Source organism: Pleurodeles waltl, chromosome 2_1, assembly GCF_031143425.1.
Source record: "Pleurodeles waltl isolate 20211129_DDA chromosome 2_1, aPleWal1.hap1.20221129, whole genome shotgun sequence".
Classification (NCBI taxonomy): Eukaryota; Metazoa; Chordata; class Amphibia; order Caudata; family Salamandridae; genus Pleurodeles; species Pleurodeles waltl.
Genome location: NC_090438.1, coordinates 679,625,710 through 679,914,067, shown reverse-complemented (window position 1 = coordinate 679,914,067; position 288,358 = coordinate 679,625,710). Strand labels below are relative to the sequence as shown.

Sequence of the window (288,358 nt, the reverse complement as noted above, 5' to 3'; positions counted from 1 at the left end):
TGATGATTGAGGCCTGGATTTGTAACATGAAGACACTAAAAGAAATAATACAAATTATTATTTCCAAGGAAAATTAAAAGGCTGGTAAATAAAATGTAATACAATTTTAGAAATGCCTGTGAAAGATGTTACAAAATGGTGTCACAGGAAAACAGCACAGCAAAACAGACAAACTGAACCTCAAAAAACATATATTTCTTTCTTTGTTCAAACGCAAACAGGTCAACGCCCATCAGAAAAAGGAGATCTGGAAGGTGATCACTGGGAACATTAGGACCCTGGGAGTCTACAAGCAGTGATTGTCGCAAGTGGTGGGTGGACCTACAACTCTAGAGCCGCAGGTCAACTGAATTCCAGCTTGGCCAGTCCTCCCAATCTGGAAAATGTGTGCACCACACCCTGACCCCACAATGGCCCGCATTCTTAGTTAGTTTGTGAGTTCTTATTGTCTATTTTTTATTACAGCAATAATTTATGGGATCAACATAAGGTGACACACATCCAAGGCACAAGAGAATATCTGGAAGCTGCATAAGGTGTGTGAGGTGCATAAGGTGTATGATGGTGTGTTTGTGTATTGATTTGTGATAAAAAAAATTGGCGCTAGATTACTTATCACAACCAAAGCAATGTTTTGAGCAGACACGTGCCTGCCTAAGAACAAAAAGTTAGCTGTTTTTGTCTGTGTTATGAGGGACAGTTGCACCACACAGGCCCCAACTGAGGATTCTGTAAGATGTGATGCTCCATCACAATTGTGAGTAGGTAATATTGGCCCCAATTACTAGTGACATGACATACAATGCACTTATGATACAGTGTATGTTTCTGATTTCATATTGGTGAGTTGTTATTATGACCAAACAATATTGAGCATCTGGTCAAAAATTAATAGTAACATGAGTACAATGGCAACATTATTTGGAAACAACATTTGATAATAATGTTTTTCCTGCAAGATGCAAGTCAATTCATGTTCACAGGAGCAGATTGGCATGAAGCTTTACGTCCTCACAAACGTGCATGTAGGCCAGTCTGCTTCAACAAACATGAATTTAGTAGGCAAATGTTCTTAGCCCCTTCTGTGCCCAGGACGTAATGGTTACGTCCTGAGGCACAGTGGTCGTGTGCCCAGGACGTAACCATTACGTCCTGGGCACAGAGCACAGAGGGAGCGCTAGCGCTCCCTCTGTGGGGTTCCCCCCACCCCCCCAAGGCAGGGATGGAAGGGGAATCCCTTCCCCTTCCCCCCGACCTCTCCACCCCCCCGTGACGTCAGCGCACGATCGCGCGCCGATTGTCACAAGGCCTCCTCCCATCGTTCAACTTCCAACGTGATCAGAAGAGAAACGCAAAGCATTTCTCTTCCGATCACGTGGAGGAGGCCGGAGAGGCTTCAAAGGGAAGGAAATTAATTTCCTTCCCTTTGAAGTCTCTCTCAGTGTTTTAGCAGTCAGATTGCAAGCAAAACGCCCACTAGACACCAGGGATTTAAATTTTGTTAAGTAATTGACATAAGGGAGCGACCCCTTGGGCAAGGGTCGCTCCCGGGGGGTCATTTTTTTTTAAGGCCTTTTCTGCCCCCCCTGGGGTCGGCTGAGCTAGAGGCCAAAATCCACAGGTAGGCACTTTGCAAAAAAACACCTCTGTTTTCTGTGAAAAAAGGTGATGTGTCCACGTTGTGTTTTGGGCCATTTCCTTTTGTGGGCGCTAGGCCTACCCACACAAGTGAGGTACCATTTTTATCGGGAGACTTGGGGGAACACTGGGCGCTAGGCCTACCCACACCAGTGAGGTACCATTTTTATCGGGAGACTTAGGGGAACGCTGGGTGGAAAGAAATTTGTGGCTCCTCTTAGATTCCAGAACTTTCTGTCACCGAAATGAGAGGAAAAAGTGTTTTTTTGGTCAAATTTTGAGGTTTGCAAAGGATTCTTGGTAAAAGAACCTGGTCAGAGCCCCATCTTGGATTCCCCTTGGTGTCTAGTTTTCAAAAATGTGCTGGTTTGTTAGGTTTCCCTAGGTGCCGGCTGAGCTAGATGCCAAAATCCACAAGTAGGCACTTTGTAAAAAACACCTCTGTTTTCTGTGAAAAAATGTGATGTGTCCACGTTGTGTTTTGAGCCATTTCCTTTCGTGGGCGCTAGGCCTACCCACACAAGTGAGGTACAATTTTTATCGGGAGACTTGGGGGAACACAGAATAGCAAAACAAGTGTTATTGCCCCTTGTCTTTCTCTACATTTTTTCCTTCCAAATGTAAGGCAGTGTGTAAAAAAGAAGTCTATTTGAGAAATGCCCTGTAATTCACATGCTAGTATGGGCACCCCGGAATTCAGAGATGTGCAAATAACCACTGCTTCTCAACACCTTATCTTGTGGCCATTTTAGAAATACAAAGTTTTTCTTCATACCTATTTTTCACTTTTATATTTCAGCAAATGAATTGCTGTATACCCGGTATAGAATAAAAACCCATTGCACGGTGCAGCTCATTTATTGGCTCTGAGTACCTAGAGTTCTTGATGAACCTACATGCCCTATATATCCCCGCAACCAGAAGAGTCCAGCTGACGTAATAGTATATTGCTTTCAAAAATCTAACATCGCAGGAAAAAGTTACAGAGTAAAACGTGGAGAAAAATTGCAGTTTTTTTACCTCAATTTCAATATTTTTTTATTTCAGCTGTTATTTTCTGTAGGAAACACTTGTAGGATGTACACAAATGACCCCTTGCTGAATTAAGAATTTTGTCTACTTTTCAGAAATGTTTAGCTTTCTGGGATCCAGCATTGGTTTCTTACCCATTTTGGTCACTAACTGGAAGGAGGCTGAAAGCACAAAAAATAGTAAAAATGGGGTGTGTTCCAGTAAAATGTCACAAATGTATTGAAAATTTGGGTTTTCCAATTCAAGTCTGCCTGTTCCTGAAAGCTGGGAAGATGGTGATCTTGCCACCACAAACCCTTTGTTGATGCCATTTTTAGGGGAAAAACCACGAGCTGCCTTCTGCAGCACTTTTTTCCCATTTCTTTGAAAAAAACTAAATTTTCACTGTATTTTGGCTAATTTCTTGGTCTCCTTCAGGGGAACCCACACAATCTGGGCACCTCTAGAATCCCTAGGATGTTGGAAAAAAAGGACGCAAATTTGGCGTGGATAGCTTATGTGAACAAAAAGTTATGAGGGCCTAAGCGCGAACTGCCCCAAATAGCCAAAAAAAGGCTCGGCACAGGAGGGGGAAAAGGCCTGGCAGCGAAGGGGTTAATAGAATCAGGAATGTGTACCCATTGGTGACAGAGTACCACATACCGTAAACTATTTTATACTGCCTTTTGTTATGTCCAGGTGATAAATCAATGATGGAGAAAAATTAGATACTTAAAGGGACTTTTGCTGATGGAAAGTTCAATTACATACATGTTGGAGTATTTCATCTGGAAAACTCAATATCAGGCCCAAATCATGACTCATTATGTAAAAGTAGAAATGCATCAATGTGTAATCTGTAGCATATTGTGAACTACATGTGAATCTTTGATGAAAAATGTTAGACCTGACAGCCTTAGGGTGGTAACCCCTAACTTTTTGCCTGCCTCCCTCCACTTTTTGGACACTGTTTTTGCTGGCTTTTAGACTCTGCGCACTTTACCACTGCTAACCAGGGCTAAAGTGCATATGCTCCCTCCCTTTAAACATGGTAACCTTGGATCACTCCAAATTGGACTATTTGATTTACTTATAAGTCCCTAGTAGAGTGCACTAATGTGCCCAGGGCCTGTAGATTAAATGCTACCAGTGGGCCTGCAGCACTGGTTGTGCCATCCACTTTAGTAGCCCCTTTACCTTGTCTCAGGCCTGCCATTGCATGGCCTGTGTGTGCAGTTTCACTGTCACTTCGACTTGGCATTTAAAGGTACTTGCCAAGCCTAACACTCCCCTTTTTCTACATATAAGTCACCCCTAATGTGTGCCCTAGGTAACCCCTAGAGCAGGGTGCTGTGTGGGTAAAAGGCAGGACATGTACCTGTGTAGTTTACATGTCCTGGTAGTGTAAAACTCCTAAATTCGTTTTTACACTACTGTGAGGCCTGCTCCCTTCATAGGCTAACATTGTGGCTGCCCTCATACATTGTTGAAGTTGTAGCTGCTGATCTGAAAGGAGTAGGAAGGTCATATTTAGTATGGCCAGAATGGTAATACAAAATCCTGCTGACTTGTGAAGTTGGGTTTAATATTACTATTTTAGAAATGCCACTTTTAGAAAGTGAGCATTTCTCTGCACTTAAATTTTCTGTGCCTTACAATCCACGGCTGGGTTTAGTTGACAGCTCCTTGTGCATTCACCCAGACACACCCCAAACACAGGATGCTCAGCCTCACTTGCATACATCTGCATTTTGAATGGGTCTTCCTGGGCTGGGAGTGTGGAGGGCCTGCCCTCACACAAAGGACTGCCACACCCCCTACTGGGACCCTGGCAGACAGGATTGAACTGAAAGGGGACCTGGTGCACTTCTAAGCCACTCTTTGAAGTCTCCCCCACTTCAAAGGCACATTTGGTATAAAACAGGGCCTCTGCCCTACCACCTCAGACACTTCCTGGAGAAGAAACCTGAACCAGAACCTGCACCCTGACAAGAAGAACTGCCTGGCTGCCTAAAGGACTCACCTGACTGCTTTCTACAGAAGACTGCTGCCTTGCTGTTGCCCTGCTTTCTTGCTGCTCTCTTGCTTTGCTGCAGAAGTGCTCTCCAAGGCTTTGGATAGAGCTTGCCTCCTGTTCCCTGAAGTCTCAGGACTAAAAAGACTTCTCTCTTGCAACTGGACTCCTTGTGCGGTGAAAGATCCGACGCAAAGCTTGTGGCGCAGTGAAAAATTCACTGCTCGCCAAACCGGAACGACGCCGCTCGACTTCGCGAGGAAAAGATCGACGCGGCGCCTGTGGTGCGACCGGAACTTCGACGCACGGCCCACCTGGACAACGCCGCCCGACTTCCAGAGGGAAAATCGACACAGCACCTGCTGTGAGGGAGAAACTTCCCTGCATCGCCCACCGGAACGATACAGAGCTGGTCAACAAGCTCAGGATTCCACACAGAGACCCCGGGGCATCTGAAAACCCCGTGACCTGAAGAGGAGACCCGTCCGCGTGCCGGAAATCAACGCAACGTCTTCCCCCAAGGAAAATAACGACGCAAGTCTGTGTGTGAAGGGGCGAAACCGACGCACACACCATTTTCCACGCATCTCCTCCTCTGCGGCCCTTTGCGGAGATTTTTTCACTCAAACCAGGTACTTTGTGCTTGAAAGAGACTTTGTTTGCTTTTAAAAGACTTAAGACACTTTATATCACTTTCCAGTAATACCTTTACATTTTTTTATTGCATCTTTTATCGTTTTGACCTGCAAATATCAAGATAAATATTATATATTTTTCTAAACACTGTGTGGTGTATTTTTGTGGTGCTATATTGTGTTATTGTATGATTTATTGCACAAATACTTTACACATTGCCTTCTAAGTTAAGCCTGACTGCTCAGTGCCAAGCTACCAGAGGGTGGGCACAGGATAATTTGGATTGTGTGTGACTTACCCTGACTAGAGTGAGGGTCCTTGCTTGGACAGGGGGTAACCTGACTGCCAACCAAAGACCCCATTTCTAACAAAAAATATATATATGAATCAGTGTATGTGATATTTACTGTGATGTTGGACACATTTTTGCTTAGAGTGAAAGCTAGCATATTTTGTAAAACAATTCCACAATGGTTTAGCAGACTTCAAATAACTAGAGATATTTAGGAGTCAAATGTGAGAATGTTTTTGCTCTGTACTAAAGTGGAATAGAAATGTATCAAGACATATGTATGATTTACTTATGCTGTAGAAGTCATTTGTCAATCCACCACAAAAATATTTTTCTTAATTTCGCCAACAGCATAAGTATCTACATAGTGTGTGATACATTGATAAGCTACTTCAGTACAGAATCCATATAATCTTGTTTACAATTTAAATATTCTTTAGTTATTTGAAGTAAGTGTTACCATTGTGAAATGCTCAACCAATGGAAACAGGCTTTCAGTTTATACAGATATTGGTACAGCATTGCAATATTTGTTGACAACATAGACTCATATTTTACTTTTTAAGATTGAAAATAATGCAGATTTTTGGGCCTTATAAACACGCTGTACTAATGTTTGTTTGGTTTATATCCTTTTTGGTCACGTAAGTACACTATTTTAACTTATTTATTTTACACTATTTTAGGCAACATTTTAAGCAACAAAGCTCAACATTTCTGAGGTGTTAAACAGTTCCCGCAGAGAAATATAAATGGATAACAGACAAGGTCATACATGAAATAGAAGCTATCATGTGGAATTACATACCTATGACCCAACGGTTTCTGATAATGTTCCTTACATGTATGAGATAATGATAGTAAAGAATCAAAGTTTGAGAGACTTGAAGCTGGTGAAATGAAAATGTTTTGTGATCAAAGTTCAGGATCAGTTCCATTTACACAAATACAATAAAACTATTGTATATGTCATTTCAGTATCATCAAGAGCAGAGGGAGGAGAAATTGGCCACATAGATGGGAAAGCAGCTGGTTACTGTGGGTTGGATACTGCGACCACTGACATCGAGGGGAACCCACTGGCAAGAAGGGTGAGGGGACTGGATTGGAGGATTCCAGCTCAACATCATCATCTTCAGAGGCCTCCAAAAGCTACCAGTTCCAAGTGACAGACCCATCTCCACCCTCTTGTTCTTCCCAGTTGACCAAACTAACCCCCCTAAAAGGGGTGGCGTGTCCTTCACTGTAGGCACCTCACTCCCTGCCCCTGTCCCCCCAGCTGCGCTGAGTGAGGATGTTACTGACCTCCTACACAACATCTTTTTAGGCCAGACTGCACTCCTGAATGCCATCCAGGGGCTTAGTTGCCATATGCAAGAAGTGCTTTGTCTGGCCTACAGAGATCATTCAAGGTCTAGCCTCCTCACTGGCCACAGCCTCCCAACCATCCCAACATTGTGCTCAGACTCGCATCCCATCACATTCCTTATTCCCAGCCATGCCCCGAGCACACTCACTTTTTGGCACCCACTTACTCCAAAACACACACATTAACACACAAAAAAAAACAAAAGCACGTACACAAACAACATACATACACCACACCCACCACCAGCACACCCACAGACACCACACCCATCACCACACCCACATGCACAACCACCACAGCACACCCAGACACCACACCTTCGTGCACAGCCACTATCAGCACACCCACAGGTACCACCTCCACCACTACACCTCCATGCACAACCACCACCAGCACACCCACAGCCCCCAGACCCACATGCACTACCACATCCATAAGCAAAACAATTGTGCCCAGCACCTCAACAGCACACCCATCCACACACATACACACACATACATAAGAATCAACACCCATGAAACACAAATGCCCACACTCACCTGAACATACACCTTGGAAGAAGCACACACCCAAATGTACACAACATACATCAGATCCACAAGCAACTGCAACCTTAATAGACACATCACCAGCTGCCAATCCCTCTATCCCCAATCCCAAATCCCCTCCAACCATCCGCTCTGTTTTCCCAGTGAAGATGTTTTATTTGCCCTTGCCTTCACTCCTTCTAAATCCCAAACCACCCCTCCCAAACGCAAAGTCACTCCTTTCATACCGCAACCACCTCTCCAATACCAAACACCACTCCTCCCAAAGTCAAATCTATCTCTCCCAAATCAGAAATCATCCCTCCCAAAGCCAAGAACACCCCTCCCAAAACCAAGTCCACCCCTCCCAAATCCAAACCCCACCCTCCCAAGAAAGATAAATGAGGTGTCTGCTCTGTGCCCACTATATGCCCCTTCCTGTGGAGATTCCCCTTGGCAGTTGTTTAGGAGGCAACCTCAGTGTTAAAGCACAATAGTGCATTGAACATTCTTTGTTTATGTAGTTTTATGTTATTGCATATTTAATTTGAGAGACCTATCTCATTGGTTTAATAAACCACTATTTTGATTTCACCAAGTTTGCCTCAACAATGATTTTCCTTGGCAATTGTTTGATTCCTAGCAATGTTTCTGACTAAAATGTACGGTACGTATTTTTATTTACCATTATGGCAGGAAAAATAACATATTTATTTGATGTTTACTTTGTTAAGGGCATACAGTGGTTAAAAACTTTTGTGATTGTTAATATTGAAATAGTCGATATCAATGCACACAGCGATACATTCATATATAAGAACGAAGTTGCATCACCATTATTAGATTCCCCGTCGTGAACTCTCCATCAACCCCAGCACATAGGTACATGGTCTGGCAGGCTCGGAGTCCTAGGCTTGAGGCTATTGTCTCACATGTCACAGGTGGGGTGACACGTAGCCGGCAGACAAATTTGCAAACAGAAAACTTAGATCAAATCCCACAGAGAGGCCCTGCAACACCACAATTGTCCCAGGAGATTGGCCCCAATAAAACAAACATGGCCAGAGGGGTGCGTGTATGCCCCAAGACACCATAAAGTTAGATGCCACATATAGTTAGGGACACTTAGCCAATCAGAACACAGGATGCACATCAACACGCAGTGACCACATGCACCTCAGCCCTGACATTTGGACACATTAACGGCTGGCCCACATTGTGTCCATGCCAGGTCAAGGCCCACCTGCTTATGTTATCAGGGCCTTACTTATGACTCCATGACAACTGTTCACATTCTTTACCCAAGAAGAAATGCTGTAATTGTTTTATTGTACCCAAAGAAATATAAAACACCACTCAGATCGATTGTACACTGAGAGACAGTCTTCAGACCCCGGTTCTGTAACTGCCCTCCTGGCCATAATGTTATTGTTCCTGTTTTGCCAAATGCCTCTTGTCTTCTATTTTTTAAGGCAAATTCACATTTGAGCAACATGATAGCCATTTGAATTTAGGTGCAGCCATTCATCGTGATAATGGACACTTCCAGCAACAAATAGATGTTTGAGATTAGCTTTTGAAGTGTTACTGCAGGTGTGTTTATGTCACCTTGATTACTGATTTGAATAAACATATATGCATTACACCAGTGGTTCCCAACCTGTGGTCCGGGGACCCCTAGGGGTAGGCAAAGCCTCCTTGGGGGCCGGCGACAACTTAGAAATCAAACTAATATTAACAGATTAATAAAGAGCATATAAAGGGGCTAAATGAACAATTGAACATTTTAAAACATACTGTAATTTTAAAGGAATTTGAAATAAGAGGGTAAAACCTAAATTAGTATCCTCAGATTGATTAAGGGGAGCAGTGCAGGTGCATCAAACAGGATATAGTATGGACGATGTGTGGCTTCAATTGAACTTAGAAAACTCCAACCTTCCTATTAAAATTCAAGTTTTTTTTTCTTATTTTATTTATTTGCTAATTAAATAAAATGTGTCGTCATTTGTGTATGTGTATGATAGAAGGCTTGTTTCTGTATTTTTTGTGTATTATTTTGCAGTTCAAATCTTCTACAATATTTAAGCCTGGATCCCCCGGCTTCCAGTAATGACTCAGTAAGGGGTCATCGGATTCCAATAATGATTCAGTGGGTGTCCCCTGGTTCCAGTAATGATAAAGCAGAGGTCTACAGAAGTCAAAAGGTTGGGAACCACTGCATTACACCTAAAACAAAATAATGAGACTAATGAATTTGGATGCAATACAGGACTTGCACTAGACCAGGTGAAATGTTACAAGGATGAACATGTTGGATGATTCAAATTTGGGACCAACATTTATTTGACAGGTAATTATTAAGGTAAAATTTACACCTTGTCAAGTGCAATGCCTATATCATGTTACGTGGCACTTATCCCAATGATGTGTAATGCATATGTTTTTTATTTGACAATTTATTAAATTATTTAAACACACCTGCATGGTAAGTTTTTGATTTCTTGATTGATATTCTTTTTTGTGTAAGTGTTCATTTTTTTAAGGCTTCTTACACCAATTTTAGGAATACAATGTAATCCTTCAAGTGCGATTCTTTAATTTTCTTAAACGTCGACAAGATGCACATATGCATTGCACATGGGTATGCTATTGCTTATAAGAGGGATTTAAAAATGCACAAGTCCAATGCAAATATTAACAGACAAGTCAGAAGGTAACAAGTAAACGGGGAGCTTACTGTCAATTACGGCCACAGCAGTGTTGATTTTGTTCGTCATTAAGCAGCAGCAGCAGCACCAGCGAAGGCAGTACTTGGAAGATCAGGTTCATGGTTGGAAAGGGAGTGGGAAAGTGAGAAAATCTGAGTTTCTGCCTTACATCCCAATGAAACCGCTGACTCAGGTGTGAAGATTTCTCTGTGAAAGTCATGTCGGACGGAAGGCACAACGTGTTTGGCCTGGCGGACAAACTGGCGGCCTGCCCTTGACAGCTGCTTTTGCCTATGGCTATGACACGGGTGTACAATCCTGGCAGTGACGGCGGTTCATCAATGGACTTTCGTCTATGGAACTGCCAACATCTAAAGAGAGCGGGCGGACTGCCAATGCAATGGGTGGAAAATTCAACCACAAATCGACGGCAGACCGATTCTGCCAAGATCTAAATTAGGCCCTAAGTCTACATAAGTAGTTGGTAAGGAAGTGGCCCACTCTATCCATCTTGGATCTAATATTTTTGCGTTAGGAACGCTGAACTTGGCGACAGCCTCTAAGGCTGCAATCGGGGTTACCACAGTTATGAATTTCACCTGAGCCAATGCTCTTTCCTTTATAACAGCCGTCTGAATTACAGTCAGTATTTTTTCAGTTGATGCAAAATGCATTTCAGTATTGTAATATAAATGCAATTTACAATCAGCACTGTGTCATCCTCATTGAACGTAACATATGTATAGCCAGTGGACTTGTGACACACGTATGCGAGTTTCTGGATGCAAACATGTCAGTTTGCAGTAATCTGAGTATTTTTGTGAATTCTGATGTCCAATGTTTACTGGAGAAATCTGGACAAATAAAACATACAATGGTTTAACACGTTGTGCATAATCTGGTATGTATGTCCTACCAAACGTGAGAAAGCCCACGAGTGACTGTAGCTATTTTATGGTGTTTAATGGTTGTAAAAGAGCACATTTCTTGAGGAAATTTGGTGCAAGGCTTTTGGATTCAGTAGACAGTTTGTATCCCATAAATAGGACACTGAGAAAGGCAATCTTCGATTTTTGAAAATTTAATTTGTAGCCATATTCGGCAAATCCCAAGACCATGTGATCTACCCTTGCTAAATGTGTGTTCAAGTCATCGTCCATCACATATATGTCATCAAAGTAGGACAATGCTTCTGGGTCAATTTCTTATAAAACGCACATTATACGGGCAGCAAACAATCCTGAACTATTATTATACCCTTGTGAGAATCAACAGAATTTTATTTGATTCCCCAGGGCGTTCAATGTGGTTAGCTCTCTGCTTTCAGGTGCTATGTTTTGGCAGAAAAATCTATTTGAATTGTCCAATGTTATTTTATATTTTTGCCGTCTGTATTGTTCATTAAAGCTGTACTGTGTGAATTTTGAATTGCAAACATGTGTGTATGCCTGTTCAATTATATCTGTAGTCTGAAGCTGTGCAATAGGAATGATCTGGTTGATTACAGGAAAAAGAGGATTATTCATAGGGGACACATAGGGTTCAATTATGCCCTCGTACTCTAGTTGTGAGACAATTTTTCTTACAGGAAATTTTGTGTCATGTTTACTTGGGTATTGTGATTGCACTTGTGAGCTAGAGTGTATAGGTATTATATGGTAAAGGGAGCCCTTTTTCCCAACCTACATGATGGTGTGGGGGATTGCACAAGAGCCCAATTTTCGGCATACGGTTGTTTAACTGCTTCAGGGACAAGAACAGAGAAGGAAGGTTTCATTACATCTTTTTCTACTGGGACTTTTCTTTACCAAACTCAGGTGGCCAATCTACCTCAGCCAAGAGAATGTCCAATGTGTGTGTTAAATTTTCCAAGAAAATTACTTTAATAGTGTGCAGTATGTTGCCCTCAATTTGGTTATTCAAATCATACAGTCTGTCGCGAGGGCTCACCCACTCATCTGTTGTTTCAACTCAAACGAATTCACGAGCTGCTCTCAAAACTAGAAACTCTTGAAGATTCCATAGAACTATTTGACCTCTGTGTGACTATTGTGTAGCATATTTAGCTGCAATACCTGTTACCTTCTTTTTAAACTGGAGTTTTTGTTGTGGAAGTTTCTCTTACTTTTTTATGATGATGTCGGATGGCCGCTGTGACGCCACTTTCGTTTTCACATACTCTTCATGCCAGCATTTTGCTTGTTCTCCTCTCTCAAAGTGTTTGTCTGATGAGTCATGAAAGAAATGAGAGGGAAGTGCATCAGTGTACTGATTCATATCAGATTATAATGCCTTTTAGTGGGCTTCGGTTGTGGAGATCCACTCTGTATTTTCATTTTATCCTTATTTTTTGTTTGTCCCAGCATTTTTTATAAGACTCAGGTGCCTGCTTGATATTATCTGTTTCAGATTTGCCTGTCAGCTGTGGCTTATTATTATCTCGAACTACAGGTGAAAATCGCTGTTTGCGAGGCACAAAAGCCACATTGCGATGCCCATTCCCATTTTGCGAGTCGGTAACCTGGTTACCGACTCGCAAAATGGGAATGCGAGTTGCATCATGATGCAGAATTTCTTTGTGACCGCGAACGCGGTCGCAAAGCAATTCGCAGTTACCACCAGTGTCACACCTTCCCTTTTCTGAATGGCCCTGAAAACATTTCTTCAGAGCACGTTTCATTTTTTCGTTTGTAATGCATCTTGTTTTCCTTTAAGGAAAACGGGCTGCATCACAAAAAATAAAACGCCTTTATTTAAAAGCAGTCACAGACATGGTGGTCTGCTGTCTCCAGCAGGCCACCATCCCTGTGAGTGCTGCGACTCGCAAGGGGGTCGCAAATTGCGACCCACCTCATTAATATTAATGAGGTGTGCCTTTGCGACCCCCTTGCGACTCGCAGATGGTGTCAGGGACACCATCCTGCATCCGGCTTTGTGACACGCAAATTGCGAGTCGCTCAGACTCGCAATTTGCGAGTCGCAAAGCTGGAATTTGACATCAAAGAACAATAATATAACATAATATAAAAGTGTTGCCACTAGATTCCTACTCATTCTCAAACTCACAAAAAATTCACAACAATCTCATTCATGCTACATTAATTCAACACTTAATGCACGCACCAGTAAAACCCGATCTATAATTCATTTGCAATAGCACACCTGGAATACAGATGAAACTATGGAGAAGGTGCCGAGATCCATGTTTGCATTCAAAAGGAATCCGAATTTAAGGACCATCTTGGTGAAATCTAACTCCAATAAGACTTATGACTTCCGTCAAAAATCAATTACTGGACAAAATGCTGTCATTGGCAGCCATAAATGTTGATCATGTCATGCGTGTGAGAATGCCATGGTGGCCAGCTCCCTACAATTTAGAAAGAGGAAAATGACCGTATCCGATATGACTAACTGCAGAACATCTGATGTAATCAAACTTATCGATGTTCGTGTCAGTTGGATTATGTAGGCAAAACTGGCTGTGAGTTCAGAACAAGGTACAGCAAGCATAAATCTGCTATATGTAACAAAAGAATAGGAGCACCTCTTGTGGACCATTTGACACAGATGGGTCACACAGAACGAGGACTTTCATGGATCATCTTGGAAAAAATAAAACAAAAGGTCAGGATGACACCAAATTATGAAAAAAGAGGGAAGTGTACTGGATTTTCACCTTAGGAACAGATAAACAAAGACTGAATAAGATGATTCAGTGGGAGAACGCTATAATCTAGATACTCATTGTTCTAGGTGCCGATTGTTGGCAGGAGTTCACCAATTTTATTTATATTTTGTTGTAGCTAGCATTGCCATCCTGCCCCTTTATTTCCATCTGATCCTGGTATTTCCCAGGGAATTTCTCCTGAAGGTATCTCTATATTTTCATTGTTGTTTTTCTTTTTATTGTGTCTCAGTAGTAAGGTGGATTCCTTTTCCACTCCCAACATGGCACCAATTGGCAGTCTCCCCTTCTTTTAGGTCCGGAAGGGTGGAGAAATTTCCGGTTAGATATGGTAGGAGCTCCTTGTTTCTTCTTTTGTTGTGTCCATGTCCTGCCATTGGACACGTTTCCATTATGGGGGTTTCCCTCGTGGATATTTTATGTTGTTAGGTTTATATGGTTTATTTTCTATTAAAGTGAGAAGTATTTTTCTGGATTGTCATTCTGGCTGATTGGTGACTATTTCCATCTTTTCCATCTTGCTGTGCCCCTCAAAGATGGTGCTTATTGTTTTGTTGCTTGGTCTGTCGGGTTTCTGTGCCCGATATGTCATTTCCAGGCCTGTTTTTTAAAAAGTATATTTAAAGGAAAGCGTTTGCCCCTGTTGTACTATGCTTTGACAGTCTGTGTGAATGAGACTTTTTTGATGGATGTCTGTGGCTTGAACATCTCCTCCTTTAACAGGTAAATGGAGAGGTGAGCAATTCTAAGGAGTGTCTTTTTGTATTTATACTCTGGCCCTGAGAAAGATACTTGGTTAGCGTTATAGGTTAATGGCCTCTCCTGGTCCATACTAGACCAGACGGTCTGACTTGCTGGTGTTACGAATGTAGCAGCCTTCCTATCCCTTTTGGGTAGTTTGACCTCCTTGCCGTGCCTGTGTCGGTATGAACCCTAAACTTTAAGTTTCAACTGTGTGGAATACAAGTGATCTCTAGGTGCATAATGAAATGGAAGCCGCCGCCGCCTGAATGAAGGACAGCTGCCTCAAGCTCAACACTGACGAGAACGAGATCTCCACATCAGCCTGATACGACTCCTGGTGGTCAGCCATTCTCGGCACCCCCCGCACCACAACAAACAACGCATGCAACCTCAGTTTCATCCTGGAGTCATCGCTCACTATGACCTGCCATGTCAACTCAGTTGCATCTTCCTGTTTTCACACACTCTGATTTCTCCGGAAGACCTACAAATGGATCCTAAAGGACTGCGGCAGAACCGTAACCCATACCGTGGTTACCAGCAGATTCGACTATGGCAACACCCTCTACGCCGGCACCATCCAGAAGAACCTTGTAAACGACAGCACATCCAAGATGCCTCAGCCAGACTCATCCTGGACGGTCCCGGCTGAGAACACATGACCAGTCACCTAAGAGACCTCCACTGGCTTCCTATCAAGAAAATAATTAATTTCAAACTCCTTGTCCACGCAGACAAGGCCTCCACTACCTAGTACCAATCTACCTCAACCATCACATCACCTTCTACTCCCCCACCAGATCACCCCACTCTTCTCAACAGGCACTAGCCACCATACCCCACATATGGAAGACCTCGACTGGAGGAAGATCCATCGTCTACCTCGTGGCAAAGAGCTGGAACACCCTGCCCCTGCACCTCAGGCAGTCACTATTGTTACCTCAATTCAGGAACAACCTTAAAACCTGCCTCTTCGACTGAAGCACAGAGGACAAACTCCCTCAGCTACTTGAGACCCTTACAGGTGAGGAGTTGTGCTCTACAAGTCCTGATTTGATACCCGTTGTTTGTAAATACGTGGTCTCTGGTCTCTTTCAATCACTATGCTAGCCCTATTGCATTGGTGATGTATGCACTTAGCCTTTTTGCATTGATGATGTATTCACTTGACAACTTTATTTGTGGGTTGTTTATCATATGCCCTCCCTCTGGTACATGTATGCTTTTGATCTGGGCTCTGACGTGTTTATGTGGTTTGTGATGCCTTGGTGGCCCATATAATTGTACTCTAGTTGCATTTTACAGGTGAGCTATCAGCCTTTTTTGCTTACCTGAGGTTCTAATGATATGCAGATTTACCATTTAGGTTCTGTCACCTATTTGAGAATATGTGTATCTTTATGCTGGGCAGCACATGTAACTATGGCAATCTGGGTCATGTGTTGATGTGTGTTGCCTAGTTTTTTCAGTTTGTCATGACGGGGATCTAGCCGTTTGGATGCGGTTTGTAGAGACCTTTTTGTTTTAATTTATTTCATTTCAAAGGCCTGTACATTGATCCGTTCATATACATATTGAGAGAGCATATTGTTTGCTGCTAATACTGGCCTGGACTCTAGGGACCTGATATCTGTTTTATAGTCTCATCGGTGGGGCATCAGTGTGTTCATTGTGTCTTTCCCCGTAGAGGAGTCACTAATAGTGCCATGTGCTTGGCTTATTCTGTATAGCTGTGATGTAAGTAATTGGAGTTGGTTTCTGCTTTTTATTGATGGCGAATTCACATGGAGTAGGTTGTTCTAACCTTTTTGTCTTTGTATATGTACTGTGGCAGTAGCTATTTCCTAGGGAACAGATTGACTCTGTTGGTTCGACTTGCTGGTGTTACGGATGTAGCAGCCTTCCTATCTCTTTTGGGTCGTTCGACCTCTTTGCCGTGCCTGTGGCGGTGTGAACCCTATACTTTAAGATCCAACTGTGTGGAACACAAGTGGTTGTAGACGCAAGGATTTTATTTTATATGTGCACTCCCCTGGTTATTGCATGGCATGGGGATATTAAGCGGTGCAGTTTCTGGTGCTATGGATGGCATTGTTTACTTCTCCTTCTTTTCCATGAACGTCTGTTACTTGTCCACCCGTAAATATATCTTGGATTTCTGGTGAGGAATGGACATGAGCATCTGTTTGCATGAGTTTGGCTGATGTTCCACAGGGTGGTTGTTGTCAGTGTACTTGGTTTTATAAAACACATGTTTTGTTGGATATATATTTGTAATTCGAGCCTGTTTTTCAATTTGCAGAATAGTTCTATTGTTGTATTAGGACAGTGGTCCCCTGTCCAGTCCTGAAGAAGGTGGTTCGGTATTTTGGTTTAAACCGAAATGCACGTCGGTGCTCTTTTGAATGGAATGTGGACCAGGAAATCACACTGCCCACACTTAAAAGAAGAGATTTATACTGCATAGCTCCTGAACTCTAATGAGATATATTTTAGGCCTTATGGATAATTATATCATTTTTTGTATAGTGTAAAAGGAAATAAAATCTTTATAATTATGCGATTGTTCTGATGTGAATACGGAATCAGAGAAACCCATTCATTGATACTGAGTTGATTGGAATCTTAAGAGGACGACTGGGGCTCCAGAGGGGCAACACTATTATAGTATATCATGTTATTGTTCTTTGATGTTATATTTTTGTACTGAACTAACGTAATTAATTATTATCAAGGTTATGTTAGAGAAGACAATATGCATGTATCACTGCTGGTGAATAATATAAAAGTGAGTGTTTTAATAATCTTTTATTCTCATTATTTTGTGGCTCGGAGTAATAATATGTATATCAATTCTGGATAATTTACACTAATGTTAAATGTGGGGTGTCAATTTTATTGTTATTTCTTTAATCAGTTTCCCTGGTATTGCGAGCCAACAAATGTTTTTGCAGAGGCCCTCTGTTGATTAGAGTACAATACCAAGATGTCCTTCATGGGCTAGTTCAATGACTTGCTGTCTGGGGCTCTCAGGTATGACAATTCTCAAGCCTCGCAATACAACACTTTCCTTGGTCACGGACAGTCCCTCTTGTACATTTTTGAATTATTGAAATTCAACATCGTCAGCAAAAGTTTGAGTCTTCCTCTTCTATCATTGAGTTGAAATGATATCTCTGAGGATAAGCATGTCCTTATCAGCATTAGTAGCAGCAATAATCTGTTAAACGGACAGGGCTGCTGGCGTCCTGGACCTCAGAATGAAGTTAAGGTACTCCTCAGCCATTATGGATGTTGCACTGTGACAATATAGTGGTGCTCATGGAAAGGACTCAGCAGGGCTCAGATTTTTACCCAGCTTGTGCACAACTGCATAATTGTACTCTTGGAGTCAAAATCCCCACCTCTCAATGCGAGGGGGAATGTTGGCAGTCGAGTTTTCACAAAACATGAGCAGTGCTTGGAGGTCTGTAATGATATTGAAACATTTTTGGTATAGAAACACATGACAATGTTCACAGGCCAAAACTACATGCAAACTCATCTTTTCTGGATGAGAATAGGCACATTCTGTGTCAGATAGGCTTCAACTGGCAGAGGCCACAATGTGTCTCTGAGCATTTGGATGACCATTATGTTGAGCAAGGATTGGCCCCAGCCCCACGGGGCTAGCATGTACTGTGATCTCAATATATAACTTGTGGGCAAAATAGGCCATCTCACTTGCATTCTCAATCATGTGTTTTATTCTTTTGAAGCTTTGATCACATTCTGCAGACCACTGGAAAGGGACATTTCGTTTAGTCAAGTCTTTCAATGCAGCACTCACAGTAGCAAAGTCACAAATGTACCTTCAGCAATAACTGTCCGTGCCTAAGAAGGTTCATAGCATGGTGACATCTTGTGGGGGACAAGGAGCTGACAGGGCTTGCACTTTATTTGGGTCAGAGTCATTCTCTCATCAGAGAATATGGCACTCATTACAACCCTGGCAGTCGGTGTTAAAGCGGCGGTAACACCGCCAACAGGCCGTTGGTAAAAAAATGGGATTACGACCACAGCGGAAACCGCCAACATAGACAGCCACTTTAACACTCCGACCGCCAGGGCGATAGCAACAAACACCGCGGCGGTCACCACCAACAGACAGGCGGAGGACAATGTACTGCCCACCCTATTATGAGAGGCCAATCTGCCAGCTTTTCCGGGCGGTACCAACGACAGCAAAACCATGGCGGAAACAGTACATCGAAGGGGAACCACTCACCTTTTGACACTCCACGAAGAACCAGGACGCCATGGAGCCCAAATTGCAGATCCTCCCCATGTTGGTGTATCTTCTCATACACCAGAAAGTAAAAAGAATCCGGCGGTGGCGACCTGGCACACAGGGGAAGGGGAGGAAAAAGACAGTGATACACACACACGCGGCACACAACACTCCCACCCCCCACCCTCACCCACAACAACATACACACTAACACATCCAACAACATTATTGATACACCCCGTCACCTCCTGGAAGAACGCAAGGACAAAAGGAAATGAGTCTAACCAGTGTTATATTGGAACATTCAGATCTAGCAACAGAATTGTAAATAATCTGTATCTACAAAATGTTACATTATATACACAAGGCCGTACACTGTCCCTTGTAAATGTCCGTGGACCAGTGGTCCCAAAAAGCATGGGCGAAGCCCACACATGACACCTGCCTAAAAATGGAGAGAACACTGCAGGGGCATCAGGTTGAAAAAACACAGGCACCTCAGGGGGTAAGGGAAGGGGGGGCACCTCAGCCGGAAGATAGTACGACGTCACTGCCCCTCGAGGGGGCTCTATGCCCATTGCCTGGTCCTGGGGCGTGCAAAGCCACAGTCTCTCAAGTGGGTGGTTTGCCCACTGCTTGGTCCTGGGGAGTGCAAAGCAACAAGTCTCTCAAGTGGGTGGTTTGCCCACTGCTTGCTCCTGGGGAGTGAAAAGCCACAGTCTCTCAAGTGGGTGGTTTGCCCATTGCTTGCTCCTGGGGAGTGCAAAGCCACAGTCTTTCAAGTGGGTGGTGTCTTCCACTGGTTCTGGAGGAGGCATTGTGCCCAGAGTGCTTGATCCTGCCAAGGATAGGGGGAGTGGATGCATCTCTCCACTGGTTCTGGAGGGGGGTTGTGCCCAGAGTGCTTGATCCTGCCAAGGATAGGGGGAGTGGATGCATCTCTCCACTGGTTCTGGAGGGGGCATTGTGCCCAGAGTGCTTGATCCTGCCAAGGATAGGGGGAGTGGATGAATCTCTCCACTGGTTCTGGACGGGGCATTGTGCCCAGAGTGCTTGATCCTGCCAAGGATAGGGTGAGTGGATGCATCTCTCCACTGGTTCTGGAGGGGACCCTGTGCCCAGTGATGCTGCACCTGGGGTGTGGCAGTTAACATCCTCTCACCTGGGTGTCTGAGCCACGAGATGTACATGGAACAGGTAGCATGATACTCCATGGAGACAGAGCCACACTCCATCCTGCGGCGACTCAGGCTGCAAACTGCTAGTAGTGCCAGTGCTGGTAGTGGTGCCTCAAGTGGTGTGTCCAGGACGTCACCTGCAGCCTCGGACGGCTGCCCACTGGGGATGCTGCTGATGTCCGATATAGTGGCACCGGCTGGGCACATGGCAGTGCAGATGGTAGTGCAGGTGGCGGTGGCTCTGGTGGAGATGCTGCCGGTGCTGCCCGTGGTGCAGGTGTCTGCAGTGGTGGAAGGAGACACCAGGCTGTCTCTGGCAGCCTCGGATGGCTGATCCTTGGGGAGGATGCTGCAGACAGACGTTGTGGCAGCGGCGTTGCAGGTGGCGGTCTTTGCGGTGGTGGTGACTGTGGTACAGGTCTCTGCCATCTCTGAGGAAATGGTGGTCACCAGCCCCTCACCAGGATGCATCGTGCCCTGAGGTGACTTGCCCTTTGCCTTGTGTCCCTTCCCCACCTTGGCAGTCGCTGCTGGGACCTTGGCACTGTCTTCTTTGTGTTTGGATGAGGCCTTGCTGGGTGTGTGGGGCGACTTTCCCCTGCTGGATGCCGGCCCATTCTTGACCTTGGCAGGTGGCGGAATCGGGTGGCACACTGGCAGCTCTGATGGGTGCCCCCTTTGATCCACCCGGACTTGCAGGGATCACAGCAGATGCAGATTTGGTGGCTGAGGTGCTGGGCTGGGATCTAGACATCCTGGCCCTAGGGGAAGGACGGGGGGAGGTGTAGGGAAGAGGTTAATGTTAGCTAGGAAATGTTTTTAAACACATTGGGACGGGAAGATGGAGGGGGTGAAGGTGCTTGGGCTGGAGGCTGTTGTGAGGTGGATGGCTATTAAGTGGGTGTGTGCCTGCGTTTGTGTACTTTGGGAGGAGGGCTCACAGACACACTGGGAGAGGATAAAGGGGACGTGTGAATGGTTGTGGGGGTTGTGATTGCTCGTGAGCGGTGTGTTGTGATGGGCGTGCTGGTGATGGAGGCAGTGGCTGATGATGTAGTGCATGCAGGTGTGAGTGGAGACAAGACTGGGAGGGAGGTGGAGGAAGTGGAGGGGGGGGACACAGTGGAGGAAGAGGATGTTGGTATGTGTTCATGGGTATGGTGCTTGTATGTGTGCCTGTGGGATGATGTGTGGTGCTTATGTTTTCCTGAGCCACTTTTGTGTGATGATGTGTGTGCATGCTGATCTGACGGTGTGCTTGGGATAGGCTGAGGTAGAGGGGATTGGGTCGGGGTAGTGGAAGTTGGAGGGGGAGGATTGACACAGGGACAATGGCTGCCATCAGTGGTGAGGCCAGAGCCTGAAATGCTCTCTGTTGGGCCGCCACGCCAGAATGAATGCCCTCCAGGTATGCATTTGTTTGCTGCAAATGCTTCTCGACACCCTGGATGGCATTCAGAATGGTTGACTGCCCAACAGTGAGGGATCTCAGGAGGTCAATAGCCTCCTCACTGAGGGCAGCAGGGCTGACTGGGGCAGGGCCTGAGGTGCCTGGGGGTGAAGGAGATGCCCACCCTCCTGGGTGAGCGGGCACGGGAAACACGCTGAGGGGCTGCTGAGAGGGCCGTGCTGGTGGGGGGGGGGGGGGGTTGGCAGCTGTACCTGTTGTTGGGGTGGGCACAGAGGTGTCCGCCACCACCAGGGAGCTTCCATCAGAGGAGGAGTCGCTGTCACTGGTATCCCCTCCTGTCCCCGTCATGGAGCTCCCCTCGCCCTCCGTCCCACTGGTGCCTTCACCCTCCGTTGATTCACCCTCATGGGCCATGTGGGATGCAGCTCCCTCGGTCGCCGGTGCCTCAGCTCCTCCGCCAGATGATGCTAATGCACACAAGGACAGGGTGACAAAACAAGAATGGGGGGAAAGACAGAGGACACACATGGTCAATGCCAGCAACACCACTACCGTTGGCGGGCACAACACACACTAAGCTGCCCTATGCACTAGGCCTTGCCCAACCAGACACTATGGTAGTCAGCTACCGTGGGGTACAATGGCTAATGCCAGCACATGCACACCTGACACCCACAGGACCCTGCACACTAGTAGCTGCACAATTGTACCATTGGGGTAGGGGTGCTTCAGAGCCTGCAAACAAGGGACCTACCCTGGAATGATCGCCCTGGCCTAGGGGCACCCACAGTCCACCCCCCCCCACCCAGCTAGTTCCTAAACCGCGCAGTCAGCTTTCTGAAACTGTACTCACCCCCTTGTGGCTGCTGTGATGCCCTCAAGCGTTCATCCAACTCCGGAGAGGCTACCGCCAGGATGCGGAACATCAGGGGGGTCATGGTGCGACGGGCACCCCTTCCATGTTGGGAGGCCAGCCCCAGCGGTGCAGGTCCTCCCATCTCTTGCGGCAGTGGGTGCTCCATCTGTGATAGACCCCCAGGGTCCGCACCTCCTTGGCGATGGCATGCCAAATACCCTTCTTCTGGTGGGCGCTGACCAAGAGGGTAAACAGAGCAAACAAATTGAATTACTCACCCGGCCGGACCGTCATACTCATTGCCCCCCAGTTCCCAGCCATGCCTTGACGCACATACACTGACCACCTCACATGCAGCACTCAGGCCACCCTCCAACATGTGGCTTACATCCACACCACTCCAAACAGGCATTGCCCACGCATCATGCTCACAGTGTACTCACCTGTTTGTCTGGAGGACTGTAGAGTAGTGTGTACTGGGGGAGGACCCATCCACCAGTTTGTCCAACTCCTCTGCAGTGAAGGCACTGTAGCCGTTGTCGCTTCCAGACTCAGGTCACAGCAGCACTTGCAGTGTAGGTCCTCTCCTGTTGAAGGTCAGGTATCAAGTGAGTGAAGAGATAGAAAGTGGCGGTCACGTCCGCGGCGGTGCGTACCGTCACCACCGGCGTACATCGCCATTGGCTCCTCGGACCCATAGGGCCCAATGATAACCAATGCGGATTTGCGCTGTGGTCTTCTACCGCCTACCGTGACGCTACACAATGCCAGCGCAGTTAGTTCATTTCCCCTTGTCCCTCCTCACAAGTCAGGCATCCGCCATTTCAGGGGAGCACATGGCATGGCACCTAACTGCGTCACAGCACATATTGGCACATATACGGAATCACGATTTCACACATGGATTCTGTAACAATAGTTCAGACACAGTTGTGCTATCTATGTGGTAAATGACCTTCTGCTCACCGTTCTCCTCCATAGGCTACAACCTCTGAGGCAGCATATGAGATGGAGGCATCCTCCGGTGTACAGACCCCTGGTGGACCTGTCGACACTGGAAGACAGACACATCATAATCACATACAGACTTGATTGTGCCACAATCCTAGAACTGTGTGCCCAATTGGAGCCAGACCTGATGTCAGCTATCCGCCTGCCCACAGGTATACCCCCTCTTGTGCAGGTCCTGCCAGTGCTCCATTTCCTGGCAAGTGGCTCCTTCCAAACTAAAGTGGCCATGGAATCAGGGATGTCTCAGTTAATGTTCTCAAACGTGTTGAGCAGGGTGTTGTCTGCCCTGCTGAAACACATGCGCAGCTACATCATGTTCCCCCAGGTGGAGGATTTGGCCACAGTGAAAGCTGACTTCTATGCCCTGGGACATATCCCCAACATCATTGGTGCCATTGATGGTACACATGTGGCATTTGTCCTCCCCACGCAGAAATGAACAAGTGTACAGAAATAGAAAAAGCTACCATTCGATGAATGTGCAGATGGTGTTTTTGGAGGATCAGTACATCTCCCATGTGAATGCCAAGTATCCTGGCTCTGTGCATGACGCCTATATGAATAGCAGCATCCCTTATGTGATGGGCCAACTCCAGAGGCAGCGGGTGTGGCTAATAGGTGAGCCCAAGGTCCCCACACAGTACGAGTAGGTGTTTGGGTACGGGGTAGTCCCTAAGGGTTAGCGTGTGTCTAACAGGTATCCCTTGAAATCTGCAGGTGACTCTGGTTACCCCAACCTCTCATGGCTACTGACACCAGTAAGGAATGCCAGGACAAGGGCAGAGGAACGCTACAATGAGGCACATGGGCAAACTAGGCGTATTATTGAGGGGACATTCGGCTTCCTGAAGGCCAGATTCCAGTGCCTCCATCTGACAGGTGGCTCCCTGTACTACTCACCCAAGAAGATGTGTCAGATCATCGTGGCATGCTGTATGTTGCACAACCTGGCATTGAGACGCCAGGTTCCTTTTCTGCTGGAGGATGAGCCTGGTGATGGTCTTGTGGCAGCGGTGGAGCCTGTGGACACTGAGGAAGAGGAGGCAGAGGAAGAAGATGTTGACAACCGAACAAACATCATCCTGCAGTACTTCCAGTGACACACAGGTAAGACACTGAAACTCCTCTTCACATATCAGTTTACTTTAGGACATTGTACATGGTAGCCTCTTAACCTCTGTCTATGGACACTGACTGTTTCGTTTGGATTTCCTTTTTTCAGATCTGTGTACCCCATTCTGCCTTCTGCTATGTGTACTGCTACCCGACAACTGTCATACATTGGTATGAGTTAATGAACATATACCTTGCACATTTTTGATAGTGTTGTTATAATACATTTGTGAATCATCAGACTGACTCCAGATTGGTATTTGATTAAAGGGTGTTTATTTAGGTGCTAATGGGTATAGGGGTATGTGCATGGGGCTGGGGTGATGGTGGAGGAAGGTCCATGGTAGAGTCCAGTCTCCTGGTATCACAGATGCATTGTCCAATGGGGCATAGGAAGGGGAGCAATGGCAGTTCAAGGTGGACAGGGTGACATAGTGGGACAGAAGGGTGACAATCAGGAGAGTCCTATTTCCTGGCGGGGTCTTGGCAATGTTCTCTGTCTTCTGCCTGGATCGCAGGGACCGTTTGCGGGGTGGTTCTCCTTCTGTATGGGGTGGGGTACTAGTGCCCTGTTGTTCCTGTGGCAGTGCCTTCTGTCAACTATCGCCGGTGGAGGTGGAAGGCTGTTCCTTGGTTTGGCTAGTGTCAGGGGCCCTTTGTTGAGCCACTGCCTCCCTCATGGTCTTGCCCATATCAGCCAGCACCCCTGCTATGGTGACCAGGATGTTGTAGATTTTTGTGAGGTCCTCCCTGATCCCCATGTACTGTCCCTCCTGCAGCCGCTGGGTCTCCTGAATCTTGGCCAGTACCGTGCCCATGGTCTCCTGGGAATGGTGGTAAGCTCCCATGATGTTGGTGAGTGCCTCCTGGAGAGTCAGTTCCCTGGGCCTGTCCTCCCCCTGTTGCACAGCAGTCCTCCCAGCTTCCCTGTTGTCCTGTGCCTTTGTCCCCTGAACTGTGTGCCCACTGCCACTGACCCCAGGTCCCTGATCGTCCTGGGTTTGTGGGGTTGCCTGGGGTCCCTGTAGTGGTGGACACGCTGCTGATTGATGTGTCCTGGGGACAATGGCATGGGCCCGCTGGGTGGGTGCTGTGCTGGTGTTTCCTGAGGGGGAGGCTCTGTGGTGGTTTGGGACTGTGGCAGGGGAATCGACTGTCCAGAGGTCCCAGATGGGCCAGGCTGGTCATCCTGATCCAGGCGTGCAGAGCTGCTGTCATCACTGTGGGCCTCTTCTGTGGGGGGACTGGATGTAGCTGGCACCTCCTAACCTGTGACGTTGGGTAGGGGTTCTGTTGGGATGCAAATTCATTGTTATTGTATCTGTATGGCCATCTTGTGCAATGGGTGTGTTTCCCTAATGGAATTGTGCTTTCCCTGTCGCATTGGCCTTGTGTGATGGCTGATTGTGTGGGTTCGCTGAGTCTCTCTAGTGTGCATGCTGTGATAATGGGTGTCCATGCAGGTCTGTGATGGGTGTCCATGCATTGTTGTTGCATGCAGGGCTTGGTATTGGGATGGGTGGGTTGTGCTAGTGCGGTATATGTGAGCTGGTGGAGTGATGGGGGTAAGGGTAGGGGTGGGAGTTAGTGAGGGCATGCAGGTAGGGTGGGGGGGATATAGTAGTAAAGATTTGACTTACCAGAGTCCAGTCCTCCTGCTACTCCTCAGGATGTATGATTGCCAAGACTCGCTCCTCCCATGTTGTTAGTTGTGGGGGAGGAGGTGGGGGTCCACCGCCAGTCCTCTGTACTGCTATCTGGTGTCTTGATACCACAGAACGCACCTTCTCCCGTAGGTCGTTCCACCTCTTCTTGATGTCATCCAGTGTTCTTGGATGCTGTCCCACGGCGTTGACCCTATCCACTATTCTCCGCCATAGCTCCATCTTCCTTGCAATGGACGTCTGCTACACCTGTGATCCGAATAGCTGTGGCTCTACCCTGATGATTTCCTCCACCATGACCCTTAGCTCCTCCTCAGAAAACCTGGGGTGTCTTTGAGGTGCCATGATGTGGTGTGAGTGATATGTGTGAGGTGATGTGTGTGGGGTGCTGTGTTGTGATGTATTATGTGATGTGCGTGGATGGTGTATGAGTGATGGTGTTCTGTGCCTCTGGATGAAGGGTTGTGGGAAATGTGGGTGTGTGTTTTCTAGTGGTATGTGTGTGAGGGTGTGGTGGGTATATGTGTGCCAGGTGGGTGTATTTTGAATTGTCCAATGTGGTGTAGTTTTGTAAGTGTGTGTGCATTTTGAGCGCGGCGGTGTGTACCGCCAATAGTTTACCGCGGTTGAAAGACCGCCGCTTTGATTTGTGGGTTGTGATACTGTGGGCGTATTCCTGTTGGCGTGACGGTGTGGGTTTTGCTATCGCCAGTTTATCACTGACCTTTGGTGTAGAGGACTTGTGTGGGTGTCTGTACAGTGGCGGTATTCTCTGTGTGTATCATAATACCCGTAGCGGAATACCGCTGGGGTCACGGTATGTTGGCGGCTGTCGACACGGCGGGAAGCGGGATTTACCACTGGGGTTGTAAGGAGGGCGTATGTGACCAAAACATTTAAGTTTGGTCTTGTGAAACTCACACTTTGCTGTGGTCAGAGTGAGACCTGCATCAGCAAGTAACTGCCACACTTGTGTAAGAGCCTTGTCATGTTCCTCTTGAGTTGCTTCAAATACCAGCATGTTATCACTGTAGTTGAAAGCATGCATGACAGGCTGAATTTTTTGAGGTATAACATCCTGAAATATTTCAGCAGCTGAAATACTCAACCTTTTGTATATTAATAAACCAAAATGAGTCAAAAAAGTAGCGCTGTACCTGCAGTTCTCTTACAACTCAAGTTGATGGTATCTGGTGTTCAGGTGAAGACGGAAGATGACTTTGGCACTGTTCAGTTGCATGATCACGTCCGCTATGTGTGAACCAGCATGTCTTTTCTCTCTCTAGTGCTTTGTTGGCTTGGCATATATCAACACATATGTGCACTGCACCTACACTGCCCTTTTTTGGCACCACTGTTATGGGTGAAACCCATGGCGTAGGACCGGTTGCGAGATTAATTATGTCATGTTTCAATAGTGTTTCTAGTTCTTTCTCAACAGCTTCTTGCAGGTGAAAAGCAGCTCTGCAGTGCTGATGGACAACAGGGCAAATCTCCTCATTTAATTAACTTGTTTTTATTGAGCAGTTACCGACAGTACATATGAGCATCATAATACATAGGTACGTGTAACATACAGAGGTCAGAGTGTTCCAGTATGGACTTCAAGGAGTATGATCAATGATAACAATGTTAATGGTCCTCTGTGAGAGGGTCAATGAGCTGTCTCTGTAGTCTCACCAATTTAAACACTCCACCAGCCCCTGCAATATCCCATCCCAATAATGTCGCAATTTCTTGCATTTCCATTTAATGTTGAGGAATAGACAAATGTCCTTATTATTGTGAAGTCACACTTTCATTGTTTGAGCCTTTTTAGGTCATGAAACAACAATGGAAACTGACTCACAAGTTCAGATTGAGTGTGAAGGTTTTAAATTGAGAGATATCAGTCCCATGTCAGCAGCAGTGGCAAAACTGAGTAAGCATGCGCAGGACGAAGTTCCTTGAAGAACCTGAATTGACGCTTGCCGTGATAATGCTTTATGTCACCTTGTAGCTATGGATGACCCTTTACTCTGCAAAGGTTTAGAAGCAGCCCATGTGTATACCTTCATGTTTGACATGTTGAGGAGTGGGACAGTAGACAGACTATTAAACTTCCCGGCTGGCATGCTGTTAATTGAAGCACCACTGTCTATATTAAAGGTTATGGGGAAATTGTTGACTTTCATTGTAAGCTTGGGGCAGGGTCCAAATGAATTCAGTTGTTTCATTTGATGGTTTGCCTTTGTCTTTTCTTCTTCCTCGAAAGTAGCCAAACAGACATGCACCTGTGGTTCTTTGGTCAGCATCATCATCGCACATCTGTCTTCTTCACTGGCGCTTCACAATGATGTTGAAGAGCCTTTGTAGGATGAGCTTTACGATGACTGACTTTGTCTTATTTCTACTTGTCATAATAACTGGTGCTGTCATTTGGCCTTGTGGGAGTGGAAGAATGTTTCTGGAACCTTCTGGAGGAAATTTGTTCTTCTTGCTGTGATGCATTTGGTTTACTTTTCGCTTTGAAGTTGTTTTCTTTCCCACAGACTTTGCACTTCTGTCCTATGGATGGAATGTTACCTTCATGAGGAAATGAAAACCCACATCAGAAACACAACTTTTTCTTCTTTTAAGACGTTGAGTATATTTCTCAACATGGGCTTTCTGAAAGAGTCTGAAAAATAGCCATTGATGACTCTGAGGCATATGGCTGTGTGATAGTGTGTCGAGATTGGCGCCGGAGTGGAAGTACCCCGGGGGCACTTCGCCGAGCAGGGACGCTGTGTCAGAAGAGGCGGAACCACAGTGGAGCAGAAGCCGCCAAGCAAATGCAGAAAAGGTGGGGGTTTTAATCCCCGTCAGTAATGGCAACAGGTGTGCGGCAGAAGAGGAAAGGAACTGAGGGACGGCGAAGTGTGGAAGCAAACAAGCACAAGACGAGGAAGAAACCCTGGAGGCTCGACGAAAAGAAGATCCGGAGGAGGACGGTGGCCTGGAGGTTTCATCTGACTAAGGAGGGAGAAGACGCGCAGAGGCCGGCCACGTTCTGGAAAGAACGTGGCCAGTTCAGGTACGGACTTCGTCATCAACGGGATACGGGTAGGGGGGCTATCGAGAGATAAAGTGGGGGTGGTTGAGAAACACTGAAGCACAAAAGATTGTAAGCGAGAACGTTCATATGGGAATATTTTTTTTCTAAAGAGGAATCGAAGGTCATAGAAAGAAAGGCACGGGGAAGGAGGGAGAAAGACAAGAAAATATTCTTCATTATGACCAGAAAAGAAAGAAAAAGAAAGGCAACCGATACTGCAAAGAAAGAAAGGGCTATATCAAATCATAGCCCAGAGCAGGAAGGAAAGGAGAGAGGGACCTCACGAAAGAAAGACGAGTAAGAAAAATAATTCTTAAAACAGACCAGAAAAAGGAAAGCAGGGAAACAGGAGAAAAAAAAAGACAGAAGACAGAGATACAGAAAAGGAAAAGAGGATAGGAAAGGAAAAGGAAAAGATAAAGAGAGCACAAACGTACCTTCTAAACAGCTTCTTCTTTTCTTCTTCCCCCCACGTTACTGCTGCGGTGGAACTCTGAGATGCAAACCTGAAAAGGGAAGAAAGAAGAAGTAAAGTCAAGAACCAGAAAAGACCCAGGAAGAGTTCCAAACAATAGATCACAGAAAAACAAAATTAACAAAAAGGAAAACAAGTGTGTAAAAAAGCAATAAAAAGAAACTGTAATAAACCCATACCATACGCCTGCAAGCCTCCATTATTATTTAACCTGTCACAGTGGTGTCAGAAGTGGGATTCAACTCCCCTTAAAGGACAGGCTAGGTAATGGAGGAGAAACCAACCCTAGCAGATATGATCGCCCAGTTAGCTGAGGGCCAAAGAGATGTGCAACTTGTCTGGGAAGAACAGTTAAAAGAGGCAAAAGAAGAACGTGAAGCCTTACAAATCGCCTTGAAAAGCCAGGCAACTATTATTCCCAATAATCAGTTAGTGCATGAGACTGCCATCGGGAAACTGACTGAAACGTTAGCAACGACTAGAGTTCACCCAAATGTACCTCGCAGTGTTCAACAGAAATATCAGGAGAATAAGGATCCTGACGCATTCTTCACAGATTTTTAACGGGTAGCCAGTTCCGCTAACTGGCCTACTGAGAGATGGGGTCAATATATTGCTCCACTCCTGATGGGGACTCTTCAGGCAGCATATCAGGCAGAGAATCCAGTGGTATAACACCCTATGCAGAAATTTAAAAAAACTATTCTGGAACGGGTGGGACTAGACCAGGAAAATTATCGCTTTCGCTTCCGACATACAAAATGGGTGAGTCAAGAAAATCCCCGTGCCCTTTATTACAGGGTCCATCATGAAGCCAGCAAGTGGCTAAACCCCACCGATACCACCAAATAAGAAATGTTCGAGGGTATAGTACTAGAACAATATCTAGATGCATTCCCACCTCTATGAGGAATTGGATTCGCCAGCATCCTGGTATCAATAATACCACCACCGTCGAACTGGCCTGTGCCTATCACTGAGCTCCAGACTTCCGGGGCTCCAATGTAAAGCCGCCACCATCGGCATCAAAGTCAATTCCACCCAAATCCTCCCCTTCTAAACCATTACTGGGTTTAAGCACAGAAAAACCCAGTCCTTATCCCCTCAAATGAACCCTTGATGGGTCCTCAATGTTTTCACTGTGCAGAATGGGGGCACATTGCGCGATATTGTCCTGTAAAAGAGGACCAAGGAGAACCAAGGGAGATTGGAATGACCAGGGGAGGGTTAGGGAAGTCGAGGACTCGATATTCCTTTCTTCTGGTGAATCAAAAGAAAAGGAAAACATTGATATATTCTGATTGTAGTCAGAGTGTCATTAATCAGTCATACCTCCGGCCAGACCAATGGGTAACAGATGAGAAGGTACTGATCACCTGTGTTCATGGGGATAGCAAAACATACCCCGTCGCTATTATACAAATAAATTAGCGAGGAAAGGAAGCATCTCTTCTCGTAGGAGTCATCCTAGACCTTGGTGAAGATCTCATTCTGGGAACCGATTATAGATCATTTTCCGAACTCCTAGATACCTTAAATCATAATAATCACACTGACTCCTGGTGGAGTGAGGCACCATTTGTATCCTCAGAAATAGAGAATCATATACCAAAGGAAAAACTAACCAGATCACAAAAACGAGAGCAGAAGAAAGTTTTTTACAAGGACAATACGCAAGAAAATACCACTCAAAGGAATTCCAGGAAACTGATTCTGTCAATTGCTGGACAGTTCCGGCAATCTCTGCGGGATGACCCAACATTGAAAAACACCTGGCATACTGCCCTGACTCATAATTCCCAGACGGTAGGTCTGTATTTTCAAATCAGTAACGATTTGTTATATTGAGTGTGTCCGTCATCAAGTAGCAGGAAACCCTAGTTAGTAGTTCCCCAAGACTACAGAGAACAAGTACTTAAACTAGCACATGGTGACACAGGACAAGGTCATCTAGGAAGAGATAAGACAGAGAAATCCGTAACAAGGAGATTTTACTGGCCCGGGGTCTATGGTGATATACAGAGACATTGTCAACAATGTCCGAAATGTCAGTTGGTTAATCCCTCCAAGGATCCCAAGGCTCCCCTCCTTCCCTTACCAATCATAGAGTCCCCATTCCCTCGGGTGGGTATGGATCTGGTGGGACCCCTGATACCATCCTCCAAAGGTCACCAGTACCTCTTAGTGCTTGTAGATTATGCAACTAGATACCCAGAAGCTATTCCACTGACGAGTATGACTACTAAAACTGTGGCTCGAGCCATGATTGAGTTCTTTTCTCGAGTTGGATTCCCAAAAGAACTCCTAACGGATCAGGGAACCTCCTTTATGTCCCGGTTAATGTCTGCGGTTTGTCAGACTCTAGCAGTCCAACAAATACGGGCATTGGTTTATCTTCCCCAGACAGATGGTCTGATTGAAAGGTATAATAAAACAATAAAAAATCTCTTACGTAAAGTCATTATCGAGTCTGGAAAGAATTGGGAGAAGAAATTACCATTGGTATTATATGCCCTCAGAACACACATACAATCTTCCACGGGACATAGTCCGTTTGAACTCCTGTTTGGAAGACAACCACGCACCTTGTTGGAGATGCTAGCTGAACAATGGGAGGAAACAGAAGAGGAAATAAAGGACGTACCTACATATACTAGTGATTTAAAGGACAGTTTACATACCATATGGGAGGAGGTCCATAAACAATTAAAAGAAGCCCAACTGAGACAGAAAACTTATTATGATACGAAAAGTAAAACACGTGAGTTGAAAGTAGGGCAACAAGTGTTGATTCGTTTACAAACTACTGAGAATAAACTATTAGCCCGTTGGCTGGGACCCTATACAGTAATGGAAAAAGTAACTCCTCTAACATACAGAGTAGAGATACCAGCAGGGTCGGGTAGAAGCCAGATTTATCATATTAATCTTTTGAAGATATGGCATGAAAAAGAAGTACAGAATAGTAATTTGTACATTACGATCTGTTCTGAGACAGAAATACACATGTTCCCTACTGTCCCGAAACCCGAACAAAAGAATATGCCTCATTTTGGTAATAACCTCATTCCTGTTCAATGTTCTCAACTGGAAGAAATAGTACATACTAATCCTAAAGTATTTTCAAAAATACCTGGTAGGACCCACCTTATAAAACATCATATCCGTACTCTAGGTGGGCGGGTGTCTCGGCAACGACCCTACAGTATAACAGAATCCAGAAAACTGTTGGTCGAAAAGGAAGTTATGGAGATTTTAAAAGCTGGGGCCGTTGAACCTTCATCTAGCCCCTGGTGTTCCCCTATAGTCTTAGTCCCCAAACCGGATGGCTCTATCCGGTTTTGCATCGATTTTAGACAAGTAAATTCCCTTTCCCCTTTCGATACATATCCCATTCCTCGGATAGATGATCTCCTAGAACGATTCGGGAAAGCGAAATACATGACTACTTTGGACTTAACGAAAGGATATTGGCAGATTCCACTAGAGGGGAGTGATAAAGAGAAAACAACCTTTGTGACGCCCTCGGGTTTAGATCAGTTCACGGTCCTGCCTTCTAGCTTACCTGGGGCACCTGCCACTTTCCAGAGATTAATTGATATGGTGTTACGCCCTTTTCAAGACTATGCGGCCGCATATTTAGACGATATCGTCATATACAGTGAAACGTGGCAGGATCATATATCACACTTTTCCAGCATATTAAAAGCGCATCAACAGGCAGGATTAACAGCCAACCCCGAAAAGTGAAAACTAGGGCAGGATACCATATATTACTTAGGGTATGTGATAGGGCACGGAACCCTAAAACTACAAGTGGAGAAGGTGGACACTATTACACAAATCCCTATCCCAAAGAAACAAAAAGATATCAGAGCTTTCCTGGGCATGGTGGGTCATTATAGGAGGTTTATTTCCCATTTTTCCGAGATAGCTGCCCCTCTTACTGCCCTATTAGAGAAGAACCGACCAAATCAAATACACCAACTTACTGACTTAGAGAAAGAACGTTTCCTACAGTTAAAAAACCTACTAACTACTGAACCCATTTTACGTTGCCCAGATTTCCATAGACCTTTCCAAGTCCAAACCGATGCTTCTGATTAGGGGTTAGGAGCTGTCTTTTCCCAAGTAGGGGACCACAGACACCCGAGAAAGGCATTATCCCACAGTAGAAAAGGAGTGTCTCTCAATCAAGTGGGCCATTAAATCTCTTCGATACTATCTAGCAGGACGATCCTTTTCTCTTCTTACGGATCATGCTCCCTTAACCTGGCTATTGAAACACAAGGACACGAATGCTCGTATACTTCGATGGTTCTTATTCCTGCAATCTTTCTCATTCCAGATACAACACTCCCCTGCAACTCTTCTTTCCAATGCTGACTATTTGTCTCGATATCCATCCGATCAGTGGTCACAACAGCCACTTTCTAGGGGGAGTGTCGATATAATAGTGCGCCGAGATCGGCACTGGAGTGGAAGTACCCGGGGGGCACTTTGTTGAGCAGGGACGCTGTGTCAGAATAGGCGAACCACAATGGAGCGGAAGCCGGCAGGCAAATGCGGAAATGGCGGGGTTTTAAACCCCGTCAGTATCGCCAACAGGTGTGCGGCAGGAGAGGAAGGGAACCGAGGGACGGTGACGTGTGGAGGCAAACAAGCACGAGACGAGAACGAAACCCTGGAGGCTCGACGAGAAGACGATCCGGAGGAGGACGGTGGCCCGGAGGTTTCATCCGACTAAGGAGGGAGAAGATACGCAGAGGCCGGCCACATTCTGGGAAGAATGTGGCCAGTTCAGGTACAGAGTTCATCATCAACGGGATACGGGGAGGAGGGCTATCAAGAGATAAGGGGGGGGGGGGGGGAATTGAGAAACACTGAAGCACGAAAGACTGTAAAATAAATTTGAGCACCGGGCACGTTCATATGAGGGAAAAAAAATTAAAAAAGGAATTGAAGCTCATAGAAAGAAAGGCACGGGGAAGGAGAGAGAAAGACAAGAAAATATTCTTCATTACGACCAGAAAATAAAGAATGGCAACCAATACTGCAGATAAAGAAAGGGCTATATCAAATCATAACCCAGAGCAGGAAGGAAAGGAGAGAGACCTCATGAAAGAAAGACGAGTAAGAAAAAGAACTCGAAAAACAGACTAGAAAAAGGAAAGCAGGGAAACAGGAGTAAAAAAAGAGAGAGATACAGAAAAGGAAAAGAGGACAGGAAGGGAAAAGGAAAAGATAGAGAGAGCACAAACGTACCTTCTAAATGGCTTCTTCTTTTCTTCTTCCCCCATGTTACCGCCGCGGTTGAACTCTGAGATGCAAACCTGAAAAGGGAAGAAAGAAGAAGTAAAGTTAAGAACCAGAAAAGACCCTGGAAGAGTTACAAACAATAGATCACAGAATAACAAAATTAACAAAAAGGAAAACAAATGTGGAAAGAAAGCAATAAAAAGAAACTGTAATAAACCCATACCATACGCCTGCAAGCCTCCATTATTACTTAACCTGTCACAGGCTGCTTCATCATTAAATTCACTAAACGTGCAGTGTTTGATAAGCACGTCAAGTCTTTCTATAGATTTGTCCATTGTCATACCAGCTTGCTGTCGCGCTTCATTGAAAATGTACCTTTCATAGTCAAAATTTGGCATCGGATTGACCTTGGAACCCAATGCTTCTTCTATCTGAATGGTATGATATTGCATCAGTATGCAATATATTCTTCAGCACTTCTTTTATTCTGTCACCAGCAAGGTTCTCTAAATACTTAATGATTTTCTTGTCATCTACTTCTTTAAGGGCATCTATGGCATCATCAAACATCTCAATCCATGCGGTCCATCTGGCTAAATATTTTGCTTTTGGCAGCGTCGAATGGCGGTTTCAGAAAGACAGCAACATCGTACTTTGCGCTCTTTTCTACTATTGTTGAGAGCATATGCTGTTCAGATGGCTGCTGCTGTTCACTTGTACCTGTACCTTCTTCAAGCACCGGCCATGTGTTCCCACGTGGGTCATCATGCCCAAACTAAGGGCATGGATCATAATTTTCTTTCTTGACTGTGGGTAACGGTTATGTTTCTCGCACTTGATCATTGATGGGTTTAGCTTTTTTAATTTTACCTGGTTGTCACTGCCTTTCAACGTTTCACTTTGTATTGAAGATGGCTGTGTGTTATGGCATGTCACAGTATTTCTTCTTTCGGCCTTACCAACGGATTCTAGTGGGCTTTTCAAATACTCTCCTCTGCAGCGCCTTTCGTTTTTTCGAGGGCTGTATATGGGCTGGAGCGGGGCTTCAACTCCACACATGCCAACTTCGATTTGCTTCTTATCACTTTAGGTTCACTTGGTACACCCAAGCAGTTCGCTGTATTGTTGCAAACTCTCAGGGAGAGCACTCTCATTTCTTCAGGCACAGATCTCCTACTCATCACCAATTGTAGGGTCCTCCCCAGCCTGCTAGCATGTAAATGCCCATGCCACACACGGAGCTCTATAACAGATGTATTTACTCCTCAGCATACGATCGCAAACTGCACTCTGATTACATCATAACCATTAATAACCACACCTTAACACCTCCCAGCAAATTATGAAATTTCTCTGATGAGTCTGCCTGGAACTGCAAGGGTCCAAGTGCACATAGTCTCACAACACTACAAGATCTACATTTTTGTTACTACTTTGCATGTCAAGGTAAGACAAAAGGAAATACGAAAATTTCTTTTCAAACATTTATTGAAACAAGTGTATGCTCGTTTAGAAAGCGTGAGCTGCGATTATTAGGCACATGAAATAAAGCATATGTGACCGGACGGGTTTCAAGGACGACACGAAGAGATATAGTTGGTTTGTCTTGGATGTGTTTTATTAGAGTTTTATAATTAAATGGTAATTCATATACGTTTTTCTTGTGCTGTTCACTTTTTCCGTTCGTTGTCCTTTCCCTGGATTTTTCACCTCTTCCTTGGTTTTCTCTCTGGCAGGGCTCCCAGGAAGCGCATGTGAGGGAAAGAACAAGAAAAGTATCGATAAGTTCCTTTTCTTCTGGTGCCTCTTTCCTTCTTCCCTACCCTTTACTTTTCTTTCTTCTCATTCATATCGTAGGGACTTTTTCTCTCTCTCTCTCTCTTTGGACTTTTTTGTGTCTCTGTCTCTCTGTCTCTCTCTCTCTCTCTGGCACCTCTTATATCTGTAGTGCTCTATGTCTCTCTTATTTCCTAGAAGTATCTTCTAGTATCCAGTCCCTTCTTTGCTTCTTTTTTTCCACTGCCTTTTCCCTGGGTCTCTCTGTCTTTGTAGTTTCTGTTGCGTATCTCTTCTTCCCCTTCTTTCCTTTCTAGCTTCCTGTCTGTTTTCGTTCTGACTCCTTTCCAAAAAAAAAAAAATCACTTTGGTTTCCCGTCTTAGGTTTTTTTCCTACTGTTGGGTAGCTTTCCTCAGTTTTGGTTTTATCTTGCGTAGGGTTTATTCTTTATTTTGTTTTCCTTTCCCCTTCTTTTCTTTCTCCCACTCCCCCTTGGGGTTTTGTTTCCTTCTCCTCCCGACCTCCCGCTCCCTCTTGGGTTTTATTCCCTTCTCCTCCCGTACTCCCGCCCCTCTTGTGTTTTTTTCCTTCTCCTTCCGACCTCCCGCTCCCTCTTGGGTTTTATTCCCTTGTCCTCCCGTCCTACCGCCCCTCTTGCGCCCCTTTCCCGGCTCCCTGCACGCACCTGAGATTGCCACACTTCTCCTGAAGCGTGGCTGGTTGGGTCGTGTTACGCCTCCTGCGACGCCGAGAAGTCAGTTTTGCCGACTGTTTCCTCCTCGTCTTCCTGCTTCCGTTGGTCTGCACGGTTCCTTCCTCCAGCGCCGCTGCTAACTGCTCCTCCGTTGCCCGCCCTCCTCCTCACGACTACCGGCATTTCAACTCCTCGAAGTCCCGCCTTTGTTGCCGGAAGTGATCCCTGATTGGCTTTCTCTGCTTGAGGAGCCGGAACACGGGTGGCAGCGCCAGCACAAGTCGGGTTTGTGCACAGGCCACATGGGCCGGCCCGTCACAGCATGGTAACCAGCATTATGAGAATGGTAAAAAAGATAAACAATTCAACCATGATAAGGTTACTGCATTGTTACACTCTTATCTGGTACTTCCTACACTATTGAAAGTATAGTGGGAGTACCCTCTGCCAGGTCAATTGAGATAGCCAAATCCCCCATAGCTGGGTAAGATATACCGTAAAGCGAGGGAACCAGTTTGGTGTAGTGCAGGCTATTGCCCCATGTAGGATGGAGGTCAGAGCCAGCCGGGCTGCATCTCAGTCACAGTGCATCGCGTAACAGGATAATTCTAGCAGAAGTGCTCCTTTGCTGAATATAGCACAGAGGCAGTTTTTATAAGGAAAGCACTGTTCATATCGCACAGTGTCAGAGGTGCAGAGCTGATGTCATGATTTGCCTGTAGCTTCGAAATTGTCTCTAATGGATAATCATGACATAGGAGAATCGTGTTTAGTTTGTCTAGCCTTGGATGGAGTGTACGGACTGAATGGCAGGCAACAACTCTTACAAGGAAGAGGCTCCATATACAGCGACTTCTCAGTACAATATCGCATGAGTGAAAAAACCTGTCGGGGAACTACAGATGGCTTATCAAGCAGAAAACCCATCTGAAACAACTCCTTATGTTGACATAAGTAAGGCTTTTTTATCATGAGCCACTCACCAGAAATTGCAGGAAATTCTGCTGGGGCACTACTGGACCGTTCACCCCTCCTTACGGCAATTATCATTCCTATGGTTTAGACGTAACAGACTGGCAACTGACTCCTATGGGGATGTGGGATTGGAGAAAGAGAGAGAAATATCGCCAGGATCCTTTTCTGGATTTTCTTCTGAGTATGGGAGAGCGAGTGGGACACCTTCCTTTAAGTATCCCTTGATTTGAATAAGCTCTATCTTGAGCGACACTGTAATGGGAAACACAGGTGTTATGCAAGATTTTTTAATTGCAGGTAATCATACATTAACATGCATGGTTTAGTATAGTAACTATTTCTGTGCAACTCATTTAACAATTGCACCTTAACATTAAATTGTAAAGACATTCTTGATGAGACTCAAGAATAACCAGGACTCAAGAACCAAAGTCCAAATGTTCATAAAAGCAAACAAAAGTAATGTTCAAAATAGTTTGCAGAAAAACTATTTGTCTGTTCACTTCTCCTATTAAAACCCTTGGTGCTAATGTACTTTACGTAATATTCACCAAAGTTCTGTTTTTGTTAAGAGCTTGCTGTTAGGGTCTTTTGGCGGCGCTATCTTGTGCGCTTATAGCGATAGGATCTTACTTTCATTTCTTTGTTCTCTCTTTCAGATGTGGGACGATGCAGGAGGATATGAATCGCAGGTAAGGAGTTCTTCTTGGGTTTCAGGAGAAGGTGGGGGAGTGTCGGGAACTGAAGTTGCAGCAGGAAGCAGATCCTTGTAGGCAAAGGCTCTCAGGAACAGGCTTTGCGAGAAAAGGACAAAGCCGAATGGGGCCTTGTGCTTGGGGTGCGATATTTATAGCTGCACCCCAAAACTAGCTGCCAAAGCACATGAGACGCCGAGATCTCACAAGAAGATGTGGATATCAGGCACATGCAGGAAACCTCGTATGAATAATGTGAAATGAAGGAACCTTTGGCAAGTGGTATTCAGGTGGGAATCACATGGGTATTTGGGGAAATCTTGGGCACATGATATTCAGGTGGGAATCACAAGGACTCCAGTGCACCAGGTGGGATCAATTAAACCAAGTGTGGGGAATTGCAGCGATCACGGAAGGGATGAGGGTTGAAGGGGTAAAAGGGGCTAGGTAAAAAAAGGATGTGGAGGCTGCAGGGGGGACCAGGGTCACTCGCGTAGCACAGAAATTGCACTCTGATTTGGCAAGAGAAAGAAGTGTACCAATATTAGATTGTTTGGAATATGACACTGAATTTTATAGGACCAAGTTCAGGAAGAAGAGGTTTCATCAGCTGTTACTGTCAAATGGGTTGGAGGAGACGGAGACAAATTGGCTAGCCGAAGCTCCCTTTCAAAGAGAAGAAAAAGTAACGGGTATGCCTAACAAGAAAAATCCCAAACTGAAAAACTTATAGATAAGCAACTGTTTACTAAAAGTTGTTTCGGTAACTCAAATTCTGTAACTTCTTCTGTAGATGGCAGATAGGAAGGCCTGGATACAGGCCAGTACAGAAAACAATGATCTGGTAAAACCCTAATTTTATGTAAAGAAAAAACTACTATGTAGAATAGTGAACTGGGGAGAAGAAAAGACAACTCAATTGGTTCTACCCCTTCCCTTCTGACAACAGGTTTTACATACATCTCATTGTCATGTAGGAGGAGGTCACTACGGACGGGAAAATACTGAAAACTACTTGTTGAGAAGATTCTACTAGCTAGGAGTATACACACACCTTAGGAAAGTTATCTTTCCTGTGAACGGTGTCAATTAGTCAGTCCATCAGTTGTTTGCAAAGCTTCACTACTTCCCCTCCCTGCCGTCAATATTCCCTTCATCAGGGTAGGGATCGATTTGGAGGGTCCGTTATTTGCTTCCACCTAAAGGCATCAATACACCCTGGTTTTAGAAGATGTCACTACTGGGTACCCAGGGGCAAATCCGTTATGTAGTATGCCCACCTCTGTGGTAACCCACGCCATTATAATTGCTTTTCTCTAAGGTTGGATTTCTCAAAGAACTGTTAACAGACCAAGCAACTCCTTTCATGTCTAAGTTGATGACTCATATTTGTAAAATACTGGGAGGTCAGCAAATCAGGACTTCACTCATTAGGACTTCACTCCGTCATTCCAAGACAGATGGCCTGTTAAAACAATACAATTGCTAAACCATGTATGATACCAGAAGGGATTGGGATAAAAAATTACCCTTAGTGTTATTTGTCATTCGGTGTCATGCCCAAGGTTCCACTGGGTTCTCTTCTTTGGAACTAGTTTTTTGAGGATAACCCCACACCTCACTTGATATGGTGGCTGAACACTGGGAGGAAGAGACGGATAAAGGCAGGGACTAGAATATGCGGCCCAACTGAAACACAATGAAATGTCTCTATGGGAAAAGGTAGGAAAGAATTTATGGAATGATCAAGGGAAGCAGAAAGCAGTGTACGACAAACTGATCAAGGCCAGAGAGTTTAAATGAGGAGACAAAGTCCTTATTTTGTTGGCTTCCTTGGACAGAATATTACTGGCCAGGTGGCAGGGTCTTTTTGTTGTCTTGGACCAAACTACCCCTGTAACATATTGGGTGGCTGTGCCTCACAAAACGGCAGAAGGCCAGATCTGCCATGTGTATCTCTTAAAGAAATGGAAGGAGCCAGAAGAGAAGGACCCTTCAGTGGTGCCATCTTTTTATGTCCCTAACACCCAACTTTTAGCTATCACGTTTAGCCCAACAGAGCTGCCAAATAATTTAGGTGAGGTGAAATTGGGAAATCATGTCACTCCTGAGCAGGAACACCAATTACGAGTGATCTTACATACATATAATGACTTTTTCTCTGGGAGGCCAGGAAAGACCATGCTTATTCAACATAATATTGTTACTGCAGACAATCAAGTGGTTCATTTGCATCCTTATAGAATCCCAGAGGCTAGGAGGGAGGTGGTTGAACGGGAAGTCTTTACTATGTTGCAGGAGGGAATCACTGAGCCTTCAAACAGTGTTTGGTGTTCCTCTTTCATCTTAGTACCCAAACATGATAGAGGTAATAGATTTCCACCAGCTCAAAAATGTATTAAAATTTGACACATCCTATGCCCAGGTTGACGAGCTGGTGGAAAAACTGGGAAAAGCTAGGCTCCTGTTTACCCTAGATCTTACTAAAGGATATTGGTAAATTTCCTTGTCTGAAGCAGCTAGAAAAAACAGCCTTTTTGACCTCTTTGGGTCTATATTACTTTAAGGTTTTTCTATTTGGACTTCATGGAGCCTCTGCCACCTTTCAAAAGTTGATGGACCCGTATCCTACATCTTCATCATCAGTATATCATTTAATGACATTATCATTTTCAAGCCCCCCTTGGGAACTGCATATTCACCATTTGCATTTCATCTTCACTGCCCCTCGGAAGCAGGGCTTACTGTTAATCCCAAGAAAAGTACCTTAGCTACTGACACTATTCAGTATTTGGGGTATCAAATACAGGCAGGGGCCATTCGTCCACAGGTTGATAAAGTCATGGCAAAGAAAGGCATTTGATCCTTTTTGGGTTTAGTTGGTTACTATAAGAGGTTTATTCCCTAGTTCTCAGAATCAGCCAGTCCCTTGAGAAATCGACTGAAGGATACCCAACTTTGCAGAATTAAGGTATGGTCCACTGATCAATTGCGGAGCTCTGAACGCCTTAAAGACAGTTTGTGTCAGGAGCCAGTTTTTTGCACACTGATGCGTCAGGCACAAGTCTAGGGGTGGTGCTGTCTCAGCCTGATGTAGAAGGTGTAGTGGGTCCTGTGGTTTATAATAACAGAAAATTCCTCCCATTGGAAGCTCACTAGGCTAGTACCGAGAAGGAATGTTTATCTGTTAAGTGGGCCATGGAAGCACTCTAGTATTATTTGTTGGGTTGCACCTTTTTGTTACTCACAGACCATGCTCCTTTGGTATGGGTGGACCAAAACAAAGATTCCAATCCCAAGATTCTGAGGTAACTTCTGAGCGCTTCAAAATTTTCCTTTTCAGACTCAACACAGAGTAGTGAGGCTACAAAACTAACATTGACAATTTATCCAGACTAGTGGTCTCTGAATGGCCGGATCTGCCATTCCAGGAGATTACGTTATGTGACCAGGTGCCGAATGGACCCTTGGTGGAATCCAACATGGCTGAAGCCATGGAGCCAAATCACAATGATGCCAGTGTTCTAGCAGCTGTTTCGCTTGCAGGAAACCGGAAGCAACCGCCCTGCAGGGTATCTGATGGGTGAGGTCAACAGGAAGAAATGGTGTTGAGGGTGCTGGAAGCCGCAAGAACTACCAGAAAGTCAGAGGCAGAAGGAAGTACTCCAGAACTGGAGAGACCAAGGGGGAGACTGAGGCTGCAGGTGACTCCTCGGAGGAGAACCGACAGGAGAAAGGAAGGCAATCTGATGCAGAGACAGAAGATATGCCAAAAATCTGCCAGGAACATGGAGCCATAACACATATAAGGGAGGCACTGTGGTTCCAATTGCTGTGGCCCTAACCTAAGCCGGGCCATAGACAAGTGACCACTCTAATGATTACAGTGTGGGCAGAATGGTGGGAAGGGCTTACCACATATTTAAGGGCTCAAGCACTACAGAGCACGGGTAAGGCATTACAGGATGATCGAATATGTACCACTGAGCGTAGAAAACTGCACAACGTGCAACACTGGTGGAATCTGAAGTAGTGACAACAGCACTTGGTGACGGTGAAGGGTTTTACTAAAAGCATAAGATAGTAGTCAGGTTGTTGTTCTGAATTTTCCTGCTGAGGTCACCGGGAGAGAGAACCAGCAAGAAAGAGAAAACCTGCTAGGAACTGTTAGAGAGTAAACATTATTAATAAAAATGAATCACTAAATACATTAAATAATGTGTATTTAAAGGCCTAACTAAAAACGTGTGTTAGAAAAATAAACGTGAAGCTTTAAAAAGTGACTGACATTGTGTCCACCACAACATGTTTTATGTGAAAATAATAATGCTCATGAAAATTTATTTTGTTTAATCATAATTAAAACTACTGGCAAAATATGATTATAAATATGTACTAGAAAACTAATGGTTTGAAATTACTAGAAATGTTTATTCTTCATGTTTAGTTAAAAAGCTCATGCTTTATCATTTTCTAGAAGCAAGATGTTTAAATGTTGCTGACTTCACAAATGTTTTGCAAGTAGTTTCTTAAACATCCTGTGTGACTTGCACAGTGGAAATTTATGTCCTGCTTTGCTGCATGTCATATTTCCTAGAGATAAAAATTGTAAGTTTTAGCCATGGGCTTCAGTGCTCAATGTCATGTACCATGTTGCTTTTATTTTGTAATAAATCGTACAGAAGCTGTCGACCGAAGAGGAGCGTAAGAATAATGGAAAGAGATACATCTGAAGCACAGATGAAAGTTTATTGACTGTGCACTAACCCACCTCATAGTCTTGTCCAATAGAGACTGAGCTAGTAACTTTTGGGACTTTAATATAGCAAAGCTTTAGGTGATGTAAGTCAGTTTTTGTGCTGAGTTTGTTCTGAGTTCAATGTGTTTCTGTTATTCAGCTTTTGCCTATGATTCTAACAGTTCAGTTACTTTAGTATAGGCCCCATCATTACTGACCTTTTGCCCCATTCATGTTCCTGTTACCTGATGCTGACTAAGGAAGGCCTGATGCTTTAGTGCTCTACTGATAAAGAGACTGCTGGCTGCTGTCTCATTTAGGAGAGGTATAACTAATGTGCATTTATTTTTCCTTTGTAGGTTTTCCCTTTAGAAAATCCAACTACATGTTTTTAGTTAGGGCCATTGTTAGATGGTTTCTAAATTAATTTGTGTCTTGTTTTTATTTTTACATGAAATCCACACATGCTTTTCAAATGAGAGTAATAGCTAGAGATGCCTGACCTAATATTTGATGTTAAATGTTTATTAATTGATTTTGATTATTTCTACTGTATAAACTAAATGTATGTTTTTTGTATTTTTCACGTACTTCTGCTGTTATTCTGTGTTGTTCTCTTGGAGTGTTTAATGTTAAATGCATTGTCAAGATTGAGATTCTTTAGAAGCTTTGGACAACCTGTGCTGTTTCTGTAATTCTATCATTTGGTTTTGCGCATTATCTACATGACTTCAGCATCGTTAATATAAGGGAAATAAATGTTTAAACTTTACTAAACAGGTGTTTTGCTTCACTGTTAACCGAGCTGAAATACACACACACTGAAAAGAATCTCTGGTATACAACTCTTAGTCTAGAGAATACATTTATTAAATCACTCTGTGAGGCTCGTAAAGGAAGGTCAGTACAACCAAAAGTGCATGTTTAAAATGTGTGCAATAATTAAATGAAAACATGTAAAGCGCATCAATCAATCAATCAGTCCATTTATAGAGCACGCTACTCACCTGAGAGGGTCTCAAGGCGCTGTAGAGGGGGGGGGGTGTTACTGCTGCTCGAAGAGCCATGTCTTGAGGAGTTTCCTGAAGGCGAGATGGTCCTGGGTGGTTCCTAGGTGTGCGGGGAGGGAGTTCCATGCTTTGGTTGCCAGGTAGGCGAATGATCTTCCTCCGGCGGTGGTTCTGCGGATCCGTGGGACGGTGGCGAGGGCGAGGCTGGCTGAGCGGAGCTGACGGGTGGGCGTGTAGAGCGAGAGGCGGCTGTTGAGGTATTTGGGGCCCGTGTCGTGGAGTGCTTTGTGTGCGTGGGTGAGGAGCCTGAAGGTGATCCTCTTGTTGATGGGGAGCCAGTGCAGGTGTTTCAGGTGGGCGGATATGTGGCTGTGGCGAGGAATGTCGAGGATGAGGCGTGCGGAGGCGTTCTGTATGCGTTGTAGTCGTTTCTGAAGCTTGGCGGTGGTTCCTGCGTATAGGGTGTTTCCGTAGTCCAGTCGGCTTGTGACGAGGGCATGGGTAACCGTCTTTCTGTTTTCGGCGGGGATCCAACGGAAGATCTTCCGGAGCATGCGTAGGGTGTTGAAGCATGATGACGAGACGGCGTTGACTTGCTTGGTCATCGAGAGGAGGGAGTCCAGGATGAACCAGAGGTTGCGTGCGTGATCCGAGGGGGTTGGTGCGTTGCCCAGAGCCGTGGGCCACCAGGAGTCGCCCCAGGTGGATGGGGATTGTCCGAGGATGAGGACCTCCGTCTTGTCTGAGTTCAGTTTTAGGCGGCTCAGCTTCATCCATTCCGCGACGTCCTTCATTCCTTCCTGTAGGTTGGTTTTGGCGGTGGTTGGGTCTTTGGTGAGGGAGAGTATCAGCTGGGTGTCGTCGGCGTAGGAGATGATGTTGATGTTGTGTTTGCGTGTGATGGCGGCGAGGGGGCTCATGTAGATATTGAAGAGGGTTGGGCTGAGCGAGGATCCTTGGGGCATGCCACAGATGATCTCGGTGGGTTCTGAGCGGAAGGGAGAGAGGTGGACTCTCTGGTTTTGTCGGAGAGGAACAAGATGACCCAGTCCAGGGCCTTTCCTAGGATTCCAGTGGTGCGGAGGTGGGTTAATAGGGTGCGATGGCACACAGTATCGAAGGCTGCCAAGAGGTCCAGGAGGATGAGGGCGGCTGTTTCTCCGTTGTCTATCAGGGTCCTGATGTCGTCGGTGACTGCGATGAGGGCGGTTTCTGTGCTGTGATTGGCTCGAAATCCAGATTGGGATGAGTCGAGCAAGTTGTTAGCCTCGAGGAAAGTGGTCAGCTGTTTATTGACGGTCTTCTCGATGACCTTGGCCGGGAAGGGAAGAAGAGAGATGGGGCGGAAGTTCTTCAGGTCATTGGGGTCTGCCGTGGGTTTTTTCAGGAGGGCGTTGATTTCTGCGTGTTTCCAGCTCTCGGGGAAGGTGGCTGATGCAAACGAGCTGTTGATGATGTTCCGGAGATGGGGTGCGATGATGGTGTCGGCTTTGTTGAAGATGTGATGGGGCAAGGGTCCGAGGGGGAGCCGGAGTGGATGGTGTTCATGATGCTTCTGGTCTCTTCTGAGCTGATAGGGGTCCAGGAGCTGAGGGTAGTGGTGAGGGCTGCTGGTTCGGTGGTAGGAGGCAGGGTCTGGGGCCCGAAGCTGTCGTGTAGATCTGCGATCTTTCGGTGGAAGAACGTGGCGAGGGAGTTGCAGAGTTCTTGTGATGGTGTGATGTCGTTGGAGCTGGCGCTGGGGTTGGAGAGCTCGTTGACGATTTTGAAGAGTTCCTTGCTGTTGTGGGTGTTGTTGTCTAGTCGCTCTTTGAATGATTTCCTTTTGGTGGAGCGGATCAGCTGGTGGTGTTCACGGGTGGCGATCTTGAGGGCTGTCATGTTTTCTGTGGTTCGTTCGCTGCGCCAGGTTTTTACGAGGGTTCGGCAGGATTTCTAAGATTCTTTGAGGGCGTCCGTGAACCATGGTTTTTTTTTAATCCTGGTCCCGCCTGGGTTTTTTTTAAGTGGTGCGAGGTTGTCGGCACAGTTGGTGATCCACTGTGTGAGGCTGTGGGCTGCGTTGTTGACGTCAGTGATGTTGGCTGGTGGGTTTTGGTTCAGTGTTGAGAGGAGCTGGTCTGTGGTGATTTTGCTCCAGCATCTGCAGGGGATTTGTTGTGTGCAATGGTGGTAAGTCTCCCGTTTGAAGGTGAAGTGGACGCATCTGTGGTCGGTCCAGTGTAGTCCGGAGGAGTGGCTGAAGGAGACGTGGTTGCTGGCGGAGAAGATGGGGTCGAGTGTGTGGCCAGCGATGTGGGTGGGGTGCTCACCAGTTGCTTGAGTCCGAGGTTGGCGAGGTTGGCGAGCAGGGTGGTGGTGTTGTTGTCGTTGTTTTTCTCCAGGTGGAAGTTCAGGTCCCCGAGGAGGATGTATTCTGGTGAGGCTAGGGCGTGCGGGCTGATGAAGTCTGCAATGGTTTCGCTGAATTGCACGCGAGGGCCCGGGGGTCTGTAGATGAGTGTTCCTCTGAGGGTGGTTTTGGAGTCGGTGTGAATCTGGAAGTGTACGTGTTCGTCGGCGAGGGGTGTGTCTTCGGTGGTGGTCGTGATGTTGATGGTGTTCCTGTAGATGATGGCGATTCCTCCTCCGGTTTGGTTGACGCAGTCCTTCCGGGCGATCTTGTAGCCGTCGGGGATGGCTATGGCGATGTCTGGGGCCGAGGAAGCGTTCATCCAGGTTTCTGTGATGAAGGCGACGCCTGGTGCTGTTGTGTCCAGGAGGTCCCATAGTTCGATGGCGTGCTTGTGGACGGAGCGTGTGTTGAGGAGGATGCAGTTGAGGTGGTTGTTGTTGTTGCGAGGGCCGTTGGGTGGTCTGCAGGTTCGGAGGCATGTGTATTTGCAGGCTTGACAGGTGAAGGGTCCATGGGTTCGCTTTGGGCTGGCTTGGTAGCAGGTGGCTGTTCGTCCGGTGTTGAGGGCGTTGAGGGCGGCGGAGTCGTATCTCAGTTGGGTGCTTTGTGTGCGGTGGGGGCCAGGGGTTCTGGCGCTGGGCGGGGTCTAGGCGCGGACTGGCGCAGACGGGCTTGCCTTTGCGTGCCAGTGGCACGCCAGTGGCGCACCTGCTGCACGCGGCCGCGCAGCGGCTGCCATAAAAAGGTAGGAGGGGTCAGCTGGGAGGCGGGAGGGTAGGGCAACAAATGGGAGCGGGGGCCGGGCCACACGGGAGGCAGCGGCTGGAAAAAGAAAAAACGCAAGAACAACGGGTCTGAAGACGAGCAGGCAGAGCAGGGGGGCGGGGCCGCACGGGAGGCAGCGGCGGGAGAAAGAAAACTCAAGAACAACGGGGCTGAGGGCTAAGCAGGCGGAGCTGCAGCGGTGGGGAAGCGACCTACCCAAGGGTCAAGGGTCGCTCCCAAAGGTCAAGGGTCGCATGCATGTTTAAAATGTGCGAAATAAAGAAATGAAAACATGATAAATGCACATTTAAAATCTGTGCAACAATGAAATGAAAACATGTACAAAGAATCTTCAATCTATAAACAGCAAATATACATATGCAAAGACGCACATCTATATATATAAACATACACAATGCAAAGCAGATAATAGGAATTAAAAATTCATCACCATGGGGCATAGTTGCTTCATCTTTCTCCCACCAACACTAAGTCGTTGACCCCAGATCGACTGCGAAAAGAAATAGATCTACACACATGGGAAGGATGACAGGCATCAGCGTTCCGACCCTGCCAGAGGTCTCTGAATTATTTTACAGTCAATCTTTGGTCTCTTACATACCTTAAACAAGCCAAAGAGAAGATTTCTTCAAAAACCCTCCCGCTCAGCACGTTGTTGTTCAGAAATGCTGGCTGCTTCAGGTCAGTTTTGAAAGGAACATGCTGAAATTGGCCAGGTTCCCAAGGTGCTCTCTCAAAACAAACCTGTTCCCTGCCGTACCATAAACATCATCCTAGTACACTCTTATCTCTCTAAGCCCTTTGTGAGAAAGAACATGCAGAGTAAAAACATGAGCAAAAAGCACATTGCATAACATGGGCACCGAAAAATACTTGCAGCTTCTGCACTTCTAACATCTGCACCTCTAACGGGGCAGTGGCTAACACTATAATAAAGTCAATCTGCAAAATTAATCTGGTGGTCACCAATGTGACTGTGTGTTGCTAGGCTAAATGCAACGTGGAGTCAGTGGTCAAAACACAAATATCATTACACTCCACACTTTGACCAATGACTCACATACCCTATAGGCCTAAAATAAACTTTTTTTTAAACATTACAAACAAATTAGATATGCATTGTACACAGCAACTCCTGATTTTCAGAAGGCTGGTGAAAACTTGGTTGTTTACCCGTTAGCCGTTCTCTCTCTGCTCTGGCCTTGTCCCTCCCCTCAGACTCTGATGGCTCTTTTCTTTCCAGCGCTTCGATGCTAAGGCCGGAATGCATTTTATAAATACTCAAAAATACAAATACAACATAATGAATTGACAAGAGCAATCGCTATAAAGCAATAGAAGTGTGATTAATATGTTTAAACTTTCAGACCACTCTAAATCTATCCAGGCCCACATTGATACACTACATACACAAGTAAAAGGAGTAAAACAGGATGTGGATCAAGCGTGGTGGGACTGGTTGTTTTAGTGGTTACCTGATTTTGGGCAATTGCGCAAGGTCTTGGGTGGAATTTTTTTAGTGATTGCTCTTATTTCATTATGTTGCTGTGTACAATGCATTCCTAATTTGCTTGGAATTTTTAAACCAAAAAAAGTTGATTTTAGGCCTATAGGGTAAGTGAGTCATTGGTCAAAGGGTGGCGTGTAATATTTGTGTTTTGACCACTGACTCCATGTTGCACCACGATGCACTTAGCTTAGCTGTCCACAGTCACATTAGCAGTCACCAGCTACAGACTCCATTTTGTATTCAGCTTAGCCTTATCTTCACCACCACGTTAAAACTGCAAGTATTTTTCCATGCAAAATCAACATGTTTTACTCTGCGTGTTCTTTCTCGTCAAGAGCTAAGGCATTATATAGGGGAATTAGACTGATAAGAATATGCTAGGATGATGTTTATAGTACGGCAGGGAATGGTTTGGTTTTGGGCACAGCACCTTGGGAACCTGGCCAGTTCCAATGTGTTCCTTTCAAAACTGACCTGAAGTAGCCAGCATTTTTTGGACAACAACTTGGGGATCAGGAGGGGTATTCTAGAAATCTCCTTTCTGGCTTGTTTGAGGTATATAAGAGACCAAAGATTGAAGGTGAAGTGATTTAGAGACCTCTGGCAGGGTCGGGACGCTGATGCCTGTCATCCTTCCCGTGAGGGTAGATCTCTTTCTCTTCACAGTTGATCTGGGGTCAACAACTTGGTGCTGGCGGGAGAAAGATGAAGCAATTGTGCCCCATGGTGGTGAATTTTTAATTAATATTATCTGCTTTGCATTGTGTGTATATATATATATATATTTCAGATTAAGAAACCAAGTGCTGATGATTGAAAAACACTGTGAGAAAGTACATCTGTTTCATATTACCTGTGAACAAGGCATTAGCCGAAACGCGTCAGGATTGAGAACTCACAATTTCTGCTGCACTGAAGTGGAAATAAAACGCTTGATTTTACTGTGGATTGGTGCTTCGGCTTTCTGTTACAATTAATACTGGGATGCTTCGCCCTTTACCGCGGCCGCCCTGGAGGGTCTGTGGCCCTGTATGGAGCAATTTTGGATTAGGATTGTTTAGTGAGGGGCCCGACCCGCTCTACTTCGTGCACATTACGGCATTTATCCAAGATTTGGTGTCATGAAGGTGAGAAGGGGATGGGACAGAGGTATTCTATCTCTGTCCTAGCTTTCCACAGACTTTCGACGTGAACTTTTATTTTTGGGAGCAGCAGGTGCCTGGCACAGCCCATGGATATGGACTGCACACTGTATAACATGCTTAGAACTGTGATACCTTTTACGCTATTTGAGCAATATACAGATTAAGTACTGTCCAGCGCAATAACTAACATTAAGCAGGTGCCTGGCACAGCACGTGGATATGGACTGCATACCGTATAACATACTTGGAACTGTGATACCTTTTACGCTATTTGAGCAATATAAAGATTAAGTACTGTCCAGCGCAATAACTAACATTAAGGTGTATTATGGGATTTGTATTTCAGATTAAGAAACCACGTGCTGATGATTGAAAAACACTGTGAGAAAGTACATCTGTTTCATATTACCTGTGATCAAGGCATTAGCCGAAACGCGTCAGGATTGAGAACTCACAATTTCTGCTGCACTGAAGTGGAAATAAAACGCTTGATTTTACTGTGGATTGGTGCTTCGGCTTTCTGTTACAATATATATATATATATATATATATATATATATATATATATATATATATATATATATCTGTGACTTTGCATATCTATTTGCTGTTTATAGATTGAAGATTATTTGTACATGTTTTCATTTCATAATTGCTCACATTTTAAACGTGCCCTTTTGGTTGTACTGACCTTCCTTTACGAGCCTCGCAGAGTGATTTAATAAATGTATTTCGTAGACTAAGAGTTGCATACCAGAGATTCTTTTTCAGTGTGTGTGTGTTTCATCTCGGTCAGCATTGAAGCAAAACAATGGGTGTGGTGATTCATAGCACCATAGGTCAAGGTGTGTTTAAATTACTGACTCATTGTTGCATATTTTGTTATTGTTTGATGGCTATTGGTTCTCATTGTTTGATTGCATTATTTCTTACTCCTGTCTGAGTCAAAAGATTTGAATCGACGTCCAAGGGTAGTAGATGACACCGCCCTTTTATGTGCCACCTTTTCATAATAATATAATAATATAAAATAATATAAGGTCACATGCCCACAGAACCAGGAGTTCAAGGTGGTTAACTCTAAGACTGTAAACTGTTCTCACCCTTTTTCCAACCAATCAAATCCTACTACAATAAGACATTTATTGTGACCTACTGCCTACTACAGATCTGAAATTTAAGAAACTACATATAAGAGAGATGAGTCCAGTGGGGAGCACCAAAGTCTGATAGGGACTACACTGCTCCCGGTCCAAATGTTGGTGCACACTGCAGAGTAAATCTGACACAAGTTTGCGCACTGACAATAGTGCCAGATAGGAGAGGAGGATTGCACGCTTAGTGCAAGTCTAGAGGTAAATCAGGGTGGGCCATTTGTAGATGGAGAGGTAAATCATTCCTGATTGATAATGGAGCTACCCACCATACTGTGAGAATGGCAGAGGTTTTGAACTTACCCCTCTTGGGAAAGCAAGTTCCCTGTGAAAATAGGGTCTCTCGAAGAAGTCCATCAGTTTAAAATATGTGATTCAAGTCCAGTCAATTTGTCAGGCAATGATTTACTCTGCAAGTTGAATTGTGTCATCTATTGAACACCGGATGGTGTCCAACTTCAAACACACGATGAGGCTGTAGATTTCAAATTAAGATCACAGGAAGCAGCAGTTGGTCTATGCCCAGTTCTAACAAAAGAAGACTAACCTCCCAACTTAAGAAATTCATTAAAAGAGGAATTCGGGTATTCTACAGCCAAAGAAAGACATTGGTTTGAGTAAGAATGTCAAATCAAGAAAGAATCATAATAAAGCTTAATGCAAAATAATGCAGAGGATTTGGTATGACCAGAATTAACAGGTGAGCAAATATCTGCAAGAAAGGTTTCTGTATTACAGGAGTTTATGTGTGTGGGAACAATGCTCATTTACAACTTCTGTCTGAAAATAAAAATTAATCTGACTTTACGCAACCGTAATGTGATGCTCATGGAAGGTGTTATATATAACTGCGCAAAATTTAAAAAACGAGGGAGACAGTTCGAAAATGCATGCATTCTTATAGACTGCTCCACACGAAGGAAATTAGTGCTTGAAAGGCAGGGGAAGCAGAGATGCCAGCTAATTAAAGCAATACTAACAAGCATTTGCATTGCAACAGGTCTTGTGTTTGCTCATGTTAGAGCTGATAGCGTTGTAAACTCCTAACCCGACTTTTCACCTATCGGCAAAAGTGCATTTATGTACTGTTACGATCAACGAAGAATTTTCCACACGATGAAAGTGTTCACTATGCGTTTATTTCTTCAAGTACAGAGCCACCTCCAAAGAGTGCTGACATCCGCCCCAACCGCCGTCTTCTCGCTCTTGTCAGCCGTCCTCCCCGTCATCCCCCAACATTCCAGCTTGACGTCATACTCCCACGAGCCCCGCATTCCACAATCCTACTCTCAAAGACCACACACCAGGTTCCAAACACAACATACCATCTTCCCCTTTTTTTTTTTTTTTTTTTTTTTTTAAAGTTACAGAGAATAATAAAACAAAATACTCCCCCAAAACAAACAACCCCGAAAGATACAACAAAATTGAAGGAACTAGTGCTCAGGTCTTAATTTCCATGGTAAAAATCTTTCACAGGAAGATCGGCGTGGAAAATCTACCAATCCATCTGAAGCAGCCTTATGAGAATCCATTTTATGTGAATCTTGGGCATATAAATTAGAATTCCCACCATAGCTCCTTACTCCATCCACACTGTTATCACACTCACTACAAGCACCCGAATCCGAACCTTCAGAAAGTTTTACAACTTTGGATAGATTCCACCAACGACTATCACTAACCATAACTGCATTCCCATAAACTTTTCTCACTCTGACTGGATTACTGAAACAAACATCACCTTTTTTAACAGCTACACTTTTCTTTATACGCACCCAGTCTCCAGGATTAACCATACACAATTTGGTGGCTTTAATAGTATCAAATCTTCTTTTCATGCGCTCTTGTCCTGACCTCACATTTTCCCACTCAACCACACTCATACCTCCACTTGATGTTTTGTTTTTCAAATTACTCGCTAACCACGACGGGAACAGGACAGTATTTGGTTTTCGACCTCTTAGTGCCTCAAATGGTGAAATATTAGTCAATGAATGGGGTGTTGAACGATATACCCACAACATAGTGCTCACAGCCTTAGTAACATCATAATTATTGCATCTAGCCCATTTTATACAGTCACCAACCACTCTATTCATCCTTTCAACCAAACCATTAGTTTGGGGGTGATATAAAGAACTCTTCAAATGTATAATACCAGAATGTCTTAAGAAATCTTCCATCTCAGAACTCACGAACTGTACCCCATTGTCTGAGATAATAGTTTCTGGAAATCCCTCCCGCATAAACACTTCTTTAAGAAACAAAACAGCATTGGACGTTGAAGGTACAGCACAAAAGCGAACTTCAGGCCATCTACTGTGATAATCCATAAGAACAAAAGCATATCGTAAGTTGTGGGGAAGAAAATTAAACGGCGCAACCATGTCTATTCCCACCTTAGACCACGGTCTTTCAGGCACTTCAATGGGATGTAAAGGTGGTGTACGTACTTTCATACCCTTTTCCGCAGAATTGCATACCACACACCTTTTGACCACAGCATCCACCTCTTTATCCATGGAAGGCCACCAATAACTTTCCCTCAATCTCCTCTTGGTCATAGTCGCTCCAAAGTGTCCTTCATGTGCCAACTCTATCAGACCCGAACGTATGTCATAGGGAGGAATACACCTCTCACCCCTCAAAAGAATCTGATCTTCTATTGAAATTTCACTCGCAACTTTACAAAATGGTTGTAGTGGTAAAGCAACATTCTTTTCTCTCGGCCATCCATTGACGACAAATTCTCTAACTTGGACCAACACTGGATCCTTCCGAAAAGCCTCTTCCCAATCAGCTTTGCTAAAGGCTTTGGACGCTGGAAGATCCACAGTGGCAACAAAACAATCCTCTCTATCATCTTCAGAGTCAAAATCATCAAAAGTCATTATAGGAAACCTAGATAGAAAATCCGCTCTCACATTGAATTTCCCAGGCAAAAATTTGACCTCCACATCATATTGTAACAATTTAGTAGTTAGGCGGGCGATGCGTGGTGTAGTATAGTTGGTTTTGTCTCCACTAATAATATAAATTAGAGGTTTATGATCTGTCACAATGACAAACCTTCTGCCCCATATATAACTCCTAAACTTTTCACTCGCCCAGACACAAGCCAATAACTCTTTCTCTATTACCGAGTAGTTCAACTCAGCTTCTCTCAATACTCTAGAGGCATAACTGATGGTAGCTTCACCACATTCAGTGTCCTGGACAAGGACAGCACCCAAACCGTACTTACTAGCGTCAACCATTATTTTACACCTCAATGCTGGATCATATGGACGTAATGCCTTAGCCTTAATCATTTCAGATTTTACCAAATCAAACGTGTCCTGACACCCCGCATCCCACAAAAATTCAACCCTTTCCTTCAACATATTGGATAAAGATTTCATTTTGGAGGTGTAATTAGGAATAAACCTAGAATAAAATTCGCACAACCCAACAAAAGAGCGAAGCTCGTCCTTGTTCTTTGGCTGAGGACACTCTTGAATAGCATCCACCAACCCAGGTCTCGGTTTGACCCCTTCCGCAGAAACAACATGTCCCAAGAATTCAATCTCTTTTTTCAAAAATTCACACTTGTCCTCTTTAACAACCACCCCATTCTCCTCAAAAATCCGTAAAACAGACTTAAGCACTGTGTCATGTTCAAATAACTGTTTGGCAAAAATCAACACATCGTCCTGAAATACCAGGACCCCGTCAATATCTCTAAGGAGATGTGACATGATACGCTGGAAGACTGCAGCCGCCGAGGCCAGACCAAAAGGCATCCTACGAAATTGAAAAGTACCAAAAGGTGTGTTAAAGACCGTAAGGTGTCTGGAATCTTCATCAAGGACAACTTGGTGATAAGCTGACGCTAAATCAATTTTAGAAAACCATACTGCCCCATTCAATTTCTCAAGCAAATCATTGATTCTGGGTAGCGGAAAGGAGTCGACCCAAATCTCTTTGTTGAGACTCCTCAAATCAACACACAAACGCATCTCGCCATTGCGTTTGCGTGCGACGACAATGGGAGATAACCATAAGCTAGACTCAATCGGCTCAATTACACCTGACACTTGTAATTTCTCTATTTCTGACTTAAGGTCATCCCTCAAACTGAAAGGTATCGCTCTTAATTTGTGCTTAATGGGTATGGCGTCACATTTGATTTTGATATTATGTTTAAAACCTTTGATACACCCTAATTTTTTCTCAAAAACACAAGGGAACTTCTTATGAAGAGTCGATAGATCAAAATCACTATGGTCTTTAACTACCATCAGTTGTTCCGAAGTACCTGGTCTCAGTACCATACCAAATAGACCTTGGTGGAACCAACCTAAAATGTTAAGACCCTTGACCGCCACATATATCTTTCCACAAATTTTGCGCCCCTTAAACTCCAACACATCATCGATGAAACCCTCCAACTCAATCTTCCTTCCCTCATAGGAAACTGGTGCTCTGTCAGGAGGAAACAACTTCCTAGTACCCCACGTTTTCTTAAACAGGTCTGAGGTTATCATTGTGATGCGTGCCCCAGAATCCACCAGAAGATGGAGTGTTTTATCCCCCACACGAATATCCACATACGGATCCACACACTCCTCCGAATCTCCCGAAAGCACTTGTTCATCTGTGACAACCACAATCATGTCACGAAATTCATTCTCCAAACATTGAACAGACATTTCTTTGTCATCACACACACTGCCGATTTTAGCATTCTTATTTCCAGGATTCTGACACACCCTAGCGAAATGTCCTGTCCTGCCACATTTGTGACACACCACATTCTTGGCAGGACAACCTTTAGAGTCTTTTGGATGTGGAAAATTCCCACATCTAAAACATATATTGCTACGTTTGAAAAATTGATTATTGCTGGTCCTAAGATCCTTGCGAGAAGAAACAACATTGACACAAGGTTTCTCTTCTTCCTTGCGTTGAGCCGAAAGTTCCTTAAGAGAGGCTTGAGCCAGTTCAATACTCTTTGCTTGCTTAATTACGTCATCAAGCAACGGATCACCCATGGTAAGAAGTCTTTGTTGGATGTGTTTATCAAAACAATTCCCTATGAACTGGTCTCTTATCAATTGATCACGGAATGTACCAAATTGACATTGCGCACACAATTTACGGAGAGCGCTGACAAATTCATCAACTGGTTCACTCTGTAGCTGAACTCTCTTAAAAAATTTGTGGCGCAATACTACAATACTCGGCAGTTTATCAAATCTCAAAATAAGTTTTTTTACTGTCTCTTGATATTCGTCCAGTTCCTCTCCATCCACCACTTCGACTTCCGGAAGGTGTTTCAAAGTCTCTCTTCCTTCAAAACCCAATGAGTGTAGTAATAGAAACTTTTTCCTCTCTGGTCTAAAACGTGATGCTCCAATAGCTCCTAAATAAGTTTCAAACGCATCAAACCATTGAGGCCAAGACACCGGTGGTTCACCAGGTGTGTCAAGAAATGGAGGGGGAGCAGCCACAGATTGCATAGCGTTCAGTACAATAATATCCCAAAAATTCCCTGGATTGGAGAGTGATAAAACTTGCTGCCAATCACAAATTTGTATCAAAGATAACAAACATGTACAGGCGCAGAGGAGTAGTCACTTAAAAGTGTGTTTCACACAAATACCCTCGTTAACCAGGTTACTATGTAACGCGCTTGAACAGACTCATCCGGAAAATCTTCAACAGAGAGATTGTGCATGCGCACACCTTGCTCATGATGTACTGAGACGTGAGGCAATTCCAGCGCTGAACACACGGAGATCTCTATTCGCGCGCAGTCTGCCTTCAGTTGGGGCCGCACAACCAATTTCTGAAAATAAGGACACCAGGACGATCGCTGCGTCAGAACGACTCTCACCTTAATGGGAGAAAAAACGCTAGCAGATGGTGCAGTGTCCAGCCCGAAAATGGCCCGAATCCGAACGTGAGTTCCGAGGTGGCTCTTCAAGTACCGCTCGTCGCCAAAATATGTTACGATCAACGAAGAATTTTCCACACGATGAAAGTGTTCACTATGCGTTTATTTCTTCAAGTACAGAGCCACCTCCAAAGAGTGCTGACATCCGCCCCAACCGCCGTCTTCTCGCTCTTGTCAGCCGTCCTCCCCGTCATCCCCCAACATTCCAGCTTGACGTCATACTCCCACGAGCCCCGCATTCCACAATCCTACTCTCAAAGACCACACACCAGGTTCCAAACACAACATGTACGTAACCCAAAAAAGTGCAATTAACTGTGTAAAGTGCTCGACTTCTGCCAAGCGAAATCGCGCTAGTAAAATAGAGAAAAAGTAGTCCATGAGCCGGACAGAAAACAGCGAGCCTCGCATGTTTTCTGTACTTGGTTGATGTGCTCGAGGAGGGCTAGCCACCGGAAAAGGCATGACGTATGCATGCCTTCGACTAATGAAAGCAAGCAGATTTTAATAGGCAAGCCCACGAACCAATGAAAAACACTGCGTGACGTCGACAGGGCTATGATCCCTTTTCTAATACCTAAAGCGTCTTGCTGCGATACGCATGCGCGAGCGCATGCAACGCAGGCTCGACCCTAAAAAGGCACTTTTGCATGGTTGAAAAACACGAGATTGACAAGCTGTGGCACAAATTAAAAGCAGCCAAATGAGAGTGACAAAGAAACCCACCAATGGTAAGTAATTGGAGGTCTCCAAGCCCCTCTTTTGTGCTTAGCAAGAATATGTCTCACGACACACAGCACATGTGCTGTCTAGTGGCCTTGACCTAAAAAGAAACTCATGATGTAGCCACTGCAGAAAAATATAATTTATTAACATGAAAAGTATACACTGCTCTAAGAAACAGCAAATACAAGCTGGTATAAATAACTTATTTGCACTAGTGATAATATTCCTATCATAAGTGGCTCGGAAAAACATTTCGGAACAGATTATAGAAATATGCTGGAGGCACCGCTGGTATGCGGATTCCTCTTCTGATTTAGTACAGCGGATACTCACAAATGATGATGAAATTACGTCATCAGCTCAGCCTTTTTTCCCGTTTAGCCCCGCCCTCTGATTGAAATCTTGGCCCGACAGCGACGTTGACGTGCACGTTCTCACCGTGCGTCTCGAGTGCGCGCCCGAAGGGCTCCGGAAGGATGACGTCGAGGCACGTCGATCACCAAGGGCTGCGTGTGAACGCGCAGACCCTGTGTATGCTGTGTTGAATCAGTTTGCGAGCGGAGGGGCGAGCAGGGACCGGGAGGGGAGAAAGAGGAGCCCGTGCCCCCTGACAGCGCGCAGGCACTGCGGGCTTCCAGAGCGCCGCCCCTCCCTCTCGCCGGGACCCCCGCACCCCTCCCAAAAGCCATGGGGGGGAAACATGAACAGGTCCTAGTGCTTGACCCGCCCAACGACCTAAAATTCACAGGTAAGGCCAGGGGAAATCCCGGGAAAATATCTGTTCTGCTGGATGGACACTCTGCAAAGTCTATGCACACATGGGCTCTCTTTACCTACCTCCTCCTTCGGGGGTGTCACTGGGACTGTGTCCCGTAGCCGCCATTTTGGCATCATATTCCAGGCGGGGGCACCTCCTGCTCCCCAGGTAGGATGCGCTCCACACTCGTCGCCCCTCTGTGCTGCCGAAGCAAGTCTTGGCCTGGGGTTGCCAGAAGGGACGCTGCCCACTGCAGGGATCCTGCTCCTTCCCCACCGAGGCTGAGGCGCGTGTACTTCCCTTTAACCCTCTACCTGTCAGTGGCGCTTCTTTCCAATACGCCTTTACCCCCACTTAACCGGCCGGCTGTCACGGGTATCTCAGCGACTCACATTTCTCTGACTGATGGCGAGTCTGCATTGAGGATCGTGTATCGAACACCCACACACCCTCGCCACGAGCTCTTAGCTTTTCAGTCATCTCTGGTTTAAACTCACGTACGATTGACTGTCTGAAGCCCCTGAGCTCGCGGCAGCTTGTTTCTCATCTTTGGCACATGCCTTGTGGCTCCTGGATAGGTTCCGCCTGACTGCGAGGTCCGTCACGGTGCAGTGTGCCCCCAGTTCTGTAACAGGAAGTAACAGATTCACGTGTGACATGTATTTTAATACTAGGTAGGTTGTGGGTATGTTTGGTCTCTGAGTTCTTTGTATCCCTTGTTCTAGGTTCAGCTTGAGGATTACGGACGTATTAAGGAAATTATCATTTTTCTCTATTTAATGGCTGCGGCCGAATTTTTAGGTATGTTACTTTAGTGAAATGTCACACAGTGATATAGACACGAGGCACTTTCCAATCTTCTATTTCGCAAATTGCCGAATTTCACAAGTTTACATGCTCACTCTTAGTGCTTGTGTGCAGAAAGAAATAGCAACTGCGCCGCTTAAAGTCGAGTTACCAAGTCAAAAATTGCGTTCTGCAGACTTAATATTTTACCTGCTGAAATCTTAACTTCGTAAAGTGCACACTTTAAGCATTCTTAAGGGATAACAAATTAGTATTCCCAGAGTTGCGGTTTATACAGATGGCGTCAGCCCTCACTTACCAATAACGTCGCTAACAATTTCTTTCCATCGCACCCATTCATTTCTTAAATTGTTTTGTTATGTTGTGCCGAAAGTGGAAACATAGGCTTATGTTACCCTTTTTTCGGTCTAAAATTAGCTGGAGTATTTTTATTCTGCTAAAATTGTAGATATTAAGTACTTATAGTGGCTTACAGACAGCCGTATTCATCAATTGCTCTGTTATTGTCATTCATTTTTTTTTTCCCACACACATCGCATGGGACGGGTTCAGCCCACGTGCCATTGACTAAATTCACTGTAACTGACTTTCGTGTACAAGCAGCATGTCTACATACAAGTGGTTGTTTGAAGTGCCATGGTGATTTGACTGTCGATTTTTAAATGAGGTGTAATTGTTGCCTAACCCAAATGTTACATACATTATTCTATTTTGTAAATATTGCAGATTAACCCAGCGATCCCCTCCAGAATCCATTTTTATTGTTTAGTATGCCTGGGGCACACCTGAGTATATATTGTTTATTACATCTTTAGTTATAGTTTTTCTTTTTAGACAGTTACAGGATGAACAGAAAACGTATACACGCCGTCTTCTGGAATAATATGGAGAAAAAAAACAGAACACTGACTGTGGTCAGTTTCAATCTTGGAAATTATCCATTCTCCTCTCCAATTATTTCCCATAGTGTTGCGTTCCATCAGGTAGAATCCCTCCCACATCGTTGAATTGCCTCATGTCTGAAAGTCTGCTTGAAGTGGCAACGCATACTTCACACAGCACCGTCATGTTTATCAGGCAGTTTCGTATCGTTTGCAAGATGTTTGTAAACACCAATTTTGTAGTGCATGTTGTGTGTTTTTTTTTTTATTTTTATTTTTTTTGGTCCAGCTGTCTTCTCTTCATTCAGAAATGTAGAAACACTGTGGTTAGTAATACTGTGCTTTCGGGGTGTCTTACTACTTGCCTTAAAAGGCAGTATGTCTAGTTTTGGTTACAGGTAGCCATGTAGTAGTTTGATGTGTTCTCCAAATGTAAAGGAACAAAGCAACTGATTATGGTGAAAGGTGTAGATTTGTTGACTGTGTTGGCCTAAATTTGTGTTTATATTTTATGTAAAGGGGTCATTGTTTACAGTTTAATGGCCAGAGACACGCGAAAGATAGGTATCCTTTCCAAAAAAGTGACATGTCGGCTGAAAAATTGAAGACCACGATATAAAATTAGGACCTGTGACGTTTGCAAGAGCAAATTGTATTGATTGCCGAAAAAAACGCAAGGTTTGAACAGTAGTTTTAAATGTAACCAAAGTGAGCTAATATGATTTCCCTTGTGAGTTTCTTTTTGTGGGTAACACGAGTGGTTAACAATCGCAAAGTCCTATTTGTGTGGGATTTCACAAACATTTGCACGGTTTGCAACTCAGTTTATTTTCTAATCTTGAAAATACATGGAGACTGTTAGTGGCGCTGTAAGTTATTAGATACAGATTGTGGGAGCAGTGAAGGTGGGGAAAAGTGCCCCCTATGGTGTATGTGAACGATTTTGTCATACTGGAAAAAAGTATTTTTTATACGAAGTAAAAAAAGGATTATTGAAGATGCACTTGTTTATTTACGAACTACTCACGTTCGTTATCTGCTTTGTGGGAAGAAGTCCGTTTGGATGAACCAGGCTTGGCATCTATGAACACAGTATTTTCACTGCCAGTCTGTTCGGGCTTTGGTGAATTGGGGAAAACGTTGTACATGATTGCCACCTGTAACTCTAAATCAACACACAAACATTGCTCCACTTTCTCTTGGTAGCGTTCGAATACTCATATTCTCTCTGTGTGTGACATATTTCTTAGAACCGTATGCATATTCGTTTGATTCCGGTGTATTGATCCAGAAGGACATTATCACAATTGGTATGCCTTTAGGTCTCCCTGCTTAACAAAAACAGTTTTCGCACAGTACAAAGCTTTAATCAGAACATACATTTCAGTTTCACCTACCCTTCTCTCTGCTAAATATTTAGAGCTGCTGAAGTTCAAAAGTAGTTCGCCTCAGCTGTGATCTGAAGATTTCTTCATGGCTGTATGCATCCTGCCCACTCTGCTTCCATCATCCTGGTATTGAGAGCTGTGTCAGTAGGTGGTGCACGTTGTACAGTGTTCTAGGCAGGCATGGGGCATGCTTGAAATAAGCTTCTTTCAGTGCTTGTGCTTTATTTGGGTGTTGGTACAACATAGTTTTGTTTTTACTCCTAATTTTCTAAGTAATGCATAATTAAGAATTAAGTTATGCTTTCCAGCTAGCATTGAGACTACAAGGTGTACTGTGTAAACCTTAGCCACATCCACAATATTCAGGCTGTTTTGGCATTGTAATTAGAGATTCCTTGTTTGTGCCATACCATATTAATTGTATGATGGTACCTTCAAACAACACAGCGCGTTGAGTACCTCTGGGTGATTAGTGCTTTATTGATTGCTTGTGGATGGTTAGATGTATATCGTCCTTATTTGAAGCAAGTAAATTCTGCATTCATGGAAAGTTGTGCCCCCAAAGTGAGCGAGGTTTGCATAATGCACAGACCAGCGGCCCTAGCAGAGGGAACAGGGTGCAGCCTTGTTTTTGTGCTTACATGCATCTCATTTAAGGTTGATATTGACTTGATCTGTCTATCCCTAGCCACGAGCTTTGGATGTAGTAGTGCACATTGTGATTGTTTATTCATACTTGAGAGTATTTTATCTAACTGCTCTTTTGAAAGTGTGTAACTTTAATTTCACCTGGCCTTATATGCATAGTGTGCTTCATTATCCAGGTCCAAGACCACTTTTTCGTTTTTTCCCTCCCTTTTGGTGTCCTCTTCTCTTTTTTTTTTTTTTTTTTAAATTTAGTTTTTAATTATTGCTTATTTTAATGAAGTCTGCTGAATCTCCCTTTGGTAATCCCAGAAACCGTTATGTTATTCAGTAATATACAAGGCTGTAACTAACAATCTGTTCATTGATGTAAGAAGTAAAGATGGTACAGGGGGTTGATAATTTGATATCAAGCCTGCCACATATGCTGTTTATATTATGTTAATAGTATGCACATTTACCATAGAAATGACTGAGCAGTGACCAAAAAAGTTATAATTTGAAATTATTTACACAAAGACGAGTGGAGCTGAGAGTGGGTGGATGAAGGGACTTGTGTATGGTACAAATAACTCAACACTAAGTTAACAATACGTTAGAATGGGGATGTTCGGTTAAGTTTAATTTAATACATTGTATTGATGAATGATGGTCGAGTGCTTTGCAATAAACGTCTTATGTACCGTTTGAATTTATCTTATGACTATGAATGGATCACTCCAGCGTAAACATTAAGGGTGTGCTACAGTAGCACATGCAAAGGTGTAGTGTGTACCAAATTCTGCACCTAGTTCATCTTGGTTGTACCCTATACAAAAACATTTACAACTTTATTCCTAATTCTGGTTTATGCATGCAGAATTTCCACTGGCCAGTCTGCAGTTGGCTTATATGTCCATAATTCTTCTTTGGGTTCTGTGTGAATCCCCTGAGGGAGCAGCAAACCTAATATTAGTCCTATGGGGGCAAATTTCTTACTTTCGAAGCTATATTCTGGTACTGGCATAAAGAGCTCTAATTCCTTCAGGCCAGGTCCAGTTTGTATAAAACCGCAAAAAATCTGTTGATTTTAGGTCATGTAAGTGTTAACTTTTTTAATAGGTCCTTGTACTTTGTGGTTTCATTGAGTTGCCTTTAAGATGAACATCAGGACCTAAACATGTAAGCAAGCCTAATGGCAGAGCACTTGCAACTAGGGGTATGTGAAATTGCCCTATTTTGTTTTAGTGCAATGAAACAAATTGGAAAACTGGCATTTGACGCTATATTTTATCATGAAATGCGTTCTACTGTCCGTTTTTAATGCGAGGATGCATTGTGTCTTATAGCTGCTCACATTTTGTTTGTTCATGTTCTTACAATGCCCTCATGCTTAATTATTTTGCTAGGAATTGAACACATACTCAGCGTGGTGTAATAGCGTAAATTCGTGTAAGAGAGGCATAACACGAGGTTATGCCAGTGTACCTTAAACTTTGTCCAGCCTACTTATAATATGATCAGTGTAACGGAAACATTTGCGCTGTCTTAATTTTTCTTTAAAAACGTTGGAAAGTACGCTAGTAGAATACGATGTTGATATTTTCGAGTTACTCCAGCTTTGTGATTTATCGATTTCATTGACTTCTTAAAAAAAAAAAAAAAAAAAAAAAAAAATCCTATGGCCTGTAATTTTTTCAGGCTTCCACCACGTTTAATTATTGGTACCATGCAGTGTCTCTTTTTGCAGTCCAAGTATTGCCTTTCATGCATTACTTAAAATCCGATCGGTCGAGCCTGGGGTAAAAAATAGCTCACTGATGTCCTTACCACTCGTTGCCTTATAGATCGGTCTGATGCCAAAATTAGTCTTGGTTTTTGTATACTCGAGTTTTAAACTCCTTAAATGTCCTCCAGCTTGCTTACTAGTGTTTGTCTTGATACCTCATCGTTAAACGCCTCTTTACCCTGCTTAGATTGCCAGCAAGGCTATCAGACGTACTCTTATTGAATCTTAACACATTTCGCTCAGAGAATAAAAGGCTCTTGAATTAAAGTAACAATATGAAGACGTTTACAATATCATTGTTCTTTGGGCGTGTTGGGCTGATTTTTCGATTCAATTTGGGTTGGAAAAGACAATTTTTAAAGTGACATTGTTTTGCAAATGAGAACTGGTTATCTGATCCGAGTTGTAATACTTACAAGCATTGAATTCTTTAGTGCACTTTTGTTTTTAATGTGCCCGATTTTATGTGGATCTGCTTCTATTGAATTTGTAAAAGCTCACAGTTTGAATTAATTATGCCAGCCATTTGTTCCTTTCTGTCAGAGGGACAATAAACACATGGTGTCTTGTTTTCCTAAAAGCAGGACTTTATTTCTGCTGTTAAATTTAGTGACCATGTGACTGACTGACTGCCATGGAATTCTGAGAATGAACTGCGACTATAATTCTCTTCTTCCAGTGCATCCGTTTTGTAGGGAATGACCCGAAAACAAATTGTATATTAGGCTTCGTTGCCAAAGAGACACTTTTAATTTTTTTATTTTTTATTTTGTCAATAAATTCAAACCCACTAGTTAGATCTCTTGTTTTATTTTCCGCACAAGGCACATTCACTTGGTAGCACAGGCTTCTTCTACCTGTGCTGTCCCAGAATTTGTTTGATGTGCTACATGTTTATTTTGACGTGTTGTGGTGGCTCCTCTGCGCCACTCTTTTTATAATGTCTCATTCTTGGGGAAAAAAGGTCTCCTTTTCCCACTACAAACGATTCTGTAGTATCGCCGCATACAATCCAAGCAGTCCATCATAGAAATGTTTTTAAGTAGTTTATTCCATAACATAGGAATCCATCCATCATCTCATCGCACTAATACAAGAATGAGCATTTCCTTAGTATCTCCACCTCTTTAGTGAGTAAACATTCTCAAAACATAGTGACCTAATATTTCACCATTAATATTAACAACACAGAATACCACAGATTCTTCCTGTTTCAGTAACTAAATTGGTGTTGAGGTACACTGAGTTTGTCGAATCAGACTTTGAACTTCACATCAGTAATTGGCCACAATACAGAATAGGACTTTTGTTTGGAAGTTTTTATTTTTTATTTGTAGTTATCTTTGGATGAACATTTTTCTTCTGCTTCAAATTCTGTGTTGAAATTTTCTGGAAATGTTTGATTAAAACAGTAATTTACAGAGGCAGACTCCTTTTGTTTAGTCTTATACAATATCCCTTCATTTCCACCACATGGATGGAAGCAGCAGAGGTTAGAAAGCTGGCCACCTAACTCTCCAGTATGCCTGTGTGCCACAATTTGCTTTAAGCAAGTCTTCCTCCCCATTGTAGCAGGCACATCTAACCTGATTGCTTCCTTTCCTTCTCACAGTCCCTGGTTGCTTGTACCATGCCACAGTTGCCTAGCTTCTGAAATAAATCTGACCCTAAAATAATCACCAGGTACTGCCTTCTGTTAATTCTTTTACTTAATAGCTAAATCCTTGAGAGGGAGGTGACAAGACTACCTCATTAGTATGTCGAACTGAGACACCCCTTCCTTGACCAACATTCAAATTTCTGCCTCTCTAGGCTCAGATATTCCATGTTTTTTAATACGAGGGAATAGGTCCTTTTTTTTTCCAGACTAGGTCAACAAAACTGCATTTTATTCTCCAGATCTTTCCGCCACTGACGACACTCTAGCTCAAACTATCCTTTTTGAGAGACCTTAAAACTGAGCTGGCATTTTATGACCCTTGTTGCAGTAGATAGTTTTATTTTTTTCACTTTCACTGTCAAAAAAGCATAACATTCATGACACTTGCTCTGCAGCAGTTGTAGAACCCCCTCTCAGCTCTTCCTACAGTACTAAGTGACCTGGCAGATGTATACTGCTGACTTTCAATCCTTTCCAGTTTAACACGCTAGAAATCACCAACCAGCATTACGTGTGCCACAACCATGTGTTTCACTGGGTGATGGAGAACTTCCTGAATGTGAATGATGCCAAGGCTGATATCTTTCAAGCTTTCAACCACACCACCAACTCATTAAAAATATGGAACTGGGATACATTATAATGTCGGCCTCTTCACTTCCTAAGTTAGTGCTTGGGCCAAGTGTATAAAAGTGTAGTTCTCTTCTATACTCCTACTGATGAGTCTCAGTTAAACGCCCATGTCCTGGCATGGCTCGATTATTGTAGCATCATTTACGCTGGCCTCCCACAAAAACTTAATTTCCGAGTACCCACAGCTTCAGAACCATGCTGCCAGAATTTGTCTAAACTTTATACACACCAGTGGACACAATTCAGACTGGAGACTCACAATTTTTAAAGATGGCTTTAATTTAGCTTTCTTCCGTCTGGAATTGGCCCCCATTTTAATTCAAGTTATCAGGGAAAATGTAGCAGCGAAATCAACTTGAGTAGTTGTGCCCTCTGGCGTGCCCCGTGGTGCCATTTGGGCTGATGTTTGAGCATGGAACGCACGCTCGGTGTTAAATCAGAGCATAAGCAGCGCAGCATGCCTATTTTTCCCCAAATAACAAAGTTTTTATGTGACTGTGGAATTCCTCGGTGTCAAATTCTGTGAGTTCCTCCCACCCTTAATTAGATCCCTTTACTCATTTACACCCTTTCAATTAACCAGTGATCATCCAATTGGATGACAGTCTGATGAAAATCACTGGCTTGCAGTCATAGTTCCAGATTTCTTTTTTTTAATGTCCTGTGCTCTTCTACTTTAATTTTTAACACAGAATACACTTTTGATCCCTGCAATACACTTTGCCCTCTGTTTGTAGAGGTCACAGTTTTGGAAAGGGATTTATTGGGAGTTATCTCTGCCTCTACAGGGTCTTGAGACCAGAGGTCAAGGAATGAAAAGACAGATGATGATCCTCTGCCTATCTTTTCTACCTGTGCCCGATATCTAAAGATTTAGAAAGGTGGCATGAGGAGTCCTCCTATAAGATTATCAGTAGAGTCTTCGGTAAAGTTGACAAAGATGTGTTGCTGTATGATCTTAGATCACAACCCTTCCCTAAAAAAAACTCCAGGTTACCGTAACCTTAGTACCCCTGCCCTTACAAATGATGTAGGTCTGGCCTTAATTCTGTTTGGGAGTTCCAGGTTGGGGGGTATACATATATCATTTTAAAATGTTTTTAACATTTTAAAAAAAAATTTTTTTTTTTACCCTTTTGTTGGAAGGGGTGTACCCCTATCCCTTTCGTTTTTAATTTACTCCACCCCCCTTTACCACTACCCACCCATAACTCTAAATGCATCCTTACCTCCCTTTACCACTGCCCACCCCTAACCCTAAAATTACTCTTCCATCCCTTCACCACTATGCACCCCCAATCCTACAAATTGTACCTGCTTCCCTTTACCACTGCGCAACTCTTAACGCTAAAATTACGTCCGTTTGCAAATTATTAAAAATGTTACATAATTATTGAAAAAAAACAGGAAAGTGATGTTATGTTACATTTTAAACTTAAAAAAACACTGAAATTCACTAGTTACAGTTTACTGAGTTAACGTGAAGTTGTGCCCCCATCATGTTCAGGGTTTTTCTCTGATGTCATTTGAGACGTTATCAGTGATGTTATTAAGCATGTCGTGTGATGCAGTCTGTGAGGTCACCAGTGGAGCATGATGAGGGCACAAATTCTAGTTAGTTCAGTGATCTACAATTGGTAAATTTCAGTTTGTTAAAATTTTGTTTTGTTAGTTTTTTTTAGTTTTAAATGTTAACATTTTATCTGACATACTATGTCAGGTTATAACCTTTGTTTTTCAGTGAATTTGAGTGTTTTTTATTTTGTTTTTTATTTTAAATGTATGGTAATATATTACCATACCTAACTCTAACCTCACTTTAACTTTTATTTACCATAAAGTAATATCTTATTACAATTTCAGAGCCTCACTGTGTCAGTCCTGTGGCCATGCATGGAGTGGAGTTGGGTGCAGGGTTTCACTCCACAATTTTTTTGTTGTAAACATGTATCCCAGTTCCTCAGGATCACACAGTTAGCCCCTCACAACTTTTCATTTTTTTTTTCTTCAAACTTTTGAGGGTGAAGGGTGTCTCCACAAGGGCCAATGGGTCATGATAACCCTGCCCTGCCTCTCATGTCCTTTTTTTGAGGACCTTTTCGGTCAGGGGATCAAGTCTAGAGTCCTGTAATGGCAGCTGCAGCATTTCTTGGTGCAGTGAGCCAATTGGAGCACTTGCTTGAGAAAAAAAAAAAAAAGCCCCCTCAGTCAATCAGGCGGCTAGAATTTTTGAATTTCAGCCCAGAAGCCTAGATAGCTCTAAATGTTGAACCTTATCCTCTCAAAAACAACTAAACGATTCACAACTAAACAATTTAAATCAAATCACAAAAAGCACGCTTTCTGGGTAATGATCTAGCTTTCTGCCAAATGTTTTGTAATCGGTTTAGCCTACTTGGCTAGAGCTCTGCTCAAAAATCAATATTGAAGTGTGTGGGGAAAATTGTGTTTTGGGACACTCCCTTTTTTCATCCCCTACTTGATGGATCACCCCGAAACCTTTCAGGAAGGAGCTGAGGTGAATGAACTATGAAGATTAATCTAACAGTGCCGCAGTTATTAGTGAGACAAAAAAACGACTTCCTAAGGTAACCAGGTCCTAGCTATAACTACATAGTGGCGGCCTCCATTGTGTTGTTCATTTATTCATATATGTGCTTCCCTGCTGGTTTGGGGGACCAGTATGTAACCTCCCCATACTGACCTCACTCAGGATGCAGGCACTGAAAATATACCTGTTTGCGTCTTGCACAAATGTTTGCGTGGCACACTGAATTGGCAGATGGGTGGTGTATTTACTTGATATAAATAAATAGCAATGGGGCAGAACAAAATGGAGCACATTTGAAGAGACTGGGTGGTTTATTGTATCTTATGATCTGAAATGAGAACTAGGGAGCCAGTAATATGCTTCTTCTAAAGTGCTGTTAATAACTTGTCCTCTAAGGACACAACTCCCTAGTTTTGTTTGTTTTCTGGAAAGTTCTTTCAAAAGCGGCATGTGAAGCCTATTGTCTGTTTTTTTGGCAGCTCTTATACTTGTTCATTGAGTAACACTGAACCTGCAAGTGGGTTCAGGTGTGGGTAACTGTGCTGCATCACTAGTATTTTAAATGACCATAAGATAAATGGGTTCAGGAATGGGAAGGAGCAATCGAAAAAGGCTACAAATGTGCCAGTACCTAGCCAATCGCTACTGTTAGAATACAGTTAATAAAAGCCTGTCCCACACTGAAGGTTATCCGTATCCCCATATGTGATAGTTTCTAAAGAAAATAAGGTGTATAATGCTGTACACGTGCTTTCTGACAGGCCTGCACGAATAGAAAGTGCTTCATAAATAATATATTTGATAACTGCAATTAGTGCGCTGTGTGGGTTTGAGTTTCTAATGTTGTCGTGCTCTGCTTACATGTGCTTTGCTCGCTTTAGTGTTGTACGGGCAAGAGTATTAAGTGGCAAATTCACCAACCCACAACTGTGCAATGTGTTTTTTGTTGTTATTCTTGGAGTTGCTATAAAACCACAGAAAAAAATCTTTGAATAGGACTGTTGTAAGGATATATTTTTGTTAATAGTAATTATGAGCTGCAACAAAAGCAGCGGTGGGCTTGACGGTTATTTTTATTTTTTTAAGATCGTGGTACATTGTAAAAGACCGCAACCACCTTTGGCGAGTGGTAGCATGTTTAAACTTACCTTCTTGTAATCCCTTCAACTCAGCTATGCAGCGCCTCGCTCCAGTTTACTGAAATGTATAAGGAAGTAAAGCAAGATTACAAATACTTAAAAAAAAAAATAATAAAAAAAAATCTCAGCTAAATGGTTTAAATGCTCCTGGTTATAGTGTACCTTCTAAATAGTTTATGAATCATTTTAGATTAACCTTGTATCCCTTTTTCTCTTTCTTAAAGTGCAAGTACATCAAAATAATTTAAGAATTCCAGGACCCGTGTCGCCTCCATCGGGGCCACAGGTATTGCTTTTAACATGGTACATTGTTTGTTTTTTAGATTTATCCAGCGCTTACTACCGATCCCACATTTTGTTGTGTTCTATGTGTTGTAGGTGCAGCACTATTGTAGTTGGCATACTGATTAAGTTGCATGCAATTTCTAATTTAAAGGAAAAATAGTTAATTGTTATTGAGGCCAATACTTTTGTTACGTGTGGGCTTGCGGTCCTAATTGTTTCTCTGTGATTGAAGGATTTAGAGGAAAAGTGTTTGTTGTCTTTGTCCTAGTACAATGTGTTATTGGATGGTGGCAGTATTGGAGAATATGGGTATTTAGGTCCACATCTACAAAGATTTTTGTTTTGGGTTTGCGTCCCCGTGTTGACGTGGAGCCGATGATTGCAAATCCTTTCCCTTGAACGCCTACACCACCTGGTGTCTAAGATTGACAATGTGGGAGGCGGTAGTCTTTTAGTTAGGCAATCTGTTTGCATTTCTTACCTGTACTAACTGATCTTCAATGTACATGTTGTTACACTACTTGGATTGAGCATTAAAGCAGGTTGATAGTACAAACTACTCCCCCCGTATTGTCTCAACGATTAGGGCTTTCCATGAATATTAGGGCTTCATATTTGCTGCCCCAAATGTTCATGACCACTCTTGCTCATTGGAATTGGGGTGGAATTTCTTGGCCTCTGTTACCGTGGGAATTCACAGAAAGAAATTGGGTAACTGGTTTTGGGGATGGAAGCTCCCCTTGGGCAACAACCATAATCCTTGTCTGGGTGAACCACAAAAGCCACCTTTGCTTAACCCTCTGGTAGCTTGGCACTAAAGCAGTTAGCCTTGTCTCGGAGACTATATATAATATATTTCTGAAGCACACAAACAATACTAAATTGAAAACACAACTTTAGAAAAATCTCACTCATTTAGAAAAATAAAGTACATTTGGATAAATAAAATGCTAGAACTACAAAAATGCTGCCATTAGAAATAGAGATACAGTTTTAACATTTTCAGTGAAAAGTGTCTAAAAGCACAAACTGCCATGTGCGGTCATCTCTTTGTGCTAGAACAGGGGAAAGCCACAAGTTCCAGCCAACCTTGGTGGTGCACAAGTCACTATATGAACCAGGTTAGTCCAGCTAAAAATCTACCTTCTAAGCCTGGTGTGAAGAGTTTTTTGTTCCTGTTGGAGAGTGCTGCAAGGAGTAGGCTGACCATTGCAGGCAATTGTCGCTGTATCATAAAGAGCAAGTCGGTTGTCACAGACAGTCGTTGCCTTTGTACGAATAGGTGGTCGGGCGTTGCAGACGGTTGTTGCTGTAGCTTTGCATTGGTGGACATCGCAGGCTATTGTTGCATGAACTTCAGGTCTCTTGGCATGGTCTAGAGTGGAGTAACAGTAGCACATTTGGGAGTGCAAGTAAATAAAGCCTTGTCTTAGTCAATAAGTATTTATGCAGTACACAGAATCTGGTGAGATTGTAAGCAAACATCTGTTAGTCTAACAATTAGCTCTATGCCCTACGTATGTTTGAAATTGATAAGCATGAGTTTTAAGAAACATGTAGTTGTTGGGCATAGATGTAGAATGAAAGCACTGGGGAAACTAGAGTCCTAAGGGACTTAGGTGATCTGTCTGACAAAATTGCGTGATGCAGCTCACTCTCCTAACCTGGCAGAAAACATATTACTGCTTAACTTCGGCTGACAGCTACACTTATCCTACCAATCATTCAGTTTGGTATGTGCCAAGTATTGAACATGGCTCACAATCCAGAAATAACATGGCTGCTACACGACCTAAGATCTTGAATAGACGACTTTGAACATGGTTGAGTGCCAGCTCAGGACCTCTCTTGGGTGAAAACACGATTGCTTGTTGCCCCATGGTGCGCGTTATTTCATCTGTGCTGGTTGTAGAAAAACGGCCACCCTTCCTGGAATTACAGAAAACTGATCACCGCTGAGGTTCCCTTTTTTCAACAGATATATTTATAGTGTGGTACTAGAAAATAGCATATGTTATAATCGGGCATGTCATAAACAATATCTGAGAAGAGCCACCGTGGGCTTTCAATAGTAAAGGGTAAAATTAGGAGGGTAAAAACAATAAGTCCTATTAGTTTTTGAAAATCGGATGATAAACTAGAAATTTTAAACACTTTTAATAGAGATGCATATACGGTGAAAACAATATAAATAAACTATATGCCTATGTTAAAAGTAGGAAATCCCGTTGCCTGTCCAGAAACCATACCGAAATGCTTATATTTAAAAAAAAAAAAGAAAAAAAGTGTATTGCAAAAACACGAGGAAGGACTTAGACTAGGAAGAGCACATGTACTTAGTTCATGCTCAAGTGAAGAGCTAACACAAGAAAGGAAGGTACGGTTCTGGGAGCTAAGCGATGGAAAGATTGCAAATTAGAGTGACAACGATGACAACTAGTGGTATTCTGTGGTGCCAAACCGTGCGTTTAATTTAGACTACAGCCTTAAACCCAGGTCCTAGGTCTGTGGGCATTGAGGGGGTTGACCAGAGGGGCCCCTTTAAGCTGCTGGTGGCCAATCCATGCTGCTTTCGAACTTTGCTTTACTGATTTTTGTATATACATAGTCTCAAACTGATGAATAGACTTACATTAAACCAGGCAGAGGCACTTGAATCAATAACGTTATTTTTACATGTCAAGTTTGGTGTAGTTCCGTTACGCCGTTTTTCTGTACCAAGGAGAAAAGAATCATATGGGAGTTAAAATGGGAAATATCACATTTTGGACTTTGCCCTGTTTTTAGTGCACAGATAAACTGACACAAAGAACCTAAAGTGGATGCAATATTTTTGGATAGTTTTGTTCAGATTTGTTGACGTGTTAGTTTTTAAGGAAACACAAAAATGTCTTTCCAATGTAATTCATATGTGCGCTAACCCCACCTATAGAGACCCTATTGCTAACTCCTTAAAGTGTATACATTGTAAGTGTACTTACAGAGCGCTTACAACCCCTGTCGAGGCAATAAGTACTTCCTTGGCGAGTAGCACGCCACTCCGGAACCCCAGATTAGTAGTTAGTAGAATCATTTTTTTTTGTTTTTTTTTTTGCTTGTGCATTAGTTGTCAGGATTGTGCTCTTGATGACTTGTGCATTCAGTAGAGTTTGGGGGTACTGATAGAATGATATTAGTAGATTTAAAAAGGGGATGTAGTGAGTTGTTTTTTTCTTAAGTAATAGGTCTGTGTACCTATAAGTTTGGCATGGCAAAATGCATTAGGTCTCGCATTTACGAAAGTTAGAGGTATTGGCGCAGAAAGTGGGATTTTTTTTGTTTTTGTTTGTAGTATGCATTGTAATGGTGATATTTGCAAAGTGCTGTTGCCATTCGTATGACCTTGCAGTGCTGGAGAACCAGATAATAGGAAATAGGTTATGAGAAGGGCTGGGGGGAAGATGAGTTACATGCAGGCTGTGGTAAAAAAAAAGAAAAAAAAAACATCCTGGAAAAAACAAACACCTCTAGAGAATGCAAGATTAAGTTACGCATGTGAAATGTAAGTAGGAGCAACATGTTAATATTAATGTTTTTATGCATGAAATAAGCTGGCGCAAAAAGCCTGCAACATTTACTGTTGTAATGTGCACAATCCAGGGAAATGGTGCAGTAGAACAGGGTGTCCCTTGAGACCTCTTTTGGCTGCGTAAGGTACTGCACCCTGCAATCTTGGATTTAACACATCCTCAATGACTTTCGGGCACTGTGCTGAAAAATGAAGCGGGCGCCTGTTTTGACTAAAGTTTTACGCTGTGCATTCAGGTTATGAGGGGAGACGAGAGTAAAGTTGCTTGGGGGAAAAAAAGTACAAGTTTGCGCTATATGTAACTTCATGTACTGATGTAAAGTGCTCTCCAAACGAGTTTGTTCTACAGGGAGTGCAGAATTATTAGGCAAGTTGTATTTTTGAGGATTAATTTTATTATTGAACAACAACCATGTTCTCAATGAACCCAAAAAACTCATTCATATCAAAGCTGAATATTTTTGGAAGTAGTTTTTACTTTGTTTTTAGTTTTAGCTATGTTAGGGAGATATCTGTGTGTGCAGGTGACTATTACTGTGCATAATTATTAGGCAACTTAACAAAAAAAATATATATACCCATTTCAATTATTTATTATTACCAGTGAAACCAATATAACATCTCAACATTCACAAATATACATTTCTGACATTCAAAAACAAAACAAAAACAAATCAGTGACCAATATAGCCACCTTTCTTTGCAAGGACACTCAAAAGCCTGCCATCCATGGATTCTGTCAGTGTTTTGATCTGTTCACCATCAACATTGCGTGCAGCAGCAACCACAGCCTCCCAGACACTGTTCAGAGAGGTGTACTGTTTTCCCTCCTTGTAAATCTCACATTTGATGATGGACCACAGGTTCTCAATGGGGTTCAGATCAGGTGAACAAGGAGGCCATGTCATTAGATTTCCTTCTTTTATACCCTTTCTTGCCAGCCACGCTGTGGAGTACTTGGACGCGTGTGATGGAGCATTGTCCTGCATGAAAATCATGTTTTTCTTGAAGGATGCAGACTTCTTCCTGTCCCACTGCTTGAAGAAGGTGTCTTCCAGGAACTGGCAGTAGGACTGGGAGTTGAGCTTGACTCCATCCTCAACCCGAAAAGGCCCCACAAGCTCATCTTTGATGATACCAGCCCAAACCAGTACTCCACCTCCACCTTGCTGGCGTCTGAGTCGGACTGGAGCTCTCTGCCCTCTACCAATCCAGCCACGGGCCCATCTATCTGGCCCATCAAGACTCACTCTCATTTCATCAGTCCATAAAACCTTAGAAAAATCAGTCTTGAGATATTTCTTGGCCCAGTCTTGACGTTTCAGCTTGTGTGTCTTGTTCAGTGGTGGTCGTCTTTCAGCCTTTCTTACCTTGGCCATGTCTGAGTATTGCACACCTTGTGCTTTTGGGCACTCCAGTGATGTTGCAGCTCTGAAATATGGCCAAACTGGTGGCAAGTGGCATCGTGGCAGCTGCACGCTTGACTTTTCTCAGTTCATGGGCAGTTATTTTGCGCCTTAGTTTTTCCACACGCTTCTTGCGACCCTGTTGACTATTTTGAATGAAACGCTTGATTGTTCGATGATCACGCTTCAGAAGCTTTGCAATTTTAAGAGTGCTGCATTCCTCTGCAAGATATCTCACTATTTTTGACTTTTCTGAGCCTGTCAAGTCCTTCTTTTGACCCATTTTGCCAAAGGAAAGGAAGTTGCCTAATAATTATGCACACCTGATATAGGGTGTTGATGTCATTAGACCACACCCCTTCTCATTACAGAGATGCACATCACCTAATATGCTTAATTGGTAGTAGGCTTTCGAGCCTATACAGCTTGTAGTAAGACAACATGCATAAAGAGGATGATGTGGTCAAAATACTCATTTGCCTAATAATTCTGCACTCCCTGTATATGCGTAGTTATGTAAAGCACTCTTCTGATCGAGTTTGCGGTATATGAAACTTCACCTATGCATGTAAAGTGCTCAACCCCACAAAGAAACAGCGGCATGCCCAAAACGAGGAAAAAGAAACAACATCATACGGCCATGCAGCGCGAACTGGGGAGGCAAAAGAAAAAAATTGTGCGCCGCACTAAGTTATATGGCCAATGGTGCAATCATCCATGTAACAGGGTCAGTCTGCAAGGTGTTAACAAAACAGCCTCAAGGCGGGACAGATGTGGTGCATTTTCCTATGAAATCAAGGGAATTTTGAAAGGCAGGCCAAGGAACAAATGAAAGTGATCTATCGTGAGATAGGCGTGCTTAAATCCTACAGATGTTGATTACAACATCTAGAGAAATAGCAGTTGCACGCTGCCTAGGCTTGACCTAAAAAGGAGGGATGAAGGATTGAGGAGGATGTTTGGGGAGTTCATAGTAGTCAGAAGGTTTAGTATGAGTCGGAGGGAGAAGGCGCGTGAAGTAGGGAACTTTTTTTCTTTTTTTTTTTCTCTTTATAATAGCAAAATGTAGATAATTTATGCATACATTTATAGACACAAGATTTGGTAAAGTATATATATATATATATATTCAGGGATGTGGAATTCCTATCGCCCGACGCCCGGGACATCTTGTTTGGGGTCAAGGGCAACACGTTTTTATGTTTACTTTGTCCTTGGGACAAGTAGGCCCAACCCCCTGCAGCACAAACCCTTTGGCTGCCTGATTACAGAGAGTGGAACTCTCTGCAGTTGAGGTAATGTGTTTCCAAAAGATAATGCTGTCCGAACTTGTATTTATGGTTCATTATTTGAAAGCCTTCATTATTAGGGTGAGTGCTGTAAATAAATGTTTTAAGGTCACACTTCACTACTGACGTTGGTTCCAGTACCCAAAAAAAAAACGTGTATATACATGTTTGAAAAGTTTAGGCTATGAGGCTAAGTATAATGCTCCCAGAATGCTCTCTGATTATATGCAAATGAAGTGTCATTTAGTAAAATGTGTTGATGCATGCTAGTATTTCCCAAAAATATTTCTAATGGAAAATCAGTGTAACCATTTTCAACACGATTATGGGAAGCATGAAAATAAACAAACACTGACAAAGCCAACTGATCTGACATATTTTTATAAGTTTTTTAGTTTCATCAATGCGTGTCTTGTTTTGACATGGCTTTTGTAACACTTTATTGTTGTGGGAGCTACCAGGCCCTCAACATTGTAACAAACACTGGCAAACCCCCCCCAAAAAAGTTTTTGAACTCTCTAAAAGCACACCAGCAGCATAGCAAAGGCCCAGCAGCCGCCCTCCAGGGGGCCCCTTCAGCACAGCACCTGCCCTGAGTGAGTCTGGAGAGGGGGCTCCTCCATGTTCTTTACAAAGGGGCACCCTCCAGTTTAGTTACGTCACTGATTGCCACTGTAGTACCTGACACTGAACAAAACTACTTTGTGTGACAATATGCTCCTTGTGGAAGAGCAGAATGCGATCACTCACAGTAAAGCCGGCCGAAAGAGAGAGAAATAGAAGTTTAATAAAAACAAAATGTCTTTGTTAACACCAGACCTAATTAGGGACCATGACCCACATGTAGGTAGCTTTTTGCATGTCGCAAACAGTGACTTTCGCTGTTTGCGACATGCAAAAAGCACACTGCGATGCACAAACCCAGTTTTGCGATTCGGTAATCTGGTTACCGAATCGCAAAACGGGTTTGCGACTCGCAATTAGTAAGGGGTGTTCCCTTCCTAATTGCGACTCGCAGTGCAATGTAGGATTGTTTTGTGACCGCGAACGCGGGCGCAAACCAATCGCTGTTTGCACCCATTTCAAATGGGTGCTAACACTTTCGCAAAAGGGAAGGGATCCCCATGGGACCCCTTCCCCATTGTGAATGTCACTGTAAACATTTTTTCAGAGCAGGCAGTGGTCCTGTGGATCACTGCCTGCTCTGAAAAAATTAAACAAAAACGTTTCATTTTTCATTTTTGTTATGCATCTCGTTTTCCTTTAAGGAAAACGGCCTGCATTACAAAAAAAAAACTGCTTTATTGAAAAGCAGTCACAGACATGGTGGTCTGCTGTCTCCAGCAGGCCACCATCCCTGTGAGGGCCGCCATTCGCGAGGGGGTCGCAAATTGCGACCCACCTCATGATTATTCATGAGGTGGGCATTTGCGAAGCCCTTGCGAATCACAGATGGTGTCAGGGACACCATCCTACATTCGGATTTGCGACTCGCAATTTGCAGGTCTCAAATCTGAACCTACCTACATGTGGCCCCAAATTCTTAAAGAAAGTCACAAAAGTGCACCCATGGTATATGTCGTACCCTATAAAATATTTGTGAACTGTATTTTAGCATGGGTAAATACAATGTGTAGATTTGCTCATGTAAAAATCTATTGAGCATTTGCAAGTTCATTTTCCCTCCAGCCACTTTCTTCCCAACCCTGGAAGAAGTTCTAATTCTGCCATTGTCAGGAGTAAATGTCCAACCTTTCTTATTATGGGAAAATATTAGAGAGAAGCTGGTAAAAATCTTTAAAACATGCAGGTTAGTAGGTTTGCAGACTCAAAGGCATTCCAGCCCTAGAACTATTGCTTACTGCTTCCTCCAGCCCCAGTATGCAGATCTGCAGAAAGGTGGCAAAATAAGGAAATTGCTACAGTAGGGATTGAAACTGCAAGTATTCAAGCCCTACTATGGTAGTAGCCCTGGCATAATCAGAGAGGCTATTATCAGAGCACTTACATAATGAGATTGCTGCCATAATTTGTCGCCACACTACATGGCACCAAAGGGACAAGTAGATCTTTTTACAGGACAAGTAGATTTGAGAAGCAACCTGTCCACTGGACAAGTAGATATTTTAATAAATTCCACACCCCTGATATTTTTTTAACTTGCTTGATTAAACCCCTCTATGTAGATACCCATAAGTACATTGAAGGGCACTATCTACATTGTTTGCTGTCCACAATCACCATGTGTTAGCATTTGTATGCTTTCAAATAACTAATTCTAGATACATAAATGTACACCTGGCCCTTATTGTAGTTAGTAGTAGGTGTAACCCGCTATGTATGCACCTCTTTGTTCACAGAAGCAACAATTTTGACGTGTTCTGATACACACATGTATCCTGTGGTGTAATAGACAATTTTCCCTCAAATGTACCTGCGTAAACCTGAGGCACAGTTAAAAGTAAAGTGTACTTTTGTAACAGCTTTTTTCTGTACTGTGAAATTTAAAGTTTTTCATGTCCGAGTATACTGTTATGATGCACTTGAGTTCTAAGTCTAGTCATGCGGGGAAAGACAGCTTCCGACTAACATTCGGGGGCTGGATGTCAAACAGTCCCTCTACCCCTGCTGATTTCGACCCTGTGGACCTAATCCCCGGGGAGGGAGGCACACGGCTCCTCTCCTCAGTCCGATTTTCACCAGAGGGACCCCAGGGCCCAGCCTTGTATATGTTTTCTTTTATTGGGGGGGGGAGGAGAGGGAGCGGCCATGCTGCTTCCCTCTCCTGGTGACCCCATTCCCCCAGGGCCCGGCCTTAATATATTTTTAATTGGAAGAGGGACAGCGTTCTCGAAAAAAGTGTTTTCTATGAAAACATGGTCCCAACTCTACCTAGTAGCGACTGCCACTAGGTAATATATACTCTGTGTGTGTGTGTGTATGTGTGTGTGTATGTGTGTGTGTGTATATGTATGTGTGTGTGTGTATATGTGTGAATGTCTGTATGTGTATGTATGTATATGTGTGTGTATATATATATATATTTAAAACAAGAGGTTAAAGGGACACTCTAGTTGGGTGAAAATGTCAGTCGAATCATACAGTACAAAACCACAGAAATTCACCAAGTATAGTTATTTTGTGTAACTATAATTCGGGCCCTAAAATATTTATATCTTACTTAACCTCCACACACAGTGTTGTCAAAAATAACATTTCAGATGGTGCAGTGATGTTATTAACAATGTCCTAGAACATGTCATGAGTGATTTAATATGTGATTTAATTAGCAGTGCCTGTCAAGGTCTACGGCTCGGGATGAGGCTGATGCCCCCTCCTCAACTGGCCTCAGGTGATGTGTTAACCGGGCCATCAAGTTTCAGAGGAGAGGCCACATGTCCCCTTTAATTAAACACAATGCGGGGGTTCCCCCATCCACCCCTGAAATCCCATCGGGGAGACTTATTTTTAGAAATGCCAAGAGTGCGCTCCTTCTTGTTTTTTATTTTTTTATTTTATTTTTTTCCTCACAGCGGGATTCCACAAAAAGAAAGCGTTTTTGGCCCTGGGGAGAGGCTTAGAGGATCCTTACCCTGACCCCTTTTCAGTTGCTTTTATTCCTAATGCAAGTCCCAAAGTCCTAAAATGGCTGCTGCCACATCTTTGTTGATGTGATAGCAGCCAGTCAGATCTTAGCTTTAGATTTGTTGTTTTAGTAGATCCTCTTCGCTGTGATATATACATACAATTTGAATTTGATTTCTCAAACTACTCGATGGATTTACCCCACATCACAGAAAGCTTGCTTTAAGGACTAAGTTATAGCATTCTGCCAAAGTTTGTAGAATTAATTTCATTTGTTTTGGCTGTAGATGTGTTTAAGTTTCCTACGGAAAACTGAATGGGGAAAAGAGTTTTGGATCTTCCTTTTTCTTGGCACATGCTTCCTGGATCAACCCATGCCTTTCCAGGAAGGAGCAGAGGTGGATGAAACTTTTATGCAATATTTTGCGTGGATTAGGCAAACAGTGGCAAATACCATTCCCCAAGGAAACATTGTCCTAACTATTCTACCCAGTGGCAAATTCCACTGGATAACACTAATGTATTTTTATGTAATATGTATTGTGTTTATGGGGTATAAATTACACTCTGCAGTACGTGATAAGGCTATTGGAAATGACAGTGGAGTTCTTTCACCACATAGAGCAAGAAGGAGTTCTAATGTAGGGGTAATTTATTTCTTATTATACATGGTCGCACCAGGACCTTTACCACAAAACACCTAAACCCTTGATATGGTTCTCTTCACATGAGAGATGAGATGTGTGCAGATATGAAGAATAAAAGTAGAGTCTGCATAGCAAAATTGCTCGGAATGTGTAGTATAATCTGTTTCTATCTTTCCTATAATAATTACTTAAACCATAAAAATAAACAGGTTTTTTTCCCCCTCGAAAATTCAACTTTCTTCTAATGAATGGTCATCTAGACCGAGCATCCATGTCCTGCCTTACCCTTGGCTGCTGGCTCTTGCAACGGATATTATGTCAGAATTTTACTGTAATAAGTTATCACAGTTGAACAGCTATGTAATTTCTTTATTACAGGCGACTAGACATGACGGGAGACTGGCTTTTTATACAGGAATTCCTGGGGCCCATGTATTTTTCTACAAATGCCTGGTCTTTCTACACTGGTTGCCTGCTAAAAAAATGTTTCGGTTTTATAATGGCCTGTCTGGTGTTAATGTCTTCAGAGTGCTACCTGCAAAACAAGCTAACCAAAGACACCAAAGTGTAGTCACAAAAATCAGTCAGTCGGATGTTCTTAAAAATCTGAATGAAAGAAATGCACTTGAAAGGGTATTGGAGATTTTCCGTCATGTGCCCATATATCTGGAAGTCATTACCAGGGGACCTTAAACAAAAGGTAGGTTTTAGAAATGTAAAACCACTTTAATTCCAAGTAAACATTAATCTTTTCTGATCATGTCCACACACAAGTTAACTTACAAAACTGGAGACATTGCATGTTGCATCGCAACAGCTTATAGTTTGGAAACAGATGTTTTGAGAGAGAAATTGTATAGAGAGTAAAGGTGCAAATAATCTTAACTTAAGTCTTTATGGCAGTGACAGACGTTAAAGTCTTGAAATACCGCTGCCAGCAACTCCGTATTTTGCAGAGATGGTAATCTAAGCGTCTCTCCTGCACAATCCATTCGCAAATAACCAATATCCGGAGACATTAAATACAGTTGTGAGACAGCAGCAGTGTTCTCAGCAAATATTGCATGTAATAGAAACAGTGCTGCTGTAGTTATGCTAGGAAGTAATGTATTTTGTAAATGCATATTAAATTTTGTATGACGATAGTTACACCATCAGCATTTAGATGTCTTTGCAGAAGATTGAATAGCCCCATCAACAACCTAGTTGGAAAAATGGCAACTGTTTGAACCTTTTCTGTCACCTCTAAAGCAAAGAATAAATCAATGGAGAATATAGCTCCTCCAAAGTTAACTAGGGCAGAGAATGTGAGTAGTCTTTATTTTCTGATGTCAGTAATGCCCCTTATTTGAAGTTTGTGTCAACTAATTGTTTAAAACATTACATATCCTGTAAGAACCTTTCAAGGGGCGAAGCACTTCTTTCATTCACTACTGAGATTCAGCTTGGCTTTTTAGTTCAGTCATGAAATGTATTGCTTTGTTAGCCAGTTTCATGCTTTTATTTAGCCCCTAATCGCAAGGGATTTATTTTTGTGGTGTATAGGGTACTGTTCTGTTTAGCCCCATCAGTTCTATGGCTTGTTTGTGTAGCTAACCTAAACCGTTTTGAATGATGTTCATTCTTAAGCTTGGATGTATTTAAAAAGTGCTTGTTTTCCTAGGTTTTATGGCACATCACAACCTTGATTTAAAATCACAAACTGGGAATTAGAAAAGCAGATTTAGAGTCAGAAAAGGATGGGCCTGAGAAGAGAGAGTTTCAAAAAATAATGGACACAATAATATAAATGAACCCTGTTGTCATGAATTAAGGCAAGTTGAGAGGGACATAACTCTTTCTAAAATCTGCCGACTGACCTTGGCAGCCAAGATGTCTGGTTTCTGGGACCACTACATGGATAGCTGTATGTATAATCACATTGGCCTCCAGTATTCTGCTGCATCCAGCAGATGGTGATGTACAGTGTAATTGGCAACATTTGATCATAACCAGAGAAGCCAGGACTCGGGTGCAATTTTAAATTCTGTACTAACTGCAGTCTATAAAGTGCATTTATCCTTATGCAGAAAAATTAGAAAGGTTTGCCATAGTCCAAATAAGATGGGAATAGGAATTGACCCCTGGCAGATGCAGTTCTATAAATGGTAGAAGGGATTTAAGGTTCTTTAGTTGGAACCAACAGATAATAGAATCTCTGGCCACTTGAGTGTCTAACAACAAATTGGCATCAAGGTTGAGGTCAAGGTTATGTACGGTTTTGGCAAGGGATGGTGGTAAACTCATTGGAATTTAAATGAGTGCAGATTGTGTGGTCAGCAAAAGTTCAGTTTAGGGGTGGGAATGAGCTTGAAAAAGTATTTTGCCGTCTATTAGCAAGCAAGTGAAAGGAATTCCAATAAGCATGATGGTTCAGCTCGTCTCTGATAAAAACTAGATGGCATTGAGCCCAAATGTTTGAGTTGTTGCCATGCACGTGGAACTTATCCTCTGCTACTGATAGAACATCTACGATGGGTCTCACTTAGAGATAGAATAATTGCTGGATACTGATTTAGATCCCTTGGGGCACATCAAAGCAATATTTTGAACTCTGAGCGAAATGGTGATAAGAGTAATAGACTGACTGATTCCTGTTGGTCAAGAATAATTTTATCCAATCAATTATAGTTCCTCTTACCACCTCCTTCTTTAGTCCTAAGCTAAGCGTGGTGTGTTTGAAGATTTTATGAAATCCCTTTGCCTTATTAGATACTAACACCATCATGCCACCCTTTTTTTTTGAGGACGGATGGGGATATATGTATGTGTATCGTCTTCAAGTTTTTCTTGTTCGAATACTTGAGATGGATATATAATATTTTAGTTTTTTTTACTCCTAATCTCCCTTCCTTACCGCTTCCTTCCCTGAACCCTAAATTTACCTCGACTTCTTTTTACCTCTCCTCAACCAAAATCCTAAAGTTACCCTTGCCTCCCTCTGCCTCTCCCCATCCCAAACCCTAAAATTACCATTACCTCTTCCCAATCATTTACTCCCTTCTTTAATGTAATAAAAAGCATTAATTTATTTTTTTTTTAAATCCTTTCCTGCATGTGTTTTGCTTCACTAATGACCGAGCTGAAACACTCGTGCACTGACAGAAATCTCTGGAATGCGCTTCTTAGTCCAAGAAGACATTTATTATTTCACTACGCAAGGTTCCAAAAAGGGGATTACCATGCTGAAAGCACACGCTCAAAAATGGTCACAGCAATGAAATGAAAATGTACAAATGATTCTCCACTGCAATATACACAGCAAATATATATCTATAATAATATAATGCAAAACAAATAATGAATTATTAAAAGATATATGCATCACCGTGAGAAAAGGGCATCACTGATTCATCTCCCTCCTATTCAGCATCAGATCGCCAGATCCTAGAATCGATCGAGGAGAGAGAGAGATCAATTTTCCTCACGGGAAGGATGGCACACTCCAGCATCCTGGGTGTGCCTGAGATCTGCAAACACTCTGTCCCCGGTCCACCTGGTGTCAGCCTGTTCTACTTTGAACAAATGAGAGTAAAAGTCTAGAACCTCGCTCTCCCTGCAGAAGTTTATTTATTAAAAAAAATGCTGATTGCTTTAGGCCTGCATTGAAAATAACTTGTCTGGACTTGGCGACAATCCCAAGGTGCCAATTCAAAACAAGTCTGTTCCCTGCCGTAAGAGTACATTCTTATCAGCCTAAGCCTTTGGTGGGAAAAAATACAAAGAATAAAAACATGAGCACAGTACAACGTGGAAAACTATTTGCAGCTTTAACGTGGCAGTGGCTAATACTAAAAGTCAGTAGGCAAAATGAATCTGGTGGTCACTAATGTGACGGTGTAGTGCTAGGCTAAGTGCAACGTGGAGTCAATGGTCAAAACTCACATATTATTACAGCATGTTAAAGGATGTGGGGTAAAAGTGAATACCTATAGTCCGTGCTTGCCTGCAAGTTAAACACTGAGTGGTAAAGGTAATGCGTGGTAAAGTCAGCATTGTAAAGTATGGATTTTATGCAGATAGAAGTGTTTGTCTTCTCTTTGCTTGACAAACTTTCAGCTTACACTCTGCTAGTTCAGGAGAAAAACACAGTTTGATCTTTTCAGACCAGTCAAGATTTTGATCTGATTGTCACTGAGAAAAACATGATCATTCTCTTGTAATACACATTTTCAGGTGTGCCAGAAGTAGCCCTTGTCATTGATAAATGAATCTACAGGGAAATTAATATTGGTCTGTGAGAGAAGGTTTGTAAGCTAGTCAGTCTCCTTCTGGCCACAGCCTCTCCTGCAGTGTGAAAGAGTATTCCTTGTTTTAAATCTGGGAGACTGCTCTTGTTTGGGAGGAGAATCCTTAGTAGTAGATGGAGGTAAAATGAACTGGATCAATTTAGGTATTTTGATCTGTGAATGCATGGATTAGGCCCAATAAAAGGCCAACCATGTGATTTTGGTGGGTGTTAAGCAATTTTAGGTTGCACAAGTTGTGCAAAAAAGCTGTCTCCTTAAACCACAGATTGAGGTTGCTGAGCAACAATTTTTGTAAAAGAGAAAAGTAGCATATTTCGTCTGTCAGTCCCTATGAGAAGCTCCCCCACAGGCTGGGTTTTGTTACTAGGAGCCAACGGTAGATCAGGCATTCGGACCCCTAGCAGCTCATTCTAGCGATTTGGCACCTGAGGTCCTAGAGTTTGACTACCTTCGTCTTCCACAGGAATGCATGGATACCCTACAATAATCTTTGACCTATCACATTAGTCTACTATGCAGAAAGATGGAAGACATTCGTCCATTACTGCACCTCCACACACAGCTGTATCCCCTTAAACCTGCAGTCCAGGATGATATGTGATATTTGCATTGCATAATCTCCAAAAGGTAGGCTTGGTCTACACTGCTTTAAGGCTATTCTTAGCAGCCATAGCTGCATACAGGGTGCATAGGGAACATTACTCATTGTTCTGCATACCCGGTTTTAAAGAATTCATGGAAAGCCTCAAGAGAGTCATCCATTCTAGGATTCCCCTGCTCCAGCCTGGGATGTTAACGTAGTCCTCACTAGACTCATGGGACCTCCCTTTGAATCCTTACACTTTGCTTTCTCCAGTATCTTACCTGGATCATAGTTTTTCTAGTGGTCCTAACCTCTCTCAGGTGCATTAGTGAGTTACATGCCCTCACACTCCAATATACTTTTTTTTATTTTAAAACATGTTTTTATTAGTTTTTCAAAACAAAAAGCCATACATTTCCTTGCAAATAAAGTCATTGTTACAGTTCAACATCAATTTGCGGTGTGTCATCCGGCTTTCCCCTATTAGTATCTATCTATAAACTAAACTACTAAGAACTTGTGTGCACTTCCCGGCCCGCTAAACCTGCCCGACACTGTCAATCCAACGCCACGTAAGGCGAGGCGTACAGGTGCAGCGTGGATCTATCGCCCCCGGTGATCAGAGCCCCCGACACCCCCCACACGGGAGCAGGGGGGGGGGGGGGGCGAAGGAGCCCAGCGTAGGAGGGAAGGGGGGAGGTGAGGGGGGGGAAGAGGACAAGGCGGGAGGATCCCATGATGCAGAGCTCTGCGCTAATGTCCATTGGTCAAGTGTGCAGAACTATTGGTGCCCTGGCATGCTTGTGTTGGGGGGGGGGGGGAGCCGTCAGGTCATCAGTGTTGGTGAGGTATTAATGCAAGATGTGTGTGTGCCTCCAAGTGTATTGTTATCTTTCTGCAGAGGGCTAGGCCCTCAGCCCGCTAAGTGGGCACAGCTGACTATAATTCAGGGGGGTCTTTCGTCATTTTTAGCTTCCAACCTGGAGACTAATACACCCCAGGCCTCCTCTCCCATCCGACCCAGACCCCTACGGGCTAAGTTTATTAGCAACTGATGCTCAGCGCGAGCCCAGCGTAGCGTGAGGGCAAGCCAGACTTTTAAGTCAGGCATGTTACGAGCCTTCCAGCTCATAGCTATCAGTCTTTTGTAGATTACATACGCTAAGTCTACAAACCTGTGTGAGTGTTTATTTCTTTTCGTTCTTGGCCTCAGTCCAAGTAAGCAGGACCTGGGATCCATGTTCAAGTTGAGCCACGTGATCTCCGCTAAGGTTTTAACCACCCTCTCCCAGCCCCCTCCCAGCCTCGGGCACTCCCAGACCATGTGATAGAACTGTGCTGCTGGTTTTTTGCATCTGGGGCAGGCTGGATCCGACCCGGGGAACATACGTTTGATCCTGGCCGGTGCCAGGTATGTCTGATGTAAGTAATTAAACTGTGTATATCTGAATCTAGGGTTTCTTGATACCTCTCGTGTGTGGCTCAAAGCTTTTGACCATTCTGACTCAGAGACCGGGTTGGGCAATACACTGTCCCACTTCTCCCTGACTTTCTGCAGGTTGTCACCCGGGGGTTTGTTCAGAAGCTTGTAAAGGTTTGATACTGCTTTTACTTGGGAGTCACACCTCAGCATGTGATGCAGGGTAGCTGTGATATCAGGCTCTGAGTCGACTAATGCCCATGTTTTCCTGATTGCATGACATATTGCGTGATATGCCAGGAACTGCCCACGATTTATCCCTGTGAGGGCCTGTATAGCTTCGAAGGTCATCAATTTCCCTTCCTCGAAGCAATCTCCCACTTCATTTATACCCGCCTCTAGCCAAGTTATGGGTGAAAATGAACCCGCGTCTGTCCAACCGGGGAGCCACTCCAGTGGGAGGAGTGGAGAGTAAGGAAATGCTTTACTCCCCCCTTGGACATACTTCTTCCAGTATGAATGTGCCGTTAACATCAATGGATTGGTGCATGTGCTTTTATTCTGCTTATCCAGCAGCCAGGTCAGTATTGGAGAGTTTTGAAGACGGGACTTCAGCCATATAGTTTCTGCTGAACTAGGCCTATGTAGCCAATATAAAATCCACTGCAGCTGTGCTGCCGCGGAATAGAGCTCGAAGTTTGGAGCGCCCAGTCCACCCATTGCTACCGGATGGTGCAGCGTGGTCAGTGCAACCCGCCTTCTGCCCTCACCCCACACCAGCTGTAGTAGAATAGAGTTCAGACCGATAAAAAAACTTTTGGGGATAGTGATTGGTAGGGCCGCAAAATAATACAACAGTCTAGGTAATATCAACATATTTGCTATAGCTACCTTACCCAGTGGTGAGAGTGGTAATTTATTCCAGAAGCATAACGAGCTCTTTACAGAAGACACTGCTCTCCCCAGATTTCCATCCCTTAGATCTTCAGGCTTATGGTAGACATTGATCCCTAGATATTTAAATGTGTGAAAACACCATTTTAGGTGACCCGTTGGAACATTTTCTTGCCTCACAGGGGGCCAGCTGACTAGTGGGAATATACAGGATTTCCCCCAGTTAACCATTAAACCAGATAACCTTCCGAACTCAGACAGTAGCGACATCACTGGGGCCAATGCATCTTCTGCCCTGCGTACGTATATCAGGGCATCATCTGCGTATAATGATATGGAGTGGAGAGTACCATTCCTTGACACCCCCCATTCTTCTTTTTTGGCCCGGACGCGTGCAGCTAGCGGTTCCATTGCCAAGGCAAATAGGAGGGGGGAGAGCGGACAACCCTGTCTTGTTCCTCTGCAAATCGAGAAAGCATCTGATACCACTCCTCCCGTCTTTACCCTAGCCTGCGGGGCAGTATATAAAATGCGTACCCAGTTTATGAATTTTGGGCCAAGGCCCAATAACTGCATGGTGGCGAACAGGAAGTCCCATTCTAATGTATCAAACGCTTTTTCTATATCAAGCGATATCACCGCTTCCTCGAGTGCAGTCGGGAGGGAGTCACCCATCACGCTGAGCAGCCTCCGAATGTTTAGGAAGGTGCTACGTTTCGGGATGAATCCATTCTGGTCCTCGTGTACCAGGATATGCATGTAGGGAGCTAACCTATTAGCCAGAATTTTGCCCAATATCTTACAGTCCAGGTTCAACAGTGAGAGGAGCCTGTAGGATCTGACATCAGTGGGGTCACGCCCAGGCTTTGGGAGGACCACTATCATTGCCTCTCTCATCGAGGGGGGCAGGTTTCCGTTGACCTCTGCTTCCTCGAATATTTTCAGGAGATATGTGTTAAGGTGTGTCGCAAACGTGGAGTAATATTCTGACGGCAGTCCGTCCGTCCCTGGGACTTTATTCCTAGGTAATTGTTCAAGGGCCTTGTTGAGTTCCCCCAACGTGATGGGGGCTTCTAAAGACTCCCTGTCAGTGTTTGTTAGTTGGGGCAGGGGAGAGTCTGCTAGGAAGGACTCAAGCTGTTGGATGGTACATGATGTACTTTTGGTGTATAATTGTGTATAGTATTCCCTGAACGCATCATTTATATTTACCTGTGTGGTGGCTATTGCGCCTACGCCTGTAATTATCGACCCTATTGGAGGGCACCGACGGTCCTCCCGCAACAGCCACGCGAGCAGCCTACCAGATCTATCGCCTTCCGCCTGTAGTCTAGCCATGTGATGTTTGTGATCGTGTAGGCGTAATGTAGCATCAGCCTTTGCATGTTCCGCGCGCGTTTCCCTCAGAGCCGAGTATGGCGTTACATTGCAAGCAACTGCGTTTTCTAATGCCCTTAGCTTTTCCTCCAGTTTGCTAACCTCTGCATGAAGTGTACGCCTAACCCCCCATGTATTGGAGATACAATGCCCACGGATTACCACTTTGTGTGCATCCCATTCTGTTGCCCTTAAATTTGTGGTGCCGGTGTTAGATTCCCAATACTGTTTTAGCGCTGTCCTCAGTGCATCTATGAATGCAGGGTCGTGTAATGCTTCCACTTGTAGCCTCCACGTTGGGATAGCATGGCGCCTCCTGCCCCAATCCAAAGTGATACTGAGCGGTGAGTGATCTGATAATGTCTTGGCTAGGTAGTCTGTACCGCTGACCCCCGTGCAGATCTCCTGAGTGCCCCAGAACAAATCAATCCTTGTGTGTACCTTATGAGGAGCTGAGTAAAAAGAATACTCCCTAATTTGTGGATGTTTCATACGCCATATGTCGTGAAGGCCCATATTACTGGCCCATGACAATAGTGGACGGCCGAGGAGTCTGATTGCTGTTGAATGTGTGGGGGGATTTGACCTGTCTAATGCTGGGTCTGGCGTGCAGTTAAAGTCTCCTCCCCATATAGCAGGTGATTCGGGATGCGTTAATAGCGCTGGGGTAAGTGAACTCAGGAACTCAGTGCGCTGTTAGGAGCGTATACCCCTATGATTGCCAGTTGTTTGCCGTCTAGTTTGCCCTCCACCACCACATACCTGCCCTCTTTATCTATCTTGCATGAAGTTTGAGTAAAGGGGACATTCCCTGCTATCCATATGAGAACCCCCCTCGCAAATGATGAATAGGATGTACCCACTATCTGACCTCCCCATTTAGCGCGTAAATCCTGCAAGTCTGGGTCACGCAGATGAGTCTCTTGTAAGATTGCAATATGCGTGCAATGGCTTTTAAGTCTTGTGTGCACCCTTGACCTCTTACTCGGGGTCCCCAATCCCCTGACATTCCAGGTGATTATGACATATTTGTACGCTCTATGAGCAGTGGGTTGGGCCATCATTCACTTGAGGGTAAACGAATGTCCTGCCCCCCTACCCCCGGGAGGCCCCCCCCAGCCCCCCACCACACCCCCCGCCCGGGTCCCACACCACAGGGCGAATAGCTAATATTATGGTCAGGCCGGTAGTGCACAAACTAACGATTACCCACTTCCCCACTCCAACTGGATCCCAACTGTGAATTTGCAACAAGCAACACACCCATAGTGGGTGTGGGTAAAGATATATCCGCATGGATATCTGCGGGGGGGGCAATAATACTATCCGGATGCGGCTCATTTTAGGGGCTCGCATCCTTTTGCGGACGCAGTCCGCAGTTGTCTTAGGGCACTCCAAGGGCACGGCCCCGCAGGCCTCCCCCGTACCAAGCCACCACTCGCTCCTAGTACGGATAGAGGCGTTATCACCAGGAACAAACAAGCAAGGATACATAAGTTCAGGTGATGTTACCACCTATTTCAGGAGAAAGTCGCAATTTTAGATTCTGTGCTCCAGACTTGGAGGTTGGTCCCCACTCGGGGGGATAGTTCGGTGGTGAACATTTAAAGTATGTCTGCGGATCTGGGGGTGATCTCCGGGCCCCTCACACCCTCCGTTAGTGTAGAGTCCGAGCTGAACGAGTCCGAATCCGACCCCTCCACCGGGTGGGTCCTGAGCAACTCGAAAGAATTCTGAGTTAACAGGGGGGTTTCTTTGAGGGCTCTTGCTCTCTCTTCCGCCGCCTGCTCCTCCGTGGGCTGGCCCCTGGTATGTTTCTTGGAACGTTTCCTTTGTTTCGTCGTTGTCCAGTTTGCATCCCCCCCAGCCTCCCCGCGTGGCTGGGCTACACCTTTAGCATGCATCCACGTCCAGGCATCTTCTGGTGAGGTGAACAGGTGAGTGCGTTCCTCTAAAATTACACGTAATTTGGCGGGGAACATTAGTGCATATTTTATGTCATACTCCCGGAGGCGTTGTTTGACTTGGTTAAAGGAGTTACGTTGCCTTTGTACTTCCTGGGTGAAGTCTGGATAAGCATGCACTCTCGAGTCCTCATAGCTGTATGGGCCTTTGTTGCGGAACCGTTAGAGTATGGTATCCCGATCCCTGAAATTCAGAAATCTGGCTATCAGTGGTCTCGGAGGTTGGCCCGGTGCCGGAGGGCGTCCTGGTATTCTATATGCTCTCTCCACCGAGAAAAATTTGGATGGAGAGCCATTCAAAACCTCCCTGATTAACCATTGTTCCAGCAGAAGCTCCGAGCTTTGATTCAGCGTCTTTTCAGGAAAGCCAAGAAACCGAACATTGTTGCGGCGGGATCTGCCCTCCGCCTCCTCTGTTCTTCTCTGCAGTGACTTAACTTCTGCATTCAGGCGGAGAATTTGTTTTTGATTCTCCTCGACCTTTGGGGTCAGCGCACTTATTGCCTCCTCCGTTGACTTCACTTTATCAGATAGTTTGCCGTGATCTACCCTGAGGATGTTTAAGTCTTGCGATACCGTATCTATCCTGGTTTCCAACGATGTTTTGGTGTCCATGATTGCTTGTAACACTTTCTCAAATTGTGAGGAGTGAGTCATGAGTGTGGACTCCAGCGACTGCAAGGAGGGCGTATGCTGCTGGTCTCCAGGTGCCTGACCCTGCGCGTTCCGATCCTGATTCTTTGCTGATTTAGACCTCCCGGCCATTTTGACTTGTCTATCGCGACCTGGTGCCTCCTGAACTCTGGCAATCGCTTTCGTACTCTAGGCCGCGATAGCGAATAAGGCGCGCTCTTCTCCTCAGGGCCACGCCGGTACAGGCTGCAATTTTTGCGGTCTCAGGCCTACTGGTGGATTTTTAAGTGAGTTCACGGGCAATCAGGCCAGCCAGCACCACACGAGGTCAGCAATCAGTACCCAGCTCCAGTCCCTCTTCGGCACGCAGAAGAGGAGTGGGGCCCACAGTTTTGATGACTCACGGGCTCGCTCAGTACTTTCATCGCCTCATATAACATCCGGAGTATTCAGGGGCCATTTCCCAGCCCGCACTTGTAGTAGGTTACCCCCAAGCCTGCTGTTGCTTTCCTACAGGGCCCCCTGCAGGGGGAGGCACGACACCACACTCCTTCACTCCTCCACATCAGTCCGGGGCCCCCGTGCGCCGGCCCCCCCCGCTGCTGTCTCACGAGGCCCCCCTCACCCGGTATAGGGGGGTGGGAGGGGAGGAAGCCTCCGGCGAACGAATATTTAGCGGGGGGGCACCCAGCGCGGGACTCATCCAATGTTGGGCTTCACGCCCTCACGAGGTGGGCCGCATCAGCTCCGCGCACCCACCTCTCTGCCCGGCTCCAGGGCCTCGTCCAGCCCGGCGCGGGCAGCAAAATGGCGGCCGCGGCACTCCGGCGCGATCCACTTGCCGGCGAGTCCTCCGCGCGGCCGCCCAACGATCACGGAGCCGGCATTGGGGCGAGAACGACCCACAGGACAGGTCCCGCCACAAGAGGTGCGGGAGCGGCGCCCCCGGAGCGCCCCGCAAGTTCTTCTTGGGCGAACCCGAGAGGAGCGCCGATTCAAGCGTCTCTCCCGGTTGCCATCTTGGCTCCGCCCCCACACTCCAATATACTTCATTCAGGTTCACAGGCAGGATAGGCCTCAGAACTAGCCTAACATGTCCCTACTGTGGTGTCCCCTTTTCATATCAACCAAACCATAGAGCTCCCAGCCTTCTTTCCTCAATTAGACTGTAGCAGAGAGCCCTTCAAACCGTAGATGTCAAATGTTCTCTTATTTATTACATTGATAGGACCAAGTCCTTTCGCAAGATGGACCAATTCTTCATAGTCTTTGCCAAAGCTGATAGAGGCCCCCTTATGTTCCAAGCTGGTACTGCCAGATTGATAGTCAAATGTATCCAGAACTATTACCCAAAACTAAAAGAGCCCTTCCTGTCTCACCCTGAGTGCACTCTGCACGTAAGAGGGCAGTAACCATTGCCTTTTTGGGGAAGATTTCCCTAGCTGACATAAGTCAAGCTCCCACTTGGTCAATCCCTCACTCTTCCGTAAAGCGTTAGTGTGGCTGTCTAAACCAGACAACAGGCAGTGGTTGGCCAGATGTTCTTAATTACCATATTTAATACATCTGCATCATCAAAATGCTAGCCCCTGCTTGTAGAGGTGCTGCTTTAGTACCTGCAGAGCATGTGTATCTGTAGCAACACAAGCTACAGATGGAAATTACTTGCCCTGTAACTCTGTTTCTAGCGTACTTTAGATTCACATACACCCATCCTACTGGTCATTGTGTGGCTCTCGTCACACATCTTACTTTATTAACTAGCTTCCTTTTCCAACCCTGATGTGCACCACACTGCGTTTGTTCACCACTCCAAACTGCTCTCACCCACCATGCGAAATTCCATGTGCATTGCTGCCTGAGAAAGGAGTAACCAAAAACCTTATGACAAGATTTCTTCGAAGAAAAATAAGTTGCAAACATCCAATCCCAACACTAGATTGCAGAGCATGTGATACGTTAGTATTACACACTGCAAACAAATGCTTACAGGGTAAGTAACTTTTCCCACCAGTAGTAAGAAACATAAGAGGTTGAGGAATCTGAACAACTCCCTGTTTTGCAGGTAAGATTCCCTGATAAGGGAGCATCAGCAAAGCCGATGAAGGCACAATGCTTGCTGTTATCGTCTGAAGATCTTTAAAAACCCATCATATTGTACTCTACATCTCTGCTCCCTATGCCACTTCTTTCTACGCCACTGTACCCCACTGTGCCTTGCTCTGCTCCACTGAACTCTGCCACTCTTCTCTGCAACACTGCACTCTGCTAGTGCACTCAATGCCGCTCTGCAACACTGCACTCTCCACTACTTAACTCTGTCACTGTACTCTGCAACACTAAGCTCTCAGCCACTGAACTGTTCGCCACTCTTCTCTACAACACTACACTCTGCCACTGCACTTTACTCTACACCACTGCTGCACTCTGCCAGTGCACTGTCTGCCACTTAACTCTGCCACTACACTCTCTATACCAATCCATTCTACGCCTCTCTAATCTCCTCTACACCACTGTAATTTATAACACTGCCCCTACCCTGAAAAGGACCACTTTTTGACACTGCACTGTAGTCCGCTCTGCCATGTGGCACTCCACTCTATTTTACGCCGCAGCACTCAACTCCAGTTCACTCTACACCACTTTACTCAAAACAAATACTCTGCGCTGCTGCACTCCATCTGATGCATCATGCTAAATGCAGGAAAATGGCTCCCTGTTGCAGTTACCTCCCACTTTTTGCCTGATATTGATGCTGACTTGACTAAGAAGTGTGCTGGGACCCTGCTAACCAGCACCAGTGTTCTTTCACTAAAAAAGTACCATTGTTTCTACAATTGGCACACAGATAAGTTCCTTGTGAAAGGTACCAGTGGTACCAGGGGCCCTGTGACCAGGGAAGGTCCCTTAGGGCTGCACCATGTTTTGTGCCACCCTAAGGGACCCCTCACCTAACACATGCACACTACCATTGCAGATTGTGTGTGTTTGTGGGGAGAAAAAGGCAAAGTCGACATGGCATCCCCCTCAGGATGCCATGCACACAAAATACTGCCTGTGGCATAGGTATGTCACCCTTCTAGGAGGCCTTAGAGCCCTAAGCCAGGGAGCACTGTACTACAGGTGAGGGCATAGCTGCATGAGCAATATGCCCCTACAGTGTCTAAGTCTATTCTTAGACATTGTAAGTACAGTGTGGCCATATTCAGTGTATGGTCTGAGAGTTTGTCAAAACGAACTCCATAGCTCCAAAATGGCTACACTGAATACTGGGAAGTTTGGTATCAAACTTCTCAAAATAATAAACCCACACTAATGCACACCGAGGGCATCTTAGAGATGCCCCCTGTATTTTACCCAATCCTTCAGTGCAGGACTGATTGGTCTGTGCCAGCCTGCCACGGAGATGAGTTTCTGACCCCATGGGGTGAGAGCCTTTGTGCTCTCTGCGGCCAGAAACGAAGCCTGCACTGGGTGGAGGAGCTTCTCACCTCCCCCCCCCCCCCCCCCCCTGCAGGAACTGTACCACCTAGCTGTGAGCCTCAAAGGCTCAGGCTTTGTGTTATAATACCCTAGGGCACTCCAGCTAGTGGAGATGGCCACCCCCTGGACACAGCCCCCACTTTTGGCGGCAGTTCCAGAGGAGATCATGAGAAAAACAAGGAGGAGTCACCCTCCAGTCAGGACAGCCCCTAAGATGTCCTGAGGTGACCCCTGCCTTAGGAAATCCTCCATCTTGTTTTGGAGGATTCCCCCCAATAGGAATAGGGATGTGCCCCCCCCCTCCCCACAGGGAGGAGGCACACAGAGGGTGTAGCCACCCTCAAGGACAATAGCCAATGGCTACTGTCCCCCGTCCGCCCACCCCAACCTAAACAGACCCCTAAATTTAGTATTTAGGGTCGCCCCTGAACCCAGGAAATCAGATTCCTGCAACCTACAACAAGGAGGACTGCTGACCTGAAAGCCCTGCAGAGACGACAGAGACAAAAACTGACTTGGCCCCATCCCTACTGGCCTGTCTCTAGACTCAAAGAATCTGCACAGCAATGCATCCAGCGGGACCAGCAACCTCTGAGGACTCAGAGGACTGACCTGCACATGAAGGACCAAGAACCTCCAGAGGACAGCGGCTCTGCCCAGAAACAGCAACGAAGAAGCAACTTTAAAGAAACCCTCACTTCCTGCCAGAAGCAGGAGTCTTCACACTCTGCACCCGACGCCCCCGGCTTGAGTCCAGGACAACCAACACCGCAGAGAGGACTCCCAGGCGACTCCAACGATGTGGACACCCTGAGTCGACCTCCCTGCACCCCCACGGTGACACCTACATAGAGGATCCAGAGGCTCCCCCTGACCGCGACTGCCTGGTGTCAAAGGAACCCGACGCCTGGACCAAGCCCTGCACCCGCAGCCCCCAGGACCGATAGGAGGAACCACCTACCAGTGCAGGAGTGACCAGAAGGCAGCCCTCATCCTAGCACCGTCAGTGGCTGGCCTGAGAAGCCCCTCTGTGCCCTGCCTACATCGCCAGAGTGATCCCCGGGTCCCTCCATTGCTTTCAATATCAAACCAGACGCCTACTTTGCACACTGTATCCGGCCGGCCCTGTGCCGCTGAGGGTGTGTTTTGTGTGCTTGTGTCCCCTCCTCCCCCTTTACCTCCTAGCAGACTGGAACCGGAGCACCCCTGTTCTCCATAGGCGCCTATGTTATTTGGGACCTTCTTTGACCCAAACGGTGGGCTGCCTATGCCCAGGAGACTGAACTTGTAAGTGCTTTACTTACCTGAGAAAGTAACTATTACGTACCTCCCCCAGGAACTGTTCATGTGTGCACTGTGTCCACTTTTAAAATAGCTTATTGCCATTATCAACCTCTAAGGGGAATCCTTGGACTCTGTGCACAGAGATATCTCACTTTGAGATGGTATATACAGAGCCAACTTCCTACACTACACCACTGTACTCTGCCTTTCTCCACTGCACTCTGTGCCACTCTACCCTCTGCTCTGCCACTCTTCCCTGCACCACTGCGATTTGTTCCACTCTACCCTCCACTCTGTACCACTGTACCCTGCGGTCTGTGCCACTCTACGCCCCTCTAATCTGCATCGTTCCACTCCAAGCCACTCACTAGGTCAACCCACTCTAAACCACTCTAATCTACTCTACACAATTCCAGACTAGGCCACTCTCATATCCCACTCCTCGCCCCTCTATTCTGTGCTGCTGCGCTCCATGCCAATTCATGCTATGCCACTTTACTCAAAATCAGTACTCTATGCTACTGCACACTCTACTTTGCAACACACTACTTTAACAACACTGCACTCCATTTTTTTTCAGGGTCCGGTCAGGCCACTCCATTTTTTTTCAGGGTCCGGTCAGGCCACTCCATTTATTCAGGGACTGGTCAGGCCATTCCATTTTTGCCATGCCCCTTCTCAGCACTTTTTGGGGGCGGGCCACGGCCACTGCGCTCTACCTGGCGCCATGAGTGTACTCCGCCCTATGCAACATCCTCTACACCAAGCTTCTCCAAGAAGTAGCTTGCGAGCTATTGGTAGCTCTTCTTTGAGTAGCCCAGCCTACATAATTAGAAGCTTATGCTTTGCTGAATTATAATTATATGTATCCCAAAATTTAAAAGCCTGTGTTTGAGTAAATAGTAACAGAGGGGGGTAACAGTGGTATGACAAATACTGCACTTCCTAAAGGTAACAAAAGTATAAATCAGTACAAACAATCTGCTCAGCAGGTAGAGACACTACAGGGAGTGCAGAATTATTAGGCAAGTTGTATTTTTGAGGATTAATTTTATTATTGAACAACAACCATGTTCTCAATGAACCCAAAAAACTCATCAATATCAAAGCTGAATATTTTTGGAAGTAGTTTTTAGTTTGTTTTTAGTTTTAGCTATGTTAGGGGGATATCTGTGTGTGCAGGTGACTATCACTGTGCATAATTATTAGGCAACTTAACAAAAAAAAATATATACCCATTTCAATTATTTATTATTACCAGTGAAACCAATATAACATCTCAACATTCACAAATATACATTTCTGACATTCAAAAACAAAACAAAAACAAATCAGTGACCAATATAGCCACCTTTCTTTGCAAGGACACTCAAAAGCCTGCCATCCATGGATTCTGTCAGTGTTTTGATCTGTTCACCATCAACATTGCGTGCAGCAGCAACCACAGCCTCCCAGACACTGTTCAGAGAGGTGTACTGTTTTCCCTCCTTGTAAATCTCACATTTGATGATGGACCACAGGTTCTCAATGGGGTTCAGATCAGGTGAACAAGGAGGCCATGTCATTAGATTTCATTCTTTTATACCCTTTCTTGCCAGCCACGCTGTGGAGTACTTGGACGCGTGTGATGGAGCATTGTCCTGCATGAAAACCATGTTTTTCTTGAAGGATGCAGACTTCTTCCTGTACCACTGCTTGAAGAAGGTGTCTTCCAGGAACTGGCAGTAGGACTGGGAGTTGAGCTTGACTCCATCCTCAACCCGAAAAGGCCCCACAAGCTCATCTTTGATGATACCAGCCCAAACCAGTACTCCACCTCCACCTTGCTGGCGTCTGAGTCGGACTGGAGCTCTCTGCCCTTTACCAATCCAGCCACGGGCCCATCCATCTGGCCCATCAAGACTCACTCTCATTTCATCAGTCCATAAAACCTTAGAAAAATCAGTCTTGAGATATTTCTTGGCCCAGTCTTGACGTTTCAGCTTGTGTGTCTTGTTCAGTGGTGGTCGTCTTTCAGCCTTTCTTACCTTGGCCATGTCTCTGAGTATTGCACACCTTGTGCTTTTGGGCACTCCAGTGATGTTGCAGCTCTGAAATATGGCCAAACTGGTGGCAAGTGGCATCGTGGCAGCTGCACGCTTTACTTTTCTCAGTTCATGGGCAGTTATTTTGCGCCTTGGTTTTTCCACACGCTTCTTGCGACCCTGTTGACTATTTTGAATGAAACGCTTGATTGTTCGATGATCACGCTTCAGAAGCTTTGCAATTTTAAGAGTGCTGCATCCCTCTGCAAGATATCTCACTATTTTAGACTTTTCTGAGCCTGTCAAGTCCTTCTTTTGACCCATTTTGCCAAAGGAAAGGAAGTTGCCTAATAATTATGCACACCTGATATAGGGTGTTGATGTCATTAGACCACACCCCTTCTCATTACAGAGATGCACATCACCTAATATGCTTAATTGGTAGTAGGCTTTCGAGCCCATACAGCTTGGAGTAAGACAACATGCATAAAGAGGATGATGTGGTCAAAATACTCATTTGCCTAATAATTCTGCACTCCCTGTATGCTACCCAACTTGTCAAAGTGTGGGAGGGAACCCCACACTTATAAAAATCTAAACAAGCCCCAGAGCAGAAACAGTCTGAAAAGTAATAGTAGATCATTGTAATACATCCAGTTAATAAACAAGAATGTTATAGTTCATTAAGAAAATGTAGTTGTTTATTCCACAAAGTGTAGGCATCCGACACGTGTTTCGTCATGGATGACTTTCTCAAGGCTGCGAAAGGTAATATAAATGCCCAAAATCAATGCAGACGCAATGTATAAAAGACAGAACGAGTAACAAGCTTAAATAGACTTCAAAATTACCTCTTATGTAATTAGTACATAGGCCTAAAGTCTGGCTGTTCAAGTGCAAAGAGAATGTCACTTTTGCCAAAATAGGGAGTATTCAACATCAAGACCAAAACAGTAAACGCAAATCTTTCTGCAATAGCCAAAATAACACCTCAGTCACAGCGCAAGCGTCAAACGGATACTCATTAAGTTCAGACAACCTGTGCTTAGTCTATGTTCCACATAAAGAAACTGACTGGATACTTGACCTGCGCTGGTTAATTTGGAGGCAGCAATTTGGAGTGACACTGAAGCCAGCAAATGGTAAATAGTGGGCAGGCTTCAAGACCCTTATTGTAAACAATAACATCTTGCAAGCCTGCATCACATGCACTGTCACAGGATCGGCCTAAAAAGTACCTTGGTGTGTGCAGCAGAATAACACCTATAAAGACATTAATCAGAAGAGGAAGTAACTCCTGCACATACATACCAATGAGGTGCAAGGCTCCGAGAGTGGCAAAGCCAGGCAATGGACAAGGTGAAAGCATTTTTTCTTTCTTTTTTTTTTTCTTAATAACACTAGATCATCGCCAAGAAGCAGCACGTAAATGCAGCCTTTTGGCAAGACCTAACAATGATAGACAGGTATGCAATACACTCGGATCACAAGTTTGTACCGACAAACCTGCTTACTAGTCATAGATGCAAATAAATTGAGAATAAAACCAAAAAAGATCTTACAGTTCACGTTTCTGCTAGCTACAAAAACACATGGAATAATTGATTGAACCTTAGCATATCCAAGATTGAAGACTGGGTCTTAGATGAGGCTGAATGGTCTCTAGCTGCCGAAATCACAGTGAAACCCAGTAAAACTGTTGAGAAACTACTGTAGACACTTTGAACGAACTGCCTAGAAACCTGATTTCTGCACCTTGCACTAGAACCCATGATAAAATGTTGTGAAACGTGTAAGAGATTAATATGTAATTTGAAGTACAATGTGCTTTATGTAAACCTATAACAGATAGATATGTATTACTGAAAATATTATAGCTAGGTTTGCTTGTCTGCGCTTCGTGTTTTTATGGAATTGTACTGTGCATGCCTTTTCTCCGTTGAAAATAACACTAAAAATGCTTAAAGCAATTGTATGTCAGGTTATCTTTTATTTATATATTAAAAATATGGCAGGAGTGTGTCTTTTTGGACCTACTTTGGTCACACCAAGTTTAGGAGACTAGATAAATTTTACTGCCATTACAGATTTCGTAATTTCTCCTGCCAAGTCTTAGTACACTAGATTCCATTTCGATCATCTAGCTGTTGACCATATATGTAATTGGTATTTAAGAGTTTAATTTTGGTTTACTTTTCCTTTATTGTTTCATGTTTCTCCACAAAAAGGTAACTCTTACATGTCCACTTCATAGAGCATGTTACAGGGGCACATTGATTGTGATGAGGTGGACAATGTGGATGATACAGTGGGAGTAGGAGAGATTAATGCATTCTACTGTAGAAATAATGCTTGGTTTAGAAACATGCCTTCCTCATTGCCACACAGTATCCATTCAGTCTTAAGGAAAGCAACTACTGCTTTCTATTTTTAGTTGAATCTTTTGATGGATGTTTAGCAGAACGCTGCATTGATTCTGTGCACACATACACCAAACGCAACTCTGCTGATAAAGCTGATGCAACATTGTGCTTCTGATATCCTATCTCTATCCTCTTGTATCTCTTGCATCCTATTGTGGGGTGTACTTTCTTTGTAGTTCACTAATTAGACTCCTTACCCAGTTACTAAATTAGCGTTTGATCGCCCTTTGAAAGATGTTAAAACCAAAAGTGTTCACCTGTACAGTGTTAAGCCAGCCTTTCCCTATCCGCATAGGGAGAGGACCTGCTTTGAAAATATTTTTGGGCTAGCCTCGGTGAAAATAGATAAAATTTGGAAATATCCAGGTGCATATATTGACACATTTGGGAAATATGCATGTGTGGGTCTTAAGGTCATGACTCATAAGCGTTTAGTAATTCTCCTAATGCTGAATGTTTCCTTTGACTTGACCAATGATGGATAGTATTTCTAGGCAACCAATATGAGTTTTCTTTAAGGTTACTTTATATCACAACCTTCTGTGCTAATTGTAACTTCTATTCAGGTTACCATAGTTGCCTCATCTTGTGCTTCCCAGGAATATGTCCCTCATCCATTATCGGATGTCATGCTTCTCCTTGCCCATAAAAGCGAACTTGTTTTTTTACAGAATGTACGCAGCATGTCACTTTTGAGTAGGTGTCTCCCGTCACAGTAGTGTACTCTTGTCCATTTGTTTACCTCTGCCGATCCTGCCACCTTCCCAAAGTCTGATAGACGCCATAATAGCAATTCAGGTGCATATGTTGTTTTTGTGTCTGGAATGACCTGTCCACCTTCAGCACTAGTAGTTAAAGTTTACGTGGTGTCGTTGTGTCTGAGCCTCCTCCACGATAACTATGCAAGTATTTTGCTTGAAGCAGGCTTTTTTTGTTGCCCTAATTACACCTTGACCAAGAAATACAGGAACCTTGGTATTACTATAATTTTGGCTAATCCTGTTAATTATGAGGACAAACCTTTCCAAAATATGTACATTGTGTGAATTGTCAGTTATTGGTTTGTTTAGATTCCCACTGATAAGCTCTGCTTGATGCATCAAGATACCTAGGTAGTAAAAATGTGTTCACTATCTAGGTTGGAATAAGTTAACTGGATCATATAACTCAAGTTCTTCTAGATGTTTGGGATAGAGGCAAGATTTAGGCCAGCTAATTCTCTGAATCATTCAAGAACAGTCCACACCTGGGCTTGGTCACAATCTGCATTCCTCAGATTTAGCAATATATTGTTTGCATAAAGAGATTGTATGTATCGGATTTCCCACCCACATTTAAACGTTGCTGCCTTGTGCTTCATTGCCAAGGCAAACGAGATTAGGTAGAAGGCATCCCTGACAAGTGCCTCTGTGTAACTCTGGGTTCAGAAATAATCCTTCCTGTTTTCGCTTTGGCTGTTGGGTCAGAATACAGCACTCTGATCCTTCACGTTATATGTCCATGTAAACATTTCCATTAATTTAGGTGCTAAAAATGCAGCAAAAGCTGAATAGAATTGTATCTTGTCTAACGGTAAAGCTTTTTTGCGTGGCTAATTTCTGTTATCTGAGGGATCATCTAACTTTTCCACTAGTACTATGAGTAATAATCTTGATCTTGCAGTGTGTACATAGTCAATCTTGAGACATTTGGCTAAATCGGAATAAAGCTGTTTGTTGCACTGGCATTTATGGGTTCAACTCAATTTAACCACTGGTCGAGTTGATGTTTTGAGTGCGATATTGGGTGTTGTGCACTCTGTTCGAAGCAACCACTCCACGAGGCCTCGTAATGTATCAGCTTTGCTGTGTTGTCTGACTGTATATATTTTTTAATAACCAAATAACTGCAGGCTTGTCCGCATGGACTCTCTATTCAGATCTACCATGCAAGATTTCCTGCTACTATTTCTGCTACAGCTTTAATTTCAAGGTTTCTTAAACTCCCTTTAATTTTGTGATCTCTGATAACTGTAGATTTGTGGTTGTTATTATGCGACTTGTGTGCTTTTATTACATATCGTGTGTATGTCGATCTTGTGTTCCAGTAGGTAAAGATGTGGACTGTTGAGCCATCATTAGTTTCAGTATATTGTTTCTGATCTCTTATGCTCATTTTTTTATAGGCTAGAGGGGATGTATCCTGCAATCTCCTTGCTGCCTAACCCATGCCGAGTATGTCAACAATAGGCAATGGTCAGAAAAAGGGGGTCCCCAACTATTCTGGGCATGCCAGTATCCCTAGTAGCTGGGAAGAAGGGGCCATGTCCAGCCTAAAATGTAGAATATGCTGAGAACATAAAAATTCATTTTCAGTTGGGTGCAATGCCCATAATGTATACTCGAAGCATCAATTTTCAAACAATATAGTGAGGGGCTTCGTCTGACATTTGGCTATAGTTGGTGTTTAGTAGAGATGGGTAACATCAGTCCCTGTGTTTATTACATAATTAAAATAAAGTACTATTGTAGTTAAAATTTTATTGAATATTTCATACCATGTTCAATCTAATCCATCCTTTTTTGCCCTCTAGTAAATTAAAATTAGCTGAATGCATTAATGATCTAATTTTGCCGGTGACTGCAATCTGATGTTTGATAACTTTTTGATACAAATTCCAAAAGAAAATGTTTTCCTGATAAATCATACACAGTCTTTAAATCAGCATTTGAATTAACATCTTTGGGCATATAGAGAATTTGCAATTTATGTTCTAAAGAGTCTTGTTTTTTTTGTCACATCAGGTCTGATGATGATCAATCGTTTTGCTAGTAAGCATCCTATATCCTACTTTGTGCAGTCAGAGGTTTGTGCATTTTTCTCATCAGATCAGTCTCCTGCTGGTAATTTTTTGTAAACATTTTTTTAACTTAAATTCGATAGTATGGATGGAGATGTAATAATTTAGTAACAGATAAAACATGTCATTAGGAATTTTCTTGCTGCCAAAAAAAAAACAAATTCTGATATCACTGTTACAACTAATTGAGATGCACCTAAAGGTGCTTTTAGAGCTTTCATTATTTGTTTTGTAGCAAAACAGAGGTCCTCCACAAATGTGAAATAAGCACTTACTACATTATTAGAATATTTTTGGACATACTTCTTGATTCAGTTAAAAAACAAACAGCTTGACAATGGCAACATTTAATGTGTAGAATTTATTGAAAGTTGCTCCTTAATACTAGTGCGGTCGAAATACAGCTGGCCTGTAGACTTACTTTTCTCTGTTGCATTTTAGCATATAGATTTTCATTGGAAAAACTACTCCTAGAATGTTATTTATTTAAATCATAGCGTGGGTATCGCTAATGTTCTTTCTATTGAAGATAAAATGAAAAAAACATTTTTTGGTTTCCACGCTCTTATTTCCTATTGAATACTAGAAATTGAATATTTTGTTTCAACTCCGAAAATGTAATTTTCTCTGACATTAATTTCATGTTAACATTTAATCTGTTTTTGTTATGGATGCTAAATTGGTATCATTAACTATGTTGGATTGTCGCAGTCTTAAGAGTTTCTTAATACGATCAGTTTTCTTGTCCTTCTTTTCTCTTCACCCCTATTTGGTTTGCTTATTTAAAAAAATTTAGTTTACTCATTTTACACTTAAACTTTGTTTGTTACGGAATTTAGATTGATACATTATGTAACTCGACATTTTTCAATATTATCTGCTGTTTATTATTTAACATTACTGAAACAGATGTGAGTGTTCAATTTCCTATATGGATTATTCTATTTTTTACATTTAATTTTCTTAGCTGTACGATTTTACATGATGCTGTGTTTGGGGTGGGGGTTGGGTCCAGGGTTCATTTGTTCTGGTTTAATGTTTAACAGTTTTTCTTTTTCATCTTACTTGAGTACTATTGAATTCTCCAGTTGCTATGTATACCTGAACTGGCCTGCAGCTCTGACACAACTGCTTGCAACATGGACAGTAGACGAGGGCATGAATACTGAATTGCAAACTGAGTACCATCTTATGCTGTTTGACACAATATAATAATTTGTTGCCCATTCCAAAGTGTCTTCACTGTTAGATGTGTTACGCACACGGATACTTGTGGTTTAGCATGCTGTAAAACCCAATAAACAGATTAACACATCAGTAAAGTTATTAAACAGTAGTTTAGCCTTCAATACTTTGATTTGATAATGCTGCCTAGCGTGCTCACATCAATAGTATGATTTATGGTTTGAATGGGAAGATTAGGCTGTTCTCCCATTGTATCAGTTAAAGATCTGTTTGACTTCTCCATTGATCAAGTAAGCCTTGAGGTGCTCTTGTTTATAACCTCTTGAATCATACACTGTTCAGTGTTAACTACTACTGCTTTTTACTAGCCATTCAGCTCATCACATCTTCACCATTTATTTCGAGAACCAACAGTTTATCTACAACTTGTTATTGTAGAATTAGGTTTCTTTCATGGTTTCGTTTTTGCTTATTTAACTTTGTTAGTTTTACTTAAAATCCCTTTGTTGAAATTCCTGTGCTTACAAATTTGAAAGGAGTCACTAGAATGAACAGTAACCCAAATTAAAAGGTAACTTTCTTTCTTATTCTAGGTCCCTTCACAGATGTAGTAACCACAAATCTTACTCTGCGGAATCCAACTGATAAAAAAGTATGCTTCAAAGTGAAGACTACAGCACCTCGTAGGTATTGTGTCAGACCAAACAGCGGAATCATAGAACCCGGAGCAACTGTGGTAGTGTCAGGTAATTGTTGGTGGTTGTTCTAAAATCTGCTTAAGTAGGCTATTTTCAGATTTATACTTGTTGTAAATCCAAATTTAGGACTAGTGAGACTAAATATTTTAAGCCTGTTTGGATTGATTGTTTCCTGTTGCAGATATCATTCCATCAATTTGGGATGTTGAGACTATGTTCGATATTATCAAATCTTTAAACGCCTGAAAACTGCAATCGACAACTGAAAGATGACAGGTGAAGTTTTTCCAAATGTCATGTGGAGGTGGTGCGTCCCATGTACATTTATTTTAATACATTTAGGTCCGTTTGAGATGGACAACTTTTTTGGTTTAAATCCACAAACTATGCAGCAGATGTGGCAAGTCTAGCAAATTCATACTCCAAAGAAAACAGTGGCCACAGTTATATTTGTCAGTGCCCTGCATATAATCAAAGGAAGGCTGTCATCTGACATCAATATTCTAAAAGTCAAGGACACCTCTAGCTCAGAAGTACCTTGACACTTTACCCATGGAAGATAGTTTTGGTTTTATGACCATCATCACTGTAATGTGATAACTGAACCTTCAGGGTCATCGAGGCTGTACATCTGCTGTCTGATAATTTTGCTTCAATTTTAAAATTGATGTAAAATAGTGATTTTACAAAACATCGGTTTTATTTTGTTGGGAAGAAGGGCGGAGTCTCTTATGTATTCCTTTGCGTCCGAGTATCACTTGCCTCCTTAATTTCTGTGGGAATTTGGCACATACTCATTTTGCTGTTCCTAGTTCTCTTCATGGGCACTTTGTTTCATGTCTCCTCTGGGCTAAATCTCCTCCCTGCATATCAAAATTATAAAATTCTACCATCCATCTCAGGTTCCAGATTGATAATGTTTTTTCCGGTCTCCTGCATTAGTCCTCTGACAAGATTCTGCAATGTTCTCAGGAGGGTTGTGTTCTCTGTTGAAAAGACTTTTCTCAACTCCCTGCCACCTAGGTGTTGAGAGTTACGATTTTGTATTCTTAAACCACATGGTAGTACAGTATCGTGGATTAACTATCCATGTAAAAAAATATTGTGTTCTCACTATCTCTTGCACAAATGTTCTCCTTTTTAACCCCTCGGGTGCCTTAGACGTAACTGTTACGTCTTGGGCAGCACCGCTCGGATGCCCAGGACGTATCCGTCACGTCATGCACCAGGGATTTTATTTATTAATTTATTAATATTGATAAGTGGAGTGACCCGTTAATAAAGGGTCGCTCCCCAGGTGGCCATTTCTTTTTAATTAGGCCTTTTCTGCCCAGGAGGTGTGGATGGGGGTGGGAGTGGTCAGAAGCCACTCGACACCAGGGACCCCTTAGGCAAGGGTCGCTCCCCAGGGGGCAGCTTTTTCATTAGGCCTTATCTGCTTCTCCCTCCCCCCGGGGGGCAGAAAGGCCTATATTAATTAGGCCTGTCTGCCCCCAGGGAGGGCAGAAGCCACGAGACACTAGGGATTTTTTTTTGTTTCTCACCAATTTAACGCAAGCGGATCGACCCCTTAGGCAAGAGTCGCGCCCAGGGGGTGGGGTGGAGGGGGGGATTTATTAGGCTATTTTCGTAAGGCCCATCTGCCCCCTGGGCAGGGGGGGAGGGAGGGGGGGGGGAAGAGAAAGAGTTGCAGAAAGCCCACCAGACACCAGGGAAGATTTTTTTTCCCCCCCCAAAAAAAGGGTGGTGGGGCATGGGAGCAAAGTTACTCTGCCCACCGGTGGGCAGATGGGGCAATTACCCCCGACCCACTCCCCTAGTTTGGGGGGGGAGGGTAGAAACCTACTAAATGCCAGGGAATGAAAAAAAAATAGTGGGGTGGTGGCTACCAACCAGTATGGGCGTGGTTATGCCCCCACCCCAACTGAAGGGGGTAACATTCTTTCAGCTCTTCCCCCGCACACTAAAACATCTTATCTCACTGCAAGCAAGCGGACATTTTATTATTTGGGGTTTCGGTTTTACATTTGGGCCATGAGAGCTTGTGTAACTCTCAAGATTGTCCCACTTGGAATGGTGAAAGCTGCACTTCTTGGACTTTGGGATGCTGCCATGTACAAAAATCTCAGAGACTAGACACATCTGAAAACTAAACATCTGGGTGAGTCCAGGGTGGTGTGCTCACATGCACCCCACACCATTTTCTTACCCACAATGCCCTGCAAACCTCCAACTTTGCTGGAAATCACAAATTTTTCCCATATTTTTGTTATGGAGCCTTCCGGAATCTGAAGGAATCCACAAAATTCCTACCACCCAGCATTGTCTCATCTATACCGATAAAGATTCTGCCCCACTTGTCAACCTAAAAAACTTGTTTTTCCAAACTGCCCTTTTGGACCAGCTTTGGTTCCCCCTCATTTTTGACATGTTTTTAGCTCTTCCTTCTCACAGGCACTTGGCCCACCTACACAAGTGAGGTATGGGTTTTACCGGGAGACTGAGGGGAACATTGGGTGGTAGGAAATGTGTGCCAGTGCGGGGATCTCCCACAGAAATGTGGGGAAAAATGTTTTGTTTTTTTTAGCTATATTTGGGGTTTGCTGAGGATTCTGGGTAAGAAAACACTGGGGATACACGCAAGTCACACCTCCCTTGACTCACTCGGGTGTCTAGTTTTCCGAAATGTTTGGGTTTGGTAGGTTTCCCTACATTGCTGATCAGCCCAGGACCAAAACGCAGTTGCCCTCCATCCCCTGCAAAAACAGATAATTTTGTATTTGATAATTTGGATGTGTCCACATAGTGTGTTGGGGCATTTCCTGGCACGGGCACTAAGCCTTCCCACACAAGTGAGGTACCATTTTTATTGGGAGACCTGGGGGAACGCTGGGTAGAAGGAAATTTGTGGCTCCTCTCATATTCCAGAACTTTGCAGCACCGAAATGTGAGGAAAAAGTTTTTTGCCAAATTTTGAGGTTTGCAAAGGATTCTGGATAACAGAACCTGGTGAGAGCACCACAAGTTACCCCACCCTGAATTCCTCTAGGTGTCTAGTTTTTAGAAATGTCCAGGTTTGGTAGGTTTTCCTAGTTGCCGGCTGAGCTGAAGGCCAAAATCCACAGCTAGGCACTTTGCAAAAAAACAGGTCAGTTTTCTTTAGAAAAATGTGATGTGTCCATGTTGCGTTTCCTGTCGCAGGCATTAGGCCTACCCACACAAGTGAGTTACCATTTGTATCGGGGCATCTAGGGGGAACACAGAATAGAAGAACAAGTGTTATTGCCCCTTGTCTTTCTCTACATTTTTTCCTTCCAAATGTAAGACGGTGGGTACCTAGGGTTCTTGATGAACCTACAAAGCTCTCTATATATCTCCTCAACCAGAAGAGTCCAGCAGACGTAAAGGTATATTGCTTTTGAAAATCTGACATGGCAGGAAAAAGTTACATAGTAAAACGTGTTGAGAAATGCCTATTTTTGTCTCAATTTAAATATTTTTGTATTTCAGCTGTTATTTTCTATAGGAACACCTTGTAGGAGCTTCACAAATGACCCCTTACTGAATTCAGAATTTTAACAACTTTTCAGAAATGTTTAGCTTTCCGGGATCCAGCATTGGTTTCACACTCGTAGGTCACTAACTGGAAGGAGGCTAAAAGCACAGACAATAGTAAAAATGGGGTATGTCCCAGTAAAATGCCAAAATTTTGTTGCAAAATGTGGTTTTCTGATCCAAGTCTGCCTGTTCCTGAAAGCTGGTAAGACGGTGATTTCAGCACTGTGAACCCTTTGTTGATGCCATTTTCAGGGAAAGAACCACAAGCCGCCTTCTGCAGCCCTTTTCCCATTTTTGTTTATCCAGAAAAACGAAATTTCGCTGTATTTCGGCTAATTTCTTGGTCTTCTTCAGGGGAACCCCCAAACTCTGGGTACCTCTAGAATCCCTTGCAATTTGGGGGGGAAAAAAGGACGCAAATTTGGCATGGGTTGCTTATGTAGACAAAAAGTTATGAGGGCCTAAGCGCAAACTGTCCCAAATAGCCAAAAAAGGGCCTGGCACCTGAAGGGGAAAAGGCCTGGCAGCGAAGCGTTAGGTGAATAATATATGTACATCCAGTGTGAAAATATTTTTGTAAACTGTTTAGGACACTGTCAGTTACTTTTATCAACTACAGTTTGACATACTACCTTTACGCATGCACCCAGGTGATGCTACCAAGAAAATCTTTGTAAGGACAACGTACTAGGCATATAAGATGAGGTTCTTGTATTTCGTATGGGCTTACGAGAAGCAGTCGCAGGAATGCCTCGCCTCCTCATACGGTATTATTGAATTTAGTTGACGCCTTCTCATCTTTCCATATAGTTCAGTTTGCAGGTTTCCTAGAGGATTGCTACATTCTTGCAAAAAAAGTTTGCTCCTTCATCGGTTCTGCAATGGATACCTAATTCTGTTTTATAATACCTTCCTTAAATTTCAAAACAAGCTATTCAACATGCCACAATCTAGACCTTTGTAACAAGAGAAAGCTTCCTTAACCTACATAAGTGTGGCCAAATCTAAGAAGAAAAAAACTCTTCAGGATTTTTATTTTGAAAAAAACAATAAGAAAAATGACAGGCGATGCCTGCAAAGACGAGCCTAGTCTTGAGAGTATGCAGGTTGACCCAGGTATTTCACAAAACACCTAGTAGTTGAGCTACAGTCCATATTCCCTTCGTGACAATCATGACACTCTCTGGCCTCGCTGTTTGAAGATGTTGAGAAGCATTGACAGATTATAAAGGGATTACATTATTTTCAGAGTTTCTTATTCTGATGTCCCTTTAGCATTGTCAAGAAGGAATGATGAGGAAAGGGGAGCTACTGCATGGTGCCTGCATGTGGACAGCTTGAAAGAGAGGAAAAGGAATAAAAGATCGATCTGCAGCCACATAAGCAGTTGAGAGACTGGACGTTAAAGGCTTCAGCACCCTACTCTCTTGTGCTGTAAAGGTATATATTTCTTATACCATTCAACATTCAGTAGCTCGAAATTCAGGTACAGAAGAGTTGGCACCAAAGACTGTCATGAAAGAACTAACAATCAAAACGTATGCTGTTGAAATGTGGCACTCATTCTCTGGGGTCATCTTGTAGTGTCAGATAGAGACAATTTGCCAGGAATGCTGGACAAAATCCTGTTTAAGGAGGAACCTGCTCCACATCTTTCTTCTTCCAAGTCTTACAAGATATAATGGATAATACAACTTTAAAAGACATTCCTCAGTTATGTTTTGTGCCTTCCCCCAGTTTGGCAACCTCATTTACATATTGTCATAAAAGCACTAGAATGCATTTCCCATTAAATGACCCTCTTAAAGTCAGTTAGCTTGTACCTCAGGAACAACAGGTGTGAATGATCTTAACCCTTTAAATGCGGGCGTCGCTGCTAAGCCCAGGACCAAAACGCAGTTGCCCTCCATCCCCTGCAAAAACAGGTAATTTTGTATTTGATCATTTTGATGTGTCCACATAGTGTGTTGGGGCATTTCCTGGCATGGGCACTAAGCCTTCCCACACAAGTGAGGTACCATTTTTATCGGGAGACTTGGGGGAACGCTGGGTGGAAGGAAATTTGTGGCTCCTCTCAGATTCCAGAACTTTCTGTCACCGAAATGTGAGGAAAATGTGTTTATTTAGCCACATTTTGAGGTTTGCAAAGGATTCTGGGTAACAGAACCTGGTCAGAGCCCCACAAGTCACCCCATCTTGGATTCCCCTATGTCTCTAGTTTTAAAAAACGCAGAGGTTTGGTAGGTTTCCCTAGGTGCCGGCTGAGCTAGAGGCCAAAATCTACAGGTAGGCACTCTGCAAAAAACACCTCTGTTTTCTGTCAAAAAATGTGACGTGTCCACGTTGCGTTTTGGGGCATTTCCTGTCGCGGGCGCTAGGCCTACCCACACAAGTGAAGTATCAATTTTATCGGGAGACTTGGGGGAACGCTGGGTGGAAGGAAATTTTGTGGCTCCTCTCAGATTCCAGAACTTTCTGTCACCGAAATGTGAGGGAAATGTGTTTGTTAGCCAAATATTGAGGTTTGCAAATGATTCTGGGTAACAGAACCTGGTCAGAGCACCACAAGTCACCTCATCTTGGATTCCCCTAGGTGTCCAGTTTTAAAAAATGCCAAGGTTTGCTAGGTTTCCCTAGGTGCCGGCTGAGCTAGAGGCCAAAATCTACAGCTAGGCACTTTGCAAAAAACACGTCTGATTTCAATTTAAAAATGTGATATGTCCATGTTGCGTTTCCTGTCGCGAGCATTAGGCCTACCCACGCAAGTGAGGTACCATTTTTATCGGGAGACTTGGGGGAACACAGAATAGCAAAACAAGTGTTATTGCCCCTTGTCTTTCTCTAAATGTTTTCCTTCCAAATGTAAGACAGTGTGTAAAAAAGACGTATATTTGAGAAATGGCCTTTAATTCACATGCTAGTATGGGAACCCCGGAAGTCAGAGATGTGCAAATAACCACCGCTTCTCAACACCTTATCTTACGCCCATTTTGGAAATACAAAGGTTTGCTTGATACCTATTTTTCACTCTTTATATTTCAGCAAATGAATTGCTGTATACCCGGTATAGAATGAAAACCCATTGCAAGGTGCAGCTCATTTATTGGCTCTGGGTACCTAGGGATCTTGATGAACCTACAAGCCCTATATATCCTCGCAACCGGAAGAGTCCAGCACACGTAACGGTATATTGCTTTACAAAATCTGACCTTGCAGGAAAAAGTTACAGAGTAAAACGTGGAGAAAAATGGGTGTTTTTTTCAGCTCACTTTCACTATTTTTTTTATTTCAGCTGTTATTTTCTGTAGGAAAACCTTGTAGGGTCTACACAAATGACACCTTGCTGAATTCAAAATTTTGTCTAGTTTTCAGAAATGTTTAGATTTCCGGGATCCAGCATTGGTTTCACACCCATTCCTGTCACTAACTGGAAGGAGGCTGAAAGCACCAAAAATAGTAAAAATGGGGTATGTCCCAGTGAAATGCCAAAATTGTGTTGAAAAATGTGTTTTTCTGATTCAAGTCTGCCCGTTCCTGAAAGGTGGGAAGATGGTGATTTTAGCACCAGAAACCCTTTTGTTGATGCCATTTTCGGGGAAAAAATCACAAGCCTTCTTCGGCAGCCCTTTTTCCCAATTTTTTTGAAAAAAACTAACTTTTCACTGTATTTTGGCTAATTTCTTAGTCTCCTTCAGGGGAAACCACATACTCTGGGTACCATTAGAATCCCTAGGATGTTGGAAAAAAAGGACACAAATTTGGCGTGGATAGCTTATGTGGACAAAAAGTTATGAAGGCCTAAGCACAAACTACCCCAAATAGCCAAAAAAGGGCTCACCCCCTGGGGGGGGGGGGGGAGGGGTCGAGGCTAAAGAGGTTAAAGAAGATCCACACATTATTATGCCTTTAGTTTTTTTTTCTCTTACCAAAAGGTCAAGTTAATTCTTCTTTGCTAAGAGAGGATTGTATTCGTACCCAGTTTTAGGATAGTAGAATTAGCAGGTGGTCGGATGATGATTCTACTTTTTTGTATTTTAAAAGGTATTGAGTAAACCTTCATTCCGCTGTTTTTTTTTTTTTTTTTTTATTATATATCAAGGAACCATATCAGTCAGTCAATGGTTTCCAAAAAAAAAAAAAAAAAAAAACTCCCTTCAAAGCTAATTGGCATAGCTCATACAGTCATCCAAAACAACCAAGATGTAGCATGGAGGCATGGGCCTTACTGTCTGGCACTTATCATTGGGATTTCACCTGGGTGTGAATCAATATTTAACAGCATATTTTGTGTATTTTAAGAGCAAGCCCTAATTAAGATATTTAGGAGCTGACCTCCAAATGTATGGCCTATCCCATACAAATTGGGGTTATTTTTCCCCTCGCTATTATCAGATCTTTTTGGTCCACCATAGGTTAGAGGGCCTTGATGCACTTTTCCATTTCTTTGTATATTTAACTGCTTTACAGCTAGCATGAGAGTACATGTTCTTGTTTATAAGCTTTACTGCCAGTAGGGTTTTCCCAAATTACCACTGCTGGGTCCTCTGGAATAGGGTGGCCCAGATGGGGGCTCACAATCTCCTTCAATATTTTTATACGTATTTTTCAGTTTAGGTAGGGGATAATGGCAGTGATTCTACCCTGAAAACTGGTACACAATTTTGGAATAAAGTTCCTTTTACCTAAGCGCCTCGTTGAAATATCGTGGCCTAGTAGTCACTCACATCCCATTATATAGAGCCATTTTGTGTTGGGGATTGTGTATTAATGGCCTTAATTTGTGAAATAGCCCCTTTAGTAGGAGTATATACTGGGGAAACATGTTTTCTTAATTCAGTTCACTGGTAGCGTCTTTTGTATGATTCAGATGTAAGGGCCAGTGTCGTATTTGACAATAGTTATTCATGCTCTCATACTTGGTACCTTGGCAAATCAGAATTAAGGCGCAGGGGCCTAAACCGTAATGGAAAGGGTCTGACTTTAGAAGGAGCACTCTATCCAACGCTTCCATTATAGAGCACAGAATATCTAAAACCTAGCACACCACCAATCTTTCCTTTTTATGAAGCCATACTAACAGCCCATGGCGCCCTTCCTAGTGTTGCAGCTTTCATATTTACCCAATGCTTCTCTCCTTCAATTAGAGAGCATACAGAAATACATACAGAGCTGAGCTGCCAGGCAGTACTTATCCAAATCTTGTAGGGCCAGACCGGATGATTCTCAGCTTGCCCTCAAGACCATCTTGCATAGTGAAGGTTTCCTTAAGCCTTATGCATTTGTTGATCTTCCAGCTTTCTTAAGCTGTGAATCCTCACATTATTTTGTGGAGATTAGTCCTCCAGGTTTGTGCATCTTTGGATCTGATAGACGTTTAGCTGAAGATCCCTTACCTTAGAATTTCCCCCAGGCGTCTTTCTGGATATTTTTCTCGAGCAGTACCCCTGCGTGCCGTTAGGTGGCATTGAACGGCTCTGCTTTCGTCGTCAGTGCTGGTTATGATGTTGTGGGTCTTGTATAGGCACTACCTTAGTGCCCTGATGACAGTTCAGTTCTTTCCATGCCATCTAGCGCTGATCTGAAGAAAGAGCTTCCCCTCAGTCACTTTTTGATTGTTACTTTTTCAACTTTTGAGTGTTTCCACTCCTGGTATGGCAAGGGATGTCATCTCATGAGGCCGGGTTCAAGCCCTGCGGATCCTGCCATCAGGTGATGTCCATGACTGATCCGCACATTGTGTGCTTTTGGTGTCTGGTGCGCTTCCTGGACTCAGTTGTGCTCCGAGTGCAAAGCCATGAATCTGAAAGCTTTAAGGGAGCGGTACCTAAAGCTGATGGTGGCCAGGCGGTCTGCTTCACACAAGTCCAGATCTCGGTCAAGAGGAAGGTCCTGAGATCGGCCACGTAACCCCCACTCCTTTTTTTTTTTTTTTTCTTTCTTTTTTGTCCCTCTCAAAGTCCTCGGGACGTTAGAGTAAATCGAAGTATAAGAATAAGTCAAAGGTAAAATGTTATTCGACTTCACCCTGTCCATCGGCCGATGCTGGAGTGTCATTGATCGAGGCCTCCATCTGCCGCTGGGCAGACCTCGCGTTTCCCAGGGTTTCCGGGATCTGGAGCGACCCCTGCCCAACAAAGTTTTGAGGCCATGCACCTCATTTTTTGGGCCTGTCTGACTCCGCTTGTTCACCTTCTGGCCCTGTGGAGTTGGAAGGGGCCCCTCTGGGTCTACACCAGTGAACTGAAGTAGTTCAAGGGGCACCCAAGGATCTATTAGTGGATCAAAATCAGCACAGATCGTGCCACTTAGACCTTCCCTAGTGCAGCTTCTGACGTCAATGCTCCCGGTGCTGCCCGGGCACCTGGATGGGGCCACCCCCATACACATTGCTGACCAATCTGACAGAGGTGCTTCAACCTGGGGATTCCTCCTTGGACACCTGCTTCCCTTTAATGAAGCCCTTACAGATGTCCTACTGGTTACCTCGTCCAAGCTCAGCACAGGGGACACAGCACCCCGCCCCTGAGACCATGGTCATCCAAGCCTCAACTTCTCAGAATGCGTTCTCTTGTGCACCCCCCAATAGGGCATCCAAGAGGCTGGACATACTTGGGAGGATGTTTTCTTCTGCCAGTCTTGCATTGCTGTCCGTGAACACTGCATGCCTTTTGGGCCATTATCCCCACACTCTGTGGGATACGGTTGCACAAGTGCTGCTACAGGTGCTGGAAGAGGCCTGGGCTGCACTTTCCCAAGCAGTTGGTGATGAGACAGATGCAGAAAAGTTAATGATCCCATGTGGACTGGGCACGACCGACTTACTGGGCAGAGTGGTTTCTTCGACAGGGGCCTTGAGGCACCACGCCTGGTTGGGAAAGTCTGGCTTTTCGGGGGATGTCCAGGCTAACCTTATGGACATGTCCTTTGATGGCACCAGGCTCTTCGGAGAGGAAGTAGATGCTGTGCCCAAGTGCTTAAAGGATTCTCGTGCTATGGCCTGATCCTTAGGCCTCGTGGCACCCCCCCCCCCAATCCCCCTCAGTCTTTTTGCCCCTTAAATGGCTACAAAGGGGTGCCCAGCCATGTTTGTTTCCCTCCAGCAACCGTGCTGCTGTTGAGCCCGTGTGTGGCGAGGGATGTGGGATCCACCACCCTTGTGGAACAGGGAGCCAGTGGTCTGGCCAGTCCACTGCCACACCTGATCTCTACAAACACATTCCCCCCCTTATATATGCCCTGCAGTGCCTTCGAACCTTCCTAGTCTGATTCCCCACCTGGGACTAGTCTGAGGCAGAATTTGCCATCACCTGCTTCTCTAGCAGTCCATCACATCAGACAGGTGGGTTTTACAGGTGTTCACCACGGTGATGGCGGTGGTCTCAGTTCATCTGCACATATCGGGGATTTTAGTCTTCCCCCTATCTCGACAACAAGCTGTTGAAGGCAGGCTAGCCCCAGGCTGTCTCCCCAACTTCAGACCACAGTGGACCTCCTGAATTGGCTGGGGTTCACTTTAAACATGCTGAAGTCACACCTGGCTCACCTCGGATGCTCCCTTTGATTTGGGCTGTTCTGGGTACAGTGCAGTTTCGGGCTTATCCTCCCTAGCTGTGAGTCCAGGATATTTAGGCTTTGATACAGATGTTTCAGTGGACCCTTTGTCAAGAGGCTCAGCGCCTCCGGATGTGGCTGGAACTGCAGGGTATTTCCCTGGTGGCTTAACATCTGGTGGACTCTATGAACACCAGAGCAGACATACTCGGCTGACAGTGCTTAGTCGATCACAAATGGTGTTTCCATCCGGATGTGGCGCAAGATCTTAAAGCAGTGGGGAGAGCCTTGGTTAGATCTGTTCCCCTCTGCAGAGAACGCGCAATGCCAGCAGTGTTGCACGATGGAGTTTCCAAGGCACGATCACTCAAGGACACTTTTTATTTTGAGTGGAACTCGAGCCTCATGTACTCCTTTCCGCCCATACCACTTCTGCCCAGAGTTCTCAAGAAGATCAAGAATGCCTGGCCCAAGTAATCCTTGTGGCTCTGGACTGGACACAGAGTCTGGTATCCCAAGCTACTGAGCATGGCCATTGATCCTTCCAGCAGACTGCCCCTTCGTGAGCATCTTTTGCAGCAGCAGGGGGAGGGTTCTCCATCCAAACCTGTCCAGTCTCTGCCTTCTTGCTTGGAGATTGAGTTGTTAGTTGACAGCTTTTGACCTTTGGCCCAAAGTCTGTAATGTAATCTTGGCAGCCCCTCATCTCTCCACCAAAACGGTATACACCTGTCATTGGAAGAAATTTGTGGTGTGGTGCACAGACAAGTTTGACACCCTTTCTCTGAGGTTCTCTTTATGCTTTCTTTGGCCCAGGAGGGCTCTGCTATAGGCACTGTCAAAGGTTTTTTGTCTACAATCTCTTCTTTTTTTATGGTTGCCTGACCATCCTTCTTTATTTAAATCCCTGGTTGTAAATAGGTTCCTTAAAGGCCTTACTCATAAGTTTACTCCATCCCCACTTATTATGCCCCAATGGGATCTGAATTTGGTTTTGATATTTCTGATGTGAGTTCCTTTCGAGCCTCTCCATAATTGTCCTCAGGCTTTGCACTTTGAAAACAGCCTTCCTTGTGGCTACTACATCTGGCTGTGTGTAGAGTAAGCTGCAGGCATTGTCATCTAATCCACCCTACCTATCCTGATAAGGTGATGCTTTGCACTAGGGACTCCTTTTTTGCCAAAAGTGGTTACGCGGTTTCATGTAGGCCAGTCCATCACCTTGACTCCTCTTACGCAGCCCTGCATCCTTCTAAGGAAGAGGCGAGACTCCACTGCCTGGACCCAAAAAGGAAGTTTTGCAGTGTAGAAGAGAACCATTTCCAGATGGGTTGTACTCTGCATTAAAATTTGCTATGCACTGGCTAAAAAGCCCGCTGAGGGTTTGCGTGCTCTTTCTACTTGAGCTAAAGTTGCGACATATGCTTTAGTACGCAGAGTTCCAGTCCTTGACATTTGTCCGGGGGCAATGTGGGCACCCCTGCACAAGTTTACCCAACACTACTGCCTTGACCATCTGTTCCATAGGGACAAGCACTTTGCCTTTTTGGTCCAGTAGGACTTTCTAGTATAACCTTACTACTCAGACCTACCTCTGGGGATGGTATTGATTTGGTATCTATTCTACGGTAAGGAATCTGCAACAGATGGACAATTTACTCACCTTCAGTAACGCCTTATCTGGTAGAAACAATATCCATTTGCAAATTCTTTACTGACCCACCCATTCCCCCCCCCCCTCCCCCCCCCCCCCCACCACTACCACCACCACCACCTCTGCAAACTAATTTCTAGGGACCGGGACTACCTTTCAGGGCTCTAGTTTTGACTCGTCGGTGTCCTTCATGTCTCTGCACTTCTGGCGTGGAAAGTCATGAAAAGAAACTCATGTTAGCTCGCCGGGGTGTTGCCAATATAGGACCCACAAGGTCATATCTGCGCGGACGCTGCGACTGATGCAGAGCACATAGATGGCTCCTAACGGCGCCCAAATGTAATGCTCGAGAAAAATCTCCAGATCCAGACTGCCGTCTGGGGGAAATTCTAAGGTAAGGAATCAGCAACTAGATATTCTCTACCAGATAAGGCGTTACTGACGGTAAGTAACTTGTCCTTCAAATCATTCATCTCTTTTTCTAGTTCAACAAGCTTCTTGGGTGCTCTTAATTTTCTGCCTCAGAGCGATGATATCCTCCTCATTCGTAGCTGCTTTCTCCCCCATTGTTTGCTGTCTTTGTTAAATCACGCTAATGCCGACATTTTCCTTTCAGAGATTGTAGGTGCAATGTAACTGTGTCAGACCTTGTGGTGTAGTTCAGACAGTCAGTTTTGCAAGCCTGCTTTAGTCAGAGGGCGACACTTCAACCTTTCTTGTGCCCCTTTCCTCTGTCAGGTTCTGCTCTGGTTTGTGAGTGTTACAGCAGTCTGAGTCTTTTTTGCTCTTCGGGGGTTGGTGTTTGGCATCTAGAAGAGTAGATTGTAGTGTCGGTAAGATGAACCAGTGAATTCTGTCCCTCCCTCTGCACAAACATCATATGGAAAATCCAGCTCCTATCTAGTTATGTTGTCCCCTTAGGTTCTTGATCACCTCAGTTTCAATTTTCTATTTAGTACTTGTAAGGAAATACCTCCTTGGCATGGTTTTACCCCCTGACTTTTTGCCTTTGCTGATGCTAAGTTTTGATTGAAAGTGTGCTGGGACCCTGCTAACCAGGCCCCAGCACCAGTGTTCTTTCCCTAAACTGTAGCTTTGCTTCCACAATTGGCACAGCCCTGGCACTCAGATAAGTCCCTTGTAAATGGTACCCTTGGTACCAAGGGCCCTGATGCCAGGGAAGGTCTCTATGGGCTGCAGCACCCTGGGGACCCCTCACTCAGCACATGCACACTGCCTCACAGCTTGTGTGTGCTGGTGGGGAGAAAATGACTAAGTCGACATGGCACTTCCCTCAGAGTGCCATGCCAACGTCACACTGCTTGTGGCATAGGTAAGTCACCCCTCTAGCACGCCTTACAGCCCTAAGGCAGGGTGCACTATTTCACAGGTGAGGGCATATGTGCATGAGCACCATGCCCCTACAGTGTCTAAGCCAAACCTTAGACATTGTAAGTGTAGGGTAGCCATAAGAGTATATGGTCTGGGAGTTTGTCAAACCCGAACTCCACAGTTCCATAATGTCTACACTGAAATCTGGGACGTTTGGTATCAAACTTCAGCACAATAAATGCACACTGATGCCAGTGTGGAATTTATTGTAACCTGAACCCAGAGGGCATCTTACAGATGCCCCCTGAATACCAATCCGACTTCTAGTGTGGGGCTGACCAGTTTTTGCCAGCCTGCCACAACCAGACGAGTTGCTGGCCACATGGAAGAGTGTGCCTTTGTCACTCTGTGGCCAGGAACAAAGCCTGTACTGGGTGGAGGTGCTGCACGCCTCCCTCTGCAGGAACTGTAACACCTAGCTCACCCCCTTTGTTACAGCACCACAGGGCATCCCAGCTAGTGGAGATGCCCGCCCCTCCGGCCACTGACCCCACTTTTGGCGGCAAGGCTGGAGGAGATTACTTGTTTTCCTAATTGTCACCCACCAGTCAGGACAGCCCCTAAGGCGCCCTGAACTGAGGTGACTGCTGCCTTTAGAAATCCTCCATCTTAGTTTTGGAGGATTCCCGCAATAGGATTAGGGATGTGGCCCCCTCCCCTCAGGGAGGAGGCACAAAGAGGGTGTAGCCACCCTCCAGGACAGTAGCCATTGGCTACTGCCCTCCCAGACCTAAACACACCTCTAAATTTAGTATTTAGGGGCACCCCAGAACCCAGGAAAGCAGATTCCTGCAACCTGAACTAAAGAAGGATGACTGCTGACCTACAAGCCTGCAGAGACGACGGAAGACAACTGCTTTGGCCCCAGCCCTACCGGCCCGTCTACTGACTCGAAAACCTGCAACCAGCGATGCATCCAACCGGGACCAGTGACCTCTGAGGCCTCGGAGGACTGCCCTGAATCCCAGGACCAAGAAACTCCAGTGAGCAGCGGCTCTGGTCAACAACCTGCAACAATCTTGCAACTTTTCTACAACTTTAAAGACCTCACTCTTCCTGCCGGAAGTGTGAGACTTCACACTCTGCACCCGACGCCCCCGGCTCGAGATCCAGAGAACCATCACCACAGGGAGGACTCTGCGGTGACTGCGACCCCGTGAGTAGCCCGAGACAACCCCCTTGCACTCCCACAGCGACGCCTGCAGAGAGAATCCAGAGGCTCCCCCTGACCGTGACTGCCTGTAACAAGGGACCCGACGCCTGGACCAAGCACTGCACCCGCAACCCCCAGGACCAGAAGGAACCGAACCTCATTGCAGAGGTGACCCCCAGACGACCCTCTGCTTAGCCCAGGTGGTGGGTGACCAGAGAAGCCCCCCTGTGCCCTGCCTGCACCGCTAGAGTAACCCCCGGGTCCCTCCATTGAAACCAGTTCAAAACCTAACGCCTGCTTTGAGCACTGCACCCGGCTGCCCCTGTGCCGCTGAGGGTGTGTTTTGTGTGTCTACTTGTAATCCTCCCCCCCCCCCCCCCCAGTGCTCTACAAAATCCCCCTGGTCTGCCCCCCAGGACGCAGGTACTTACCTGCTGGCAGACTGAAACCGGAGCACCCCTGTTCTCCATAGGCACCTATGTGTTTTGGGCACCTCTTTGACCTCTGCACCTGACCAGCCCTGAGCTGCTGGTGTGGTAACATTGGGATTGCCTTGACCCCCAACAGTGGGCTGCCTATGCCCAGGAACTGAGACTTGTAAGTATCTTACTCACCCCACATATCTAACCAATACTTACGTCTCCCAGGAACTGTTGATTTTTGCAGTGTCCACTTTTAAAATAGCTACTTGCCATTTTTGCCAAAACTGTGTATACTTCTGTTTAAAATCAACGTTCTATACTTACCTGTGTGAAGTACCTTAAAATGTATGTGCTGACCTAAAATTTGAATCTTGTGGCTCTACAATAAATTAAGAAAATAATTTTCTAGATTAAATAAAACTATTGGCCTGGAGTAAAGTCTTTGAGTGTGTGTTCCTCATTTATTGCCTGTGTGTACAACAAATGCTTAACACTATCCTCTGATAAGCCTACTGCTCGACAACACTACCACAAAATAGAGCATTAGAATTATCTAATTTTGCCACTATATTACCTCTAAGGGGAACCCTTGGACTCTATGCGCACACTCTTACTTTGAGATAGTATATACAGAGCCAAATTCCTACAGTACTTCAGTGATAAGGTAGTGATTGATTGCACTTTTTTTATAGCTATGTGTGAAATAATTGCCTTGGAGGTAGAGCCCCCAGGGCAACATCAGACCAGTTGTTCCTGGAGTGGGGTGGAGGGCCCTTGCTTTGTAATATCAGGTTGTGAGCTACAAGTGGAGCTGGTAGCTCGCTCTTCAGTACAAGAGATTTGTGGCATCTCACTGCATTCTTGGTTTTGAATGTGGGTCTCAATTGAAACCTGGGTCATCCTGCATTGGCACTAGGTAAGCAGGCCCTCAGAATAGCATACAGTAGGGGCTCTCTGTGTACTGGATGCCTTGTTATTGACAACCGTGGTCTGTACACCTAGTGTCCTTGGATTCTGTGCGGCAAATCCCAGGTGAGGCACCTACTTGCAGTGGGTTCAATGGTGTTTTCTTTACTGGGCTTCCTCTGCTCTTTCCTTACATGTTCCCACATTGCTCACTCGTACTGTTGATCAAATATCCTCAAAATGGTCACTGTTGACTGCTGAATCTAGTCTTCTTTTTCCACACTTCACATCAGAGCACCTCTGATGGCCATATTGGAAGCTCCCATCTTCTGATACACAGGTTTGGGCATTGCAGCTGTCATTTTGAGCATGTGGTGGTGCTTTTAGGTCTGCCGGAACCCCAGCCGGGCTAGTTAATAACCAGCCGTCTTAGTTCCAGCCTCGGACCATCCCTTGACTGTAGGAAAGTGCCTATGTTGACATGGTTATCCCCCCACTTGTTGCCTAATGTTGATGCCAACTTTGATTGAAATTTTGCTGGGATCCTGCTAACCAGGCCCCAGCACCATTGTTCTTTCCCAAAATCTGTACCTTTGTTTTCACAATTGGCACACTCATGGCAATCAGTTAAGTCCCTTGTAAAAGGTACCCTTGGTACCAAGGGCCCTGTGGTCAGGGGAAGGTCCCCCAAGGGCTGCAGCATGTATTAAGCCACCCTTGGGAACCCCTCACCAAGCACATATACACTGCCTTTGCAGCATGTGTGTGCTGATGGGGAGAAAGATGGTCAACATGGCACCCCTCTCAGGTTGCCATACCCAGAAACCACTGCCTGTGGCAGGGTGCACTATACCACAGGTGGGGGCATAGCTGCATGAGCAATATGCCCCTACAATGTTTAAGTCCATTCTTAGACATTGTAAGTGCAGCGTAGCCTTATTAGCCTTATGATCAGCGATTGTTTTCCATTACGAACTCCACAGTTCATAATGGCTTCACTAAATACTGGGAAGTTTAGTATCAAACTTCTTAGCACAATAAACCCCCACTGATGCCAGTGTGGGAGTTTATTGAAAAATTCACCCAGAGGGTATCTTAGAGATGTCCCATGTATGTTAGCCAACTTGCTAGTGTAGGACTGACAGGTCTGTGCCAGCCTGCCCGTTTCAGTCGAGGTTCTGACCACATGGGGTGAGAGCATTCGTGCTCTCAGTGGTCACAAACAAACCCTGTCCTGGGTCGAGGTGCTCCACACCTCCCCCTGCAGGAACTTTAACACCGGGAGGTGAGCCTCAAATGCTCAAGCCTCTGATTACAGTGGCCCAGGGTACTCCAGATAGTGGTGATGCCTGCACCAGAACAGCGACTCATCCAGTGGTACCAGTGACCTCTGCCAAGCTCCAGAGGTCTGCCCTGCATCCAAAAGGACCAAGAACTACCGTGGACAGTGGCACTGTCCAAGAAGAAATAACTAAGGACTCCAGCCTCTCTCTGAATACATGAGTTCTGATCACTCTTCACCTGATGCCCATGGCCGTGTCCAGGTGGCCCAACCAGCTAGAGAGGATCCCCAGGCTATTCTGAGCAGGTGTCCACCCTGGGTTGACCTCTCCACATGACGCCTGCACAGGGAATCCAGAGGACCCCCCCTGACCATGATCGCTCTGGATGAAGATATCAAGATGCATAAAGACCCACTGCACCCGCAGCCTCCAGACCTTGGAGAACCCGACCTCTGGTGCAGCTATGTTAAGCAGGCAGTCCTCCTAACTGTCCAGCCTTTGGTTTGCCCAAGACAACATCTTGGACCTCGTCTGCATCCTCTGTGACCCCCAGGTCCCCTCATAAAGAATAATTGGAAACCCGATGCCTTGTTTGCACACTGCACCTGGCTGCCCTAGGGCCGATGAGGGTGTATGTTTGGTGCCTACTTGTGGCCCCCCCCACCCCCCCAGGTCTGCACGCCAAAGACGTGTGTACTTACCTGCCTGCAGGTCTGAGTCCAAGTGCCCCCAGTCTCCATAGGAGCCCATGTTAATTTTGCCTCAACTCTGACCTCTGCACCCGGCCGGCCCTGTGTTGCTGGTGGTGAGTGTTTGGGGTTATCTTGACCCCCCAACATTTGGACTGCCTAACCCCCGGAGACTGTAACTATAAGTGTTGTACTTACCTGCGAATCGATCTAACTTCCACCCTCCCTCCCACTCCCACCCAAGGAACAGTTTCTGAAAATTGCACTGTCAACTTTTATAACAGATAATTGCCAATATTTCAATAACTATAACTTATAATCTTTAAAGTGCTATTGATAAATGTGAAATACGAAACTATTGAAGTACTTAGCTGCAACTTAAATCTTGTGATTCTAAAAGTAAATTAAGAAAATATATTTTTGGTATATAAAAAACATTGGTCTGGAGTTAAGTCATTGAGTGTGTGCTTCTTCTGTTTTTGTGTGTGTGTATACACAACAAATGCTTTGCACTACCCTCTGATAAGCCTAACTGCTCCACCATACTACCACAACAGAGCATTAGTATTATCTACTTTAGCCTCTGTTATAGGGGACCCCTAGACTGTGTATACTCTATCTAATTTTGATATAGTATGTACAGAGTGCTGTATATAACAATATGCAAAATTCAGAAAGAGCAACCAGGGCACTCCACGGTAAGTATCAGTTATTTAATCCTTAGTGTTACAAGAAACAAACAGATATGGTAAGGTAAGTACAAGTCCATGTAAACAGTTGAATATACGTGAGATCGGTGACAGCCAACACGTGTTTCGTCCTCGCGGACTTCTTCAAGGCTGTGAACAAAGACAGATTGGAACTACTTTACAAAGACATTTCTACACTACCCGCCGGTAGATATATATCCAAGGTGTGCATTAGCACATCATTTTAAGTTTAAATTTATTTAAAAAAAAAAAAAAGGTTTTTTAACCAATTTGCAACGATTGCCAGAAAGAGATACCCATTAGGTTCCAAGATGTAAACCAAAACAGAAACCTTGTAAAGGATGTGCACCCGTATGCGTGAAGAAAGTGAGAGAGAGGGATTCGTTAATAGTAGCAAGTGGGAGAGTGTCCAGCCACCGCGAGAAAGTAAATCAAGAAAAATATGGGTACTTGTGTGCATCCAGCAAAAGTGTAAAGTGTGCCTGCACATGTGTTTGTATTATACATTTGTAAAGAAAGAAAGAAGGGGGAGGAAATGAAAACGTGCAGATCTAATAATACCTTCAGAAATATATGTATTCAGATAGCTTAGGACTTCTGTGTGCAGTAATTCAGCACAGCCATATCTGTGAGGGGAGTCCAGAGAAAACAATAAAGCACATTTATATTAAAAAAGATGGATCTATAAGTACTAAGCTAATGCTGTAGAAGAAGTCCGCGAGGACGAAACACGTGTTGGCTGTCACCGATCTCACGTATATTCAACTGTTTACATGGACTTGTACTTACCTTACCATATCTGTTTGTTTCTTGTAACACTAAGGATTAAATAACTGATACTTACCGTGGAGTGCCCTGGTTGCTCTTTCTGAATTTTGCATATTGTTATATACAGCACACTACATAGCCGGTCTGCTTACCGCCTATTTGGTTGTGCATTTCTTGAAACCCGTGGTGGTTGGGTTTCTGCACCAGGTTGGCACCTTTATACATATGTTTTCGGACTTCACTGTTGCCAAATGTGCAATGATCAGCATTGAACCACCTTGTTTGAGGAAGATTGACTAATTTCATAGTATGTACAGAGCCAGCTTCCTTCATTGACCCTATATATCATTTACTTTGAGCTTCAGGCATTGGTCTAGCCCTGAAAGCATTTCTTCATTACCTATCTCAAAAGGTTGTTTTAGTCCGCACGGACAACATGACAGCCAAGTATTATCAACAGAAATGGGGAGGTGGGGATGGGGGGGCTCTCCACATTCACCTAGTGACAGAGTATCTCCTAGGGACGGACAACGACTTTGCAGATCTGCTCAGCAGGATGGAGCAGCACATCCACGTATGGGAACTCCACTCACAAGTCCTTCAAACATACTTCGTAAAGTGGGTAACTCATCAGATAGACCGTTTCGCCACAGCAGAAAACGCAAAATGCCCATGCTTTGCCTCCAGGTATCCACACCCTCTATCATAGGGCAACGCTCAAAGGATGAACTGATCGGGGATATTTGCTTTCCCACCTCCCTCTCATTCCATTTCTGAAAATCAGTCAAACATCTCTCACCATGATCGTTGTAGCACCTGCTTGGGCGCGTCACCCATGGTTCACCACACTTCTGGACCTAAGTCGTTCCCCACAAGAAGCTTCCCAGCAGGCAGGATCTTCGCACTTAAAATCATGGACAGGTCAGACATCTAGACCCGAGGTCACTCAACCTTGCGATATGACTCCTGAAGTTAGTCTGGTTAATTAGGATTGCCTGCCGAAAGTATGGATATTCTCTGGGAAGCTTGTAGACCCACAACTATAGCATGTCATGCTGCAAAATAGAAACGTTTTGTTTGCTACTGCCAACCCAAACGTATTGATCACATCTGAGCTACTGTTCATGACATCATTTATCTGCTCCATTTACAAAATCAAATCTACCTTACACTTCCATTCTTTTACATTTCACAGCAACATATCTACAAAACAGACTACATAGTTCTTTGTTCAGAATACCAGTCATTATGGCTTTCATGGAAGGCCGCAAAAGGGTCATTCCACCGAGAGTGCCTCCTGTGCCTCCTGTACAATTATGGAACCTCAAGGGCTCATGGGCTGAATTTCCACCTGGACAACCTCAACGACCACAACACATCATCCCTACTGAAGAACCTTGCCACCATTGGACTCCAACAACTGGTCACATCTCCATCCCACTCAGCCACACCTCTGAACTAAATTGGACCAACCACCACTGTGTCCACTTCTCCTTCACCAAACCCACTGAACACCACCGCTACCTGTGCAGAAGTTGAACAAGGTCTCCTAAGACCATCTTGCCACCACCCTCTTCCATACACCACCGCCAGCCTCCACTGGAGCCAACACATCAGCATGCAACCTCCACCAATGGATCTCGACTGCGCCAACACACTGGCTTCCCTCAAGAAACCCTCTGACAAACAGCCTTCCAAGAAAACCAGCTGGTTCTCCCCTGCCCTCCAAGAATCCAAGTGCACCTACAGACTGATCAAGAGAAGATGGAGGAGCAAGACCCAGGCTGACCACGCAACCTTAAAAACCACCGTCTCTACATACCACCACCTCATCAGAGCACAAAGAAAAACAGCCCTATTGGAATGCGCTAACGCACACAGCAGCAAAGAACTCTTCACTGCGATCAAATATTTCACCAAACCAAGCACAGATACAACAGATATCCCTCCTCCCAAGACCTCTGTGACAACCTTGCACCTTCTTCCACTGCAAGATCTTGGACATTTACGACAGCTTCACAACCCAAGACCTACACGCCCCACCCACAACCACTGCACCCAAAGGCTCCAGTTTTTATCTGACCCTGGTCAACTGGTCCACTCAGCACTGACAATACCCTAAAGATGATGAAAACCATCCACTCCGGAACCCCCTTGAACCGTTGCCCCACCACATCATCAACCGAGCCACTATCGCCTGTAAACTCTGCCGCGCCATCAACTGCTCTGTTAAGTCCGCCACTTTCCCGGAAGATTGGAAACACACAGAAATCAACCCCCTTCTGACAAAACTCTCTGCCAACCTGATGGACCTAAAAGATTAGACCCATCTCGCTGCTCCCCTTCCCAGCCAAAGTCATCAAGAAGGCCATCAATTCCAAGCTCACTGAATTCATCTAAACTAACCACACCCTGGACCCCTCCTAATCAGTCTTCAGAAACAACCACAGCACCAAGACTGCACTCCTTGCTGCAACAAATGACATCCGCACTCTCCTCGACTGAGGCAAAACCACAGCCCTCCTCCTTCTGGACCTCTCTGCTGCCTTTGACACCGTTCCCACCACACCCTCTGCACTAAACTCTGACGCCGGCATCTGCGGCAAAACAGAGTGGATTCTCTCTTTCCTCACCGGCCGAACCCAGAGAATCAGGCTCCCACCGTTTGCCTCAAAACCTATAAAAATCAGCTACTGGAGTTCCTTGGGGGCTCTTCTCTGAGCACCATCCTCTTCAACATCTACATGGTCCCACTTGCAAATGTCATCAGAAACCTCAGACTCAACATTGTCTCCTACTTTGACACCCAGCTGATCCTCTCCCTCACAGACTACTCTACAGCCACAAAGAACAACTTTCACAATGTTGCAGTTGCTGCCTGGATGAAGGACAGCTGCCCCATACTCAGCTCCGACCGAAGTCCTTATCCTGGGCTCCACCACCTCTGCCTGTGACAACTCCTGGTGGCCCTCAATGCTCAGAAATCCACCCCCCCTCCCCCCCCGGCACCCTGTTTGCAGGCGACCATGCAGGTAACTTCTGTATCATCGTTGACTCCTCACTCTCAAACTGCCAAATCAATGCCGGCTCAACCTCGTGCATCCACAAGCTCGACCCTGCCTCAAACGATTTTCAAATGGATCCTCACAGAGTCCAGGAGAATGGTTACCCAGCTGCTTGTGTGGTGCTGCCACAAAGTGCACTACGGCAGTGCACTCTGTGGTGGCACCACACAAAAACTCAAAAAGAAATTGCAGAGAATCCAGAACGCTTCGGACAGCCTCATCCTGAAGATCCTCTGCCGTAGCCACATCATTGGTCACTTGAGAGACCTTCACTGGCTCCTGATCAATGAAAAAAATCACCTTTTTAAGCTCCTCTTGCATGCCTACAAGGCCCTCCACATCGGATCTGCATAACTCAACCACCACCTGTCCTGCACACCCACCAGACATCTCCGCCCTGCCTAACTGGCTCTTGCTACCATCCCGAAGATCCTTCTCCTACCTTGCTGCACAGACCTGGAACGCTCTACCGCTACATCTCGGGCAATCGCTCTCACTGCTTCAATTCAAGAAGGAGCTCAAGACCTGGCTCCCCCTCCCCTAGTGCCTTTAGACTCTAACAGGTGATTAGCTGCACTTTACAAGTACACTGATTTTGAGCCACTTCATTTATGTTCTCGTCCATACCTTTCTTGGAAGCTAGCTTTCTTAGTTGCCGTCACATCACTTAAGCGTGTCAGTGAGCTCTAGGCTCTAACCTTGCAAGAAAAGTCTTCAAAATACATAGAGACAAGGTGGTCCTTCATGCAAACCCAAAGTTCCTTCGTACAGAGGTATAACAATTCCATATAAACCAATCCATTGAGCTATGAATCTTATTTATACATCCTGACTGTTGCAGAAAGAGCTCTCCACACTCTAGATGTAAAAGATCACTCATGTTTTATATTGACCGAACCAAAGTGTTTAGAAAAACTAAACAGCTCCTTGTAGCCTTTTAACTACCCAATGAAGGCAGTCTAATATCTAAAAACGGCATAGCTAGATGAATAGTTAAGTGCACACTTGTTATGCTAAAGCAAAGAGACTGTTAACTGTTGCTCCTAGAGCGCATTCTACTAGGAAAAAAGGTGCCACTATGGCTTTCCTTGGAAATTTGCTGATAGTTGACATTTATAAGACCGCTACATGGTCTACACTGCATGCATTCACAAAACATTACTATGTGGATGTACTAGCACATCAGCAAGCCAGCGTATGTCAAACTGTGCTACGAACACTTATCCAGTCAACTGCAACTCCCACAGTCTAGCCACTGCTTTTATGGAGGGACTGCTTTACAGTCTATGCAGTGCATGTGTATCTACAGCCACACATGCCACTGAAAGAACATTTTTATTTAACCATTAAGCATTTGTTTGTGGCATGTAGTGCTGTAGAAATACTTGCACCCTCCCTCCTCCCCGGACGTCTGTGGCAGGTCCTGTTACATTATATCTGTGCATGTATAGTTACATTTGCATGGACATCTTTCTCCATACTTCTCCGACAATCCTTTTCTCACCCGCCTGCGGGATAACAATCTAACAAAGGAGTTGGTGCTGATGTCAAAGAGAGGAGGAGTCACTCGATCCTGTGTCTCGAAACGCTTCTTCGAAGAAAAGTGTGCAGCACTCCTGACCCAACACTAGATGGCAGGAGAATGCAGAGTAAGTGAATCTACAACACCCCATGCCACAAACAGATGCTTACTCAGTAAGTAAGATTTTCCTTCCATTGCACTGGATTTTGCTGCGAGTTCAGCAAGGGCTTGTTCTGTAGATTGGACTCTGTCAGCTTATTTGCCATGATCTGCATGCAGTAACGTAAGGTCCACTGACATGCTTTTAGTCTTGTTTTCTAGGGATACTCAGGCATGCCCGAGAGGTTCCTATTCTCTCCCATGCTTCCAGGACCGTGTACAGTTTGTCTCCTTCGGACTTCGAGGAATCTGATTGGTCTTACATGTTTGGGCTGTGCGTTTGCCTCTCATGTAACAGGTGGACACGAAGATGTGCCCATAGTACAAGAACATAGGTGACTGTGGGAGTAGGTTCTAGACAGAAAGCACCAGATGACTGTAGTTAGAGGAGCCCTCTTGCCAAAGCCTATTATTCCACCAGGCGTCGCAGCACAAGCAGCCCCCATCTGGAGGTAGTGGTGAGATTGGGTCCAGTTGCCTGTAATGTGCCAGAATGAAGTGTCAGAGGGCCGGAGCACATTTATCAATAACTGAGGTGCGCAGTAGGGATGGCGAAGAGCCATAGATTACTTGCGTTGAGAGTGCAATATATTGATGCATGTGTGGTAGTTGTGGAGCATTTCTGGTGGGCTTTGACGCTTTTGGTAACGCTGCAGACCGAAGGGCCTGCGTGCATACGCCACAGGAATATTCAACAGCTCATCAGCACGAGCAGCCAATGGAGGTGGAGGTTCGGCGGCCTTTGCAAAGTTGTGCCCAGTGTAATAGAGGTTGCATAGCTGCAGTGCAGGATCAGGGTAGGTAGTTAAGGCAAAACAGTACACTAGAAGAGGCACGTTTCATGGCAAGTCTTTCCAGTCCACTTAGGGAAGCAGGCAGGGGTAATAACACTGGGCATGACAATAACGCCAGCAGTCGTCATTGAGTGACAGCCAGAGACTGTTATGTTGTTTGGATGCTAGATTCAGCCGTAGGTTTCTTAAGCGATATTGAGTTTGTTTGTTGAGGATGTCTCCTGCCAACGAGGGAATGTTGACTGAACTTGTGACAACCTGCTGTATGGTAAACTACCTAAGGTTGTTCTTATTCATTTCTTATGTCTACTAAATATACATAGTACTTCCACCTGAACCCCCCCCCCCCACACACGCACACAGTCCACCTTGGCTATTCTTCAGAATACGTACTATTTTCAGCTAGTTCTTCTCCTAATCCTAGATTGAGCTTTGATGGCAATTGAATGTTGTGTATCCTGTTTGATGGTTGTGTTGAAAGAAAGTGTTCAGTGCACATTTTTCTTTTTATTTAAGGGATCTAGGAGATGAATATTTTGTTTGACCTCATCACTGAACCCTACCACGAATCATTAGCTGTCATATAGTGGTAATATCTCCTGATATTCATAATGAAGCAGATTTTTGGACTCAAAGTACCACTGTTGTGAAATGGAGTAAGGAATAGTTATGATCTACTTCAGCTGCAACTAGTGTAGCAGTAATTCACTTCACTAGGAAACTAATTCCCATTATTGCATGCATGCCATATGGTACCCCTGGTTGGTAACGACAACCAACCACCCATAGGGAAAAAAATTTCTAGTCTGTTAATTGGTTTAGTGTTCAAACTCCACTGGTAGTGCAAAAGTAATTTTGTCTTTCTTTCTTTAGTAATGTTACAGCCATTTGAATACGACCCCAATGAGAAGAGTAAACACAAGTTTATGGTACAGACAGTATTTGCTCCACCACATATTACAGATTTGGAAGCTGTGGTAAGTAATAGTAAAAAAATATAAAATGACCTTAATTAACATTGGTGCAGGGTGAAGTGAAGTCCTATACTGCAAAAACACATTTGGCTCCAAGTTATCTAACATAATTTTGTCAATTATATTTAGTATTACACAGCAGGAAGCTATAAATCAGATGAAAATGTGCTGAAGTCAGCATTTGAGCTTCTTAAAAAAACAAGTGTATATAGCTGCTTTCTACAGAATCTTTTTTTAAATGTCGTTTTATTTTGCATTTTACTGTAATAACCACAGTCCATTAAGCAGCAACTATTGTGTAGAGACAGTAGTACAAAACACAGCAATCCATGCAGCTGTTACTACATATGAAAAGGCAGTACAGATATAATGGAGCACTATGAGATATATTTAAACAGCACCTTGTCTGGGTCTGAAATGTAATACATTTGTGGATGTTACCCACCCAGTCCAAGAGATGCATCAGGTTCTCCAATCGTTACGGCAGTCTCTACTGTGACCTTATTTGCCGCCATATAGATGTCCATCCCTCACCTCCATTCCTGAATAGTGGTGACTTCAGCCACTGCCAATCTACATCCCATTTAGCTACAACCAGGCCCAGTGCACTAAAGTTTGAGTTGGGGACTTGGGGCATCAACATCCTTTGGGATATCTAGTAGTATATGGGGTCTGTCGAAAGTGTGACCTCCGGGATAGCACTAAGCTCTTCAGTGATTTTGTTACAGTGTGCCTAAATTTGAGGACACCCCCATAGTGTGTGCATTAAGTCACCCCTGGCATCTAAAGCACATCTGGGCTGCCGCTGTACCGTTTGTGTGGAGGCTACATCTGACATAGTATGCTCTGTAGTATTTTATATTCAATTAGGTGCAGTCTGGACCTAATGGCCACCTCTCTGGGATGATCCAGTCAATGACCTCAGTCTCCTACATCGCACTCCCTTATTTGTACTAGATTGTCTAGCATGTTATTGTTCAGTGTCTTGTATATAAGAGATAACAGCAGCCTTGGTGAGCTCTTCTTGTTATGGCCTCCATTCTAAGGACTCATATTTTGGTATATCCGTGTCAGTCAGCTTTTCTGCTAGCCATGAATATCTCAATTGCTCATATTTAAGAAATTGGGACCTGTGTAGGTTATATTCTATGCAGAATGTCTACAGGGGTTTGCACTAGCCACTTTCTAGAATATCCCCCACAGCTGACATTTTACATAGTCCTATGCTTAGGTTTGGTGTGCATTTTCCATAGTTTCAAAGTACATGGTCTCAACGGGAGAAGTCCTACTACATACTTTTCTCAAAATCAAAGCATTGCACTTGAAATAATTTGTCTCGGCATTGAATGTTAGTAGAGGCCTCATACACTGACAGTTTGACAATGTACTATCTCAACAGCTGATGTCGAGGGTGATGACTCTTTCCAAGGAAACTTGGAGAATATGGCATTGGCGTCTTGCTTGTGGCATTAGTATCAATGAAGTGCATCTGCCAGGTGTTAAAACCCCCATCAGACAGTGTAAGCAGATGCATTTTAGTAGACTGTCAGTTGGTTCTCAACGACTACGTTCTCAGACCCTTTTGGTTATTGGGGTTGTCCTCACATCTACATCTCTGCAGCAATTCACGTCCAGTTTCCCAAAGTTGGCTTCCTTGGTATTTTTTTGATTGACTGAGCCCAAGCATTCCTTCATGCTTTTTCTGCTGATGCCCTTAAAGCAAAATCCTCCGCGAGGAACCGACATCGCTGAAGTTAACTTCTTTACCCCTTCATGCATCATATAGATTTTGGAACCTCGATCCTCTCCTTAAGGATCCTGGAGAAGGCTATGACTCCGTACAAGATGCTCATTTAACTTTAAAAGGAAGACATTTGATAGGCGTGGCTTCTGGTGTCAAGATGTCCTTTGCACTCTGAGTGCTTTGGACCCCTCCGTCATTCATTGCTACAGGCCCCGTTCTTACAGCATCCCATCTGTCCCTAACACAACAGCACACCCGTCTGAAGGTCCAGAGATGCGTCCCAGGGCATGAACGATCTACAGGGGGACAGTGAAGGGCCAACTGAGGGTCCGGGCCCAACTGAGGCTGCTTGCCTGGTGGCTGCCAGCGTGTGCCCTCTGGGTGGTGGTGTGTGCTGGAGCCACGGTGCTCCGATTTGGCCGTCTGGCCCGGCAGCCGAGGAGCGGATTCCGGCCACAAGACGGGCAAGGTGAGGTGGACAATCTGGGTGTGCTGTAGAGTGGACAGGAAGGCGAGCGGTGAGGCGGGAGCGTCGAGGTGTCACTGCGGCCTGCCCCAGGGCCCGAGCTGAATGGACTAGAATGAAAGGCAAACGATAGTGCCGTGAGGGCGCAAGAAGGCCTCACGCCCAAGTTGGAGCTCAGGTGAGCCTGACGCCTGTGCGCGTGGGCCGGGACCCCCTGACAGGACGAATGACTGGCCTGTCCCGAGGCCCGCAGGAGCAGAGCAGAGGAGTGGCGTGGCAAGCCTGGGATAGAGGTGCAGCCAGGCCTAGAGGTGCAGCCAGGCCCTGGTAGGCCGAGGAGGAGCTTGGGAGGCCTCGATGTCCGCACAGTGAAATTTTATTGCGGGCAGGGACAGTGAGAGTTGTAGCCACGATACTGAGACTGCCATGACCGTGGGATCCCTGGAGCCTAACGCAGGCTGTAAGCAAATGAAGAACCTCTGAGTGGGGGCTGAGGTAGGGCCGAAACATCGGAGGTGGAGTTGACTAGCGCTATAAGAGGTGTGGTGCAGAAAAGAGAGCCATGTGATGAGATTGAGGAGGAGTGCTGGTTGGGCGGGAGTGGGCCACAGGTGCGATGTGAGACACACTCCGCTCCCAGACCTGTGGCGGCCTCCCATCACCTACTGTCCCCTTTTTCCCTCCCGCTGAACCCTGATGATTATGTGGTCCCTCGTGACTGGGACCTAGTGCTTCCCCTGCATTGAGCGACAGTCACCCAGGCCCCTGCAGTGAAAGCCCTGTGGTGTGTGATCCCATAGCTGTACGTGGGGGGGAAGCAGCGCCCAGGACCCATAAGCCTACCATGGGGAAAGACAAAACTAACAGCCACCAACGTCCCAGCAACGCATTGACCAGTTCTCCACACAGACAGCCCCCCAATGGACAGGTGGCACGCTACCAGAGACCTCTGTCGTGGAGGGACTGGGTACGATCCTGCAAGCCATTCAATCACCACAATTAGCTGTTGGAACAAAAATTGGTGAAGTAAGGGAAGATGCAGGCCTACTGCGACAAGACCTGCGGACAGCGGTGGGCTGCATCAAAGAAGTAGAAGACCGAGTCTCCCTAGCAGGAGACTAAATCACAGACCTTAAAACCAAAGTCTCCCAACTGCTGACCTGTACTGGTGAGCTTTACGATAGAGCTGAGGAAGTCGAAAACCGCTCAAGACGCAATAACTTGCGCTTCATTGGCTTCCCAGAAGGAGTTGAAAAGACCCAGGTGGTCGAGTTTCTGGAGCACTGGATCAGATCCTGGGTCCTGGAGCAACGACTGTCCCCTTGGTTTGCCATTGAACGTGCCCACAGGGCACTGGCGCCCAGACCCCAGCGAGAGGACCAAGATGACCAATGTTTGCTAGATTTCTCAATTTTAAAGACCATGACGCTATCCTCAGTGAGGCAGGAGTGCCCCCAGATTTCTGCTGGGGCAACCACAAGATCCTTTTCATTTCAGATTACACCAGAGAAGTACAAACTAAACGTCGCTTCTATGAGGGAGTCAAGCAAATACTAATGCAGCTGTCATACATGCTCCTTTTTCCTGCGCGCCTTAAAGTTCTCGTGGATGGGAAATCCTTCTTTGACTGGCCAGAAGCTGTGTGGGACTGGCTTACTGAAGAGCACAGTGTCATCCGGAAGGGCCCCACCCCCTGAGAGGAAATTTCCCAGGGACCTAGCCGCATCGAGTCGCCGGGGTTATGGGGCGGACGCAGGCTTACTCTGTCCCGTCGTAGGAAGCGTAGGGGACCGACTCAGTCGCTCGAGGAGAAGGAACCAACGAATCCAAGACATCCGAAGGGACTGACTGCATCGGGTGGCCCGGAAGAGAAGAGACCTATAGATACACCTGCCACGAATGGAAACTGTTACTAAACCATTAAGCATCTTTTGGTGGCATGCAGTGCTGTAAATTCACATGCTCATCCTTCTCCCCAGTTAACTGTGGTATTTGCAGATAGTGATATATTTTTATCTTTACTTTGTATGGTCATTACTTGTATATTCTCTATGCTCCAGGTACATATTTGCCCTCCATGCGGAAAAAACAGTCCAGCAGTGGAGCTGATGCCCATGTGAATTACCAGAGATGGGTGGTCTCACTATACCTTGTGACTTGAAAAGACTTCTTTGAACAAAAACAAGTTGGTCAGGTCAAACCCAACACTGGATGGCCGCCGTATGCACAGCATTTGAATCTACACCACCGCATACCACGAATAGATGCTTACAAGGTAACCTTTTCCTTCTCCCCTATAGCACTGGTTTACATTCATATAATTTTTGCTGAATTCTTGAACAATCCCTTCTCCCCTGATATCGAGATCGGTTAGTTGGATAGCAGTGGTTTTTGTTGTTTTTTTTGTTGTTTTGTTTTTGTTTTCCAAAAGGTATAACTGTTTTTGAGACTGATGGCCATTTTTACAGTATTTATTGCCTTTGAAAGTTACTAGGCATTCTCAGCCTGACAAAAGGGAATATTCAAGCATGTGAATGTATTAAAAAAAATAAAATAAATACTGGTGCTGAAGAACTGGAGTTACTGGTAAGAAATACATTTCTTCTAATGAGTAAACTTTGTGCGGTTGTTTGAGCTACCTCTAAACCAAAAAAAATCTACCATTGTTTTTCCTCAGTACAAAGATGCAAAACACGATGATCTTATGGACTCCAAGTTAAGATGCGTATTTGAAATGCCAGTTGAACACGTAAGTAAACTATTGGTGAGAAGTTCTTATTTCTCTGATCAAATATTAAGAAAATATCCAAAGATACCTTGATAAATTAAGTGCTTACTGAATTTATTTTACGTAAATTCTGCTCTCTCCATCGCTGCGAGTATATGAATTTTGTATGTGATTGAGTGAACGTTAGAAGATTGTATACATTGATTTGAAGAAAAAAAAAAATACACCCTCTTCATAATCCTGTTTTAAATATTAAGGCATATCTGACAGCCTTCTGGTCCTGACTACTTCAAACAGTAGTTAAATCTAACCAGATGTGACAAATCAGACACACAATATTCACTGCATAATTTGTGTCAGTCTAACCCTGAAAGGGACTTGTTTTGCCTCTTTGGCTGCTTGTCTTTGGTATGCTGTGGGCGCCCACCCCTGAAACCCCTCCCTGGAGCAGAAAAAGCTTACCCTAACGGGATCCTCTGAGAAGGGACACCAATCCCCACCCAAACTAATAACATTTTTATTAATGGTAAGTGAACTTACCCTGGAGTCCCTTGCCAGTCCTTTGAAAAGCCACAATATGGTAGACCTGCATGAGTCCTGCAGTGGTGCTCTCTGGACATAAAGTGACATGTTTTTTCATTTTTTTCAAGACTGGCAATAAGCCTGCTGCCCCACTGAAAATCTGTTGACCTTACTCTTAAAATGTTTCAACACAAATTGCGACTATTGCAGATATATAGTGCGTGTGTGTATATATGTATATATATATGTATGTATGTGTGTGTGTGTGTATATAGCACCATAAAAGGATTGTGCACCATGAATAACACAATATGGATTCAGGAAACAAATCACATAACTTGTCAACTCGAATATTACATAATAAATATCTTAGAATAGTGGCATACAATAAACAACATGAATTAAACTCGAGAAGAGAATCGTGCGTCTTGCCAATTCGAGTGTTACCATGTAAATACCAAGAAATGGTAACCTGCAATGAATATCAAAGTCAAATCTTCATTAATCGAATCACGCATCTTGCCGATTCATAAAACACAATATAAATGTCAAGGAATAACGGCTCACAATAAATAACAAGATCACAGTACAATAAAACAAGTTGCGCTTCTTTTGCCGATTCTTAAGCCACCATGTAAATGTCAAGAAATTATAGCGCGCAATGAACAACAAAGTTAAATGCTCATGAAACGAGTTGCGCGTCTTGCCAACTCGTAAAACATCATGCAAATGTCAAGAAATGGCAGCGCGTAATGAATAACAAAGTCAACCTTTATGGAATAAATCGCGCGTCCTGCCTATTTGCAAACCACCATATAAATGTCAAAAAAATGGCAGCGCGCAAGTAATCTGTTATTCATTTACGAATTAAACCAAGAATATGAAAATTCTAAATAACGGTGTCGGGAAATGTGCAACCATCGTCTTACCGCCTGGAACAATGATCACCAATGAAGGATGAGGGCAGAAGACTGTAAGATCCAAATAGGCCGCCGGGACAGGAGCTCAGGAAGAAGCTGCTGCTCTGCACCGGGACCTCTGAATAGTGAGCACTGGGAGTTGGGCTGGCTCTCTTTTTTGAGTCTTGGCCCAGCCCAGAACCACGCCCAGGCATGTTGCAGGGAAAGTCTCTGGAAGGCCCTGGAAAGGAGCCACACCCGAACACTCTGAAAACCTACAGCAATACATTGCAAAGGAACAGTATTTGTAAACATATTAAAAATAAGTTTTCAGGATTGAACTCTGCAATGCAAAAGGTTAAACCACAACATATCAGCACAATGCATAAATTACGTTGTTTTGAGAGTGCTGGGTTTTTGCATTTTTGTCGCCAATAGAGTGCGTACTGCTCTGGTGTTGACAGTACTCCCCTCTCCCAGATGCGCTCTAGGGCCTGGTTTGCTTGGATTAAGACGATGAAAGCGCCTCATAAGTACTGGAGCATGAACATCAGATGCTGAAACCCATGAGTTACTTTCAGGACCATAACCTTTCCATGAGATTAAGTACCATAGATTATGCCCTTTCAGTTTAGAATCCAACACTTTCTTGACTTCGTATTCTTCTTACCCTTGTACTAGAACAGGAGCTGGATGAGGGTGGACCTTTTGGACTGCCTTTTTCAAGAGGGCAGTGTGGAACACTGGATGAATCCGTAAGGTTCCGGGCAATAGTAGTTTATAGGTCACCGGATTGATTTGCTGAAGGACAGTGTAAGGACCTATGAATTTGGGGTTAAACGTGCTTCTTCTTGAAGTCTATGTTTTGCGGAAAGCCACACTTTGTCACCTGGTTGATATTGCGGTCCCTCACAATGTTTATCGTCATAATGCCTTTTATATTTTTGTTTGGCTTTTTCTAAATGCTGTGGAATCAGTTTCTGAGTTTGATGTAAATGTTGAATGGTTTCTGAGACAGCTAGAGAACTTTCTTGAGGAATTGTGATGGGCAAGGTGTCGGGATGATAGCCAAATAAACCAAAAAAGCGTGTAACGCCAATAGAAGTGTGGAATGAGTTATTGTAAGCTAACTCAGCTAACCAGAGCATAGATGTCCAAGAATTAAGTGCCTTTTCAGCATAGGCACGTAGGTATTGTTTCAAAGTCTGATTTAGTCTCGCCGTTTGACCATCTGTTTGAGGATGGTGACTAGTAGATAGCATAGATGTCACTTGGAGTGTTTTACACCATGTCTTCCAGAAATTGGAGGAAAATTGTGACCCCTGATCGGAGAGGATAACCTTTGGCAGTCCATGATAACGAACCACTCTTTTCAGTAAAATAGTTGCCAATTCACTAGAAGTGGGCAATTTGTAACAGGCAATGAAATGTCCATATTTCGTGAGACTATCTACTACCACCAGAATTACTGAATGCTGTTGAACCACTGGCAGACCTGTAATAAAGTCTATAGAAATGTGCTCCCATGGACGACTTGGGGTTGAAAGTGGATGTAACAACCCTTTTGGTTTTGAATGACTTGTTTTAATGCGAGCACAAACTTCACAGTTGTTTACCTTTGCTTTTACATCTTTTGTTAGGGTAGGCCACCAAAAATAGCGTTGGATTAATTCAAGAGTTTTAGGAGTACCAGGGTGACCTGCCGTAGGTATAACATTCAACCAATGAAACACTATCTTGCGAAGTTTGGTAGTGGGTACGAACAAACGAGCATCATGAAAGGGTAAACCTTGCTTGATTGACCTTTTGGGATCTGCTTGGGCCCATGTTTGCCATTTTTCAACAGTGAAAGAGTTGCAAATTTCTTCAAAGAAATCTTCAGTTTTTATGATACATAGAACCTTGTCTGGAGCAATGATAGCTCTGGAGGCTTGAAATGCAGGCAACGTGGTAGACTCTTGATGGGACAAGGCGTCAGCCTTGCGATTTATCTTTACCAGGCCGGAAGGTTACTACAAAATCAAATTCGGCAAAAAAAAGCATCCAGCGTAATTGCCGAGGGGTCAAAAGTCTGGCGGAACTCATGAATTGAAGATTACGATGATCAGTATATACTGTAACAGTGTATTTGGCACCCAACAAATGATGTCTCCATTCTTTAAAGGCGTCACGAATTGCCAGAAGCTCTTTTTCAGCAATGACATAGTTCTGTTCGGCTTCGTTCAACTTCCGAGACATATAGTCTACAGGATGAAGTTGACCAGTGTCTTTATTTCGTTGTGATAAGACAGCTCCTATTGCTACATCTGAAGCATCAGCCTCCACTATGAAAGGTTGATTCGCATCAGGATGAGTTAAGACTGGGGCAGTGGAGAAAGCTTTCTTCAAAGTCGAGAAGGCTTGATCAGCTTCTGGGGACCATACTAACTTTTCTTTCTTTCTTAGTAGCTTAGTGATTGGAGCCACTGTCTGGGAGAAATGATTTATGAACCTCAGGTAAAAATTTGCTAACCCCAGGAAACGTTGTACATCACGAACAGTCTTTGGGGTGGGCTAATCAGATACAGCTTTTACTTTCTTTTCTGCCATCACCATACCTTGAGGGGTAAGAATAACCCCTAAAAACTCAACTGTGGTAAGATGAAACTCACACTTGGTTAGTTTGCAATATAAATGGTGTTTTCGAAGGGCTGCAAGAATTTTCTTGACATGTTGGACATGTTCGTTTTCAATGTCTGAGTAGATCAAAATGTCATCGATGTAGACTATGGCAAATATGTCGAGATACTCTCTTAGAACGTCATTCAAGAAAAATTGAAATGCTGCTGGAGCATTACACAGACCAAAAGGCATGACGGTGTATTAAAAAAGGCCATATCTTGTCTTGAACGCTGTTTTCCATTCATCACCCTCTCTCATTCTGACCAAATAAGCACCTCGAAGGTCAAGCTTTGTGTAGATTTTTGCTCTCTTTACTTGTTCCAATAAGACCGGAATAATGGGTAAAGGATATTTATTCTTGATGGTGACTTTGTTCAAACCCCTATAGTCAATGCAAGTTCGAAGTTCTCCATTAGCTTTTGAAACAAAAAACAAAGGCGAAGCTGCAGGAGACTTAGAGGGGCGAATTAAGCCATTCTCCAAAAATTGATCTAGGTATTTTCGTAAATGTTGATTTTCATGTTCTGACAGGGCATATACACGACCGTTGGGAAGTATCGCACCTGGGGCTAGATCAATTTGACAGTCATAAGATCTATGAGGAGGTAGAGTCTCTGCTCCTTTCTCATCAAATACATATTTGTAAGATGAATACTGTTTGGGCAGCTGAATTTCTTTCTCCACGGCAGTAGCTATGTAAGAGTTGCAAACTTTTGATACTTGAATCTTTTGGAGACATTGTTCGTTACATAGCGCAGATGAGAACACGATTTTTCGTTCTGCCCAATTGATCTCCGGATTGTGATGAGTTAACCTTGGCAAGCCGAGGATAATCCCATATTGGGGAGCATGGATCACGTCTAGGATGATTTCTCTTCATGTTTCTTTCTTTGAATCTTATCTTCACAAATCATCGACAAGGGGATAGTCTGAAAAGTTACCGGACCTCCAGTCAAGAGTTTTCCATAGACTGCCTAGATGATTTCTGGGGTCTTCTTTTCAATACATGGGATCCCCCATGCACAAGCCAATTGGACAGCAACAAAATTCCCAGTAGCCCCAGAATCGACTAGAGCTTTTTTGAAATAGATCTTTTTCTTGACCTGAACTCTTATTTCCAGTTTAAGATGTCTAGATTGTGAAGGGTCCACGGTGACACCCAAGAGCAACCCTTCTCTGCATCTCGGGTGTTTTAGTTTTCCAACTCGACTGGTGCATTGGCTGCGACCTTCTGAACTGGACCTTGCTTGTTCTTTGGTTTGATTGACCAATCTTTGGCAAAATGACCTTTTCGCCCACAATAAAGACATTGTCCATTTTTTCTGCGTAGGTCCTTTTTGTCTTTGGTCAAAGGTCTTCTGATGTTTCCAATTTCCATCGGTTCCGGCGTTCTTTCTTTCGGAGTTCTTGAGTCTCTGTTATCATGAAGGCGCCATGAATATTTTTCAATCTTTTTGTGCGTTCGTTTACGTTCTGCTAAACGATGATCAAGTCTCAAGACCAGATTTATTAATTCTTGACAGTCTGTAGGTTGTGGATCGATTTGCGCTAAGATATCTTTTAATTCCTCTTTGAGTCCCTTGTAAAACAAGACTGCTTGTTTTTCTTCAGGCCAGGATGTCTCTGCAACCAGCCGGTTAAAGTTGGCTAAATACGACACTAGGTCTTGATTTCCTTTGCGTAAATCTAATAATCCACGATCTGCTGACTGTGTTACAGTTCTACGATCAAAAACTGTCTCAAATTCACGAACAAAATTTCTCCAGTTATACAACAAGGGACTATTTTTACGCACAAGAGGAATTGCCCAAGTAGCTGCATCCCCAGTCAGATATGATAACAAGAAAGCTACTTTGGACTGGGCATCGGGAAAAGTATTTGGTCTGCAGGTGAAGTGTAGTTCCACTTGAACCAGGAAAAATTGCGCTTTCAAAGAGTCACCTGAGAAACGTTCTGGGGAAGCTAAAGGAATTGCAGAAGGAACATTTAGGGAAATCAGATTACTTCCAGAAGCCTGAGAAGAAGTACCTGGCCAAGACACACCTGTGGGACTTTGTTCCTTCTTCTCTACCTTATCTTGCAACTGACTCTCTCTGCTAAGCTAGTTGTCAATTCTTTGGATGATACCACCTCTGCTTGGAGCTGGGTGATAGCCTTGACTAACTCGTCTAGCGTGGCCATGCTGAGAACATACACAAGCCAGGAGGATAATAATTAGTGGGCTCACTATTCTGTCAGTCACCAGATCCTTGGGGTCTATGCACGTTCCCAACACGTCCACCACTGAACAGCTCCAAGACTGATAGATGAATCACAGAGACTGAGAGAGTTCAAGAGGGGATTAGGAAGGGAACAACTGGGAAGGAGACCTGTAGTAAGAAAAAGGTTAGAACACACAATATGAAAATTATATCTCCTGAAATCAATACTAAACTATGATTCTAAGCCTAGTCACTCTGAAAACATGAACAATCTAAGAGTTAAGTTTAAAATGACTAAGTTTCAAGATGGCCGGATACCTGTAGGGGAATCAAGATGAATTGAATGAAAACTCTTATTCAAGTACTTTCCTTTACATGAGAATCAGAAAAAAACATTCTGACTACATTTTAAACCAGTCATATAAACCCTGATTTGAGAATGTATACTAGGACCATACAATATTGAATCTAGAAACTCTGGCCTTCTGTGTACTCTTAAAATGTTTCAACACAAATTGCGAATATTGCAGATATATATAGTGTGTGTGTGTGTGTGTTTGTGTATATATATATATGTATGTATGTGTGTGTGTATATATAGCACCATAAAAGGATTGTGCACCATGAATAACACAATATGGATTCAGGAAACAAATCACATAACTTGTCAACTCGAATATTACATAATAAATATCTTAGAATAGTGGCATACAATAAACAACATGAATTAAACTCGAAGAGAATCGTGCGTCTTGCCAATTTGAGTGTTACCATGTAAAATACCAAGAAATGGTAACATGCAATGAATATCAAAGTCAAATCCTCATTTATCGATTTGCGCATCTTGACGATTCATAAAACACGATATAAATGTAAAGGAATAACAGCTTGCAATAAATAACAAGATCAAAGTACAATGAAACAAGTCGCGCTTCTTTTGCCGATTCTTAAGCCACCATGTAAATGTCAAGAAATTCTAGCGCGCAATGAACAACAAAGTTAAATGCTCATGAAACGAGTTGCGCGTCTTGCCAACTCGTAAAACATCATGTAAATGTCAAGAAATAGCGGCACGCAATGAACAACAATGTCCAAACACCATAAAACGAATCACGAGTCTTGCCGATTCTTAAGCCACCACGTAAATGTCAAGAAATGGCAGCGCGTAATGAATAACAAAGTCAAACCTTTATGGAATAAATCACGCGTCCTGCCTATTTGCAAACCACCATATAAATGTCAAAAAAATGGCAGCGTGCAAGTAATCTGTTATTCATTTAAGAATTAAACCAAGAATATGAAAATTCTAAATAACGGTGTCGGGAAATGTCCAACCACCGTCTTACCGCCTGGAACAGTGATCACCAATGAAGGATGAGGGCAGAAGACTGTAAGATCCAAATAGGCCGCCCGGACAGGAGCTCAGGAAGAAGCTGCTGCTCTGCACCTGGACCTCTGAATAGTGAGCACAGGGAGTTGGGCTGGCTCTCTTTTATAGAGTCTTGGCCCAGCCCAGAACCACGCCCAGGCATGTTGCAGGGAAAGTCTCTGGAAGGCCCTGGAAAGGGGCCACACCCTAACACACTCTGAAAACCTGCAGCAGTACATTGCAAAGGAAGAGTATTTGTAAACATATTAAAAATAAGTTTTCAGGATTGAACTCTGCAATGCAAAAGGTTAAACCACAACATATCGGCACAATGCATAAATTACGTTGTTTCGAGAGTGCTGGGTTTTTGCATTTTTTGTCGTCAATAGAGCGCGTACTGCTCTGGCGTTGACATACTCACACTCCTTCAGGCTAGCCTCCTTTTATTTGGGAGGGGACTGCTTAACAGTCTATGCAAAGCATGTGAATCTACAGCACTACATGCCACAAATGGACGTCTACTGGGTAAGTAACATTTTCCTTTAAGGTACTGTGAAAATCCCTAGCTGGGAACTGTGACCTTATGCTACCTACTTGGACAGATCCGCAGGCTTCATTTTGTTAATACCTTGCAAGGGCCTCTAAAAAGATAGTCTCTGAATGTAGTTTCTCTTCATCAAAAATGGCTTTTGAAAGTGATAAAGGTTTACTTCTCCCTTTTACATGTTAAGACGTTTTTTAAATACATTTCCGGCATGCATAGCTGTAGATCACTTTAACCCTTCATTTTTGGATTGATATTAATGTCATTTTTAATGTTGTGTGTCATTCTTATAGTTTCAAATTATTTTAAAATCTTAGGCTAATAAACTACTCTTTTTGTCATACTCTCTCTTCGTGCCAAGTTGTTGGGGATTACCTGACCACACAGAGGATGAAAAAAGTTTGTTTCAGATAATTGAACTTAAACATAGACATAGACAAGAGCTCCCGCTTTGGACATCCCCCTACTTGTGCCGTTAGAAGGCCCCAAGAAATCTCTTGTCTGGGGACTTTCTCTTATTTTGGCAGGGCTTATTCTGTGTCTTAAATTCCTGGAAGGAACAGTTACTGTTCTCCCCCCCCCCCAAGATTTTAATAGGGAAAATAAGAAAACAATGCCTTCCTGTTTATTATTTTTTGTGTGTAGGAAAGTAGCCTCTTTCTACCATGGTTACCCCCACTTTTTGGCCCGTTTGTCAGTGTGTTTGACTTTGTTCACTGGGATCCTGCTAACCAGGGCCCCAGTGGTTATGCTCTCTCCTTTATACTTGGTTGCGGGAAACTTTTTTTTTCACCCCACATTTGGCATACTGTTGCCTCCATCTGAGTCCCTAGTATATGATACCTAGGTACCCAGAGCATTGGGCCTCTAGGGGATCCCTATGGGCTGCCGTATGTATTATGCCACCCATATGGAGCCCATGCAAAGTGGTCTGTAGGCCTGCCATTGCAGCCTGCATAAAAGGTTGCATGCACCCTTTCACTACCATGTCACTGCACCAGGTCACTAAGTCACCTCTATGGCAGGCCCTCCTAGCGCAGAGGGCAGGGTTCAGGTACCTGTGTGTGAGGGCACCCCTGCACTAGCAGAGTTGCCCTCACAAACTCCATGGCTGGGTCCAAACTGGGGTGGCATAGTGAGCAGAAGAACGATAGATTAAACCCTGATCTGTGACTGGGGGTGAGTGTTTGCATTGTTCAGCACTCCGTCCATCATCCTTTTGTGTTGCTCACAAACTCCAGGCCAGTTTTCCTGGACTTTGTGAGTGCGGGGTGCCATTTTACGCCTGCACGGGATATAGGTCACTCCCTGTGTCCAGCTACATGATGCTAACTCCGAAGCTGGCCATGTTTGGTATCAAACATGTCGGAATCATACTCCAATACTGTTGCAAGTATGGGAAGTCTGGTTCCATGCACTCTGGGGCCCCTTAGAGGACCCCCAACATTGATAGCACCAGTCTTACAGGGTTGTCCGGGCAGCCCAAGCTGCTGCCACCACTCAGACAGGTTTCTGCACTCCTGCTGCTTGATCTGATCAAGCCCAGCAAGGCAGAACAAAGTTTTTACTGGGAGAGGGAGGTAACCAGCTCTCCCTTGGAAATAGGCGTGATTGGCTTGGGAGGGGTAACCACCCCAAGCCACTGGTATGCTTTGAAGGGCACATTTGGTGCCCTCCATGCATAATCTAGTCCACGCCGGTTCTGAGACCCCTAGTCCCTGCTCTGGCGCAAAACTGGACAATGGAAAGTGGAGTGACCACTCCACTGTCCATCACCACCCCAGGGGTGGTGCTCAGAGCTCCTCCAGAGGGTCCCTGGGTTCTGCCATCTTGGTTCCAAGGTTGGCAGGGAACTCTGGAAGCATCTGAGTGGCCAGGCAGGTGACATCAGAGCCCCCTCCTGATAGGTTCTTACCTGGCTAGGAGACCAATCCCCCTTTCAGGGCTATTTAGGGTCTTTCTCTTGGGTGGGTCCTCAGATTGGGCTTGCAAGTCTCCTTTTCAACCTCCACTTTGACTTCTGGCCACTAGAACTTCGACTGGACCCTCCAGGAACTCAACGCTGCAATCCACGAAGAAGACTCCTGTGAAACATTGTTTCCATGGCTCCTGCCAGCTTTGCAACATTTTCCCAGCTGGGCATCCTCAGAAAACAGCTACTCTTCAGCCTGCACAAGAAGGAGGAATCTCCCTTAGAGTGAAGGAGTCACTCCCGTGCATCCACATGTACCTGCTGCAACGACTGCCGGCTGCTTGGATGTCCTCATCTTGAGCTGCGTGGATCCTGCAATCACAGGTGGTGGTTCGGAGTAGTCCTCTTTCTCCTCTCTGCCAGCTGTCCAACTTTGGTGGAGGTAAGCTTTTGCCTTCCCACGCAGGACAGTACCCTCTCCCTCCCGGTAACCACGTCTCTTGCAGCTGCCAAGGCTTGTTTGCATCTCCTCCAAGGGATCTTCAAGTGACCAGTAGCTCCAGTCCCCAGCACTCCTTCCTGCGATACACAGCCCTCTGCGTGGGTCTCCTGCCGCGTGGGAACCCTTTCTGTAGTGCTGCATGGGCTCCTTCTGCAACTTCTGTGTCCCAGTCCTGTGGGACTCCTCTGGGTGCTGCCTCTGCTTCAGTGGGTCATCTGTGTCGCTGATGGTCTCCTCTGACTCCCCCCTGCTGGGTTGAACCCTCCTGGGCTTTGCTCGTCCCCGGCAGCACCACTTTTCCACTAATCGTGAGTTTCCTTTGCCAAGGCTTGTTGGTGGAATTCCTGCACCTACACCCATCTGCAATCTTCACTCTAGCGTGGGAAATCTTCTGCATCCCTCAGGAACTCTTCTCTGGCTCCAGGGCTGCAGTGCTGACCTGTTCTCCCTCACTGTCGACCAACTCCTGCATGTTCAGCTGGGTGGTTAGTAGATCCTACTCCTCCTGGATTCCACTGTGACTCTTGGACTTGGTCCCTTCTCTCCACAGGTCTTATTCTCCAGGAATCCACTGGTGGTTTCTTGCAGTCTTGTCTGGGTGTCTTCTTTTCCTTCCTTTTGGAAATTCTAGTGATTTTACTCCTGCTTTCCTGGTTGCCTGGAGGGTATTGTTACTTACCTCTGGTTTTCTAGTACCTCCAGCTCCCTCTCCACATTTCACTTACCTAGGTGGGGGTCCTGTGTTCGCATTCCATTTTTCCTTTAGGGTCACTATTGGTTATTACATTTGCACTGTTTTCTAACCTTTTTTTCATTCCTATTTCTGATTACTAGTGTACATATTTAGTGTACTACCTCCTATTGGAGGGTTGCCCTTCTAGTGTTTTGTGGTATTGTGTTCCAAAAATAAAGTACCTTTATTTTTGTACAACTGAGTGTTTTCTTTCATGTGTGTAAGTGCTGTGTGACTGCGGTGTTCTTGCATGAGCTTTGCATATTTCCTAGAAAAGCCTTGGCTGCTCATCCACCGCTATCTCTACAGAGTGTCTTCTAGACACTGCCTATACTTCACTAAGAGGGGGATACCGGGACCTGGTGTAAGTACCTTGGGTACCCACCACACGCCAGTCCAGCTTCCTACACTTACCTTTTACGTTCCACCACATCATCTAATGAAGAGGATTAATTCCATTGGCTGGACCCAAAAAGAGTGTTGTCGTTACATCTTGACTGCACAAAAGGATTCTGGGTGGACGGCAAACTCTTGGTGCAGTATGTTGGAGCGATGGGTAAGACCATGCAAAAATGGGAATCTCCTGGTGTATAGTTCCCTTCATTGAGATCTGCTATGCATTTGCCAAGATCCCTCTGAGGGTTTGCATGCTCATTCCACCAGAGCTAATGCTCCAACCACTGCGTTCTAGTCCTGGACATCTACCAGGCATCAACATTGGCAATTTGAACACAATTTCACAAAGCATTACTGTCTGGACAGTCAAGTCCGTCGGGACGGGCACTTTGCTTGTTCGGTCCTGCTGGACTTTTTAGTGTGAAACAGTTTTGCAGACCCACCTAGGGGGAGGTAATGCATGATATCTATTCTGAGGTAGGGAATCTTCGGCTAGAAGTCTCTACCAGATGAATACGCTAATTACCTTCAGTAATACCTTATCTGGCAGGTACTCTAGCTGCAGATTCTACGTACGGCCATTTCCCAAAAAAGATTTGACATGTAAACACAATCCTCCCCACTCTGCAAACGGATTTCTAGGGACACTGTCTCTTTTCCCCTTTCTGGGCCTTAGTTTTCCACACCAGTGATTAGTGTTCTTCGTGAAACTGATGCGTACTTGAAATGATGTGCGCTGTGCCTATGCACATCATTTCAAGTACGCATCACACCATACGGAGGTAAACAATAACACCTACTGGCGCGCATGATGAAAAACTTCCAGGTCAGTCTGACCTCTGGAGATAAATCTAAAGTAAGGGATTTGTAGCTAGATAGTCTCTACCACAATGTGTTACCGTAGTTAAGTTACTTGTTTTTTGGGTAAATAAAAACATCTGCTTTGTCCTCTGGGACTATCTTGTGGGAGGTTTTTTTCTGAGTGAGGCATCAGCAATCGGGTGATAAGGCAGATGATGATTTTTTTTTTTTTTTTTGTGTGATCTTGAAGAGGAGTGAACTTATCTGAACATGAAGTTAATTTTTATTTTAATCATGTCAGTGACAATTGTTTTGTCTGTTGCATGCTTGATAGGTTAATTTTGAACAGTAATTTATTTGTTCAATCCTGAAAGTATACATTTTTTTCTTGGCTGCTGTTGAAGCATCAAAATGTTGGCAAAAACTATCCCAACTAGATAAAAACATAAGTCTTTGGGGACTAATTGGTTGGTTGCTTACTTGCAAACATGGAGCTGGTAGTGGTACCAGTGTCAACCCTTATTTTAGACTCTGTGCAGAGTTTTGATGCAGCAGAGATGCATTGAAGGAGAAGAGTGGTGCGAACCACTCATGTTTTTGGTTGTTATTAATTATGGAATCTCCACCGAGGTGATTGTAAGTTGTTTGTGGAATACGATATTTAGTTTGCATGCAAATATTTTTCTAGTGTTTGTGATTATTGTGGGATGTGGTTGGAATTAAACATTTCATAAATTATTCCTAGCATTCGCATCACAAAGAGGAAGCTATCAAAACGCACCATTTACATGCAAAACATCCAGCCGCACTGGACGACACAGAAACAAAGAAGCTAATGGAAGAGTGTAAAAGACTTCAGGCTGAAGTGGTGAAACTCTCTGATAAAAATAAACTACTACTTGTAAGTACCGGCGTTGGTGAATATGCCTCACAATGGTTTGGACTGTAGACATATGGTTGGGATTCTAATTTTCAAATCTGTGTTACTTTGAGTCAATTTCTGCTAAGTTATGGGAAATAGGATAAAATATGAAGTTTTAGGAAAGCCTCTGTTAATGTTTCAAGTGTTTGGCATGCGTGTGAGCGATCACTCGTGTGGGGGTCTTACTCTTTCAGTGGTGTTTTTTTTTTTTCGACAAATGTCCTACTTTTTTGCATATACATTTGTCCAACTCTGCCTCTTTCGTGAGTGTGGAAATAGAACTGTGCTCCAGACCTTGTCAAAAACGAGAGTTAAACATTTATGCAATTCCTTTCGTGCTCTGGTTCTGCCTTTAACGCATTCCTTATGTACTTAAGCTCTTCGATTTTCTGACTTTACCATATGTCAAGTGCTCCCGTGCAATCCCAGCCCCATTTTTTAACTCAATTTCGATTTTCCTTCGTTCAGGAAAGTTATTTTAAATATGTTGAAAATCTGATCTTTGAAGGTATTGCATTTCAATGAAATGGTTACAAAGAATTGATTCATTACTGGTTCAGTGCCTGTCATGGCTTGCACCGGTTTGTTACCTCTGGCACAGAGCTTAATTTATAAAATTAGTGCATTGCCAAATTGTTGCTGAAAATACTGCGGCCTGTACTACGAATATCAGGGGTGCTGAATACCAAAGCCTCGAAGCCTCGATTCCACCTCATGCCTTTTTCATCCACCACCAGACACTCCCTGCTTCTTTATCTCACTCTTGCAGACTTTTTTTATTCCTGCTTTCGCCGTTTGGCAAATTTTTCTGTCTTTCTATTCTACTCATTCTATCTCCCTTTTTTATATTTTTCTTTCTTGCTTTGGATCAAATTCTGTTGTTTAGCGCTGATGCTCTAAAATTAGGGTCGGTAGGACCCACTTGCAAACCACCAGTACAAATTGAGCACTGCTCTGAAGTCCTGACCTTCGTTTCATTACTTCATAACTGGATTCAGATCGTTGTGCGAAATCTTAAAACGTGTGCGAATGATTGGCTATTAACCAAAAAGTGAAATATGGTACGAGGTCTGCAATGGCCTTCTTTATCTGACGGAAGACTGTCTTTGCTAAACTGCCTCTTGGAGTCCTTGAAAGTCATTCCACTTGCATGGATGCTTTCGAACCTTTCCAGAGACCTGCAACTTTATTTCTGCAGGCATAATTTTGCTGCCTTTGTGAATGCTAAACCCCTGCTGATTCCTTGTGTTGCCCTAGTACTTTGACTTGTACATTCCACAGCTCACCCACTGGATTCAATGAGGTTCCAAAGGGACTCGTAGCATGTATCTTGCAGTACAAGCACAGTATGTCTTCACTTCTGTTTACAAACCAGCCTTCTAGTACTGAGAGCTTTCTCAAAAGAGATATTTCTTTGTTCCTTTGGCCTCTAGGAGAAAATCCATTGAAGTGGAGACTTGTGCTATGAAAAGTTCAGAACTGTACTTTCCCATGTCTTGCAAAAAGCTATCTTTTCCTAAATCTTGTAAAATGAGCAAACTCAAATACTTTGCATAATGTCTTTCAATAAAGATGAGGTATTTAATATCTATTGCTTTCTGCTGTAAAGTTCTTGCCTCCGTTCTATTGTGCACAATTCATTGGCAGGCTGTGCCCATCTGCCATTCAAGACCTTGACATACGCTCATTTTCGCAGTACAATTATTTTCTGAATTTGCACTGTCAGATGACCTGCATCAGTGATCTTTTTTGTTTAATTGTCGTACGTGAAATTGTTCCCACAATAGTGCTCCACACTTATTTGCCATCGGAAGCTTGCTCATCTTATCAACAAATGCTTGATTGAAAATCCTTTTCAAACTTTGAAAGTGGTGTGGAGCTTTTTGGGACCAGAGAAACCTTGAAACCATGAAGTGTGACTTACTGGTAACCGTGAATCTACAGCGACTCGCCTGGTTTCGTCTCAGTGGAATGCAGTGCCTACCGTCCAATAGGTCTTGTTGAATAATTAATAAATTTGTTTATATTGTTAATTTCTTTTACCTTGTTTAACTCTACCCGGGTCAGCCTTTTTATAAAGTTATTGTGGCAGAGTTACTGCAAATATTTGCGGACAGGCCACTGTAATTGAGACTTTGCTGCTGCAGTGCTTTCTACATAATTTTGGCTTTGGTGCATAAATTATACTTTCTTGCATAATCTGTAGATTTAAAAACAATCTAGCTCAAGCAGATAAAATGTTACAAAAAATATGGTGACACGTGTTCCTGCGCAGTGGAAGGCCTTTGCAAAGGTTGACTGATCAACTTTGACTTTTCAACTTTCTGTTGCTTATTGCTATATTAGAATGTTAAATTGATACTGAGGTGAAATCCAGTGTAAACATGTGAAAAAACAATAGGATAATAAAATGTGCCGTCTAATTTATCTTTTCGTAATACATAATTTAGCTAACAGTGCTGCCTAATTTGGTCCACCCCTGCCATATATAATTGTTTTACTCATGTTAAGGAACAAGTTACTTACCTTCGGTAACAAATTAGCTGGTAGAGACATACTCTAGTTGCAGAGTCCTTACCTTAGAATTTCCCTGAGGTGTCAGACTGGATCCAGAGAATTTTCTTCAAGCAGTACCTTTGTGCGCCATCAGGTGGCTTCAGTTGACTCAGTGTTTGTCGTTGGCATTGTGATCGCTGTGATGACGTTGCAGTCATATATAGGTGCCACCCGGCGCACTGCCTTCAATTTCTTTTCACAACTTTCAGGCCAAAAGAGCGGCGCCATGAAGAGCACTGAGACTGGTGCAGCAGAACTAGGGACCTGAAAGGGAGTCCCTGTCACTAGAAATCAGTTCATAGATGGGCTAGGGTGGATGAGTCGGTAAGGAATCTGCACTAGAATGTCTCTACTAGACAATTTGTTACTCAGGATAAGTAACATGTTCATCGGATGGAAAATTCTAGTTGCAGATTCCTTACCTTAGAGTAGGTAACCAAGAAGTACCGTACTGGAGGTGGGTCTGCGATCTGAGATCATACTAAGAAGTCCTGCAGGATCGAGTGGCCAAAGTAGCCTTCTCTGCGAACCTGACTGCCAAAGTAATAGTGTTTAATGAATGTCTGCAGGGGTGCCCATGTTGCTGCCTGGCAGATGTCCAGGACTGGAACTCCATGTGCTAACGCAGTGGCTGCGGCAGTTGCTCTGGTAGAGTGAGCGCGCAAACCATAAGGGGTGGCGTCTTAGACAAAGTGTAGCACATTTTGATGCAGAGAACAACCCATCTAGAGCTAGTCCTTTTCTGCACTGCCCGACCTTCCTTGGCGCCCATAACTACCCACATAACCAACAAAGAGTTGATCGTCCTCTGAGGAGTCTTAAGTACGATTTGAGGTTGAATGCCACTGTCTTTTTGGATCCAGACCGTGGAGAATCTCCTCTATACAAGGTGGTTGTTGAGGGGGGGGGGGGGTTACACTGTAAAAAGTAGGCAAGGTGATGGTTTGGCTTACATGAAAGGGCGTGACCACTCTAGGGAGGAAAGAGGCCCTGGTACAAAGCACCACTTTGTCAGGATGGACAGAGATAAAAGGTGGCTTGGAAGAAAGAAGTTATAACTCTATAAGCAGAGGTGATTGTTACAGGAAATGCTGTCTGCGAAGTGAAAAGCTGAAGAGGACAATTAAGAAGGAGCTCAAAGGTAGCACAAATGAGGTAAGTGAGTACTAAGTTCAAATCCCACTGGGGCATTATGAGTGGTGAAGGAAAGTACCCTCTTTCTTGGCATGGGTCACCCCCATTTTCTGCCTGTTGTCAGTATGTTTCACTCAGTCTACTTGGTTCCTGCAAACCAGGACCCCAGCAGTTTTGCTCTCCTCTAAATTGGACCTTTTCTTCCCAATATCGGCATACTGGTCCCCCACCGCCACCCCCCCCCCCCCCCAATGTAAGTCCCTAGTACAGGGAGTGCAGAATTATTAGGCAAATGAGTATTTTGACCACATCATCCTCTTTATGCATGTTGTCTTACTCCAAGCTGTATAGGCTCGAAAGCCTACTACCAATTAAGCATATTAGGTGATGAGCATCTCTGTAATGAGAAGGGGTGTGGTCTAATGACATCACCACCCTATATCAGGTGTGCATAATTATTAGGCAACTTCCTTTCCTTTGGCAAAATGGGTCAAAAGAAGGACTTGACAGGCTCAGAAAAGTCAAAAATAGTGAGATATCTTGCAGAGGGATGCAGCACTCTTAAAATTGCAAAGCTTCTGAAGCGTGATCATCGAACAATCAAGCTTTTCATTCAAAATAGTCAACAGGGTCGCAAGAAGCGTGTGGAAAAACCAAGGCGCAAAATAACTGCCCATGAACTGAGAAAAGTCAAGCGTGCAGCTGCTACGATGCCACTTGCCACCAGTTTGGCCATATTTCAGAGCTGCAACATCACTGGAGTGCCCAAAAGCACAAGGTGTGCAATACTCAGACATGGCCAAGGTAAGAAAGGCTGAAAGACGACCACCACTGAACAAGACACACAAGCTGAAACGTCAAGACTGGGCCAAGAAATATCTCAAGACTGATTTTCTAAGGTTTTATGGACTGATGAAATGAGAGTGAGTCTTGATGGGCCAGATGGATGGGCCCTTGGCTGGATTGGTAAAGGGCAGAGAGCTCCAGTCCGACTCAGACGCCGTGGAGGTGGAGTACTGGTTTGGGCTGGTATCATCAAAGATGAGCTTGTGGGGCCTTTTCGGGTTGAGGATGGAGTCAAGCTCAACTCCCAGTCCTACTGCCAGTTCCTGGTAGACACCTTCTTCAAGCAGTGGTACAGGAAGAAGTCTGCATCCTTCAAGAAAAACATGATTTTCATGCAGGACAATGCTCCATCACACGCGTCCAAGTACTCCACAGCGTGGCTGGCAAGAAAGGGTATAAAAGAAGGAAATCTAATGACATGGCCTGCTTGTACACCTGATCTGAACCCCATTGAGAACCTGTGGTCCATCATCAAATGTGAGATTTACAAGGAGGGAAAACAGTACACCTCTCTGAACAGTGTCTGGGAGGCTGTGGTTGCTGCTGCACGCAATGTTGATGGTGAACAGATCAAAACACTGACAGAATCCATGGATGGCAGGCTTTTGAGTGTCCTTGCAAAGAAAGGTGGCTATATTGGTCATTGATTTGTTTTTGTTTTGTTTTTGAATGTCAGACATGTATATTTGTGAATGTTGAGATGTTATATTGGTTTCACTGGTAATAATAAATAATTGAAATGGGTATATATTTGTTTTTTGTTAAGTTGCCTAATAATTATGCACAGTAATAGTCACCTGCACACACAGATATCCCCCTAACATAGCTAAAACTAAAAACAAACTAAAAACTACTTCCAAAAATATTCAGCTTTGATATTAATGAGTTTTTTGGGTTCATTGAGAACATGGTTGTTCAATAATAAAATTAATCCTCAAAAATACAACTTGCCTAATAATTCTGCACTCCCTGTATATGGTCCCTAGCTACCCAGGGCATTAGGGTTCCAGGGGATCCCTATGGGCTGCGGTAGTTATTCTGCCACCCATAGGAAGCCCATGCAAAGGGCTCTGCAGGCTGGCCATTGCAGCCTGCGTGAAACTGGTGCATGCACCAGTTTTTACCACAGGTCACTTCACCAGGTCACTAAGTCACCCCTATGGTAAGTCTCTGTAGGAAGTTGGCTCTGTATGCACTATTTCAAAGTAAGGAATAGTATGCACAGAGTCCAAGGGTTCCCCTTAGAGGTAAGATAGTGGCAAAAAGAGATAATACTAATGCTCTATTTTGTGGTAGTGTGGTCGAGCAGTAGGCTTATCAAAGGAGTAGTGTTAAGCATTTGTTGTGCATACACACAGGCAATAAATGAGGAACACACACTCAGACAAATCCAGGCCAATAGGTTTTGTTATAGAAAAATATCTTTTCTTAGTTTATTTTAAGAACCACAGGTTCAAATTCTACATGTAATATCTCATTTGAAAGGTATTGCAGGTAAGTACTTTAGGAACATTGAATAATTACAGTAGCATATATACTTTTCACATAAAACACAAATAGCTGTTTTAAAAGTGGACACTGCAATTTTCACAGTTCCTGGGGGAGGTAAGTTATTGTTATTTTTAACAGGTAAGTAAATCACTTACAAGTCTCAGGTTTGGGTACAAGGTAGCCCACCGTTGGGGGTTCTGAGCAACCCCAAAGTTACCACACCAGCAGCTCGGGGCCGGTCAGGTGCAGAGGTCAAAGAGGTGCCCAAAACACATAGGCTTCAATGGAGAGAAGGGGGTGCCCCGGTTCCAGTCTGCCAGCAGGTAAGTACCCGCGTCTTCGGAGGGCAGACCAGGGGGGTTTTGTAGGGCACCGGGGGGGACACAAGTCAGCACAAAAAGTACACCCTCAGCAGCGCGGGGGCGGCCGGGTGTAGTGTGCAAACACGCGTCAGGTTCTCTGTAGAGTTCAATGGGAGACCAAGGGGTCTCTTCAGCGGTGCAGGCAGGCAAGGGGGGGGGGCTCCTCGGGGTAGCCACCACCTGGGCAAGGGAGAGGGCCTCCTGGGGGTCACTCCTGCACAGAAGTTCCGTTCCTTCAGGTGCTGGGGGATGCGGGTGCAGGGTCTTTTCCAGCCGTCGGGATTTTAGAGTCAGGCAGTCGCGGTCAGGGGGAGCCTCGGGATTCCCTCTGCAGGCGTCGCTGTGGGGGATCAGGGGGGACAACTTTGGTTACTCACGGTCTCTGAGTCGCTGGAGGGTCCTCCCTGAGGTGTTGTTTCTCCACCAGTCGAGTCGGGGTCGCCGGGTGCAGTGTTGCAAGTCTCACGCTTCTTGCGGGGATTGCAGGGGTCTTTAAATCTGCTCCTCTGTAACAAAGTTGCAGTTCTTGTGGAGCAGTGCCGCTGTCCTCGGGAGTTTCTAGTCTTTCTTGAAGCAGGGCAGTCCTCTGAGGATTCAGAGGTCGCTGGTCCTTGGGAAAGCGTCGCTGGAGCAGGTTTCTTTGGAAGGCAGGAGACAGGCCAGTCGGTCTGGGGCCAAAGCAGTTGGTGTCTTCTTTTCTTCCTCTGCAGGGGTCTTTCAGCTCAGCAGTCCTCTTCTTCTGGTAAGTTGCAGGAATCTAAATTCTTAGGTTCAGGGGAGCCCTTAAATACCAAATTTAAGGGCGTGTTTAGGTCTGGGGGGTTAGTAGCCAATGGCTACTAGCCCTGAGGGTGGGTACACCCTCTTTGTGCCTCCTCCCAAGGGGAGGGGTTCACATCCCTAATCCTATTGGGGAATCCTCCATCTGCAAGATGGAGGATTTCTAAAAGTTAGTCACTTCAGCTCAGGACACCTTAGGGGCTGTCCTGACTGGCCAGTGACTCCTCCTTGTTATTCTCATTATTTCCTCCGGCCTTGCCGCCAAAAGTGGGGCCATGGCCGGAGGGTGCGGGCAACTCCACTAGCTGGAGTGCCCTGCGGTGCTGGAACAAAGGGGGTAAGCCTTTGAGGCTCACCGCCAGGTGTTACAGTTCCTGCCTGGGGGAGGTGTTAGCATCTCCACCCAGTGCAGGCTTTGTTACTGGCCTCAGAGTGACAAAGGCACTCTCCCCATGGGGCCAGCAACATGTCTCGGTTGTGGCAGGCTGCTGGAACCAGTCAGCCTACACAGATAGTCGGTTAAAGTTTCAGGGGGCACCTCTAAGGTGCCCTCTGGGGTGTATTTCACAATAAAATGTACACTGGCATCAGTGTGCATTTATTGTGCTGAGAAGTTTGATACCAAACTTCCCAGTTTTCAGTGTAGCCATTATGGTGCTGTGGAGTCCGTGTTTGACAGACTCCCAGACCATATACTCTTATGGCTACCCTGCACTTACAATGTCTAAGGTTTGGCTTAGACACTGTAGGGGCACAGTGCTCATGCACTGGTGCCCTCACCTATGGTATAGTGCACCCTGCCTTAGGGCTGTAAGGCCTACTAGAGGGGTGACTTATCTATACTGCATAGGCAGTGTGAGGTTGGCATGGCACCCTGAGGGGAGTGCCATGTCGACTTACTCGTTTTGTTCTCAGCAGCACACACAAGCTGGCAAGCAGTGTGTCTGTGCTGAGTGAGGGGTCCCCAGGGTGGCATAAGAAATGCTGCAGCCCTTAGAAACCTTCCCTGGCATCAGGGCCCTTGGTACTAGGGGTACCAGTTACAAGGGACTTACCTGGATGCCAGGGTGTGCCAATTGTGGAATCAAAAGTACAGGTTAGGGAAAGAACACTGGTGCTGGGGCCTGGTTAGCAGACCTCAGCACACTTTCAATTCAAAACATAGCATCAGCAAAGTCAAAAGTCAGGGGGTAACCATGCCAAGGAGGCATTTCCTTAGTCTCTCTCAGCCCAGAGGGCAGGGTGCAGGTACCTGTGTGTGAGGGCACCCCTGCACTAGCAGAGGTGCCCCCACAAACTCCAAATCCATTTTCCTGGACTTTGTGAGTGCTGGAAGCAATTTTATATTGGTATCCAACATGTCGGAATCATACCCCAGTACTGTTGCAAGTATTGGAAGTATGTTTCCATGAACTCTGAAGACTCCTTAGAGGATCCCCAGCATAACTACCACCAGTCATACAGGGTTTTCCGGGCAGCCCAGTTGCTGCCACCCCTCAGGCTGGTTTCTGCCCTTCTGCTGCTTGATCTGATGAAGCCCAGGAAGGCAGATCAAAGGATTTCCTTTGGGAGAGGGAGGTAACACTCTCTCCTTTTGGAAATAGGTGTGACTGGCTTGGGAGGGGTAGCCTCCCCAAGCTACTGGTTTGCTTTGAAGGCACATTTGGTGCCCTCGGTGCATAAACCAGTCCACACCTGTTCAGGGACCCCGGTCCCTGCTCTGGCATGAAACTGGACAATGGAAAGGGGAGTGACCACTCCCCTGTCCATCACCATCCCAGGAGTGGTGCCCAAAGCTCCTCCACAAGGTCCCTGGGTTCTGCCATCTTGGTTCCAAGGTTGGAAGGGAACTCTGGGAGCACCTGAGTGGCCAGGCCAGGCAGGTGATGTCAGAGCCCCCTCCTGATAAGTGCTTACCTGGTTAGGTGACCAATCCCCCCCTTTCAGGGCTATTTAGGGCCTCTCTCTTGGGTGGGTCCTCAGATTCGGCTTTCAAGATTCCAGCAGGACTGCTCTACAACCTCTGCTTCGACTTCTGGCCACTGAAACCGCAACTGGACCCTCCAGGAACTGACACACCCTGCTACAACGAAGAAGACTCTTCTGCAACTTTGTTTCCTGATCCCCTGCCAGCTTTGCAACATTTCCCCGGTTGTGCATATCAGAAGACTACAACTCTTCAGCCTGCACAAGAAGTAATCTCCCTTGGAGTGAAGAGGTCATTCCCCTGCAACCGCAGGCACCTACAACAAGTGACAACCGGCTGCGTGGATCCTTCTCCTGCTGAGCTGCGTGGATCCTGCATCACAGTAGTGGTCCGGTGTAGTCCTCTTGGTCCTCTCTGCCAGCTGTCCAACTTTGGTGGAGGTAAGCCTTTGCCTTCCCACGCAGGACAGTACCCCTGTGCACCGCGTCTGGCTTGTTTGCATCTCCTCCAAGGGATCTTCAGGTGACGTGTAGCTCCAGCCCCTAGCGCTCCATCCTGCAAAGCACAGCCCCCTGCATGGTCTTCCTGCGTTGTGGATCCTCTTTTGTAGTGCTGCGTGGGCTTTTGTGTGACTCCTATGTCCCCATCCTGCGGGACTCCTGTGGATACTGCCTCTGTTCCTGTGGACTCTCTGCGATGCTGAGGGTCCCCTGTGACTTCCCCTCCTGGTTGAGTCACCCTGGGCCTTGCTGGTCCCTGGCAGCACCTCTTTTCCACTAACTGCAAGTTTGCCTTTGCCAAGGGTTGTTGGTGGAATTCCTGCACCGACATCTGTCTGCAATCTTCTTTCCAGGTTGGGAATTTATCTGCATCCATCAAGTACTCTTCTCCGGCTCCAGGGCTGCAGTGCTTGGCTGTTCTTCATCACAGCATTGTGGGTAGTAGCTCCTACTCCTCCTGGACTACACTGTAACTCTTGGACTTGGTCCCCTATTTTCATAGGTCTACTTTCTTGAGGAATCCACCGCTGGTTTTCTTTTAGTCTTGGCTGGGTGTTATCTTTTTCTTCCTTTTCTCCTTTTGGGTGGTTTGGGGAAAATCCATTGTTTTACTCCTGCATTCCTGGTTGCTGGGGAGGTACGGTTACTTACCTCTGTGGTTTTCTAGTACTCCCAGCTCCCCTCCACACATTTTACCTACCTTGGTTGGGGGGGTACCTTATTCGCGTTCCATTTCCTTAGCATATGGTTTGTGCTTCCCCAGGGTCACTATTGGTTTTTACAATTTGCACTGTTTTCTAACCTTTTCTATGCCGGTTTCTGATTGCTAGTGTATATTACTTTTCTCCTGTTTAGTATTTTGTGGTGATTGGTTCCAAAAATAAAGTACCTTTATTTTTGTGCAACTGATTGTTTTCTTTCATGTGTGTTAGTGCTGTGTGACTACAGTGGTATTGCATGAGCTTTGCATGTCTCCGAGATAAGCCTTGGCTGCTCATCTACAGCTACCTCTAGAGAACCTGGCTTCTAGACACTGACTACACTTTACGAAGAGGGGATACCTGGATCTGGTATAAGGTGGAAGTACCATAGGTACCCACCATACACCAGGCCAGCTTTCTACAAATGGGATAGGTGGAAACGTGTAAGATCCTTGAGGAATCGCCCAACAATGAGTGATTTAAACAATGAGTGATTTAAACAATGAGTGATTTAAACAATGAGTGATTTAAACAATGAGTGTTAGTCTGGTAGTCTGAGGAAAACAAGAGATGGCAGACAGATGATCTCTAAGGGTGCCCAAAGCACACCTCAGACATGTGCAGAAAGGGGATCAACAGACTTGTTGGTACACCATGCCATAAATGTGTTCCAATGACAGGCCTATACCGTTTTGGGGGAGGGACGCGTGGCTGCCAAGATAACATTATAAACGTTGGGTGGAAGGTTGAAAGCTGTCAACTGCTGCTGCTTAATCTCCACGCAAGAAGGCGGACACTAGACAGGTTTGGATGAAGAACTGTCCCCAGAAGATCCTCCTGAAGTGGCATTCCCAGTGGAGGATCAATGGCCATGCTTAGAAGCTCGGGATACCATACTCTGTGTGCCCAGGCCAGAGCCACAAGGATTACTTGGGCCCAGTCGTTCTTGATCATCTTGAGAACTCTGGGCAGAAGTGGTATTGGCGTAAAGGCGAATAGGAGGCCTGAGTTAGAAAAACGTAGCTGAGCATTGGAGACTCAAGGGCGTAAAACAGCTGACACTGTGCATTCTCTGTGGAGGCATCTAACCAAGACGCCCCCCCACCCCCCCATTGCTGAAAGAGAACTGCGCCACCGCCGAATGGAGATATCATTTGTGATCAACCATGCGTTGACGGCTGAGTTAGTCTGCTCCGATGTTGAGAGCCCGGCAGAAGTTGAACCACCAGGGATGTGCCCTGACATTCCAGCTATGTCCGATGGTACGGAGCCTCCCAACAAAGGATCCACAGCCCCACTCCACCCTACTTGTTGCAGTAGCACACAGCGGTTGTGTTGATACGAACACCTGTACCACTTTCCCTTCAAGAGAGGGAAGGAATGCTTTCAATGCAAGCCTGAACTCCCTTAGCTCTACAAGATTGATGTGGAGTCCGGACTCTGCTGGAGACCATACGCCTCTGATCTCCACCATCTCCATATGGCTGCCCCATCCCTGGAGTACCACATCGGTTACTGCTGTCTGATCTGGTTGGGGAAGGGACAAGGATCTGCTGTTGAGTCACGATTCGAAAGCCACAACTGCAAATCTTGCACAGCCCTTCTGAGATCTGGGCCATGTAAGAGAGATTCCCCTAATGCTGCACCCACTGGAACTTCAGGGCCCACTACAGAGCTTGCATATGCCATCTGTGACCAGCAGGAGGCCATGAGGCCCAGTAGCCTGTGTCATTCTCTGAAACCCAGGATGGAGGCTGAAACACAGGTATCGTAGCCTGAATATCCTGGAATCCCCATTTGGTAGGAAGCCCCAAAACTGCACTGTGTCCAGAACAGCTCAGATAAAAGCGAGCATTTAAGAGGGAGTCAGGTGTGACTTCAGCAGCCTCTGCCTGTTGCTGGAACATAGCAAAGAAGACTGCAAGGCCTCCCAGTCTACAGTAAAAAAAAAAAAAAGACTGCAGGATTTGAGAGCCCCCCACTGAGAAATGCACAGGCATGTAGTCGAGGGCACACCATATTTTTTCAGACTTTAAGACACCATGTCCGACAACGAACAAGAGCAAGAACTTCACAAGGCTTCAACGGCTGAAGAGAAGGCATTTTTCATCGAAGATTCGAACTCCAGGTCAACTAACCGTGAGTTTAACCCCCCCCTGCTCCGACCAAAAAGCCCACAGCAGGGAAGCGAAGACTAAGAAGCCGCCACTTCCCCTGGGCTATGGTAAGCATCAAAATACTCATTCGGGTGCCCCACAATCGAGCTCAGCATGAAAACCTAAGTCAAAGCCTTTTACTTCGTTACAGAGCCGAACGCCATCTGCCTCTGCAGCAAAAGCTTCTACTTCACACTTGGCAATGACTGTTTCACCACTAAAAAGACTCCCTGCCTCGCCACTGACAGCTTTGGCACTGAGCGTTAAAAGTACCTCTGCACCGAAAAAACTCACTATTCCTGCAGCCTCAGAGTCAAGAACATCTCCTGAGCCCATGCTTAATAGGATTAAGCAACAGCTCCATATAAGCTGTCATAACGGCATATACAGCCACAAACTGGGACAGTGCTGGTCAAAGCTGTCATTAGTGTGCCTCCAAAGTGACAACTTTCTTTTAGAGGCTCTGAAACTACCTACGCATCTGCTCAAACAAAAGAGAATGGAGAAAGACTTGGTTAAGAACCTTCTACCTTCTACCTTCTACCTTCTACCTTCTACCTTCTACCTTCTACCTTCTACCTTCTACCTTCTACCTTCTACCTTCTACCTTCTACCTTCTACCTTCCATATCTCGACATCTCCCCACAGGGCTCACCTCAGTCATTTCATGACACCCATGACAATATGGTCTCAATATAATGTGGACACACATGGACACTGGCAAAGAGGTCTGCCCAGCAAGACGATCCTCACCGGACGATACAACTTATTTCCAAGAACTCATTGGGATGGCAGCCACATATCATCAAGTGCCTCTTCACAAAGAGCCCAATGAAGACTATTTTCTTTTTGAAACACTTACCACTTCACATAAGTCCACACAATAGCTGCGAATGCTTAAAGGTATGTTGAGGCTGGAAGCTATTTTCCCAAGACCTCACTACAGCCGGTATTATCACTCCGTAGGTGGAGAAAAAATATAAGGCCTCCATCTGACCCAGTTTTATTAAAGGTCACATACCTGCTGACTCTTTAGTGGTATCTAATGCCAGAAAGAGTTGATTCACAAGCTCCTCCTGATGCACCGATTCCTGATAAGTGTGTTGCTGCTCAAGTGGCCAAACATTGGCGTACCGCCAAAACTCGAGGTCTACTTGCTAGATACGATCATGCCAGGTGGGTCTAACTAGAGCAACTTCTCCAGCACATCCCAGAGAAGCACAGGAAAAGAGGCCAATAAATTGTTGGTGAGGGGCAATTTATATCCAACAATTCCTCAAGATGTGCTTTAGACTCAGCTGCCACGGCAGCGAGAGGATAAACACGAGTGTCCTTTTATGCATACATGTGTGACTATGCATTTCAGGTTTTAAGCAGGAGATACAGCAGACAATCTGAAATGTACCATTTAATAAAGAACAACTTTTCGGCCCACAAGTAGATCAGGTGTTAGAGCAGATGCAGAAGGACAACGAAGTGGCAAAATCCGTGGGGGCGCTCCATGTCCCTGCCTCGTGTGGTACTTTTCGCAGGCCTCAGTATGAAACTGGCTCTAAACTCTCTACATCAGAAACCTTGCTGTCATACAGAAAAAGATCAACCCCACACGTCCTCTCAGAGGATTTTACAAGAGCTCCTATAGAGGGAAGAACAACAGATGTAGGGCAAACACTCCCTCTGCTCGAACCTCTTCTACTGCCACCAAGCAGTGACTCCTTCCCTCTGTTTACCAAACACCTGTAGGAGGGACGCCTGCTGTTATTTTTCCAAAATTGGCAAAAAATCACTTCAGAGTTTGGTATTATCCAACATGGTTATTATCTGAAGCTCAATTCCACACCTCCAAACCCCCCCCCCCCCCACTAACAAACTCCATCTCTCTACAAAACAGGAAGTGCAGGCCTTACTAGCAAAACAAGCAATTGAACTAGTTTTTCTACATCATCGGAGAATCTGGGTATATTCACTATACTTTCTCATACCCAAAAAAGGACGGCTACTTAAAACGTAGCCTAGATCTCAGGCCTTTAAATCATTAGATAATATCCGAACACTTTCACATGGTCACACTTCAGGATGTGATTACCTTTGCTGCAACAGGATGACTTTTTATCGGCACTGGATTTAAGACACCTACTTTTACATTTCTATACATCCGAAACAACACAGATATCTCAGATTTGTGATAGATGGACAACACTACCAATTCAAAGTGCTCCCCTTTGGAGTCAACACCTCCAAGAATGTTTACCAAATGCCTCAGTTGTAGCAGCTCACTTGTGCAGGCAGAAAAGTCATGTCTAGCCATATCTAGACTACTCGCTCATCAAAGCCAGCAATCCTAAACAAGGTTCGCACCCTACTCAAACCACAATAGACTTAATTTGTCAATTAGGCTTCACCCTCAATTTTCAAAAGTGACATCTAAATCCACTTTAAATACAGCCCTATCTAGGGGCCATTCTTGATACACAGTTGGGAATATCCTACGCAAATGCAGCAAGGGTTCAAAACTTTCAAACACAGATTTCTCACTTTCGTCCCACTCACAGTAAAATCAGTCATGAAACTCCTAGGAGTGATGGCGTATTGCATTGTAATTGTACCACATTCCCGTCTTCACATGCACAGTTACAGGAATGTCTTTCACGCCAATGGTCTCATGCACAGGGTCTTTTAAAGGATCTGTGTTGGAGACAGCCGCACCTTTCGTTCTCTGCAGTGTTAAAACAAAGCCCTCTTCTTAAAGGGGCGTCCATTTCTGACCCTGTTCCCCAGATCATTTTGATAATTGCTGCCTCTCAGATGGGGTGGGTTGCTCATCTCCAGAACCTTACAGTTCAGGGTCTTTGGGATCACACCCTTAAACCTCTACACATCAACAGACTAGGGCTGCTAGCTGTTCAATTAGTACTCAAAGCCTTTCTAATGCATCTCACCAAAAGGGTTGTTCTCATAGGCAGAGACATGATATTTATGTTTAAAGTGCAAAAACTGGGTGGGAGGGGCGGAGGACACATTCTCTACAACTCTCTGGCCTTGCACAGATTATTTGACATTGGGCCATACGTCACATTGTCACAATATGTACCTGTTAGCGGAACACCTCCCAGGAACACACAACAGTTTTGCAGATCTTCTCAGCGGGATGCAGCAACAGGTCCATGAGTGGAAAATCCACCCCCAAGTCCTTCTGCCCTACTTTCAAAAGTGGGGTTAGACCTTATCACAGCCACAGAGAACGCAAAATGCCCAAAGTTCACCTCCGGGTTCACAGACACTCAGTCCAAGGGCAATGCTCTATGTATGGACTGGTTAGATATTTGCCTACGCTTTTTCACCTCTCACTTTCCTTCTGGTTCAGAAATGTGTACAAACTTACCTCGTATTCATTCTAGGGACACCCACATGGGGCAGGCAACCATGGTTCACCACTCGCCCACCTATCAGTGATGCCACACAAGAAGCTTCCTCTCACCCCAGACCTTTTCACACAGAACCACAGTCAAATCAGACACTCCAATCCCAAAGAGCTGAATCTTAGTTTGGTTGCTGAATGTAAGGAAATGCCTCCTTGGCATGGTTGCCCCCTGACTTTTTGCCTTTGCTGATGCTATGTTTACAATTGAAAGTGTGCTGAGGCCTGCTAACCAGGCCCCAGCACCAGTGTTCTTTCCCTAACCTGTACTTTTGTATCCACAATTGGCAGACCCTGGCATCCAGATAAGTCCCTTGTAACTGGTACCTCTAGTACCAAGGGCCCTGATGCCAAGGAAGGTCTCTAAGGGCTGCAGCATGTCTTATGCCACCCTGGAGACCTCTCACTCAGCACAGACACACTGCTTGCCAGCTTGGGTGTGCTAGTGAGGACAAGACGAGTAAGTCGACATGGCACTCCCCTCAGGGTGCCATGCCAGCCTCTCACTGCCTATGCAGTATAGGTAAGACACCCCTCTAGCAGGCCTTACAGCCCTAAGGCAGGGTGCACTATACCATAGGTGAGGGTACCAGTGCATGAGCCTGGTACCCCTACAGTGTCTAAACAAAACCTTAGACATTGTAAGTGCAGGGTAGCCATAAGAGTATATGGTCTGGGAGTCTGTCAAACACGAACTCCACAGCACCATAATGGCTACACTGAAAACTGGGAAGTTTGGTATCAAACTTCTCAGCACAATAAATGCACACTGATGCCAGTGTACATTTTATTGTAAAATACACCCCAGAGGGCACCTTAGAGGCGCCCCCTGAAACTTAACCGACTATCTGTGTAGGCTGACTAGTTTTAGCAGCCTGCCACAAACCGAGACATGTTGCTGGCCCCATGGGGAGAGTGCCTTTGTCACTCTGAGGCCAGTAACAAAGCCTGCACTGGGTGGAGATGCTAACACCTCCCCCAGGCAGGAATTGTCACACCTGGCGGTGAGCCTCAAAGGCTCACCTCCTTTGTGCCAACCCAGCAGGACACTCCAGCTAGTGGAGTTGCCCGCCCCCTCCGGCCAGGCCCCACTTTTGGCGGCAAGGCCGGAGAAAATAATGAGAAAAACAAGGAGGAGTCACTGGCCAGTCAGGACAGCCCCTAAGGTGTCCTGAGCTGAAGTAACTCTAACTTTTAGAAATCCTCCATCTTGCAGATGGAGGATTCCCCCAATAGGGTTAGGATTGTGACCCCCTCCCCTTGGGAGGAGGCACAAAGAGGGTGTACCCACCCTCAGGGCTAGTAGCCATTGGCTACTAACCCCCCAGACCTAAACACGCCCTTAAATTTAGTATTTAAGGGCTACCCTGAACCCTAGAAAAATTAGATTCCTGCAACTACAAGAAGAAGGACTGCCTAGCTGAAAACCCCTGCAGCGGAAGACCAGAAGACGACAACTGCCTTGGCTCCAGAAACTCACCGGCCTGTCTCCTGCCTTCCAAAGATCCTGCTCCAGCGACGCCTTCCAAAGGGACCAGCGACCTCGACATCCTCTGAGGACTGCCCCTGCTTCGAAAAGACAAGAAACTCCCGAGGACAGCGGACCTGCTCCAAGAAAAGCTGCAACTTTGTTTCCAGCAGCTTTAAAGATCCCTGCAAGCTCCCCGCAAGAAGCGTGAGACTTGCAACACTGCACCCGGCGACCCCGACTCGGCTGGTGGCGATCCAACACCTCAGGAGGGACCCCAGGACTACTCTAAGACTGTGAGTACAAAAACCTGTCCCCCCTGAGCCCCCACAGCGCCGCCTGCAGAGGGAATCCCGCGGCTTCCCCTGACCGCGACTCTTTGAATCCAAAGTCCCGACACCTGGGAGAGACCCTGCACCCGCAGCCCCCAGGACCTGAAGGACCGGACTTTCACTGGAGGAGTGACCCCCAGGAGTCCCTCTCCCTTGATCAAGTGGAGGTTTCCCCGAGGAACCCCCCCTTGCCTGCCTGCAGCGCTGAAGAGATCCCGAGATCTCTCATAGACTAACACTGCGAACCCGACGCTTGTTTCTACACTGCACCCGGCCGCCCCCGCGCCGCTGAGGGTGAAATTTCTGTGTGGGCTTGTGTCCCCCCCGGTGCCCTACAAAACCCCCCTGGTCTGCCCTCCGAAGACGCGGGTACTTACCTGGAAACAGACTGGAACCGGGGCACCCCCTTCTCTCCATTCTAGCCTATGCGTTTTGGGCACCACTTTGAACTCTGCACCTGACCGACCCTGAGCTGCTGGTGTGGTGACTTTGGGGTTGCTCTGAACCCCCAACAGTGGGCTACCTTGGACCAGGAACTAAGCCCTGTAAGTGTCTTACTTACCTGGTTAACCTAACAAATACTTACCTCCCCTAGGAACTGTGAAAATTGCACTAAGTGTCCACTTTTAAAACAGCTATTTGTGAATAACTTGAAAGGTATACATGCAATTTTGATGATTTGAAGTTCCTAAAGTACTTACCTGCAATACCTTTCGAATGAGATATTACATGTAGAATTTGAACCTGTGGTTCTTAAAATAAACTAAGAAAATATATTTTTCTATATAAAAACCTATTGGCTGGATTTGTCTCTGAGTGTGTGTACCTCATTTATTGTCTATGTGTATGTACAACAAGTGCTCAACACTACTCCTTGGATAAGCCTACTGCTCGACCACACTACCACAAAATAGAGCATTAGTATTATCTATTTTTACCACTATTTTACCTCTAAGGGGAACCCTTGGACTCTGTGCATGCTATTCCTTACTTTGAAATAGCACATACAGAGCCAACTTCCTACATTGGTGGCAGCGGTGGGATACAATACTTTGCATTTGCTGGACTACTCAGCCAATACCTGATCACACGACAAATTCCAAAATTGTCATTAGAAATTCATTTTTGCAATTTGAAAGTTTTCTAAATTCTTAAAAGTCCTGCTAGGGCCTTGTGTGTTAAGTCCCTGTTTAGCATTGTCTTTTTAGAGTTTAAAAGTTTGTTAAAAGTTTGAAATTAGATTCTAGAAACAGTTTTAGATTCTTAAAAAGTATTCCAACTCTTAGCAGAATAATGTCTGATACAGAGATGAATGTGGTGGAACTCGACACCACACCTTACCTCCATCTTAAGATGAGGGAGCTAAGGTCTCTCTGTAATATCAAAAAAATAACCATTGGCTCCAGACCTACCAAAATTCAGCTCCAGGAGCTGTTGGCAGAGTTTGAAAAAGCCAACCCCTCTGATGATGACCTCACAGAGGAAGAAATTAGTGACTTGGAGGCCAATGTCCCTCCTCCAGTCCTAAATAGGGAGAACAGGACCCCTCAAGTCCTGTCTCCAACTGTGTTAGTCAGAAATAGTGAGTCCCTCACAGGAGGGTCCCACATTTCTGAAATCACTGAGGATGCTCTCAGTGAAGATGACCTCCTGTTAGCCAGGATGGCCAAAAGATTGGCTTTAGAGAGACAGCTCCTAGCCATAGAAAGGGAAAGACCAGAGATGGGCCTAGGACCCATCAATGGTGGCAGCAATATAAATAGGGTCAGAGATTCTCCTGACATGTTAAAAATCCCCAAAGGGATTGTGACAAAATATGAAGATGGTGATGACATCACCAAATGGTTCACAGCTTTTGAGAGGGCTTGTGTAACCAGAAAAGTGAACAGGTCTCACTGGGGTGCTCTCCTTTGGGAAATGTTCACTGGAAAGTGTAGGGATAGACTCCTCACACTCTCTGGAAAAGATGCAGAATCTTATGACCTCATGAAGGGTACCCTGATTGAGGGCTTTGGATTCTCCACTGAGGAGTACAGGATTAGGTTCAGGGGGGCTCAAAAATCCTCGAGCCAGACCTGGGTTGACTTTGTTGACTACTCAGTGAAAACACTAGATGGTTGGATTCAAGGCAGTGGTGTAAGTAATTATGATGGGCTGTACAATTTATTTGTGAAAGAACACCTGTTAAGTAATTGTTTCAATGATAAACTGCATCAGCATCTGGTAGACCTAGGACCAATTTCTCCCCAAGAATTGGGAAAGAAGGCGGACCATTGGGTCAAGACAAGGGTGTCCAAGACTTCAACAGGGGGTGACCAAAAGAAAGGGGTCACAAAGACTCCCCAGGGGAAGGGTGATGAGACAACCAAAACTAAAAATAGTAAAGAGTCTTCTACAGGCCCCCAAAAACCTGCACAGGAGGGTGGGCCCAGAGCCTCTTCACAAAACAATGGGTACAAGGGTAAAAACTTTGATCCCAAAAAGGCCTGGTGTCATAGCTGTAAACAGCATGGACACCAAACTGGAGACAAGGCCTGTCCCAAGAAAGGTTCCACTCCAAACTCCCATCCAGGTAACACTGGTATGGCTAGTCTCCAAGTGGGATCAACAGTGTGCCCAGAGCAAATCAGGGTCCACACTGAAGCTACTCTAGTTTCTGAGGGTGGGGTGGATTTAGCCACACTAGCTGTCTGGCCGCCTAACATGCAAAAATACAGACAGCAACTCTTAATTAATGGGACTAGAATAGAGGGCCTGAGGGATACAGGTGCCAGTGTCACCATGGTGACAGAGAAACTGTTTTCCCCTGGCCAATACCTGACTGGAAAAACGTACACAGTCACCAACGCTGACAATCAGAGAAAAGTACATCCCATGGCAATGGTTACTTTAGAATGGGGAGGGGTCAATGGCCTGAAACAGGTGGTGGTCTCCTCAAATATCCCAGTGGACTGTCTGCTTGGAAATGACCTGGAGTCCTCAGCATGGGCTGAGGTAGAACTAAAAACCCATGCAGCAATGCTGGGTATCCCTGAACTGGTGTGTGTGAAAACAAGAGCACAGTGCAAGGCACAGGGTGAACAAGTAGAGCTGGAGTCTGGAAGAATGGCCCAGCCTACCAAGAGAACAGGAAAGTCAGTTGGGAAACCAACTGCAACACAGCAAAAGAAAGGGAACCTCTCTTCTCAGGAAGAAGTTCTGCCCTCTGAGGGAACTGAGCCTTTGGAGCTTGAACCTTATCAGGTTGAGCTCTTAGGCCCAGGGGGACCCTCAAGGGAGGAGCTGTGTAAGGGACAAGAAACCTGTCCCTCTCTTGAAGGCCTTAGGCAGCAAGCTGCTGAAGAGTCCAAAGGCAAGAAAAATGGAACACATAGGGTCTATTGGGAAGATGGACTCCTGTACACTGAGGCCAGAGACCCCAAACCTGGTGCCACTAGGAGAGTGGTAGTGCATCAGCTGTTCAGGAAGTTCATCCTAACATTGGCCCATGACATTCCCCTTGCTGGACATTTGGGACAAACCAAGACGTGGGAGAGGTTAGTCAACCACTTCTACTGGCCCAATATGTCCAACATGGTTAAGGAGTTTTGCCTCTCCTGCCCCACCTGTCAAGCCAGTGGTAAGACAGGTGGGCATCCAAAGGCCCCCCTCATTCCACTTCCAGTGGTGGGGGTTCCCTTTGAAAGAGTGGGTGTGGACATAGTTGGTCCACTGGAACCTCCCACAGCCTCAGGAAATATGTATATCCTGGTAGTAGTGGATCATGCTACCAGGTATCCTGAAGCTATTCCCCTTAGGTCGACTACTGCCCCTGCAGTAGCCAAGGCCCTCATTGGTATCTTTACCAGAGTGGGTTTCCCTAAGGAGGTGGTGTCTGACAGAGGTACCAACTTCATGTCAGCATACCTAAAGCACATGTGGAATGAGTGTGGGGTGACTTATAAATTCACTACACCATACCATCCACAAACTAATGGCTTAGTTGAGAGATTCAACAAGACATTAAAGGGCATGATCATGGGGCTCCCAGAAAAACTCAAAAGGAGATGGGATGTCCTCTTGCCATGTCTGCTTTTCGCTTACAGAGAGGTGCCACAGAAGGGAGTAGGATTCTCACCCTTTGAACTTCTGTTTGGTCATCCTGTAAGAGGACCACTTGCTCTTGTGAAAGAGGGCTGGGAGAGACCTCTCCATGAGCCTAAACAGGACATAGTGGACTATGTACTTGGCCTTCGCTCTAGAATGGCAGAGTACATGGAAAAGGCAACCAAAAACCTTGAGGCCAGCCAACAGCTCCAGAAGTTTTGGTATGACCAAAAGGCTGCGCTGGTTGAGTTCCAACCAGGGCAGAAAGTCTGGGTTCTGGAGCCTGTGGCTCCCAGGGCACTCCAGGACAAATGGAGTGGCCCTTACCCAGTACTAGAAAGGAAGAGTCAGGTCACCTACTTGGTGGACCTGGGCACAAGCAGGAGCCCCAAGAGGGTGATCCATGTGAACCGCCTTAAGCTCTTCCACGACAGGGCTGATGTCAATCTGTTGATGGTAACAGATGAGGATCAGGAGGCAGAGAGTGAACCTCTCCCTGATCTGTCATCAGACCCAAAAGATGGCTCAGTAGATGGAGTGATCTACTCAGACACCCTCTCTGGCCAACAGCAAGCTGATTGTAGGAGAGTCCTACAACAGTTTCCTGAACTCTTCTCCTTAAACCCTGGTCAGACACACCTGTGTACCCATGATGTGGACACAGGAGACAGCATGCCTGTCAAGAACAAAATCTTTAGACAGTCTGACCATGTTAAGGAAAGCATCAAGGTGGAAGTCCACAAGATGCTGGAATTGGGAGTAATTGAGCGCTCTGACAGCCCCTGGGCTAGCCCAGTGGTCTTAGTCCCCAAACCTCACACCAAAGATGGAAAGAAAGAGATGAGGTTTTGTGTGGACTACAGAGGGCTCAATTCTGTCACCAAGACAGATGCTCATCCAATTCCAAGAGCTGATGAGCTCATAGATAAATTAGGTGCTGCCAAATTCTTAAGTACCTTTGACTTGACAGCAGGGTACTGGCAAATAAAAATGGCACCTGGAGCGAAAGAGAAAACAGCATTCTCCACACCTGATGGGCATTATCAGTTTACTGTTATGCCCTTTGGTTTAAAGAATGCCCCTGCCACCTTCCAAAGGTTGGTGAATCAAGTCCTTGCTGGCTTGGAGTCCTTTAGCACAGCTTATCTTGATGATATTGCTGTCTTTAGCTCCACCTGGCAGGATCACCTGGTCCACCTGAAGAAGGTTTTGAAGGCTCTGCAATCTGCAGGCCTCTCTATCAAGGCATCCAAATGCCAGATAGGGCAGGGAACTGTGGTTTACTTGGGACACCTTGTAGGTGGAGGCCAAGTTCAGCCACTCCAACCCAAGATCCAGACTATTCTGGACTGGGTAGCTCCAAAAACCCAGACTCAAGTCAGGGCATTCCTTGGCTTGACTGGGTATTACAGGAGTTGACAACCCAGTTGTTGTACAACCTGGGCTTTTCCATCAACGTGCCCAAATCTTACCCAGAGCCCTCTCAGTGCACCCTGTTCATAGGGGCAGTACTGGACATTACAGTGAATCGTGCCTACCCTGCTCCTCAGGATTCGGTACATTCAGGCTAGGATTCCGATGTTTCAAAGAGGAGCAATAGTTCCAGTCATGAAGGGCTTGTGCCTGCTTGGTCCGATAGCCTTCTGCATTTTGTTGGTCGCCCATGCACGCTGGCATATGAGGGCCCTCCGGTGGTGCCTCCGCAGGCAGTCTTTTCAACACAGCAAAGATCTCAGAGTTGGTCAAGATCTCCAGAGACACTGCAGTGGATCTTGGATGGTGGGTGTGGATGGCAATCTGTCTCAAGGGAAGTTGTTTTGTCCACCTCTTTTGGTCACAGTGATCACGGATGCCCTCACTTTAGGATGGGGAGCACTTCTGGGGGAGGATGTGGAGCACTTCTGGGGGATCTAGAGATCAAAGGACTTTGGTCTTCGGAAGAGCAATTGTTTCATATCAATTTATTGGAATTACAGGCGATATGTCTGGCCCTCAAGGCCTTTCTTCCTTCCATTTGCAGTCAGTCAGTGCAGGTCTTGACAGGCAATACTACTGCAATGTGGTATGTCAACAAATGGGGGGGGGGGGTGTGGTTGTATCTTCTCTGCAGAGAAGCTGTACGACTCTGGTCCTGGGCTCAGGGCCATCAGATTTGCATCGCAGCAAATCACTTAGTGGGGTTTTGAATGTATGTGCAGATAGTCTGTCAGCATTTATCAGCTGATCACAAGTGATGTCTCCATCCGGAAGTAGTTCTTCACATCTTCTGGTTATGGGGGGGCCCCTCAGATAGACCTCTTTGCCAGTCACATCACGCACTGCCTGTTGTTCTGCAGACTCCAGTATCCAATGCAGGGAGAATTGGGGGACGCATTTCAATTGGACTGTGGTTTCCAGTTGATTTACACATCCCCCTAGCTACCTTTTTATTCCTCGAGTTCTGAGGAAGATTTGCCAAGATGGGGCCCAAGTCATATTAATAGCCCCAGATTGGCCCAGGAAGTTATGATACACAGGCCTTCTTCACCTCTCACTGTGCCCTTTGCTCTGCCTTCCTTAAAGGGCAGACCTCCTCTCGCAGGGGCAGGTCCCACACCCCCAGAGCCTGCACCTACATGTCTGGAGCTTGAAGGGGCAACCTGAGTTCTTTCTCTTCTCCCCCCATATGTGGTGGATGTTGATTTGTCGGCCAGGCGATACTTCAAGACAGTTTATTTATGGGAGATGGACAAGGTTTGTAAAGTGGTGTGAGGAAAATTCGATTGACCATGAAAATCCCATTTATCTGATATTTAACATTTTGTGATTCCTGAGTGCAATAAGGTTGTGCAGTTACAAGAGTTAAGGGATATTTGTCTCCCCTTTCGGCATTCCTTTGTTTACCTGACCAACGTTGTTTAAGTCCCCTATATAATAATATATTATATATTAAGGTTTATTAAGGGACTTACTAATAAATATCCTTCCACTCAGTTTATCATTCTTTAATGGGATCTTAATTTGGTACTAACTTTCTTTATGGGTACTTCGTTTGAACCCTTACATAGTTGTTCTTTGAGACTACTTAATTTTTAAACTGCTTTTCTGGTTGCCACAACGTCGACCAGACGTCTTAGTGAATTACAGGCATTAAGTGTGCAGCCTCCCTTCAAGACTTTATATGCAGGTAAGTTGGTATTGAGAACCAGGGCTGCTTTCCTGCTAAAGGGGGTTAATCCCTTCCACTTGGTCCAGTGTCACCCTTCCTTCTTTCTATCTTCCTCCACATCCAGCTAAAGAAGAGGAGGAGAGACTTTATCGTTTGAATCCTAAAAGGGCTGTGAACCTTTATGTGGACAGAACTCAAGATCTCTGACTAGATGATTTGCTGGTTCTGCCGGCAAGATGAAAGGAAAAGCAGTTCATAAGAGGACATTGTCCAGATGGATTATCCTGTGCATAAAGATCTGCTATGCCATGTCTAACAAAGAATCACCCGAAGGTATTAGAGCTCCCTCTACTAGAGCTAAGACTTCTACTTCTGTTCTAGCTAGAGGTGTCCCTGTAATTGACATTTTTAAAGCGGCAACTTGGGTTTCCCTCCACACGTTTGTGAAGCACTATTTCTCAGACTTTGAAGTGAGGAGGGATGGTCATTTTGCCCATTTTGTTTTACAAGATTTTGTTGGGTATAGGCAGACAGTCACTCACCTTAGAGTGCAGGACTGCTTGGCGAATTATTCCAAAGGTGATGAACCCAGAAGTAGATGAAGAACAGGTTACTTACCTTTGGTAAAGCTTTTTCTGGTGGATACAGTATCTACCTGTGGATTCTTCACCCTGTTGCTTGTCTGCATATGCCAGAAAGAATTATTTTTGTATATTAAGTATTTTTCTATTTCATATACATGTTTTTGTATATATGTTAATTGTAACATGTTGCACTCGTCATGTTGGTTTCACCTGTTCGTGCTGAAGGTACAAAGAAGTGGGTGGAAACTGATGTCAGCATGACGAAAGCTTCTTAAGGCTCTGATAACATCACGCGGAGGTGAGTGCAGAGCCACGGCACTATGATGTCCTCGTTGACTGGGAGAGTTATTACGAAAGGTTTCTGTGGAATGCATGCGCATTGGGATATTCAAAAGATGATGAATTCACAGGTAGATACAGTATGCACAAACCAGAATAAAGCATCAACAAAGGTAAGTAACTTGGTCACGTGTGTGTGTGTATGTATGTGTGTGTGTGTGTGTATATGTGTGTGTGTGTGTGTGTGTGTGTGTGTGTATATATATGTTCGATGGCATGTGTAGCTGCAGATACACATGCTGTGCACAGTCCGCCGTCTGGTGTTGGGCTCGGAGTGTTACAAGTTGTTTTTCTTCGAAGAAGTCTTTTCGAGTCACGAGACCGAGGGACTCCTCCCCTTTCGGTTCCATTGCGCATGGGTGTCGACTCCATCTTAGATTGTTTTTTTTCCGCCATCGGGTTTGGACGTGTTCCTTTTCGCTCCGTGTTTCGGGTCAGAAAGTTAGTTAGAATCTCGGAAAAAATCGTCGGTATTGTTTAGTTCGGTATCGGGTTAGTTAGAACAAATCGACACCGAATCTTGAAGAGCTCCGGTGGCCCTTTGGGGTAATGTCGATTCCCCCGTCGGGGCCTGGTCGGCCCGACCGCGTGCAACTTCAAGACTGATGGAACGGACCCCGTTCCGCTTCTGTCCTAAATGCCATCACAAATATCCGTATACGGATCAGCATCTGGTCTGTAACTTGTGCCTGTCCCTGGAGCACAAGGAGGATACGTGTGAAGCCTGTCGAGCGTTTCGGTCGAGGAAGACGCTCAGAGACTGAAGAGCCAGAAGATTGCAAATGGCGTCCACGCCGACAGGACACCATCGGTTCGAGGACGAAGAGGAAGCATTCTCCATCCACGAGTCGGATTCGGGGGAATCCGACGCTGAAGACATAACAACCGTGAGTAAGACGTCGAAAATTAGGACTCACAAAAAGTCCACAAAAGCCCAGGGGACGCCACTGCCAACAGGCCATGGCTTAACCCAAAAACTAGGTGACCGAGCCAAGGCACTGAAAAAGGGCATGCTGGTGTCGAAGTCATCCGACTCCGGTCGTGATACCGCCACACAGCAACCTCGGAGCCGAGAGACCGGCTCCGAGACAATTCGGCGCAGAGACAGCAGCACCGAAGATGTTCGGCACCGAGATACCACGCCGAAAGCAAAGAAATCTTCTTCGGAGCCTAAAAAGCCAACCGAAAAGGTTTCGGTACCGAAAAAAGCCTCGGAAACGAAAATGTGTTCCTATACAGAGGAACAAGGACTAAACACCCAATTGCATAGATTTGGTGAAGAGCTTCAAACTGTAGAAACTGACTACACTCAAAGGAGGCTTCACATCCAGGAAGACACAGGGAAGATAACCACTCTTCCCCCAATCAAGATGAAAAGGAAACTTGTTTTCCAACAAGGGGACAAGCAACCACAAGCAAAGGTGGTAAAGAAAGTAACACCACCACCTTCTCCACCACAATCAACACATGCATCACCTGCGCAAACTCCACCACTAACGCACTCACCAGCTCATACCACAATGAGCCAGGATGATCCCGATGCATGGGACCTCTACGACGCCCCAGTGTCTGACAATAGTCCAGACTCATATCCAACTAAACCGTCACCACCTGAGGACAGTACATCATATGCACAGGTGGTCGCAAGGGCAGCCGAATTTCACAATGTCTCACTACATTCGGAACCTATTGAGGATGACTTTCTCTTTAACACCCTGTCCTCCACCCATAGCCAGTATCAAAGCCTTCCCATGCTCCCAGGAATGCTAAGGCACTCAAAACAAATATTTCAGGAGCCAGTTAAAGGCAGAGCCATAACTCCAAGGGTGGAGAAAAAATATAAGGCACCTCCCACAGACCCAATATTTATTACAACACAACTAACACCGGACTCAGTAGTTGTGGGGGCAGCTCGTAAAAGAGCCAACTCTCAGACATCAGGCGACGCACCACCTCCAGACAAGGAGAGCCGCAAATTTGATGCAGCGGGAAAAAGAGTTGCAGCACAAGCAGCAAATCAGTGGCGTATCGCCAACTCACAAGCACTCTTGGCAAGATACGACAGGGCTCATTGGAATGAAATGCAACATCTCATCGAACACCTTCCCAAGGAGTTCCAAAAAAGAGCACAACAAGTGGTGGAAGAGGGACAAAGTATCTCGAACAATCAGATACGGTCTTCCATGGATGCAGCCGATACAGCTGCAAGGACAATAAACACTGCAGTCACAATACGGAGGCACGCTTGGCTGCGCACTTCTGGGTTCAAACCCGAAATCCAACAGGCTTTGCTCAATATGCCGTTTAATGAACAGCAATTGTTTGGGCCGGAGGTAGACACTGCCATTGAAAAACTAAAAAAGGACACCGATACAGCCAAAGCCATGGGCGCACTCTACTCCCCGCAGAGCAGAGGCATATTTCGGAAGACACCTTTTAGGGGAGGGTTTCGGGGTCAACCCACAGAAACCAACACTTCACAGACAAGACCACCTACCTACCAGGGTCAATATCAAAGGGGAGGTTTTCGGGGACAATATAAAGGAGGCCAATTCCCAAGAAGTCGGGGAAATGTCAAGGTCCCAAAACCCCTCAAAATAAACAGTGACTCACAAGTCACACAACCCCATCACACAACACCAGTGGGGGTAAGACTAAGCCAATTCTACGAATCTTGGGAAGAAATAACAACAGACACTTGGGTCTTAGCAATTATCCAACATGGCTATTGCATAGAATTTCACAAATTCCCTCCAAACATCCCACCGAAAACACACAATGTCAAAACAGCATATAGATCTTCTAGGACTAGAAGTTCAAGCATTACTACAAAAGGACGCAATAGAATTAGTACCAAGCCTACAGAAAAACACAGGAGTTTACTCACTGTATTTTCTAATACCAAAGAAGGACAAAACTCTGAGACCAATACTAGATCTCAGAACACTAAATACCTACATAAAATCAGACCACTTTCACATGGTCACATTACAAGACGTTATCCCACTGCTCAAACAGCAAGACTACATGACAACATTAGACCTAAAGGATGTGTATTTCCACATACCGATACATCCTTCCCACAGGAAATACCTAAGGTTCGTATTCAAAGGAATACATTACCAATTCAAAGTGTTGCCATTCGGAATAACAACTGCGCCAAGAGTCTTTACAAAATGCCTGGCAGTAGTAGCTGCGCATATCAGAAGGCAGCAGATACAGGTGTTCCCTTACTTAGACGACTGGTTAATCAAGACCAACACGCTAACAAGGTGTTCACGTCACACAAAGTATGTCATACAGACCCTTCACAAGCTGGGTTTCTCTATCAACTATGCAAAGTCACACCTTTTGCCGTGTCAAACACAGCAATACTTAGGAGCGACAATCAACACAACAGAAGGGATAGCCACTCCAAGTCCACAAAGGGTTCAAACATTTCACAAGTTGATACAGGCCATGTATCCAACACAAAAGATACAAGCAAAAATGGTATTAAAACTCCTAGGCATGATGTCTTCATGCATAGCCATTGTCCCAAACGCAAGATTGCACATGCGGCCCTTACAACAATGCCTAGCATCACAATGGTCACATGCACAGGGTCAACTTCTAGATCTGGTGTTGATAGACCGCCAAACTTACATCTCGCTTCTATGGTGGAACAGTACAAATTTAAACAAAGGGCGGCCTTTCCAAGACCCAGTGCCACAATACGTCATAACAACGGATGCTTCCATGACAGGGTGGGGAGCACACCTCAATCAACACAGCATCCAAGGACAATGGGACATACATCAAAGGAAGTTTCACATAAATCACTTAGACCTGTTAGCAGTATTTCTAGCGTTGAAAGCATTTCAACCCATGATAACCCACAAATACATTCTTGTCAAAACAGACAACATGACAACAATGTATTATTTAAACAAACAGGGGGGGGCACACTCGACACAGTTGTGTCTCCTAACACAAAAAATATGGCATTGGGCAATTCACAACCACATTCGCCTAATAGCACAATTTATTCCAGGGATCCAGAACCAGCTAGCAGACAATCTCTCTCGGGATCACCAACAAGTCCACGAATGGGAAATTCACCCCCAAATACTGAACACTTACTTTCAAATTTGGGGAACACCTCAAATAGATCTATTTGCAACAAAAGAAAACGCAAAATGCCAAAACTTCGCATCCAGGTTCCCACACCATCAATCCCAAGGCAATGCTCTATGGATGAATTGGTCAGGGATATTTGCGTACGCTTTTCCCCCTCTCCCTCTCCTTCCATATCTAGTAAACAGATTGAGTCAAAACAAACTCAAACTCATACTAATAGCACCAACATGGGCAAGACAACCTTGGTATACAACACTACTAGACCTGTCAGTAGTACCTCATGTCAAGCTACCCAACAGACCAGATCTGTTAACACAACACAAACAACAGATCAGGCATCCAAACCCAGCATCGCTGAATCTAGCAATTTGGCTCCTGAAATCCTAGAATTTGAACACTTAGACCTCACACAAGAGTGTATGGAGGTCATAAAACAAGCTAGAAAACCTTCCACTAGTCACTGCTATGCAAATAAATGGAAAAGATTTGTTTGTTACTGCCATAGTAATCAAATTCAACCATTGCACGCATCTCCAAAAGATGTAGTAGGATATTTACTACATTTGCAAAAATCAAATCTAGCTTTCTCTTCCATAAAAATACATCTCACCGCAATATCTGCTTACCTGCAGATTACTCATTCAACTTCCCTATTTAGAATACCTGTCATTAAAGCGTTTATGGAAGGCCTAAAGAGAATTATACCACCAAGGACACCACCTGTTCCTTCATGGAACCTCAACATTGTCTTAACAAGGCTCATGGGTCCACCTTTCGAACCCATGCATTCTTGTGAAATGCAATACTTAACGTGGAAAGTTGCATTTCTCATTGCCATCACATCTCTAAGAAGAGTGAGTGAGATTCAGGCATTTACCATACAAGAACCATTTATTCAAATACACTGGAATAAGGTAGTTCTAAGAACAAATCCAAAATTCTTACCAAAGGTTATCTCACCGTTCCACTTAAATCAAACAGTAGAATTACCAGTGTTCTTCCCACAGCCAGATTCGGTAGCTGAAAGAGCACTACATACATTAGACATCAAAAGAGCACTAATGTACTAGATTGACAGAACAAAACAAATTAGGAAGACAAAACAACTATTTATAGCCTTTCAAAAACCTCATACAGGAAATCCAATTTCAAAACAAGGCATTGCCAGGTGGATAGTTAAGTGTATTCAAACCTGCTATCTTAAAGCAAAGAGAGAGCTGCCTATTACACCAAAGGCACACTCAACCAGAAAGAAAGGGGCTACCATGGCCTTTCTAGGAAATATTCCAATGAACGAAATATGTAAGGCAGCAACATGGTCTACGCCTCATACATTTACCAAGCACTACTGTGTAGATGTGTTAACTGCACAACAAGCCACAGTAGGTCAGGCTGTACTAAGAACATTATTTCAAACTACTTCAACTCCTACAGGCTGAACCACCGCTTTTGGGGAGATAACTGCTTACTAGTCTATGCACAGCATGTGTATCTGCAGCTACACATGCCATCGAACGGAAAATGTCACTTACCCAGTGTACATCTGTTCGTGGCATGAGTCGCTGCAGATTCACATGCGCCCACCCGCCTCCCCGGGAGCCTGTAGCCGTTTAGAAGTAGATCTTAAACAATTGTACATTTGTAAATACATTACTTTAACCTTTATTATGTACATACGTATTCATTCCATTGCATGGGCACTATGACTAACATACACAACTCCTACCTCACCCTCTGCGGGGAAAACAATCTAAGATGGAGTCGACGCCCATGCGCAATGGAACCGAAAGGGGAGGAGTCCCTCGGTCTCGTGACTCGAAAAGACTTCTTCGAAGAAAAACAACTTGTAACACTCCTGCCCAACACCAGACGGCGGACTGTGCACAGCATGTGAATCTGCAGCGACTCATGCCACGAACAGATGTACACTGGGTAAGTGACATTTTCATATGTGTGTGTGTGTATATATATATATATATATATATATATATATATATGTTCGGTGGCATGTGTAGCTGCAGATACACATGCTGTGCATTATCCTGCCATCTAGTGTTGGGCTCGGAGTGTTGCAAGTTGTTTTTCTTCGAAGAAGTCTTTTCGAGTCACGAGACCGAGGGACTCCTCCCTTTCGGCTCCATTGCGCATGGGTGTCGACTCCATCTTAGATTGTTTTCTTTCCGCCATTGGGTTTGGACGTGTTCCTCTTCGCTCCGTATTTCGAATCTGGAAAGGTAGCTAAATATCGAAAATTCGATGGTATTGTTCGCGCTCTGTACCGGTTTAGTGTTAGCATATTGACACCGACAGTAGAAGCGCTCCGGCGGTCCTTCGGGGCTTCCGCTCTTCAGCGGGGCCTGGTCGGCCCGACCGCATCCATCGATGAAACTAATGGACCGGACCTCCTTCTGCTTCTGTCTGAAGTGCCACTCGAAGTATCCCTATACAGACCAACACTTGGTCTGTAATCTGTGTTTATCACAAGAACACAGGGAGGATACTTGTGAGGCCTGTCGGGCGTTTCGATCAAAAAAGACCCTACGCGATTGAAGAGCGAGAAGACTTCAAATGGCGTTGATACCGAGAGAACAACTCTACGTCGAAGAGGAGGAAAGAATTTCCATCCAGGGGATGGACTCTGACGAATCCGAAAGCGAACGACCCAAGACGGTGCAGAAAACAGTGAGTAAAACTGCCCTGTCCAAAACTCACACAAAGATCGTAAAGGCCAAGGGGATGCCACCGCCAGCAGGCCATGGCTTAACCCATCGAAAAGAAGGTGACCAAACATCGGCACCGAAAAAGGCCAAAGAATTGCCGAAGACATCCGACTCTGGTAGAGATTCAGGCACCGAACGATCTCGGCACCGAGAGTTCGACTCACCCAAGGTGAGAAAAGTAATGTCGGAACCGAAAAAGACTTTCTCGGAAGAATCTGTACCGAAAAAAGCGGCTTCGGAGCCAAAAAGAAGCTCTTACACAGAAGAGCAAGGACTTTCCAGCCAAATGCAAAAACACAGATTTGAGCAGGAAATAAGTATGGGGGAACCAGACCATACGCAAAGGAGGTTGCATATCCAGAAAGAGACTGGAAAAATACAAACTCTTCCTCCAATCAAAACCAAAAGAAAGCTGGCATTTCAAGAGTCGGAAATGCAGCCAAAGGCAAAAGTGGCCAGAGATCAAACCCCACCACCGAGGTTTTCGCCACAACCTTCCCCACTACACTCACCACAGCTGTCCCTGGTAACAAAACCTCCAATGCTGTCACCTACGCATACAGGGATGACACAGGATGATCCGGATGCATGGGACTTATATGATGCTCCAGTATCAGACAACAGCCCAGATTGTTACCCAACAAGGCCGTCCCCTCCAGAGGACAGTACTGCATATACGCAGGTACTATCAAGGGCAGCTATGTTCCACAATGTAGCAATGCATTCAGAGCCAATAGAGGATGATTTCCTGTTCAACACCTTGGCATCCACCCACACTTCCTATCAGAGTCTGCCAATGCTCCCGGGTATGCTCAAGCACGCAAAACAGGTATTCCAGGAGCCAGTGAAAGGAAGGGCTATCACGCCTAGGGTGGAGAAAAAATACAAGCCTCCCCCAACAGACCCTTTGTTTATAACACAACAACTTACACCAGACTCAGTGGTTGTAGGAGCAGCAAGAAAGAGGGCAAACTCTCAATCATCAGGCGACGCTCCACCGCCTGACAAGGAGAATATGAAGTTTGATGCAGCAGGCAAACGAGTGGCAGCACAGGCAGCCAATCAATGGCGGATCGCAAACTCTCAAGCCCTACTGGCTCGCTACGACAGGGCACACTGGGACGAGATGCAACATATTATACAGCACTTGCCCAAAGAACACCAGAAACGTGCCCAACAAGTTGTGGAAGAAGGACAAGCACTATCCAGCAACCAAATAAGGTCCGCATTAGACTCGGCAGACACAGCAGCACGAACAGTCAACACTGTGGTAACCATTCACAGGCATGCATGGTTACGTAGCTCAGGATTCAAGCCAGAAATCCAACAAGCTGTGTTAAACATGCCTTTTAACCAAGAACAATTGTTTGGGCCGGAAGTGGACACAGCAATTGAAAAATTAAAGAAGGACACGGCCAAAGCCATGGGCGCGCACTACTCCCCACAAAGCAGAGGCACATTTAGAAAGCCACAATTTAGAGGGGGGGTTCGTATGCAAACACAAGAGCCTTCCACCTTGCAAACCAGACCCACCTATCAGGGACAATACCAGAGAGGAGGGTTTCGAGGCTCATATACGGGTGACAATTCCCAAGAACAAGGGGAAAATTCCAAACGCCTAAGACCAGTCAAACCAAACAGTGACTTCAATGTCACAAAACCCCAACTTAACACCAGTGTGGGGGGGGGGGGGGGAGACATACTGCATACTACCAAAACTGGACACACATAACTACGGACGCATGGGTCCTAGCCATTATCCAACATGGTTATTGCATACAATTCATAAATTTCCCCCCAGATGTACCCCCAAGGGCACACAATATGTCCAAACAACACTTAGACCTGTTACAACTAAAAGTCCAAGCATGGTTACAAAAACAAGCAATAGTTAGTACCCAAACATCAGAAAGGAACAGGTGTCTACTCACTTTATTTCGTAATTCCAAAGAAAGATGAAACGTTAAGACCCATATTAGACCTCAGAACGTTGAATCTCTAAATCAAGTCGGATCACTTCCACATGGTAACACTTCAAGACGTGGTTCCCTTACTAAAAAAAGAGGTCTACATGTCAACGTTAGATCTCAAGGATGCATATTTCCACATACCCATACATCCTTCTCACAGAAAATACTTAAGGTTTGTAATACACAGCGTACACTATCAATTCAAAGAGTTACCATTCTGGATAACAACAGCCCGAAGGCTATTTGCAAAATGCCTTGCAGTAGTAGCCGCTCACATAAGGAGACAGCACATGCATGTATTCCCATACTTACACGACTGGCTAATAAAAACCAGCACTCAACAACAGTGTCTTCTTCACACGCAATACGTTATAGAAACTCTACACAAACTAGGATTTTCTATAAATTACCTAAAATCACATCTGCAGCCATCCCAAATACAACAATACTTGGGAGCAACACTCAGCACACAAAAAGCGATTGCCACTCCAAGTCCACAAAGGGTACAAGAGTTCCAAAATATAACATTAAACATACAGCCAAACCAACACCACCAAGTAAGGTTTGTAATGAATCTTCTAGGCATGATGTCTTCATGCATAGCCATTGTCCCAAACGCAAGATTACACATGCGGCCCTTACAACAGTGCCTAGCAAAACAATGAACACAAGCACAGGGTCAACTCCAAGATCTAGTGTTGGTAGACCGCCAGACACACTTCTCGCTTCAATGGTGGAACCCTATAAATTTAAACCAAGGGCGGCCATTCCAGGACCCAGTGCCTCAAGACGTTATCACAACAGATGCTTCCATGATAGGGTGGGTAGCACACCTCAACCAGCACAGCATACAGGGACAATGGGACAATCAACAAAAACAACTGCAGCTAAATCATTTAGAACTGTTAGCAGGGTTTCTAGCATTAAAAGCATTTCAACCACTGATAGCCCACAAACACATTCTTGTCAAAACCGACAACATGACGACAATGTATTACCTCAACAAACAAGGAGGGACACACTCGTCAGAACTGTCTCTTTAGCACAAACAATTTGGCATTGGGCAATTCACAATCGCATTCGCCTAATAGCACAATACATCCCAGGCATTCAGAACCAGTTGGCCTACAATCTCAGCCGAGATCACCAACAAACACACGAATGGGAAATTCATCCCCAGATCCTACAGGATTACTTTCTACGCTGGGGAACACCAAAAATAAATCTATTTGCAACAAAAGAAAACGCAAAATGCCAAAACATCGCACCCAGGTACCCACACCCTCAGTCCAAGGGCAATGCGTTATGGATCAGTTGGTCAGGGATATTTGCTTACGCTTTCCCCCCTCTCCCACTCATTCCTTATCTGATAAACAAACTAAGTAAAAACAAACTCAAACTAATACTTATAGCACCAACCTGGGCTCGCCAACCGTGGTACACAACACTGCTATATTTATCAGTAGTACCTCACATCAAATTACCAAACAGGCCAGATCTGTTAACTCAACACAAACAACAGATCAGACACCCGAATCCAGCTTCGCTCAGTCTAGCAATCTGGCTCCTGAAATCTTAGAGTTTGGACATTTAGAGCTTACACAAGAATGTAAGGAGGTCATTAAACAAGTTAGAAAACCCACTACAAGACATTGTTACGCAAACCAATGGAAAAGATTTGTTTACTACTGCCACACTAATCAAATTCAACCAGTACATGCTTCCGCAAAGGACATTGCAGGCTACTTATTACACTTACAAAAGTCAAAGCTAGCATTCTCCAATTAAAATACATCTTACGGCAATATCTGCCTATCTGCAAATTACACATTCAACATCACTTTTTAGAATCCCAGTCATCAAAGCATTTATGGAGGGACTAAAAAGAATCATACCCCCCAAGAACACCACCAGTACCTTCGTGGAACCTTAATATTGTATTAACACGACTCATGGGACCACCATTCGAACCCATGCACTCTTGTGAGTTGTAATACTCAACTTGGAAAGTGGCCTTTCAAATAGCTATCACATCACTTAGAGTAAGTGAGATACAAGCATTTACTATACCATAACCCTTTATACAAATACATAAACATAAAGTGGTTCTCCGTACAAATCCCAAATTCTTACCAAAAGTCATATCGCCGTTCCACCTAAAACAAACCGTGGAACTCCCAGTCTTCTTTCCACAACCAGACTCGGTAGCCGAAAGAGCCTTACATAAATTAGACATAAAGAAAGCACTAATGTATTACATTGACAGGACAAAACAATTTCGTAAAACAAAACAATTGTTTGTAGCCTTCCAAAAACCTCATGCAGGTAATCCTATATCCAAACAAGGCATTGCCAGATGGATAGTTAAATGTATTCAAACTTGCTATATCAAAGCAAAAAGAGATCTACCTATTACACCAAAAGCGCATTCCACTAGGAAAAAAGGCGCCACAATGGCTTTTCTGGGGGAATATACCTATGACTGAAATTTGTAAGGCAGCCACCTGGTCTACGCCTCATACATTTATGAAGCATTACTGTGTACATGTGTTAACACAACAAGCCACAGTAGGATAGGCTGTATTAAGAACATTATTTCAAACAACTTCAACTCGTACAGGCTAAGCCACCGCTTTTTAGGGGAGGTTACTGCTTATTAGTCTATGCACAGCATGTGTATCTGCAGCTACACATGCCACAGAACGGAAAATGTCACTTACCCAGTGTACATCTGTTCGTGGCATGAGACGCTGCAGATTCACATGCGCCCTCCCACCTCCCCGGCAGCCTGTAGCTGTTGTTAGTTGAATAAGATTTGTAAATAATTATTTTAATACACATTATGTACATACACACCTACTCCATTGCATGGGCACATCTAGTATACTCTCAACTCCTACCTCAGCGGGGAAAACAATCTAAGATGGAGTCGACGCCCAAGTGCAATGGAGCCGAAAGGGAGGAGTCCCTCGGTCTCGTGACTCGACAAGACTTCTTTGAAGAAAAACAACTTGTAACACTCCGAGCCCAACACTAGATGGCAGGATAATTCACAGCATGTGAATCTGCAGCGTCTCCTGCCACGAACAGATGTACACTGGGTAAGTGACATTTTCCATACATATGTATGTATATATATATGCTTGATGGCATGTGTAGCTGCAGATGCACATTCTATGCATATCTCTTCCGACATCTAGTTTTGGGCTCGGAGTGTTGCAAGTTATTTTTTATTTTTTTTAGAAGAATTATTTTCGGAGCCACAGGATCGAGTGACTCCTCCTCTCGGTTCCATTGCGCATGGGCATTGACTACATTGTTAGATTGTTTTCTTTCCGCGGTCGGGTTCGGACGTGTTTTCTTTCGCTAGGAGATGACGATTCGGAAAACCACAGAAAACCTTCTTATTCGTCAGTTTTGTTTTGATCGTGTTTCCCACCTAGCATCGAACCGGTAGTACAGTTGGAACCTACATTTTCCGCCCTTTGGGGCACGTGCGCCCGACTCGGGCCTGTTCGGGCTTACTGCATGGAAAACCTGATGGATCGGACTCCATTCCGATTCTGCCCTCGGTGCCACATGAAGTACCCCTGTGCCATGGGTACTCGCAAAGATTTTCCCGGGGGCCAACATTTTGGTCTGTGATGTGACCGAGAGCCGCATTGAAGCGAGCAGGGCGGTAGTCGTGGTTGGGGGTGTGTTGGAAGTAAGGTGGGTTTATGGGAGTAAAGCATAAACATCTAGTGGATGAAGTGCACAGTCAAACCAGAAAACCAGGCATTAATCTCGGCTTCCCCACTTTACGAAACTGTGTGATCCTATGCAAATTTTCTTTCCACTTTCCCTCCGTTCTCACATATAAAAAGACTAGAAACACAGGATTTCAGGTTGAGTGGTGTATGAAATTTTATCTTGTGTCTGATTTAATAAACAATATTGTTGTTCATGTATAACACAAAACCAGGCCACTTAAAGGGCCACATAACCACTGACTTTCCTCTTAGTTCACTATTGGCATTGGGTGGGGAATGAATGTTTCTAGATTCATGTTTCAAAAAAAGCACTTTTAAAAATGAAAAAAAAAAAAAAAAATCTCAATTTTCCATGCACTGATATAATCTGATTTACCAAGGTGAAACTGTTCTGCAAGTGAATAAAATACACTTTTTCAATTCTGAAGAGACTTATATTTTTACCCTTTTGCTGCAAGATGTCTTTAAAAAAATTAAAGTGTTCCTAAAGTTAAGGGGTGCAGGACACCCTGGTTATATCCTTTTTCTAACTGCAAAGGCCTGAGGGGCCACATGCGCCCCCCGGGCTGTACTTTGAGTACCACGGCCCTTTACAAACCAACACTTGGTTTGTAATTTGTGCCTTTCTCCAGACCATCGGGAGGAAGATTGAGGCCTGACGACCTTTTAGATCAAAGAAGACCCTCAGAGATTGCAGAGCTCGAAGACTCGAAATGGCGTCGAAAACCAGCGAACATCTCGATGACATGGAAGAGCAGGCGCAGACAGCAGTCTCCATTCCAGACACGGACTCCGAACAGGAATCAGAAGACGACAGACCCATCACAGCTGGCCAGCATGTGAGTAGGTCTGCACCTACACCCCTGCACAAAAAACATTTAAAGGCCTTGGGTACACCACTGCTGGATGGCCATGGTTCGGCCCGAAAAAAAACTGTTGGCGACCATCCTTCGGGTTTGGCGCTGAAAAAGGCCACTTCTCCGTCCACTTCGGAGTCTAGCAAATCTGTTAAAAGTACCATTTCAGACTCCAGTAAAAGACCCCATTCCTTGGAGTCGAAAATTCAGCAAACTGCTTTGGAGCTGAGACCTCAGACTACCTTTTCGGGACCGAAAGAACGACACGCTTCGGAGCCGAAAAAATCCTCATATACAAAGGAACAAGGTCTTTCCTAAAAATTAAGACCGATTACAAGACCAATCATGGAATCTCATAAGACTTCTGAGGAAGAGCCTGAGATTGAACCAATATTACAGGTTATTTATGAGAGACAGTCCAGAATCTATATTCATAAGGAGACAGGAAGAATCATCACTGCACCTCCCTTTAAAAACAAAAAGAAAGCTAGCTTTCCAAGAGGAACTAGACTCTGTGCAACCACCAGCGAAGGTGCAAAAACAAAAGGAGAAGCCACTACCTCTCCATACTTTTCCTCCTCAATCTCCACAGCTGTTTCTCACCTCAGAATAGCCCACCACCACTGCCTTCTCCAACACATTCTTTATATTTACAGGGAGTTACGGCAGACCCGTGGGGTCTCTATGTCCCTGATCCCATTCCGGACAATGACCCAGACATTTACCCATCAAAACCTTCTCCTCCAGAAGACACCACTGCATACACCCAAGTAATATCTAGGGCAGCAGCTTATCATGGAGTAACCATGCATTCTGAGCCATTAGAAGAAGATTTTTTATTTAATACACTGTCTTCTACACATTCCAGGTACCAGTGTCTCCCAGTGTTACCAGGAATGGTTAAGCACACATACCTAATTTTTAATGAAACTGTAAAAGCTAGGATTATCACCACTAGAATTGATCAGATGTATAGGCCGTTGCCTACTTACCCAGATTACATCACTCACGAGGTCCCTCCAGACTCAGTAGTAGTCAGTGTAGCAAGAAAGAGGGCAAATAGTCAGTCTTCAGGAGACGCACCGCCTCCTGAAAAGGAGATTAGAAAATTTGACGCAGCAGGGAAAATAGTTGCTACAGAAGCAGCAAATCGGTGGAGATTTGCAAATTCTCAGGCACTTCTAGCCAGGTATGATAGGGCCAATTGGGCCAAAATGCAAGATATTATACAGCATCTCCGAAAGGAGCACCAAAAATGAGCACAGCAAGTGGTGGAAGAGGGTCAAGTGATCAGCCATAATCAAATAAGATCTGCCCTCGATGCTGCTGAAACAGCTGCAAGGAGTGTAAACACTGCCATCACAATTAGAAGACATGCATGGATGTGCCCCTCTGATTTTAAACCAGAAATTCAGCAGGCAGTACTTAATGTGCCTTTTGACAAAAAGCACCTCTTTGGCCTAGAAGTAGACACCACTATTGAGAAACTGAGGAAGAACTCAGATACTGCGAAAGCAAAGGGCGCTTTATATACCACGCCATATAGAGGCTCCTTTCGCAGACCACAGTTTAGAGGAGGCTTTAAGCCACAATCCTCAGAGGCTTCCACCTCCCAAACAAAGTAAGGACAACAAACACAGTATCAATGAGGTGGGTTTAAAAGATCCTATAGAGGTCAATATTTCAGAAATAGAGGTAAATTCCAAACCTCTAAACAGACAACACCACAACCTAAATAGTGACTTATTTCCCTCCCTTCCACTCCACACATCTCCTGTGGGGGAAGACTACAGTAATTTCACTCTCATTGGCAAAATATCACCACAGACGACTGGGTATTATCAATTATCCGCGATGACTATTGCCTAGAGTTAATCTCCTCCCCTCCAAATATCCCACCACAATATAACAAATTGTCCCCGGAACATACAGTTCGGTTAAGAGGTACAATCTCTACTATTAAAACAAGCAATAGATTTAGTACAACATTCTCAAAAAGGAACAGGAGTATACTCACTATACTTCCTGATTCCCAAAAAAGACAGCACCCTCAGGCCCATCTTGGACCACAGGACCCTCAATCTATACATCCTGTCAGAGCATTTCCACATGGTAACTCTGCAAGATGTTATTCCACTACTACAAAAACAAGATTACGACTGCTCTAGATCTCAAAGATGCATATTTCCACATACCCATCCATCCAGCTCACAGAAAATACCTCAGGTTTATCATAGCAGGAAAACACTACCAGTTCAAGGTGTTGCCACTTGGCATAACAGCAGCTCCAAGAGTGTTCACAAAGTGTCCAGCAGTAGTAGCAGCCTACTAAAGACAACACATGTCTTTCCATATCTGGACGATTGGCTAATAAAATCAAGCAATCTTATACAATGCCAAAAACACACTTGTTATGTAATAGAAAACTTGCACACCCTAGGGTTCACTCTAAACTACCAAAAGTCACACCTTCAACAAAGCACAAGTACAACCGTACCTAGGTGCTATCCTAAATACTCAACTAGCCCTAGCTTATCTAAATATACAAAGGATACAAGCTTTCCAAATTCTAATACCACTCATACAGCCAAATAAACAATACACTAAGATTTATCATGAAGGTTCTAGGAATGAAATCATCTTGCATAGCAATAGTCCCACATGCAAGACTAAACATGAGGCCCTTACAACAGTGCCTTTCACAACAATGGTCACAAGCACACGGTCAATTTAAGATCTAGTGTTGATGGACAGCCAAACACATGTCCCTTCAATGGTGGAATCGCAGCAATCTAATGAAGGGGCGGTTATTTCAAAACACTGTGTCCCAAACCATAATTAGAACAGATGCATCAATGATCAGTTGCGCACCTAAACAATCAGACCCTTCAAGGGCAATGGGATGGCAAACAGCTACACATAAACCATTTAGAAGTATTAGCTGTGTTTCTTTCCCCAAAAGCATTTCAACCTCTTCTCAAACATAAGAATGTTCTCATAAAGACAGACAACATGCTAACCATGTATTACCTCAACAAACAGGGCAGGACACATTCATCTCAGCTGTCCCTTCTAGCCCAAACAATTTGGAAATAGGCAATTTACAATCAAATTAATTTACTAGCACAATATATTCCAGGGATGGACAATCAGTTGGCAGATCTCCTCAGCAGAAATCACCACACAAATGGGAGACTCACTCCCAAGTACTTTCAAAAGTGGGGAACACCAGACATAGATCTATTTGCAACCAGCGAAAAAGCAAAATACCAAAACTTTGCATCCAGACACCCACATCCCCTATCCAAGGGCAATGATCTATGGATCAGTTGGTCAGGGATATTTGCTTACGCTTTTCCCCCTCTCCCACCATTCCCTTTCTAGTCAACAAAGTACGTCAAACGTCACTCACCATGATACTCATAACACCAACATGGGCACGCCAGCATTGGTACTCAACACTCCTACATCTGTCTGTAGTACCTCATTCCAAACTACCAAACAGACCAGATTTGTTAACACAAAACAAAGTTCAGATCAGGCATCCAAACCCCAAAGCTCTCAATCTAGCGATTTGGCTCCTGAAGTCGTATAATTTGGTTACCTAAAACTTTAACCAGAATGTATGGAAGTAATTAAACAAGCACCTAAACCTGCTACTAGACAATGCAATGCAAACAAGTGGAAAATATTTGTCTACTACTGTCAATCTAAAAACACTGTTCCACTTACAGCATCTATACAAGATATTGTATGCTATTTACTTCATTTGCAGAAATCAAAGTTTGCTGTCTCATCCATCTTACTGCAATATCTGCATACTTACAGACTATTCAACATACTTCTTTATTCAGAGTTCTTGTTATAAAAGTCTTCATGGAAGGATTAAAACGCATTATTCCACCTAGAATACCACCTGTTCCATCCTGGAACTTAAATATTGTACTTACCAGACTCATGGACTCTTGTCAAATACAATTTTTAACATGGAAGGTCGCCTTCCTGGTAGCTATTACTTCTTTAAGAAGAGTTGGTGAAATACAAGCATTCACTCTTGAAGAACCTTTTTTCCAAGTACACAAACATAAAGTTGTACTTAGGACAAATCCAAAATTTCTACCAAAAGTTGTATCTTCATTTAACATCAACCAAACAGTGGAATTGCCAGTCTTCTTTCCAAAGCCAGACTCTGGGGCAGAAAGAGATCTTCATGCCCTAGATCTTAAGAGCTCTTATGCACTATATTGACTGAACCAACGTTTTTAGAAAAACAAAGCAACTTTTTGTATCTTTCCAACAGCCACATACAGGAAATCCTATATCAAAACAAGGTATAGCAAGATGTATTGTTAGATGTATACAGACATGCTATATCAAAGCAAAAATACAACTTTTAATCACTCCTAAAGCACATTCTGCAAGAAAGAAAGGTGCATCAATGTCATTTGTAGGCAACATACCAATGGTTGATAAATGTAAAGCAGCTGCATGGGCAACTCCCCATACATTTAAAAAACACTACTGTGTTGATGTTTTCTCACAACAATGAGCCACTGTAGGCCAGGCTGTCTTAAATACATTATTTCAAACAACTTCAACTCCTACAGGCTAGCCACCCCTTTTTGGAAGGACTAACTGCTTTGTAGTCTATGCATAGCATGTGTATCTGCAGCTACACATGCCATTGAACGGAAAATGTCACTTACTCAGTGTACATTTGTTCGTAGCATGTAGTGCTGCAGATTCACATGCATCCTCCCCGGAAGCCAGTAGTCGTTTAAGTTTTTAACATTTGTACATATGTATATACATTTACATTTGCATGGACATCTTTGTATTGCTATATTCTATCACTTCTTCCTTCACCCTCTGCGGGAAAACAATCTAACAATGGAATTGATGCCCATGCTCAGTGGAACCGAGAGGAGGAGTCACTCGATCCCATGACTCCAAAAAGAATTCATTGAAGAAAAACATCTTGTAACACTCCGAGCCCAACACTAGATGATGGAAGACATATGCATAGCACGTGAATCTGCAGCACTACATGCCATGAACAGATGTACACTGGGTAAGTGACAGTTTCCATAAAGATATATATATGTTCGATGGCATGTGTAGCTGCAGATACACATGCTGTGCATTATCCTGCCATCTAGTGTTGGGCTCGGAGTGTTACAAGTTGTTTTTCTTCAAAGAAGTCTTTTCGAGTCACAAGACTGAGGGACTCCTCCCTTTCGGCTCCATTGCGCATGGGCGTCGACTCCATCTTAGATTGGTTTTTTTACGCCATCGGGTTCGGACGTGTTCCTCTTTGCTCCGTGTTTCGGTTCGGAAAAGTTAGTTAACAATCGTATGTATATATATATATGTGTGGGTGTATATATAGATATATGTGTGTGTGTGTGTATATGTATATATATATAGTTGTGTGTACGTGTGTGTGTATATATGTGTGTACGTGTGTGTGTATATATATGTGTGTGTGTGTGGATATATATATGTTTGATGGCATGTGTAGCTGCAGATAAACATGCTATGCATTGCTTCGGCCATCTAGTGTTGTATATACTTTTTTTTTGTTGGTGGGGGGGGATAAAATCCATCACATTTGTGATACCATGTGCGTACTTTCTTTCACTGAATTTTGGTAGAAACCTTTTACTCGCAGTTACTTGAACTACTTGGATAAACTACACCTTTTTTGGAACACAGACTCAAAATCTCATTTTCTAATTGTGTGCCCTGCTGTGAAACCACCTTCTGCAGTGCGTACAACACTTGCCTCTCAGACAACAGCTGTATCTCAGAAGAGGCATCCCATAACTTTCAGTGGTAACTCTTGGACACCAACCTGACCTGCGGAAGGCTGTTCGTTCTTCTTAGCCCATCCAGGACTCACAGTAGTGACAAATGCAATTTCTCTGTTATGTGGCAGTCATCTTGTGTATGTGGGTATTGGGTGCTTTTGTTCCTACTGGAGCAGTGGTATCTCATAAAACCTCTGCTGTTTTGGTCCGTTTGATTGGCCCTGAAGGACCTTTTCCTATCTGATATGGAAACTGGCTTAGGTCTTAACACACAACACAGCAGCCGTGTGGCTCAGCCACAAGTGGGGCCACGTGGGGTCATGGGTCCTCTGCCAGGAAGTGCTGCAGTTTGACTTTCAAGAAATCTGACCGCCAATTATTTGACATTTACATCCAGAAGTGGTTCAAATTTTGTTAGCCTGTTGTGGCATGCCATCAGTAGTTCTTTTCGCCTCTGCCAAGAACATGCAGTGTTGTGCTTACCTTATGCTGACGTTTCTGCATCAGGCTTCCTGAGAGACATATTGCTCCTGCAGTGGGACTACAGTCTCCTGTGTTCCTTCCCACCTCTGCTTTGTTTGCACGCATTTCTTCAGGAGGGCTTGATCCTATCTCTCCCTGATAACCCCTGATTGTATTAGGAGAGTTTAGTACTCCGACTTCCCAAGCATTTGCCTGCTGCTCAGTCTCCCTTTTCTGAAGGACCGCCTGGCACAGCAACAGGTCAGGATTGTACACTCCGATCATCACAACCCACACTTGTCTGAATGACATTTCAGCTAAAATCACTGTTTGCTTAATCTATCCCTGTAAGCAGGGAATGATATTATTTCTGCATCTAAATGCCCAGATCTGTTTACTCTTGCTATTGGCCCTAGTTCTGGGACTGGTGTGGAGAGCGACAATTTGATTGTCTTAATGCTAGATTGTTCCATGCTTTGCTGTTTGTTTTTTTTTCCCCCCACTGGTCCGCAAGACTTTGCCGTGAGCACTGTTTAAGGTTATTTGTAGGCTTTTGTACTTTTGGCTGACTAACCTTCATTGTTGATGTCACCGGTTATGTGTTTATTAAAGGGCTCACATATTTTCCCTCGTGTGCCCTTAAATATGCCTCAATTGGACCTAAATTTGGTCCCCACATTTGCTCACTGAAATTGCTGACCATTAAGACTGTGTTCCTCATTGTGATTACTTCTGCATGACGTGGTAGCCAGCTGCAGGCACTATTAAAGGAACAAATTGATGCTGAGAACTTGCACTCTTATGCCAAACAGTGGTGCCCTCCTTCCACATGGGAGAGTCCATTTTGTTCCCTGCCTGCTTTGCTCTGCTACACCCCTCAAAGGAGGAAGAAATGCTTCACTGATTGCATCCCAAAAAGAGCCCTTAGCCTTTACATCAAACCCTCCAAGGATAACTGGTTGGATGACCACCTTTTTTTTTACTTTGCTAAGGCAGTTCAGAAGCAAACCTTGTCTGGGTGGATGGTCAATTAAATAAAACAGTGCTATGCATTGGCCAAAAAGAGCCGCTTGAGAACCGTTGGGGTCATTCTCTAGAACCAAAGCAGCCACCATCATTTGCTAGGGGTTCAGTGGTTAGATGAAGTCAGGCTGAAAAATTGACCTTTATGCACATTTGTCAGGCATTAATGTTACCAGCTTGAAGTTTGAAGGCCATGCCATTTCCCTCACTCTGCCCTGAAGGACTCCCTGGTATAAACCCTATCCTTAGTCCCATCTTTTTCAGAAGTAATAAATATTTTGCAACTTTAGCAAAATCCGGTCCAGTTTTTTGAAGACCTAAACCCTCTAGCAAAGCGCAGGCTGAGCTATCTTACCAACTTATACCAGGGTGTCTGAAAGACTAACCCACAAACCACCAACTCGTTACTTGAGGGTGGTGCATTCTGGGTAACAAACAGTTTTGGAGTTAATGTATTGACCTAGTGCAGATAATGTGCAGATATAGCTAGAAGACTATATTTACACATTAAAGAATTATTATATTGCTGAATCTAGCTGCAGTGACAATAGTACTCACCAAGTGTAAATGATGAAGTGAGGCTGTGATCAGAGATGGAAGCTGTTGAAGTCCCAGATGAATATGGCATCAGATTTGGAGTAAAAGGTGCAAATGTAGCAGTTGGATCATTTCGTGAAGTGACACTATATTTGAAAATGAGATTCAGTCCCACACAAGTTGACATGTGTCAGCACAAGGAAGATTAAAAAGTAGCAGCTGTGACAATGGGCAAATGCATTGTCTTGCCAAACCTGTGATGTTGTTTGATCGGTTGACAGTTGTCAGCAATAAACAGAAAACAAAACTTGTTCCAACAGCGGTGGTTAGAAAGGTCATGGAACCTGACCGAGAGCTGTAGCACCCACTGGCGGACCTGAAGGTATTGAACATGGTCAGCTTCCTTCAGTCTGTGGTCCGCTTTGAGCTGGTCGAAGGGAATTATTCCTTCAGGATCGAACGGGCATCCAATTAGCTTAGACCCCTTTGCATCAGTGCCAAAACTGGTCTGGTTCTAGCCCCGGAGCGAACTCTGTATTGCAGAGAATGTGTGTCATTGGGGAGGGAAAGGTTGTCAGTCCCGCTCTGACCACCACTGTGTCCTACACACGTGGGATAGTGAATAAAGTCCCTAAGCCCTGTGCCTCTAAGGAAGCCAAGGTTCCTTCCAGACATGGGAGCCAGCCACTGCTTGCCCATTAAACACCAATGCTTCTCAGTGCGTGGTGTGCTTTATTCTACCAGGAACTGCAGTTGTGAAGCCAGGTTTCCATAGTTGAGGGAGCTGGTTCTAGAGAGCGTATTGCTAGTCGAATCTAGAGATAGGGTATATGTAAGAAGGCCTATTCAATTAGGAATTGGGCCCGTAAGGAAGATTCATTCTGAGGAGAGACAGAGATTCAAGATGAGCGATTTTTGCATATTAACCTTGAAACCAGAGAAGGTTCCAAAGTTTGAAGCTCTGCAGCTAAAGCAAGGAGGGAAGTCAGTGGGTCTGAGATAGCTTATATAACATAGTCTGCCTATAGGCTGATTAGGTGGTGTTTACCTTTGAACATGATGCCAGGGTGAACTTGTGTATGTTGGACCAGAGGGTCGATCGATAGGGCAAAGAGGAGAGGGGACAGGAGGCAGCCCTATTGCATGCTGTGGTCGATTGGAAAGGGCAAGGAGGAAACCCCATTGGCGCATGCCGTAGGAGAGCTGTAGATGCCGATGGGAAAGGGCAAGTAGAAAACCCCATTGATGCGCACCATAGGAGAGCTGTATGTGCTTCTAATCCAGCCACAGATCCGGGCACTAAAGCCAAAAAGTTCTGGAGACTTGTGCATGTAGGGCCAGTGAACTCTATTGAATGATTTTTCTTTTTTTTATCCTCAACATTTTATCCATCAGGTGGTAAATATGCCTAGTGTTTTTCTCAGCTTTGGCATTCTGGTATAAAGCCTGCCTGGTCTGGTGAGATCAGTCCAGGCGCATGTGGTTTGAGTCAGTGGGCCAGTATGCTAGTAAATAATTTGGCATCAACATTTAGGTAGGATGTAGGCCTAGGAGACCCTAGAGCATCTGGTTCTTTCTGGGCTTAGGAATAGCTGATATGTAGGCTTCTAACCTAGTCTGTAAGGGAGCCCATAGAGGCGGAAGTGTTGAAGAGACGCACAAGGACTGGGGCTAGCTCCTTACAGAATGTTTTGTAGAATTTAGGGGAGAAGCAGTCATGTCCTGGGGACTTCATGAGTTTAAGATGGGCCGAAATTTCTTCTTCAATTTGGATGGAATATCCAGGGAATCAGCTGTTTGCGGCGAGAGAGGAGTTGGAGGGCAGGATGAAAGATAGTCAGAAGTGTCGGCAGGAACTCCTGACAATTCTGCGTAAAGGGATTTATTATGGGATATGGGTTATGGGAAGCATCAGCAATCTAAGAGTTTGAATGAACCTCTGTAGTAGGCAAATTGACCCAGATTGTACCTTGGCCCACAGGCAGTGGGCTAACATTCTACCACATTGGTTCCCACCCAAATAGTACTTATGCCTCAGTCAGATTAGGGCATATTCTGCTCTATGTAAGTCTAACTGTTTGAGGAGAAGCATGTTCGCTCAAGCTATATCCAGACTTGGGTGGGCTCCTCTGTGTTTGTGAACCGTTTCAAGCTCTAGAACGTTTAGCTCAAGCTCTTTTTGCTTCTCCTTCTTGACTTTTTTTTTTTAGGTGTATATGGCGATAAGTTCCCATAGGGAAATGCCTCCCTTGGCATGGTTACCCCCTACATTTTTGCCTTTTGTTGATGCTAGTTATGATTGAAAGTGTGCTGGGATCCTGCTAACCAGGCCCCAGCACCAGTGTTCTTTCCCTAAACTGTACCTTTGTTCCCACAAATGGCACAGCCCTGGCGCACAGATAAGTCCCTTGTAACTGGTACTCCTGGTTCCAAGGGCCCTGTGGCCAGGGAAGGTCTCTAAGGGTTGCAGCATGTATTATACCACCCTGGGGACCCCTCACTCACCACATGTACACTGCCTCACAGCTTGTGTTTGCTGGTGGGGAGAAAATGGCTAAGTCGACATGGCACTCCCCTCAGAGTGCCATGCCCTCAACCCACTGCCTGTGGCATAGCTAAGTTACGCCTCTAGCAGACCTTACAGCCCTAAGGCAGGGTGCACTATACCACAGGTGAGGGCATAGTTGCATGAGCACTATGCCCCTACAGTGTCTAAGCCAAACCTTAGACATTATAAGTGCAGGGTAGCCATAAACATTATATGGTCTGGGAGTTTGTCACACATAAACTCCACAGCTCCATAATGGCTACACAGAAATCTGGGAAGTTTGGTATCAAACTTCTCAGCACAATAAATCCACACTGATGCCATCTTAGAGATGCCCCCTGTATACCAGTCCAGTTCCTAGTGTTAGGCTGACCAGTTCCTGCCAGCCTGCCACAACCAGACTGGTTTCTGTCCACATGGGGTGAGTGCCTTTGTCACCCTGTGGCCAGGAACAAAGCCTGCACTGGGTGGAGGTGCTTCGCCCCTCCCCCTGCAGGAACTGTAACACCTGGTGGTGAGCCTCAAAGGCTCAATTCTGTTATTACAGCGCCCCAGGGCATCCCAGCTAGTGGAGATGCCTGCCCCTCCGGACACAGTCTCCACTTTTGGCAGCAAGTCCGGAGGAGATAATGAGAAAAACAAGGAGGAATCACCCACCAGTCAGGACAGCCCCTAAGGTGTCCTGAGCTGAGGTGACACCCTGCCTTAAGAAATCCTCTATCTTGGTTTAGCAAGATTCCCCCAATAGGAATAGGGATGTGCCCTCCTCCCCTGAAAGAGGAGACACAAAGCGGGTGTAGCCACCCTCCAGGACAGTAGCCATTGGCTACTGCCCCCCAGACCCAAACACACCCCTAAATTGAGTATTTAGGGGCGACCCTGAACCCAGGAAATCAAATTCCTGCAACCCAGAAGAAAGGAGGAGGACTGCTGACCTGAAAGTCCTGCAGAGATGACGGAGACAACAATTGACTTGGCCCCAGCCCTACCAGCCTGTCTCCAGACTCAAAGAACATGCACAGTGACTCATCCAGCGGGACCAGCGACCTCTGAGGACTCAGAGGACTGACCTGCACCTAAAGGACCAAGAACCTTCTGAGGACAGCAGCTCTGTCCAGAAACAGCACAGAAAGCAACGTTAGAGACTCCAACTTTTCCCCCCAGAAGCGCGAGTCTTCCGATTCTGCATCAGACGCCCACGGCTCAAGTTCAGGACAACCAACACTGCAGAGAGGATCCCCAGGTGATTCCAACGACGTGGACACCCTGCATCGACCTCCCTGCACCCCCACAGCAACGCCTGCAGAGAGGATTCAGAGGCTCTCCCGGACCGCGACTGCCTGGTAACAAAGGAACCCGACACCTGGACCAAACACTGCACCCGCAGCCCCCAAGACCGAGGAACCACCTACCAGTGCAGGAGTGACCAGCAGGCAGCCTTCCTCCTAGCCCAGTCGGTGGCTGGCCAAAGAAGCCCCCCCGAGCCCTGCCTGCATCGACAGTGACCCCCGGGTCCCTCCATTGTTTTCAACGACAAACCAGACACCTACTTTGCACACTGCACCCGTCCGCCCCTGTGCAGCCGAGGGTGTGTTTTGTGTGCCTGTGACCCACCCAGCCCCCCCAGTGCTCTACAAATCCCCCCTAGTCTGCTCCCTGAGGACGCAGGTACTTACCTGCTAGCAGACTGGAACCGGAGCACCCCTGTTCTCAATAGGCACCTATGTTGTTTGGGCCCTCCATTGACCTCTGCACCTGACCGGCCCTGTGTTGCTGGTGCTGAGGGTTTGGGGTTGCCTTGAACCCCCAACGGTGGGCTGCCTATGCCCAGGAGACTGAACTTGTAAGTGCTTTACTTACTTGAGAAATTACCCAATACTTACCCCCTCCCCCACCCCCCCCCCCCCCCGATCCCCCAGGAACTGTTGATTTTTGCAGTGTCCACTTTTAAAATAGCTATTTGCCATTTTTCCAAAACTGTGTATACTACTGTTCTGTTTTATATCAAAGTTCCATACTTACCTGTGTGAAGTACCTTAAAATGTATGTACTTACCTAAAATTTGTATCTTGTGTTCCTAAAATAAAATCAGAAAATACTATTTTTCTATATAAAAACCTACTGGCCTGGAGTTAAGTCTTTGAGTGTGTGTTCTCATTTATTGCCTGTTTGTTTACACAACAAATGCTTAACACTACCCTCTGATAAGCCTACTGCTTGACCACACTACCACAAAATAGAGCATTAGTATTATCTAATTTAGCCACTATCAATCTCTAAGGGGAACCCTTGGACTATGTGCACACGATCTCTCACTTTGTGATAGTATATACTGAGCCAACTTCCTACTGTTCCCCCCGACAACCAATTTCAGAGCTTCCCAAAGGGAGGTTAGTGCAACCTGGTCAGTCATTGGTCTGTATGTAGTCAGCAATCATCTATTGTATGGCTGTGATTGTTGCAGGAGATTGAAGCAGCGAATCTTGAAGGGACCAACGTGGGGTATTTTGATACTGTGGGGCCTAGGCACATGGTGAGAGTTAGAGGTGCATGCTCCAAGAGTAACCTAGGAGATATGGAGGAGTCACTAACTAGTGTCTGGATGGCAGGGGTAGCTAGGAAATAATCAGTCGGAGCATATGTTTAATGTGATGTGGAGTAGTGAATGTAGTACCTGGTGCTGGGGTGTTTTGCGTGCCAAACATCGACTAGTCCACAGTCTGCTAGCCAGCACAGTCCCTGGGGTAATAGGGCCGAGTTTTGGGCACAGTGGTCGAGGACATTATCCATTAATAAATTTAGATTGTCCCCAATCAGAATTGCCATGTTTGGAGGAGGGGTGTGAGGGCGGTCAGGGCAATGTTTTTTGCTGTTCGTTTGGGAGCGTATATGCTTGCTAGAGTAACTTGTAAGGTCCCCAGTCTGAGTCTGTATGCATGCAATCTTCCCTTTATCTTAGTTACTTTAGGAACAATGTTGGCGCTAAACCGGAATAACAGAATGGCCACCCCTCTTTCTTTGAGGGACCGGTGGACCCCAGCTGTCATGGAAACCATTGAGTGCATGCATGGTACATCCCTGGCCAGCATTTGTTTTTTCTTTGGGAGTAGGCATCTGTCACTGCCGTAGCGCTCCATAAGGGAGAGGCCTCTAATGTTGAAGCTCATAATTTTAATTTCCATGGTTGTGGGGCATTGGGCTGCTAGGGTTGTGCCAGACACCAGCAAGAGGGGGCGGGAGGGACACAGAGTGGAGGGCCTAGCAAGAGTTCCCACTGGCCACCCAGCCTAGACATGCATTAGTGCCACTGTGAAGGATGAAGGAATAGCAGCCCGAATAACAATAAAAGAAGAATAACATCATACATAATGCAACAAGTTGAAAAAGTTCATCATCAGTGGCAGTCAACCTAATCGGGCGAGCCGATGAAGTGAGGCACAATAATTCAGAAAAGATAGGCTCAGAAGGTTGTTCCAACTGCATTAGGTGTCTGACCCTTCTTTCCTAACCATGTGAAGCCCTCCTGCACAGAGTCTGCTATGCCAATGATATTGCAGGCTACAGTAAGCGATCTCAATTGGAGCAATTTCCAGTTGTAGTGCAAGACAATGAAAGGATGGCCCCAGGAATATGAGATTCCAGCCTGCCATAGGTGGGCTGTGACGGGACCGACCTCAGCGTTTTTGAAGGGTTATTGCTGCTAGGTCCTGGTGTAACACAGGTGTATTTTTCCCGAATTGGATCGAGTGGGCCCACCAGGCCTTGCGGAGGATGTTTCCTTTCATTTGAAAATCATGGACACAAGTCAGAATGTCAGTGAGGAGGGGGTGGGGGGGTGGTGTCTTGTCTGGCCTCTAGGCACTCACACTTTGAACGTGTTCCATTTGTATGTCTGTGTCCTCCACTTCTCCCAGGATATGACGAAACAGGGCCTCTACGTATTCTTCAAGGTCTGAATCCTCTGCGCACCTTGAGACTTCCCTGATTCTCACATTATTCCATCGCGAGTGGTTCTCTAGGTCTTCGGCATGAGCTTGGAGCTCAATGTGCTGCTCTTTCAGATGCATGACTCCTTGTAGCAGGCATTCTTCCTCTCGTCCAGATTTGCGGTCTTCCATAGCATACACCCGTCACCAACTTCTAAGTTCCATCTTATTTCTCAAAGGTCTTCAGAGAGGCCCTTCACTGCTTGCAAGTCATCACAGAGGGAGGTGAAGAGGGCCTCCAGAGAGAACCTTGCCACTGGCCACTCCTGGTCCCCTGTGTTGAGAGGAAAGTCCATGCCCTGTGCAGGGGGTTTGTTAGTTTCCACAGGCCCAATGGGATTTGTGACCCGGTTTCTGATAGCAGTCCTTTTTGGACCGGGCAGCGGCCATGGTACACTGTTTAAAACTGCATACCAGGATGGGGCATGGTGCATGGTGGGGGAACTGTTTCGTCGCCCTGCCCTGGAGGGTTGGTGGCCTAGACCAAGATGTGCAAGAGGGCTACCAGTAGTGTGCCGCAAACTAAGGTGTAAAGTGTTGTCCAGTGCCCCATAGGGCAGGAAGATCCGGCTAGTGCAGGCTGATGAAGAAGCCAGGTTCTGAGTTGGGAGTGTAGGCAGCCCCAACCTTTCTTTGGCTGCACCTCCTGTATACTATAAGTTGGGGGGGGGGGGGAGGGGTGGTGCTATGTCTGTTTCACTGATGATGGGGGTGTGTAGGTGGTGCTGAGCCAACCGTAAGAACCGCCTGGTGAGGAAGAATTGCTGCAAAGTTTGCATATAGTGAGGGCGGCAGTATGTTCAGAGGCCCTACAGGGTGAGTGCTGCGATGCGTCATCAGGCCTGGCCGGGGCCCTGGCAGGACTCGGCCATCCTTGCTTGCTCCTCCACGGCCCAGTGCAGTCCTCCCAAAGATAGCAGAATTGGGGGTGCTTAACCTTGTCTCTCCCTCCAACCCCTACAGCCCATGTAGTGGTCCATGCTACCCCTCACCTTCACGTCATGGCGTCCGCCATCTTTCCTGCTGGCCAGGCCTTGCAGTGTCCCTTGTCTTGGCCAGCTGTATCCAAACAGAGCTACTGGGGAGAGCTGGGGAGGCCGGTCTGCGCTGGGGCTACAGGTGCTCGGGTGATCCTTGCAGTGTGGGCAGGAAGAGCGCTGTAGGTGACTAGGATCGGCGAGGACAGAGAGACCAAAGGAAGCATCTCACCTGTCTGCCATCTTGGCCACCTCTACCCCCCTCCCCCCCAAAAGGATTTTTGGATGAAGATACAGTAATGAAAGCAGAATTGTTCTTAGTCAAAAATGGTATTCAAAATGAAAACCCTAAGCATGCTGCAGAAATGTCTGATTTATGCTTTCAGATATGTGTATGTCTGAGAGCCATAGAAATGAAAAGCCAAATAAATTCTTCCATGCATAAGTTACATAAGATGTGGTTCTTCAGTATAGAAAAAGGCATGTTCTGTGTTCAGTCAAGAGATATGATGCCTCTTGTTTTAAGAGGTTGTTGTCTGTCATGCAGTGTGATTTCAAAGTAAAAAAATTAAATCTGTTTAATTGATCAAAGACCAGGACACTTTGTTCACTTTGTGTTTGTAGTGCCCAACGTAATTGTGTTGGTGACTTCATTTAATACTGCCCATGTAAGTCATATTGTAAAAGGTTTGCTTCAGAAGAGGTGATAATTGAAACGATATAGGTGCATTTAGATAGTTTGAAAGCCATTATCCATAACTTCAGAAGTTGTTAGCATCATTTCTCTATTCACTTCCTTTACCCTTACTGTAGTTTCTCCCTCTGGATATACTTGTGGTTATTTTGTAGCTGTACAGATTATTGTAGCTTTAAGCTGTTCTTCACAGGATGTGCTTCTAAAAGAAAATCATTCAAATTAGTATTTTCATAGCAATCACAATAGATTGTGATAGCTACCTTTTATTGCTTTAGGGAAACTATAGGTAGTCACTGTCATAGTAGAATGATTAGTAGACCGAAGTTCTGGTCTATTTGCTGTTGCATCTGTTGTGGGCCTGTAGCTTTATACAGAAACATGTACAAGTCATATGTGTGCTATAAGGCTGTCCCATCTGAACCAAACAATTTTATATTGTAGATCCTAGTCTGAGCTGTCTTTCAGTTCATTAATTTAGTAATGATTGCTTTCCATTGCCAAACTGTCATTTTTTTTTTTTTTACAAATAATGTCTTTAAATCTGGAAGAGAATTGAAACACGTGTCTTGTTGCACAGTTTAATTTAAAAGATCATATTGTTGATTGCACAGTTCAATTTAAAACAAATATTTTTTGTAGAAGTCATACATGCTCTAAAACAAGCTATTGAATCTGACAAATGTTAGTTTCCCAAAAACTGTTTTTATTGATATTTTTATTCCAGAATGCATAGCCTTGTACTGGAAATGAATCCGTAAATTGTGGTGACTAAATCTATCATAGGTGATCAAGTTATTTTTAAACTTTTCAAACTCTTGGAGATACAAAAATGCAGATTTGTCATCGCTGTTAAAGTAAGTTTTTTTTTTTGTCTGAAAACGTCTAGGACTGTTAGTTGTAGGCTTCCCACAACTATCCCATTGTGTAAAATTGTATACTTTCTTTGATCTGTTTGATCGATAAATGTAGTGGTGGTCAAAACGATGGTAATCTAACTGTTCCTGATTACCCCCATAGAGATTCTGATTTTACATACTTACATCAGTCATTAGTTGTATAATAACATTCTTATCCCATGAACCTGCAAAATGACCTGGGGTATCAGCGTTATCCAGTAAGATTCTCTAAACAGAAAGAATTTTAATAATTTCTGTAGCACCAAAAATTTGGTAGGGCACATTTTCCCAAAGAGCACTATAAACCAAAAGGGTCTGTTTTACCTCTGTGAGAAGAATTCTTTTACAATTCCTGAACTACAGGGGACTGTGTTAAACTGTACTAAACTTTCAGGAAGGTAGGCAATATTCTAAGCCACAAAAGGAATGATGATGTTGCAGCAGAGATTCAAATCAATGATTCATAATCATGGTGGATGGTTATACCTGTCACGGCTATAGGTAAGAATGCATCCATAGCATTGACTGATTGCAAAAGGGCACATTTCTTGTGTTTCTCGGTAAGGCGAAAGAAAACCACTAGTTTCAGGATCCTGATTGGGCACGTTTCCAGAAAGCACAGTTTCTTGCATCTGTATCATTTCAGCTGATGCAGATTTTTTTTTGTGGTGTGCAGAAGGTTATTATAGTTGCAGTAGCAACAGTCAGTTTTAATAGGTTCAATCATTGAAGATGACGCTTGTACTTCATAAGGATCAGTAGTTGATGATGAGTGTTAACTGGAGACAGACTCACCAGTCTCTGGAATGAAACCAATGATTAGAGTGTGGCATGGGATGTTTCCAGAATACAGATCGATCCTACTGGACTATTCTTGATTCACTTTGGCATCCCCAATGGGGTCACGTAGTCTGTCACATAATACTTTTTGATGTACTTGATCAAAACCTTCATGTTTTTCTGTGCGCGAGGTAGTGGTGACAGGATTACAGTGCATGTTCCTTCTACCCCAAGAACGGGAGCTAGATCTGTCACAATAGATATATGATTAGCTGCATTGTGGTGCTTGCTGTGTCATACAAACAGAATATTTTATTTAGTTCCCACTTCATATGTTTTGTGCTGCTAGGTTTCACAATACAGCCTTTCATCATCTATATCAGTGGTTCTTAACCTGCAGCCCAAGAAGCCCTAGGGGTCTGCGAGTGCTATAAAGAAGCATAATGTAACAATGGAAATTTTAAAATGTTATTTAATTGTGTATTTGAAATTGGAGGCTAGAAATTAGTATCCTCAGATTGATTTATCACCGTATATCGGCGTGTTTCTAGGCCCCGACAGGCCAGGCGGGTGTAGGGTGTTTTGTCTGCATTATTTTCTTCAGTTCTTGTTTTCGAAAATATTGGCAATGTATGCACCATGTTTTTAAAATAGTTTTCTGCTTACAACAAGGTGTGTTCCATTTTGCTCATCCAGTGTTTGTTACAGGATTTAAGGTGATTTTGGTTGCTCATTGAGGAGTTTTTTTTTTCTTCAATCTGTGGCCGTATTCACTGGGCCCAAGCTAATCACCCACCATAGTGTTGGTCATTTTTGTAACTATTTTATAAATATCAATGAAGGTCCCATATTTGAGACCAAAATCTTATATATCAATGAATGTTCCATATTTGAGACCAAAATGTTACTTATTATCCTACATATTTGTTGTGGGCCTCTTGAGTAAATTAATAGACAACCCAATCACCTACCTCACTAAGAAGACTAATGTGTAAGTAGAGATTAAGAACCTTTTACTGGAATTGCTCTCAAAATACGCTGATTGACACTGCCCTGGATTCTGATTCTGGAAAAGCTAATACTTGGCAGAACTTTCTACAGTTACTGGTGTTGGGTTAAAAAAAAAAAAAAAAAAAAATTCAATGGCCTATATGGCTGTAGATACTCATGCTCTGCACACTCCTGCCATCTAGTGTGGAGTCTGGAGTTATGCAGTTTGTTTTTCTTCAAAGAAGTCTTTCGAAGCAAAAGGTTGAGTGACTCCTTCTCGATGATAATGTTCATGGGCATAGACTTCATTGTTGGATTGTTTTCTTACCTCTGTCGGGTTTGGACTTGTGGGCCTTTGCTCTGTTTCAACTCCACTTCTGTTCGATTCTCCTGTTCTTTTCTCTGCCTTCGACAGTATTATTGTTCACACATTCTTCATCTGTGCTCCCTCCAAAAACTCTGCCAGTTTGACTCTGTTCAACTGCAGCCCATTCAGGGAACCGCCCTTCGGGACCTACTTTCTCTGTTAATACCAGTCTTTTTTTAAATGCTCCACTGTTAATGGATAGCACACAGTTTTGGTTCGGTCTGCATTGTCACACAAAGTACCTGCACAAGGACCAACATCTGGTGTGCAACTTGTCTGTCAATAGATCACAAGGAGTCCAACTGTGAAGCGTGTTGATTCTTCAGGTTGAAGAAGAGGCCATGCTACCAGAGGGTTGTCGCCGCAATGTCTCACCGAGCCACAGATGAAACTTCTGACCGCTTCGGTGAGGAACATGCACAGGATCAGCCAATCTCAGAAGAGGAGGCGGCCTTCTTCCTCGACTAAAGCTTCGGCTCTAACCTCAAGGTAGACTTACAGATGCAGGAACTTCCATCTGCTCAGCCTGCGAGTACTGCAGCCCGTGCCCTACAACCTTTGGCTTCCACAACCACAAAGTTCACGGGTCCACCACTGCTGCCTAGCCGTGGTTGGATCCAGAAATCTGTTTCGGAATCCCTGCACTCAGGCCTGGTGCCAAAACCGCATGCCAAGACCAAACCTTTGGGATCAAACTCTTCGGACCGAGATCAGCCTTTGGTACCGTCTCGACTGCTGGCCCCAGCAGTCTGCTTTTTCCACCTCAACACCTCATACATTGAAGTTCAAATCTTAGGACTCAAAATCCTCAGAGCTGAAACCTTCAAAGATGACTTTGGTCTCCACCTCCCCTGGTACACCCATTTTAGAGAGACTGGACATTTGACGACAAAAGATTCACATTCAAATGTGGACTGGCCAAATGCTCACCAAACCTTCCTCTCCACTGCTTCAGAAGAAGCGAACTTTCAGCAAAGCTTTGCATTTACCCCTATGTAAATGTAAAGCTTTGCTGAAAGCCATGAAGAAAACTCCTATGAAGAAAAACATGGACGAGGCCACCAGCCCTACCTTTCTTCTTCCCCCCTCCACACCTCCACCACCACTACCTCATTCTCCTCCACCATTATCTCTACCTCAAGAACCCTTGGACATATCGCCTCTGGTCACCACATTCAGACATTGGTGAACATGGGGGAGGGCTACAAGGAGATGATCCATGGGACATGTACGACACAGATCCTAACTGATACCGAGTTCACTTTACCACTACTTGAGGATTAAACTTCTTATCGGGAGGTCATAGTGAGGGCAGCAGCCTTCCACGATGTGGAATTAAGTAGAGCCATTGAAAGATGACTTTCTTATCAACACTCTCTCCACCACTCACAAGGACACACTATTTGCCCATGCTCGAGGGTATGATGCAGCATATTGATGACATTTTAAGGACCCCACTTGGGCTACAGTTGTGGAACCAAGAGTGGATACAAATATAAGCCTGCACCATCTGATCCTATTTTCATTAGAGGTCATTTACCTCCAGACTCTCTATTTGCCCCCACAGCATGTAAATGGGCCAACTCCCAAGTCACTAGGGAGACATCACCTCCAGACAAGGAGAGCAAATGTATTAATGCTGCAGGGAAAAGGGTTGCAGCCCAGGCTGCCAATCATTGGGGCATTGCCAAGTCCCAGGCTCTCTTAGCAAAGTTTAATAGAGCTCACTGGGATGAAGTGGAGGAATTGCTCCAGTACCTCCCAGAGGAGCACAGAAAAAGGTCAGCAGCTGGTAACTGAGGGGCAAACTATTGGTAACAACTTCATAGGCTGTGCCCTAGATGCAGCTGATGCTGCTGCACAGGAATCAATACTAGTATTCTCCTGAGATGTCACACTTTGCTCAGTATTTTGGTTTCAAAGCAGAGCTTCGACAGGAAGTTCCTAACATGCCTTTTGGTAAAGAACACTTGTTTGGTCCACAAGTAGACTCCACCTTGGAGAAAATTAAAAAAGATACAGAGACCGCTAAAGCTATGGGAGCACTACAGACACTCACTTCCAGGGTGACTTAATCGCCCATCCTACCGTCTGGCCTATAAGTCTACCTCTGTATAGGCATCCACCTCCCAACAAAAGCAGCCGCAAAGTTCCTACACGAAAAGCTACTACTGTGGCTCTTTTAGAGGCACCAACAACAGTAAAGGTAAGAGTGACTTCCCTCGCGGAGCAACACCCTCTGCCAAGCAGTGACTACCGTAATCCTACACCTGACCATAAAACACCTTTTAGGTGGCAGACTGCAAGTTGTTCACCCAATATGGCATTTTATCGACATAGACAAATGGGTTCTGGCCATTAACCAATATGACTATTGTCTGAAGCTCATTACCACACCACCCAAAATGCCACCTTGCACTCGCATGTTAACACAGAAGTATCAACACTACTCAAGCATGAAGTCCAAGCCCTTCTCATAGGAGCCATAGAATCCTTTCCTGTTCAACATCGGAGCTCAGGAGTATACTCCATGTAATTCATAATCCCCAAAAAGGACTGGTCTTTAAGGCCAGTCTTCGATCTCAAGCCTCTAAGCAGATGCATTCTCAGAGCACTTCCACATGGTTACCTTATAGGACCTGATATGACTTCAACAAGGCAACTTTATGGCAACACTAGACCTAAAGAATGCCTACTTTCACATACCGCTACACCCAACTCATCGCAAATACCTAAAAATTTGTCACAGCGGACAAGCATCATCAGTTCAAGGTTCTTCCATTCGAGGTACCCACTGCACCTAGTGTTCACCACATGCCTAGCAGTGGTCGCAGCTTATCTGTGCAGACCAAATGTCCACTTATTCCCTTACCTAGAAGACTGGCTTATCAAAGCCAGCACGCATCATCCGTGCCAACAACACACTCTATCACAACGGATCTTCTCCACAGCTTAGGGTTTACTATCAACCTCCCCAAATCTCACCTGCAACCTCTACAGGTTCAACCACATTTGAAAGCAATCCTAAGCACACAGTTAGGATTAGCCTACCCCATTCCCACACATATTCAAAGCTTTCAGGCAACATTGCCACATTTTCAGACAAACCAGCAACTCACAGCGAGGTTGGTTATGTGTCTGCTGGGAATGATGGCTTTCTGCATTGCCATAGTTCCCCATGGAAGGGTACATATGCGGCTGTTACATGAATGTCTAGCTCGCCAGTGGTCTCAGTCACAGGGTCAGTTGGAGAATCTAGTGTTGAAAGACTACCACACTCAACATTTTCTACGACACAACATTCACTTGTTGGCGGAATACCTTTGCAGACCTGCTCAGCAGAATGCAGCAACAAGTGCAAGAATGGGAACTCCACACACAAGTCCTCGTACCATACTTCCAAAAATGGGGGTTCACTCAGATAGAGCTTTATGCCACAGCAGAAAATGAAAAATGCCAAACTTTGCCTCCACGTTTCCATACCTACCATCCAAGGGCAACGTACTATAGACAAGTTGGTCAGGGATATTTGCCTGTGCTTTTCTTCCTCTTCCATTCCTTCTGTTTCAGAAGCTCAGGCAAACTTCTCGAACAATGATCCTAGTAGCTCCCACTTGGGCACGTCAGCCTTGGTTCACAGCACTTCTAGACCTATTTGTGGTTCCACATGAGAAGCTCCCCAACAGTCCGGACCTTCTCTCAAAATCAAGGACAAATCAGGCACCCCGACCCCAAAACTTTCAACCTGGCAAATTGCCTCCTGAGGTCATAGAGTTTGGCTACCTTAACTTAGCACCATAATTTATGGACATTCTTAAGGAAGCACCTAGACCTGCCACTTTTCTGCAGCAAAACGGAACTGTTTTGATTGCTGTTGGCACTAAAAACAAATTGATCCTTTCAAAGCCACGGTGGAAGACATGGTCTACCTGCATCACTTAAAGAATGCAAATGTAGCTTACAGTTCCATACGCTGCATCTCGCTGCAATTGCTGCGTACCTCCAAAATAGACAGCACCTTTCTCTGTTCAAAATTCCATTCATCAAAGCCTTCATGGAAGGACTTAAACTCGTAATTCCACCAAGGGTTCTCCCAGCACCTCCTGGTCCTTGATATCATTCTTACCAGACTCATGGGTCCCCCATTTGAACCTCTACACTCATGCCCCCTTCAATTTCTTTCTTGGAAGGTGGCATTGTTAGTCCGCATCACTTCACTTAGGCTTGTTACTGAGCTTCAGGCTTTAACTTTAGAAGAACCCTTTTTCCAAATTCTGAAACAGTGGTCCTCCGCACCAACCCTAAATTACTACCTAAGGTAGTGTCTCAATTTCACCTCAACCAACCCATTGAGTTGCTATTTTTTTCCCCTCATTCGGATTCTTTTGCTGATCGAGCTCTTCATACATTAAATATAAAAAGATCGCTCATGTTCTACATTGATACAACTAAAGGTTTCAGAAAGTCTAAACTGTTGCCTTTTCATCACCACACAAAGGCAACTCTATACCCAAATCAGGCATAGCCAGATGGATAGTAAAATGTATTCAAACCTGCTGTCTTAAGGCCAGAAGACCTTTACCTGTTCCTCCCTGAGCACACTCCACTCGTAAAAATCGAGCAACCTAGGCATTTTTTTTTTTTTTTTTTTAGGAAACATCACCATAACTGACGTATTTAAGGCAGCTACATGGTCCACACCACACACCTTGACCAAACATTACTGTGTGGATGTTTAAGCATTCCTGCAAGCCAGTGTAGGTCAGGTAGTGTTTCATACCCTTTTTAAAAACATTGCCACAAGTTAGCCACCCCTTCTAAGGGGGGGGGCTGATTTACAGTTTATGCAGAGAATGTGTATCTACAGCCATGGAATATGTTACCCTGTAAACATCGGTTCGTGGCATGTAGTGGTGTAGATTCATATGCACCCACCCTCCTCCCCAGACACCTGTGGCCATTGCAATTCCTTATGTTTACATTTAGTATAGTCATATCATTACTTACAGATAGTGTACGCTCCTTACCCACCTGCAGGAAAACAATCTAAATAATGCATTCAGTGCCCATACGGATTATCACTGAGCGGAGGAGTCACTCGGTCTCATCACTCTAAAGACTTCTTCGAAGAAAAACAAACTTGCACAACTCCAGACCCAACACTAGATGAAAGGAGTACGCAAAGCATGTCAATCTGCAGCGCTGCATGCCCCAAACTGATGCTTACAGGGTAAGTAACTTATTCCTTCCTACACTTATATACTTTAAAAAGGAAAAGTGAATAAATGTGGTTCAGCCTAGAAACTTGTTTACACTTGTTTAGAATTGTAATTGGTGTTTATTTAAAATATAATGTGTAGATTTTTCTCTTTGAAAAACATTCTGCTAAATGTCGCACATTGGAGTTATTTGTGTGTGTGATTAATACAATACCCAGAACTGAGATTAAAGGGAAGTAACCTTTACTTCCCAAGCATGCTAGTGCTTCATGTCTGATGTTGGCAAGAGAAATCACTTAAAGTCCTCAGATAATGTTTAGGCATGTAAAAAGCACATATTGATTATCTTCATTTTCAATCCTCAAGCCCTCCCGTTAGTGAGCTAGAAGTTAATCGTTTGGAATAACTGATGGTAGGCAAAGTGTTCTCCATGGTGTTTGGGATGCCATCACTGAGAAAAGGAATATTGTTATCTTGCCACAAATTAATTTCACACGGACTGTTTTCAATGTCTGCTTTCTATGAACTACCTTTTTTCATTTGTTGTTTCCAACAAGGTTAGAAAATAATTTGTCTTCAAGAAGTTTTCTTTGGTCTATACCTGTGGCTCCTTTCATGCACACCTTACCAATGGTTCAGGTGCAGTTGGGGTTAAAAAGGTAGAACAAGAACACCATATCCTTGCCAAAAACTCTTCAAGTGAATGGTTATGTCTGAATCTACTTTATTTGCCTTTTGTGGTGTAGCATAATATGGAGTCAGGAGATCGGTTTGGGGATAAAGTCAGAATCCTTGTGTGTGCACGGAGTATGCTCTTATGGCACCTTTGAATGCCATTTTGACATACATTAGTGACCAGACAGCTGTGGTTACTTATAAAGTAGGGAAAAGGGTCGGTCGAACATCTGAATGCAAGAATATCGACTTGGTGTGACTATGTATTTGTTGATTGTGGAGCCATGCTCAATCTACTGACTATTTTGTATGGGTTTTAACGACCATGTGTAACGCATTAGGGTAGTAATTGTTGTCCAGGGTTCCTTCTCACCTTTTGCTGTTTCATTTTCAGTGTTTGATTTGGTACTTTCTCTGACCAAATGAAGTATAATAAATTGTTCGATGGCATCTGTCGCTGTAGATACACATGTTGTGCATAGCCCGCCATCTGGTGTTGGGTCGGAGTGTTACAAGTTGTTTTTCTTCGAAGAAGTCTTTCGAGTCACGGGACCGAGGGACTCCTCCTCTTTGTCTCCATTGCGCATGAGCGTCGACTCCATCTTCAATTGTTTTCTTTCCGCCATCGGGTTCGGACGTGTTCCTTTCGCTCCGGGTTTCGGAACGGAAAGTTAGCTAAATATCGGAAAAATTACGTCGGTATTGTTGCGTTCGGGATCGGCTTAGTTAGAATCGACACCGAATCGAAGAGTGAAGAGCTCCGGTACCCTTCGGGGTAGTTTTCGATCCCCCATCGGGGCCTGGTCGGCCCGACCGCGTGTAAAACAACGCTGATGGAACGGACCCCGTTCCGTTTCTGTCCTAAATGCCACAACAAATATCCGTATACAGACCAACATTTGGTCTGTAACCTGTGCCTGTCGCCTGAGCACAGTGAAGAGACTTGCAAGGCCTGTCGTGCGTTCCGGTCCCGAAAAACACTCCGTGACCGTCGAGCCAGAAGACTGCAGATGGCGTCCACGCCAACAGCTCACCGAGAGTTCGAGGAACAAGAGGAAGAAGAAACCTTCTTGATCAATGAATCGGACTCCGAGGAATTCGACGACCAAAAAACTGTGAGTAAGACGTCGAAGCCAGCACACAAGAAAAGTGACAAGGCCCAGGGGACGCCACTGCCACCAGGCCATGGCTCGACCCATAAATTCGGTGATCGACCATCGGCACCGAAAAAGGCCGAAATGGTGCCGAGATCGTCCGATTCCGGTCGAGACACCGGCACACAGCCTTCTCGGGACCGAGAAAGTGCTGCTGAAAAACATCGACGCCGAGATAGCGGAGCCGAAACTGCTCGACGCAGAGACAGCGGCACCGAGGAAGATCGACGCCGAGAGGGTTCGACTCCGAAAAAGAAGAAGGTCACCTTGGAGCCGAAAAAGAGTACAGACAGGGTTTCGGTGCCAAAACGACCCGCAACCGACCCAACTACCGGTTCCTATTCAGAGGAGCAATCACTGTCCTCTCGGATGCGAAAGCATAGATTTGAGGAAGAGTTGCAATCCACCGAAGTGGACCACACTCAGAAACGTATTTTTATACAGGAAGGAACAGGGAAAATAAGCACCCTTCCCCCTATTAGGAGAAAAAGGAGACTGGAGTTTGTCAGACCAAGCACCACAAACAAAAATGGTGAAAAAGGTAACTCCGCCACCCTCTCCTCCACCTGTAACTAACGTTTCACCGGCACAAACTCCATCACATTCCCCGGCTCACACCACCATGAGCCAAGGTGACCAGGACCAAGACGCTTGGGACTTATACGACGCCCCAGTGTCGGACAACAGTCCAGAGGCGTATCCTACAAAGCCCTCACCACCGGAAGATAGCACAGTATACTCACAAGTGGTGGCTAGAGCAGCAGAGTTCCAAAACGTGTCCCTACACTCGGAACCAGTCGAGGATGACTTCTTATTCAACACCCTCTCCTCCACCCATAGCTCCTACCAAAGCCTGCCTATGCTCCCAGGAATGCTTCGGCACGCAAAGGAAATCTTCAAGGAGCCGGTCAAGAGTAGAGCAATAACACCAAGAGTGGAAAAGAAATATAAAGCACCTCCCACAGACCCTGTTTTCATCACCTCACAGCTGCCACCAGATTCCGTCGTAGTAGGAGCAGCTCGCAAGAGAGCCAACTCCCACACATCTGGGGATGCACCACCCCCAGATAAAGAGAGCCGCAAGTTCGATGCAGCCGGAAAGAGTCGCAGTACAAGCTGCAAACCAGTGGCGCATCGCTAACTCTCAAGCACTACTTGCGCGCTATGACAGAGCCCATTGGGACGAGATGCAACACCTCATTGAGCATCTACCCAAAGAGCTACAAAAAAGGGCGAAACAGGTGGTTGAGGAAGGACAGAACGTATCTAATAATCAGATACGCTCCTCTATGGATGCAGCGGACACAGCTGCAAGAACAATTAACACATCTGTGACTATAAGAAGGCACGCATGGCTACGAACGTCTGGTTTTAAACCAGAGATACAGCAGGCAGTGCTCAATATGCCATTCAATGAGAAACAACTGTTCGGACCAGAAGTGGACACGGCAATTGAGAAACTCAAAAAGGACACTGACACTGCTAACGCCATGGGCGCACTCTACTCCCCGCAGAGCAGAGGCACTTACAGCACCTTCCGCAAAACAACCTTTAGAGGGGGGTTTCGGGGTCAGGCCACACAAGCCAGCACCTCACAGGCAACACCGTCCAGCTACCAGGGACAGTACCAAAGGGGAGGCTTTCGGGGCCAATACAGAGGACAATTCCCTAGGAATAGGGGAAAATTTCAAAGCCCCAAAACCCCTACAACCAAACAGTGACTCACATGTCACTCATCCCCTCCACACAACACCAGTGGGGGGAAGAATAGGTCAGTATTACCAAGCATGGGAGGAAATAACTACAGACACTTGGGTCTTAGCAATTATCCAACATGGTTATTGCATAGAATTTCTACAAATCCCTCCAAACATACCACCAAAAGCACAGAATTTATCAAAACAACATTCAGACCTTCTGGAAATAGAAGTTCAAGCATTATTGCAAAAGAACGCAATAGAACTAGTACCAAAGACACAAATAAACACAGGAGTTTATTCTTCCTAATACCAAAAAAGGACAAAACACTGAGACCAATCCTAGACCTCAGAACACTAAACACCTACATCAAATCAGAACACTTTCACATGGTCACGCTACAAGAAGTGTTACCATTGCTAAAGCAACAGGACTACATGACAACCTTAGATCTCAAAGACGCGCATTTCCACATACCAATACATCCGTCGCACAGGAAATACCTAAGGTTCGTATTCAAAGGAATACATTACCAATTCAAAGTATTGCCCTTCGGTTTAACAACTGCACCAAGAGTCTTCACAAAGTGCCTAGCAGTAGTGGCTGCACACATCAGAAGGCAGCAAATACACGTATTCCCGTATCTAGACGACTGGCTAATCAAGACCGACTCACTGACAAGGTGCTCACACCACACAGATCAGGTCATACAAACCCTCTACAAACTCGGTTTCACCATCAACTATGCAAAATCACACATTCTGCCGTGCAAGGTACAACAATACCTAGGAGCCACAATAGATACAACAAAGGGAATAGCCACTCCAAGTCCACAAAGGGTTCAAAATTTCCAAAAGATTATACAACGCATGTATCCAACACAAAAAATACAGGCGAAGATATTACAACTACTAGGCATGATGTCCTCATGCATAGCCATTGTCCCACACTCAAGGTTGCACATGCGGCCCTTACAACAGTGCCTAGCATCACAATGGTCTCAAGCACAGGGTCAGCTTCTAGATCTGGTGTTGATGGACCGCCTAACATACCTCTCGCTTCTATGGTGGAACAACATAAATTTAAACAAAGGGCGGCCTTTCCAAGACCCAGTGCCACAATACGTGATAACAACAGATGCTTCCATGACAGGGTGGGGAGCACACCTCAATCACCACAGCATACAAGGACAATGGGACGTACATCAAAGAAAGCTGCATATAAATCACCTCGAACTACTATCAGTTTTCCAAGCATTAAAGGCATTTCAACCAATCATAACTCACAAATACATTGTTGTCATGTTGTCTGTTTTGACAAGAATGTATTATCTAAACAAACAGGGGGACACACACTCGACACAGCTGTGCCTGCTGGCACAAAAAATATGGCAATGGGCAATTCACAACCACATTCGCCTAATAGCACAGTTTATTCCAGGGATCCAGAATCAACTTGCAGACAATCTCTCTCGAGATCACCAACAGGTCCACGAGTGGGAAATTCACCCCCAAATTCTAAACACTTACTTCAAACGTTGGGGAACACCTCAAATAGACTTATTTGCAACAAAGGAGAACGCAAAATGCCAAAACTTCGCATCCAGATACCCACACAGGCAGTCTCAAGGCAATGCCCTATGGATGAACTGGTCAGGGATATTTGCGTACGCTTTTCCCCCTCTCCCTCTCCTTCCATATCTAGTAAACAAATTGAGTCAAAACAAACTCAAACTCATACTGATAGCACCAACGTGGGCAAGGCAACCATGGTACACAACACTGCTAGACCTATCAGTAGTACCCCACGTCAAGTTGCCCAACAGGCCAGATCTGTTAACACAACACAAACAACAGATCAGGCATCCAAACCCAGCATCGCTGAATCTAGCAATCTGGCTCCTGAAATCCTAGAATTCGGACACTTAAACCTCACACAAGAATGTATGGAAGTCATAAAGCAAGCCAGAAGACCATCCACTAGACACTGCTATGCAAGCAAATGGATAAGATTTGTTTGCTACTGCCATCATAATCAAATTCAACCATTACACGCATCTCCAAAAGATGTAGTGGGTTACTTACTACACTTACAAAAATCGAACCTGGCCTTCTCTTCCATTAAGATACACCTAGCAGCAATATCTGCATACCTGCAGATTACCCATTCAACTTCACTATTTAGGATACCTGTCATTAAAGCGTTTATGGAAGGCCTCAAAAGAATTATACCACCAAGGACACCACCCGTTCCTTCATGGAACCTCAACATCGTCTTAACAAGACTCATGGGTCCACCCTTTGAACCTATGCACTCTTGTGAAATACAATTCCTAACATGGAAAGTTGCATTTCTCATCGCCATCACATCTCTAAGAAGAGTAAGTGAAATTCAGGCGTTTACAATACAAGAACCTTTTATCCAACTACACAAAAATAAAGTAGTCCTAAGGACCAATCCTAAATTTTTGCCAAAGGTTATTTCACCGTTCCACCTAAATCAAACGGTAGAGCTACCAGTGTTCTTCCCACAGCCAGATTCCATAGCTGAAAGGGCACTACATACATTAGACGTCAAAAGAGCACTAATGTACTACATCGACAGAACTAAAAACATCAGAAAAACTAAACAACTGTTTATTGCATTTCAAAAACCTCACGCAGGAAACCCAATATCGAAACAGGGTATAGCCAGGTGGATAGTTAAGTGCATCCAAATCTGCTACCTTAAAGCAAAAAGACAACTGCCCATTACACCAAGGGCACACTCAACCAGAAAGAAAGGCGCTACCATGGCCTTCCTAGGGAATATTCCAATGCACGAAATATGTAAGGCAGCCACATGGTCTACGCCTCACACATTTACCAAGCACTACTGTGTAGACGTGCTATCAGCACAACAAGCCACAGTAGGTCAAGCCGTACTAAGAACCTTATTTCAGACTACTTCCACTCCTACAGGCTGAGCCACCGCTTTTGGGGAGATAACTGCTTACTAGTCTATGCACAACATGTGTATCTACAGCGACAGATGCCATCGAACTGAAAATGTCACTTACCCAGTGTACATCTGTTCGTGGCATCAGTCGCTGAAGATTCACATGTGCCCACCCACCTCCCCGGGAGCCTGTAGCTGTTTGGAAGTTAGCTTCAACTTTGTACATTTGTAAATATATTAAATCTTAGATAGGTACATACTTATTCACTCCATTGCATGGGCACTATTACTAACAAACAACTCCTACCTCACCCTCTGCGTGGAAAACAATCGAAGATGGAGTCGACGCCCATGCGCAATGGAGACAAAGAGGAGGAGTCCCTCGGTCCCGTGACTCGAAAGACTTCTTCGAAGAAAAACAACTTGTAACACTCCGACCCAACACCAGATGGCGGGCTATGCACAACATGTGAATCTTCAGCGACTGATACCACAAACAGATGTACACTGGGTAAGTGACATTTTCATTATGAGCCAAGGAATATTTGACCTTGAACACTAAAACATGGCGTGGTAAGCCATTGACACCTCTGCCCTGGGCATTGCTCAAGAATTCAGTCGAATTTTCATTCGATTTCTCTTTGAATGGCACAACAATATTGTCACTTTATTGATTTCAGCATGGGTAGGCTCTCGAAGGTGCCCTGTCTAGCTTGAGCTTGGCATTTATTTGTGTAGTCATCTATCACTGGCTCCTAATGCCTACATTAACATGTGGTGTGTTTCTTTATAGTCTCGAAAGACTTGTAAGATCGCAGACTCATCTTAATTTTGAAATCATGTTGTATTGAACTTCCATCTCTCTTATGATTGTTAAGCTGAGGAAAGAGTATGGTGTTACATGTATGGTCACCCACTTCTGCTACAAGAATTTAGAAAGTGTCGACTCCGTATGGGCAGAAGAAAATACTCTCAATATGTTAATGTCAAATGCCTGGGTGATTTAAGTTTAGTCACGTTCTTAAGAGAGCAGCAGTATTGCCTATCATAACTAACAAAGTATGCTCCATTGCTAGTTGCTGAAAGGTTCATGCAACAGTCACGGATGACCTTATAGTTTGTCCTAGTGGGGCAATCAATTACACCCTTATCCTATTAAAGAGTCAACTATCTGGAAGGTGGAGTACCTCTAGGAAGAGAAAAATGAAGGCTTGTATTAGTTCCTCACGTATGCAGTACACGTGCCAGTCTCCTATAACTGATTATACCTGTGCTTCACCCACCACTACTTCCTATTGGTAATTATGACTTCCATCTGGAAGGCGGTTTGCTGGTCTATATAAATTGCCCCCCCAATTAGCTACCATACCAGACTAGAAGCACACTGTGCTCTCTGCACATTTGGATGGAAAGTGTACTACTCAAGTGTGAGTATTTAAGGCTTTTCACTCTTTTCAGTGCTTTGATAAATAGATGCAGCCATGAGTACCTAGCTTAAGATGCGAACGTACTTCAAGGATGGTATGCATAATGTGTAGCAAACGGGCAGTGAAAGATCTGCATGCAATTAAACCAACTTCATCTGGTTGTATTTTTTTTTTCTTTCATAGATTTGTTTAATCTTCAGTCATTTTCATAAGATTTTTCAGTTGTACGTTCAGTGACCGTGTGTGTTGCATAGATCGGGTAATGCTTTTTCTGGAGTTGTCAGTAGGTTTGCATGTTTAATAGGATGTTGCATCTCATTGATGGTCAAATGACTAAGTGCAATGCACTAGTAGTTCACTTGTGATACGTGACTTTTCATGTAAGCGGCTGGTAGTTGTGTTTATAAGTTTTGTTCCATCCGTCTGTTTCCTAATTCCTTGGGTGGCTGTCTCATCAGTGGCAATGGAACGTTTTCAACAGACACTTCTTGATTCTAGTAGATCCAGAAGCTCTGGGGTGACCTTGTTATAGTTCGGTGCTTACTGATCAAAGCATGGTGAATGAAATACTCTTGGAGTCCTCCCAAGATTTGGCAAACTTTTGTCTCTTCTCCAATGCACCTTAGAGTTAGGTACTCATTTCAACATTTGCACCTTAGTGATACAAAGCCATAGTCCATACTATGCAAAAGGCATGTAATATGCAAGTTGCATAATATTTTGTACTCTTGTGTTCTAGCTTTTCCCATTCTCAAATTTTTCCGTGTGTCTTCTACCCAGTAGTGGGACAGAAACTGCTTCTATGCTATTAATACAGAGTTTTACGTAAGTAACCTTTACACGTGTGTAATTCGCAATGCACCCTTTCTAGTTAACCTTGCTTCTGCCCACCAGCATGGATCAACACCTTTGTCTCTTTACCTAACATTGCTTAAGCAACCTAACTACTTTTCTAAATTCATTTTTCTTCATTACTTTCTTCTTTCAGATCTTGGAGCACTTGCACAACTATTTACCTTCATCGTGGTTGTTTAACCCTCAGCTTTCTGAAGTAGCTGACTGACATACATACCTCTGGTCTGGGTGACAGACCTCTAGCCCACCCCTGCTTTCTGCTTGCTACTATTGATAAGAGGCCCTCCGAAGCTGCCTGCTGACGTTTTTTTTTCACGAGGGAGAAGACTTTTGATAGCAGTGAAACAACTCTGCTACTAGGCACAGTGCTGTGTGTCTTTTCTGCCAGTTAGTAAGGCACACCCAGCCCTGTAGATCCTACTCTGGCTGCAGATCGCGCTCCCCGGTCTTGTTTCAGTGTTTAGATTAATTCACAGGAAGGAGGAATGACCGGGTTTGTGAGAGTCTACCCTCAGTATCTGGCTCCCTCCTGTTGTCATAGGACCGTGGAAGGATGTGTAGTTCTCCTACAATAAGATAGCTCTCAAAAATTGAAGTCCCACTTCTTGAGCGATATTGTTGAACCATTGAATTGAGCCCAACTTGTTTGTGTGCATGAAGAGGCCCTAAGCTGCGTTTGCATTGAAGGGGTAAGCAAATTTCTCTGAAAATGGGTTTGCAGGCCCGATGGCAGTGGGAGATGTAGACTATCTTCCTCCTTGGCCCCCAGGGAAGAGTACAGTTGCCTCTAAAGATTTCAACTGATTATCCCAAGTCCAGGTCCTCCAGTTGGCGGGCTGTTATAGACCCTTCCTGGCATAGGATGCTTACCTGACTAATTTTTTTGCTCTTGCAGTTGAGCCTGACTTGTGTGCTGAAAAAGTTTCTGGCAGCAGGCCTTCTCTTGTGCTCATTATGCACAGGCCATTAAAGCGCACCAGCCTCGAACCTAAAGCGTATATGTTCTGAGAAAAGTTGTTAACTACATATTTGATGGGAAGGTGTTTGAGAAGAGGAAGTCTTTTAGCGGTATATACATGAGCATATTCATGACCCCCTTTTCTAGCTGCCAAAGACCCACAAGTCTTTTAATGCATAGGTGTCCTTTTGAAGCAAGACCCCTGCTCGACCCCTTCTCAGCGCCTTGAGACCCTCACAGGTGAGTAGTGCGCTTTACAAATCCCCCTGATTGATTTGATTCTCTGCTCTAGAGCAGACAGGAATGTATACAGAAAGAGAAAGGAAGCCCTTTGCAGACCACTGTCGCCACTGGTCCCTGATAACCAAATGTGCATTGTTTTCTCTGTGGTGAAGAGCTATGCTTTGTCGGAGCCTTTCCTCGTCTGGACCACCTGTGTCAGTCAGCAATCCAGGAACTTTTTCAAGAGGTCGAGAGGCCCTTCTCATTAACAGCAGCTGAGTCTGTCTCGCTCTTTACAAACAGGGTCACTGGAACTACACAGATCTGCAGCAGCTTCATTTTCCACACGATTATGCATAAGTGTCCTTTTGAAGCAAGACCTCTGCTCTACCCTTCTCTGCTCTAGAAGCAGGCAGGCATGTATACAGAAAGAGCAAGTAAGCCCTTTGCAGACCACTGTCACCACTGGGCCCTGATAACCAAATGTGCATTGTTTTTCTCTGTGGTGGTGAAGAGCTATGCTTTGTCGGAGCTTTTACTCGTCTGGACCACATGTGTCAGTCAGCAATCCAGGAACTTTTTCAAGCGGTAGAGAGGCCCCTTTCATTAACAGCCGCTGAGTCGGTCTCGCTCCTAGAAAGGGAGAAGTGACACACCACTCTTACCTTTGTGTAGGCAAGGCCACTGGAGTTTTGCGACAGTGGCTGACCCAGTTATGCAGCAGTTTGATAAAATTGTGCAGCAAGAAATGGTAAGTTATGCAGCACAATCTAAACTGTAGTATTTTAACAATTGCTTAGTGTCTGGGCACCTGATTAGTACCATTAGAACACCCGAAAACAGCAGTCTGCTAAACAAAGTGTGCGTTTATTTTTAAACTTTTGCAAATTACATGGCAAATGAAGCAAATCCATAATTGTGTGGAAAATGCGGCTGCTGCAGATCTGTGTAGCTCCAGTGACCCTGTTTGTAAAGAGGGTGGGAGGTCTTTACCGAAGCTAAGTATAAAAGCAAGTGTGTCTCCGCTTCTGTTATTGGAGAACTGTAGGGAACATCAGAATGCTCACATGTTCAGTAGACTATAAGATGCCCTTTTTTCAATGCCTAGTGCAGATAACCGTGCAGACACCTGTGAAATATAACTCATGGTTGCGGGAGCCTAACACAGCAGGCCTGGGAAGACTTCCTCGATGACCAATAAGGCTGCCAGGATATCTGTAGGGTCTGATGCACATGTAGTTTCAGAATAGTTTTCCTTTAGCTCCTTAATCTAGTTCTCACCAGGTTAATATACAAATCTGTTGAGCCCATCGCATATTGAGAATTACACCATGGTTCCTTGAAAACGGCTGTTGTAGTTAGTGGCTACTCTGACAGTCAGGTCATTTCTCTTCTTACCTTTTGTGTGTTTGATATGACTCCATAACTAGCAATGGGAATGCCCAGACGTGTATCTGTTGATCAGTCACTGGAATCAGACTACACCTTTCTGAAGAGGTCCAGTAAGGCTGAAACTAGTATTTGGTTGCTAGAAATCCAGTTAAGAGAGGATCTAGCCTGGCAGTTTGGGCTGGACTGTTAATATTGGAGCAGGGCTAAGACTGATTTACTTATGGCTGGGTCTAATCTAAGCTGGCATAGTGGGCACAAAAGTGATGGGGTGCCATGCTACCCCCCCCACCCCCCCAAAAAAAAAAAACAGTTTACCAACCCTCTAATTTTGTCATGGGAAAACGGAGTAGTGGATTGTTTGACATTTAGAAGAAACATTTCACAAGCGTAGCAAGATTAAGAAATAGTTTTCCTGTTGGCTTTCCTAGTAAGTTGGAAAATAAAAACAAAAAGGAATCCCTTCCCCTGTTGAGTAGGAGAGCCCCCTTCCGTGATAGCTCCCATGATCGCTCAAGCGCAGCTGATGAACCCGGTCTCCAACTCCACTACATGAATGTTTACACCTAGCCTCTTCGCCATGGCACTCCTGCTTGAAGCTCTCCCTCTTCCGCCGCTCCCCCCCTGTACTGGTATAGCTGGAGCAGCAGCAGGCTCTGAGGAGGATTGATGGATAAATGCACGTTTAAATGTAATTTCAGTGACACTTTGTGGACATCCATGGTAAAAGCTATTACCTGACATGATGGTTATAAATCCTGGCATGTTGTCAACATGCATGGTTTGAGGTGCTCATCTCTGCTATAATGCTGGTCCCCTAAATAGAGATAATAAAATATAGATCACCGAAGGATGTCGCAAGCACTCTGCTTCAATGATTATCTAAATACCGCTTCTATCAATTGTTTAAGAATAATACATGTAGTTCTCTAGGTGCATGGTTTATTCTAAGCATAAAAATATCTTCGATTATTTCTCAAAACATTCTCTGTTTTGTTAGTTTGCTTCAGTAAATCCGCATGATAGGGATACTATCTCATACACATAAGCTTTATTCGGCCAGCAGACCATCAAAGCAATACAATACAATATAAATAGACTTCATAATATCATAACCAAATTTAAAAGGGATTAAAAATCCATGTTTGCCCGTCTTAGAACAATTTCAGATCATTGTAAATATGAGATACGTATGCGCCATGCCGTTACTAAAAAGTTGCTTACTGCATAAATTATCACATTTGAATTGTGACTTTTTAAAATCCTCAGAGCTAAAACATATTTCCTTAACTTCAATTCCCGACAGATTTTGCGGATCCATTTAAACCTTGGGGTTGAATAAGCAGGACAAAAAAACATAAAATGTTCTACTGTTTCGGAGGGAATGCCACATGCAGGACAAATATCAGAGCTTAGCTTAGGTCCCCATCTGCTCGTCAAGGCCTTCAGAGGTAATGTTCCGAATCGAAATCTAGCATACAAACTTTTGCCTAATAAATCAGGTATTATATCTAGATATTGTTCGAACTCTGGGTACCATTTAAAATCAATAATCAAATTAGTTAAATGACCATTCGATTTTTGGGAAATGTAGTTATTACGTATATGGGACCAGTAAGCTCCCTTCAGTGCTTTTACATGGGACTTCACAAGTTGCTGGGGATTCTCCCAAAAGTTCCTCAATCCCAGCGTACAAAACCAACTGGATACGTGTTTGATCCAAGGGATGGAAATGGAATTAGGACATTTTAACAGTTCTAATAAAGAAGACTTGTATACGGCCAACTCGGGGACTATCCATAGCCTCACCCAATAAAATAGAGGCCGTAAGATAATTAGGTCAGCCATTCGTTTAAACCCTAGGTCTAGAAATAGGGGGGTTAATGGGGTGCTAATAGGGCAAGCGCATAAAGCCTGTGCAAAGCTGTTCTCAATTTTAGTTATCCTGCTACTATCTGACATGCCCCAAATCTCAGCGCCGTACGCAGCAGCACCCTGTGCCTTAGCCACATAAATCTTTACTGCTGGAGACACAACTTTAGCGATCGTATTCCTGTAAAGGCGCAGTATGGATGCTGCCCGATGTTGCAAAAGCCCAGCACTCTTGCCGACTAGTTCCTCCCAAAGGAGTGAATCTGTAAGTCTCACACCCAAATAGTCAATGGAGCTAACCTGGTCCAAAATAGCTCCATCTAACCTAATAGTACATTTCTTACGAAGACCAGAGCGAAGCACCATCAATTTTGTTTTCTTCGAGTTCAGCTCTAGGCCAAAATTCCAGCAAAAAGAATTAAATCTGTCAACGAGAATTTGCAAACCCATAGGGGTTTTCGAAATCAGTAGAGAATCATCCGCAAAAAGGAGAATAGGGATTTTCTGATTAACTTGGGTGGGAGCATCATTCTGGCATGTCATTAGTTCTTAGACCACCTCGTTGATGAATAGAGAAAACAGAAGTGGTGCAAGCACACATCCCTGACGGACACCTCTTTTAATGGGGAATTTGTTAGTCAATTCACCTTGATTGCCCCATCTTACTTGCGCGTATGTGCCTTCGTGCATGCGTTTCAATAGATGGATAATATCGGGTGGTGTCCCTATTTTGTATAACACTCCCCAAAGCTTATCTCTTGGGACCAAAACAAAAGCGGAGCGCAGATCAACAAAAGCAACATATAAAGTTTGCTTTGCCAAAACAACATATTTCCAGTGTAGCACGGTCAACCTAAAGGCCTGGTCAACAGTACTAATTCTAGAGCGGAACCCTGCTTGAAGCGGTGAAAGGATCTGCCGCTCCGTCACCCAGCTCGATAATCTAACTAGCAGCTGTTTGGCAAAGATTTTTTGTAAATTGTCAATTAAACTGACCGGTCTGTAATTAGTTGGAAGATTTGCATTTCCCTTTTTATAGATTGGGATAATTTCTGCACCCTTCCACGTCTCGGGGATCTGTCCTCCTTTTGCGACTTTATTTGACAGTAGGTTAATATACCAGGTCCATATGGATAACTCTGATTTATAAAGGTCGCCTGGGATTTTATCGGGACCTGGGGCTTTACCTGACTTCAAGGAGTTGATAGCATCTGCAGTTTCTTCTAAGGAGAAATAAATATAACTCTCGGAGTTATATAGATTCCCATCAGGTGGAGAAATGGCAAGGTTAGCATTTGATCAAATACGGGGGTCTAATCCCACTTTATCACAATCAACAGCCCCAGTGGAGATAGTTCCTTCATAAAGGAGAGTAAAATGCTCCACCCAGCTTCCGGGTTGGATATGGTTCCTTAGATTAGACCTACCCCCTCTCTCATGCTTAGTCAGCAGTTCCCAGAAAAGCGTATTGTTGTTTGCTTTTGTAGCATCTAACAAATCCTGCCAAATAGAATCTTCCCAAGTTTTCTTTGATTGTAGAATTGTCTTTTTATACATACATCTTGCTTGTTTGATCACCCCCGGGGTCCCGTTCTTTATAGCCTTTTTTAGCCCGGACTTAGCCCTCATACATGCATCGTTAAACCATCTACTGTTAAACGAAACCCTGCGTTGCTGGCTTGCCGTGGTTGCCTTTTTATAAAAAACACTTTGAAGTTTGACCATCATATCTTCGTGAATATCAAGAAGTGGGATGACTTCGGGCTCAAGGTCTTCATAAGCTGACAAATTATCTAAAAACACTTGGTAAATCTCACATAGCAAATAGGGGTTAGACATAACTTTAGGCCACCTCACCTTTGTATAAGCATTGTTCAAAATAGGGGGAGGGACCATTGATGGTTGCGTATTCGAGGTTCTTCCAAAGATATTCCCAGAAAGGGTAAGCAGCAGTGGGAAATGATCACACTCGCACCTTGAATCTACCCTCATGTCTAGCAGCAACGGCCAAAGACGCACATCCACCAAAAAATAGTCAATAACACTGGCCACAGAACCTCGTTGAAATGTCGGTGCAAGGTTTAAATCGGAAGGAGTTCGACCATTGCAAGCCCTTAGGCCAAACTTTAAGCATAATGTAGCAAGCTGTGCTGCAACACGAGAGCATGGACGATGACAATCACCATCCAATTGTGCAATCCCCCACAATTTGTCCTCTTCCACAGTTAAATCACTAAGAAACGCAGAGGGTTCGAAAGTGCAATTTACATCCCCAGCAATAATTAAATAGGAATTAGTTTGTATGGTGTCTAAAAAGTCAGAAAGTAGAGTTAAAATATGTGATTCTGAACCACGTGAAACAGAACGGGCGTAAACATCGATAAGTTATATTAAAATTTTGTTGAAAAGAGATTTGTAAACCCATCAAGTCGGGACAATCAATTTCTAAAACCTTATAATCACATTGGAGCTTTAAAAAAAAGTCCCCCTTTTGCAAGACCGGTTGCTTTCTCTGATGGCTGTGCAGGGATATTAAAAGAGAGAAACCCATCCATACTAGATTGACCCTCAACCCAGGTTTCTTGGAAAAGACACACATCTTGAGACTTTATGTAAGCAACCCAGTCCACATCATCCAGTTTCCTAGCAAGGCCAGCAAGATTCCAAGTCATAATCTATAACCCATTAGTTCCCATTGCAGTCCCATGGTTTGAGGGTAGAGCATCCTTATAGTTCGGCTCACCACTAGATTATCCTGTTTAAGGGTTTTCTGGGCGGGAGATAGTCATACAGGACCATGATGCATGAACACGCCTTCCTCCCTAGAGCCTCTCTCATTAACATGGGCAGTGGGACCAGACACAGGAACCTGTTTTGAGTCAGTTAGACTGGAGACTAGCCTAATACCTCCTCCTTTTAGCCCCTTGTGCTGTCCCTTGCGTGTAACAGTCAATAAGTTGGTCTGCCAAAAATTTATCCCAAAACACAATCGTAATTACATCAAAATTTGACCCAGTTTTTAGAATGTCCGAACGTATAACTGAGAGGCATTCCTGACGGTTGCGTAGCCAGTAAATAACCTTATTAAGCCTAGACTCTTGGTCCTCAACAGACCTGAATGGCAACTTTGGGACATTAGTTAAGAAAAGAGTATTGGCTCTATGCCTAGGACCAATGCTGTTTGAAGACGAATCTAAAGCACTATTCATTCTTCGAGAAGAAAAAAAACAAGCTGGATCCTTGGTTGGGGGGTTGGCAAGTATCTTTCCATTAATGGGAAAAGAGCTGCCTCTATTCTTTGAAATATTGATAGTAGGATTTTGCCTCATAGTGGAATGACAGTTTGATGGGGCAAGGAAACTACCAACAAGGTCTTCCCTGTCCATTATCTTATCTCCACCGAGGGGGATACTATTGCCCCCAGTGTATTTGCTTTTAGAATGGATAATGTGAGGAGATAAATTACCCTCTGCGACCCTCCTATAAGATCCAGGTCTCTGGGCATGGTAAGTTGGCCCCTCACATATATTAACATTAGATGTAGCAGTCAACTGCCAAAATTCCACCTGCCTCTTCTGCCTCTGGCTTTTGACATTTGCATCTCAATTGTTGAGCCATATTCCCCTGGAGCAATTTAGTTAGCTGCAATACTAGTTTCTTGACTTCATCTACTCTCTGAAGAATTAAAGGCAGATACTATATTATCAATGCATTATGAACTTTGTTTTTTCAGCAGGAGAATAATCCCTAAAATACCACTACAAGTTTACGTAGTCTAATACTAGAATAGTTTGCCATCAATTATTTCAACTTCCTATATAGTTCATCCATTAACATCTCATTTAATCCTACCTTGTCTGTTCCTTCCTTTTCCTAGACACCATGGTAATAGCAGTTTTTAGTGGAAATTTACATATCTTGGCATTTTATTCAGTATTCCATGTTCCATTTCTGTACTTGACTTTACGCTGAGTATTGTGTGTAGGGAAGTACTGCAGACGTAAGTTGTCATTATTTTAGTTATCTGTGCCAGTTATGACTCCAAAGTTATTACTGTTCTGCAAATGATAACCCACCACGTTTTCCACATCCTGTTTGTACAATTAGCTTTTTTCTACGTGGCCACATTACAGCTTTGTTTATTCACATCATGTTTCTGCCATTTATATTCCCAATCCAAAATATTTCAGGCGTGATAAGACTGGTCTGAAATTGTCCATGTGAGACCTTGCAGCCATTCATTTTTAATTTGATCATTCTAAAAAAAATAAAAAAAACACTACTTTTATCCAGATTATTTTCAGATAGTAAGACCTACTGACTTCAAAATATTCATACAGATATCAGTATTGTTGCCATCTTGTTTTCCAAATGACCTATGTTAAGAGCAGCTAGCCAAACAATTATTTTTTTACATTAATCAGGTCTTCTATGATATTGTGTATAATTGCAAAATATATATTAAACACATACTCTCTTAAATTGAATTCCATATTATTAAAGAAGTAATTCTTATTGGTCATTTAAACCACATTGGGACAGTTTGTCAAATTGATATAATTTGTTCCCAGTCACCTCTTTATTGGTATTTCAAACATATTAACTCAGGCACATTTCGGCCACTGTGTGATTAATTACATTATAATGTTGAGCTGAAGATTATCTACTGCCCTTATTTCTTATATTTGATTTGTAGTCATTACAGGCCTTTCTTGTGTCCTTTCCAACATAGTCTAGTCCTCAGGGACAGTATGTGAATAGAAGCATTGCCGATTGTCTGATGAATGATGCTTACAAAGCAGGGATGTAAAATTCCTATCGCCTGATGCCCGGGACATATTGTTTGGGGTCAAGGGCAACAAGTTTTCATGTTTATTTTGTCCTTGGGACACGTAGGCCAACCCCCTGCAGCACAAACCCTTTGGCTGCCTGTTTACGAAACTGTCTGTAGGTGAAGTAATGTGTGTTCATACTTTAATGCTGTTCTAGTTTGTATTTATGGTTCATTAATGAAAAGTCTCCCTTATTAGGGTGAGTGCTGTATATAGACGTTTTAAGGCCACACTGCACTACTGAGTGGTTACAGTAAAAGAAAAAAAGTGTACACATTTTTGAAAAGTTTAACAATATGAGGGTAAGTATAATGCTCCCAGAATGCTCTCTGATTAGATGCAAATGTTTGGAGAAGCTTGTAAGCAAGAACGATGAGTCTTTGCTTTCAAAATAAAACATTCAGAAAAAAATGCAAGTAGGAAAAAAAAGTTTTGCTACTATTACATTTTAGGTGCTATTTCTTTGAAGCGTCATTTAGTAAAATGTGTTGATGCATGCTAGTATTTCCAAAACAATATTCCTAATGGAAAATCAGTGTCACCAAGATTGAGAAGCATATAAATAAACTAGCACTGGCAAAGCCAACCGTTTTGTCAATGTGCATCTTGTTTTGACATGGCTTTTGTAACACTTTATTGATGTGGGAGCTGACAAGCTTTCACCATTGTAACAAACACTGGCAAAAAGGGAAAAAAAAGTTATTGGTCTCAAAAAACACATTGCCACCAGTGGTGTAAAAAAAAAAAAAAAAAAACACAGCCCCCTTCCAGGGGGGCCCCTAAGCACTGCACCTGCCCTGAGTGAGTCTGGGAGGGGGGCCTTCATGTTCTTTGCACGCGGGCTCCCTCCAGTTTTGTTACGCCACTGGTTAGCGCAGTAGTTCCTGGCATTGAGCAAAACTACTGTGTGCGCCAATATGCTCCTTGTGGAACAGCAGAAGGTGATTATTCACAATAAAACCAGCCAATAGATAGAGAAATAGAAGTTAATAAAAACAAAATGTCTTTGTTAATGCAAAACCTAATTAGGGACCCAGTTCTTAAAGAAAGTTACAAAAATGCCCCCATGGTATGTCTTTTAAGTAGTGGCTTTCGCTTCATGAATTCACAAGAACTTACAGAAGTAGACTAGGAAATCGTACTCCTAGAAAATATTTGTGAACTGTATTTTAGCACAAGCAAATATGCATGTGAAGATTTGCGCATGTGAAAATCTATTGAGCGTTTACAAGTTCACTTTCCCTCCATCCACTTTTTACCCAACCCTGCAAGAACTTCTACTTTTGGCATTCTTGGGTGTAAATGTCCAAACTTTTGTCATTATGAGAAGATTAGAGAAGAGCTGGGGCAAATCCTTAAAACATGCAAATTAGTAGGTTTGGAAACTGAAAGGCATTGCAGCACTGGAACTATTGCTTACTGCTTCCTCCAGCCCCAGTATGTAGATCTGCGGAAAGGTTGCAAAATAAGGAAATTGTTACAGTAGGGATTGAAATTGCAAGTATTTAAGCCCTTCTATAGTAGTAGCCCGGAATAATCAGGCTATTATCAGAGCTCTTACATAATGAGATTGCTGCCATAATTTGTTGCGGCACTACATGGTACCAAAGGGACAAGTAGATTTTTTTTCCAGGACAAGTAGATCTAAGAAGCAACCCATCCCATGGACAGGTAGATAATTTATTAAATTCCACACCCCTGCAAATGTAGTGTTCTCACAGAACTTTCCTAAGTCGGTGCTGTGCTGCTACTGGACATTTTGGATTTTGTGTACTCAAATGTACAGTATCCCAGGATGTTGGACGGAATATCACAGCCTTTTCAACCCCACCCAGTTGTTCCACTGTTCCTCAATAGAAAGGAGTCATTGCAATGTACCTTTTACTACATGCTAAACTCTGATTAATTTGTTTCTTGAATATTTTGTTTTTGGTATAGATACTGCTTTCACCCCAAGTTGGACACTTTATGTGTATTTGTAAAGTGCACTATGATCCACAAGGGTAACCTGGCCTTACCCAGCATGTAGTAGGTTGCGTAATTGAAAAGCCATGTCTTCAGCTTCTTGCAGAATTCAAGAAAAAAAAGAGGAGGGGCCTGGTGTAGAGAGGGAGATTGTTTCATGCTTTAGGAGTGATGTAAGAGAAAGTCAGCCCTCCCAATATGGGTCTATGTGTGCGTGGGATGTGTGTGCATAAGAACTCTATGGAGGTGTCTCAGTGGTTGGTGGAAGGAGATGTGACTGTTCAGGTTGGAGGGGCCTAAGATGCATAGTGGTTTGTGCTATTCGTAAATACCTCTGGATCCTTTTTATACTACTAAACCAATATGGTGTAATTTGTATAAATTACTAAACTGTTTTGTCCTTCATTAAGGGACCAATACATTATTGGATTTGGACATTCCTTTGACCATTCTGTGGCGCTCTCCATTTAAATGGTTGGCAACCCACAACATTAAACTTGCTATTTATAAATTCCCCAACCTCACATAGAGTAAGCTAGATACACACACTGCATGAAAACTCAATAGTATTATTTTGTACCTTCTAGGTTCTTTTTTGTTTTTACAGCTTCTCTATAAACCAGGACATGTAGCTTCATGCCTATACTTTCCTAGGGAAGTTTAGAACTGGTGTGGCACTGAAGCTGAACATCAGGTTTCTCATCCATACAAAGCATAACATATACATACCATGTACTTGTGCAGGCCATCATTCACCCAGAAGAGTATCTTGGTACTGAAATAACCAGTGCTTGTTACCCAGCTCCACGGTACTCCAATGTATTTCTCTTGCTAGGTTGAAAGGCACAGTGGACCTGCCAGGCTTTGAACTGGTGACCACGAGGTCAAACAAAGATTCCTTCAGTGGAGGCATTAGTTCACAAAGTCCCACAACCCGCATTCTCCGGGCTTGCTGTCTCTAGGTATCCTTTGTCATTCCCAAATTTAAAGTCCTCTTTTAGACTTTGCACCTGAATGCTTGCTTTAATGATGCTGGTTTAGGTGTTTTCCAAAGGTATTTAGTCATTGGAATACATTGGTTCTGCTCTCTTGGATATCATTTGCTTTCTGCAAGTGCTATTATATTTTTACCCAGTTCGAGACATGCAGTGACTTTGTTGGTTTCACTCCTGCCATCCTCTTGTTAGTTTCCAGCTTTGAAATATTTTCTGGTGTTGATAATGGAGGTAGCAGGATGCATAAGCAGGAGCTAGTTACCCATCTTTTACTCAAATGTTACTGTTCGCCTTTAAGTGTCTTTCATTCATTAAGACCCACTTAAGTAGTTGTATTTTTCTTTTAGCAGTTAATGAACTGTGGGATCTTGAAGGGTTGTCAGACTGGATGTTCATTTCAGAGCAGTTTGTTGAGTTGCAATGACTCTGCTAAGGTCAACCTGTTTATTGCCATGACAGCTTACTGGATTTCTCATGTGCTTTGAAAATCTTGGTCTAAAAGCAAGGGGAGCGGTTGCTTTAACTGATAAGGTAAGTGATCAGCAAGGATACTCTGTTAGGGGTGGAAGTTTTGGAATTTCTGGTGTCTTCTAATCATATTTGTTGAGGGCAGAGAGTGCCTGATGACTTGGGTACCCTTTCAGAAAGTCTTTGCCTAGAGGCATGGTACCCTTCTGGGCTACCTTCGACCCCGCACAGTCTCCTCACAATATCTCTTCTTGGATAACACATCAACTGCCCCAATTTAGAAATACCTCCCTCTGCTCCTGCTTCAGAACTACAGTTGTCTGCTATTCTTCTATAAGGCTGTCCGCTGACGCTTAGAAATTTCAAGTCCATATTTCTTTGTGATAAATTAAATGAACATAAGTATTAAAGGTGATATTAGTTGAATCCTACATTGAGAATTTTAATGTTTAGAATGGGTCATAGTCCGAGACCGGACCATATGTTGCTTGCTCCTTTGCATTATTTTCAAGGTGTTCTTTCTTAGTTCATATGACCTTTTATTTATTTCAGAGGAGACTGCTACTCCCAGATGTTAAATGTTTACAATTTATCATGACTAGGGCCTGGAAGAACATAGAAATCAAGTTATCTTTTGTTTTGTATGTTAACTTAAACATCCTTACCATACAGATAATTTAGGCTGTCACACATGTACATACTTAACAAAACGATGGTCTGTAGATTACTTCACAAGATAAGCATTATACATTTGTCTCCTGTTGAACCTTTTCTGTTTTTTTTTATTGCAGGATGAAAGGTCAAGGTTCTCACACGCAGGAGCAAAAGTCAGCCCCAATGTTGCTCACCCTCTTCCATCGCTTCTTGTTGTAATAGCAGCCATTTTCATTGGATTCTTTCTTGGGAAGTTCATCTTGTAGAAGAAGGCATGGCCTGCAGTTTCTTTATTTTTTCATTTTTGTCGGCCATAAAGATTTGTCGACCTACCACATTGTTGGTACTGATGGCCCACAGTGACTGTTTTGTGCACAGTGTCCTATAGGCTTGGCCTTTTAATGATCTCACTATTATAAAACACAATGAAACAAACTGTTGGACAGAAGTGTACATTAAATCATCAATGGAAGATGTCAGCGGCACATTCAGTCCTTTCTCAAAATTCATAGAATTAAAACAAAGTTCTTTATTCCTTGCTGTGGTTTTAATAGAGTTTAAGGATATGTTAATTCTTGTAAATGTTAATTTAACCATTCTTTTAAAGGTATTTGTTGTCTTGGCTTCCAGAAAAATGGTTCACTAGGATTGGAATTTATACTATTTTGGAACATGACAAGAGGTATTATAGGGGAAAATGTACCGTTTTATAGTGTGAATTTTCTCTTATCTTACTTTGCTACACGTATGGCAGTTTTCCTGCCATAAACAATCCTTTATGAAGTAGCTTTTGATTAAGTTTTAATTCTTTCAGTTTCGCCCCATGATATTAAACACATGAAGAAATTAAATACTTTTAAGTGTTTTTTCTGGTTAACCCTTTTGTGCCTGTTCTACTATTAGATGGAAGCATAAGAAATTCAATATTTGTGGTAATTCAGCTTCTTATAACAGCTGCTCTTTTATCAGCTGTCTCTGCCTTCAATAATTATTATTGCTTGGAAAGTTCCCACTCTGTTAAAGTGAAGCTGAACATGTCAGTGAGTTATTAGCTAGCTTAATTTACCACCATTGGAGATTTCAGAATGACTAACTGTCTTCATTGTATAGGGATAATGCTGCTTCTGTGGAAATTAATATAGTTAGCTCCTTGCAAGTAGACGTAATTGGAGTGTCTACAAAGTGTGGTTGGATGGCAGAGATGTAATTACCTTTGTATGGGTTTATTTTGCATAAGTTATGCAGGCGATCATGGACAATTGTCAGTTTTCTGATAGGCATGCTATTACATCATTTGTGTAGAGCACGTCTTCCATAGGCACTGCACTTTGTTTTTCTTTCCTTTCGTAACTTTCTACCTTTGTTTTATTTGTGTTGTATCAATTTTTAACCATCAAAACATTTTTTTTTTACTTTGGGTCATGGTACTTAAAATGAATGTGCAGAATACAGATGATCCAACTCTCAGCCTCAAATGTTTTCCTTTTCAAAGAATAATAGTTTTCATTAAACTATTTGTAGATCTAATTGCATTGGTAATAAATGTAAAATCTTCATGTGGCCTTGTTAAAGTATGTTGGGTCTGATTACATTTCTGTGCTTAGCTCAGTCTTGTCTTTTGTTGTCTGCCTTTGTATATGAAATCAACTCTGGACTAAGTCTGTGCAACCAGCCTTTAAGACCAAGCATTAATCACCACTGATAGTTACAGAAAAATCCAAAGGTTCTTTAAAATGACCAACTACTGTAATTCTATTTGTAAATCCGGAAAATCAGAATTTCATGTAGTGGTTTTGTTTTAGACTCAAGTTATCCTTACACAGAATGTGCGTAAAACATGTTCTGAAGTAAATCAGTTGTTGCTCATAAGTTTCAAATTTTGTTTAATGAAGAGTTTAATTACAACGTGCTGTCAGAATTATCAATGTCTCATGGTAAGCTTTAGAAAATCTTGTGTACAAAACATGAAGATGCCAATTATACTTACCTTTTTTTTTTTTTTTTACTTAGCATGTAAGCACAAGATGGAGATGCTTTTTCATTAGTGTATATTCCACTGTTTCCATCAAAGTCCCTCCCACCATTGATGGCATTTGTATTCTAAAAGTCTAATTGGTTAAATTGTTTTTGTTTGTTATTGCATTGGTCTGGAAAATAGGTTTCTTACCTGTAAACAGTGTCACTCCCATTGTTGCTGAATTGTGTCAAACAGTCTTAGTCTTGCCCTTTCAGACGGTGCAGGAATTTTCCATTAGAACCTCAAGTAGTTTGCAAAATGAATGGCATAGTGTTTGAAGAGATCTTCTTTTGCAGCGTGGAATAATTTTCCTTTATTGTGAGTTTGTGTGGGAAAGGTAAAGATATTGTCTCACTTATGATCAGCACCAGCAAAACTGGATGACTGACATTGTGTTGTACTTCCCATAACTGTTGGTCTTGCTTAGTGAAATTTACGAATTGTGATGGCCACTGATAGATCTGAAATTGATAGAACGTTTTTTAGGGATAAATATACATACTGTATATCAATTGTTTGCCACAGTGTATTGAACAATTTGACAAATCGGGACATAAATAAAGACTGTTTAAATTGCATTTAGTTATCTTAAAACACACATATATATATATATATATATATATATATATATATATATATATATATATATATATATATACACACACACACACTGCTCATTTTACCCAGTGATAGCCAGTGTTGTATATAAAATGTAATGCTCAAAATATTTTGCTATCAGGAGTGACTTTGGATGAGAAACTGTACTAAGAAATTATGGAATATGGATTAAACTGAGTTTGTCTTTGTTCCTTAAATGTTTAGAGTCATTACTTTGTCCAAATTGCCTCCCTGCAATGTTGAAAGAAGGAAATACTGTTATAACTCTCTGCTGTCAAATACATGCTAAAACTAGGTACACTGTAAAGATATAATGTAGGCTGTCAAAACTAAAGACTTGATTTTTTTTAAGACAATGTTGAGAACATTATGTTTAGTAAGTTCTTTAACACTGATCATCAAAGATCGTCACCACTCTGACAAACAACCTTTATCGGAACCGAATATAAATGTGATGACAAAGTTAACATCAAGAATCATATAACTCTGTACACAGTGGCTATACCTCAAGCATCAATCATTATTAAATAACTTGCTTTCTAGATTTGTCTGAACACCAAATGATCCCATGTAGCTGCCTGTCAAAAGGTAGGTACAGAGCCTTCTAGAGAGAGCATGTGTAACCTCAATTTTGATACAAACCTTCACGTTTGTTCCTAAGACCTATTGCCATGGCTGCTTTCATGGGAAGGAAAAATTTGCAAACAATCCAAATAATGCAAATCTGAATATTCCAAGGTTTTACTTACTGTAATTAAAGTAGTGATCTTTCAACCTGAAAAAATGTGTTTTGTTTGTCATGCAGTTGATTTCTGATTATTTGGATAGTTTGTCAACGAGGTACTGCGGAGCACTTTTTGCTTGATCTGAAAGAATCACATCTGCATACAGAAGAGTAGAGATGTGAAGATTCCCTAATCTTGGGCTTTTACCTCGTCAAGGGGCTGGGACAAGCCGGCCAAGAAAAGATTGAATAAATATGGCACAAGCACGCAACTTTGTTATAGGTCCTGAGTGGTCTATAGTTTCCTAGAGGAGCCATTCCCACCTCACTCTTGTCCAGGGTTCTGTGTAAAGAACCTGAATTGTTTTTAAAAGACCGGGATGTGCCCCATCGTGACAATTTATGCCAGAGGAGATTACGCTGCACACAATCAAATGCAGATTTGAAATCCATGAAACCAAGAGCTCGCTTGTTTAATCAGTTTGTCAGTTATTACAGACAGTGCCTGAATATTAGTTGTCATACCTGCACCTTGTGTAAAACCAGTTTGATTTGGTGGAATTATCTTTTTTCCTTCTGCCTGAATAGCTAGCTCTGTTAATATGAGACCTGCAAAGTTCTTTGCCTCGTTACATAGGTGTGTAATGAGGCAATCATTTTCCGGTTGTTGCCTCCCTCCCTTTAACATCGTATTCATGATTGAGCCCTTCCATGAGTTGGGTAGGCTTCCTTGCCACACAGCACAATTAAAAACCCCAGTCAGTTTTCTGGTCAGTTTGTTTTTGCCCAGAAAGAATGGGTGGTTATATAGAATGTCTGTGTAGTACCGTTCGGGGGCTAAATCATGTCTGCATTTCTGGATGGATTCACTTATTTGGGCTTTGGACGCTCATCTAGGAATTGATTTGTTTTATTTGTTGGAGGTGTGCTTTCTGGCATGTTATTATTGAATGTAATTTTGTCTTGGGCAGTGCTTCATCTGTGTTTAAAAAAAAAAAAGAAAAACAGGTGCCAGGGCCCTCGTCAGTAGGACAATGCACCTTGCATCATCTATTGCCCCTCCCAGATTTGCCAATGACAGTACAGGCACAACTGTCACACTCTTACAAGTGTGGTAATTCATACTATTCCAGGCCCCCAAAGTTATAAGAATGGCTTGCATGCAGGAATTTAGTCATTGTTAATGTATATATTGAATTATTAAATAGCTGTTGTTGTGTTCATACCTAAATTAGGCAGTCAGTGCCACCATGTGGCAGACTGTTCTAAACCTAAGTGCTGACAAGTGCCGGTGCCTAGCACTGGAAATCACTGGCTCAAGTTAAGCACTGGCTTGGGGATTAATTAGTGTTTTGATAAGAATTGGGCCCATCTTGATTCAGCTAGGTTTGAGTTATTTACTGTGCTTGGAGCCCTGTTTAGGCTCTTAATGATCTTCCAAAGGTCTCTTGAATTTTTCTTCCTGCAGAGATGCAGTGCTTTTGCTCAAAAGGTTTGTCTTTCAGCAAGACTTTCCTCCCAGATCATTGTGCTGTAGTACTTTTTTTTTTTTACATTTCAACCTGATTTGAATCGATGTGTTACTGGGCTGCTGACGTGCTATTCTCAGGTTTTTGATGAGATTCTTTCGTGCTTTGTCATGAGGTAGATGTTACAAACTTTCTTAGATCTTGCATGCCAGTTGTAGTCTGTGTATGGTTGAGCTGTTTTTGAATGAGTATTTGGTTCTTCGTTTTTTTTTTTTCTTTTTTCTGGAGAGCTCCTAGTTGGAGGTCGGAGTTAGGTCTTTGTGAGTGCAGGATTGTGATGTCTGCTGCTACTTCCCCTATGGTACCTATAGTTTGTTCAGTCCACCTTAGCTTCTAATAGTTTACATTTTCCTCAGAAGGCTACTTGCCTGCTTGTGGAGGGGGCACTGACATTAATCTCTAATTTGTGGACCATGATTGTGTGCCAGCCTGTCTACCTCAGCAATGCGTCGGCCCTCTTCCTAGTGTTCCACATGTGCTCTTGAAAGGTGGCTTTACCTATGAAGCCTGTGTTTCAGGGCGAACACCTAAGTGGCTTCCTGCAGGAGGGAAGTGACACCTCCATGGCCTGCAATCCCTCCTTGCCCTGCTTCCTGAGAGTCATTGGCTCGTCCCTTCAGAAGGGCAGAAAGCTCTCGTGAATCAGGCTCCATGTGTGCCCGGGAAGGCACAGAACTTTTAAAGGCAACAGAGTGGCAGCTTTGTTAAAACTGCACAAGTTACATTCATTTAGACTTGAGATACGAGTCGGGCGTCATGTAACAAGTTGTTTCATACTTTGGTGTGCCTACTTTGGTTGCACCACTCAGGACTTAGCATAACTGAGGGGGGCAGCTTGTAACCCTGCACTCACGTCTTTCCACAGTGAAACGGTATGTTTGATCGCATGTGTAGCTGTAGGTACACATTCTTTGCATAAGTCTGCCATCTAGTGTTGGGCTCGGAGTGTTACAAGTTGTTTTTCTTCTAAGAAGGTTTCCTAGTCACAAGATCGAGTCACTCCTCCTCTTGCTGATACTGCACATGAGCATAGAGTCCTTTGTTAGATTGTCTTTTTTCCGCCGTTGGGTTCGGACGTGTTTCCTCTTGCTCTGGTGGATCTCGGTTCAGGCCTTCTGAACTTATTCTACCTTTTTATAATGCTGTTATTGTTTTGATTGTGATTTCTATCTGTAGTCGGTCCAATTAAACTGTCGGGCGATTTTTCCACCCTTGCAACGGGCCTTGTCCTTATAGGGCCTACTTCAATGTTGGGCTGATGGAATTAACTCTGTTTCGATTCTGTCCTCTGTGTCACGCCAAGTTTCCATACACCGACCAGTATTTGGTGTGTAATCTCTATCTCCCAACCATCAAGACGAGACTTGCAACGCCTGCAGATCATTTAGATCTCAGAAGACTCTTCAAGACCGAAAAGCTTGTCGACTGGAAATGGCGTCCAAGTCCACAGAAAATACACCGGATATTTTTGGTGAGGAACACGCGCAGAAGGAAGAGAGTACGGTACTGTTCATCAGACTTGCATTTCGAACACAACTTTGATGCGGACAGCCACTCCATACCTCTGGCACAGTATGTGAGTACACGAGCCCCCTCCCACCACCCAAAGACATAAAAAAAAAAATCTCCAACACTGGTCCTCGGTCCTCCACTTCCTTCGGGCCAAGGTCGGATCCGAAAAACAAGTCTAGATGACCAACCTTCGGGTTCTGAGAATAAAGACCAAAGTGCATTCGGCACTGACAAAACAGACTGTTCCAGCTGTTTCTGTACTGAGCCGAAAAGTAGAAACATCAATTTTGGAGCTGAAAAACATGTATCTGTTTTGGAGCGGATACTTTTGGTTTGAGTAAAACACTCAGTGACTAAACCTTTGGAGCTGAAAGCTACAAGTAGTAAACCTACTATTTCCACACAAGAAACCCTTTACATACTACCAATTTTAGAGGTCATGGACGCTAGACAGTGCAAATTACAAATTCAGAAGGACCGAGGAAGAATATTTGCTTCTCCCCAGTGACTATTAAAAGTAAGTTCTCCTTTCAGGAGACCTTAGATGCTGGACCTCCACCAAAAAAAGGTCTCAAAGGACAAAGAGAGTGAAAAGGCTTTACAGTAGAAACAGTCTTCACCACCACATTCTCCTTCATTCCACACCACCACCCACATATGAGATGCACTTCTCGCCACAGATATCCTCAGCATCACCACACAGGGATGCTCTTACTGATATTCAGCAGAATATGGATATATGGGATCTATGACTCTGATCCTATTACCTCAAACGTTCAAGACTTGTACCTTGGTAGACCTTCTCCACCAGAGGACACTACAGCATGCAATCAGGTCACAGCAAGAGCAGCTGCATACCATAATATGCAGATGCACACAGACCACATAGAGGAGGATTTCCTTTTATAAAGCATCCCCGGTAGCATTAGGAGGCATTAATATCCACACACAAGGAATATCAATGCCTCTCTAAGCTACTTGGGATGCTTAGGCATTCATCCAATATTTTTAAGGAACCAGTGAAGGCCAGAATTATCACTCATAAAGTAGATAAAAAAATATAAACCACCTACCTCAGACCCAGTTTTCATAAGAACAGTTACCCCTGTATTCAGTAGTGGTTAGCACAGCAAGAAAGAGGGCTAACAGCCAGTCAACAGGGGATGCTCCTCCTTCAGGGGATGCTCCTCCTTCAGGGGATGCTCCTCCTTCAGGGGATGCTCCTCCTTCAGGGGATGCTCCTCCTTCAGGGGATGCTCCTCCTTCAGGGGATGCTCCTCCTTCAGGGGATGCTCCTCCTTCAGGGGATGCTCCTCCTTCAGGGGATGCTCCTCCTTCAGGGGATGCTCCTCCTTCAGGGGATGCTCCTCCTTCAGGGGATGCTCCTCCTTCAGGGGATGCTCCTCCTTCCGATAATGAAAGCAGAAAGATAGACGCTGCAGGATAAAGGATAGCCTCACAAGTGGCAAACCAATGGAGAATACCTAATTCCCAAGCTTTTAGCTCGGTACAACAGGGTCCACTGGGAAAAGATGAAAGAATTGCTGCAATACCTTCCACCAGACCATCCAAAGAGGGGACAGAAAATAGTTTCGGAGGGACAGGCAATTTCCAATAACGCTATTAGATGCGCTACAGATGTGGCTGACACCACAGAGGCATAAACAGCAACATAGTCATCTGAAGACATGTTGGTTAAGATCTTTCGGCTTGAAACCTGAGATGCAACAAGCTGTCTTAAATATGCCCTTTGACAAGGAACATCTGTTCGGCCCAGAAGTGGACACAACTGTTGAAAAACTGAAGAAAAATTCTGAGACTGCTAAAACGATGGGTGCATTATACACTACACGTGCTCGAGGGAGCTTTCATAGGCCACAATTTAGAGGTGGCTTCAAGCCAGCAGCCACAGAAACAGCATCCATGTCACAGCAAAAACAGACCTCACAATTTTACACAAGAGGTTCATTTCGAGGTTCCGACCGAGCATTCAATAATAGAGAAAGAGGCAAACCATCCACTTCCAGAGGTTCCTCTGCACAAATAAACAGTGACTCGGGCACCATCCCCACAGCCCACACATCTCCTTTGGGAGAAAGACTGGTAAATTTCTTTCCACATTGGCAAGACATCACTATAGACCAATGAGTTCTGTCAATTATCCAACATGGTAATTGTCTGGGACTCATTACTATTCCACCAAACATTCTTCCTTGTTCACACCGATTTACTGAGGACCATCACAATCTACTGAAAGAGAAGGTACAATCACTGCTGCTAAAAGGAGCCATAGAGTTATTACCAATATCCCAACAGGGATCAGGAGACTATTCACTATACTTCCTAATACCAAAATAAGACGGCACATTAAGGCCAGTTCTAGATCTCAGGCCTCTCAATCTATCCATTCTCTGAGAACACTTTCATATGGGCACTCTACAGGATATCATCCCCTTAGTACAAAAAGGAGATTGCATGACCGCTTTAGATCTCAAGGAAGCATATTTCCACAGTCCCATACATCCAGCACATCACAAATACCTAAGATTTGTCACAGTGCGAAAGCACTACCAATTCAAAGTACTACCATTCAGAGTCACAACAGCACCAAGGTTGTTTACCAAATGTTCAGCGGTAGTTGCAGCATTCCTCAGAAGACAACACATACATGTCTTCCCATATCTAGATAACTGGGTAATGAAGGTCAGTACAAGCCAAGTCTGTCAGTATACATTAAATCTCCTACACAGTTTCAGATTCACAATCAATTACCTCAAATCCCACATACAGTCATTGCAAATAGCCGTATTTGGAAGCAATTCTCAACACTCAGTCAGGATTAGCATACCCAAACCTAGTAAGGATTCAGGCACTACAAGACTTAATATCTCAACTACAACACAATCACACTTATACGGTGAAGTTAGTGATGAAGTTATTAGGAGTGATGGCTTCATGTATAGCCATAGTTCCAAATGCAAGACTACACATGTGGCCGCTGCAGCAGTGCCTTTTAACAGTGGTCACCGGGTCAACTTCAGGATTTAGTGTTGTCGGACCACCAGGCTTACCAGTCTCTGGAATCACACCAATCTATCAAAAGGGTGGCCCTTTCAGGACCCTGTGCTTCAGACCACCACCACAACAGATGCTTCACAGACAGGTTGGGGAGCTGGTCTCAACAATCTCACAATACAAGGGGAATGGCACTCCTACCACAGACTTACCCTATAAATTACTTGGAATTACTAGTAGTATTTCTAGTACTCCAAGCTTTTCTGACAAATTGCACACTAAGTAGTGTTAATACTCAGTTACTGTCCATTAGAAGACTGGAAGTCTGGGAGAGGGTCACTCCTCATCTGTGTTACTATCAATATTTTGATGTCTGCCCTTTCATGGTGTTATCGTTACCCTGTTCACATGGCTCACCTTGTGAGGGTTACTGGGGGTACCAAAGTACACCAAGAAGGTAATTTCCTCCTTCTCTATTATGGGTTAGGGCCCAGTCCACTTGTTCTGTAAGGCCCTAGGTGCTACAGGCTCTAATACCCACACCGATTTTCCAGGCTGGTATTCCACCATGGAGGACTTTTGATCATACCAGTGCTTGACAAGCTCCCGACTAGCCATCATATTCTTGATTGCCTTTTTCATTTACTCAGACATTCTGCAGCGAAGGCCAAAATGCATAGTCCACTGTGTCCTGCTTAAGTTTATGCCATCCTTCCTTTACTAAGCTATGTGGGCCTCTCACAGGGTGCCCAAAGAGCATCTCAGAGGAACTGTAGCTTATTCGTTTTTGAGGGAACTTACTGTGTGCAAAAAGTAGACATGGAAGTTGAATGCCATGTTGGTTTTGGGACAGTGATGGAATGAGAGCAAGAGACAGGCGTGTCGGAGCTACTAGCTGTGTTAAGTATGTTTGTTAAAAGGTCCATAGTGACCCCATCGTGCCCAGGTGCTTTGCCCAAGTGGTTATTGCATAAGGTCTCTTCTAAGTTAAGTGAGACAACTTATTTGACTGAAATGTACAGCTAAAGTTACAGCATCATAAGAATGTTGATAAATATTCTTTCAGTGCAAAATCTGCAAATCAGATGTGAATGTCTAATGGAAGAATAGAAGAGTTATTATAATCCTTCTAAAATAAGGGAACATTTTGGAAACTACTAGCCAGCAACAATTGATCGCAAGTGTTCATTCTTATTTAAAGTTTTATTCTAATACCTTTGGTTATGACGTGAGTTCTGTTCTGAACAACACTATCACACACCTCTTCAAACACCTAACCAGTAGTTAATAAACAGTCCCTACAGATAAAAGTAGGATTAATTTTAGCATCTGAGTGAAGCGGTTCATGGATGTTGATGAGGTTTGTCTGTAACAGAAATATATATAACATTGAACCAAGGTGGTAAAATCTCAGCTGAGATATAGCCTATTCAAAATGGAGAAAAAGGGATACCCTCGTTGGCTACACCCTAATATTAAAAGAAACTCCCCCAAACGGCTGAATTACTTGGACTCCTATTGACATCATAAAGATTTGTAAAATTGACTGACTAGATGATTTTGAGAAAAACTGTTATACAAATTGATCTGTAAAATCTTGGGGCTTGTACCCATTTTGAAGAAAGTAGTTGAACGTTTGTACTAGACGAGGGGCTATCCATAACAGACCTCTTTAGGGAAAGCTTTATCAGACTCGTAAGGCACCCTTTGTTCGCCTGGATCAAGTCAGAGTAGCAGAAATGGCATCACACAAAAACCCTTCACAAAGAATGTTAATAGCTCAAATGTCTTGAAATAAAATAACATTGTTTTCTGTTTCCCTTTACTTCTTGAGACTAACCCTTCAGTATTACAAAAAAGCACTCTAAGTTGAAACCTATCACAAGTTATCACTGAAAAGAAACTTATGAAAACCACAAGAGTTTGAAGCAGGGACATTGCTCTGAACCATGCAGAACTGAAATGAAAGCATAGTAAGTCATTCACAGTCCTCCAAGCCACCCAGAGCAGAGAAATGGTTGGTACTGGGTGATGTGAAAGTGTGGGCTTATGCATGAATTTCTGAAAGTACAAGTAAATCACCCACAACTGTGGGTTTTCTAAAATTAATGACCACACAATCACCTAGAAAACATATAGGAGTTTTACTATTATCTGATGTTCTTCTAACTAAAATGACTCCTGATAGACACTTCTGACTGCCGATTGATTACCTTTTGAATAATCGCTGGGCATCAGACTGGATCTGGAAACATTTTTAAAAAATGTATTTTTAAAGTATCTATGCATGCCTGTAGGTGGTGTACTGACATTGTTCCGCTTCGGAAATACGTAGGGCCAGCAAATTCACCACTCACATGCAGACGTCCGTTCCTTTCTTCCCTCACCTTTAGACACGGATCCAGAGCTTCTCATCTCTGCAACTGCTTTTAGTTAGCTATTTCTTCAAATTTTCCACAGTCTGCAAGGGATGTTCCCCTCTTAAGATGATAGGTTTTAAACTCTAAAGACAGTTATAAATAGATGTCTGTAACAGATCCTCACTAGGTTTTCCTGTGGTATCCGGGGTCGAACCACACCTTGAAGACCAGTGAGGACTGCACATTGATGGATCTGGAGGGTGTCGGGGAACACAAAGTTTTACATCACCAACCACAAGACGACGCAGCACCAGGACTGCTCCATGTCCTGCTCCTAGTTGAAGGTTTGCATCCAGCCCTGTTCACAGAGCTAACGGAGCTACTCTGGAGTCCAGTTGTTGTGCTCCAAATTGTCACATAAGCATAAGAAGTCGAAGTGTTATACTTGCACCCTTTAGGACTAGGTGTGGCAAGTCCTCCCCGATCCCCCGAAGATCTTCTCCCTGTCCCCACAGGCCATCCAGGGTGGTCGTAAAGCATCCAAGTTCAGGATTTTGTGTGGCTTGGACAACACACTTAGTTGGGCAGGCCATAGGCACTAGTGTTGCCATTCGCTGCCACGTGTGGCTATGATACACTGGGTGACATCCAGCCTTCCCAAATGGACATGACGTTTGATGGAACTTGCTTGTTTAGGGGACAAGGCTGACTAGACTGTTGAACAGTTTAAACGGAGTAGGGCTACTGCTCGCTCTCTGGGACTTTCCAGTCAGCCTTGGCACAACACTTCTGACGTTCCTTTTGTGACTTTGGCAGAGGCATTCCCTATCCTCCAGTTTATCCCAGCCCAACAGCGAACCCAGTAGTTTTGTTGGGGAGTCCATGGTGCCCGGGGCCCCTCTCCACCCCCCCCCCCCCCCCTTGCCCAAGGTCCGCATCCCGCACAGTCCACCATACACCCAGTGTGCCTGCAGCCCTGTCAGCAAAGCCCCTTAAGTGTACCCTTACATGATGACAACCCAGTGAAAGGCAGAATCCACTGATTCTACTCACTGGCAAGTGATCATATCGGACAGGTAGGTCCTTCAAATTGGTTGCAAAGGCTACATCTTACCCTTCCTTTTGACATTGCTGCACCTTCCACCATCTACACAGTGACTGATGGAGGACCATCTCTCCATTTTGCTGCAGTAATCGCAAGCTTTTTTTTTGGCCCAAAGGCCTAGCGAGAGCGCGCCAGAAGTAGGATATAGTTATTCCACCTACTTTCTAGTGCCTAGGTAGGACAGAGCTCTTTGGCCTATTCTAGGTGTGCACCCTCTAATTCCTTCCTTCAGAAGGATAAATTCAGAAATTACCCTGGTTCAGGTCTAGTCTGCCTTTCACCCTGGAGACAGGATTGTGGTATTGGACCTGCCAGACCCTATTACCATAGTCCCAACCTGCTGGCCCATTGGTGCTAACTTTGGTTCATAGGGGGAGTTGCATTTTTAGTTCTGTGAGCTCCCATTTGTTCTCACCAGTACCCCTTGGGTGTTCATGAAAGTGCTGGCGGTGGTGGTAGCACACCTTTGGAGGTCAAGGATGCCAGTCTTCTCTTACCTTGAAGACAGGCAGTTGAAGGTGGGCTCGCCCCATGTAGTCATCAACCACCTCCAGTCTACAGTGAACCTACTGTCATCTTTTGGGTTCACTATACACATGCCAAAGTCACACCTGACTCCTTCCCAGACACCCACCTCCATTGGAGCCATTCTGGATCGGTTAGGTTTTGTGACTTCAACTTGGGAAAGAGTCAATGACATTCAGACTATGATCCTGACCATTTAGCCTCTGCCTTGGATTTCAGTGAGGTTAACTTTAAGGCTGTTGGGACTGATGGTCTTTCATTTTGCTGGCCGAGCACTCCATGTTACACATGCGGACTCTGCAGTGAGAGATGATCTCCCAGTGGGTCCAACATCAAGGAGACCTTGATTATATCTGAATTTTGGAGGAGACTGCAAAAGATCTGCAGTAGTGGCTTCTAGAGTGTGATTGGGTCAGCAACATATTTCTCTCCCTTCCACACGCAGACCTGGCAGTGATGACCAGTGTGTCACTCTGGGTTGGGTGGCCATCGCGTAAAGGTGAAGAACAGAGGCAAAATCCCAACACACATACCAACCTGGAGTTGAGGGTCATTCATTTGGCACTAAACGCCTTCCTGTCCTTCATCAAGGGAAGGCTGGTACGGGTGCTCACAGACAGTATCACAGTCATGTGATACTGCAACACGCAATTTTGAGGGGAGGGGGCTGTCATTGATTTTTGTAGCAGGAGGTCTTAGGCCCCTGGAAACAGCTGGACCACCAGAACATTTTCCTGAGGGTGTGTCCCCAGCCGGCTCTTTGACTGCTGGGGCAGATGAACTCCGCCGTCGGCGACTAGCAGATCACGAATGGTGGTTACACCTGGAGTTGGTGCAAGGTCTGTTGTGTAAACGATGAGAACTTTAGCTTAATATGCTCCCCCACCGCTGAGGACATGTAATGTCAGCACTTCTCTGCATTGGAGTTTACAAGACATCTCTTGCTTGGGGATGCTTTCTGCCTAGAGTGGAACTTCTGACTCCTGGATGCCTTCCTGCCCATACCATTTCTGCCCAGAGTTCTTTAGGTCAGGACTGATTGAGCCCAAGTCATCCTAGTAGCTCTGAACTGGGCATGGAGTGTATTGTATCCAGAACACCTGGGGTTGAGCATATGTCCTCTGATATGGCTGCCCATCCGAGAGGACCTGCTGTTGAAGCAACCAGATAGGGTTCTGCACCAGTGTCTTCGCAAACACCACCTTCATCTATACAGATTGAGCAGCAACAGATGAACACCTTTGACCTTCCTCTGGAGGTGGTTGTTGTCATTTTGGGCAGCCAGACATCCCTTAATGAAAACGGTTACACTTGTTTGGACCAATTTGTGGTTTTATGTGGCATACATCAGGTTATCTCCCTCCCCCTTGCAGGCCATAATGTCTGTTTAGTTTTTTATTCTGTCTCTAGCCCAGCAAGGCCTTGCTCTAGGCACAGTTAAGTTAAAGGTCATCTTTCAGCCTTCTCTGCCATCTTGTAGTTGCCTGATCACCCCTTTTTTGTTTAAATTACCAGTTGTGATGCGATTTCTTAAAGGGCTTCAACACACTTCCTCCTGCTCCCTTTGTCATGCCCCAGTGGGACCTCAATCTTGTCCTTACTTAATGTGTTCTCCATTCCAGCAGTAAACAGCTGCTCTTTGTGGCTTCTGACCATTAAGACTGTGTTCCTGATTGCCAACACCTCTGCATGGCGTGTGAGTGAGCTCAAGCGTTTATCAATCCACCGTCTTCCCAGCTAAGCTGGTGAACTAGCTTTTTCATGCCAAAAGTTGTGAGTGTTTCTTGTTGTCCAGCCATCATCCTGCCAGTGTTCTATGCTCCATCTCACCCCTCTAAGGAGGAGAGACTCAGTCGCTTGGACCCCAACAGAGCATCGTTCGTACCAAATACCACTGGGTGGTTGATCAGCTCTTTGTGGGGTTTGCCGGGAAAAAAGAAAAGAAAAAGGGCAATGTTGTGCAGCAGCATACCATCACAAGCTGGCTTGAGCTCTGCAGTGAGATCTGCTATGCATTGGTAAAGAAGCACCCTCTTGACGACTGCATGCTCATTTGACCAGGGCCAAAGCTGCAACTGCTGCATTAGCATGTGGAGTCCCTGTCCTAGACATCTGCCAGGCAGCGACGTTTGTGTTCCTCCATACACTCAAGAAGCACTGTTGTCTCAACAGTCAAGTTCGCTGAGGGGGATGTTTTGCCATTCTGGTTGGAGCCCACTCACAGACCCATCTCCTCCTAGGTACCTCTTTATTATCTATTCAAAAGGTGAGGAAACTGTGGCTAGAAGTCTATCAGAAGAACAATTTACTTACCTCCGGTAATGCTCTTTTTTTGTCTAGACTCTAGCTGCAGATTTCCCACCAATCCTCCCCAGTCTGTGATTGAACTCTTCTTAAGATCCCAAAGCTAGGAATCTGCACACTGATATACCAGTTTGCTTGTGACGCCCCATGTCTAAAGTCATGGGTGGTCTCAAAAGCAACTGAAGTTGGTGTGCAGAAGTGGTACTGTTATAGACCCTGCACGTCGCTTCTGGGGTAGAATGGCATCAGTGTGGAGGCGCCACTTCTGGCATGCAGACGTACTACAAAAAAAAAGTCTGATCCAATCTGATGCCTAGGAAACAATCAAATGGTGAGGCATCTGTAAATAGACTTTACCCGAAAGTGTTACCAAAGGTAACCTATTTGTCATTGCACTTTGCCATGTTCGATTTGAATTTCCTACAAAGCTCATGTGCCACCATTTTCTTAAGTTGGAAAGAAGTTTTATATTTGTGGTGGGGAAGCAATGGTCAGTATCCACAAATCGGGATGGGGGTGGTGAAAGGGGGTAGAGAGGGGCTGTGGGTGGTGGGTGTGGGATGAGGCAGGGCTGGAGGGGATGTGAAAAGAACACAGATTGGGAGAAGCATCATTGAAGGTGCGGATGAAAGAAGCAATCAAAATAAGCACATGGTTGACTGCAACGCAGAGTGCAAGGGAGAAACTTGTACGAGGGAGACAGCTCAAAAACACATGCACTCTTAGAGTGCTCAATATAAAAGAAAATATGAGTACTTGAAAAGCCAGCAGTGGAAACAGATGGCAGCCATTCATACAGATTGGAAAGGGGCAATACTCCTTGGGAAAGACAAATACAACATTGACCAGCTGCAACATGAATTTAGAAGCAGGCAAAAGAAAAGGACAAGGAAAGCCAAACAATGTTAAGCAGTGGGTGGGCTCCAAGTTTTGTTGTTCTTGGCACGCCACATTGTCTTGCGCCAGAGACATTTATTGGTATGGGAACACACAGGCAATGACAACAAGATTGCAGTTATTGACTAATCATCATCCCAGATCTTGCTGGTGTCTCATAGCCACCACATGCAGCATTGATCACAGCAGGGGAATCTGTTATCGTTAGCACAGAGGTTCATTAACAGACAAGCACAGCTCCAGACTAGTGCACAGTAGTACCATGGCCACCTTGCACAAACAGCAATAGCAGCACTGCAAGTGCACCTTTTATAGCCTGCAATTACTGAGTCTGCTTATCACAGGTAATTACAAAACACTGAGTAAAGATGATCATCACTGAAGAAGATATGGTGAGAAGTTGCTCCTAGTATACAGTGCCAAGTACATGGTTTGTGCGTTGGCGGCAAGAGAGATGTGATGAGCAATTCTCTTCAGTCAAAGCATAGCAGAATTGCCAACCCACCTTCTGACATAGTCCTGGCTTATGTTATCTTATGTGTATTTGTACAGCACCCAACTCACCCAGGAGGGTATCCTGGTGCTGAAGAAGCTATATGGGCTGAGGCATGGCCTAGACTAGGTGAAAAGCTAGGTTTTCAGTTTCATGAAGAACTGAAGTGGGGGCTCTGATGTGTAGGGGCAGGTCTTTCTAGGCTTTCAGAGGGAGGTAGAAGAGGACATGACCTGCATATCTGCTTCTGCGCATTCAAGGGGTTTGTTGGGTGCAAGTAGGGATCCAGCTGAGCGGCGGTGTCTGGTAGGTTTGTGAATTTTGTGATTGTTGTGGTACGTGTGGCTAGTGTTATTTAAGGCTGTGTATGTGAGATGTTTGAAGAGGTCATATGTGGACTGAGAGCCAATAGAGCTATGTATGGTGTGGGGTTGATGTGAGTATGGGGGTAGTAGGCTGAGAGTGAGCATGGCCGCTTAGTTTTGTTTCGTCTGAAGTCTTCTGGTCAGTTGAGCATTGATCTAGAGCATAGAATGTGTTACCATAGTTCAGCTTGCTGGTGAATGAGGGATTGGGTGATGTTTCTGTGAGTGTTGGTGGGGAGTCATTTGAAAAAGGATCCTGAATGTGTGGACGCAGGAGATTGAGACTTGGCTGGTCATGATGAGTTTGATTTTGATTATTATTCAGTTGTTCTTTGCATGGGTTTTTGGGAGGGATGTGGGCTTGAGTTTGACCAGCAACCAGATGGAGTTCCAGAGTGAGTAGTCTTCCGAAGATTACTACTGTTTTAAGGGTGCAGCAGTTGGTTTTCATCCATCTGGCGATTTAGTCACGGAGGTGGAGAAATAGGTCCAGGTGTCTTGTCTGAGAGGAAGAGTGTGAGCTGGTATGTCACCATAGAAAGATATTTATTCTGCGGGCTTGGATGAAGCTGGAGAGCAGGTGTCATGTAGGCTTTGAGCGAAGTTTGGCTCCTTGTAGAGATACACATATAATGCTAACAGCATGCTGCATGAAGGGAGCCAGGCTGACAGATGAATGGTATTTGCTGATTTGTGGTTTCGCACTTCCCCCCCCCCCAGCACACTTCTAATCCATCATCTTTACGTTCAAACTTAACGCCTGACTTAGCTTTTCTGTTTTGTGTTTGTGTGTAGCAGTACTTCTCTTCAGCTGTATTTTCTTGTCCCATCAGTTTAATTTTCCCATTAACACAGGACTGCAAATGTATGGGTTATGGTGCTTTTATTTATTTGTTGTTGTTGTGGTGGGGGTTCGTTGGAAGCAAATGTATGGGAGGGAAGAAAGGGATGAAGCAACACGTACAACAGGAGGCTCGGAAAGAAGAAGCAACACTGACGATGACAGGAGAGAAAGTGAAAAACAAGCATTTCCAATGCCGTGGGTCTTTGGTTTGCTCCAGTTAGAGCTGTTAACGTTGTAAATTCCTAACTGGACTTTTCTTGCCACATAAATTGAAAGTGAAAAGTAAAACAGTTTACATAAGTGAGCCGATTCAAAATGCCACAGCTGCCATGAGCTTGAGCGCGGACCGGCACAAAAGGAAAAACGTTTGCTCGCAGTCATACGTATTGTCAAAAGTGCAATTCCATGTCAGGACCTGAGGCGAGGATTGTGCATCATCTTTCTTCACTTTTATTTAACAGCAGGTTCAAAGTTCAACAAAATAAACCACAACACCCACGGGACCCATCCCCATGGTAACCAATGTCCAATCACACTGCCATCCGACTGTCCATATACATATCCATGACGCTGACGTCCTTCCTCTTTTTTCACTGCTCTCTGATACAGATAAGTCCCCCTTTTCTGTCTCTGAGTTGTAGAGTTGGAAAGTCTCTGTTATTAGTATTTGACCACTGTTCTTGGTAATCGATTTCTTGCCGCGTGTGCGCTGTTTCGTCTCGTTGCATAGCAACGAGATGCGCGGTAGGCATTTGTTTGCCCGAGCGCGGTATTTCTTTTAATCCCTGTCGGGTCCACCAGAGGGCGCTCTTTTGCGTGCTCTGGTATTCCTGAGCGTTTTCTTCAGCGTTTCGAGTCGCGTATGCACTTGAACGCCTTAGACAACGCTTTTGGGTCTCAAGTGAGTTTCCCTGCTCACTTTTGACCCTTGCAACCCCCGCAAGACACCGCTTGGCAGTTGATTTGGTATTCAGTGCTATTTAACGCGCGGATCGCGCATCGAGGCCTCATTGCCTCGGGGGCACTTTATCTGGACAGGAGTGCAGGGGGGCTTCTCTGAGAGTGTTTGAGGGTGTTTTTTCCTGTTGTTTTCTCCCCTCTGTGTCCCCATGCAGTCCTCTCAGGACCACGAGAATTTCCCCACCTTGTCCCCGGGGGAGGGCTCCTCTCAGCGGACTCTGCCCACTGAGGTGGACCTCCTTTTGACACAGGCCATCAGCAGGGCCCCGGGCCCATTAAAAGATAGCGTGGCCAGATTGTCGGAGCATGTATTCAAGGGGACAGGCACGTTTGGGGGGGACGGGGGCTGACCTGAAGGGAACGGCAGTCCCCAAGAAATTTCGCAAGCGTAACGCGTGGCACCTGGAAGGCTTTGGTATTCTCACTGAAGCCTTCCGTAACAGTGCGCGCACGCGGAAGTGTCCACCCTTCCGGGAGGGCTTTGAACCCGGAGAGACCAGTGAAGTGGTTTACACTATACCGGACCATGATCAGGGGTCCCCCAAGCGGGTCGATGGGGACACCGACGGGGATACCTCCTCAGAGGAGGACCAGGATTCGGGGCGTCCTTGGTGTTTGACTTCTAGCTTGTCAGACACGCCAGGAGCTGAGGACTCAGAGTCGGAGATGTTTCAGCCAGAGACTTATATCACCCTAGATCCTCCGAATGGAACCCGGACAAGAAAGTGGCAGACTACGTTGCCAGCAAAATCCGCCACCCACTTGAAAAAGAGGTTCGGGACAGATTGCGGGCGGAATGCCCTCGCCCTACACTACCAGATAGAGTGGCGGCAACGCCAGAGTTAGACTCTAAAATGTGTACTTTCTTTGGGAAATACGTTAAAGATCCCAAGAAGGGCATTGACCGTTCCTGGAGGGGGTGCCAGGATAAATTATTGGACGTCCTGAGACCCCTCACGTAGATAATCCAGCTCGCTGAGCAGGCTAAGCGTACCAACTTTCCCATGCCCACGGATATCGTGGCTGGCTGGGCCCAGAGGGCGGGCTGCCTGTTAAGGAATGTTAACTGTGCACTTTTGACAGAGAGAAGATCCCTTCTTATAAAAATCGACCCTAAGTTAGGAGAACTCTCCAGCTCAGAGGCTGGGGCTGTGGCCCAGGGGAACTTGTTTGGTGATCCTTTTCTAAAGGAATTGAGCAAGTTTTTTGCTACTTTTTCAGCGCTCGATAAGGCGCAGAGCTTGATCAAGAAAATCTTCCCGGGGAAGGTTTTTGGCGGGCCGGAAGAGGCAGGGGTCGCTCCTCCGGCCGTGCGTTCCAGCAAGGCCCCAGTCCCTACCCACCACAGAACAACGGATGGAGAGATGGCCGGCAGGGTGCTTTCTTCCCCAATCGGGGTAGGGGGAAGGCCAGAAGGGCCACCCGAGGTGGAGCTAACGCCCCCAGAGGCGCCAACGGTGAGTGTTACCCTTTCTTCCCCTCGCATTCTCGGAGGGAGGCTGCGGCTCTTTGCACACAAGTGGGCCCAACTAACGTCAGACGCTTGGGTATTGCAGACGGTGTCGGGGTTCCACATAGAGTTCTGGGGGACTCCGGTTCAGGATTCCCCTCCGCGGCCCTTAGTCTTTTCAGAGTCCGACTCGGCATTGATAGACACAGAGGTCCAGGGGCTTCTACAAAAAGAAGCAATTTGCCCATCGACCATTCACCCCAGAGGTTTCGTGAGCAATCTCTTCCTCGTAGAGAAGAAAGACAAGGGCTTCCGGCTGTCATCAATCTAAAAGCCTTCAATGATTGGGTGGTCTATCGCCACTTCAAAATGGAGGGCATACACATGCTCAGGGATCTCCTGTTACACGGGGATTGGATGGTTCGTTTGGACCTCAAGGACGCCTATCTTATGGTTCCAATCTTTCACCCTCACCGCCGGTTCCTGCAGTTCATTTGGAGGGATCAGGTGTTCAAATTCTTGTCCCTCCCGTTCGGACTGTCGTCAGCACCGTGGTGCTTCACAAAGCTACTCAAACCAGTAGTGGAGTACCTACAGTCTCGAGGGATCCGCCTGATTATTTCCCTCAATTACATCCTCCTGATGGACCAGTTGCGCACTTGGCTGATATCCAATGCAAACATAACTATTCAGCTCCTGCAGGACTTGGGGTTTGTGGTAAACTCACAGAAATCGGAACTGCTTCCCTCCCAGTCCATGACCTTTCTGGGGTTCCTCATCGACTCCCAGGCGGCCTCCCTCAGTCTCCCAGCCTCGAAGATTACGAAGATCAAGAAGGAATTGTCCAAGGTCTTGAGACAGGACAGAATCTCCCTTCGGCAGTTAGCCAGAGTGGTGGGACTCCTCTCATCCTCGATTCAGGCCATCTTCCTGGGACCGCTCCATTACAGGGCCCTTCAGTGCCTCAAGGCTCATCACCTGCGACGCGGCCTCTCTTACACCGAGCTGGTAGCTCTTCCCCAGGAGGCGCGGACAGAGATCCAGTGGCTGGATCATATGGAGGCGTGGAGCGACAGGGCGATCTTCGGGGCCCCGCCGGATCTTGTGATAGTCAGACGCCAGTCGTTACGGCTGGGGAGGTCGCTGTGGGGATGTCTCTTTCGGGGGACGCTGGACCCACCAGGAACTCAGCCTCCACATCCACTGTCTGGAACTCCTAGCAGGTTCTTTGGCAATCAGATCCCTGACGCGGGACAAGGTCTCTTGTTGCCTCCTCCTGAGAATGGACAATGTCTCGGCGGTTCAGTACATAAACCGTCTGGGGGGGGGTACCCGCTCGAGAGCTCTTGTGGAATTGGCAAAGGATTTCTGGCACTTCTACCTCCAACGCCAAATCTCGGTTACGGCGCAATATCTTCCGGGATCCCAGAACACGCTGGCGGACTGGAACTCCAGATATCTGGAGGATCCCAGCGATTGGCACCTGGACAGAGCGGTGTTCCTAGCTCTTCAGGATCGGTGGGGCCCCTGTTCCGTGGACCTGTTTGCATCCAGGTGGAATGCTCAGTTACCCCGGTACTTCAGCTGGCGTCCGGATCCCGGGGCGGCAGCAGTGGACGCTTTTCTTCAGGATTGGGGTCGGGATCAGACGTATGCGTTTACCCCTTTCCTCTTGATCCCGAGAGTGACGGCATAGATTTGTCGCCAAGGGGCGACAGTGATCTTGATCACCCCGCTTTGGCGGTCTCCCGTATGGTTCCCGTCTCTTCTGGAGCTCTCCTGCGATCTTCCGATCAGCCCGACCATGCTGTTTAATCCAGAGGGACAGGCTCATCCACTGGTCCTTCAGGGTCATCTCTCGCTGGTGAAAGATTTCTGGGAACGTTGGACGGACTATAGACTTTCACAGGAGGCTGAGGGATTCATCAGACAGGCATGGGCTCCAAGTACCTGCAAGAGGTACAGATCGGCCTACAACCGCTGGGCTCTGTGTGTGGGAAGGCACATCAATCCCATGGGGGCCCAGATTACAGATGTCGTAAATTTCTTAGCCGATCTAGCGGCTTCCGGCCAGTACTATTGCTCGATCAACTCGAGCCGATCCGCAATATCAGCGGGTCATCCCCCGGTTAATAACTGCCCGGTTGGGGAACATCCGTGGGTGTGCAAACTCCATAAAGGCATTAGACTGACCAGACCTCCGGAACCCAGGTATTCGGCCCTGTGGGATGTTAACCAGGTTTTGCATGTTTTGTCCTCCTGGCCGGATAATCGGTACCTCTCATGTAGGCAGTTATCGGCTAAATTGGCGACTCTGCTGTGCCTCATCTCGTGTAAACGAGTTTCAGATGTTAGGGCTCTCGACATTTCGGCTAGGGTTTTTTCTCCAGATGGAGTAACCTTCACGATCTCACGACGGACGAAGTGTAGTACCAGGTCGGTAACCTACCCAGCGTTTGAGCATTCTCCCAAATTGTGCGTGGTCAGGTGTCTAAAGACATATGAGGAGGTGACGGCAGAACTCCGCCCAGCGGGAGAGAGACAATTGCTCATTTCGGTTAAGAAACCCTTCAGGGCGGTTTCCTCCCCCTCCATTGCCCGGTGGGTCAAATTGATATTGGCGGAAGCGGGCATCAACGTTCAGGTCTTTGGAGTGCACTCCACTCTGGGTGCGATGGCGTCTTAAGCCGTCCAGTTAGGGGGAAGACTGGAAGACATTATGAATTCGGCTGACTGGTCTTCAGAGTCGACCTTTAAAAAGTTTTATTTTAAACCGATCCAATAAGCTGCTTCAGACATAGAATGAGAAATTTCCTAGCTATCGAGAAGGAAAGTTTCAATTCTATTAAGGACACGGAGGCGAGGATTATCCCACCCCACATTACAGGCATGTCACCCACCCAGAATGAATTTGTCGGATATGGAGGCGGTATTCTCAGTTTTCTTGACTGGAGACTGTGGTTTTACAACATTGTATGTTATCTAAGAGATATATAATGTGGCAATCTCTGTGCTTCATGTTATGCATGGGAGTGGGATCTTCGACTATTGTTGATTAATCTGCTACTTTTGGAAGTATGGATGCTTATCTTTGTTCGCATTTGTTCGTAGGAGCGGAGTCTACACCTACTTAGTGACAGCCCATCTTCAGTTTGCACTGAAGTTGGGGAAGGACGTCAGCATCATGGATATTTATATGGACAGTCGGATGGCAGTGTGATTGGACATTGGTTACCATGGGTGTTGTAGTTTATTTTGTTGAACTTTGAACCTGCTGTTAAAAGTGAAGAAAGATGATGCATAATCCTCGCCTCCGTGTCCTTAATAGAATTGAACTTCCTTCTCGATAGCTAGGAAATTTCTCATTATCCGTGTAACAGGGTGGGTGTCCAAGGCAGTAACCAAACTACATCAAGGAGGGAAAAACGTAAAGCATTTACCAATGATGACAAAGGATTTCTGAAACAGAAACCCACAACTGAGTGCTAGTGATGGGCGTGTGGTTTGATTGGTTAAAAGCACAGGTGCAGGTCATTGCGCTTGCGTGCTCGACATAACAATAGTAACTCAACAGTACGAGCAGTGAAAGAAAACTAATGAAAATGAAGTAAGCACTACTTAGCTTATACTCCAAACTGAAGAAGAGGAACGGAACACACTTGCTAGCCTATTAGGAGGCAGCAGATAAGTAAGAATGAAGCCAACGAATGGTAACCAATGGATGGGCTCTTCAGTAAAGACAATGTCTTGGAAGCTAAGCGCATATGCTGTCTCAGACGAGACCTAAAAATGGAGATACTTTAAGGTCTTCGTTTATATTGCATTATCTCTGGCTGCCTTATTATTTGTTCAAATAATTTTATAAAACAAGGTTTGGTCTTAAAGCCCAGATGAAGTCGTTTAACTACTGCAGGTGTGTCCAATAAACTTGCATCCGTCTTGATAATAAAAATAAAGTGAACCAGCTGCGCGATATCACTGTGATTCGCTTGGCAGTGGCCAAATATGGTAGCAGTGATGGTATTCTTTAGTTTCAAATGTCTACTACGTTTTTGGAGTGATCGTGCAGTACGTTTTGAATTACTGCCGAGTGGCAAGTCCTTCCTTGTTTGCCAGTATTACTGATGTTGGTGTCATTGTTGAGCCCGTTTTTACATTGTGTTGAAAACCAAGTTTGCATGGTATTATGTTACATGTAATTTGTCGAGCGCTCATACACAGAGGTTTCTTGGCGCTGGAAGAAAAGCAGAAGTGATTACTGAAGCAAACCTTGGTGAGAAAGTATGCGATCGTAGAGAGGAATATAATTCCACGTCAGAGGGGCTTGAACAGAAAACCCTCAGCTCTCGTGCGTTTCTTACTGTATTTTAGAATGGCCAAAAGCTTTAATGAGGAGGAATGCGGAATGAGGAGGAATGCAGGGGTGTAAAGTCTGATCCTGTTTTAATACATTGTGGACCATCACCATGGACTACTATAAAAAGAAAACAGCAACTTCTGTTCAGGATACTTTGTTAAATTGGTATTCAATGGAACTCCTGTAATAATCGGGTAGTGTGGCATCTCCTAGGCTAATTAATAATCAGTCAAACTACCTGATTCGTTCTGAACTGTCTGTACAGTTGGGACTTTGGTAAGCCAGCATATAATGCATTGGCTTAGTCGGGCAAGGAAAAACAAGCATTTGCTTGAGTTAGAGCAATTAGTGTTTTAAACTCCTAACCGGACTTTTCTTGCCACATAAACTGAAAAGTAAAACAGTTTCACATAAGTGAGCTGACGGCCGCCGTAAGCGCAAAGCAGACACACAAAAGGAAACAGAAGTTTTCTCACAGTGAAACGTATCATCAAAATCATTTATCCATGTAACCGGCAAAAGTGCAGTTATCCATGTAACACGGACATTGTCATGCAAACCGCTCGATTACTGCCCAGGGAGAAAGCGCTATCTACGAATTAAAAATAAAAAGAAGTCCAGAAACCATCCGGAAATCATCGAGCCTCTTATGTTTTCACTAGTTGGCCGGTGCGCTTGAGGAGGGCTAAACGTGACGTGTGCATGCCTTTCACTAATGAAATCAAGAGAATTTTAAAAGGCAAGCACACGAGCCAACCAAACTGATGAGTGTGGTTAAAAGCCCACAGAGACATTACACCAGGGACAGAGCGCTTTGCGCGCTCGACCTTAAAAACAGTGCCATAATCACTGAAGTTAGTGCAGCTTGTGTAAGGAAACGAGATCTTTTTAATATTCTGAAGGATTACATGACTAGCTGAGACTACTAATCCTATTTTAGATTTCATCACTGTCCATGATAGTACCTAAATGTTTTGCTTGTCTTTTAGTAGTGTGGGTCCGCACCCATAACTTGTGAGGCGTCCACAGACTAATTTTGTTATTCAAAATCACAATTTGTTATTTCTGAATTCAGTTTCAGATAGTTCCTGCCCATCCAGTTCCAGATAAGGAGCATAGTAGCCTGAAAGTTTTCCTGGGATGCAGAGGAACCATCGAGTCTAAGTAATAATTGAAAGGCATCTCCATACTTGTAAACTCTACAATGCATTTGTTAGTTCCTTCATTAGCGGCCTGATGTATACATCAGGGAGTGTGCAGTGAGACACTGCAGTGCAAAGGCCTTGATCTCTGCATTCAGGTCGAGAATAGACACAGTGAGCTGTGCAATACCACACTTTTAAATTATTCCACTCCAACACAAAAAATATGTACTGTGTGGCAATTGCAGAATAATCTGATAGATGAATGTGCGGTTTAAAACATAATTTAACATAAAATGGTAATTGGTGCGAGGATGCTGGAGTGAAAATAATGACTGTGAGGAGCAGAAGTGAAAAAATAAAATAGTGCAAAAGCTAAATGGCAAAAAAGCAACGGGGGGAGCCCAAGCATCACTGAGAGGCCTGGAGAGGAGGAAATGGGGAGAAGCACACAAACGAGTGCAACCGGGACGGTGGGGGGGGAAAGCACTTGGGCAAAAGAAAGCAACATAGAGTGCAGTGGGCGAAAAGTACAGAAGGGTTGACAGTTCGAAAACGTATGCTTTCTCATGGAGTGCTTCACACAAAAGAAACAAGCATTGGTGAAACCAAAGGTCTTGTCTCTGAGGGCAACTGACTTTGGCGGCGTTTTGTTGCTATGCTGTTCAGATGCTTTGTAGTGTGGCTAAAACTAATTTTTAAATTCACTATGGCGCAGCCTGGGCTAATGCTTTTTCTTAATTTTAAAAAAAGGGCAGGATCACTGGATGCATCATAATCCTTTTTATACTATTACATTTAGCCATGCCACGATACAGCATGACTACAAACGTTGCCAAAGTCAGAAATGCCCATGCTGTACAAGATGCAAAAGGCAGCAGCAGAGCCAATATCCTCAAAGGTGCAACTTATTGACTTTGCCAATGTTTGTTACGTCTTGGCACAACACCCCTGTGACTCAGAGTAGAACAGTTAATCTTCCCATGCATGGAAAAGGGAGAAAACAAATTGACAAATGAGTTGTATCACATAAAGCGTGCAATTGCACCCTTGTCTTAGTGAAAATACATTTGGAAGCAGATAGATTCTGTTGTAACAATAAAAGCCAATAATATCTGTTGTCACCATAAACATCCATTTCAAAAGAGAAAAGGACTTTTTTGAAGTGCATGTATAATAATAAAACATTGCTAAAAATGGCAAGAGGTGCAAAATAAATGGGGACAAAGCATAAAAATAGTTCCTTGATCACAGCAAAGTCAGCAAAAGGAGAGCAATTAAGCAATTTGTATTTGGTCCATGCTCCCGCCGAAAGAAGAGAAAATGAAGGCAATCCGTGCTGGCCAATTAGAAGGCAGTAAATAGGAGTGACAGTTAAGCCAATGAATGTTAAGCAATGGGCAGGATCCAAGCCACTTGTATACAACATGTCTTGCAAACAAGAGTGCATGCACGGTTGCACGCTGGTGAGACCTAAAACCTAGTGCTTGAAAAGCAAGCACTGGAAGCAGTAAATGCCAATCAATGAGAGCAACAGTAAAGAGGCAATGCTCCATGGGAGGGATGAACACAACATTGATAAGCTGAGACATGAATAAGGAGCTGGCAAATGACAGTGACAAAAATAGCCAAACAATGCTAAGTAAGGGCAGGCTACAAACCCTTGTATTTGGTAAGTCTCAATATATTTTAAAATTGACACCACAGAAGTAGTCCAGTAGGCTTTACCTAAAAACTAGAGGCCTGCACAGAAATCTGTATATCCAGTGGATTTATGTCTGAAATAAATTGTTGGTCATGCAAAGAAAATGGGCCCAACCTGCCTTCCCTGGTCTCTACAAGTCCTCAGACAGGCCCGGCATTGTCCCACACTGCGGAGCTAAAAAGCACTATAAATTGAGTGAGTCAAGAAGTGAGGGTTCCTTTTCTGTCCACATCTTCAAGGAACTCTAGGGGTTGTAGGCCAACTACCCCAGAACACAGAGCACAGCTGAAGTCTAAGCACACATCTCAGTTTCACAAAATGCTACTGTAAATAAATCCAAAGTCTACTTGCAGTCCAGTGCCGTGGTTGCCAACTGAGGCTCAATGTGACCATTTAGTCTGACCCACTTCACTTGAACACACTGTGTAATTCTTGGGCAAATCTTTTCCTTTGTGTTTTCCTCAGTTAATTATGAGCATATATTAATTACTATATCATTGACTAAAAATATGCATTTTACATCCTGATAACCTCTAACAAGCTTTGTCATTGTCAAACTATTATAGAACTAGACCTCAAAAACTATGCTAAAAAAATTGGTTGTGCACTCGAAGTAGGCTGGAAATAATAGGTTTTTTTAACCCTGTGCATACATACAAACTGATTTGTTTCATTCACTAACTCCACTTAACCCCTTTCGACCTGGAAAATGTCATTTGCTCATGACAAGAACAGTAATAAAACTTTCATCAGGGTGAGTCAAAATCTGCCTTCTCAAAAGGGTGAATGTGTAGGCAATGGCAAAAAATATTTTCATCTGGCAAGACAGTTTTACAAAGTCAATCTTTAGATTTTTGTATGAGTAAATATGTACGTATGTGGTACTGCTATAGTGTGAACCTAGTCAGAAGGCAATGGAGCACTGAACAGTATCAGAGCATACAGTCAATAAGTGAGAGGTGAAAAAAAATTGGTTTGTGGGCTGTTAATGCATTGTGATGCAGTGTTAATTTAAGAGGTGCATCTTCAAATATATGTGTTCATTCCCTACTGGCACTCCCTATTTGGTAGTAATAGTTAGGGCCTAGTTTCCACAGGAAAAGCGTTTTTTGTTAATACCTTTGGTACCCTTTGATGAATCTTCAGGAAAATTTCAAAACTAGTTTGCCATTCACCTAATCTTCTGCCTTGAAGGTTTTTTGGTGATTCATCAAGTGGGGCCCAAGAAAAAGGGTGAGGGGAGCAAAATGTGTTTTCCCCGCGCAACTTCCAGTAGGGATTTTGAACATGACCAGAGCTTGAACCGCTATACGGAATTACACCAAATGTGGCAGAAAGGTAGCTCTTGGGCTAGACAAGTTGGTTTTGTTACTTGGTGTAAACCTGTTTAGTAGTTTTTGAGTTATTAAAGGAAACATAAATAGATAGCTAAGAATGTGAATCCGACAGTCCCTGTGCTGATATCTGATTGGCTGGCAGCATTTCAACCAGGAAGTGTTGGCAGTCATTTTGGGACTCAGACTCAGCTGAGTCACCAAAAAAAGTGAAGAATAAAGAAAAGGGTGTAGACTAGAAATACCCTGACCCCTAGCCATGGTTCTGGGGTACCCAAGGGACCCGCGGGGGTCAATAACGTTTTCTTTTTTCTTTTTCCCTACAAAACTGCTGTGGATCCGTGAATCCTCGCAAAATTGAAAAAAAACAAGCACAGACTCCCGCACTTATCATTGAGCCCCTTGGTGGGCCAGGGGCATTGCATTGTTTAATGAGGCTAGAGAGGGGTGCATGCACCCGCCCCTCCTCATAGTTCCCTGAGCCCTGGGACTTCCAACTCCCTGGGCTTTTATTATAAATACGAGGAGGGCCGCACAGACCCCCCACTGCTAGGCTATAAAGAGCCCTGAGGAACACCACCTCCCAATGGCTTTAACAGAATATAGGAGGGGGGCTGTGCAGACCCCTCTCCTTGGCCCTTGAGGGTCCGGGACCACTACCTCCCAGGGGCTGACCCTCTGCGCAATGGTGGGGGGCACGTGTGCCCCCCTCCTGGAGTCACTAATGGCCTTAGGGACTTTCACCCCCCAGGGCAGGGGCTATTTCCTGAGTTGCCCACCTTCAAGAGATAGCAGTTTGCTTTTGCTTGATGGGAGCTATGGCAGCTCCTGCCAAGAGAGAGCAAACTAAGTCCGCCTCCAGCCAGCAGGAGCGGGAAAACTGCTCCTGCCTGCTGAGAGAGGACTTTTCATCTGTTTTCTGAAAGGATTGCTCCCGCATGCAGGGAGCACTATATTTAGCTGCTCCCTGCGTGTGGGAGCAATGCTGGCTCCTACTGGAGGTGGAGAGCCAGCAGGGACCTTGAAGCTCCTCCTACATTCCCCAGTAGTCACTATCATGAGTGGGTTCTTTCTTGTCATATCTTCTGTTGAGCCCACAGCTCATCGTTCTCAATTTTAACCACTATAATTATGTAAACTAACCTAGAACTCCTGCCAGTTTAGCTCTGCCACATAAATGTTAATGGTATGAATCTTCTTCCTGCCTTTTCCCAGGATGGTGGACATCTTACAAAAAAGGCCCCCACAGCATGTTTCCTGTCGATTTTGGAGATGTATTCTTAATGCAGAGGAATACGAGCACCTCTCCACCAAACAAAGAAGCACTTACTACATAATAATTAAGAGGAAGTACCCTTGTTTGGTGGAGAATCAACTCTTTGTAGTCTTGTCTTCTCTACACAAGGATTTGCTATTGCATGTTTCTGTAGGAAGGTGCTCGAGGAACAATCATGTTCCCAACATTACGGACACACAAGGTCACTGGAGTCATTACCTAGGGGTCCTTTATGCAACTGTAGTGTGGAATATCCACTATACATTTACCCCACCAGGTCGCGCTTACTAATTTGCCAGTAGAAAGTACTCTAGTTCGGTAGACATTTTGTGCAAAACGGTGGCCTCCTGTTGGATAAATAGGCAGGTCAGGATGCATTTTGGCATCAGTGCTTATTTCACAGAAATTAAAGCTGAATGGCAAGCAATTGCAAATATAAACGAAGCAGGTGCTCCAGTTTAAGCTCTGCTTCCAGGCTTGGACGCGTACAGGGGGCAACCCTATGGCCAACCCTCCTCAGCATTATAAAAACCCTAGAAGTTCACTGAAAAAAACTAAGATGTTATAGTTAGGAATAAGCATTTAAGAACCTTAGAAATTCACAGGAAAAACCAAAGGCTACAGGGACTTTACAGTTAGGTACTGAATTTGAATGCAGAAAACCACAGAAATTCAGCTGTTATAGATGGAGTTATTTTAAGTAACTTTAACTCGCACCCTCACCATGCACAGCTAATTATCCCACATATTACATCATTCATGACATTATCTATGGTATCTTTGATGTTGTCACCGCAACATATACAATAAAATTATTGGTTAGAAAACTGCATGGCATGGGGCGAGTTATGGTTACCTCAGGGCATGAGTTATAGTTACTCTAACTCTAACAGCTGAATTTCTGTGGTTTTGTGCGTGTAACTCTAACATCCCTGTAACCTTTGTTTTTTTCAGTGAATTTCTGAGGTTTTTTTGAATGCTAATTCCTAAGCATAACGGCCTTGTAACATTTGCATTTTTTTGAGTGAAAATAAATGAATATATACATATATAAATATTATAAAGGAACCAGTTCTGACAGCTGCTGGGTATGTCCACCTAGTGGGGTCGGTGCGAGTCGTGGGTGTGAGTTTCCCCCACGTAATAGAGCAAAAGAAAGTGTCACGTCCTGCAGACACTCAACCCGCATTCCACAGCTTAGGTTTAATGCAGTTTGTTGTCAATGTGTTTCAATCCATCACAGACCTTCTTCACAGCCTGATACAACAAAGTATGTCCACCACTTCCCTTAAAAAACCTTTACAAACAATAGTGATAAGCATAGAAAGACTTTCTTAACCGTCTTTGGGCCCGTATACAGAAAAAAGACTATGAATATAGTTAGTGTTGCCAATAAACAGCATTACACCTTTGCTCTGGAGTGAAAGTTGAGTGTCTGCAGGATGTGACACCTTCTTTTGCATGAATACATATATATATATATTTTGCTGTGGCTCAAAACTGTGTACCTTTTAAGAAGCATTATAAGAGTATACCAAGAGCAGAGTATGAGGCCACTAAGGGAAGATTTTTTATGGTGCTGCATGAATGGCATGAGGCTGAATTGGTGAATATGGAGGGATATAATGTTTTGAGACCGGATCATCCCAAGCTGCCCTTTCACCAGATCTGAAAAATTCACAAAAACAAAGACAGGCCACTAGGGAGGCCATCACAGAAGCCATAGACGGCTTGTTTGAAAACATTTCGAAGTACGTGGATCATTTCCTACAACCCTTAGAAATAAACTTTCCATCCTATATCAAAGAAGAGTGTTTGACATACAGCAGGCCGATGATTCTTTGATGTGTTTAGATGTAACCTCATTTTATACAAGTATACGCCATGAAGATGGTATGAACGCTGTGAAACACTTTTTTACTGTCTAGATCAATCCGGTTTTAAGCACATAATGCAATGTTGCTACAAATGATTAATTGGTGTCTCATGTGCGTCCTCTTCATGTTCAACAATGAATTGCTCCAACAGGTGAGGGAGCCAGCGATGGGCACCTGCTTCGCCCCCAGCTAGGAACATTTGCATATGTGCTGATGGGAGGAGCAGGTGTTCAATGGAACTGCAATGCAACAGTGGTCCCCCACATATGACCATGTGGGTCAGATATATTGATAATTGCTTTATTTTGTTGAAAGACATGAACTCGGCCAATAATTTTGTGAACCAGATTAACTTCCGTGATCTGAATCTAGCATTCACTAGTCACATTAGTAATACCACCACAGACTTTTTGGATGTAAGACTAGTGACCTTCAATTCCAAACTCACAACCACTGTAGATTGAAAATGTTCAGTGGGGAACGCTGCTCTCCGTGCAAACAGTTCACATCCCATCCTCTTAAAACAGTGTATACCCTAATGGGAAACTTATGCATGCAAAACACATGCAGCACTGACAAAGCATTCGATAACACACAGACATGCCCAACCGTTTATGAGCCCCAGGATATGCAGAGGACAAACAGCAGCTAAAATGAAAATAGCCACATGGAAAAGGGGCACAGTGCTTTTCCAATGCAAGGTTCCTAAACATAAAACTGAATGTGTCTGTAGGTTCATTACTACATATAATAGCCAACATAATCTAATATGGAAAGCTCTACACAAACATTGGCTTTATATTCAAGTTAACCCTATCATAGGTAAGGAAGCAGGAAAGAAACCTTTCTTCATGTACAGAGTGGCCTAAACTGTCAAATAAAAAAATAGTACACAACAGTGTGACCACTGAGAAGACAAACTGGTTGAAACCGAAAAATGGCTTTACCAAATACAGCTGATGCAAGGCCTGTGTACATGGCATAAATATCACAGAAGTGACAGCCAACTTCAATGAGAAAGTAAAAATTCCCAATGCCATGAACTGCACAACAGAATATGTAATACATGCACTAAACCTCACTGCCCCAAAACCTACATTGGTAGTACTAAACTGTAGGTCCAAATACACATTCTGCAGCACTTGAGGGCCATTAGGAACCAAGACAAAGAATATGCCACTGCAAGGCATTTTAAGTGTCCGTAATGGTAATCCTAGCCTATTAACAAATCGTGTAATAGACTTCATACCAAAGACACCTAGAGGTGGCAACGGGGAAAAATCTTGTACGTTTGGGACTAAATACACCCAAAATGGCTCAATATTACCAAATAAATGTATACACATTTGTAATGCTGCACTTTTGATCCTTGCAAAGTTGTTAAGATTTTAATTCTTTGTCAATGCACTGTTTAGTAACAATTTTTTGTGTATGTTTTTTTTTTATAGGTGCACAGTCACAATAGGTGGTAGATAGTTGAGATAAATTGCGGAACAGTTGCACTATTAAGTGGAATCCTATTGAAGAGTGAGGTGTTTGAAGTGTGCATTACACACCCGACATTAAAGGTTTTTGATATCATCATAATGGGTGTTGCCCACTGAGGTGTAGTTAATAAATGTGGTAGAATATGAGAAGGCAGGCATGCCAGAACTTTATTTTATAATATCCAAAAGGCATCTGTGGTGCACTCATGCTCATGTTGATATTAATCACAATCAATATTATCATGTTAACTGTATTATTTGCATTTTTTTCTGTCTTTCACTTGTGGCTATTTCATCTTACCTTAGTAACTGTGCTCAAGTGTGGATTGCACATTACACTGATTGTTGCGAAAGTTCCTTTGCCCTCTTGTGCTTAATCTTTGAGTGTTTGTCAGGATTTCCTGAATGTTGAACTGCAAGTGTGCGGTTCCTTTAAATGGTGGAACGCGTGGCTTCCTGTGGTGCTGCACGCTGCACCACAGGAAGCCGTCCATCATGGAAGCCTTCCTGTGCACATCCTCACTCACCTGATTTCCTGTCATCTTCAGCGTCCTTCGATCTTCGGATCCGTAGATTCCTTTTGTCATGGACATTCCTTTATCTGCATCGGATCGTGCCTGTCTTAATTTCTGCATAGAGTTCATTCATTCTGTTGTGTTGAATTCCTCAGCAACCTGCATGAATAGAAACGGAGACCATATATCAAAGCCACATCTTCTCGTGGGGTCACGCACTTTTGGTGCAATACATACACAATTACTTATCTGATTATGTCCTAACTGAAACGTATGGTTGAACTTGAACCTGAAAGACACAAAATAAGTTTATATTTGAAGCTCATATATTATTTCTTGGCCTTATAAAATTTACAGATGCTCATTTTTTAATCAAGTGCTTGTATTTGTTCTTCAGTTATTTACTTTTGAAATTTGACTATTCTCACAGCTTATTTGTGTTTATAAGCAACTCATTGAGCCTGAGTTGATAAAGGATGTTAATGCCTGTTTTATTTATGTATGGTATATGAGAATGCCATCATACACAGGACTGTGAATGTTTTTATGTTATATTGGCTATCTGGAGGGGTTTCTAGAACCATTTTTCAGCGCACCCAAATCACAGCAAAAGTGTGTTTATAGTAAACAACACAGAATTTGTAACCAAGATATTTGAGGATACTAGAGTCATAAGCTCTTTGTTTTGTTATAGACTCCGCAAATTCACTCCTTGAGCGACTTACTACGCTAAACGCACAAAGGAGGAGATACAAGATACTTAAAAGTATATATATCCACAACATGGGTTGCAGGTTTATTTTTAATAGTATCCCTGTACCGATTCCCATTTTTTGACTTCTAGGAGGAGAAGGGTGTAAGGAAAGTCAGAAGACCTGAGTAGCAACTCAGTGACAATACCAGAGTCCTTCCATCCCAACTTCCCAACTTCCCAGGTGGTCAATTGTGACTTTGACTTAGTTGGGTCCCTTGGCCTACAGGGTAGTTGGGAACATTCAAGGGGGTCCATTTCACTCCTGCAAAAAGATTCCAGGTGAGAGTCTGACAGTTTAACAGCACCGTTGACAATAATGTTTTCCATAGCAAGATGGGGCTCAGAATTTTGACTGATTGAAGTCCTAATAGTATATCTATTACTAGTTTGTATGCAAGTACTGCCAATAAAATTGTTTTTCATCTTAACATGGCTCTCATACTTTTGACTATTTTAAGTCCTAACTTTGTTTCTGAATTCCATTTGCCACTAGGCAATTATTAGTTACGTCTGCTTTTCCATAGAAAGAGCGTTTTTTGGTTTGCTCATAACTTTGGCCCTGTTTGATGGATCTTCACAAATGTTCCTCCAAAAAGTTCATCCACCTCTTTCCTGGAAAGTTTTAGGGTTATCCATCAAGAGGGAGCTGAGGAAAAAATATGTTGAGCCCCTTCCATGCACTGCTTATCACCTCACATATGACATCACTCATGACGGGTTCTATGAGATCATTCATGACATCACTGATGACATCTCAAATGGCATAATTGACGGCATTGATGATGACATCCAAGCTTTGTTTTCCTGCATATTGCTGTATAAATTATTATGACATTAGAGGTCTGATGGTAAGTACAAAATAGCCCAAGAGAAGATCATGCATCATTACTACTAACACAGAAACAACTCCCTTAGGTGTTGAAAACAAGCATACGTGCAGCATTAACCCCATGGCCTACTCTTTACACGTAGCATAGTTCACATTTACAATCAAGCACAGATATATGGGAAGCCCTCATTAAGTACAGTGTTTATTCTGTATACAGCTGTTCAGAGAAACCCAGAATAGTGTATGCCATTTCAAAAACAAATGCCATACTGCGGACAGCTTTTATCTGTATCAAACTCCTGGCACATCGAACCTACATTAAGAAATGAATAGTAGAGAACTGAGTACGATAAATAGTGTTTGCTATATGGAGAAAGTTCTTTCTGTACCACACTCTTGGCAAACAGTGAGACTCTCATGAGAAATACACCACAGAACATTTTAAAAACTCCACTTAGAACAGTGTACATTCTATGCAACAGTTGCCAAAAATACACTATTTTCTCAAAATAAACAAGATATGAATGTGCTGAAGATCATGCTACCTGCATTCTTCATGCTTTGGTGAAACTTTACTGATAGCCCATTTTCTGAAGCAAAACAAGCACATGTGTATAGGTTAGTACCTGGTGCACACACTCTTCTGTTAAGTATAAATTATCATGCTGACATGAATCTCTCTAATAACTCAAGGCTTCTTACACAAATTAGTATCTCCTACGTAGATTCTTTATCCTGTTGACAACTTTTTTCTGCAGGACTAGTAGTGTGAAGCATAATGAATACAAGTCAACTGTTGCTTGCATGCAGAGTTACTCTTGAATGCAAACATTTATAATGTGTTCAATACCTCTACACAGCTATGGTGCATCATAAAGACGTGCTTTGCTAACACACCCATGGATGAACCCAGGCTGTACAAAATTAGGTAGAAAAGTATTAGGTAGTTTCTCATCACTATGTAAAACAAACTAGCATACTTATTGGATGATGTCATTAGTAATGTTATTTGAAATGTCATCAGTGTTGTCATAGAACATGTCAAGAGTGATGTCATATGTAAGGTCATAAGCAGTGCATGGTGGGGTGCAAGTTAGTGCTACTAACTATAACTGAAGAATTTCATTTGTTTATTTTAGTTCAAAATGTTAATGTTGTAACTGACAAATTCACCTAACTATAACATTACTTTAACATTTCGTTTGTTCAGTGAATTTTTTAAGGGTTTTGTTTTATAAACAACATATCTTATTACACCTAACAATAACATTACTTTAACCTTTGTTTTTTCAGTGAATATAAATTTATTTGCAAATGTTTCAGTGATATTATAAATGATGTAATAGAAAATGTAATTCTTGATGTAATATGTGGGGAATTGGCACTGCGTGGCCAGTGCCTTAGTGATAGTTACCTTATAGCATGAGTTAAAATTACTTGAGATATCTATAAAGGGTGAAGTTCAGTGGTCTTTTATGTTTAAAGGGCCATTTTTTTACTGACATCTTTACCTAACTATGTTACTTTAACCTATCATTTTCACTAATTTTTTAGGTTTCTTTTATGAATGATGTATTACCATACTTAAAGCCAAGACCTGAGGACAGTTAACTCCCCCATCCACCTTGCAGGCAGCCAACCCACGCATGGCCTTTGACAGTGCGCAGCAGGGGTTTGGCTGCAGGGCCTGGCCTCTCAGCAGCCAACCCTACACGATGCATGGCCTTCTGCAGCACCAAAATAAAATAGTGACCCTATTGGCTTTATCAAGGGGGAGCATGTCAGTATGTTTGAAGCAGATCTATCATCTTTCTCCTAAAATCACTAATCATTTTAATCAAATGTATATTTCAATAATCCACACAATTCAATGTTTATTAATATTCATTACTAAAAATTATTAATACAATTGTATTAAAATACATGACAATAAATCTTATTTTTTAACATAGTTTTTATTATAACAATCATAAAAATAACAACAATAAGACCTTGTGTCTTTTTTAATACATCTTTAGGCCATAAAGCACAGCCGCAGAACCAACCGTAGAGAAAGCTGCACCCACAGCTTTAGAGCAAATGTTTCACATTGTGAAGTGCTCTAAAAAATATGGTAAGTTCTTCTAACGTCATGGATTTAATGATCCAACAGACTGTCTTTTCTCATGTCGCTAGGGGGTTGCAGAACATTAAAAGAAAATGTTGGTGCCTCTGCCCCTTCTAGGACATCGCCGAAAACAAAACATGTGGAACTAGCCCTTGCAAGGCATTTTGGGGTGCTCCTTGAACAATGAATAATAAATGAGCAACCCCTTCCCCCTGAATAGCATATGTGTATGTGTCACCCCCAGGCCCTGACCCACCTTGGGGGATTTGTTTATGGTTATGTGAGCCCCTGCTCTTTTTTTTTAATACTGCAAATTTGCAAATCCTCTGCCAGTTTGTAGCAAAATTTGAAGAAAAGTTTTTTTGGCTTCATGCAAGGTACCTCTGGGACCCCCCACCAAGCCTATTGAGTCAGGGTATCCCTACACTGCCCCCTTATGTTTTATTTTTTAAATGATTTTTTCTAGAACTTGGGACTGAAGCCCAAGTCCTAAGATGGCTGCCACCACATCATTGTTGGTGTGGTGGCAGCCAATCAGATTTCTTCTTGAAAGAAATACATGCTCTACAGCATGAAATATACAAAGTGTTTGAGCCTTTTATTGCTCAAAAACTAGTGAATACATTTACACCAAATCACAAAAAGTACTCCTTCTAAACCTAGATCTAGCTTTCTACCAAATTTTGTGTAACCCAGTTTCGCTGTTTGGACTGTAACTGTGTCTCAGTTTCCCTTGGAAAAATTAATGGGGTTAACACTTTTTGGGACACACCTTTTTTCTCAGCCACTGCTTGACGAATCACCTTAAACCTTTCCACTTAGGTGCTGAGGTGGAAGAACTTTTTTTGGGAAGGTTTCATGAAGATTGGTCAAACAACATCAAAGTTATTAGAAAAACAAAAAATGGTTTTCCTATGGAAATGTGTTCTTCACTATATCTATCCACTTGTGACTGCCAGTAGTTAATATATATTCAATGAAAACAATAAAAGGTTAAAGGTTAGTTATAGTTAGAAAAACATTTTTCACTGCACTATACAAACCAAACTTAAGCTACACAAACTGTAGAAATTCTGAAGTTATAGTTATAGCTTTCATTCATAATTTATCCAACACCTTCAAATGATTACAAGTGGTGCACCTCCATACACGCTTTTCAGTTCACTTACAGTAATTTGAAAGTGGTTCATAAATTATAAATTCAACTTAAAATAATAACTTTACAAGTTTTATTTGTGTATTTAAGTTGGGTTTGTATAGAAAGAATAAAGTATTTCTAACCAAAATTATCCTTAACCTTTTTTTTATTATATATCAATGTTTTGTATATTTTTTTTAATAAAAATGTTTCAAAATGCAGTGTGGCCTCTCATTCATTGGAGTTTTATTCATTGGAGTGTTGTTAAGAGGAGTGTTATACAGTACAGTGAAGGAGAGTGTTTTAGAGTAGTGTAGTAGAGTGGAATAGAGTCAATTAGAATGGAGTGACGTAGCATACAGTTGAATGGTATGGTGTGTCCTATAGTGGAGTGGAGTATCAGAGTGCAGTGACATCTTGTACAGTGTAGTGGCATGTCGAAGAGTAGAGTTATGTTGTACAGTAGAGTGTCATCAACTGAAGTTTCGTGAAATGGAGTATGGTAGAGTGGAGTGTCATTGAGTAGAGTGGCATAGTGCATAGTAGAGTATAGGGGCATAAAGTAGAGTTCAGTGGTCATACAGCTCAGTGTTGTCGAGTGCAGTATCATACAGTAGAGTGGCAGAGTCTTGTACAGTGTAGTGTTGTACAGTGGAGTGCCGTTATTTGTGGGAACACAGTGCATGATCAAGTGGTGAGTTATAGTTAGTGTTGTCTGGTTAATGAGCTGAAAAGACTGTGCATGGAGGTGTGTTACTTATAACAATTTAAAGGTGATGATACATTGCACATTAAATGTATTGCTATTGTTTGTGTATTTGTTTGGTTTGTATAGGGGAAGAAAGCTTTCCTAACTATAACTAAGCTTTAACCTTTGATTTTTGTCATTGAATTTAATTTTTAAAAAAAGTTTTAATAAAAATATGTTTCAAATCGCAGAGTCCAGTGTCATTGAGTGGAGTGTTATGTAAAGCGTTGTACAGTGCAGGAGAGTGTTGTAAAGCTTGTTGTTGTAGAGTGGAATATAATGGAGTAGAGTGGGTGGTGCAGCCCACAGCGTAGTAAAGAGTTATATAGTGTGGTGGCATGGTGTCTCATATAGTGAAGTCAGTTATCAAAGAGTGGAGTGTTGAGTTGTACTGTGGAAAGGGGTGTCGTATAGTAGGGTGTCATACACTGTCATAGTCATAGAGGAGTGTTTTAAAGCAGAGTGGGGTGGAGTATTGTCAAGTGGAGTGTCGTAGACTACAGTGGTGGAGAGTGTTGTAGATTAGTGTGCCATGTCATACAGTGGAGTGGCCTATCGTGCAGAGGAGTGGAGTCCAGTGTTGTCAAGTGTCATACAGTGTAGTACAGTGGATGGGCATAGAGAGAGTAGAGTGGGTTAGAGTGTTGTACAGTGTTAGAGTGGAGGTACATACAGTGGAGCGGCGTAGAGCGGAGAATGGTACAGTGGTGTAGAGTAGGATAAAGTGTAGTAGAGTGGATTATACTGCAGTGGACTGGAGTGGGATAGCGTAGAGTGGAGTAAAGTGTCACAAAGTGGAATAGCATTTTGCACAGTGGTGTAGTGGCATGTCATACAGTATTCAAAAGTGTTGATGACAGATTTAGTCTAGTGCAGTTTTTAGAGTGGAGTGGTGTACACCACCGTACATTGTTGTGTATTGGCATAGAATATAGTGTTTTAGAGTACAATGCCATAGAGTAGCTTAGAGCAGCATGGCGTACATTGGAATAGAGTACCATGTCATAGAGTGGAGCAGAGTAAAGTGGGGTGCAGTGTTGTATAGAGGACTAGAGTATCTTAGGGCACCGTAGAGTGTTATACAATGGCATTCAGTATAATACAGTGGAATTTAGGGGTATAGAGTGGGGTAAAATGTAAAGAGTGGCATGCAGTGTAGTAGAATGTTGTAGAGTGGAGTTATAGAGAGTACAGTAGTGTGTCAAACAGTGGTCTCTGCCCGTCTTGGGAGGTCAGGAGTACATATATTCCTATACCTAACTGTCTGCTAAAGACAGACTTGCTGCAGTCAGTTGTAGACCACTGCCAAACAATAGCTGCACTCGTGATATTGTTGGGTTTCATCATCAACAAGCCAAAGTCCAAACTGAGCCCCAAACAAAGACTTTTATTAATTGGGGCAATTCTGGGCATGGTTGCGTTCAGGGTCTTTTTCTTTGTTGCAGCGAGTCCAGAACATTCAGAATCTGATCCAGATGTTTCAGGATCAATCCTGGGTCTTGGTAAGAATGGCTTCTATGCTTTTTGGGTTCCTGACCTCCTCATCTTTCTATAGAATGCCAGGTGTCATGTGGGCCCTGCAGGAGAACCACAAATCCCACTGGTCCCAGCTTAAGGATGCCTCTCTGACTATACTATTCTGATTATAGATGTTTTCTGATTACAAACATAACAGTTGAAGTTGGTAGTGGTAATTCATATGCTACATTTCAAGATTATGCTTTGGATTATTTTTCAAATATGTTGAGTATACAGTTACCAATCTGACACAAATTTTAAATGAGTCTTTAAATAGCATCATGGTCATGTGTCTCTTATTTTGTGGACCCCACTGACAATTTAGTTCTCCTAGCAATCTTAAGAGTGGTGTGTTGATTATTGGATGGCATTTATACGAAAGGGGTATGTCCTCAAACCCCTGGCGTCATGTTCACAATTCAATACAGTTATTTGTGGAGCATTGCCTCAAATATATTCAAAAACTGGGTGGGTAATGACCTCAAGCAGTCCCTCTGTGGTGTTAATCACTACTTTGTTTCAAATTATTATTGAATCTCTTAGTTGTCATGAATCAAACCTGTGTCGCAGTCAATGGGTACTGAAAATAGCATCTCTAAAGTGTTGTAATGTATTGAATTGTGAAGCTAATACACCACTGCTAAGTTGCGTAATTTTCAATGCAAATTCACAATAGTTACAGCTGTAATGAAAGCCGTCAGTGCACTACAATGTATCATCTAGCTGCTTATTTTCTCATTATTATCAACTGGGTATGTTTTCCATTGCACAATATAGCCTTAGAACCCGCCGTAGCGGGCTCTACCAGCTATTAAAGGCCCGCTCCCCGCGTTAAATGCCCGAGCCGAAGGCGAGGGCATTTAACAAGGGAGAGGGACTTTAATAGCCGGTAGAGCCCGCTACGGCGGGTTCTAAGGCTATTAGAACATTCTGCCACACAGGGCAGAATGTTCTATTAAAAAAAAAAATGTTCACGGAGCCCGAGGGGATTTAAATCCCCTCGGGCTCCGTGAGGCTTTGTTCACAGCTGTTGCTGTGAACAAAGCAAACATTGGAATGTTGACGCTGCGGGCTTTTACCGGCCAGTAAAAGCCCGCAGCACTCCATTGTCTTCAATGGAGCTGCCAACATTCCAATGTTCTAATACTTGTTAGATCCACAATCTACAGAACTCTGCACAACTTTATCATTTAGAAGGGGAGAGCTTGAAAAAGAGCTTTAAAATGCTGGGAGGATAAACACCTTGAGAAAAAGCTCAGCTTTGACTGTGATTTGAAAATGAAAGCAGGCAATGAGACTGAAGGAAAAGGAACAAGAGGAGGAGAAAAGGAACTAACTGTACAAGCTTGAATTTGAAATGGTGAAGCTTGGATCTGTGTTAATAGGGATTGCTGTGCCGCCTGTAGCACTCCCCTTTGGTCTTCACAACCCTAAGAATTTAATGCCTGATGTAGAAAGATTTTCAACATCGATTTCCAAATTTTACTGCAATTTTGAAATCGGTATTGGTAATGTATCATAGTAAGTATTCCTCAATTTGCAAATTGGTATAATTTGCATTTGCAATTTAGTGGTTTCCTAATACCGAATTGCTAAATTGGGAATCAGTATTTAGGAATTGCAAACTAGGAAAGGCACATTCAGTAGCAGCTTGATGACATCACAATGAGGACATGCTTACACACATTCTCTTATACACAATACTGTAGAGGACTCCGAATCAGAAGAAAGGCAGGATGTGTTAGCTGAGAGTCCTTCTTAAAGATCTAACCCTTTTTGAGCAATTTTATAACATTGTTTCCCGAGAGAAGACTGATAAACAAGCGGATGGCTACAAAAGGAGGCTGTAATTCATGAAGAAGGAGCTGGAGGAGCACATATAATAATATGTTCTTCATCCTGATGAGATTTTTGGGAACAAAACTCATATAAGGCTCTTGATAGCCAGAAAAATATTTCGAAGATCATCCAAAACAACATTAATGCAGTGGGACTCACAGAGCATATCATCAAGGAGATAAGAAAGTGGTGGCATGATCTGCATTTATGCACAAAATAAAATGTGGTAAGTAGACTTGCTGAGGCCTGTGGAACAGGTGAGGGTCACTCAGCCCGTGCACCTCCAGCACCTCTGGAAGACCGGATCGAAAGCACCTTTGAGCCAGAAAGTATCTTTGGGCAATAGATTCCTCTGCCTCACCCACTACATCTAAAAGTAAATGAGACAATATGAAATATCATTTTGTATGTTTTAATAGTTATCTACATAATTGTTTAATATAGTAGCATTTGAAAACACACTCTTGATTAACGCATATTGAACCTATCATGCATTATGGGAGATTTACTTCCTAGAGTTAAGACCTTTTCAAAAATTCAACATATACTTATTTTAAAAAATCTGACATTTATGAACTGTAAAAAATAAGTTATAAACACATTTTTAACGAACAATTTTATTTTTATTTTATAAAATAGCTTTTAAATTCAGCATATAAAAACTTTTTCTATATATCAGAAATGCCCTATTGAAAAGAGGTGATGATTCACAATGCAAGACACTCCCTCAAACATGGAGGAGGATAACACAACACTAGTGACACCAACAGAGCCCTATGCCTTTCAGAAGCAGAACAGCAGTGTCTCCTCTGCTAGATTTCCTTTGGGAGTCAAAGGACCAAAACACATGCCTGGATTCAAAACAATCTGCTAGAAGAGGCAGAAACATGTCTAGGTGGCTTTCTCAGTGGCAATGAATTGCCTCCAGATTGAGAGGTTCAGGTGTTGTTAGGCCTATAGATGATGGTGACACTGCAGCTGTTTTTTGGTGATTTGGAAGGCAAAATGTTGGCAGTGCAGTATCTACAAATGAGAACATGAAATTGCATAATAAAGAGCCCATGTTAGTTAAAAGATTGGAAACATTAAAGATGGCTTAGATGAGCACCATTGAGGAGGGTCACAAAATATTGAAAATTTGAGGCAACTAAGAGAGGCTGCAATTTGACTACACGTTAGTAGGTTTTCTTGTAAAACTGTACATAAATTTATTGCAGCCTCTCTTAGTTGCTTCATATTATCAGCATTTTTTGTCCCTCAATGGTCCAAAAATGCTGATAATTTGTAGCAACTAAGAGAGGCTGCAAAAAATGTATGTGCAGTTTTACAAGAAGAACTACTAACATGCAGAGTTACTACCGAAACAAGTTTCTGGATCCAGTCTGACATCTGGGAAATGTATTAAAAAGTGAGCAATCTGCAGTTAGAAGTCTCTTTCTGAATGGGTATTATATTAAGACAAGCATTATCTAAAAGTATATATATATATATATATATATATATATGTCTGTGTGTGAGTGTGTATATATATATATATATATATATATATATATATATATATATATATATAACTGCCTACTGGCGAGCCAGTAGGTAGTTCTAGTTAGGACATAATTCCCATAGATGAAGCATTTTTTGTTTTGCCTATAACTTTAGTGCCGTTTCATGAATCTTCACAAATTTTTCAAAACTCATATGCTGATTTGTTCAGTTTTGGGGTGATCTTTCAAGCGGAGGCTGAGAAAAACGGGAGTTCCCAAAATGCGTTTTCCCCATGCAATTTCCCATGGGGATTCTGAACACGACTACAGCCCAAACCGCACCAATATTTGGCAGAAGGCTAGACCTTGGTCCAGAAAGATCTCTTTTTGTCATTTGGTGTAAATCCGTTCAGTAGTTTTGGAGATATTCCAACCAAAAAACACCAAGGTACACAATAAATTTCCAAAGAAAAGACAAATGTTCTAAGTACATAAAACTCTCCGACACGTCTCGTATAAAAAAACTCCTGATTTATTCTCCTAGAACATTCATTCATTGCTGTTGTACAGCCGGCATGTGTATCGCCATCATGACTTTTTCAAGACTGCAAAGAAATTGTACACAGTTTTGCAATCATGTATAAACATACCAACAGGGATACATAATTATAAAATTACAAAATTTGTGCATACAAGCACATACAATCACCTCATCACCTCATCAGGTTGTGTTAATCCTTGTCACAGGCATTACACACCCAAAGCCTTACGAAGACCATCCATGTGCCAACACCAAGGTCTTTCAATTTAAAGTGCACGTGAATCCTATAATAGCGCAAAACCACACTATTGTAATCACACTACACCCAAAATTTCCAATAGCGACACCAGGCGACACTCAAAATAAGATTGTTGAAAGAAAAGTGATTGAAATACAGACAGAAATCAATCTAGTGGCTACACAGGGAAACATACCCAAATTAATAAGAAATTGCGCTATCAGATGTAGATCTAACATGAATCACGTTGCTGAAAAGAACACAGACGGAAAAGAGAACATACAAAGTGACAAGACTGGTAAAAGACCTCCTAATGTGTATCTCTAATGATCCCAAAATCCTCTTTCATCATGTTATCACCCTAACAACCGTCCGAGAAGCATAAGCGAGGCCAATTCATACAAGTTGGTATATACCATGTCCCTCCGTGGTCAGAGGGTGCAGCAAAATCCTGTAAACCTTGGTCAGCGTACTTCATATTGTAAAGTCACCAAAATTGGCCACACTGCCATATCACCCTACAAAGGTCTCAGAATATGAGGTTCAATCGTAATACCTTCCCCATAAGTAGTTGGGGTGCATGAAAATTAATCTCCTCTGTAAGATTGTATTAGACCACAAGGGCCCTATTGCAATTAGTCTACAAACATGTAAAAGAAATCTCCTGTCAGAAATCTCCCACCAGATGTTGCGACCACCTGGATACCAAAACCACCTAATGGTTTGTTTCAATGCGGAGACTGCAACATTTGTATCTATGCCAGCGATAAAACTGTCTTCAAACACAACACTGAAAGGACATACTGGATAAGCAAATGTATCAACTGCATCAAATTTGTAGTATACTGTTAGGTTTGCGAGTGCACCTGCATATATGTTGGGAGTACTATTAGACCGTTAAAGGAGCGCATCCAAGAGCACATTAGGGCTATTAGAAACAGGAACAAGATGTATCCAGTGGCAGTACATTACAATGAGGAGTATGGACACAGAGAGATTTTGAGGATTACCTTCCATGCCATTGACTTGATTGGAAATCTTCCAAGAGGTGGGGATAAAACTCTGGCATTGAGAAGATTAGAAAGTATGTGGATCGTCAAACTCAGTGCAGTGGAGAAGGGTATAAATGAAGATAGCATTCCTTTAGTAGAGAGTATTCTCTAACATAGGAGAGCCCCATGACCGCTCTAATGACAATTCCATGTTTACTTTCTGAGACTGTAATTAATGCATACATGAGGGCGACCTTTTTAAATGGTGTTCTATGGTCATTATATTATGCCCTAAGGGTAAGATGTTCTAACACTGGAAAATGAGCAATGGGGCCTCAGCTCTTCCCACTATACTTTTTAGATGAAAGTTCATGATGTGAGTTCTCACAAATACCCTAGTCCATCATAAGTTGGGTCTGCATATAAGTATTTGTGCACTAACCATGAATTCGGGCAGCGCACTGCCAATTTCTGTTTCATCATAGGATTGATCACCTATAGCAAATCTAGGAGCTTTAAGCAACGCCTTTTATATTTTCACATTTCAATTTTCTTTTACTAATTTATGGCTATTCTTCTGCTATACTAAGGACTTAATATAGATATTAAACATAACTTCCGGGTTTTCTATGTCTGTTTAAGATGACATTTCTTACTTTGACGAATGATCAGGGAGTGCTAATTCATATCCATGCACCTTTTGTCACTAGTGGGGTCGGGTACTAGACAATGTGTTTATATATTCCTTGCTATATTCAGATTCTAATATGTACTAAACAGGGGCCTAATTAGGAAATAAAAAAATGTTTACATTTTGTGTACTTCCTTAAGATGTCGTGGTCCTGTTTCTGGGGTCGGACTCCATACTTAAGTCCTTTGCCTGTATTTACACACCTCTGAGATTGGTTATCTTCCTCATGTAGGCTTTGATCACTGGTGTCCTTGCCAGTACAAGAAAGAGAAGAGCAGGAATAGGTGAGTGGCCTGAACTAGTCACCCTACTATTCCTTGGTACATTCCAGTTACAACATGCATTAAATAAGGGCCTCAACCAGGAAATAGCTAACAGTTGTTTTGCATACTCGTAAGATGGCACGGCCCTATCTCTGGGGACAGGCTCCATACTGTAGTCCTTTGTCCTTGTTTACACAGATCAAAAATTGGTTATTACGAGCTCGTCCGCACGGGTTTTTGATTACCTGCATCGTCGCGAATACACAAACTTAAACAAGCACGAAGATGTGAGTGGTCCTGATTAGTCACATTGGTGTGTTTTTTTCTGTAAATATGGATTAGTTGGCTGGGTGTGTTCACCAGGGCAGCACCTACTGAATATTGTTTTATATACATAAACACCCCCAAAAAGAATGAGATATTGTGGGATGTGCAAGCAACTAAAGCATAGCCACCATATATTCTGAAATAGTTTTGGAGATATTAAAGGGAAAAGAAATATAGATATCTAGGGATGTGGATCCCCCATGGTAGCTCTGTGGAGCCTCACACCATAGCAACGCCCTGATTCGCTGGCCGCAGCTTGAGAGAACAGTTGCAGCTGCAATTTTGTTTATCAGCTTGTGCAAGGGGTATAAAATGGAAAAGTGACATTAGGGGTCAAGATAAAGGAATCCTGACCCCATAGGACAGATGGAGGGGTCCCTGAGGATATATTTGGCCCTATTTGTTTTGTGGCTGTTCTGTTGATCTACAGCAGCACTCAGCATGACCCCCAGTGTAAATCTGCAACAGATCCACAGACCCAGAGCCCAATTGAAAAAGCACAATACACACAATAACCAACCCTGTGAAGAGTTGGCAGGCTGTACATGGCTTTGGGCTGGATTCGTGCTGGGTGGTTTGCAGCAGGGCCTGGCCACAGGCCAGCCCTTGTGGCCAACCCCCCAGTTGCATAAAAAAAAACATAGAAATTCACAGGGAAACAAAAGCGTTACAGGGATGTAATAGTTAGGAATTAGCATTTCAAAAACCATAGAAATTCACTGGAAAAAAACTAAGGTCACAGGAACGTTATGGTTAGGGTCTCAATTTCCCCCACAAAATCATAGAAATTCAGCTGTTATAGTTAGTTATTTCAACTAACTATACCTCGTGCCCTCACCATGAACAGCTAATTACCTCACATATTACATCATTCATAACATCTTTTGAGGCATCATTGATATTATCACTGCAACATGTGCAGTAAAAAATATTGATGAGAAAACCTCATGGCGGTGGCGCGAGTTATAGTTACCTTAGGGCTTGAGTTACAGTTACTTGAAATAACTCTAACAGCTGAACTTTTATGTTTTTGTGCGTGTAAATTCAGAACCTAACTATAGCATCCCTTCCAATGGAAATGCTTTGAATAGTATTTAAATCAACCAGGTAATGAATGCTGTGCGCATTATCAGCATTGAGAAAGGCAACCTTTTGCCGAAACGCGTCTGCTGTCTGGTGAAATAAAATGGATGCAATGTTACCCGCTCAGGGCTCCGTATTTCCTTTTGGAATTTGCTTGCACGTATATATATATATATATATATATATATATATATATATGTATATATATATATAATACCTACTGGCAGTTGCCAGTAAGTAGTTACAGTTAGGACTTAGTTTCCATAGAATAGCGTTTTTTGTTTCGCCAATAACTTTGGCGCTGCTTAATGAATCTTCATGACATTTTCAAAATGTTTACTTCAGTCTGTTCAGCTGCTCTGTTGAAAGTTTCGGGGTGATCCGTCAAGTGGGGGTTGAGAAAAAGGCAGGGTCCCAAAACACGTTTTCCCATGGCTTTTTTCATAGGCCATTTGATCATGACTACAGCCTGAACCGCTTGACAGAATTACACCAAATTTGGTAGAAAGCTAGCTCTTGCTCCAGAAAGTATGTCTTTCATAATCTGGTGTCCATTTAGAAGTTTCTGAGATATTGGAGGATAGAAAAAAAAGATATCTAGGGATGCAGAGGATCTATGAAACATTTGTCCCTGTGCTGATATCTGATTGACTGCTAACACTTCAACAAAGAAGTGTTGGCAACCATTTTGGGACTTGCCAAGTCCCACTCAAAAAAGATAAAAAATAAAAAAAGGGGCCCAAGTAGGGACACCTTGAGCCCCTAGCCTTGATGCAGGCCCCCCCAGGCACCAGCTAGTGTTGAATAGCATTTTTTTTTTTAAATCTCGGAAAAATCTGCTGATGGATCCATGGATTTATCTGAGATTTATTTAATGAAAAAATACTGCAGCCTCCTGCTCCTTTCCTTTACTTTGCCCCCGTTTGGGTCAGGTCCCAGGGTCACTAGCGGTGAAAAATCGAGTGGGTGCATGGGCCCCCCTCCTAGGGCTTATTGTAGTCCCTTGGATCACCACCTCCCTAAGATATAAAAAATAAATAGGGGGGACCTGAAGCCCCCCACACCCCAGGGACCACCACCTCCCAAGGGCAAAAGCTAATAAATGAATGTGGGGGGGGGTTGATGTGACCCCCATGCAGCCCTGTGAACCGCCACCTCCACAGGGCAAATATACTTTGGGGGGCCCGCACTGCCCCCCTCCGCAGCCTCGGGACTACCAGCTCCCCAGGGCAATTATTAGTTTGTATGGAGAGTGCGTGGTAATCCCAGTGCCTCGAGGACTGCCACCTCCCCAGGGCTAAAATAAAATAATGAAGGGGGTCCCTCAACCCCAGGTAACACCACCCCCCTGGGCTAAAACAAACATTGGAGGGTGGTTGCACTGCTCCCATTGTGAAGCCCTTTATTGTTCTGGGGACCACCACCTCCTAGGGCTGACTCCCGCTACCTCCCGAGGTGCCCCTCCAGGGGAGGTAGCTATTTGCGTTTGTCAGCTCCCACCAAGCAGAAGCAAGCATAACTCTGCTTTTTGCAAGCTCCTGCTTGCAAAAAGCTACATTTTCATATATTTTCCTGCATACAAATATGTGTGCAGGGAAAGAAATGATAACATTGCTCTCACAAGCAGAGAGCTTCTGTTTTCAGGGAGCTGCTATTTCGAGCAGCTCCCTGCTTGCAGGAGCAATGCCGACTCCCTCAGAAGTTGGTAGCCTGCTGGGACAGCGGGGGCCTTGAGGCTCAAGGCCCCCGCAGTCCCCCAAAATAAAAAATAAAAATGTACAAGGCTAAACATTCCTAGTGATGGAACATTGAGGTCTTTTTCAACATCAAGATCTTTGGGTTGCATGTATTAGTTATGTCTGGACACTGCAATGTATGCGGCCACCTGTGGTCGAGAGGTTAAGGTCTCCAATCCTCACCATGAAGGTTGAGGGTTCCAGTCTGTGTGTCAGTGGTCATTTCTCTGATTTAGTTTTTTTTCAACTTCAAATATTTAAGGTACATACTGGTCATCGAACTCTGTTTACTTGACAAATGCATCTTTATTTCCCATTCCATTCCAATATCTCATTCTAGGTATATAATTTAGCAAAGCCTAAAATGCTTCCTTTCTCTCTCTCTTCCCCCCCTGTTTCAATCCCGGCCACACACGGGCAAAGGAT

The 288,358-nt window shown here is 44.2% G+C and overlaps 1 protein-coding gene across 1 annotated transcript; it reads left to right on the top strand.

Moving 5' to 3' along the window:
* Window positions 1–58,903: 58,903 nt before the first annotated feature.
* On the top strand, window positions 58,904–239,833 carry VAPA (VAMP associated protein A). The gene is made up of 6 exons (XM_069216505.1): window positions 58,904–59,240; window positions 106,493–106,645; window positions 133,097–133,200; window positions 138,085–138,156; window positions 151,421–151,576; window positions 237,374–239,833. Exons 1-6 carry the CDS (start codon window positions 59,180–59,182, stop codon window positions 237,500–237,502), a joined length of 675 nt encoding a protein of 224 aa, XP_069072606.1. The 5' UTR covers window positions 58,904–59,179; the 3' UTR covers window positions 237,503–239,833.
* Window positions 239,834–288,358: the final 48,525 nt, after the last annotated feature.

What these genes read in the sequence shown, in the direction of transcription:
- VAPA (XM_069216505.1), top strand. Translation starts at nt 59,180, where the DNA reads ATGGGGGGGAAACATGAACAGGTCCTAGTGCTTGACCCGCCCAACGAC. An exon ending in CAACGACCTAAAATTCACAG is followed by an intron (nt 59,241 to 106,492) that starts GTAAGGCCAGGG and finishes TTCTTATTCTAG; the next exon opens with GTCCCTTCACAGATGTAGTA. An exon ending in TTACAGATTTGGAAGCTGTG is followed by an intron (nt 133,201 to 138,084) that starts GTAAGTAATAGT and finishes GTTTTTCCTCAG; the next exon opens with TACAAAGATGCAAAACACGA.